Here is a 262,759-nt window from a genome sequence, read left to right as displayed (position 1 = left end):
CCATGAAGGGGTACATATGGTCCGCAACAATACTCAGATAGACTGTGGCATTCAATTGATAATCAACTAGTATTAGCAGACCCACAGCATGCCCATATCACACCACCACCATCTGGACTGTTGACACAAGGCAGGTTGGGTCCATGGATTCATGCTGTTGACACCAAATTCTGACCCAACCATCTGTGTGTCTCAGCAGAAATTGAGATTCATCAGACCGGACTACATTTTTCCAGTCTGCAACTGTCCAGTATTCTGTTTTTTTTTTTATTGCTGACGGGAGTGGAACCCGACATGGTTTTCTGCTACCATCTGCTTCAAAGTTCAACAGACTATGCATTCTGAGATGCTTTTCTGCTCACCACGGCTGTACAGAATGGTTTTCTAAGTTACCGTGCTCTTTCTGTCAGCATGAACCAGTCTGGTCATTCTCCTCTGACCTCTGTCGTCAACAATGTGCTTCTGTCTCCAGTAACTGCCACACGCGGAATGTTTTCTTGCAGCATTCTAACTTAACTCTAGAGACTGAAGTTTGTGAAAATCCCAGTAGATCAACAGTTAAAGAAATATTCAAACCAACTTGTCTGGTACTAACAATCGTGTCACGGTCAAAATGACTAAGATGACATTTCCCCATTCTGCTGTTCAGTGTTAACATAAACTAGGCACAAAAGTTTGGGAAATTTCCCGGTGGGCCAGTCAGCAAAATGTACTAAGGGGGGCCCCCAGGGTTATAGGAGGCAAAGTGTACCAAGCGGACACCCCCCAGTCAGCGGCAAATTCCCAGGCTACTTTTTTGCCGATAGTCCAATCCTGACATTAGCCTAAGCTCCCTGGCCTATACCTGCATAATGTCATTCACTGCACGGCTGCCACATGATTGCTTGATCATGATGGTTAAATGAAAACGCATGTGTGTTGATGTTCTTAATAACGTGTTCAGTGAGTGTAATGACATATGAAAGGTGTGCATATTAAAATCTATTCTTATATTAACATTATATTATATAAAAGTATAATAAAGGAGCAGGCTAGTGAAGTGGGTAGCAGAGCAGCCTCATACCTCTCAACTTTGTGTGTGCACTTTATCTGGTCTTTCTATCTTTGTGTGGGTTTCCTGCACTGAAAAAGATCATTGTTTGGTATGCCGGTGTCTCTCTTATGCTGTGTGTGAATGAGTCTTACGTTTATATAGAGCTTTTCAAGAGATCTAGAGCACTTTTCAGAACCGATGGGGAGCCACTTCAACCGCCATCACTGAGTAGCCCCCACCTGGATGATGCGACAGCAGCCATTCTGCACCAGTACGCTCACCACACAGTAGCTAAGGTGATAAAGGGGCAGGAGAGAATTTACCGATTTGATGTAGGGGATGATTACGGCTACAGCGGTGAATTTAGTCAGAACATCAGGGTATCACCCCTACTCTTTCAAAAGATACCCAGGGATCTTTCATGACCCCAGCGAGTCAGTTGGTTTTGCATCTCATCCAAAGGAGGACACCGTTTTCCCCGCAGCATGTCCCTGTCACTGCACTGGGGCATAGGGATCCGCACAGACCACAGCACAGACTAACCTTAACTGCCGGCTACACTAACACCTCTTCCAACAGCAGCCCAGATTTCCTAGTTGGTCTCTTGTATCTGTTCCCTCAGTAAAAAGGCAGCATATATAAATGTGTCACGCCCGGCCCATCCGCTCCTCCTGTGTGCCACGCCCCCTGATTCTCCACGTGTGCTTCCCTGATCGTACCCAGCTGTGTCCGTTTACTTTCAATCAGTCCTGTGTATTTAAGTCCTGGTCTGACTCGTTTCCCCCGTCCATCATTGTGGTTAGTTGTGGATCCATGTTTCCTGCTCCCAGTACCCCAAATAAACCCCGAGTTTTACCCCGATATTTGCCTGTTCGCCTGCTCCTTACCAGCCGACCCGCACGATCGCCGCTTTGTCCGCCTGATCGTGACAAAATGTCACTATACGACATGACAATAAAACTCTGAAACTTGAACATTAACTTCAAAGGAAATTACGAAAATGGGTGTAGATATTTTACAGACAGGCTGCATGCACGTATTGTATGCAGATAGAACTGTTAACCATAGACATCTCCACAAGTGCGGCATCATTTATGAATTCAATCTCTTCTTTTAGAATGAAGAAAACATGTCGGGCCCATGATGACACTGCTGAAAATAATTATACATTACATTCCCTGAAATTCAATTCAATACAATGAAATAAATCATAGAAAGGGATGCATCACTGCACAGAGCACCCAGATGAAATATCTTACACCTGCAATTTGATAATGTCACACCTAGTTTAAGGAAACTTGACCCAGATACAGGCTGTTTTGTAGGCAACCCCTCACACAGGACTTTAATGGCAGTACTGCGGGCAAAAACAGGCGACAAGAACAAGCAACAATGGACTAGGAGCATTTAAATACATAGGTAACAAGTGGAGCAAACACAAGGCAGCTGTGCGTGATTATCACGAGGGCAGAAATGATTGTGACGACTGACAAACTCTAGGCGTGACACGTTTAAGGCCACGCCCAGGCCACACCCAGGCCATGCCCAGGCCACACCCAGGCCACGCCCTGGCCACGCCCAGGAGGAAACTAGAGGATCAAACAAGCACAGCAGGCAGGCTGTGCCAGATAAGACTATATACATACAGTATAATCTCTATGATTAATTTCTGAATGTTTTTCCTTGAAAACCTTAATCTGTTATTAAACAGATTTTGAGTTCTACTACAATCTATAATTAAAAGAAAATATATTCATTTATTAGGAGTGATATGCTTAAAACAAACAGCAGTTTGAAGCTGAAAACTTTCTTGCAAACAATTTGACCCAAAAATGCCTAAGATACGAATAATGAATATTTTTAGTAGCATACAAAACAGCACTAATTTTAGAGGCTGTAGCTTTGCATGCAAATATCAAGATGATAAACTGTCATTCCATGGCCTTTTGCTTCAAACTTTACATTTGAAGGAATTTAATAGCAATATATTTTACAATATGCTCATTGAAGGTGACGATTATTGCAGGGATCAGAAATGTTTAATGTTTACCAGGATTATATTGTATGAATTGATTATTCGATTATTTTTATGACCTTAATTAAAACCTTTTTTTAACTTGATTAATTATTTTTTTTACAAATATTACTTTGTGAACTTAATTACACGTTCTTAATGTATCACAGAAGGCATTAATTTTAATTGATATTATTAAACAGGAGGAACGTACCAGTGTAAAATCATCAGAAAGCCACTGCTGAACTGTACAGATAAATTATGAAATTGAACCAACTTTATGGGGGGAGGTTTGGGGAATGAAATCACATCGTTTTTTTATTTTGCAGAAAAAGAAAGATCAATATAATGACCAAATTTAATTATGAATTATATACATTTTGCAAGCTGGTACTTTGGTACCTGTACTAAGTGGTGAATCAGTTAATACTGCAATACTAGTCAAGATTAACACATTGTGAACCAACATGGCATGCATCTTTAAGCCAACATTGCTTTTTAATTATCTAGCTAGGTAACTTTCTTCAGGGTCTTTACTACTACTGTGGCTTGTAAAAAGAATGACTTTTTTCAAGTATCGCTTCCTTCATGAATATTAATGAATGTTACCCTGTGATCCTACATTCTGGAAATTTGCATGCCGGCACAGCTACCTGGTGTGTCTAACCGCAGCACATGGACATGAACGCCGGTACTGTGAGTGCTGTGCAGAGTAGAGGCAGAACCTCCGCATTCTTCCAAGTAGATTCTGGGCTTCGTCAGGGGTGTGTTCTTACTCCTACTCTGCTCTGTGCTTTGCACGGACTGGTTGTCGGTAAGCGTTTTGTGGTCCAGTGGCAGTGGAGCATTTGTTGATGAGGAAAGACTTACCGATATTGACTTTGCTGACGATACTGTGATCTTCACAGAGTCAATGGAGGCTCTGACTGGGATTCTCGAGAGACTGAGCGAGGAGTCTGAATGTCTGGGATTCTGAGTATCCTGGATAAAAACTAAGATCCAGGCCATTAATGACCTCTTGGGTACAGCCATCGGCAGTGTGTCTGTGGAGTGAGTGTCAACATTCATGTCTCTGGTGACTCTTCCTATGAAGCCAGTAGATTGGGAGAGCAAGGGGGGGTCATGAGGTCGCCGGAAAGGGGTGTGTGGTGCCCCTGATATCTTTGTAAGAGGAAGAAAATCCACGTCTTTAGAGTCCTGGTTCTCCCTGTCTTGCTGTATGGCTGTGAGACATGGACGCTATCCAGTGAGCTGAGATGAAGACTGGACTCCTTCGGTACCGTGTCTCTACAGAGAATTCTTGGATACTCATTCGGACTTGGTACCGAATGAGCGGTTGCTCAGAGAGTCCTGAATGAGGCACATTACCTGCATTGTGGGGGAGCTGTGTGGCGCATTGCTGAGAACCCAAGCGGCTGGACCAGGCCAAAGGGACGCCTATGTAGCACCTGGCTGTGGCAGATAGATGGACACTTCCAGGTGGGACTGGACTGCGAGTCAACCTGGGGGGGGTCGCCAACCAGGATCCAAAGGTGTTTCATTGTGTGGTGGGCGTGGCAGCACGCTGTATCAGTGCATGCCGCCCAACCTGACCTGACCTGCTCTGGCCTTATAAAACAAAGAGAACAATCAGCACGAAAATGTATGTTTGTGATAATAATGTTCATGTATTGTATTTCCATGAGAAAATTACATATTCAGCCCCAAATTAAATTTCAACAAATTATTTTAATGAAAAATTTAGTTGAAAATTTCAAAACATGCCATAACATTTGAGGGGAAACAATTTCCTTTAAAGGCTTTTTTTTCTGTATCACAACTGAATGAATCAATGTAAAGTTATGCATGTGCCTTGTGAGGTTTACAGTCGTGTATCTGCTTGGGTATGGGGAGCGCAATGCTTATTATAAGGCAGACTCTAAAATGTCTCCCATTTCTATTTTGGGTATATCATGTACTGTAATACAGACAATGCCAAGATCCAAACATCTGTATCTACTAAAGTATAAAAATCAAACCTTTTTTAAAAAAAATGCAAAAGCCCAGAGTACTTCAAGACTTTTCCTTGTCTGTTTTGACAGTAAATTGTTGCAGCATATGAAATCTGGAACTTATTTAATGAACACTCAACATTTTGTTCACTGGACTTTAAGCACTTTAAGTCATCATTTTCATGGTTAATGTATGGGACTCTTTCACAAAAGATTTTGTTGCTCATGCAGTTAAATGTAGATTAACTGTCAAACAACTTCTGACTGAATACAATCAGACTTTACAGACTTTATATTTCACTTGAAATTGCTTTATGCACAAATTTTTATTTCGTCTGAAGATTTTTTTGTATGACCAATATTATAAATGAAAGGACACAGTTCTTGCCCTGTACCTGCTTTATTTTTGACCTCTCGTGGTTCCTTTTGTTTCTTGTTTTTTGAGTTAAAGTCCCATGTTTGTTTGAGCCGCAGTGTGGATCATCCCTTCGTCTTTTCACCATGCCTCTCTCGAACAGCAGCCGATGTTTACAAAGTTAATTCCGAGACTTTAAATCTTAACGTGGACTTTCACTTTTTTCAGTAGTCTTTTCGATTTGTGATTGTCTATTGGTTCATATGAACTGTCTGTCATTGCTTCTGTCAGCCCACTAACTGCACTTAAGGTGCTTTACCACCTGGTTCCTGGTTCCATGTAACTGGGTTATCTTGACCAGGAACTTTTGCAGTTCCTGGACACTTTTCTGTACCACTTTCCACCACACAAGAGGAATTGTGACCTATATGTTAATGTGATGGATCTGGGAGGAACTCGTTAATTGCTGTTCGAATTGTCAATTGAGTATGCATAGGTGGTGTAGTTAGGCTTGGACTCGAACTTACTACAGCATCTCACCTGGCTGGAAAGTTTCCAGGGACGTTTGAGGGTCCTCAGAAGCAAAGGGTCACTTTGTGTTCTGTCTGTTAGTTGTCTTAGTCCTGTAACTATGTGGCTACATTATCAGGGAGGATGGATGGGGTGGTGTGCTTTATTAATGCTGGGGGGTGCTGTATTTACAGATTATAATGCTGTGATTATTTTTTTCTCAACTGAAGTGCACTTATCTGTACCTTTAACAAATGGCTGTGAAATGCGAAAGCCAATTAGTGTGTTTTTACCCAAAATACACTGCGTTCTAGATATGACATGTAGCTCCAAGACTGTCATATCTGCGGAGCCAGACACAGAGCACTATGCCTGAATGCTATGGGTTTAATGGTAGTAAATTTATTCGTTCAAATCTTCATAATATTGGATAATGTGTGTACCGTTCTAACTTGATCCTGCTTGAAATTAAAAACACTGTCCATGCCCCCTCCAGAACTCCGTAGATACAACTAACTACTGTGTAACGTTATACAGACACATGCAGACCCCACTTGATTTTCTTCTGGGGTTTGTTACTGCTAGATGGTACAGACACGAGCTCCAGCTTGCGGGCAAGAAAGCTGCTCCACAGGCACAGTATAACGTACCAGATCCCAACCTTGTGAAAACGCAAAGAAGGACAAAGATGTCATATCAGCAAAAGTCCTTATTGAATCGTGTGTGTCCGAAAATATGAGACAAGTCACATTCCCTTTCATTCAGTATTGGCTGATCATATAATATGTGGGATGGTTACAGACTCTAATGCAAACCTTTCCCAAAACATGCTGTTGCATGACTGCACACAGGACATAAATAGAAGCTTACACCTATCAGCCATAATATAAGCCTAATATTGCGTGGGTCCCCCTTGTGTTGCCATATCACCGCTGTCCCATCGAGGCAAGGACTCCCTGAAGGTGTCCTGAAGTATCTGGCACCAAGACATTAGCAGCAGATGATTTAAGTCCTATAAGCAAGGTGGGGCCTCCGTGGATCGGACTTGTTTGCCCAGCAGATCCCACAGATGCTCGATGGGATTGAGATCTGAGTCAACACCTCGAACTCATTTTCATGTTCCTCAGACCATTCCTGAACAATGTTGGCAGTATGGCGGAGCGCATTATCCTGCTGAAAGAGGTGCCTGCCTTCAGTGAATACCATTGCCATGAAGGGGTGAACGTGGTCTGCTGACATGTGTGGGTAGGTGGTACGTGTCAAAGTAACAGGCGTGAACCTTTCCAGCAGAACGTTGCACAGATCCTCACACTTCAGCGGCTTGCCTTTTTCCCATAGTGCACTCAGGTACCATCTCATCTCCAGGTAACTGACATACACGCATCCCGGCGTCCACATGATGTCACAGAGAACGTGACTCATCAGGCCAGGCCACCTTCTTCCATTGCTCCATGGTCCAGTTCTGACGCTCACATGCCCGTTGTAGGCGCTACCACTAGTGGAGAGGGGTCAGCATGGGCACTCTGACCAGTGTGTGTGTGTGTGTGTGTGATATTACTGTGTGTATCACACGCAGACACTCATACACACATGGGAAGGGAATCAACAGTGTGTTAAAAAAAAAATGGGACAAATTGCGTCCTGTCTTGGTTCATAATAGGCCACAGCATTTTTACTATACAAGACAATCACATAAAATGTGAGAGTGATGCCGACTGTGCAATATAACTTTATATGGCTCTCAACCTTATCATTATTAAATCTGGCCAGCGGATTGAGCAGATCTTTCGTTTCCCAAAAAATGATGCAACATTATACCATTAATCAGCGTTGACAAGTGTCACCACTGGCAGCCCCCACACCCCTCTCCCCACATGATATCAGCAATATTAGGCAAAAATATATCGATATCAATCAAAATGTTTGTGTTGGTGCACCACTATAAAAACTACAGGGAAGTCTACAGGGCGATTTTATGTTGAAATGCAGATTGAATTTTTTAAGCCAGAAATATGGGGACAGAAGCAAAACAATCTAATTGTTAATGCATTTAATGTAACTGAAATACAAAAATGAATGCATCTGTTCCATTTTTCCCCACTACTTCTACGTAATTTGCAAGTTACTGCTGTTGCTTGTGGTCAACCAATCAGCAAGCTTATTGTGGTAAGCCCCGCCCCAGTTTTTATTCTGCTGCACTTCAGTGGTTGAGCAGAAGCTGCTGTTGTACAATGTATTTATTTGGTGTTATTCTAGCTGAAATGACACATAAAATTAAGATACTGCTTCATTTTGTAATGTATTTCTTAATTTATAGAAATCTACTGTATATTATACGATGACACATGACTTAAATGCCACCTCTGGCTCTATATGAGTGATACAAGTTCTGTCTGTGTTCCTTTGGATTTTATCTGGCTTACTTTGTCCCACAGTCTAAAAAAATACAGTTAGGCCAATACATGAGTGATGGACTGGCATTGAATCCAATGTGCCCTGCCTTGTGTTCTGTACTTCCTAGGATGGGGTCCAGACTCACTGTGACCTTCTACAGGACACGCAGTCATGCAAGATGGATGGATGGATGGATGGATGGATGGTGGCAAATAGTGATTTAAATATTCAGTATGTTTTGGGTTTGTAATCCCACAGAGCTTTTCAACAACTGCCGTCCATTTCCGCTCAGGAATGTTCCCTTTCCTGATATTCAGAAGTGCCCATGAATGTCAAAGCTGTCCACATTTCCCACGGTATTAGTGTAAGTCAGTAGAGCACTGAGCCCAGTGTGTTCTGACAGATATCGGGGGCTTAAACCATCACAGTAGCTGGCAGGGCTTCTGGCCGAGTCAGCATGGGGTTTGGCTCTGTCTCACCTAGCCTGTGCTGTGTATTTATTGCTGTATTTGAGTTGCCTGGACAAGTAAGAGAGCAGTCCAAATTTTTATGAATGCTCTTTGTTTCAGTTTGTTTACTTATGGCTTTATTTGATGGTAAGATTGAAAAGAATCATTCTTTTTAAACTTTCTTTTAAAATGTCGTTGTTCACGTATAGCTAACTGTTTATGCACATTCACTTTTTCATTTTCGGGATAATGAAAAGAGCAAATTCTGATCAACAAACAAGAAATAATCAGTCATGAAAGTTGTGTATAAACTTGTAATCCGGGTATAACTTTTTAAATAAAAGGACACAATCAGTTTCATGTACATTAATCCATACATATACAGTCTCTGGTTCCATGAGAAAGTCTGAAGTGTCGGTTTCTGCCAGGAGAATGCAGAATGTTTTTATCATAAACTAAATGTGGGAGATGCGACAGTCCGTTTCTGTGAATGGATTCTCTGTCTTTTTCGTTTAGACTTTTCCTTCCCACCATCCTGGGATGAAACGCTTTCTAAACTGTATAATAAACATCCTGCTAATCACAGCTGGCAGGATCAGCTCACTTTGGCCTGAATTCAATCATCATTTTAGAGGGAATTTAAAAACAGTCTGTGAATAACTGGGAATTATGTACAAATCCCTCTTAAACTAGGCTGTCGAGTAGAACTCGTAAAAAAAATGCATCAAAATATGAAAAGCAATGCATAAATGCAGGTCACAATTGCAGTGAAGTTGTCTACGATTTCATCATCAAAGAATAACACATTCTTTCTGGACCATCGTTATTTTCAAAGATGGCCAAAATGAAGATTGTTTCTTACACTGTGACTAAATCATTGGCATTGCTGTTTCTAGGTCTGAATGATGCAGGTATTCCTGTGGCTTCCCTGTTTTTAGGACTGAATCATGCAGGTATTCCAATGTGTTCGCTGTTTTTAGGACTGAATGATACAGGTATTCCTGTGGTTTCCCTGTTTTTAGGACTGAATCATGCAGGTATTCCAATGTGTTCGCTGTTTTTAGGACTGAATCATGCAAGTATTCCAATGTGTTCGCTGTTTTTAGGACTGAATCATGCAGGTATTCCAATGTGTTCGCTGTTTTTAGGACTGAATGATGCAGGTATTCCTGTGGCTTCCCTGTGGTTTTAGGTACTCTAGGGGGCCGTATGATGAAAAGGACCCCACCGTAGCTGGAAAGCCTCAATACAGCTTTGTTTCCATCCCTACAGAGATTTCAGTTTCACACAAGTTTAAAGATGGCAGCCTGACAATTATTGGATAATGTTCTTGGTCACCGAGCAGTAAAACTGCTGGTGTCGGCTTTTGTTCCCAGTTTCGCCTGAAAGCAAAAGATTATGCGGGGAGGGGGAGGAATTGAAAAAACAATATAGGAACATCTATTGTAATATATGGGGGGTGGATTGCAAAAAACAATATAGGAACATCTATTGTAATATATGGAAATACAGCCTGTATTGCTTAAAGAGTCTGGGAATATAGCAGGAAACCTAAGCCAATAAAGCAGACTTTAAATATGTGCATCATATATGTTAATGGTCCTCTTTAGTAAATATGGAAAATAAAGGGCCCTCTGTTGATGATAACAGAGCGTGATAATTAATATGAATGAATGGGTTGGAAAATCCCCTCTACTTTTCTTTGTCCACTTCAAGCAAAAAATTGATTTCACGCACAAAATTATTCTTTTGCAGTTTCAAATGTTTCCTGCTAAATCAGACGCAGACAGCGTAATGCTCCCCTTTGCAATACCTAACGCAATACGGCTGCATGTTTATGAGAGAGATGCCAGTCAGGGGGGTCGATTCCACCGATTATAGATCTTGACCCTGGACAACAGGAGACAGGCTAAGTTATTAAGCGAGAAGACTGGTGGCTGTGAAGAAGTGGAAAACTGTAATAATAATAATAATAACATAAAGGAAAGTTTGTGTCTGTGAACACTTCTGGGGGGGGGGGGGACTTTCAGGACAAACAACAATATGTGGCATTAGTCTTGGGGACAGAGGTCAAAGGTCAAACAATCCTGGCACACCTGTGAACACTGGTTCGCTGGGATGGGCCATTTAGACAAGCGTCTCTCTCCCTGAAAAGAGCGTTACTCTGTTAGATAGACCCTCACAAGGGCTGAAGATTGTGGTAAAAGAATTTTGAAAAAAACAGGAAGACCTCAGGCAACTTCTGCAGCTCTCCTTGAGACAGCTTTCCCACTAATCGTTCCCACATTGGGCTGCAGTTTCGCAGGTCATTATTACGTACAGAATAAGAGGTGCGATTAGCTAGCAGGAAATCACGAGGAAGAGACCTTTTAACACTTTCCAAGCCAATTGGGCTCAATAAAGGAGGGAACGGGGGCTGTGCATCCTTCACCTGGGACTCTTTCAAGACTTTCAGTTCGGTATGTAAGTGTCAGGTGGTAATTCCTCAAAACACATGCCAGTTTGTCCAGATACTTATTTTTTATAAATAAAAAACATCATGTCACAAAAAACTCTTACTATATATGGTTTCATGTGATCAAAGGAGGCTGTGACGACATTATCGGCTGCTGCTATTGAGAGATTTACGCGCAGACTCCAGTTCCAGAGAAAATTATAGAAAATCAGATACTGTTGTCTTGGAACGAAGTACGTATTACACAGCCAGTTAATGGTACCAAAACATTTCATATTTTCAATTATTTGAGAATTTTATTTGTGGTATTGTGAGAAAGGTAGAGTGGTGGTTCTGAGGTTAGGGATCTGTGACAACAAATGGAAGGTTGCTGGTTCAAATCCTATGAATGCCCAAGGTAATTCTACTGCATTAGGCCCTTGAGCAAGGCCCTTAATCTGCAATTGCTTCATCCTGGGTACGACGTTAATCTACATCCAGCCCGATAAGGAGGTCTTCCAGCTTACAGGGACATCTGGGGGTGGGTGGCAGGATTGGCACTTTGGCCACTGGAATAAACCTCAGACTGGTGTGGTGCTGAAGAATCACCCGCCACACGGCTGCACTCAGGTTCTCATCCCTGAGGTGGTTTGTCGTGTGGCTCTTTACCTCTCTCTATTGTGAGAAAATTAATTAATTTATCACTGACCGTACATATTCAGCAGTAATGGTTAACATCTGCATTACTTGAGACATTGCATTCATTGTGACATGAATGATTTACTGAGATAAAATTTTTCATAAAATGTTTCCTTCAAAATCTGGCTACATTTCTCTAGAGCAATCTCTCTCCAGTAATTTAATCAAAAACCCTTGTAATAACTTCCAAGAAGACAAGTTTACTGAAGAAGGCAAGTTTCCTGAATTATGCAACGACATCACTAAGTGCTGAATATGGCTGTTATCAAAATAAACAACTGATATGCATTACACATGTACTACACATCTACCGTTTATGACGACAATCGATAAAAGCAGTGGTGAAAAATTAGCCTCATTCTCTGTTGCGTGATAATTAAATATCAGCATCTATGCTGGCAGTGTAGTGTTTATGAGCTGTTATACAGCAGGTCATTGATTTGGCTATCTCATGCTCACTAACTCACCAGTGACTCCCACTGCTTTCAAACCAACAGAGATTCGTTGTGTTATTTTAATTATTTTTATGTGCACCGCATTGGCTCGCTGACTGGTACAGCGCTAAAACAAAGCTGCAGTGTTTTCAGTGACGTTCAGACATGACTCAGATCGTGGAAGGGAGCCTTCCAATTTTGGGGTGTAACAGACTACTGACATCTAAATGACGTCTCAGTGCAACAGCCTCACCCCCCTCCCCATTTGGAGGGTCGTGTTTCTGGAGTGGGTAATTATACGGAAAATGATCCCTGCTTATGCAACCTTTCTGTACAACACATGGGGGGGGGGGGGATATATGGAACTGCTGGGTCTGTTTTGTGCATGTGTCAGTTAATGTCCAATGCAGATTTAACTTAGCCACTTAACACTAACTGCTAATGTTAATCAAACGGCAATGTGGCTAGAGATTCTGGCACTGAGAGTTGCTACATCCAGGACTCCATTTAACTTGTAGTGTTGCCATTAAATGAAAGTGATTTCAGATAAAACTCCTGACTAGGTAACACTGAAAATGAAGAAAGAAATTAAGAGGCAATGTGGCAGTCAATGAGGAGTCATTCTTTGTCCTCACTGGCTTAGACATAATGGCAACGTGACAAATGTCTGTATGAGTTGCCACAGTTGGGACAGTGAACAAATCGACATGCTCCGGGCCTAAAGGACACGACAGGGGGGGTCATATGCAGCCTTGGTATAGAGCAGAAGCGGACAGCAGGGCACGGATGCAAGGCAGTCGCTTTGGCTATAAGTGAGGACCGGCTTGCAGGCTAATCACGAGCATCTGAGCAAAGGTTCCTGACTGTCTTGAAAAAAGTACTATTTTATATTCTTACCCATGAATAATGGATTACATGTGTGTGGTACTGCTTGTCCCAGAGACGTATGCACTCTCCCCAGCCTAACACACCCTATTTAAACAACAGATCCAGCACCGCATTTAAAATTTAAATGTGACTTTTGGTATTAAAAGGTTGCGGGTGAAATACTCTGTACTCTTTACTGCCCACATCTGTTATCGAACTATTGCAGTTTTTCTTTAAAAAAAAAAAACACAAATTCTCAATTTAAATTCTTGTCTTAAGCTTAAGTAGAGATAAAAAAAATTAAGGTTTAAATAGCACATAACTAGATGATCCTGGTGAAAGTTTTATAGTGTCCATATGTCACTGGAGTTCACGGTGATAACTTGGCGATAACAAAAATAAGGCAGAAATGATTTATAGTTATCCGAGGGTTTATTTCTTGCTTTAGGTCATTGAAACCAGATATTTCGACTTCCAGCCATTTTACAATCACTTTTAGTTTCCAGTGAGGGAGAGATCTGTTTCAACTACTTGCAAAAATCACTGAAGCTTTTAAATGGTGAATTACATCATGAGATGGTCGGAGTATGAATATGGCAGCCAGTGGAGTTGTTGTAGTCAATATTTAATGAATCTCAGTGTTTGTGCGTGTGTGCGTGCAATTTAAATAACGTAACACCCAAAACACCAAACGAATAGCCTTTAAACTCCGTCATAAATATAAAATACTGTAGCTTTCTGTGTATAGACCATTAATTGTGAGTAATATAAGGGTTTACGTTTGTTCAATAATGATTTGTTAAGTAAGACTTCCTCAATGAATTCTGAATTCATTCTCTGCTAATTGTTGTCAAATATCACAAAAAAAATCGTTATGCAGATGGAAGGCACAAGGTTCATAAGCCATTCTTGTGGATTGTGTCATTCCTTAATAGTCTTGGTGATTTTTTATTTTTTTTTTTGCCGTTTGGTATGTATTTTGTTTATATTCTCTAGCTCACTGCCACATTCCCCATAATTAAGGGTATGCTTTGAGTTCACTGGGCTATTCCCTGCAATAAATACAAAAAAATTGTTTAAATGTGAAGCCATGAGGCTCTTGTCTCATTCTTCGGTCTCCTCCTGTGGTCACAGAAGGGCTTTCATGGAGCACCAGAAGATAAATAACAATCATTTTATTTTGACCGTCCTTCCTTTTTAATCTCGTCTCACCACACCAATGGAGAAACAGTCCCGGTGACACATCTGCCCCCTCAGTTCGCCAGGGCGGACTTTGCAGGACAAACCGTGAAGTTGAATGCCATGTCTCTGTAACGTCTGACGGAAATGCGTAGCATCTTGATAGCAGCAGGGAGTGGCCAGGAGTCATTGTACACAAGCCAAAGTAGGCAACTGAACAAGCACAGCTTTTAAGCGATGCTGGCACACATCAATAAACATGATCACTCTAGTTTCTGTGCTAGTAGATGGTTACTCAATAGGGAAGGTCTCACTTTAAGGTATCGTGTATAAAAACGTTTGCAAAGGACTGCTTTTATTAATGACATAGAAGTTGTACAACAGCGTTGTACAACCCAGTAGGATAAGCAGTTTAGAAAATGGATGGATGGATGGATATTCAGTATGCGAAGCTGCTACTATGTGATTCAAGATGATTATTATTGATTTTTGTCGACAAATGCTTCCCACAAGCTGGAAAATTGCGAAATGTTCCTGCAGAGTCAGAGCCACACGTCCCGTTGGCTTGGTTTTGGCAGAGGAGCCACACTGGCACGAACATGCGGCAGCGCCAGTGGGCTGCATGGTCCAGTGACAAAGCATGAGGGTTTATCTTACCCCTGTTTTCCCTCAAAGCCCGTCTGGGTGTGATTTCTCGGAAAAAGCCTGCTCTATTTCGTCATTTGTGTTTATTTATTGATTTTGGCACTTTGTTCCTTCTGTGGTGCATTTGTATTTAGCATCTATTTCATGAAATACATGACATGCGAAAAAGTGGATATTATTATTAGTATTAGCATTAGTATTATTGGTAGTACTATTAGTATTGTTTATTTTTATTTAATAATATTATTATTGGTGGTAGTAGTAGTGCTATTATCATTATAATTATATAATTATTATTTTTCACACAGAACCACCTAACCTCATGGCCTATGTTTACATTTTCTGTCATTCATTACTTTGCATAATAGACTCCCAGGCCTTGTAACTCGGCTGCCATTTGGTTGTTTGTTTACAGTACACTGTGTGTGTGTGTGTGTGTGTGTGTGTGTGTGTGTGTGTGTGTGTGTGTGTGTGTGTGTGTGTGTGTGTGTGTGTGTGTGTGTGTGTGTAAAACACACGTCTTGTCATATTGTATATATTTATCTTATCCTGTCTGATGAATCAAATATACATTGTTTTTTATTTTCTAGTTCTTAGTCTCTTAGTTTTTATCTGCAAATTTCTCTGTAGCAGCTCATCGTAACTCAGCTTTTTGTATCCTGCCTTGTTTTATTACCGTTACACTACAAGTCGCCTTCCCTTATCATTTGAAATTAAATAACTTTATTGACAAACGACAAAACGTGAAAGGCTTTATTGATCTGAAGTCTCACTGCAAGGTGGAAATAAATGCAGTTAATTTAAATTGTTTAATTAATTTAGCTAACATGGGTCCTCTTTTTCATTGCTCTCCCCCAACAACATCCCATCCTGGAGGAATTAAAACAGAAAACATGTTGGCCAGAGACAAGAGAAGAGTGAAATGAAGTGGTTGTTCTGTGTTCCTACTGCGTGCAGTAAATGCTGCAATTTCACCCCAGCCAAGACCCCCATGTACCCCTGGCCCACCCCTAAGCACCTCATGCCCCCACTGCCCGGGTCCCTGCGTCACCTTCGCTGTGCGATAATGCAACCCACATGCGACTGCTGCCCTGTGCCTTGATCCAAGCTGCAGGGATGCAGAAGGGGGGGGGTCACTTTAAACGGGATCCCAGAGGCCATTGGATAACGGTTTTGTAACATTGCCTAGTTGAGCAGGAAAGTGGAAGAGAACCAGCGGTTTCCCATGTATCATAAACAATGTCAGATAAATGATAAATTATGAAATGATATCGTCTTACCATGCATTTGGACACTGAGCACTGTGGCAGTGACCTCTAATCATAACTGTACATCCAGTGCAAGACCATGAAACAAGAATATGTGACGAATCAAAGGCAGAGTCAGACCCAGTACGCACAATATTCCAGGTGATATTCATCAGGTAGTTTTGACGCCATCAAATGACACCCCTTCAAAAACTGGCAAAGATTTTCTACCAGATGCGTGAAGTGACAAAGTTCAGAATTGTTGCTGCTGAAAGTATCTGCCCTCGGCTCATTTTGACCAGCATGCCTTTCCAGTTCACGCCAGTTACGTTTGGCGCCTTCCCCATGGAAAACCTCACACCCTCTGTCATCGTGGGCCCAGGCTGAATCGCCACTCCCCTACATCATTTCGCGCTCACCGGTAAACAATTATCCTGTTACTCTGAAGCCTGGCGTTACCTGCTTTAGGCTCTTTGGAAGCAGAACTTGGTTATGCATCTATAACCTTTCCATAAAATAGTCAGAGATTCATTTAAACCATGCCTTTTGAGGTTCAAAATTAAATCTTCTTCCTCTGGCTACAGGCCTTTGACTTACACACACAACGAAACAACATCCTACCCCCATATTGGTATTATCTTTACCCTGTTTGGACGAATTGCCAAGTTTCTCTAAACATATTTGACAAAGAGTTTCAGCAGATGCAACACATCACTCTAGGCTAAGAAAATAAGCCACGAGGCAGCCACCGGTGAAGCAGGAGAGTCGAGGAAGAGGATGTTTTTGCACGGCCTCCCAGCAGAGACCCTTGCTGGCCACCTCTGGAGGAATAAGTACACAAGCAGCCCATTGTGTGGAGCACAGTTTCAGGTTTGCAGTCTGGATGTGTTTCTTGACAGAGCTAGACAGAGGTGACCTCCTCCTATTCCCCTCAGTGTTTGGAAAATAACGACATTCGTATTCATACTGCATGTTGCTAATGTTAGGTATGAGACACTAATTTTCACAATAAAAAAATTCAAGCATCGTTGCATCTAATTAAATCCGATTAGCATGGGGTTTTAGCATTTCGAGACTTGAAGAGTTCCTGTGGTGGCCTCATTCATGTGAACTTGAACATCAGTCTACTGTCGACTTTGCCTAGTCAATGGTGAGAGTCGACATTTATTCCTCACTTCTGCTACAGCCAAGAACAATGTTATTTCTAAATATAAAGCTTGTTACAGATGTTTATCATCTGGGTCATGATAGGAAAATGGCATGACAATGTGATAAGAGAAACAGTACAGTTCCCATTACTAGAGATAACAATGCAGCACCAACTGTCACGTTAAATTGTCCATGAACCATCCATCCTATAATTTTCCAATTTCTCCATAAATAAGCTAACGCTCGTTTGAGCCCATTCAGCCAGTCCTGATCGCGGTGGCTGAGAATCTGAAGTGTGGTCAAACCACAGCCTTCGCGAGTGCCGCCTAAGCGCAGAGAACAGCCATGGACACGGAAGGCATAGGACACGTTCCCAGACCACCCATATGCCCGGGAACATTGCATTTCACGGCAGCTGGAATGAAACCTTGTTTAAAGAAAAGATGAGCAGGGGATTCCAGTCCTCTTACTTTCCCAGGCTGTATACAGAAAAACGCTATCAGTAACCTGCCGGATGATGCCACTGCCTTAAAGGTTTAACGACTCTTATTAAATAAACAGGAAAAGCCTATTTTGGGCTATAAGGTAACCTTTCTTGTAGGGGACCAGCAGGGCATGAAAAGCTGAGGTACATTTGTAAGTCGAAGACATTACAGCATCAGAAAAATGCAGGAACAGGGCAGTAAAAAGAGCAGCACTGTACAGCAGAGGCCATACGACTGGCAAATCCTTCTAACACTTTAATTTTGTGTTTTTTTGTTTTGCGTTTGGCAGCGTGGCTGCAGTGTGGTGGTGCTGTGATCAGCACAGTCGCCTCACGCTTTGAGAAAACAGGGTTTGATTCCCTGGTCCGGCTCTACGTCTGTTGAGTTTGCATGTTCTCCCTCTGCCTTCATGTCACCCGGTCCAGAAACATACTGAGGTGCACTGGAGTTGCCAAAATCTTGAATGGTGCGTGGTCCCTTGTCCTGTCCATAAGCTCAAAGACCCCCCTCATGACCGGGTATAGGATAAGTGAGTAATGCATTATAGGTACCTTCATAATGCATTATAAGGGTCAGTATAAGAAGGAATAAAGCATTACAGCTTCTTATTTTGACAGTCAATAGGCATTATAGTGTTAATACTTCATAAGCTCCAATGAAGCTCTCATCTGTAATGCACTACTTCATAAAACATTATAATGGTCGATACAAGAATTAAGGATGCTTTATAATGTATTATAAAGTATCTTATATAGTGCATTACTGATGAGAGCTTCATAGAGCATTCATAATGCATAATAAACATGGTTATAATGTTGCACCATTTTATAAATATGTATAGCCATGTTTATAATGCTTTATGAGTGCATTATAATATGTTATGATTGCATTCATAGATTGTTATAGACATGCCATTAATAGAAAGTGTTCCCACTGATTTAAAAAAAAACTGTAATAGACTAGGGTAAAAATCGGTACTTTTGCTTATCACTGGGCTGTTCCCTTGTCATTGTACCTTTTAAGGTCTCAGAGTAACATTCCTGTACCATCTGAACCTTTGGGGTGTTCCTCAAAATCCATTTCTGCACAGAGGTACAGCCTCAGTGACAAGCAAATGTACAAATTGGATTTTTTTTTTTAAGAGTGTAAAAAACGAGCAGTTTCAATCTGGTGTCCTGTGTGTGGTCAAGTTCAAAGCTAGCTTCTGCGAAAGCCTCCTTTGGCAGATGTTTCAGTTTGATTCTTAGGAGCTACAAACAGTTAGGTCAGGTCAGGCTGGGGAGCATGCACTGGTACACACAACAAAGCACCTCGAGATCCCAGTTGGTGACCCCCCCCCCTCCCCCAGCCCGTCACGCGGTCCAGTCCCACCCTCCGGAAATGGCTGTCACTCTGCCGCAGCCAGCTGGTATGTGGGTGTCCCATTGGACTAGTCCGGTTGCTCAGGCCCTCAGCAATGAGGATCCTGCGAGCCGGATCACCTACATGGAAACGCGCCACATGGCTGTAGTGCCGTAACTGACGCTCCCTCGCAATGCAGGTAATGTGCCTCATTCTGGACTCCCTGAGCAACCGTTCATTCCACAGAAATTCAATCCAGCGATACCCAAAGATTCACCGAAGAGACATTGCTCCAAAGGAGCTACAGTTATTTAAACCTCAAACTTAATTCAGGTTCCACCATCAAAAACTACTATACCCAGAAGCTTAACCATCAGCTAAATAAAACAGACCACACTCAGCTTACTTAAAATATAATTCAAATAATGACAGGAATTCTTCCCATGAATAAAGTTATTTAAGACATTTTTTTATCAGAGCTGGAGGTTTTAGGTCCAGAGAATACAAATCCAGACCAAGATTTTGTTTCAACCAACCAGTTGAGTATAAAGAGTCACAGTCACAGAGACTCAACTGGTTGGTTGAAACAAAATCCTGGTCTGGATTTGTACTCTCTGGACCTGAAATCTCCACCCCTAGTGTTCATTACAAATAGAAAACAGGTCAATATGCCCTAAATTACACTCTACCTGAAATCGTTGTAATGTTATTATTTAAATACATGCAATTTTTAAACTACGAATCAACTCAACTTTGTTGAGTGGGCCATTAATGTCTCGTGGTCTGAGGAAAGTATTCATTTACAGTCCATACATGTCAAACATCAGCACCTGTCATGGAAAACTGTGCAATAATGGCCCCATTCTTCACGAGAGACAGTGATTTTCTCAGACAGTGCCTGAAAATTAAAATTATTTACTGTTATGTGTTGCCTTCAACATGTGTTACAAAAACATTAAATAAGACTTCCTGTGTATGTCAAAATAATCCTTTTTCCCAGGGTAAAGTACCATTTCATGTGCCATACGACCTCACCGCATTAGGGTGTGTATGAAGAGTACATTCCTCGCAGGCGCAAAACCTTAGTCAGCAAAATGTTGGGAAGAGAAGATAAATGGCTGTGACTGCTGGAAAAGGGAATTCAGGTGTCCATTTACCACATTATATACATTTAATATGAAATAAAAGCTTATATTTAAAGAGTTGATTTTTGTGTTTCTTTAAAAAATAAAGATATAATATCTATAAAACTGCACCCAAATTTTCAGTTTTTCAAATAATAATAAGGGTTTTTTTTTCACTTAGAGGTCACTTTTAGTTGTAATATTACTGTTTATTAAATTCTTGTTCAAACTGTTGACAGCTGTAGCTCCAATATTTGGCACCGTGCAGCTGAACAGATCCTCTTTGTTTTTCACAAAAATGGAACCATATTTGCTGTTTCGTGATGCTTCCACTGTTGCGTTTTAAATCTAATGAGCAGAGTGGATCTTCTGCAATACTGGCTGATGAATGATCCACATACAAATGAAATATTTCCCATTTCTTGCCCTGGTTACTCATGAAAAGCACACCTGGACTCGATAGCATGGCCACTACATCCGTCTCACTTTTCAGGTTAAAAGAGCAGCATGTCCTCTGTTTTTATATATATATATATATTATATATATATATACACCCAGAACATATATGGTACATACACCACACATATATGGTTTTCAAATAGGGTATAAATAGTGTCGACTGGATTACACCGCGTTTCTTAATTCTGCGTTTTGCCAGGATATACCAGCCAGCAGTGGTGACGCTTCTCGGGGCCCCCGTCATCTCGGGGCCCCCGTCATCTCGGGGCCCCCGTCATCTCGGGGCCCCCGTCATCTCGGGGCCCCCGTCACCGCGAAGCATTGCGAGGAGCCGAGATGAGGAGATGAACAGCCTTTGGGAAACAGCAGTCGGCGAGACAGTGGGATAAAAGCCTCTAAAAGGAGTGACTTCCCACTTAAGTCTCTGTGTGTCACGCGTTGCATTTCTGTACATGACAGTTACGCCATAACTGATCGTTCAAAGTTCAGTTGCATTAATGCAAAAAAGATTTAGAAGTTAAAAAACTGTAATATATGATGATCAGTGCCTCTAGTTACATATGCAGGTAATATATGGCTTTTATGCACTTAGAGTGTAATGAGTGTATCAGGCCTTAGTGCTAAAGTAGCCCTATTTATTCAATAAAACCCTAAGTTCCCCAAAATTTGCAGCAGCATAGCAATACAAATCTCCCAGTCTGTTCACTGTGCTACACCCTGGCCAAGGGCACCACCTACTGGAACCTTCTAGGGCTGTGTTAAGCCCATCAGGCTCCTGCGCCAAGATCCCCTGTTTCGTTTGGCAGCATGACGCAACCGGTACACTAAACAGACGTCCACAGCGTTAGCAGCGAACGTGTGTCTTCGCCTCTGGAGCCACATCTGGATGGCATTTTCTCGCATGTGTTGCAAATGTTGCCCCATACATACAGGGATACACATACATGAGACTGACTTGCTCCCAAGTCCTTTGTGTAGGTAGGTATGTCGGGTAAGCGTGTGACACCGGGCAGCTGTTCCTGACAGTGATTGATGGGAGTATCAAATAGCCGCGGGGCCGTTTCGAGACCAACTGCTTTCTGCTGTACGGTGGCCACAGTGCGATTAATCTCTGTGGGAACGTTTAGAAGGGAAAAAAAATGTAAAAAAAAAAAAAAAACTTGGTTTCATGCGTTTCATGACTTTCTTCCTTCCTTGCCTCTCTTTTAGCAATTAGTGGGTAATTAGCTTCCCCTTCATGACTCTTCTGGCTTTTCTGTTGCCCGGGGTTAGGCATTGGGACGTCTGGCCTTTGAGGGGGGGTGGATGGTTTCCTTGAGACTGAAGGTTTTGTTCTTTTATCTGCGAGGCTGTGCAAGGAACCGGTGACAGCCTGAGGTGAGGGCGAGGGCTTGTCCGAAAGCCACGCCGTAGGGGACTGTGTCGGCTTTTCCAAAATGCTAATGCGGACCTTCATTCTCACCCTTGTGAAGACCTCCCAGGGGAACGTGAATTTATGGTAGTCCTTTCATCACTCCCATAGGACACTGTAAGCATATACGGCAACAATAGGGGAAGCGAGGGGGACAAAGCTGTCTCCCATTAAAGCTAATACAAGTTGAGCCACTTGGCCTGACTGCCGCCGAGTTCACTGAAAGCAGATGAATGGCGTTCTGCGATGGGCCCCAGCCCCGCCGCGAGTCGGCCAACCTGCTCCCAGCTCCCCAAGGACATGGCGTAATCCCCCCCCCCCCCGGATGAGCGCCTGGACATGGGCCCATGGGAACAAACGGAGACAGAAGCCCACTGTGGCCCGTTGATGGGAACCACTAGCAAACATACACACACAAACACATGTAACAGAAATACACCCAGGCACATGACTACACCCAGTCACAACAAATACACATGGCACCGGTACAAAGAGGCGGAAAACAACAATATGCAAGGTACAGAGGTTCAAGCAAAACATGAAAGGGCGAAAAATTAACAGAGGCGATATACTAAATCAGTAGTGATTTTAAATAAAACCCATTCATCTTCATTGTTACTATATTCACTGACCGAAAACTATGAATATTGATGCTCATTGAAATTCACCAGCTTACTTTTCGTTCCCGATTATTCTTTTTTATTTCCCAACATAATTTAGGGCAGGCACGAATGGAAGCTGGTATTAAGTTTGTTTTTGGATCTTTCCGGACAGAGAGAGCAGTTCAGGCATTATGTTTTGGTGGCACCAGGTCGGGTTTATCCTCCGTAAGAAAAAACGACCGCAGAGGATGCGGAATATGTGCTCTGCAGTGCGAGTGTGGGGGCAGACACCATCCCACCACCACTGTGAGAGCGCCATCGAGTGTAAACTTCCCTATAACATCTGGACACAAGAAACGAGATGGAAAATGTTCCACACAAAGCATGTGAAACTCTCTTTTAAAGGTTGCTTTCCCAGACAGAAGAGAAGGCTGATGCAACAACTTTGGCCACCAAAGGAGATGTACACTTCACTACTACGCAAGAACGAGGGCCAGAATGCAACAGTGTACTGCCTTCTGCGTCTGTACGGCATTTCGCATTCATTTCTATTTAAGGAATTAAAGGAATAGACTGAATAGATAGCTAATACAATAATCAGTAACATACCCGTCAGATTAAAGCTCACAGAGGGGATGTTGGAGAGATGAAAAACATGGATTCCTCTTCCCCGAGACAAGACCGCTGGAGAGGCCTGGAGCTTCTCCCAGACAGCTTATGCCCTCCAACACAATGAATTATCAAGAAACGCTGAATCACATACAGTAGCAGCGTGTCTTTGGGATGTAGACCGAAACCTGTATGGCACAGTGAGGATGTGCAAACTCCGCACACAGGGTGGGAAGCGATCCCAACCCTAGAGGTGTGAGCTGATGGTCCATGAACTGTGCCGCCCATGCAGAGTAAATTCTGAGAGAAGTGGATGTGCACTGATAACAATAAGGCAGTCTTTTTAGTGTGAAGCCTCTTTTAACTTTGCGTAACTTCATAACCTCCCACTCACTGCTTGCCTTGCTCTGATGCTTTCATGCTGTTATCCTGGACATGGATGAAAGAAATCTAGCTGTTTGTTATTAATTTATTCAGTAATGTATTTATTTATCCATCCATCTATTTTCCAAACCGCTTATCCTACTGGGTCGCGGGGGGTCCGGAGCCTATCCCGGAATCAATGGACACGAGGCAGGGAACAACCCAGGATGGGGGGCCAGCCCATCGCAGGGCACACTCACACACCATTCACTCACGCATGCACACCTATGGGCAATTTAGTAACTCCAATTAGCACTCAGCATGTTTTTGGACTGTGGGGGGAAACCGGAGTACCTGGAGGAAACCCCACGACTACATGGGGAGAACATGCAAACTCCACACACATGTGACCCAGGCGGAGACTCGAACCCGGGTCCCAGAGGTGTGAGGCAACAGTGCTAACCACTGCACCACCATGCCGCCCCATGTATTTATTCATTTAATCAAAATATTGTTGTATATAAAACAATTACTTAAACAATTACAGCTAAAATAATAGCTCATAATTTAATTTCAGTGTGATGGGATGTTTTTTTTGGGGGGGGGGGCATGAGCAGTAACGAATTCTTTGGGTAAGTTGCTTCACTTCTTCCAATCGCTCTCACGCTGTTTTCGCTCCATAATTAAAGCCATGTAATCGCTCTTTGACAGGCTTCAATATTCAGCAGAGTGGGGACGACCTTTGACTTACAGCCCAGGGCCCCCGTATATCTGCCAAAAACAAGAGTTCCTCAATTCGTGTTTGTTTGGGTTCCTGGCCATCAGTGGCCTTGGCTCTTGATGCAACAAAGGACTGCAGGAACATATTTTACTGGCTTTATGATTTGTTGACATGCGAATCTTAGTTTACAAACAATTGCTCAATAAATGGAAAGTCATCGAGTCTCGATCTATTAATAACATTCAGTGCGAGAATCGAGAGTTCCCATGCTGCCTTAAACAAACGAAAATTTATGCGGTTAGTTTATTTGTATAGGAGATTATTCAGTCAGGAGAAGACAAAAATCTTAATATTATATTGTGACGAGTGAAATTCAAAATTTAAAAGTGTTTATTTGACAGGATTTATCTGAGATTCTGGCACAGATTAAACTCTCGGAATGTGGAAGGGGGAGATTTTGCTGCCTATGATTTTCATTTCGCGGTCGCATTAAGAGGTGCTAAGATACTAACCATTCATATGTGTGTGTGTGTGTGTGTGTGTGTGTGTGTGTGTGTATATCCACACACACTACAAGCCAGTAGTCTGCGCCCACTCTCGTTTTCCTGGGAAAGGCTGTAGACACACTGTAATCCTGCATTGAATAAACTGTTACAGAGGATGGATTAGTGGATGTAGGCATACATACTGCATATGCGCAGATATTGAGAAAATTGAAAGATGACATTTGGAGAGCGACCACAACTTTGCTGGACATGTTTTGGTTTTGGAAAAAGGGGCACGTTGCAATTTATTAACAAATGGTGTTAGGTGGGACATGTGGCCGCCAAAAGGTCGCTGAAGGACCTTCAATATTATCCTGACAACCATTGTGACACAGATGAATCAATGCACTGATCAATAAACCTTTTCCAGCAGTGGCTGCTGTCTCATGCAGTATCCTACTGCTTACTTCATAAGGAGCTTCATAGTTCTATGGCTTTCACACAGAGGAAATGCAGAGATTAGCACATCAGAAAGCTTCAGTATAGCTGGAGCGATATTTACTTTCCAACTCACAGCAGTTACTTTGAAATGCAAAACGATACTCGATATTGTGTCAATAAATGTGGTTCTCCTTGTAAATTTGCTTATTTTTTTAACTGCTTGATCCTGAGCAGGGGAGGAAAGGTTACTTTAAATCATTTGCATTAGTGATCTGATTTTCACCAATCGCACAGAACCAGTGGATCACAGGCATTTCTTTTGCCAGACGGAAGACTTTATGAAATTCAAACTCAAGGGTTTCCTTTTCTTTGTTTGTATTAGTGTGATCTGCCAGAGGCCTTGGCTATAGAAGAGAAAATACATACTGCATAATGAGTACAGCTCTAGGTAAGAATGTGTGTTACATTATTTATGAAATTCTGTAATATGCGCCAAACAAAACTGAATCCTTTGAACAGAAATGTTTATACATTGTCACTTCCATAACATCACACAATGCCACAGCTGAAAACTGGGCATTTTAAAGTGCTCGGTCATGATCACAAGTTAGCAAATCAATACATTAATAAATAAGTATTGCATGTCTCGATAATAATTCAGTCTTGTTTTACAATGGCAAGACAAAATAAACAGCAACTGGACATTTAGATGCCGGCCAGAACACTGAATGCTTGGCATGTCAGCATCAAAGAGAACTTGCATGAACGTTACGAATCTGGTCCTGCAACATATCAGTATGCAGTATTTTTGTAACCACGACACAACTTTTTAAGATATTTTCAAAACAACGTCTTGGCCGAAATGGCCACTACTGCCAGAAGACTTAAATAAGCTATGAAAAATTCGTTAATCAAAGCCTTGCTTGGTTTCCAACAACTCAAGGGGACATATCCCTTAAAATGTGCCGTCCCGTTAGTACAGACCTGGTGCAGAGATCAAGGCTGGGTAACGTGGGTGCAGATATCACACCATCAAATAAGTGCCAGGTTTTGTCCTGGGCCCTGCGTCATTTCATGGGGCCAGTTCAGATGCATCGCAAACATTGGGTTCCTGGCTCTCCAAACTGGCCATTCACCAAGCTTCCAGTCCCAAGTGGAAACAGTATCCTTTGCCTGCTTCCAGATATAACTGAAACAAATAACCAAGCTCATTTTCTCAAAGCTTTGGTTCCTAGGTTTAAGCCAGAAGGGTGTCATTACAAGACCTTGGCACTGGAGCGCAGTGGACATTCTGGAAAGGCTGCGGCACCACTTGCGATGGATAAAGAGCCCAGCGGCACATCTGTGGAGTCCTGCCCAAGAGACCAACTGTCCAGGAACAAAGTGTACCATAAAGCAATGGACGAGTCATCACAGATGTTACTGGGGATAACTCAAGGGCCCCTGTTTCTACCATTGAACGGAGATGCAAAAAACTGATGTCATACTCTCTACATGTGAAAACGCTTTAATCTCAAAGGACGGACAATGACCACTAACATCGTCTATACAAAAAGTGCAACTCCAATGGCTTCTGTTCTATATAACATTGAAACTCTGCATTGTAATAACATTTACAAGGAATGGTGAAAGAGTAGTATACAGTACTGATAGTGAGAGCAGATGGTCACTCATGTTATTACCCAAATGCAGTGTATCTGCATTAAAATGAAATGCAAGGGAATCGTTATATGCCTCACCTCGATGCTTGAGGAGAATTGCATGCATCCTGTTCATCTTATGAGCAGCCTGGGATAATGCTTAGTGCGTGTGCTGCTAATGGACTTGGTTGCACGACGTTGTACATGGACGTGGCTCTCTTCTGCTTCCTTCCGTTTGTTGGGCTGAGCTTCCTCCCTTGGCCTCACTGCCAGGGATGATTGCTTTTCAAACAAAACCCAATGGGGAAAAAAACTGACTTCCCAGGGCAGATGCAGCTGGGCATCAAATACTGTACCTCTGTCTCCAGATTTAGATGTTGGAGAAATGTTTACTGGTCTTATTTTTTACAGATTTCTTAATAAAATATTAATCCATTTTCCACATCTCACTTATCTCCACACTAATCACGTGCTATGAGATTTCTAATCTAGATTTGCTGCACAATAAATGCATTAGTTTGACGAGAAAATTATTGCATTTTTATCTAAACTAACGAACACGTTAGTTAAACATGGCTCAATACATTTTGATCTAATTTTTAAAAAATCAGACTGACACGTACCATGTGTTTGTTTGTTTGATACTGTAAATAAGTCTCGTACGTGACTTTCTTAATGACTTGCAAGTTCTGCGATCTCTGACAGAGCAGGGTGGGTTAGGGTTAGGGATATTGACTGAAGACTGTCAGTTTATATGTCAAGAGAGATACCACCAAAGCATTCCTTACAACATAATAACTTTATTTTCACTGTACGCAGCAGGTACAACAAATGCAATATTCCTGTAGTGATATGAATGTTACCTTGAAAATTATAATCACATCATTAAATGTAGGTCTTAAATTAATCCTGAAAGCAATTTTTTGATATTGGATACTGCAACTCCCTACTGTGCAGTAGTTCTGCTGCAAAATCTTACTAATTAATTTGTTATGTAATTAGCTGCTTTTTATGCATGCGAAACATGGGTGCCTTTCATGTAGTGACACCATCTGGCACCAGTCATGATGCACTGTATGAATTAATAGGTCCGTTTGTTTGTTTGTTTTTTTTTTTTAATCCAGAAACACTTCATTTTTTTTAACAGCCTTATACTACCAATTAAGGTCAGGGAAGCAATGAACTTCTCCTGGGACTTTGTCAACTGGCAATATTAATTTGTACTGGGCTACTTGACAGTACCATAAGAATGAGAAACGGATGATAGAAGAAAATAAGGTAATATTGATCTTCCATGTATCAGGGATTGCAGGCTTTGTAAGAGGCAAAGACTCAGCTAGTGCTACTTTTATTTAATTGAAAGGCATTCAGAACACAGAGAGCAAAACTATCTTTCAGCCCTGTCTACAGGAACCTTTTGCCTGGGCATAGTTATTACTGTTAATGCAAGTAGAGCAACATGCAATACAAGTATTAGATAGACAAGAAACATGGGAACCACTTATAACTTAAAAACCATCCAAAGGGAGGCGTGCTGTCTGTCATCTAGCCATGCCTAACCTTTCACCCTGTCCCTTTCGTGACAAATAAGCACTCGGAGTGGTTTCTAGCGTTATTACAGTGTGCATTTTAATGCAGAAGTATCAAGGCATACACAAGTAATTGAAACACTAGTATTTTTTAATATGATTAACTATAAATATTACAGGACAAGTATAAAGAATGAACAAAAGCTCAAAAGATAAGGATTTGATTTTGCGTAGTATCTATTAAAGCGATATTGCAGCAAATCTGGAAGTTATTGTTTTATCTGTAGGTGTGCTAACTGCAGTAGACTGGTGTTTGGGATCAGAATGCCATTTCAGTATCAGTTATCTGGCCATTGCTGTTATGTCTAGATTGGGGACTGTGATCCTCATATCTTTCAAAAAATAATAATAAAAAAAAAACATGAGTTCAACTGTAACTTCAGTAACCTCACCCACATACACCCACTATAGTCTATTCACCATGAACACAGGACAAAAGGTTCCCTTCAGTTTTTGAAATTGTTTTTTAATTTGTTAAACATAACGTCTGCTTAAGGGCCAAATTGTAGTCATGGAAATTCAGTGTACAGTTTACTTTGAATGGGAGTCTTTGGTTTCTTTCTGCTCAAAATTATTACAAATAGAAGATGCTACTGTTTCAAGAAAATGGCACTACATTACAAATCAGCTGCTTTGAATCAAAGTCTGAAGTTTAATAAAAAAAAAAGGTTGCATGTTTCCATAAGATGAGTAGGAGAACTAACTGAGATTAATTCAAATGATGGAAGTTCCAACATCAGAGTAGAGATGCCCATTTAAAACTTCCATACGAAAGAAATAGTGATATAGGTTATATCACTAGAAACAGTCCTGCTAGTGTATGACAGACGAAGATGAAGATGAAGGACTTTCCCCTGATACCATTAGCTGTAATTGGGGAATTATCAATAAGGTTTACTGTCAACATTATCAGCAGCAGTACCAAGAACAGGAAGTAAAAGTGACCTATGAAAAGGAGGTGAGATCATCTGTAAAATTATTTCTGACTCTCAGGGGAATACTGATCCTCCGGTGGAAACCAATGCCATGTAAGAGTTCCCAAGCCGTTCCGAACCCAAGCTTCGTGTTATTATCAGAGGACAATGCCTGAAATATATAGCTACAGTTTTTTTACATACAGTCTGCATGTTCTGTCTATGTAACCCCCTTTAAGGTGCTGAGATTTTTGCACACAAAGACAAGCATCTTACATGAACTGGTGACAAAATTTTCCTTAGCGTGTGAATGTCGTTTCTGCCAGTTTCTTTTTTCTTTAATAGATTGCTGTCCCTTCCAGGATTTATCCAGCCTTATGCCCTGTGCTTCCCAGAACAGGCATTGGACCACCGCGACCATGACTGGATAAGCATTTATTGAAAATGGATGGATGGACTTTATGTGACTTGGAGCGTAGCCTGTATGGACCCCGTTCAGGAATCGCTTTACCAGCAGAATACCGGAGCGATGCGTACTCATGCATTATTACGTGGGCATAGAAATGTCAGAAATTTCTAAGTGAAGCCAACGAGACCGTTTAGCCAGAGTCCGAGCTAAAGGATAAAGTTTGACGTTCAGCAGCGACCAAAGACACCTCTGCACCAACAGTGGTCATATTTTCAAGCCTGATATTCCTTGTCCAGGCCTAGTCTCATTCTCCCAACTGCATCCCCAACCCACCCCCCCCCCCCAAAACTGTAGTGTTATTTTTTCCAGTGATTCATCTCCTGTAAGAGACTCAGTGGGGGCATGAAGCACTTTATAGCTTACAGATGTGAGAAAGCCGGCTTTGCTGACAAATAAATAACTAGACTTTTGTTCCTGGCATCTATCTCTCAGCTCCACAGGTAAAGGGTTAGGATGTGGCGTTCGGGCCACACAGTCTAATGAATCGCTCACTGATGATCCCAGGAAGAGCATGTCACACAAGACTCCATTGTTCTCTGTCATCAATACTCACCTCCCAATTGGTACTTTTGCCGATATACACAGCACTGAGTCTATGCAGACCTTTGATGTTGGATAATTCCATTTAAAGCTACTTAATTTCATTTTAGATATTGAACAACTTTGTATGTGTTATTACATTATATTCTTAAATTATCATTGCAACCCTAATGAAATGTCAAATGACCACTATGACTGCAAATAAAATACAAAAGTCGAATAAAAAATGTAAATCATTAGAGCAGAGCTTTGTATAAATTGTAATGTATTATATAACAATTATACATGCAAATTTCTATCAGCATAAGACAATGTTGCATCTGATAATCATGTCTGTTTTAAGATAAGTTAGGCTGTCAATCAACCGCAAACTACAAAGTATAAAATTAAGCTCGAAAGATAATAGCACGATTTCTTTTTCTGTGTGCAAGCTGATATTTTTTCCTGCTCTTTTATCAGACGCGAGTCTCTGCATGGTGCTGCCAATGACATTTCTCCAAAAACCGGCATATTTATGGCATAGATAGTAAAGCCATTTGTCATTTTATTGGGCAGGAGAAAACTCACCATTTAGATACAGGGGGTGATTGGAGGCCAGACCTGATAGGGCCGCAATGAGCAATTTTAGCCAGGACACTGGGCTACCATCCCTGCTCGTTCAAAAGCTGCCCTGGGATCTTTTATGACCTCATGTCATCTGAAGGATGGCACCATTTCTCCAGAACTGGGACCCACACAGAATGCAAGATGGACTAATCCCTTACAGCAACAACTCAGCTTTCCTAGTTGGTCTCCCACCCAAACACCAGCAAGGCCCAAACCTGCTAAGCTTCAGATGGATCACCTGCTCCAACTGCGGCTGGCATGTCTGACGACTGTAAGCGAGCATTTCTCCGAAACACGATTGCGAGGGGCAAACCTGGACGAGCTGTATTTTAGCATTATAATGAACACATAGGTCACCCTCAGTGCAGCTTTTTAAAAATTTCTCATAACACAGGTAATTTATTGAGCATGTTAGAATGAACGTTATGAGGTGCTCATTCATTTTCAACAGCTGCACACCTCAAAGTCAAATTCTGAGTGATAAAAGAGAGAAATATATATCCCTAAATAAGACAGCTGTTATTTCCTCACTACTGGGTTTTGGATTGAGATGATCTTGGAACTAGTTTATTTCCTCCACGTTGCACATTTTGGCAGTCATTGTGACAATTCATTGTTCTATGTAGAAAAAAGTCCACAAATGTCTGGAGAACCGTATTGCAAACCAGTCAATCGCTTTTCACGTTGTAGTTTTAAAATCTGTGGCGTTAGCAGCCTCTGCTGGACTAATAAGTAACGGCTCCCGTGAATTTAAAATAATCTCACCCTCTTTAAATCCACACACTCGGCAGAAGGTTGTGAATAGCTTAAGAAAGCATGCATTAATAGCATAATCTTTCAATGTGTGTGCATTTCATTCAATGCAGAATTTGCTAATTAATCTGGCCTTGTACTGCAGTAAGATTATGGCTAAACAGCTGAGTGGTTTGAATTGGGGAAGTGAGTTTTCTGAGAATTTTAAATATTTTACTTATTTTAACATGGGTTTCCTTCTGTACCCAAAGAAATGCAAAATCACCAGATGCAGATCAAAATGTTGGCTAAAATGTTTTTTTGTGATTTCAGGTCAATACCATACAATACCATACAATACCATATTTTACTAAACTATTCCTGTTTTTTTAAAGGCAAAACTTAGTAAAAAAAAAAAAGTAAAAAATAAAATAATGCATTTTTTTTTATTAAAAATAAAACAATGCTAGAATACACAGGTCTTACTGGGTTAACTACATGTATAATGATGATATGCTTATCATGCTGTGACACATCCCTTTTAGGATGTACACTGACTAGTACAGTTAAATTTTCATGGGGTCTCTACTGAGGGCAGGAGAGCGGTCATCTTTGCCAAGTTCTGAAGCCTTGCGAAACCACTGTGGATTGTTGCATCGTCTGCAAAAGACCAGTGGTGCTTCTGCATGGTCTTTAGGAAGCCCTCCTTCTGCCTGGTGCCTAGCACTCCAGATCTACAGTCCTCCTTTACATAACGTCTTTTAGTTGGATTCTGTGCAATTTTGCATTATATTTTTAAAACACACACAGAGTGGTACATTTCAGTTAAGTCCTACTGAAAGATTTAGAAAAAACACCCCTTATACCATGGAAACAGTGGTATTGCAGCAGAATTAATAGAAATTTTAGTAGCGTACATGCATATGTTAAGGCATAAGCAGCAAAATGTTTAATTGCTATCCAGTTATATCATATAAATTAAGTATTCTACTTGTGTAGGGCACCTGAACACAAATAGGCTGCCTGCAGCGAATAAGTTTAGTATTGGAAGTAATGTGTTTTATACACCATTTTCTTAAAACTATTCATACAAAAGCGGATAATCTGTGCAAACACATGATTTAGCCATTCAGGCCTTGATTAACTGTTACAGCTTCAATAGGCCGCTGTCAAGTGGCTTGGAGTGCTTACCTTCTGGGGAGACGGCGATCATTAATGCAGAAGACGCTGCAGTACTGCATTTCTACCGACAGATGTCACCAGTGCTCCTTGTATTTTCAAGTCAACTGATACTTCATCAGCAATGACAAAATGTGCATCACATTTCTGTTTATTTAATATGTTTATTTATTGCTCAGATTAAAACTATTCAGACACATCCATAAAATGTGAGTATAATACATTGATTCTCTAAGCCAGGGGTGTCCAACTCCATTCCCGGAGGGCTGGAGCCCTGTGTGGCTTAGTTCTTTCCCGGTTCCACCACAAATGATTCAGCTCAAGAGCTGTGTGATAATTAGCACAAGGAATTAAATCAGGTGTGTTAAATGAGTGTAAACCCAAAAATGTGCAGGGCTCTGGCCCTACAGCACTGGAGTTTGACACCTCTGCTCTAAAGCATGCGGCTGTGAATGAAAAGGTCTTTTTTTTATAGCAATAGACAAAGGATGACTACCGCCCTTTAGCGATTTAAGCTTGCATCAACGTTGCTGATGTACATTTATTTAAACAATGTCAAGGCGTCTACTTTAATTTCCTGAGCTACATAATTACGCCTAGGGTTGGGTGATATGGCAAAATACACACACTCCTCACTTGCCGACCGAGTTCCATTCCAAAGACTAGGTCCTTAAGTCGCCTCTAACCGATATTTTAAGCATACCATCTTGAGATATTGCTTTGATGTCACCTTTGCACCTTTTATAACATTTTTGTATGTTTTGTTAGCTTTGTAGTTTTCTTTTTTTTTTCCTTCATAAATTTCGCGATAGCATCGTAAAAGTTCCTCCATTTGCCATTCCACTTTGAATATTCAACATTCGGGTCCGTACCCTCTACTTCTAATATAGCTGCATTCACTTTCTTGTACTGTGGGGTGCACAATAAAGTACTAATTTATAGACGAAGTGCGTAGCCTTGGAGATTGCTGAGAAAGGGCGATACCAGATGAGATACTTGACACAAATTCCGCACTGTAGTTCGCACGACCAAAGTTCTCCTACAGCGTAAAATGCCGACTACGATACCAATACCAACTGGTGAGAGAGCTGGTCCCGAGTCTGGGCGGTCGGTAAACAGGTAGGTCGTTAAATGAAGAGTACCGATATTTTATCGCGGTATTTTTTTCATATCAGTCAATATCATAATAATGCCGATATAATTCAAATCACTATTTATTTACTTAAAGACTCCATTCTTGCTTAAAATTCCCTTTGAATCTAAATCAAGGGGAATCCTATGTATGAAAAAGACCACAAATTTATTGGACAGCAAAATGAAATCAAATTTTTATACACAACCCACGCAGCAAACTCCTTTTTCTGACTGCCTCGCTGCTCCTTGCCGGGAACGGATTTGACATTGCTGATGGAGTTGCCACCTGGGATCGTACAAGGACAAATGTACGTAGGGTACATTTATAAATACTATAATGTTTGGCTGACTGGGGGATCCCGGCAGCGACAAGAAACGAATCAGGCTTTGGTTGAACAGAATCGCTCTTTATTTACGGCGCTTAGGAGGATTGAATACAGACACACGACACCCTCCGCTCACGACACACACTGCCCACCGTGCCGACTGCCCGGACCGCTCCAACACACGGTGGCCAGCACTACCTACAAGAATCAACATTACACATGACATTATATACAGTACAATAACACGACTGATAAAGGAAACTATATCATTTACAGGGCTAGCGAACATGGCTGACGGGTACCTCCAGTGCGGAAATACTAGGGATATACGTCCCTCAGAGTTTGCCGTAGTCTTGACCTCTGGTTGCCTCATGTCCCGGACTGAAATGTAAAATTATCGAACCAATACGGGATGTGATTTGTACCGTATTTCTTCATACTGAAACCCTAATTGCTGGAGTCTGTGAGTCTATTGGATGGTGGTGCTTAGAGTTTGGATATAAGTTTGCAGCATTTCCAGTTCCCGTCGGCACACGGCAGAATTTACAGCGCACATCACCAGTCTGTTGCGTGTCAGACTTCAAATTGCCAAAGTACTGGCCCACTAATGACGTCGTTTTACCTTGTTCCTTTTTAAGGAGATGATGTGACTGCTGAACTGTCACCTTCTCCCACGTCCCAGACACCAGCCAAGTTAACACCAAGAAAGTGTTCAGTTCTTTCATGATATTACCAAAGCAGTAGCATGTGGCGCGCTCTGCTAACTCCGTCAACCTCTCTGTATGTTTATTGGCTCTCCGTTCTTAAAGGACTACCACATGATTGGTTGGAATGGCATATTGGCCAACATTACATTGCATCGTGACACATTACACAATGTCTAAAGTTTACCTCTTTTGCATGCAGTGTACCTTGACTAAACGACCCTGTAAAACTAAAATTAAAGCAATAGTGAAATTAATAAATAGCATTTCTTCCCTCCAGTAGCCAGTGTCTCTCTGGATTTTAACACAGATATACATAAAAATTAAAATTTTTCATGGGTAGAAATGCCTTCTTGCTCATGGAGTTTGAGACGCTCCCTGCAGAAAGGGACTCTCACCTCATTGCCTTTGTTCCCTCTCCTGATTTAGTGGCACTGGTGCATCGCTGGGAGGATCTCCTCCCTGATTTCACTGCTGCATTACGCACGCGCCCAAAATAGACCCCCCACCCCCTCACTGCTGTATCCCGGAGCTCCTCACACCCAGCTGAATCTGCCCCTTCTCTCCCACACACATGCACACACAGAGACAGGCATACACGGCACACACGCATACACGGCACACACGCATACACGGCACACACGCATACACGGCACACACGCATACACACAGAGGCAGGCATACACGGCACACACGCATACACACAGAGGCAGGCATACACGGCACACACGCATACACACAGAGGCAGGCATACACGGCACACACGCATACACACAGAGGCAGGCATACACGGAACACACGCATACACACACAGACAGGCATACACGGAACACACGCATACACACAGAGGCAGGCATACACGGCACACACGCATACACACAGAGGCAGGCATAACACGGCACACACGCATACACACAGAGGCAGGCATAACACGGCACACACGCATACACACAGAGACAGGCATACACGGCACACACGCATACACACAGAGGCAGGCATAACACGGCACACACGCATACACACAGAGACAGGTATACACGGCACACACGCAAACACACAGAGGCAGGCAAACACGGCACACACGCATACACACAGAGACAGGCATACACGGCACACACGCATACACACAGAAGCAGGCATACACGGCACACACGCATACACACAGAGACAGGCACACACGCATACACACAGAGGCAGGCATACACGGCACACACGCATACACACAGAGGCAGGCATACACGGCACACACGCATACACACAGAGGCAGGCATACACGGCACACACGCATACTCACAGAGACAGGCATACACGGCACACACGCATACACACAGAGGCAGGCATACACGGCACACACGCATACACACAGAGGCAGGCATACACGGCACACACGCATACACACAGAGGCAGGCATACACGGCACACACGCATACTCACAGAGACAGGCATACACGGCACACACGCATACACACAGAGGCAGGCATAACACGGCACACACGCATACACACAGAGGCAGGCATACACGGCACACACGCATACACACAGAGGCAGGCACACACGGCACACACGCATACACACAGAGGCAGGCACACACGGCACACACGCATACACACAGAGGCAGGCACACACGGCACACACGCATACACACAGAGGCAGGCACACACGGCACAAACGCATACACACAGAGGCAGGCACACACGGAACACACGCATACACACAGAGGCAGGCACACACGGCACACACGCATACACACAGAGGCAGGCATACACGGAACACACGCATACACACAGAGGCAGGCATACACGGCACACACGCATACACACAGAGGCAGGCATACACGGCACACACGCATACACACAGAGGCAGGCATACACGGCACACACGCATACACACAGAGGCAGGCATACACGCCACACACGCATACACACAGAGGCAGGCATACACGCCACACACGCATACACACAGAGGCAGGCATACACGGCACACACGCATACACACAGAGACAGGCATACACGGCACACACGCATACACACAGAGGCAGGCATACACGGCACACACGCATACACACAGAGGCAGGCATACACGGCACACACGCATACACACAGAGGCAGGCATACACGGCACACACGCATACACACAGAGGCAGGCATACACGCATGCACACAGAGACAGGCATACACGGCACACACGCATACACACAGAGACAGGCATACACGGAACACACGCATACACACACAGACAGGCATACACAGCACACACGCATACACACAGAGACAGGCATACACGGCACACACGCATACACACAGAGACAGGCATACACGGCACACACGCATACACACAGAGACAGGCATACACGGAACACACGCATGCTCACAAAGGCAGGTATATGCATGCCAAAGAAACATCCATTTTCAATTTTTCAAAAACACAAAATAATGAAAAGATTAGAGGAATTTTAAATCAGAAATAAAGCAAACTGATAAACAGATAAACTGAATTACTATAATATTGTTTTTTACCAGTTCAGCAGCACGCCCTGTTCACTAGTTTAGTTGCAAACCTGCAAAGCCAGATTCTCTTATTCTCCAGGGTGTGATACAGGGTAGAAAGAATGGATTTGTTTTGAACTTTTATTTCGGATTATATCACTGTTCACACAATCGACAGTTAGAAAGTATAACAACATAGCACCTTTTACCTGATGATTCACAATAACGGATGACACTGGGAAATCACCTACAGTCTTCTGTTTAGGCTGACAGCATACAGCAGGAATCAGCAGTGAGTACTTACAACCCCTGCTTGGTCATGAGATGTAATTTACACAAGAAAAGGGGTTCAGTGCGTGCAGAACAGGCCCCACATAAGCCTCAGCTGGTGGATGGGATTTCTTGAGGCTAGTCTGAAGCAGCTCGCAGCCCAATTCTCTGGTTACAGCCCAGTTCTGAGTTCTGTTACAGGTTCTTACACGGCTGAGACAGGCCCAGATACCCTTACTGTGCTGAGGCGCTTCAATCTGGATCCGGCCCGCTGGGTTCAGAGGACACAGTGGCGTAACTGAGGGGGATGTGCAGCCCCACCACAGGCCCAACGGTGCTCAGCCAAGAGACAATGTAGTTCAGGCTTCTGCAAAAAGGTAGGCCAATAAGATGGGCACAACTAAATAATCTGCCCAAAAGAAGCAGGATGGATCTATGGATGGATGCACGCATGGATCTGTGGATGCATGGATGGATGGATGCATGCATGGATCTGTGGATAAATGGATGGATGGATGCATGCATGCATGGATCTGTGGATAAATGGATGGATGGATGCATGCATGCATGGATCTGTGGATATATGGATGGATGCATGCATGCATGGATCTGTGGATGCATGGATGGATGGATGCATGCATGGATCTGTGGATATATGGATGGATGCATGCATGCATGGATCTGTGGATGCATGGATGGATGGATGGATGCACGCATGGCCATGCAAGAAACTCACCTGTTTTGGTTGCGAGCTGCTTCAAGCACGGGGCTCATAAATTCCTGTGTTCGGCAAGGGTGGAGAGCAAAGAAGGGCTGCCCAAGAAGGGGGTGTTCCTTTACATAGAGGAATAAAGGGGAAAAAGGCAGAGGGAGAATGATGTAAGCAGGCATCACTTTGTTCTATCCATAGTCATCTGCCCATGTGCGGGAGTCTAGGTTACTTTGGAAACACTTTACCCAGCAAATTTAGAAAGTAACCTGAAAAATTCTGGTGATTGTTTACTTTTTCAAATCTGCTTCCTTAACAGTTATGGCACCCATTTCGCATCACGTTTTAGCTTTATCACAACTTTGCATTCTTGGATCTGAGTCCAGCTTCAGGTACAATTCAGATCGCAACTTAAACACTTTAGGTGATTTCATCAGTCTCTACTCAGACAAAATATCACCTCACTTCTTCATGGTCAATGTTCAACAATCCTTGTTCATATCATCAGTATAAACAGAAACTAAAGATTCGGTAATGGCTGTCAGCATTAAACATTACATACAGTTGAAATAAAGCCAAATATAACTGTAATCAATAATATGTCAGGGTATACCCACTTCCAAATGGATTCTACACTAACTGTTAGCTATTTTTTGAGCTTGACCTTTATAAAAACTATATTAAGTTCACAGCATATTAAAAACTCCTGACACAGCAGCAGCTCAGTACAACTGAGTACCAAGGCCTAAGCAAATTGGTTGTCACATCCAGCACACTGCTTAAGACAGATCACTGTGACTTTCAGCAGTCTCTGCCATGAAGATCATCCTGACAGCTAGTGTATGAGAACATAACTTGAGTTGTGGAGGCTTTGCTCTTGGAAAGATATCTGGCGCTATCATGCTCATGCTCAGGGGTTCGGCTCGACCCATTAGTTCCAGTAAAGAGATCTGCATACAGCACACTAAGACATTTTGGACAATTCTATGCTTCCAACTTTGTAGGAGCAGTTTGGGGAAGGAAGGCCCTTTTCTGTTCAAGCATGACTGTGTCCTAGTGCACAAAACATGGTCCATAATGACACGGTTGGGTAAGTTTGGCGTGGAAGAACTTGACTGGCCCACACAGAGCTTTGACCTCAACCCATCAAACACCTTTGGGATGAACTAGAACGGAGATTGTGAGCAAGGCCTTCACGTCCATCGTCAGTGCCTGACCTCACAAATGCTCTTCTGGAAAATTCCCACAGATACACTCCAAAATGTTGCGGAAAGCCTCCCCAGAATAGTGGCAGTAGTTGCGAAGGAAGGACCAAGTCCATACTGATGCCTAATTATTTAGTACGTGATGTCATGAAAGTTCTTGTAGGTGTCTTGTAGAGCCAGGGGTCCCAATACTTTTGTCCATATAGTGTTTAATATACATAACTGCAAAATTGAGATATTTTGAGGTAAAATACGTGAAAAAGAATTTTTGGCCATAATAATTATCGCAGATTACTTTTGGCGATTAGCTACGTCGTAGAACTTTTCAGGGAAAAAACTGAGCATCAAAATCCAGACCCACAAAAATAGCAGGCTGTCAGTTGTGCCCATAAAGATCATGATGATCTTGGCTAAAATGTAGCTTTGTGAATTTGTAATGCACAGTTATTATATCAAGACAAGACACTTAATCAGACGTAAGGAAAGTGGGAAGGATGGTGTCAGAGCAACAGCAACTTATATCTTGGACAGCCCTGTCGCCTCCTCCCACATCTAATCCTTACTCCACCCCCACTTTACCCTGCCCGTTTGTGGATGAAACGGTCCCCTCCAGAATTACTGCCACCTGTGGGATGAGCTGAAGAGGAGCTTCCCCAAGCGTGGGCCTCAAAATGAGATGAACGGCCTCAGATGCCTGGGCGTTGTTGTCCAAGCTCATTACACATAATACCAAAAATAATACAAGAATACTCCGAGCGGTTACCTCTGGGGGGGGGGGGGGGGGGGGTGGGGGGGCTGCGCGAAGTATTACATCAATGGTTGTCAATAATAGTGGTGCACATATTTGAAAAAAAATATTTGTTTTATGATCATTTTTTTTCCTTTCAATTATTTTACTTGTTAACAGTTGGATGTTTGTTATATGTTTTGAATGAGCGATCAAGGGTATAAACAAAGACTTTTGTTCACAGCTCATTTCACATTTATTTACCAGGGATGCCAATAATTTCGGAATGGACTGTACGTCACTGCAAGCAGCATTATTAGCTCATGGCCACAGATACTAGGGCGATCGGCTTCGCAGAGCTCATTTGCATAAATATATGCTATTGGGTAGCCGTTTCCCATAAGCGGGCACAGGAAAGGATGCCAGTCACTCACATGGGGCACGAGCACCTGCGTACTCACTTAGTCACACACTACCAGGAACTGAAACGCATTAAGTCACCTGACTTCTGCCCAGAATGGGGGAGGGATTTAAACACCTAGCCCTGGAATACCAGGCCATAGTGTCACCCCCCACTACATCATAACTATTCGAAATCTTTATGTCTTCAAAAAGGAAAAAAAAATAATTGTGCGTTCCCTACAGAGAGGCGCAAATAGACCACAGTAAATGAAATATTTCAATACGGTTCAAACCCTTTGAAATATTCAATGGTGATGATTCTTTAACAGTCCTGTAAGAAAAATCCTATACATCTGTCACGACTTTTGTTAACTTTTTTAATTTTGGAAGCCTTCGGAATTGCTTTCACCCTGCTATTAAAAAGCCCTGCTTTTCCTCCGCAGTGTGCATGTGTGTTGCAATCGCTGTTTTTGCTCTGAGTCACCCTCGGCGGCTCTCCATTAATAATCGCAAAAGATGTACCGTCGCGGTGAGAGCGTCCATTGAAATGCTAATACGGCAGCAGCGTACTGGCAGTGAACGCCCACAGCTCCGCAGAAATCGGCACGTGGGAGCCGTCTGGCCCCCAACCCACTGTCCCTAGCGGCACCGCAACTGCAGGTATGAACGGGCGGCTCTTATACTTTCCACTTGCAACAAAAACGCTTCCAAGGCCAGCAGACGATTTAACCTGCCATTTTGTTTCGCTGAGCCTGTTTCCTGAATACCTACACAGCTGCTCTGGTCTGTTCAGTACAGTCGTTTTATTCTTATTTCAGAATAAACACAAACTGGCAATTCTTTTATTTTTTTTGCAGAAATTGATATAATTTAAATTCTTTTAAAATGTCCTTTAGAATAGATTTAAAGGTCATTAGCAGATGCGCTACAGTTCCGACTGCCTGTATTGCTGCTGTTATAATTCAGGAACACAGCGATATGAAACCCCCAAATACATTACAACTGATCCCACCCAAGTCAGTTACTTTGCTCACAGAAACAAAATGCTAAAACGTCTGAACAACCTGAGTATGTGTAATGGTGATCTAAAAAAAAACTTTCTAAAAAAAAAATCATTTAATCAATTACCTTGTTCTGGGTTGCAGGGAGGCATTGACCCAGTCCCTGCACACGAGGCTGGGGTGGTGGGCTGAACAATACTGGTAAAAATTCAAATTGCGACATGAAATGTTTGCAATAATCCAAGCATATATTCCCTACCACTCATCCAGGTCAGTCATTGGGGCAGCAGTCTTACTGCCCACAAGGAAAACCAAGCTTTTGCTTAACACAGGGACCTAATGGCCCACAGCAGCGGGCCCTGCACCCCAAACTTCCAAAGCACCCCCCACAGCACCCTGAGGGACACAATTGTATGCTTTCTAAGTCCATAAAACACATATAGATTGAATGGGCAAACTCCCATGAACCCTCCAGTACCCTTGTGAAGGTGAAAAGCTGGTTTAGGGTTCCACGACCAGAACAAATTCTATATTGCTCCTCTTGGGTCTACTAGACCTGCCTGGCATTTCCCCCCGCTATATGATCCAACTCAGGACCAGGTGGTGACCAGTGAAAGCTCAGCTCTCCTCTTCACCCAAGCGTCCAAGACACTCAAATTGTGTCTATCACAGAAACCCAGTAACATAGCACCACTCGGAGTCCAGACTGTGCAGGTCATTCCTCTCAGTCACACTCTTCCAGGTCTCTCTGTCGTTATCCATATGAGTGATAAAATTCCCCAGTAGAACATCTTCCAGCAGCCCATCTGAAGTCTGCAAGAAGGCTGGATAATCTCAACTGATGTTCAGTGCATAAGCACAGACAACAGTCAGAGCCTGTCCCCTGACTCAAAGTCAAAGGGGCTGCAACACTCTCGTTGTCCAGGGTGAGCGCCAACATGAGCCCAAGCCATGTGCTGAGTTGAGCCCAACTATATCTAGACGGCACCTTCCGCAGCAGCTCAGGCTCCTTTCCCGCCTGGGAAACATTCCATGTTCCTGAAGCCCATTTCGGTAGCTGGGTATCAGTCTCCCAAGACCCCTCCCTAAGAATGCTGCCAGACCCACAATGCATTGGACCTTCATGACTCCCCCTGCATGTCGTGGCCCAAAGGAGAACGATACCACGAGTACTTCTGGCTTGTGGCTAGAGGCCCAAGCACCGCTTGCCATCAAATTCCATGTCAGGTCATGAGGCTTCTGGTTCCTTGTTATTTTTGCAATAAACAGTGTTATTGTTTTGTAATAGATATTGAGATATTTATTAATTGAAAAAGGAATTGATAACTTACCAAAACAAACTATAGACATCTATAAACAAATATATATATATATACATCAAACAAATATAACATCTGCCAAGAGAGTCTGTAAAATAAGTCGGTGGTTTTGCCACAGTAGTGTCAATGAATCACTTCTGCTCATTATCGCCTCTATCGACTCCAAAGACAATGTCCTGCTTTTCTCCTCCTCACTCAATTTTGCAAACTTTGCAAATTTTGCAAACAAACCGAAACACAAAAACAGCAAGGACAAAAATGATTATGTGTGCGTGCCAAGCTCACGCAAACACAGTGGAGGTACACTGTGTCACCCCATAAAAAGAACAGCAAATTAGCACAAGATAGAGACGACTTCCAATCAAGAAAAACCATAGTAGGACTTGGGAAAGAGAGCAGGAACGGCCTTGTTAACGATTTGGCTTCAATTAAACCAGTGTTTTTTTCCTTTATGGATATTTCCGCATATCATGCTACTGTTACTTACATTTTACCAAAAATTCCACCTTGATTTCCTTGATGTTGTTTTAGCTTCTTTTGTTGTTCATCTCGAGTGACGTTACGCAAAAAGGAACAAAAAAAACTAAGTAGCTAAATTCTGCTGACGCTAGGAAGAGCCGTGCTGGGATTCGCTGCCCTTTTAATTGTCACTTAGGTTTATTAGCACATTCTAAATCCCTAACCAGCTGAATAACCCTCCACAACCCCAGTACCCCCCCCCCCCCCCATCAGGTGCTCTAAGCAGATGTCATAATCAGGCACCACGGAGCACCCAGCGAAAGTCAATGCTGGGTTTAGGCAGAGCAAAAAAAAATATAGAGGTAACTAAATATTGTCGCCAGGTGGGAAGATAATGAAAGGCAGAGGGAAAGAAAGCAAAAAGGAGAAACAGAGGGAAGCTGGAAAAGGAGAGCAGGACGCACCTGCTGAGTGATGGAGTCCCAGGGTGCATGTAGGAGGCGTTGTCTGTAATTTGAGTGAACGCCATCCCAAATCTCTTCTAGGGACAGCGATCGGCCATCTACAATTGAGAATGAACCTGGGGTTATTATTTTTTATTTACTAGCAATGTAGATCACTTAACATCGGGAGGAGACCAACATGAACACAAAACTTGACACATATACAGAGTTAAAGCAACGGTACCACCTGCTACGGGATTACAGAATAACCATCTCCAGTTAAGGCAGGAGGCAAGGGGTTAATGAAAGGGATGCCACTGAACAATGGCCGGCCGCTGCCCATTTACCTAGCGTCGAGGCTCTGAAGTACAACATCGGGGTCTGGAAGCTACTGGAATACAGCACATGGTACTCATAGCGAATCACAGCTGCCGCACCGGGGGGCGCTGGTGTCCCTTCTGCATCATCGGGGCCCCCGTCCTGTCAATAGCGGGGGAGGCAACCATTAGTGCTCACTCATTCTTACCCTTATGTCCACCTCAATGGTCAGCGGGCATTTTACTGCACTCCAGAAGTTGTCAGACATTGACCAATAACACAAGATGTAGAATAGAGGATTGTAGTCGTGGATTAAATATGCACAACTAAAGATAGCTTTAAACCCTTAAAATATGAAAATAAGCAGCAAACATTTTGGAGCTGTTTTATGTATAATATAATTCAAATGAAATTTCTGTATATATAAGCCCATAACCTACAGCCGTGGCCAAAAGTTTTGAGAATGACACAAATATTAATTTTCACAAAGTCTGCTGCCTCAGTTTTGTTATGAAGAGTGATCAGATGAATTGCAATTAATTGCAAAAGTCCTCTTGGCCATGAAATGAACTTAATCCCAAAAAAAAACCCATTTCCACTGCATTTCAGCCCTGCCACCAAAGGACCAGCTGACATAATTTCAGTGATTCTCTCGTTAACACAGGTGAGAGTGTTGATGAGGACAAGGCTGGAGATCACTCTGTCATGCTGACTGAGTTAGAACAGCAGACTGGATGCTTTAAAAGGAGAGTGGTGCTTGAAATTCTTCCTCTGTTAACCATGCTTACCTGCAAGGAAACACGTGCAGTCATCATTGCTTTGCACAAAAAGGGCTTCACAGGCAATTATATTACTGCTAGTAAGATTGCAACGAAATCAACCATTTATTGGATCATCAAAAACTTCAAGGAGAGAGGTTCAATTGTTGTGAAGGCAACCAGGGCGCCGAAGAAAATCCAGCAAGCACCAGGACCGTTAGCAGTGCCAGGAAGTCGATTCGGCTATGGGATCAGGACACCACCAGTGCAGAGCTTGCTCAGGAATGGCAGCAGGCAGGTGTGAGCGCATCTGCACGCACAGTGAGGCGAAGGCTTTTGGGGGATGGGCTGGTGTCAAGAAGGGCAGCAAAGAAGCCAAGAAAAACAGTAACTTCTTATAACCATCCAAGAAGAGATTGGTGAGGAACAATGCAACCTTTTCTAGCATGATGGAGCACCGTGCTTTAAGGGAAAAGTGACAACCAAGTGGCTCAGACAACAAGACATCAACATTTTGGGTCCATGGCCAGGAAACTCCCCATAAGTCAGGATTTGGCCCAGAAGTTGATTGACAGCAGCCAGGGCGAAATGCAGAGGTCTTGAAAAAGGACCAACACTGCAAATACTGACTCTTTGCATAAACTTAATGCAATTGTCAATAAAAGCCTTTGACACTTATAAAATGGTTGTGATTATACTTCAGGAAACCATAGAAACATCTGACCAAAAGCTCTACAAACACTGAAGCAGCAAGCTGTATGAAAACCAATATTTTTGTTATTCTCAAAACTTCTGGCCACAACTGTACATATAATGTAAAAGTCACAAGCACCAGTAGGTGACCCATCTTAAAAACAGTTGTTAAATATCAATCTCCGATACAAAACAGACAACCAAACAAACATTCTCTCCGATAGTCTTCTCCTCCACAAAATTTTTCTGGAAATATTACAAGTTCGTGAAGTGAAAGAGTGGATTTTGGTGGTCTCTGCTAGAAAAACATCTCTGATTACCACCCTATATAAGCTTGTCATGTCTGCCAGTCTTAGACAGGACTCGAGTAAGGCCATGTGTTCGGTGACAGTATAGTCAAAACCCAACTGTCAGGTCAGATATCCGTCACACGCTGACAAATTGTTTTCCTCTCCCAGGCGCTACACCACCCAACGTACAAGCTCTGTGCGTGAACATTCGCTGAGGAGCTCTGGTGTGCCCATTACACATGCACGAGAAACGCACTTCCAGTAAAAAGCACAGATGAAATTGCAGAAATGGAAGCGATCTGACATCCAGCAGTAATGATTGAGATGTGGTATGGTTTTCCTGCGTTCTGCAATATCAGAACAAGCCCTAAATTAAGTCATGCAGATCATGTGCATCCCTGTACAGAGGTGGAGGAGAGAGAGAGTTCTCTTCTCGTCCTTCGATCGCTTACGGACACCTTATCTGCCGACTCACGGCGGCGCTGAGAACAAACAAGGAGGCTCAGCTCTTTAGGAAACTACTCGCTTTAAATTCATCCCTCTGCCTCATTTTGATTAATTGGCTGTCGGAGGTCTTAATAAAATATTCGTAAACTAGAAGCAGCAAACCAATAAGGAAGATAAAGGGGGGGGAAAGACATTACGAACAGGGCGAGCTACCTGCTTCGCCCTCTGAGAAATTCATTTGCTGGCTTTTTCATAACGTCCGTTTGCTTTTGTTTGGCGAGTCAGCCCCGGTGTGTTTGCACGAGGCAGTGGAGCGCAGCGAGGGTGACATCACCGCAGCTGGGTGACCTCATACCTGCGCTCAGGTTAATTAAAGATCTTGTCCTCGCCACACTCCTCATTACCTGCGCATTCCCTGCCCTCTCGCAGGGGTGCCTGCCGGCAGATGGCTCAGCCAGGACGGCGCAGGTGAAGGCAAGGGCTTCATCTGCTCTTGCAAGGCCCACCTTGGGGGGGAGAGGGGGGGGTGTCACCATCTCACTGTGTCTGGAGTGACAGCTGCTTGGGTTTCACATCCGACTACGCTCAATATGGCCAAAAGCAAACTGGCAAGTTGTAGAAACAATGACGTACTCGGCACTGGCATCCGCTTATCTCACTCCACCCCCCACCCCCCACCCCCCCACAACCTTGTTCCTCTTCCCCAGATATGATTTATTTCAATATTTCATTCACCTGTTCACTGTGACCAAACCACACAGTCACACCTAAATAAATGACACGCAACAACCTGATCAGATGGTAAACATACCTGAGAAGAGAGCAGATACACAGGTAGTAGCAGTCATATACAGACCGAACATAAATACCCTAATAAATGACAAAGCAAAAAAAAAAAAAAAAAACATGGGGAAATCAAGGACCAGTATGAACAATGCAGCCTTTGAGAAAACTTTGCCTTCATCATAACATTCTGCAAAGATTCCTTCCATTGGTCCAACAGAGAGGTGAAGTGGCTAGTGTGTAATTTAAGCCAAAGAGTATCCTGGTTTCTATAAGGGATAAAAGCATGTTTTGCATCGGTACTTTTTGTCTGAACTTGTACCTGCAGTACCTGTGAGCATGTTGAGACAAATACCCCTACAATACAGTCTTAAAACTAGAAAGGGGGGCTGCTGGAAACGACATCATTGTATTGCCAAGCCGGCCCCCTCCATCCATCTAATCCATACTCGTCCCACACTCACCAACCTGTACAACTTCAAAAAGTACTAGATGGATCAAAAATGTCACCACCAATAAATGTGCTTTTACTGAATATTCTGAGTCCTACCTGTGATATGTAAGGATGAAAGTACACCTGTTCACTTATTACACATTCAACTTACATGCTAAATGTGCCGAATCATTCCACACCAATTAGGTATTTCTTTGTCTCAATGTCAATGTCTTAAAATATAATTTATATTATTCATATTTTTAAATACCTACGTATTTATATTCTATTTATTTCTTCCACTATGACCCACATTTTCCAGGAAATATCAGTAGTAAGTTTAACATGCACTAAAGGTATAGACAGGGTCCATAGATAGTCCCCCCCCATGCACAAGTAACAGACACATTTATTGTAGAAGAACTATAATTTGTGTGTACTTTCCACGATTTGAACACAGAAGCTCTGTATCATTAGAGCAATGTTGTAACTGTTAAGCTACAGGAAACATAATACTATGCTTTAGTTTAACGTGTCCATAAATTACTAAACTCAAGTGCACAATTGAACAAAAGTGAACTGAATAAAAAATGTCCACTGTATAATGAAAATATTAAAACCCACTTTACCCACTCTCCCCACATTTCCAAAACAATGAAAAAAAAACTGCAGGTTGGGGAATCTAGCAACGAAATAATATCAGGGATGGGAGCGCTCATGCATCTGGAACGCGACACTCAGCCTTTCGGACACACGCAAGAAATCTTATGGCAGATCTATATTATTTCATTATACACCTAAGATTCCGAGTGGCATGGTGGTGTGGTGGTTAGTACTGTCGCCTCACACCTTTGGGACCTGGGTTCGAGTCTCCCCCGGGGTACTGTGTGTGGAGATTACATGTTTTGTGTCATGGGGGGGGGTTTTTTCTGGGTATTCTGGTTTTGTCCCCCACCATCCCAAAACATGCTGAGGCCAACCGGAGCTGTCAAACTGCCCACAGGTGTGCGAGTGCCATGCGATGGGTTGGCGCCCCATCCTGGGTTGTTCCCTGCCTTGTGCCCAAAGCCTGTGAGATGGGCTCTGGACCCCCTGCCACCCTGAAAAGGACAAGTGGTTTCAGAAAATGGATAGAAAGCTAAAATTAGCTAGATGAAAAGCATCGGGGTAGTCTGCAAACCCAAAAGACTATTTACAAGGTAATAAAATCGTTATGTGCATGCAGACTTGTCTCATATTGAAAATCTTACTTCTGACAGCTGCCTAAAGCTGGCAACCCCGATAATTTTAATTTTATTGTGGAATATTCAGAAAATCATTTTGCATCCCACAGTTTTAGAATCACTGATCTGTACAATTTTCCTGGGAGGTTTGCAAGAGATCCGCAGAATATGTTTAGGTGACAGATGGCTGTGTCACAAGATGGTGGCTGTAGCCACTGTCTGTGCCTGGGGCTGCCCCCTGTCATGAAGTTCCAATTTCGGCTTGATTTGGGGTCTAACATGGGGGAGTTTTTCAGGTGTAGATATCCATCCATATAAATGTTGCTGTGAAGTGGTAACAAGATATGCCAAAGATCAAATAGAGTAAATACAGTAATAACAGAGTTATGCTGTTCTTGAGGATGACCCTAGGGATAATCCTTGTTGATAATCATCTCGTCCTTCTCTTTGCTTTCACTAAGTGTTATTGCTTCTTTTTGGTGAAATTTGTCTTTGCTTATACAATGAGCCTGCGAAGTTTGGAAAAGATTGAACATATAATTTGTGTCATCATGCTGACAAGAACAAGGACCTGAGCTGCCCTTCTCTTTGCCATCCCTCTGCAACAGAGCTTCAGTTATAGTGAGATGTGTCTCAAAATTTGACCATGTCCAGCACCCCTGTAACATGCCGGCAAATTATGAAAAAGATCTACAAGATGCTTTCAGAGTTACTGTGTTCAGAAGACCAAGTGTCTTCTACAGTTGCTGTTTCCAGCCTCCACACATTGCTACTCATTGATTTTTTTTTTTTTTTTTTTTTTTTTGGGGGGGGGGGGGCATGGTGGTGCAGTGGTTAGCACTGTTGCCTCACACCTCTGGGACCTGGGTTTGAGTCTCCGCCTGGGTCACATGCGTGTGGAGTTTGCATGTTCTCCCCATGTCGTCGTGGGGTTCCCTCCGGGTACTCCGGTTTCCCCCCACAGTCCAAAGACATGCTGAGGCTAATTGGACATGCTAAATTACGCATATGCAAGTGAATGCTGCGAGTTCCCCCTGCAATGGGTGGCCCCCCATCCTGGGTTGTTCCCCACCTCATGTCTATAGCTTCCAGGATAGGCTCCAGCCCCCCCCCCCCCCCCACAACCCAGAGGATAAGCAGTTTGGAAAATGGATGGATGACTTTTGGGGTAATTTGTCTGAAAATAAAGATCAGCTGTATATCCATACAATGTTTTGTGAAGCAGTAATAATATCAAATATTTTTGACTCATCACATTACAATATGTCTGCTTCACTACTCCGTTTGCAGTCACTATGCAGGGCTGCTTTATTTCTGGGCCAAATGGTCTCAGTTCCATTTTATCACTCATACATGCTCTGCAAAGTATGAAAAAGATCTGTAAATGTGTTTGACTTATTTTAATTACCGTCACACTGGCCTTTGTTTTGCATCACTGCTTCAATTTTGTATTATTGTCTTAATAAGCAAAATGTCTGTGGTGATGGAAAAAGTCCCAAATCCATATATATTCCCCAGTGTCCGGGGAATAGAAGCAGCCAGCCTGGTTTGTTTCAGTACAGCAATTTCATAACAGGCAATTACAGTTAGCTCCATATATATTTGGACACCGACACAAGTTTTACTATTTTACCTGTTGACTGAAATATATTCCAATTGAAGTTGTATAATGGGCATGGACATGAAGTGCAGACTCTCAGATGTCATCTTAGGGTTTCCACACTCAAAATGGATGAAGGGTTTAGGGGTTTCAGCTGGTTAACATGCGCCACCCTCTTTTTAAAGGGGCCGAAAGTAATTGGACAATTCACTTCAAAGCTATTTCATGGACGGGTGTCGGCAATTCCTTCATTCTTTCATTATCAATTAAGCAGATAAAAGGCCTGGAGTTGATTTGAGGTGTTTTGCTTGCGTTTGGAAGATTGAGGTGTGAACATGCAACATGCACTCAAAAGAACTCAGTATGCAGGTGAAACAGGCCATCCTTAGGCTGCGAATATTAAGAGTGGCAAAATCCAGAGTTTAGTAGAAAAGAGAAGGAAGGAAAGAAGGAAGGAAGGAAAGAAGGAAGGAAGAAAGAAGGAAAGAAGGAAAGAAAGCTTTGGTGAACTCAGCAACGCAAAAAGGCCTGGACACACATGGTGAAGAGAAACCCCTTCGTAATAGTCAACCAAGTTAAAAACACTCTCCAGGAGGTAGGCGTGTCAATATCCAAGTCTACCATAAAGAGGAGACTGCATGAAAGCAAATACAGAGGGTTCACTGCAAGATGGAAGCCACTCATAAGCCTTAAGAATACAAAGGCTACACTGGACTAGATGCAAAAAAAAAAAAAACATCTAAAAAAGCCAGCACAGTTCTGGAACAGCATTCTTTGGACAGATGAAACCAAGATCAACCTGTATCACAAGGCTGGAAATAAAGTATGGAGAAGGGCTGGAACAGCTTATAATCCAAAGAACACCGGATCATCTGTAAAAGATGGTGGAGGCAGTGTGATGGCCTGGGTGTGCATGGCTGCCAGTAGCACTGGGTCTTTAGTGTTTCTTGATGATGTGACACAGGATGGAAGCAGCTGAATGAATGCTGAGGTGTTCAGAGACACCATGTCTGCTCAAATCCAGCCAAATTGATTGGGCAGCGTTTCATGATACAGACGGACAATGACCCAAAACACACAGCAAAAGCAACCCAGGACTTTATTAAAAGCAAAGGAGTGGAATATTCTTTCAGTCACCTGATCTCAGCCCCATTGAACATGCTTTTCACTTGCTAAAGACTAAACTACAGACAGAAAGACGCTCAAACAGCAACTGAAAGCTGCTGCAGTAACGGCCTGGCAGAGCATTAAAAAGGAGGAAACCCAGCGTCTGCTTATGTCCAGGAGTTCCAGACTTCAGGCAGTCATTGCCTGCAAAGGCAACTAAGTATTAGAACTGAACATTTTATTTGCAGTTACATTAATTTGTCCAGTTACTTATGAGCCCCTGAAAGGTGGGGATTGAGTAGAAAAATGACTTTAGTTCCTCACATTTTTATGCAACGTTTTTGTTCTACCCACTGAATTAAAGCTGAAAGTCTGAACTTCAACTGCGTCTGACTTTTTAAAAAAAAAATAATAATAATTGTGGTGATGTACAGAACCTAAAAATTAAAAAAAAAAAAAAAAAAAATTAAAAACTTTGTCTCTGTCCAAATATTTATGGTCCTGACTATGTCCCGCGATGAAACTTTCATCTGTCATACCAGGTAAGGAAAAATCTTAATAATTTTCAGGTATCATTGCTAAAAAATTCTAATGGAGGAGATAGATCAATGTAAAACCAAAGGCAGTTCATATTTAAGGAAGATATCTCATCCATGGTTCATACCAGCCTTGGGCCCAATACTGCCTGGGACAGACTCCAGGCCCCTCTGCAATCCTGTCTGAGATACGCAGCTAGTAGATGGATGGCTGGATAGATTTATGGATGGATTTGGACACTTGATGTGCATGTTTGAAGATGACCTGGGAAAAACCATCATCATAACCCCTGACGACGACATTTTAGGTTCATTCACCAGTTTCTCACGCCCTTCTATCTCTATCAACTTCAATGGATACCTTCATCATAAAGTAATTTATTTGGAATTAATTCCGATCCCACTTCTGAGTGATTCCTATTAAGGTCCCCCAAGCTGAACTGGGGACACTGCCAGACTACATCTCGAGGCACATGTACCCTACCCCCGAGAGCAGAAATCCATCTCACCATGCAAGCCAGTTTCTGTAAGAACAGCAAAAAAGTGCTAGAACTTACAAATGACTTGCAGTAAGAAGTCATACATTCCTGTGAAATTACAAAAAAAGTTTAGATTTTTCTTCCACAAAGTTTGAATTATTCCATTGTACACTATTCAAAGCATGGTAACTTTACATTGCTAATACTTTTTCAATTATTGCATATAGCAATACCTTCTTTACAATTTTAGAATAAGACATTTACTATATACATAACCTTCTACCTTAAATGTACCTAAATCATTTCAGCAACACTCACTTTAAACCAAAATCAGCCATGTCATTCCACTCGTGTGGCCAAGGTAGCCCACACTATTACGCATGTAACAAGCAAAATGCAGTTCGTTCTTTGCAGTTGTTTGGAAATCACATTCATCCCAACGGTTTTCCTTCAGACATAAGCATGTAAAAAGCTCTTTGCCGAAGGGTTAGAGTTGCCCAGGAAGGAGAGGGTTAACCCTGATGGATTTTTCTACAGTGAGGCATTTTGCACACCCTGAAAGAATTCCACTTCCAAAACAGGAAGCCACAAAATGGAATGGCAGGGTACACTAATCTTCCACACATCTCCAGGAACGGTTTTTTTTTCCACCAAACAATGGCTGAAAGAGCTTTTCTCCTGGCCTGCGTGCTGCTGCTTGCAGCTGACAGCCCGCAAGCAATCGCAGCAGCCTGTCAATCGCTCGGGTAACCTCCACCCATCAGCCAACCCCTGCAAGGTATATAAAACAGCAAGGAAGAGAGTCCTCCTCCTCCGAACGACATCATACCTCAGGCTTCGGCCTAATGCTGGAAAGCCGCAGATGCTTCCCAATTTGTAAGTCAGGCCAATGGCCACAGCTATTAAGTACGACAAGCGAAATCGAACTTGTCTAAAACTATAGGTTTAAGCGGGGTGATGCTTTCAGTCATTGCCAAAGAAGGCAGGATAGTGTTTCTGTAGTAAAGAAAGGTGTGGCGGGGGGGAGGGGGGGTGGATAATTGTAAAAAAGAAACAGTGGATGATATCATAACCACAACAGCAAAATTATAGCTAATGAGCACAGCAGAACCAGAGGCACAACGAATCTACCTCCTTCTGTAGCTCCAATGATCGAATGAAGGTGTCTCAGGGTCAAACTAAGCAATGGCCTCCTGCCTTAGACCATCCGTAATGCAGGAGAAAACTAAAGAAATATACAGTCAAAAGGAGAAGTGTGGTGACCCTATACAACTCAAATTTTGAGCCCTTATTTTTGACATTCCCATTGCACACCATATATCTCTTTTTGTGAACATGCTTCTTACCTCTCCTAGAGGCAAAAAGTTACGTAAAACATACCATTTTCAAAAACAATTCAGTGTCACTATAGACTAGCAATCATCTTCTCACATACACTTTAAAAAAAAAAAAAGCCATTTAAGAAAGGGTTATACTTTGAAACGATGTCTACATTAAGAAATGTCTGAATTTTTTTTTAAAGCTTTGCAGAAATTACAGATTACAAATAAATCGTCAAAATGACAGTTTCTCGTCATTTACACACAAGGATGACACAGAAAGTCACAAATATTAAGGAGCTGGGGGTACAGGAACGGAGCAGGAATAGGTGTAACGTGGAAAGGTTGACCTCATGCAGATCACCAGCAGGAGCATTACATTAACAATGCAAAAGTTGTGGGTTTAAAATTCCAGGGATCACGCATAAATTGCAATAAGTTGCTCTAGAAAAATTAATAAAAAGGGAGACGCAAAAAGGGGTAGTTTTTGAGGAGAAAGTTATAAATAAGGAAATAGCGACTGGAGAATAGATGAGCATGCAGCAGGTGTACTGCAGTTACAGAAAATAAAAAGCAAATTTTTATATTGCCAATGAAATAGACAGGTACACAGAAAAAAGTTATAATATTTAACATTCACGATCACATAACTGATTTACTCTCCTAATACAGCCAGCCATCCACTCAAACCAACAGTACTTTTACTAAACAAAACACTACTTCCGTAACTTTAGTACAGCCCTTGCAAAAACGGTTTTCCCAAGCAGAATTGTTTTAGATATTTGGTATCTTATGAGTGACCAATCATACCATCTTTCACCTTCACCTCACAGGTGTAAACTGTAAACAAAACACACCAGAAAAATACACCAGTACCTACAGGAGCACTCTGGTACTCCTTGTAGGTACAGGGTAACCAGAACACCGATTCGGCTCGAACACGGAACAGGGATCACAGAACATGGAGCGGGAAGACTGCGGCTATATGTGAGCAGGGAAGCTTTAGAGGCTACGGCAGCGGAGACCGAACATTTCAAACACATTTACACCACTGTAAACGAACCCTTTCATAAACAGTGGTCTAACAACGGCGGACTGGGCAGCCAAATCTCAGTCACTCTTCATTTACATTGCATCATATTTGGTAAAGACGTGCTTGTAATTAAAATCTCACCTTGTTTAAAAAAATAATAATAATCTGTGAAACTGGTTCAGGAATGTTGCCTTTTGTTTTCTGCATAAGATGGGGATAAAATTCCGTTGTGGAGTGTGGAGGGAAATGCTGGTCCTGACTGTTGAGCAAGAAGAAGTAGCATCATGGTCGTGTTTGAAAATGACAAAGTAACTGGAGATTGGACGAGCTGTCAGATGACATAGACAGGGAGGCCTAATACTACTGCTAGACAGGAGTGTTTCAGTGAAATCAGGTTTCGAAGATTGCATGGTTCTCCTGGTGTGACAGTGGAAGGATTTTGCCAGTGATGGAGACCCTTAATCACAGCAGGCAGCTTCAGATGGTTGTTTTCCCAAGTACTGGAGACATTTACAAGTTCTACTTATGAAAACTAATGTTTGTTTATGCTTGTTCACAACGTGGTGTGAAATCTAACTGCTTTAGTCTACATTTTGACATTTTACATCTTGCGTATTCGGATAATTCAGCTGCTGTTCACCACTGTGAAGTTCTTACAGACATTATTGGTCTGTGTTGATGCAGGTGCAACAACATCATGAAATGACCTTACTGACCTTATTTTTGCCCTGTAACGCATATAACATCTTCCCAAACTCCCTCATCTGCTCTTCGGCATAACTTTAATGTCTAAAATGAAGTTACTTCCAGCCAACTTTCTTTTCATAAACCCTATCCTGAACTCCTCTCCTGCCTGAAAAAGGAACACTTAGGACTCCTGTCCTTTCAATCATGTACCTTTGCTGAAGGCAGTGCCTGCAGCATGTGAGAACATCCCTATAAGACTCTGTAGGGAGTAGATACAGAGCAAAGCAGCCCCCCCCCTCCCCATATAGCACCCTCTGCGTTCCCTTCTCATGCATTGTTGACAAACACAGGTGGGTTAATATGGTTTGGGTGAAATCTGTGTAATATTCATAGTTCTGGTTTTCACTCAGATCAGACCTTCTGCTTTAGATTACAGTAGTGGGACTTTACAGGATCCACTAATGTCATACTGCATAGTAAGGGCTTTGTGAGCCCCCAACCCCCCGCACCCCACCCAGCTGCTTCTTGCAGAGAATGAGGAAAAGAGGAGGAGGTCAAGACTATTTACAGTGACTCTGGGCGGCACCATCTGTACTCACTGTAACAGGATGATCCAACGTTTCTGTAATGTCAGTGACCAACCTGGCTAAACCATGTGATATTAAATCTGATATTTATATATCTTTTACTGTTGCTCAGAAGGATGGTGTAACAAAATTTGAGCCAAAATAAATTTTTGCCAAGTTACACCATTTTAAGACTCAGGTTGCTTCATCATAGAGCAGAACTTGATTTAAAAAAGCGACACGCACAGCAAACTCTGACTGCCGCTCCAAACTCACCTATTTGCGTTTGAGCAAAGAGCTGGGCGCCACACTTTTCGAAAGCTGCAAACTATGCACTTTGTCTGAATGACCTCAGCTCTTAAATCACTTAATTGAAGCCATAATTTAGGTGGATACCAACATCAACCAACGCCCTCGATGAACCGGGACTCCAGGCCACCACCTGCTCCCCCACCCTCACTGACCGTCTGATTTACTGATTAAAATCAGACTCCTCATTCTTATTAATGTCCATTACACAAGATGAACTAAAGATTTGCAAGTCTGGTTCAGTCCAAGCCCCCACTGGCTGTTTGGACATTTGGGTTTTCCAGGACCAGGTTTGGAGACCCCCAATAAATATACTGTCAAATAAAAAATAAAAAAAATCACTGGGGGAAAAAAAAGGGCTTTTCTATAGGCTACATCGAGGGGGGGGGGGGGGGTGGCATCAACATGCCCAGGCAAAGGACATTAGCTTGTGTTCAGCTTCCTGAATTAGTCATGCAGTTGGGCAAACAAAGGCAGATTTCCAGCTGAAATGGTCCTTGGAAACGACCAGCTTTGGCCTAGAAACAGGACACCAAGGGAAAAAAAAACAGACACGTGAATTTAGAAATTATGGAAATCAGATGCTCATCGTAAAACTCAGGGGGTGTCAAATCTAGTATGTACCGAAGGGGCCCAGAATCCCTTGCTATGCCCCCGCATGGGGGTGCCCGTTTTCATTCCAGCTGAACTCCTAAATGAGTCGCATTTGACTTAGATGATCTGACTTGCGCTGATGCTACGCTGAAATGATTTTCTGGAGACATTCTCAAAGTGCACGACACAGATAAGGAAGCGTTAGTATAATAAGCCGCTCCAGCTGCTCGATATTAAATTCACTTTACTGTAAAATGGAGGAAAAAAAAGAACACAAATTAACTAAACAACTCAGGAAACTTTTTAGGTTTCACCAACGAACAGCCTGTGTTTACACCGACGCTGCAGAGCATTCGCATACTTGCGCTCCTCTACAAAACAGCCGTCACTAGTAATGCTATTGACTATAAATTTGTAGCAGCCCTAGTTAAAGCTCATTAAGAGTTAAGTGGACATGAAATACTGCATATAGGAGTCTCCTGACCTAGGACCTTGCTTATGATTATTTATATAGCTATTAAAGATTAATATTAAATCCCCACCCCCCAAAATAGCATTTAGACCTCCTCCCCCGGTGGCATCCTGAGAGCTTACATAAACAAATCGACCCTAACAATTACGGGTCGCAGGTACAATAGTACTTACGAACATGCACCTTTAATTAAAATGTTACTGGTACAAGTAGTTGTCATTCTGGTGTTTCATGAAATGACCAGCTGTGTGTGATTTTTGAAACAAGGAGATGCAAGAGCGTGTGAGAATGACACAGCGGCATGAAGAAACAACCCCCTCTCCCCCCCCCCGCTTGTAGAAACACTGCCCTGTTTAATCAGGTATCAACATCTTTATCAGTCCCGCATTACAAAGCATGGATAGACCCATGGCCGTACAATAGCCATAAATAACTGTGCCCGGGTCGCTCTTCATGCACATGTCAAGTTACATTGTAATGAGCTCTTCATCAGCGTCAAAGGCAGTCCAAGAGGAGGGAGATGGGGGGGGGAAATAAGCCAGACAGGATCTCTCAGCAGATATGAAATCTGATTACACACTTTTAAAAATAAGGTTTGATAATTAAAGCGATACTGCAAGTTTTATTGGATAAAACTGATTATTTCACTTGGTCACTGCCCAAGACAAAAAGAGCTCGGCTGAGCATCTCGCTGGATAAAAGCACAGAGATATGAATTTTTAATGCGGTTTAGCTAATTTAACATTTAACCGCTTGTGCAGTTAAATGCTGGCTCTCCCCTGGATAAAGAAAGGAAATATACATTTTTAGTGCTGGAAGTCCTTTAGCCGCATCGTATTACCTTTGATCACATAAGAGGCACACTGCTAACAGTGTAAATTCCACTTGAAGGCTGAATGCCATTCTGATTCATATCCCCCTTTGAGGCCTGCCACTTATGTTCGCCAGTCTCTTAAGCCGTGTCCTAACGTTGACTTTGATGTGACAGGTAACCCACATTTCTCCCTTTGCCTTTATAGAAATGAGCCCGTCATTGAAGCCAGTTGTCATTAAGGTGCAGAGCTGCAACACAAGCCTCAATGTCCACCCCCCAAACCCCCCAAAAAAATAAATAAACAAACAATTGCATATATATCACTGCCTAGTGAAGGATGGAGTCAAGAAAAATATCTATGATACCAGCCCAAAAAAGAGCGGGAAATAGTCAGGCGTGAGCTATGTGACTGTTAAAGGTATCTGCAGCAGGTGATGCATTGGACACGGGCAAGAATGTCTACTAGTCCCTTGGAGAAGGTATTTAACCTGAAGTCCACCAGCAAAATATACCGCTGCATAAAGGGTAAAACTATAAGTCACCCTTTAACCGAAAATTCAGCCCATGAAAATAAACAAAAAGAAAAAAAAATGCGTGACAAGATTTCAGAGGGAGGACAGCAACATTAGCCCAGTATTCGCCATCTTATAAAATGCATATCTCGGGAATCTGCCGGCACACCTGTAGAATGGACTTGACATTATCAGATAAGTACATTATCAAGCATAAACAGACCAAAAGTACAATTCAGAAAGCTTGTTAAGGAGGACAGGATAATAAATCCATCCGTTTTCTGCATGGTTACCTTAATTAACATCCTTACTGCATTGTATCCTTTTATAGCAATGCCTAATACGTGACGGTTCCTGCTTTATTGTGGCCTAAATGTTTATATTGTTAATCTTTCTCACTTTAAAGCATGCAAAAAAAAGAGCCTGACTTTCATCTCAATTCAAACACGCTACATCAAAGCGTGACATTTTACAGGGCCAATGTTATGCCTGGCTGTTTGCGGCTCGGCGCATTTTCAGGATGTTACCAAAACTCCCAGCACGCATTTCAAATTTTCACACCAACCACAAGCACTAAAAGAGAAAATGAAAGAACTAAAAACATCATTTCAGACTCCAATGAAGGCTCCAAGCCTTACAAGACATTATTCTTTGCAATCACAGGCAAAGCTAACTTCAGTCTCCTAGGTGTCAGAGTCTTGCTGGAAAAACAAAAAAACTATTAATTAGCACCTAGTTAATACCTCAAACCGCAAACAAAGAAAGTTCCCACTGAATCAATCACTTCAACAAGAGCTACTGGTATTGAACATAAGAACACCCAAATTCTGCAACACGTCCCAGGCAACCATAACTAGTTTAGGTTAGTTTAGGCTAGTTTAGGCTTATTAGCATAAGGTCACTGGACCCGCATGGATTTCATTGCATAGCCTCATTAAATATTTGATATTTTATGAAAGTGAATGCACAAACGTGGCTTTTCTTCTTTTGAATTTATTTTTTGCTTAGCGACAGCTATTATTTTAAGGTAATTATTAATGTCAAGTATTTTTCTTTTCTTTCTAATAATTCTGGAGAAGGTCTGCAATATTTAATATCTTGAGTTTTCCATGGGTTCCCTATCCTCCCTTAGGGTGCGAGTTCAGCTAAAGGGGGCTCCTTGGGTTCCCTATCCTCCCTTAGGGTGCGAGTTCAGCTAAAGGGGGCTCCTTGGGTTCCCTATCCTCCCTTAGGGTGCGAGTTCAGCTAAAGGGGGCTCTTTGGGTTCCCTATCCTCCCTTAGGGTGCGAGTTCAGCTAAAGGGGGCTCTTTGGGTTCCCTATCCTCCCTTAGGGTGCGAGTTCAGCTAAAGGGGGCTCCTTGGGTTCCCTATCCTCCCTTAGGGTGCGAGTTCAGCTAAAGGGGGCTCCTTGGGTTCCCTATCCTCCCTTAGGGTGCGAGTTAAGCTAAAGGGGGCTCCTTGGGTTCCCTATCCTCCCTTAGGGTGCGAGTTAAGCTAAAGGGGGCTCCTTGGGTTCCCTATCCTCCCTTAGGGTGCGAGTTAAGCTAAAGGGGGCTCCTTGGGTTCCCTATCCTCCCTTAGGGTGCGAGTTCAGCTAAAGGGGGCTCCTTGGGTTCCCTATCCTCCCTTAGGGTGCGAGTTAAGCTAAAGGGGGCTCCTTGGGTTCCCTATCCTCCCTTAGGGTGCGAGTTAAGCTAAAGGGGGCTCCTTGGGTTCCCTATCCTCCCTTAGGGTGCGAGTTAAGCTAGATCGGTCACAGTCATACCATCAATAAGATGGGAAGGAACATTTTTCTCCAACATTTAACATGCCACATTTTAACGCAAAAAATATGTGCTTTTTGTTATAGGCCTATTTAAACCTCTGAAAAATCTGGCTTTTAACTGCATGTGTGTGTCAGATGGAACGCAGCCCTTTCCTTCAAAGAGGGCGAAAAAGACGACAGCATGTCATCATATTTTTGAGTCTTCATTGCATTTTCTATAGCTAACAATGTGTGTGTGTGTGTGTGGGGGGGTTGTTGTGAATTATCCCCAGACACATCCATCCAAAAAAAAAAAAAATCAAAAGTAATCATTTTTAGACCAGGAAGATTCACTATGTCTGCAGCTCATTCCTCATTTAAAAAACGTCAACATAGTAACAGAAGCTGAGACAGTAATGTGCAGTATGCCAACAGATAAGGGCACCCAACACAGATCTGCATAGACAACAGACAGGCTGAAAAACTTTAAAATAGTCCAAAATATGTCAGTTGTTACATTATACAATTGACCCCACTATTAAAGAAAATAGCTGTACAGCACTATCAAAACCAATACAGAGTAAATAAGTGCAGACCAGAATAGAAAAAAAAAACATGTAGAATGTATGGATGTGTTAAGTATGTGATATATAAGGAGTAAATAAAAATTAAGTAAGCAAAAAACAGCCATATAAAAACAGTGTCAGGACATTTAATAACGGAAAATCTTGCTAACACTGGTATAAATTGCTGGGTTCCCTTTTAGGTCCTCTGTGAGCGTCCTTCAGCTAATTGGTCCCATGTGTGAGCACACCGGTGTCTCCCTGCCTCTAAAACATTCTTCTTATACTAATTTCAACAGGCAAGGAATTCACATTTTTAGGATGACTGGAAAGAGCGAGCCAGTCATGCTATGGACATGTTCTTCATTATCAATAAGAGTCTGCGCTATAAACAAGACGTAGAACCCCTTCAGTAAACAGAGAGAAAGGCTTTTTTCAAACGTCTGAAAACCTGCCCCCCGTACAGGGCTGTTAGCAATTACCAGGATGGGGGAGCAGGCCCCCCCAAAGGAAGCTTCTTGCCGCCACTGGCTCCTGGAACGAACTTAGTCCTGTCTGGGGGGGGGGGGGGGGGGGGGGGGGGTAACTAGGAGAGAGGCTGGATCTCCACACCTGACTGAGCTAAAGGAGAATCTACGACTTTATGCAGAATATTCCCAGGGCAGATGCGCTGCTCTGCAGATACCGTCTCCTGCGGGGCCTTCTGACGGCAAGTCGAGGCAGGCCTTGCAGATTCGCTTACGGCCTGCTCGAGCGGCCAATCCCTCACGCTGACAGCTACGCCACACGCGCAAGACGCAACGGCTGCGGACTTGCTGCTTCTTGCGGAATTAGCGGGAAGAAGAAAAAAAAAAAAAAAGAAAGAGCGAAAACACGAGTCTAGACAGCTACATGTCCTTTATCTTCCCTGGGCTGCCTGGTACATAAACAGGGAAACCCCTATCTTTCCAAGATACCTCAATTAACATGAATTTAAGTATAAAGGGCTCGTATTTCAACAAACACACGCGTGGTCTTGTCTCCCGTTGCAACCGCGGAGAGAGATTACAGCCCTACCTGCACGTCCTCTCCAAGCATATCCAGGTTCTCGCCTGGCCTGCAGGGTCCATCCGGGGCTTCTGTGTTGATCTTCCCAGTAACCAGAACAGTTTTCTTCAGGAATCCTTCATCAGACCCCTAGAACAAAGTCAAAGCCCATGACATAACAGGAGGCCCCTCAATGTCAACTATACTTAGAAGTCTAGAAACTAAAATCGACAAGGGACCTGCAAAGGAAGCTTTTAAATATAAACCTTAATTAGCATTTTGTTTTGATACTGAAATTTTTCTTGAAGGTAAAAAAGAAAAAAACAGGAATCTTTGCTCATTTAGCTGTATCAGTCACATTTTTAACAAAAACTCTAATAACTTTGTGGTCTCACATGCTATACTGCCCATTCTTTCTTCTAAAGCAGATATCATGATTTACTTTTATAGAACTTAATGAATTTTTATCGTATCGCTTTTATTGACAGCCACATCAACGTTTTGTTCATTGATAAATAAAATGGAACAATGCAGTTAACGTGTCTGATTGCTCTGGGAGTGTTAGTGGTTTGTTTGTGGGCATCCCAGTCACTGACAGCAAAGCGACTTTCAAAGCATCCGTCCGTTTAGCAGATTTTCCCGGATCAAAGCTGGTCACAGTCAACGACTGGCGACAATATGGGATACAAATGTGTCTGGACATCGGCTGCTCCAGGAGCAGGTGGCAGCTTCAGAGGCGACTGCGGAGGCTTACGTTCAGGCTGCCCCAGGACCACCCGTCATCTAGCGAGCGTGCGTGCTGGAGGAAGAGCTCGCAGCACCGCAGGAAGGTGCCCTCGTCCAGGCTGCCCAGCCCCACATCCCAGGCTCGAGACATCTAACAAGAAGGAGATAACATGTGTTAGGCAGTGGCTTCAAAACGTGACACCCCGTCCGTACGGTCTACTCCTGTCCTCCCTCCTTCCAACATACCACACTGCAGCATTTACTTAACATGCTAGTCAAACGCCTGGTTTCTCAGCCGCTTCTTCTCAGTGTCCTAATGCAGGAAACCTTGGCGTGACATTCCTGTTCAGTCCCCGTGCTGCCGATTACCATTCACATCACATACAGCTGCTCCAATCAGATGCCTCATTTGGTAAAACAGAATGAATCTAGAGGACTTTTAAACATCCAGTGGTTGGTGTGCTTTTATGCAGTTTAAAAGAAAAATAAACCTAATGGATATCGATGGCTGGGCAGGTACCACTCACATGCAAAAGGCGTGCATTTAGGCCAACTGCTGTGTCCATAAAACCCCACAGCATGTGTGTGTGTGTGTGTGTGTACACATGTGCCGTGACACACCCTGGGTGGGATGCTAGTGTATCTTAGTCCTGTTAAATTTAAACTCTAATTTTAATTTAGTTTCACTACTTTTTACTGCACATTTACCATTGACATTTTCATAAAATTTCTAAAATGTATACCATTCCGTCAGTCTGCTTTTGCTACAATTGCTTTAAAAAGAATGTCACTGGATGTATCATTTGATGACAAAACTGCGACATTATCTTTTAGCACAGTGAAGGTTGCTTAAGAAACAGGAAGGCTTCGCATATAATTCTTCATCTCGAAACACTCAGACTTTGCAGTCTGATTACTGCAGCATGATTCAAAAGAACATGTGGCCCTTTAAACATCTATTCAAAAGATTTCAGCATAGATAGTCATTCGCCAAATAAATGGTAAAAATTTACAAAATTTATAAATTCAATTAAACTCAAAGCAACATTTGAAAAATCTGTTACATATCAGTTGCAGATGTTGTCACGCACATATTGCACCCTAAAAACAGCCCACATTTGGGGGGGGGGGGGGTGCTAAAAGGTAAAAGGAGGACAATTAGGATGATTCCAAACACTTGAGCGGCGAGGGAGAAAGAAATGGAACATGACTGTCTTAGTTTGGGTTGGGCTTCCTGCTTTTATGAGGCATCACCCCTGTTGCCAGCAATGCATATCAGAAATTTAACCCTAAATACACATTAAACTCAGTATTATAACGAACGCGACGCAATTGTGGAGATACGAGAAACACCAGAGGCATTATCTCCTAACACCGTAAAGTGTGTTAAACTGTGTTCACTTCCATTTCACAGGATCTAAGGAGGAACGCTCCGGCCAATGATATTCATCGCTCTCACCAGGAAACCATTAGCACGCAGAATGTAACGTTTAAGTGAGATCATTCAAAACAGACATGCTTGTCTTGAATGCCTGACAATTTCCAGGTAAATTCTTTAACAAAAAAGCCTCAGGACTGAAAGTCAAGTTCAAGACCCAGCAGCACTTCAAGTCTCAAGTAATTATGAGGGGCATCAAAGTATTCTTGAGAGGAATATAGTGAGAGGAATATAGTATAAATACTTAATAACTACTGATATAAAGTGCTAGCAATGGAAAGTCAAATATAGACGCCGCTCATTTAACAACCTACCCGTTTAACGACTGCCTGGACTTACGATCAGCTCTCTGACCTGTCAGTGTTGTAAGCTGTACGAGAACTTTGGTCGTGGGAAGGGCAGCGTGGCGTCTCGGTGGGTGGCATCTCACCTCGCATGCCCCTTCGCCAGTCTCAGACCCGATCCTGCAGTCACTCAGTATTCACTACTGTAACATTCGCAATCTCCAAGGCTACATATTCCATCTACATATTTGTACTGTATTGTTCATCACTTCATATTATTTTTTTTCCATTTTAACTGTATTACTGATGAATGCTTTAGTAATAAACATACAATTTACAGAATTTTTTTTTTTAATAAAAAGTCACAAAGTGAAGTAGTGGTTTAAGAAAAAAAAATCATTAAGTTAAATGCAAAGCTAACAACCGCACTCTGAATCTTACATGTCAGTTTGCCACTGACATTAATAATACTTTACATTTCTGCCTAAACTGGCAAGTACACAAGTCTGGTTTTAATAATCAGTAAACAAGTCAGTTTTTTTCCCCATAAACACAGCACAATACCAGCAGGAGGTAGATAAAGTAAAATTAATGAAACAATGGCTGAATGAATACGCTTTCCCTACGCAGCCGTGCATTCGAGGAACATGTAATACCCACTTAACCCACGGTTATTACACATTTGGCTTACACGATTGTACATAAAGACAGCAGGCAATTACAGAGCTAACGACTGGCTTATGGCCACAGCAATGGAGAATTAAAGACAGTAGCTTGGCTCATATATAACTGGAACATTTTATTGTAGTAGGCGATTCTTGATACCGTCCAGACGTTACACTTAGGTATACGGTATTTCAACTGTATTTTAGAATGCAATACTATTCCAGTATTTTGAAATACAGTTTCACCAAAGGGAAATACCGCAGTTGACTGTGCTGCCATTATACCACCCTCACCTAAATAGTAGTTCCAGTAATTTTGGTTCGTAATCATGAAAATAAGTACAAATGTATAAATGAAGTTGTTGTACATTAACCTTTACACAACTGGTTAAAATGCGCATGTAGGAATCCATAAGTAGAACCATAATTCAAATTATCGGCATTCGCCTTATCGAATTCCCAGCTCTTAAAAATTTAGAACCCTTTCTAATTTGGAAACGGTTCTCAGTACCCAACCCTACACACAAATCCCTCCTGGTGTTTCCCAAAAAAAAAAACTTATAAATAAATAAAAGTTGTGAAATTTAAGTTGTACCATCTCCAAAAATTGTGACAAAATGCAACTTTTTAACTAAAAAGGTTACAATCCCGAGCCCTGTTCTGATTAAAATGTTAAGTTACATTTTACCATTTTTAAAAGGAATGTTGTTTAGATACGCCTTTTTTTCACTTAACTTGGGAAATAAGCAACTTTTATAAATCTAAATCTATCAGAATCTCTTAGCTTAATAAACAATGACCGACCCAAGATGTTCTCCATAAGTACAGAGAGCTGGTGATGCTAGACGGGGGGTGTTTTTCTATCCTTTCATGAAGTAGAGAGTAATGAAGCATATGGATCATGTTAGGGGACTGTGGCCGGCTAAATCAGAGACCTTTCAACTTTCAGCTTGACTACACTCTGGGTTATATTATCCTGAAGGAAGCGGGTAGCAGCCAAAGGTTCTGCTCCTCCCTGCAACGTTCTTATCGATAAAGAGGCAGATTTTGAATGGACAAAAAGGACAAAGACTGGGCACCAGCTGAGAAGGCCATTCCCATAAACTCTCTGAGGTTCTGTAACCATTCACCAAGTATTCCAAAATGATACATCTCTGAGCAGAAGAACCTCAGAGAAATCCTGAAGCATGCTCTTTGTGTTGGCAGGTGGTGAGTTCGGACCTGCTCTGGTGGCTTCGAGGTCCTAAGGCATGTTTCCAATACCCATCAGATTCCACACCATGACACAGTAGTACTGCAGAAGAAAATGGAATACATCTGATCTCAAAGTGGTTTAAATCACGGAACCCAAAACACAAAATCTGTCACATAAACACTGAAACAAGATTGCGGTAGTGGAATAGAGATGCACAAAAAGGCAAGACGTAAAGAGCATGTAGGCTGGAAAGAATGTGAGAGGGTGGGATCAGGTCTTAAAATCAAATTGTTTTTATTGCCATTAAAGGGCATCAAGGGATTCAATTACTGTCACACAATGGTGCTGAATGATATTCGATTTCTGCTGACAACATGCAATTTGAGTGTATCATTCATAAGCTGTGATTTGTTATACACTCATCAGGACTTTGAAAAAGACTAAGTAAAGATCCAAATATCTATAAATAAAAACCATAAAAATCACACAATGTGGTGTAGATCTCACCACACCGTATCATATAATAAACACCGACAGAAACAATGCAAGACTGTAAATGCTGAGATGCTGACAGTAGCTGGGTTATGACAGCATTTGACGGTCATTAGTGTGCATGATTCCCAAATGTCACTTCACAAGTGTGCAGAATGTTTATTTTACAGCTGTCACGATTACTCAATTAAACTCAGTTTCTCTATTATTAAAAAGCATTGATTAAAATTTCCTTCTTGATTGCTTGCAATATGGTGGTAGGGAGTAGTGCATAGTGGATGAAGGTGAAAAAGAGTGAAAATCATCAGTTGTGTCGAAGAATTTAACATTGAAAGCGAATAACAGTGCAGTCATCCGTCAGTATTGCAGAACATAAGTTTAATAATCACCACAGCACAACTGCATTGCAAATACATCTTAAAGAACAGATTTGGTTTTTGATTTTGTACATGATCATTTTGCTTAATTTGTCAATATTTGCTGCTAAAGTAGGGTAGGGCTGAATGATATTTGAAGTTTTTGCAATATTTAAAAAGTTGAAAGCGTACTATACAGCTAAATAGAAATTATCTACCAGCAAATAAGCTGGTGTATTGCGGCTAGTTGTGTCACAGATACAAAGCAATGCTAACAAATCACTAGCCTCTCTTCAATATTGTCTCTATGAAATACAAAATATTTCCATACAGCAGAAGATCAATGTCGTTTTGTCACCAGTTCTAGTTTAAATTTTCTCCTCTTCACTCGTTTTGTTTAATTTCTCACAAACTTTCTGAGTGAATCCAACAGTAAGGAACAAAATAATTACGATTGTGCTGAAAAGTGCATGCAACAGCAGTAACCTTTAAAATGATTTAGTTAAAACATACTGGATAATGTAAACAAAAAAAAGTTAAAACTGCAAAGCTTGCTAAATTTTGTTTCCTATGACTGAAGAAAAATGTTTTAGCGCAACTTATTGTTTGAAGCCAGCAGACTATTATGGCGATGAGGGAATTGCATGCGCATGAAATGCAAAGCCGACATTAACACCGCGCATTGTGCAAGCCTAGTACTGAGAGCTGTGCATGGAGTTTGCAAGTTCACCCAGGGACGGATTATGGGTTGTGTGGGCCCCTGGGCAAAACGTTCGTGAGGGCCCCCCCACCACCACCACCACAACCACCACAACCACCACAATTCAAGGGCCCTTGGCAGCCAAACACCCTCCCTATAGGGTCAGGGGCCCTTGTAGGCAGAGGATCAAAGAATGTAGGCCCTCTAAAATAGACAAACGAAAACACATTGTTGATAAGCGTTGCAAATTGTTTTGGGCTAGGGGCCCCATGGGCCCCCTGCACCCCAAGGGCCCCTGGGCAGCGGCCCCGCTGGCCCGGTCCGTAATACGTCCCTGAGTTCACCCTATACGGGCGTGGGGTCAGGAAACATGCAGCTTAAATGAATCGGAGTGCCTGAACTGACCACAGGTGCGAGCCCTGCCATGGCTGGCTGGTTGATGCTTCGTGCCAAATGCAATGCACACATCACATGTTGCGGAAATGATTACTCAGGGAATTGGCAGAGTTGCATTTACTGCAATACTGATAATAAAGGAATGTACGTGATACGATAACCATCAATTGTCATATCGTGAAACCTGAATACCGCTGCAACCCTAGTCTTAGACTGGTTAAAAATAGGAGACAGGACTTCATTATGGGATGGGTGACGATTCTACCATGTCAAACTCATCGCCTGGAACAAGCTACAAGTCAGAGAGGAGAAAAAGAAAAAGAAAAAAAATGAAATAAATAAACTGTACAAATACCACTGGCGTTTCCTGCTGACCCACCCTAAAGGAAAATAAATCATACAAAATAAACTTATTTCCTAAGATTAGATTTCAGCATGCAGTCCATTCCACTTGTCACCTTTTTTCATGTTCGGAATCTGTTTAAGGGCAATTCTAACAAAATTTTAAGTTGTAAGGCTCCAGTTTGATAAATAAATAATGACATAATTGAATCATCAATTAACTTCCAGATCTGTTTAAGTTGGTCCTTCACATCACTTAACTAAGAAGAAATACTATAGTTTAAAAAAAAAAAAAAAGACACAGTGATAAAATCTGTTGCTGTAGTTTTTTCCTCTTTGTAGTTGTTCCCAGTTGAACCAAAAGCAAATTGTCATCATCAACTAGAACAATTACAACACATAAGCCTACTACTGTACATTGACTCACTTGTTCAACTGTTTCTTTAATTTTGCAGGACTGACATAGCATTCTAAGTATGACACACATTAAAACAACAAGAACAATACATAAATTAATATTGCAAATAAACTCAACCAATGTGAGGTTAGCCATATTTAACTCTAAGCTATCTGCCCTTTAGCCTCTTGGGAGTAGCTTAGCCTGCCTTTGCCATCACTTTGACTTAAATTATTTTGCTTAACATTACTTTCTACTTTCGACCACCCCATCACTTAGCTGGATCACCTTACATCAATAATAATACGGTACATAATAATCATATAATTAGTTTTGTGAAAATACCGCACGTATCAATTCGTTATAGGGCTGAATGAAAATGGAAAAAAGGTCACATTACGATATTTAAATTTTCTGACAAATATTGAAATATTTAAAACAAAACATCTGAAAATTTACCAACAATAAAGTATAGCCAAATAGGGCTGGAAATAAAACGATAGCGACAATGAACATGATATAATTTCCCTCAATATGTCATCGATATGAAAGTTTGGTACAAAATAAGAGCGGTGCTGAGAACAGTCAGTCCCAGTACAATGGGGTCTCAGGGCAGACAGACCCATACGAACACAAAGGGGGAATTTTGTGATTTACTGAACAAATAGGAGAATGTAATAGGCCTGGCAGTCATATGAAAGACCATACAGTCAACAGGACAACTCACCAAGACAGCAGGCAAGTCCAAAGCAACCCATCTAATAAGGGTAAACCCGCAAAATCCAAAACGAAAAGTACACGGTAGAATTCAGTCCACTAGAAATCCACACTGTAATAATCCACAGAGAATTCAAAAATGCTAAGAACGTGAGCAGTGGCATTTTGTCGGTGTTGACTAAAATAGCGTGACCTACCAGCAATCACAGTGTTTTGAGAATGGACAACCTATGCAACCTCTCTTATTTCGAGATGCTAAGTCATTATTTTGAGAAAGTTTTTCCATTATTTTCGAAAGTTTCGCTAAGATACCAAGTTATTTTGAGATGCTAAGTCATTATTTCAAGAAAATATTGAGAAACCAAGTCGAGACAGCAAGTCATAATTTTAAGGTTGCAAGTCATTATTTCTAGATAGCAAGTCATTATTTCAAGAAAATTTCTTATTATAATGACTTACAGAATTTTGTTTTCATCACATTAATATGGAAAGCCATTTCTGCCAATCTCTGGCACAAACTTGTGCCAACTAAAACCGGTAATACTACAAAAATATTTCACCATTGGAATCATTGCCATCTGCTAGAATACTCAGAGCACAAGCTCATGCAGGTCACAGATACAAGCAAGTAGTGCTGAAACTTTTAGTCGCTTCCCATTTTGGTTCAAAACGGCACACAACGCTTTTAATTTTTAACGAGATAGGTGGCAACTCAAGTAATCAGCAATGTCAAATCCACTCCCTGGAACGAGCAGCAAGGCAGTCAGATTAAAAAAAAAGCCAGCAATAAACCACTGTCAGTGTATTACTAATGCGATAACAAAAAATAACATTGTATGATTTATTTATTAACATTATATTCAGTTTACAGTCTATTTAATGTGTCATCTTTTTCTTCTGATCAAGAGAAATCTGCCTAAAGGGGAATCCTAAGGAAATTTAAAAAGTAAAACGATTGTGAAATTATTATTCAAAATAATATCGTGATAATTATCAACATCAACTGATATGGGAAAAAATTATTGCGATAAAATATTCTGCCATATCTCCCAACCCTATAGCCAAATAAATTTTATCAGCCAATAGCTTGTGAAATATTTTGGTGGTGTAGCCATGAGCTGTGCCAACAGACATATAGCATTGTGGGGACATCACATACTTTTTCTGAATATCGTCTCCAAATTAATCTAAATTAATTTCTTCAGTGGAAGTCGAATGTCTTTTAGTGACCAATTAATGCTTTTCTCTTCCTCACTCATTTTGTTAAAATTTCTCACAAATGCACCACACTGTGTCCAACAGCATGGACTAAAATATGACTTGAGCGAGAACATACGCAGATCTCACGCAAAAACAATGATGATAAACTTCAGACTCATTTTTTAACTAGATTGATTGAAAGGACTTTCAATAAAATTGCAAAGTTTGCTAGATTTTGCTTCCTATGACAGAGTAAAATGATCTTATGATAACTTCTTGATAGTCTTAACCCAACTGACTATGCGGAACTCGGCATGTGCCGACTGCATGTGGATAATAATTGATGTCAATATTAACACTGCATATGATGAAGGCAATGGCTGGATTGTGGACTGGGCCAATGCCCTTTGGCCCTCAGGCTGCAGGGGGCCTCAGAGCGCTTGTACCCTTGAGTTCCAACATTTATAGTGCAAGCCAAACGGCGCTGCTTATATACGACACGAGTGGACCATCGGGGCCCTATGCGTACAGAACAAGAGCTGACCACCAGGAGCACCCAGGGCCTTCTCCAAGTACAACACAAGATGACTGCACCACCAGCCCACCCCTTTGCTCTGAACAGTTAGTGCAGACCACCCGGTTTGCACAGCGGTACAAGCTTAACGTCACAGAAATAACATTGTCATGCTGTGCTGCCATAGTTTCATCATTAATTTTACTAAAAGCGTGTTTTGGATTAATGATCCACCTTTGAAATATTTCGGAAAGCAGATCATGCAAACTTTGACCTCATGTACAGGATCAGTCACATACAATGAAGTTCAGCTTGCAGGCTGACTAAGGCTGGGTGACCGACAAATTGTCGATTTATCAGGATACGCAATCTGAACGGTTAGAAGATGAGAAGCTTCAATAAACTGTCGATATGGAACATTGTGGATAAATAAGGCAAAGACAGATCAGTGGTGTGTGGTTTAAATTCCGACATGCAACACACTGGTGCTGTTTACTACAAACCCTGCTGAAAACTTGTGCCAACTAAAACTGGAAATGCTGCCGTAGTTTCATTGTTAATCCGAAACATGCTTTTAGCAAAATTACCTCACTGTGTCAGTTAAAAATAATGGCCAATAGAACTACAGCGCCTCTGTAACCCGTCAGATAATGTTAACTCATTCTATACCTGACAAACCGCAAAATAGTAAGGAGGCTATAACATAAGGCCTTGGTAAGGGAGCAGGATCCAGACCTTGTACTAGACCTTCGTGATGCCTCCCCCCGTAAAGGCGGGTGGTCAGGGGGCTTACGGGACCACGATCCGGCCCTGCTGCAAGCCAGCGTTGTGGTACATATAGCTGTCGCCACTCAGTGTGCAGAGACTGCATGTTCCCAAGGTGCGTCGGGATTTCCAACAGATCCTCCTGCCGCCCCCCACTATATATCATGTATAAATATTATGTTTTATATATTTTATGTAAACGATTACTCTATTATTCATCAAAAATATTCGAATACTGATAGTCAATAGTGACAGCCGTAATTGTGATATGAAAATTTATACCGTTTGAAATTTCCAACACCAACTGTACAATATAATTAGTAACAACATAACGAAGATATTGTGGACATGTTCAGAAGCAGTATTAACAAGCATCATTTCATGCTTTCATAACGGTAATGGTGAACTGGTTAATCACCACTCATAAATGGCTTATTTCTGACCTTTGCTATATTTTTTCACCTCCTAGCTTGCTTAATTGCCCAGCCAGTCAGCAGTAATTAACAGGTCAAGGATTTCTAAATGAACGATAAACTTACAGAAGGATGCTGTAAACCTTACTGTGGGTTTCAATCATTTGGAGACAGTTTTGTTCCAAGACATCAGACACTGACCAGATGGCTGTAAAAAAAATAATAAAAAAAACACACCATACAGAGACTGTTGCAGCAAAGGATAGTAACACATCTAATCTCTTCCATCTCCTGAGGCAGTACCACAGAGTAGGGAGTGGAACGCAATATTCTGTTAAAGGACTGAGAGGAAAACAAAAATCAAGTGTAGATGAAAGACCATAACATACAGCTAAACAATAACAGGAAAATACATCATTTCCAGTTCCACACCTCAGAATACAAAGAGCAGAAGATGTTGACATCACAAACTAAAACCACAGGGAGAAAAAAAATGCAGAAAATGTATGATGTTGTTTGTTCTAATGGATTTTCAAGAGAAAAATTTCTCAGGACGCAGCACTTCAGGGTATACAATGATCCAGAATAAACTTAAATGTTGGATGGATGGATATGTGCATCTCTAGCAGAAATGCTGTAGGACTGGAACCAAACATTATCGCACACAAGTCAGTATCAGTGAAGAGTCTACTTATCACTTGCAGCATCTCAGCATTTGGATATAGTGTTAAACACTAGCTGGTATTTATCTATAGCAGGTACCATATGCTATATAAAATATGTGGATAACCAACAAACAATTCTAACACATAGCAGAGTTTGTGCATTTAGGTATCTGACACAATCACACTCGTGCTATAATCATACAAAAAAAAAACTCAGACAGGGAATGGAAATATTGTATTATATCTCACAGAAATTTAAGTGAGTTTTTGAGCGAGTTCATTTACTAAGGTGCTTTTGTCAAAAATCGACACTGCACATTAAATTTGCTCATTTGAGAGTTCAAAATAGTTCATTTTTTTCCTTATAAGGTGACTGGTTTGATATTAAGACTGTGTTTCTGCAGTTCAAGTTCGACAATGAATATATTAATCAGGAACTAAAGGCCTTTTAAAAAGAACGGATCTAAAAGTTATACTGACCCATGCTGAGAATTTTTAACTCCGTATTACACTGGCATACGGAAAAAAAATAATTCATTGATCAATTTGGTGATTTATTATTTTCTTTTTCGGTCAGATAATCTACTAATTTTTTTAATAACCCAATAACCTAATAACACAAAGCTGATTACTCCATTAAAAAAAAAAACTAATACCAAACAGCAAACATTAAACACCATCAGAATGTCAGCATTTTATGATCTAACAAAGTGAGGCAAAGTATGCAAACTAAAAATCATTCCAAACAAAAATGATCAATTCCAGTTCAGATTAAAGGGCTCAAAGCAAAAGCAAATGCAGTTCAGGCAGCACTGAAACACACAATGAAAAAACTGGAAAAAACCAGTACTGATATCCAGTCGTATCAGATTTCAAGTTCAAGTAACAATGGAGATTTGAATCTGATTTTAATAACATACTTAATAATATCTGTTTAGCAATCCAGCATGAGTGCAAAGTATATGCAACACCTGAACAAAGCTTACAATATATCTGTATCAGCGGATATTAGTTAAAAAAAAGTAATCAGGATATAGGCATCGATTCAACGTGTCAATCTTAGCCAATATTGCCAGCAGAAATTTAAATTTGATCAGTTTTCAAATTCAGCAGTACCAGAACTAAAGCCACAATTACTAAAATAACGGAAATGATTGCACTGGACCATCTGCGATTTTCCGTTTTGGAGGATGAGGGATTTTGTTGGCTCATTCAATACTTACACGAGGTCTCAAACTCAAGTCAAGTCAAGTGGACCTTCGTCACACTGATCATATTCAGTACACTGCACACGGTGATACAAAATAATATTCCCCGTACTGCATACATACATACATACAGTACAGGGATAGACTGTTTGAGAGGGTGTGGGAGACATGCTAACAACATTCACACACAACGTACAAGTAAACACTGATGGAATGTTTCAAAAATGGATAAAGATGGAGCAGCAGAGTGGTATGCAGGAGGTAAAAGATAAATACAGGGAACAGTGGAATGACTGTGCAAATAGTAATAAAACACTGGCCAACGACATGTTTATAATTCATTATTAAATCATGCCCGCAGATCGATCTTTCGTTTTCCACATAATACAAAATGATGTAACATTATTCCACTAATCTGCGCTGCCGAGAACCCACCCCAAGCCCGGCAAATAGCTCAGAGGTTAGCTGGTTATCGGCAAGGGTATCAGCAAAATTAGACAAAAATATTATTGCAAGCATCAGTCAAAATTTCCACTACCGTGTTTTTCCCCCCTTAAAATATTCCCAGACATTTGACGTCTGTGGTCTTGGAAATAAAGAATCTCTTTTACCAGGCATTGTCATCTTTCCTTCTTCAAAGTCCGCAGTAACACAAACATATATAATGCTAAATAAAAATATTTACCTAATGAATTACGTCGATGCATCATCCCAGCATTAATATATTCTATTAAAACCTTACAAAATTCCATAACACCAAACATTACATTGTTATTATATTTTTTAATCCTAGTGTTTCATAATAGGATCTAAATAATGCTCGATATCATGTTACCAGTCCTAAACATTTGTACTTTTATTTTTGAATGGAAAGATCTGCAATGTTTTTTTATTTATTTTTCAGATGCTTTTGTCCAAAGCAAGGAGGGTCAGAGAGCAGGGTCAGTGTCCATGGAGCAGTTGGGGGTTTTCCTCAAGATTCCGTTTCAAAAACTTAAAAAAAATTGATCTTTTATCACAATAAATTATATCCATTAAAGGACATAATTCCATTCCAAGTGCAATTAAATTAACACAATTCACTATAAACAAATGCATGACATAGTACCCCAGTTGTACATTTGCTCCACATTTCGTGGGTGTTTGCCTGCTCCCCCAGTTTGCTCCCACAAGCTAAAGACATCCTTAAGGCTAATAGTCATCTCCGAGTCTCACAGTGCAATGGACTGCTATACCATCCAGGGTGAACTGCAGTCTTCTGCCCTATATTGCCTGGGACCAGCTGCAGGCCCCATGACAACGTCCAAGATTTGCTGTCACAGCGAGTCATTTACAAATCTTTTTGCCAATATAGTTATTTGTATAGAGATGGACACTGAATTGCTGAAAATAATCAAATACACATTTTTAATTAACATATTACAGATAAAATTAGTCAAAAAGCACAAAGTATGCATATAAAAACCAATGCTATGCAACGAAATTGAAAAAAATGACCATCTTTGAATGCATCCTTGTATTTCTGAAATAATCATTTAGACATGCTAACGTGCACTAAACACTATTCAAGACAGCCTTGAGAAAACATCCTTGATGTATCAATTAATTCATTATGTCAGTGACCTTCACGTCCTACTATTCATGCTGTGGCTACACAAGGAGGCGATTTACTGGATAATTTCATTTAAAGTGTCAAAAATGTAATTGGACACAAAAATGTCTGAGATCTGTTTCGGTATGTTGAGAAATCATCCATTTATATGGTCTTTAAATACAATACACGTAATATTTAAGATTATATAACTTGCTATTGTAATGTACGGAATAAGACATCGGGTATATAGAATTAGCCTGACATTGGAGACAAACCGACGAAGTCTTATGTCTTGGGTCTCCAGTGTAAAAGATTATGTACTGAAATACAAAAGTCTCACCCTGAGAGTTGATGCTTCAACTGCCCTCCTTTCCATCCACCACCACCCTCCATTTTTAATAACTACTTATTCACTTCGCATTTTTTCCCACATACAGCCCTGATTGTTATACAGCACCCTAACATCACAATTGCAAGAGGCATATAGTAAAATTTCCTATGAAAGCAAAATTCACGCGTCACACCGGGAATTAATTTAATATCAGAAAATACTTCTCCCCCGCGTCCATGTCCAAATATAAAACGTGTCACTTGTGGCATCTCCGCATTTGGATATGGTGTTAAACACATGTAATGTCCGATCTGTTTATGAAATGCAAGAAACGTCTATCTACAGTTTACTCGGGATGATTTAAGTGGAATCCAACGTATGTACTCTTTTTTGGATGAGATTTGACCTTGTGGGCTGCGCTTGCCTTCACCAAAAGGCCACCTAATACATTTCCTCACTCTCCATCCACAGATCCCTTGTCAGACGCGGCACCGGCTCCAGATACAGTATTTACTAGCGGCGATCACACGTGTATTTAACGCCATCAGTACCAGAGAATACTGCTCTGTGCTTTAACCTACTAACCCAAATGCTCAAAACAAAACCACGCGGGATCTGTCATTTAATAAAGGAGCCACGAATACGACACGTGTTCTGACGTTTATCACCTAATCTTATGATGCATTTTTGCAATGTTTACATTTTGTATAGAGTGGACTGCATCCCACATCGCAGGCTAAGTTCCCGAATTGATTATTTTACAGGCAATACACGGAAATGCATGCCGTAACAACGCTGTTAAACGCCCAACATTCAAGTTGATAAAACGCGCCGAACAAAACTCTGGTTTCTTACCGGAGTACTTCCGGGATACCAACAGCGGAGGGGAGACGCCGGAACAGCAAATGTTATTCAGTACAGGCGGTTTCAAGTCGCCCTTAAAGGAGAATTACTGTAGAGCCGGCGAGGCCTTTCCATCATACGTGAAATCGGTAGGGGGGAGCAGTTTGTCACGGTGCACTTTACGCCTTTTATTTATGTTTTTCTCGAATGATACTTCTCTGCAATTAAAAGACAGCTGTAAACGATCGTTATTCGCTACCTGGTCGAGTAATACAAACGTGTCATTGCGTTTAATCTCCGGGGAAACCGGTTTATTTACCGCGGCGGCACCCGCTCCCCGTGCAATGGGACTCTCCAAAATTTATTCCCGGGAAGACTGACGTGCAGGGTCAAGAAACAGCTGTTGAAGTTAATGTTCCTCACTCCCGCTCTGCCTGAAATCGGTGCCCAGACAGTGCGAAATGGTTAGTTATATAATGCGATGTTTTCCGTGTTATTGGGCAATTGTTGATGGCGTTGACATGGGTGCCGTCACCAAAACTGTTGTTTTGAACCGGCTACAATATAGTAACACCTAAAACGTCCAACCAGCTTTGATTGCTTTAGAACTAAAAGACTGAAAATGTTTCAGCCTTTTTATTACTTTTTTGTGGTGTTTATACGTATGCTCTTATCTTTTAGTCTTTGGAAATACCAGGCGCAGGCTACCTATCTTTTTTTTTCTTTTCTCATGACCATTACAGAAAATGTATTAATAACTAATTTCTCTGACATTGGCTCTTGTATTTCAGGGCTTATTGTCTTCGCAGGTTGAACGACAAATTAAAACGAGTTTTGTTATTTTTAATAGCTTCTATCCAGTGTGTTTACCGAAGTTCATACTGTAGGCAACACTTACCGGAGATGGTTAACCTACAGGAATCAGTGCTATGAGTATCTGAATTTTAGGATCTGTTCCAAGTACATTTATATACCTGAAAATTAAAAACAGACAATTGCCTTTGAAAACAGAAAGTCTTTTAAAATTTGCATGTGTGGTAGTCCATAGTTTTAGTAGTCAGATAGTAACTGTAAAATGCATATTTCCAAGCATTTATCTTTTAATAGCTTATTCTGGTCAAGGACGAGGAGGATGGAGATTGTCCAGGACGGCAAAGGGCAAAAAACATATTTTTTGATGTATAATATTCTAGGAGTACATCCCTTTTCCGATATTATTTCGGCATATGACATTTAAGTTGAAAATTTCCTGTTGTTTTTGTAGTTTTCTTTAGACGGTGTTTTACCTAAAATCACACTAAATTAGAGAATTAAGCCCTCTTTGAAAAAGGTTGGATGCTTCAGAATATGGAAGACCATACACTGGAAAATGTCATTCATTCTGACTAAATCAAGAAAGAGTTACATGAAAAGTCTTTGGATTTTGTGAACTATGTATTAAGTATGCAATGTATGTCAAATGAAGAGTGAGTGCTTTAAAAGAAGATTGAAGGGAGAGCTTAAAGCGTATTAGCTTCAGTTGACCAAATGTAGTAATATACATGAATAATAGCTTTCTTACATATGTAAGATACATTTATACAGACGCTCCTCTACTTACGAATGACTTGCGTTCCGAACGGCCGTTCGTAAATTGAAATGTTCGTAAGTCGTTATTCAACATCATTTTAAGGGTTTACGCAAGTACAAAGATCTAGTATGCTGGGAGTTGCACGCTACACTGCTGCATGGTGGGAGTAGTGGCCAGAAGTCGTACTAGGCGGAATTGGCGCACATAAAAAACAATTGATGTTGCGGACAGGAAACGGGAGCCCAAGGAACACATTTTGGATTTACAGTCCTCTTCGTTCGTATGTCTGAAAGTTCATGAGTAGAGGAACGTTCTGTATAGCTTTCTGACTTTTTTACAGGTCTTATGCTAAGGGAGGAAGGTCCACAATGAATCCTCATGAGTTAATATTTAGATTTTTTTTTCTGTTTACTTCATACTGAACAGAATGATAACAATAGACCGCAACTCGTGGGTCATAGATTTTTACTGTCAATGAGAACCTTTCCACAAAAACAAGATAGTAGACCCTGGCTGTTCAGTTATTTAAAGGTCATTTTGGATGAATAGTTTTCCTACAAATGTTTCTATGAAACTGCACCTGATTCAGTATTCATTTCTGAAAGAGTGAGCAATGGAGCTTAAACTGTGTGCCAACATTCTGAAATACGCAATGTGATAAAGAAAGGATCTGCCGTGTATTGTTACAGTACTATCCTTAATTTAGTAAACTTTGTGTAAGGGGCTTGTGAATGAAGAGTATGTTCATTGAAAAGTCCAAAGCTAATTCCAGAGTCAAATAAAAAGTATTTAACAGACAGTCTGTGTTAAATCACCACATGATTGTTGGTAATTGATGCAGTGTGGGTATTACATTGTCACATTTTTTTTTCTAATAAAAAATAAACAACTTATGCATTTCAGTTGAGCACTGAGCATTGTTGGCCAGTTGCAATATAGCCTAAGAATACTCTCAAGTCATAACTGTCAGGGTGCGCGGTTAAGCGGGTAAGCGCACGGGCAGGCAACAAGCAGGAAGCAAGCAAGGAGGCGAAATACGGGGATTTAATAGGGTACGGGGACCAGGAAACATAAACTCACAATACCTAAAATCAATGACCGACAAAAACTAAGCCAAGACATGGACTGAAATAGAGAAGACTGGGCGAAAATAATCGGACACAGCTGGGCAAGATCAGGGAAGCACACGTGGAAAATCAGGGGGCGTGGCACACACGAGGATCGGACGAGCCGGGCATGACAATAACGAGTAACAAAAGGACTTTAAAACACTGTTTATTTAGTTTGTGATGCAAACCTCAGGAGCTTCAAATGCTGAAGAATAATTTCTATTCTATTTTAAATAGGAATTTAAAATAATTGTGACTCTTCTGAGCATCTAGGCGTCCTTAATTAGGTGTCCTGAGGATTTAAATTGCACTCGGACAAGTGCGTGATGGAATCAGACGGAACACCATTGGTGAAAATAAAAGAGACTTTTTATTAGCAGTTAAGCTACCCATATACTCAAGCAAAAACTGTACGTACAGTGTTATAATTTGCACATGTTACAAACACGCCTCCATTTTGGATTGATAAAATTAGGTAAAATTATATCATGAATTGACTTCTGAGTAATCCATCTATTCTTCTAAATTCTTGCCCTGATCAGGGTAGCAAGGAACTTAATTATGATTTCATTTATTTTTTAGCATGATTTTTTAAAATGCCAACTGTCATTATTGTAAAGAACACTTCACGATGGTTTAAACTCTGCCATATTTATATCCATTCATCCATTTTCCAAACCGCTTATCCTACTGGATCGCGGGGGGTCCGGAGCCTATCCCGGAAGCAATGGGCACGAGGCAGGGAACAACCCAGGAAGGGGGGCCAGCCCATCGCAGGCCATATTTATATTTATTATATTTATATTCATGCACCACAGTTGAAGGGCAAAGTGCAATTATTACAGGTAGCATAAATTACATGGTTGACTTAATAGTGCAGAATGCTTCACACAGGTGTACAGCAGGCCTGTAGCCAGAAATATATATATATATATATATATATATATATATATATATATATAAATGGTTCTGGCAACCATACCAATAGGTCTGTTTTGGTGCAATCTTACCAGTCAGAGGCGGGAAATTCAAACTCGTAATTTTACTGCCTGACTACACGTCTGATGTGCAGATATCTCATGTCAGGCATATCGATTTCCAAGAGGCAGATAACTGGTGGTTGGGAGGAGTCCTGGCTAGGCTTACATGGATTTGTGGTAATAACATATATACTGTGGTATTTGCTAGATGGTATGAATAATTAGATAGCTCCAACCTAAGGCTTTGCTGGGGAGGGCGGTGTTGGGGTGTAGGCAGTTGAATTTTCCGTCCAGCAAGGTTTGTCAACTGTGCAACTGTGAGGGGGGGGGGGGGGGTTTGGACGGTTAGATTTATCAGCTGAGTTTGGTGGGGTTGCGATGGTAAACGTCTTGCCAGCTAATTTTACTGTTATTGAATAGCAGAACGACAGATTTCCAGGACATTGCACATTTTTTTGCGGATGACATTCAGGAAAGTTGGGACTGTCAAAGAAATAACACCATTTGAAAATCTGTTTGAAGATTTCAGTGTCAGTAATGAACGAAGTTGCTTTGTAATGAGTAAACTGCAGGGGAATAACCATTTACTTTAGGATTAATCGTTACAGTATATAGGGGAGAGTTCTCTACAAGTTGCCTTATTCCAAGTTTAAAATGAACTCCTATATTTGCAGTAGCATTTACATACTTATCTGATGTTTTTACAAATGAGATTTACTTTATATTTGCTCATTTACGCAGCCAGCTATTTTACTAGAACTATTTGGATAAAGTATTTTGCTCAATAGTACTACAAAAGGGCTTCTCCAGGGACTTGAACCAGCAACCTCTTTTGTAACAGTACTATAAGTGAGACATCTGTATGAGCTGTAGTCAGTTATGTTTAGAATCAACTCTTATTACCCCGCATGAGATCTCAATACCCTCCGCTGACACTCTCATGCTGGCTAGACATTGATTGAACTAACTATGGTATCTGAGCTTTGAGCCGATTCCAAGTCCCCTGCCAGGCTCAGACACTATAGTCTATTCATTGTCTCCTAAACCAGTCACTACATGTGCTACTGTATTAATTTCAGATTTTGTGTTCAAATTAAAAAAATAATTCATGATGTCAACAGTAACCTTGCTGCTTGAACAACAGTTGTCGTTCTTTGAAAGCATATGAAAAGCAATCGAACTGCTGTATATGAGATTTATTTAAGACACTCTTCACTAGCATAGAGAAATGAAGTCGAATCACAGTTTCAGACATAAACTGGACCGCGGTTTTCTTTTCGGCGTATTCATGACAGGGACGTACAGTCAGTGAAACAGGAAACATGTCAGTGCTTGAAAAACAAACAAAACACATCGAAAGATAAAAACAAATGCAGTATTGTCTCACAACAATTAAGTTCTGTAGCCAAGCCTTACATCAGTTGCATGCAAAAATATATTGCAGCAACGAATGTCTACTTAAAGCAACAGTACTGAAATATGATACTTAAAGAACTGTGGAATTTAAATGTTTGTTTCAATGGTCGAAATATGTTAATGATCTGAATTGCATAGTAAACCTACATTTGACAGAGATCTATGATAATATTATTTACATGACAGAAAGTGGCCTGTACAGTGATAGTGACCAACAATACAGTAATGATGAGAATATCAACACCTGAGTGTATTTAGCAACTCAACTAGATCCATTAGCGTTTTATTTATTCAGTTATAAAAATGACAATTGTTCATAGTTTTGCAGGTAGCAGTATCATGAAGTAAAGTTTTGCTAGGCCGGCATATAAGGCAGTGTTTTCGTCCTGATGTACTGCCGCTTTGTGACCTAGCTCCCACTTTGAAATCGCTACTCATTTTGTTGTGGCAGGTCACCTCCGTTGCACTGAGCTGGAGCACTAGATAGTGAGAGAGGCACTATAAGAAACTGCTTGCTTGCTGACACTTTCTCTCTCTCTTTCACTCTCTGTAGGCTACAGCCACTGCTTCTCTAATAGTTGTCTTTGTCACCCTGGTGTAATTTAGGGAGAGATGTTGTGAAATATTGAGTTGTTAAAATCTTTGTAGATGTGCAATATGTAAATATGTATTTCATTTGATTTTTCATTGGTTTATTTCTGACTTGGCATCGTGGCCAGTTGCCTTCATCAGTGTCTCAGATCCACTTGCTTGCTATATATACTTGCTTGCCGAACTTCCTCATAGCAAATAGAAGGGGAGGGGATATTGTAAGATATATCAAACCTTCTTAGGCCTTTGTCAGTTCAAAATGAAGACCAAGAACCCTCAGTGTATTGTGAAGATATTTCTTCAACGTGCATGTTGTGCACTTATAATTGTTACAGAACTCAGGTAGTAAGTCATTTATCACCGGATGCAGAAGAATGAAACACTGCATAATTAATATATATCGTTATATCACTACAAAACTGGCCCTGCCTTGTGCCCATAGCCCCCGAGATGTGTCTGCACCCCCGCGACCCTGAATAGGACAAGCAGGTGCAGAAGATGAATGGGCAGATAGACAGATGGACGGACGGACAGACGCAGTACAAAACTGGATTATATGCTAACCCCAAGAGCAACACCAGTACACTAAGTGTATAATAATGAGAAAATCTAATACAAAGAGTAAAGGCACTGTCCCTGTTAAATATTATTCATTATTATTAATTTATAAATGAAACAGATTTCGTAAATGTTTAGCTTTGAGGACTTAAGAGCTCATATAGAGCAGTGGCAGTGATTAAGCCTTATCTGACAGACATTCCAGACCTGAATGTTCTTGGATATCAACTCTTGTCGACCCATCCATTCTAGCCTATGAATGTACTGCCGTACTTGTTGCCGTACTTGCTAGGTGTGTCACTCTGAATTAGACCTTCTGCTAGGGGAATAAGATGATAATGTAAATGTACATACCTCCTGGCTCTAGGCCCTGCGTGAACTATGGAGATGTGTCACACAGAAGTGTGTGTGTCATCTCGCAAATGAGATGGATGTAACTCTGCATGTTTGCCCCAGTTTGATCAATGAAGACATGCCACGGTTTGGCAGAGAGAGCGACAGGTACACTGGGGATTACATTAACCCCACACTATGAGAGGACGTCAGCCCTGACTGATTGCAGCTGCCTCGTTCAAGATGGAGGAAAATAACCAGATCTGTCTAACAGTCCCTAGTGGGCTGAAGATAACAAGTGATCCTCTGCCATGCTTTACCAGAAAGTATGTTCTGAAGCTGTGGGAATGTATATTCCAATAGAGAATAGCTGAGTGATACATTAAGTTAATCCCACTTTAGTGTACATTATAAATTACAAAGTATTGTGTTTGTTAACCCATTGTTGATGGGATATTCAGGTAAGATGTTTATGTTTACAATAATCGTGATTATAGTTGGACAGTTGGAATCGCTCCCTGATACGCTTAATTCCTAGATGATACCCCCATTTCTGCAACAGTGTGAAGGACATTAAATAAGTGAAGAAAACAATAAATGTTTTTGGGGGTATTTCCAGAGCTCTTGTCTGATTGACAAACACAATGGCAGGAAGTGCTGCTTCACACACCAAGCTATTGACTTTGGAATGGCTCAAGCACTGGGGGGGGAAGCTATACTCATACCCCTATATATATTATTACAATGACATATTACTCTATAATTAAGATTATTGCTATACAGTAAAGATTGCAAGGTAGAACACGGCTTGGGAAGGAGCCCATTATCTCTGGGTACTCACACACTAGTGCAAACTAGAGTCACAAACTTTCTGTGATGGTGTCTTTGTTCTGCCAGGGAAGACATTCACACTGAGTGGAGTTTGAGCTGAGGGTGAATTTGAACCCACAACACTGGAGCTGTGCAGTTACAGGTCTAAGGCACCAACTGGCAGAGTGACAGAACCACAATCCTTCTCTATGTTTGGTTGCTTCCCTCCAGCCTAACTGTCAACCATCATCCTGTGGGTGGTTTTAACTGGGAAGCCTGGGAAATCTGCCCTATACGGAATTCATAAGGTACCATGGGCTACTGTGACATATTTACTTCATATGTGCACTGTACCAAATTCCATTAACATTTTACCTGATTTTCAGGTGTTTAAAAAAAGGTTGAAACCAACCACAGTATTCAGCCCTGCTATAACGTTAAGGGAGTTTCTAATAAGGATTGCATGGACTCTGCCCCCACAATGACCAGCACATGCAACACCACATTGAAAAAGAGTAATTGTGATGGTTACTGGGTCCTTGGGGTCTCATTCCAAAACTGAAACTCCAGCATTAAAATAGAACAATGTCTAGTCCCACAAGATAACTTTCCTTAAACCAGGGGAGAGTCGATCACTCTGTTCTGTGCTTCTTCTGCAAGTAGGTCAGTTTTTGACTGTTATATAAGCATAACATCACTGCTACACTTTGCGCCCCAGGAACACATAACGGAAATCACCTCGATTGACAGTTTTGCCATTATTTATCACTAAATTTCGCAGGCTGTACAATCAAAAACCTTACAGAGAATTATTTGCAAGGTAATATAAGCCACAATCACGCCAACAAATAATTTCATAAACAGCATTCAAAATGTTTCTCATGATCATCAACAACAAATCACTTCCTTAGAAATGTACCTTTTTGATGTAATCTTTCGATTCAAAAGGTCCTTACGTAAATTATTAGAATATCGTACATTCATTTTAGCTGCTGATTATAGCACTCGACCTCAGCTACATTCATATACCTGTTAGGCATTTAACTGCATGTCATACTGAAATGTTCATTTACCCACTGTTTTTGAATCTCAGTTTTCAACAGTCTGTCACATTGATATAAAAGACGTGCATTTTCGATCACTAAAAAGAGTTGCCCGTTTCACCTATGTATGTTGCCAGCTATATAAATATTTACAGGATAGCTCAGTAGTCAGAGCCAGTCAGCCCTTCTTCTGAGGGGGGTGGTAACCTAGAATAACCAACTGCACCCCCCCTCCCCCGGCAAGCTTACCTAGGGCACCACATTGGCTTTGACCGGCACTGTCTATAGTCATGATTAAAACGTTCATCCATCCATTCTTATGAGTGCCTATCTAGTGCAGGGTTATAGTGAGTCTGACATCTATCCCAAGAAGCAAGGGGACATGAGACACTCAGGATAGAGCGACAGTCCATCACAGGGCACAAACTATGTGAACCTTAGAAACACCAATTCTTCAAGTTCAATTCTTTGGACGGCAAGATGAAAACAGGGCACGCTCAGAAACGTCACATGGACACAGTGACAGTATGAAAACTCTTGAAACATAAAAGGGATTGGAACTGAATCCACAATCCTACAAGTGGGAGACCATAGTCCTACTTAGTTCATGACGTTTATACATAGCGACATTTCTGTGCTTGGTTGTTTAATTTCTTATGAAAGTGAGTTGTATGAAACCTTACTGAAAAGAAAATCACTTACACTATATGAATTCAAAATAGCATGTAATAAGACACATCCCATGCAGTGCATACTGCCTGGAATAGGATCCATGCCCCCCTGCAATTCTGACCTGGATAAGTGGTTATAAGATGGTTTTATAGATACATATAACAATATAGAGTTAGACAGCTAATATAACCTGGCAAATAAATATAAAATGGCATTATGGTGCTGACAAGCACCAAAGCTAAACAGCTGGATGTAATTGTGGGCTTGATTTTGCGGTGGAAGACAATTTCAAAAAGACAGACTAGAAGATTCAAAATGTCTCATGATGTTGACTACACATCAAAGAATGGATAACCAAGGATAACAAAAAACAACACTCAGGCAGCATCCCCTCATGATACAAGGATTATGGTCTGCAGTCTGCTCTTGGGAGTTTGTGTGGTCTCCCCGTGTTTACGTCTCTCTCTTCTCTGTCCCACAGTTTCCTCCAAAGTCATGTCATTCTGGTAAATTGGCAGCTCTGTGTTGAAGTTAATATTTAATATTGTAGGGATAAAGGGGGCGGCAAGGTGGTGCAGTGGTTAGCACTGTTGCCTCACACCTCTGGGACCCGGGTTCGAGTCTCCGCCTGGGTTACATGTGTGTGGAGTTTGTATGTTCTCCCCATGTTGTCGTGGGGTTTCCTCCGGGTACTCTGGTTTCCCCCCACAGTCCAAAAACATGCTGAGGCTAATCGGAGTTGCTAAATTGCCCGTAGGTGTGCATGTGTGAGTGAATGGTGTGTGAGTGTGCCCTGCGATGGGCTGGCCCCCCATCCTGGGTTGTTCCCTGCCTCATGCCCATTGCTTCCGGGATAGGCTCCGGACCCCCCGCTACCCAGTAGGATAAGCGGTTTGGAAAATGGATGGATGGATAAACAATATTGCTGGCCAGGGTGTTCCCTGACTTCCTCACTATACTAATTATAGACAGTCTAAATGGTTTTGACTCATAAATTTAAATACTGTACAATGATTCCACTCCACACCCAGAAAACTCACATTAATAGCATCCTCCAAAAATATCTAAATAAAAACAGCAGGATTGTTTACCATTAAAACAGATATAAAGCTAAATGCCACAAGATATTTTAAATTATCAGGGTAAATATTTTTTTTCCTTTGTTTCGGGAAATTAATCCCGACTAAATGACACATGCATGGTTTGCTGTTTGAGAGTTTGTCATTTCAGAGCTTTGCAGGGTAATATACTGAGAGCATCTTTCTCCTGGTGTGATTTGAGCCATGGAATTTTGTAGTGATGCTAGAAATGGTGCAATCCTGATTCCATTGCCTTCTGAAGTCCTGTAGCCTCCCAGACGGTCAGCAAAACCTACATCTGGAGAGAACCACAACTGCCTTGCTTTGTTGCTATCACTTGGCCTGCAAATGTATGAAAAGACTGCTTCAACCACTGAATCTTTCTAAAACAAGGCTTGCGGATCCTTTACCAACATTCTGCCGACAGTAATTATTGCCAGTTATCATTAAGCAGTCCACTTACAAAAATTATCACTAAAATATATATTTAAGCTTGTACTGTTTCCCTGAGTCTTTTGAAGTTCAACATCATTATGCACACATAAATCCACTCCAACTTTGCTAGCTCGCAGCGCTGTCTGTGTGTCAGTGGAGGGTGTGATTGTCTATGAGAGGAACAGCCAGTTGTTTAAAATCCTTCTGACGGTTTCAAATTCCCCTTCGCGCTGGGGGAGGAGGCGAGCGACAGGAGAAAAGGAGGGTGTGTGTGTGTGTGTGTGTTTAGGAGAGAGATCGCAGGCGGCGCGCTTTCCTAGCTGGCTCAGCACAGGCAGCCAGAATGAAAAAGATAGAAGGAAAGGAGAAGGAGGGGTTAGTGCTGCGGGAAGGGGAGGCTGGGGTTTGTTGCTTGAATGGGCGGGGCGAAGCAGCCGTCAATCATGGTGGTTAGCACAGAGGATGGGCGTATCCTAACGGCGGGACGTCCAATGGGAGGCGACGCTCCTTCTGTCGCCATGGTGACGGGGTTGTGCCCGGGGAGGCTGTGATGGGTTGACAGGTGCGTGACAGTCGGAGCTCTCTGCAAGCATGTACGCCAAAGGCAAGAGTAACAACGTACCGTCCGACAGCCAAGCCAGAGAAAAGTAAGTTTTATTTATGGCGCTAATTCGCTATTAAGAAGGTGCATGAGTGCTGAGGCGGGCAGAGGCGTATCTGCGGTGGATGGACGAGGTGCTGATAGCATAACGGCAGCGGTGTGCCGCTGGGCTGCCTTACAAACTTGTTATTGTCAGTTGTCAGTAGTGGGGAAGGACAGGCACATAGAGACAGCTAACTTGACCAGATATGTGCTGAAGCCGAGTGGATTTCGTGATAATGATCAAAAAGAGACGAGGCGCCCTGTGCTGTTGTAGGTTTGCAATGAACTGAGGCTGAATTGTTTTGTAGCTGAACTGTAACTGATATTATTTAGAGGTAGCTATAGTTAGCCAGATAGCTGTCGGATGGGTCAGTATCGACTGGCTAACGAGCCGTCAGATCGTCAAATGCCCGGAGCTACATTTAATAACTGGAGATTTAACAGAACAATGTCGTAGTTAAGGTATTTGGAAGTTATTGTTCATTTGTGTTTTAAAGGAAGGAGCGTCTCGATGAGAGCTTGAACTTTTCCCTGTTATCATGCAAAGGTGAATCATCTTCTAAAGATAATGTTTTGCTCATCCACGGCCAGTTCAGTTATCTGACCTTAATTGAACGTTCTGTGGTTAAGAATGAAAGGTTCACGGAATCGGTAGATAATACACATTCGCGTACATGCACGTTGTATATACAGATAGATGTGTACGCTTTTCGTATTAAACATTTTAGTATAGTTGCCATCAGACTAGCAGTGCAGCAAAGGTTGCACATGTTTTTGTTTTTGTTGATATTGGGATTGGAAACTTTGATATTATTTAGTCACTTTAAGAAACAGAACAAATGTATTTGGAGGTGTGGATGTCCGGCTGAGTGACTACCAGCGGTTATTTTCTGGTCCATCTAAATAATATGGAAGCAAAATGTTAAACCAAAAGCAAGTGCCATCGGACTCGGTGCTTGGAGGGAAAGTTACGTCGGCTTACCGGTGTCCCTTCAGTGGGCCAGCTCGATCAGCAGCACAAGTTTTCTTTTCCTTTCTTTTGTGCATAATTGTGCAAATATCGAGGATTTCTTATTCTCTGGTTCTGGGTAATATATTACACAGTAGTATATATCTACTTATATACTTACTTATATATATATACTACTTCCTGGCTGTCTGTAACCGATTTTAAATGAATGTTGTTGGCATTGCAGTTGCCACAGTTTGCAATTTACAAATTAGCGTTATGAGGAAAGACGCACAGCAGTTCTGTAATATTGCACTGTTTCATTGATTAATTAATTACTACATGGAAATCGTGCGTTTTTATCATCGTCATTTTTAATTAAATTATAGCGTAAAGCTCATCCTCCTTATCATAGTTCTGAATGATGATTTGCATTTTGATTAGTTACAGAAGCAATGTGATAATAGTAATATTTCAATGTATAATTGAACTGTGCATTGAACACCAATACATATGTATGTCATACTGAGCAGTTTTTGCAGCTGTAGTAGTAATAGTTTGATGCTATTAGTATTTACGACACTAATCATTGACAGATTTTAGATGTATCGATGGATTTGATTGGCTAGTGGCTGAGAGCTCAGCTTCCGGAAGTGCGGCCGCGTTGGCGGAAGCCGCTCGGACAGTCCACAGGTATATCGCATAATAAAAGGCAAGCGGCGGCGGACACCCTGCCGGCGAGGCTGGGGGGGGCGGCTACAGTATGGCGGGCTGTGTGGTGGGTGTAGTGGGTGCGCATTTTCTATATGCACTTGTTGCTGTGTATGCTCGTGTTTCGCTCTAGTCCATTCCTTGCTTCTTCTAAGGCAGGTTAGTCTTCACCACTGAGGTGTGCTTGGGGTGTTGATCGTTGGGGGGGTCTACATTATCAGTTTTTTGTGATGCTCTGTTAGTCTTCCAGATAGGTGCGGCACCTCCTTCCCTATGGAATATCTCAATACATTTTAACTTCTTCCAAAAAGCTTCCTTGAATGTTTCTTGTTGGAATGGTATTGATGACCTTGCATCCGCTCATCCTCCGTTTTCCCACTAATCCACCTGAGGGTACTGATGAAGTTATGTTTTATTAATATAATACATTTAAGTAGATATTGCAGAGCTGCATAATAAACAAATTTGTTATGTTGCTATTACTTTAAATGTTAAGGGGGTGATTAAAATTGTTACACTGTGTAGGCAATATGTGTGAGTATACAGAAGTTTTTTTTCTTCTATTTCTCCCTCAGTATTTTTTAAGCTTGCATTTAGACCGTTATAAGGCGTTTTAGGAGGGTCATTGTGGCTTTGTTGATCAAATGAGACGAATGTTTAACTGCAGGAAGATCGAAAGTGAGAATGCACTGAGGCGCGAATGGGTATTTCTTGGTCGGCTACGCTCATTAGTACTGTAGAGACGTGTGAAACTCCTTTATGTATGCAACACAGCGAGGCTCCAACAGTAAAGTTTAAAAAAAAAATGCTGCTTCATTAATTTACATGGTAGAGCATTTGACCTCCAGGAAGAGCCCCACGGAGGGCGTCTTGTCTGGTCTGTCTAGCGAGCGTGGCCTCCCACATCGTTCACAGAGGGGGAACCCTCTTTCCAGCACAAAGCCCTTTTGGTTTTATTTGCTTGTTATGTGTAAAGTCATTAAGTATTTTATAGCTGTTTGCTGTCTGAGTTTGTTTGCTTCACATGTAATTACGGTTAGTATTGTTTGCATTGTTCAGATTTATATATTAGACGTATTTTTTGGCTGCAGCTAATTTCAGTGCGTTCTTCGAGTCGTTGACATTTCGCTAGAGGTTGATACAGAGACGGTATAGCTGTCCATGTTTCCAACATTAGTTGTCAGTGAGAGGAGGTGCATAGTGCTTTGTACTGATTTTGGCTATATTGCTAGTTGGAAAAAATGCTTAGAATACTCTTGACTCAGTAGCAAGGAATTATGGGTACACCATATTGGATTTGTAAGATCAGCAGAGTTAAAGAAGATGGTAACCCAAAGGTAGCAGGCGTATATCCTAGGAAGTACTTAACCTGAATTGCTATTATGAAGATCTCAGCTTTCTGACCACTGTGTTGCATGCATTAAAATGAGCTCAGCAACTATGTGTAAACTGATTTAAATGTACTTGCATGGTGAACATACTTAAGAGCAGCTGCCTTTTACTTTTGTAATCCAAAGTGGAGGAATGGGGGGGGGGTTCATTGTCATCATTGTGTCCTCCACAAGTGATGGAAAAACAAAAACAAAAGCACTGTTGCAGGAGAGCTGAATCATCGTTTAACGTTAACCTCTGTGTGTGGGATTGACCTTGGGAGTACAGCTCTCAGCAGGCGGACCAACTGGGTAAATCATCCGAGTCATCACTCCCCACTGGGCAGTATGGGGTCATGGGTTTCCGAACACAGCCGCTCCCTGTGACTAACGCAAAAGCAAAACATCCTTTCCCGAGCAGCGTTATGCTGGCCTTGGACTTCAATGACAGAGAGGCACAGGACACTCTGTGACCACATGAGTTCTGAACCTGGTCACCTTTAGGAGGTGGGCATTGGACTGCTCGTGCTGCTGAAGCAGAATGTCCCCAAGGTTACTACAGCCTGTTCTTGGGTGAAAGGTCCTAGGCAGGTAACCTGATGGACAAAGTACGTGTTGCTACTTAAGGCAGCAATTCAGCTTTTTTCTAATGTGACTATAATTTGTATAACTCCTAGATCAGGGTTTTTTAGCCTGTGTGTCTTGAGTTAAATGCTCTATAGCTCTGACTGGCTTACCTGACCTGGTGTACAACTGGCTTCGCAGACAGGCAGCTCTTTGTTTTTGTCAAACATGAGTCGTCTTTGAAAACCAGATGTACCAACTGTACTCTGTTGAGTGTAACATTGGAAATCCCACTGGATTGACCCTCTGTATTGTACTCAGCCAGGATAAAAAAATATTGTGTGATGTTTTATGTTGTTATATTTCACCACATTCATGTCCATGATCTGGTTAGACAGATTTTATTTATTTATTTCTAATACAAGTTGCTGTGGTTTTCGCATCTGGTCACCCTGCCCATTTTATATTGACTTATGTTGGATATAAAACTTTGACCACATGGGCAGGATTCAGCCCAGAGTTTCCTGCAACCCATTCTGCCTCTGTGTTCACGGTCTCGCTTGTTCCCGGAGGACCCGTAACAATAGCTGTAGACGAAGCTGCTTGTCATGCCCTGTCAGTGCTCCTTCCCAGACCGGTGCCATCGTCACCATGTCATCGCCTAGTTCACGCCTCATTGGTGTCCGTTTGCCTGTGGCCTTATGAAAGCACAGGAGAATGTCCTTGTGGCCAAAGTTTAAAGTGCGGAAGTCCCTGCTGCCAGGAAAGGGGAGCAGAACAAGTCACCTCAGGTTGGAAGTTTGGAAGGGTAGTACTTTTTAACTTTCGAGTTGAACAAAAAGACACACTGGTTCTTTTCCTTTGTTTTCATAGTGTTGCCTTACATGGCTGGTCGCGAGAGAGAAGTTGACCTCCATGCAGCCTGCTTGTACCCAACCACCCAGGTGCTTGGGGAGTGGAGCCTGAAAGGAGATGTTAGTCAGGCCTGGCAGGAACCAGGAGAACTTGCATCCACTGACACCACACAGGGCAAAGGTGGCACGGCTTGCTGGGAACATTTAGTTGCCAGCGGCCGCCGCTTTTACAGTTACAGACAATTATTGGAAGCTGCGTGAAGTAACAGCCGCTTGTTCATTTGGCAGAATCATCCAAACTTATCCAAGTATGTTTTTGGTGCAGGAGTCTCACATTTATGCATAAGCAATTCGTCGTCACCCTACACCCTAACGCAAGCTTCAGTCAGGCACCCTAAGCCGAAACACAATTCTAAGACCAGAAAGAGTTGGAATTTGCTGAATCCAGACTAAGGGCTGGGCAATTAACTGAAATAGTATCGAAGCTGACATTTGGAACCTCTCACTGACTTAATCTTGCTTATGTCAGTTAATTCGGTTATTACTTTCTCCAATGCGTACGTTCATGAACTGTCCCCCTATAAAAATACTCTGTTATCTTGAGTCATGTGCCTCTGCCCTGCCCAACGAACGTTAGTTCACGTTCACTCAAAGTGAAGCTGACAGCGTGGGTGACCTGAATGCAAACACCACACCAGTGAAGCAGCTCATACCTAAAATGAATGTCCTGTCCTTCGTTTGGGAAGATTATGGCTTCGGTGAAGAAGACACCAAACAAAGAAAACGAAAACGATACAGAAAAACAATTTCGGCCACTTTAGCACCAATAATTTCCTTAATCACCAGGGAGCTTGCTTTTTCCTTAGTTAAAACTAAAATTTGACCTTTTTCACAATATGTTTTCAATTTATGCTTTGATTTCAACTCTTCGAAGTTTTCAATAAATTGCCATAAATTGTTCGTCTGTGTGTTTAAAGAAATTGTTTTTAAATTACAAAGGTAAGATACACACTCCTTCATTTGAAAAAATATTGCAGCTTTTAATTGTTTAGCGTATTTACTGTGCAATGTCAGAAAACCGAAGGCAGTGTAACAAAAAAAATAACACATCTGTTCATTAATTGTAATCGAGCTAGAAGTATGAAATAATTGTGATATTGATTTGCGCAGCCCTATCTGGATACAGCTTTGTAATGTTTTTCGTTCGGTTTAGTACTGTTTATGCACTTTGTTGTCGTCGTGCAAGGTAGCTCCATAAATGATACTTTACGGTATGATGGATTTGAAAAAAGGGCAGTATTAGACACTTCTATCTGAAGAATAGATTTCTTATGTTCTTGTAGCATAGGCATCAGCCAAGTTTGTCTTGAAGAGAGAGCTTCTCTCGGGGAGGTGGAGAACAGGCCTAGCAGGAGGCCAGTGCAGCCTCTACCCAGGGTGCCAGGGCTATCCGATGACACAGGAGCCATAAAACAATCGACTGCCCCAGAGGCTCCCAAGGCCTTTATCACACACTTAAAGGACAGGTACTGGGCGAGTGTTTATCATTCAGGGAGGTGGATGGGAGTTACCAACAAGGGTGATGCGTAGGAGGCTACCGGAACTTTATTAGATTTGCCTCTTCTCCTCTTGGGCGGCTTTGGGGCCTTTGGCTTGTGCCTCAGCCTGACACCCCATGTCCCTCTAACCCAGAAACTCCTCAGTACTGCTCTCTGAACATGAGTTCCACCTTGCATTGGGCTCCCTATGGATTTCTTTCTTTATGTTGATATCGAAACACAGCTATAAGTTAATTTTAATTTTCAGGTATTATAGAACTCACAAGTTATGTATTACTATATTACTCAGGTAAAATACTTTGTAGTCAATTCTGTCTATTTTCGCAAATTAACCTTGGCAGACACACGCACAAAAAGTTTTTGCACACAGTGAGATTGTCCACATTTGTGTGTCACTTAACATTTACTAACAATACACGCAGTATTCTTTTAACCTCTAGCAGTAACTATAACTAAACTATAACAGCAGAGAAGATCTGAGACATTCTTTCTACAAGGACATTAAATACTCATCTGTTTCATGGGATGAAGCAGTTAACTAGTACATTTAAAGTTAAAGGGCAGCCTAGAATGTGACTCTGCCATCACCACACAACCAGTTAATAGGAGGACAGACATGCACTGTTACATACTCTTTCCATGTTATAAAGGAAACTTGTTTATAAAAGAAACTTGTTTTATTTGACTTATATTTTCATTTATAGTTGTTCACTCAACTTTCCAATGCTTAACAAGAATAAAAATCTGCAATTTATGAGATAAATGTGCTAAAATCCCTTTGGTGTGCGAAAACTTTTGACTGGTTTGTGTGTGTGTGTGTGTGTGTGTGTGTGTATATATGTATATGTATATATATGTATATATATATATATATATATATATATATATATATATATATATATATATATATATATATATATATATATAAATAAAATGTGTGTATGAACATTCTGTCTTAAGGCATGTATATTGGCCAGTGTTACACAAAGCTATTTTGTAGATTGGCCTTTGAATGTTTTAGGTGACATCAAAGAACATACTGGCACTTCTACAAGATATTTGAAACACATACTTGCAGCACAGAAATGTGATAGCTGACGTGAAAAATGCTTAATGGACAGTGGTTTCTCAGTATCGACGTTCAGACTGCGGTGCGTTGAGCTGATACGTGCTTTTGACTGGGGCAGTGATACGTTTATGGAGAAGAATGTAATGAAAATAAACATTTACATCCACAGAAGTCAAAGTCATCATGGATGTATGGAGGCTCCTTTGACAGCAAAACGGGGCCCGTTGTGTATTTCAGGCCAGATAGCACAGCATTCTGCATCTGCTGCTGGCAGCAGGTTGAGACCATCGCGGTTTTGGGAGGAAACAACGTTTTAACCGACAATTGCAGCAAATGCTCAATATCTCATGCCTGTAACGAGGGGGTGTTCTAAGAGACATGTTTCTTATGAATTCTGGTGGCAAATTGGTCACATTGGTGGAAAAGCTGGGTTTTGTTGGAGTCTACAAGAAAGAAAGATATCATCAGAATGTAGTGTGATTATTCATTGTATTTAAGTGCACAAACACTGTATCGTTACAGTTTTATACGTAACAGTACTTTTGTCATCGAAATACTTTCTAACTACTCTGTCAATCAAATCACCTTTTATGATAATTTTCTCCTGGGATCAATAAAGTTAATCTTGCGTAGTATTCAGTGCAATTGTGAAAAGAAGGTAGCGAAAACATCTAACTTCAGTTTGTATTATCCAGTCAGCTAATGTGGACGGCTGGTCAGCCCTGCAAAATTTATAAAATAGCCTCTGTTGTAACTCCGCATTTATTTTCTAAATGAGATTGTGTCTGTCGCTTGAATGTATGCGCGTCATTTCGCGTGCCTTCTCCAGAGGGCCCTTGGTGGTAGTGTGGAGACTGGTGTGGGGAAGCTCTCTAATATTTCACCACATTAATATGCAAGTGTCATGGCATACACACCAGCGCAAGATTAAGCGTGCGTGACTGACGAGCTAAGGCACTGTCATGGTGCCGTGTGCTATCTTTCATCCCCGTTTATGAATGTCACGTGTAAAGGTCTCCTTCCTAGCCCTTCCGAAATCTTTCCCACATTCATTATGCGATAAGTGTAGTTCTGTTTTATTTCTTGGGTCCTGTCCTGTGTTTGCATTTCATTCCTACTTTAGAGCGGTTATGACAGTTTTCGTACAGGGTATCATATATTGTTAATTTTAACGTTCTCGCCCATGTCAGTGTTCGCTTTTTCCATTAAGACTCTCAGCACTCACTGTACGATACCATGCTGAATCAGTGGTGTCTGTTATTTTTCTGCTAGCTAAGAAAGGAACCTCAAGTACAGCCGCCCCGCATTATTTATCCAGGTTGTCTGACGACTGTCAGGCGATGGCTTCCTAATTGACAGGAATCAGTTGGCCACACCAGTAATGCAGCCTTGATTTGACTTGGCATATGAAATGGAAAATGCTTGTATCTCGATATGTTAGCTGCAGACAGAATAATTTGCAGCATTAAAAAGCCAAGAATAGAATACACAGCTGTATCCAAATAAATGATACATCTTTCGAGTACTTTTTCATTTTTTTATTTTTTTTGTAGCCATTTCTCAGTATAAAATAAGTACAAGAGCCCAGTTTTGTGCCGTTTTGTGGCACATGAGGGAAATGTGCCCTGTACTGGCCCAAATGGTCAATGTATAAATGACGAATACAGGGGACGCTTTTCAGATGTAGCATTTTGAAAACATTGCAGGGTTAATTGGGGTGAAATACAATAAATCTGCAAGTTACACCTTGTAAATGTAAGCATTAGAGTGCAGCCGAGATGGTCGGGTCGCATTTCTTTTGCAAGCGACGCTCTGGTGATGCATTTTGCTGACTCAGCCATGTCTTACAGCAGCATAATGGTTTTTCATTCATTGTTTATTTTCCTGGTGGGCTCTTGCAGCTCTTATCATTGTCTGCAGCTGTGATTTTGCTTACTAACGAAAAAGATTTTAGTCATTTACTAAAGGTTGATTATATCTGACTAGTATTGGTTCCTACTAGTGACACTTCATAAAGTAGATCATACTGCTGAAGAGCCCATCTTTTTGATAGCTACTTTCAGACTGTTTGACTAATTGCAACTTTTTAAAGGTCTATTTCTGTACTTTGTAGTGTTCAGTCCACGACACAGTGAACATACTGTTTTGTTGCATTCTATCCATTCGTTATCGTACCTTTGGGCTCTGTTAAACATTTAACAGAGGTTCAAATTGGTTCTCTTATAACCACAAAGACAATTACGACATATTAAACATCCAAAGCATAATTTACAGCTTTTTACTTTTACATTTTAATAACACCTTGGTAAATCTGACTTTGCTAATTTCTTCTGGTGATATGTACATTTGGAAGCGTACAGCTGTGGCTGGGAGCCACCCAGTGTAACTGCCTCGGATCTCCCCTCTGGGTGAATAGATGAAATTGTGTAGCTATTCAGAAGCGGCCAAGAGTAACGAAAAGTCCGGAATTAAGCAGCTTTGTAGACTGGCCACTCTTCAGTCACGTGTGATTTGTCGTTTACTTAATCCATCACGTTTTGCTTGTGTGTCTAACACTTGCTAACTCCTTGGGCAGACGTAGCAGTGTACATAGTAAAGGCCATCAGTATTTTTCCAGTGAAGGTTTACAGATTGATTCAGTACAAACAAATTATAACGTGACCATCATGTTAGCATGTGAATCTGATCTACTGTTACACATCACTTCCTCTGGAGCCAAAGACGTCCATTAGCTATCAGTCGTTTATTGAGATTTGTTTGTCATACTTCAGGCATGGGTACTCGTGTCTTTAGTACAAATACCAACATTTGTGTATAAACATTAGTTCTCATGAATAAACACATTGTAAAATGGTTACATTTTAGTAAATATTTCAGTGAAATATCCTGCTCTAAGTATCTGGACACGGAGAATAATAACGCACATGTCAAGCAGCCCTTCAGTGTTTATTATCTGTTAATCCATATGCACACCTTTCAGATTGGCATAATGCGTTTTATTTGATTGTTTTTAAGCGCATGTCTACCCTGACTCTTAACCTGTATGACTTGGCTTCAGCTAATTCTGCGACTTGACTGTCGAAACGCCAGTCAGCTCCAGCTTCTTTTCGCTCCTGTTTTGTCTGATAAGCCGGTGGCATTTCCTGCCGTCCTGGGAGAAACACTTACATTCCTGGCACCAGAGTGAGCAGCCGCTCTTTTTCGGACGGCTTCTGGAAGGTTCCATCACTGCGCCTCTGTTAGGAGACTGTTTTCAAAGTTTTTTTTTTTTATATGTTTAAACAAGGAGCATTTTTTTTCCTTTGTGGACTTGATAAAGTGGTTTTCTGGTTGTGGGAAAACATTTTAAAGTGACTGCTTTTCTCTTTTAAAAAAGTATTACGTTGTCATAACTGGAATAACCTTTAACAAGTTAGCCTGGGTTTCTTGTCTAGAATTAGGGACTGACCTAGTGAAGTGACTGTAATTTTGATTTTATTAAATTTTATTTCAGTGGCAGTTTTATTTTTACTGTTACATCATACCACTACATAAAAGATTAATGTGCGCTATAAAATCTGTGGTAAATGTAATTATTTGTGAGATCTTTTCTGTCCTGAGAGAAGCGTAATTCTTCTTGTAACATGCTAAGTTTACACATCCTATATATAGATAGATAGATAGATAGATAGATAGATAGATAGATAGATAGATCCAGGTGTCTGTTTCAGTCCATTTCTAATCAAAATGATTTTCTGCCTCAGCAGTACGTTACATTGCCTAGGCTGGGAAACTATATTTAAATATTGCATTATGCTTTTTTTATGTTTATTATCTGCAGTGCTAATTAATAAATTTAAAAAGTATGTGAAGGCAGATCAGAGTATGGCATAGTTTAATTCATAATAATTAATTGTTTCTGTGACATTGGTGAAGTGATTATGAGGGATATGTTGATGAATTGATTCATTGCTTTATAATTCAAATTTGTTTCAATTTTGTTTTGGTCATGGCACATGGGTAAAGAAAATGGTTGTGGATGAAAAATGGTCTTTCTAAATATATTTTAATATTATTATCTCACAGTATTTCACCTGAGGGAAGATGGACTTTTTAGGTCAGTTATAAACAGCCTCCCTGTCCAAGGATCCCACGAAGAGGTTTCGTAGCATGAAATTGCCCATTGTGTGTGTTTGTTTTTGGAAAAGAGAAGAGGGACTCTATATCTTACACTGTAGCTTAATATTTGTTTTTTTTTTTTGTGGAAGTTCTGAGTGGAAGATTCTTTAAACCTGCAGTGTCAACAAGAGAAAACTTCATTGAGACCTTTGTGTTACACAAGGCTGCATGCCTATGATTGCTAATGTCTGCCAGCTATCGTCTTCGCAGCAGCTCATCACGTAAAGTGAGTACTTAGACAGTGGAACTGCACTGGAAAAGGCTGTTGAGCTCTCTTTGTTTTGCATGGTGGTTTTTCCTAGTGGCATGAGTGTATGAACTCTGGCATGTTGCAGTGACCCAGCTGGGGAGCCAGTGAGTTCAAGTTAATTAAAGCAAACACAGGGTATTCTAGGCACACCAAAGACCTATTGACTTGCATGAAAAAAACACTTAATGCAGGCATCTGGAAAGAGCATATAACCTTCATGTTTGTATCTGTTATACCTTCTGTGTCCGGTAAGTAAGCAGTGGATCAGAAGTATTTGTCATGGGCTGTTTCAGTTGATCAAGCAATATTTCCTTCACACAAATCTGTGCTTCACAGGTTGGATAAAAGACCTGCACACTTGAGAGAATTCACATCTCTGGGAAAAGAGGTGGACGTGCTGTCGTTTTGACGTTGACAAGGGCAGGTGCAGAGCTAGCGCAACGTGCTGTGTAGTGTCCAGTGAGACCCACTTAACATCCTCATTTTCCCCTTTGTTTGGCTTTGAAGCTGCCATGACTCATGAAAATCAAAGGTGGTGTATTTTAGTTCACTTCCCTTGCCATTTTTTGCAGTATGTTAATTACGCCGGACAAATATTGTTACCGTAGGCACCAATTAATGAGGGCAAAAAAAACCTCTGGATAGCCAGACACTGGATTTACTAGATTGCCAAAACTGTTGCCTCTTTTCTTAACCAACCAATGGTGAATACTGAGTATGACTTAATCAGCTGAAGACAACACTGCAATAGACTAGTTTCGATTTAGTGCATAGAAATGTAAACTCTGATGAGAAATTTGCAGGGTGATTGAGGGAAAGTGCTTGTCGCGCGATGGGAAGAGTTGTTCTATATTTTATTTTCCTTTTTTAATATTTATGGAAGATCATTATAAAACAAAATGCTACAACTAAAATGGTCTAGTGTATCTCAATTGGCAGCTGCATTTAATTTGATAGTATTGCGTTTAATTATATGTTTCTTGTTATATTTCAGATATTTCGGTATATGTTTTTTTTTGGAAGCTAATGAAAGATGCGATTTTGTTAGTCTCTTGGAAGCCACCTTGTTGAGGGTTAAAAGGATCTTGGAACTGACATGATAGTTGAATTTTTTTCTTCCTTTTCTAGAGAAAATCGGTTTCATCTCTCTCATGTTTTATTTCTGCCCCTACCTGTATGGCTGAAGGTGCTGGAGACATACCACCATCATCCCAGCCCAGTATTGCCTACCTAGCATGTAATCACATACTCAAGCCCCATTCTGATAGTTAATCTCTGAATCACATTGTGTTCAGACTTCCTGATGACTGGCTGCTGCTATTGACTTTGCATCCATCCACCGATCTTCCACCCACTTATCCCGGTTAGAGTTGCTGCTATTGGTATCCATTGTTTTCATTTCTTACTGTTTTCTGGAGAAATCGTGCTGGGATGGGTGTCTGCAAGGGTGTTTTAATGGATTTATGACAAAGGGAATTAACTGGAGGGGGGTCCCCCCCTTGACCATCTAGCTCGCTGGCCCTGCAAACATACGGGCAGTGTGTCCAGCAGTACCATCTGGCTGGGGGTCGTACCGCTGACTCACACAAGTGGCAGTAGCACTAATGTCAGAGCCCAGTTAACGTTCGACTGTGAAAGCATGAAACTTATCGGGAAACGTCAGAGCGAGTCCATTATTCTGCTGCTAGCATGCTGGCTCTGAGCATGACAAAGCACGGCAGCACTACCCGTATGTTTGTTAGGCCAAGTCTGAACAGCCCCTCTGCGCCTTGTAATTCCCTCAGGGGAGGAAAGTTTGATAAAAAGATTAATAGGCAGTTATGCTTGATACTGCAGCTAAAACACCCTGCATAATTTTGAATATACTTGAAATGATTTGAGTGTTTTTGTCTGAGGAAAAATGGCGCAGATATAAACATCTATTCTCTTTAGGGGAAAACCTTGGGTCCATTAAAATTGGGCCTCTTAGATCTGCTCATCAGATTAGCTACAGTCAGGGCTGAACTCAGATGGTTTGCATTCTTTTTTAGTTGTAATCCACCGTGAGTGTAGCACAGGTCTTCACCAGCCTGACTATGCGCAGAAAATGTGACATGGAAAGAGATTTTTTTGCTTCTTTCATTCCATTTGTAAATATTTATTTTTGTTATTAATATGTTAATTATTATGGGGGCGGCATGGTGGTATAGTGGTTAGCACTGTCGTCTCACACCTCTGGGACCCGGGTTCGAGTCTCCGCCTGGGTCACATGTGTGTGGAGTTTGCATGTTCTCCCCATGTCGTCGTGGGGTTTCCTCCGGGTACTCCGGTTTCCCCCACAGTCCAAAAACATGCTGAGGCTATTCGGAGTTGCTAAATTGCCCGTAGGTGTGCATGTGTGAGTGAATGGTGTGTGAGTGTGCCCTGCGATGGGCTGGCCCCCCATCCAAGGTTGTTCCCTGCCTCGTGCCCATTGCTTCCGGGATAGGCTCCGGATCCCCCACGACCCAATAGGATAAGCGTTTTGGAAAATGGATGGATGTTAATTATTATTAATAAGTTGAGGGGTTTTTTTGGCGAGATTTATTGGTTGTTACTTGTAGCTGTGTGGCTGTTGAGCACTATACTCACCTCAAAAAAATTGAGGTGGTAAGAAGATAATACTCTTAACAATATCACAATATTGAATTTTTCCCAAAGAAGAGAGAAGATGTGATTTTAAATACCAATAACATTTTAGTGCAGAGTTATTTGACAGTTACTTGTTTCATAATTTAATCTCGAAACAGAAGAGGTATAACCTTGACTACCTCAATTGACCAGCTACCTCTGCAGGTTTGTACGTCTAGGTCATGGGGGACCTAGCAGCTATTCCAGGCAGTATAGGTCACAAGGTAGAGGTACATCCTGGATAGGATGCTGGTCCATCGCAGGCCACATATCGACATACCGCTGGCAATTTACAAACACCGATTAGCCTAATGCATGCCTCTGGACTGTGGGTGGGAACAGGAATACCCAGGGGATAGTCCCTCGTAACAGGCGGAATATCGGAATATGTAAACTCCGTATACGAACAGAGCAGACGGGGGGTAGAAACCCCCCAGTGCTGCGAGTGAGACGTCACAGTGCTACCCGCTGAGCTGCCCTGCTGCCCGCATCACCACATGAAACTGTTAGATGTCTCACTATCAATGTGGACCATTTCTGCCCAATGCCCCCAAGCAGTTCAGGCCCATGTAAGGAACAAATATATATGGACTGACATTTTGTAGTGGGCTCCTAATCAGTTTTCGTCTTCCCAGATGGAGTATCAAAGTATGTAGTTAAGTCTGTATATCCGGCTCCATGTCATCTCGCAATCATTTTATAAATATAATTTGATTTATAGATTCTAAAGTCACTTGTGGAAGCTTTTCTGACATGAATTGAACATTAGACAATAAACCTTAGATCACCACATGTAATATAAGAAGTCGTGAATGTATGGTGTTCTTAATTATTATTTTTTTAATTCTACTGAAAAAAAATCTGTCTTGCCATGGATTAGTAGAGTTGTATTTAGGTTTGAGCATTTAGTCTGACCTTCAGTGTTGTTGAGTCTCCTGGAGGTGTGGTTTGGAGCTGCCCGCTGAATGGTCTGAGCTTCAGAGTCTCCTCTCCTGTCTTACTGCCTGCCTAATTATTCCTTTCATTGTGAGAGTTCCTGGCACAGTCTATCAATCATGAAACATTTATCATCTATTCCTGTATCTCTGATGGGTTGTTTATGGTAAGCAGGAGAGCAGAGAGGAACCACAGACCTTTCTCAGATCACACGGCTATGGAATGTAGTTGACTTTACGGAGCTTGTGGTCTCCTTCCTGCACTGTAACATTGTATTCCACTCGGTTAAATCAACATTTTTTTTGCAAATCATAGTGCTTAGAAACCTTAGTATACATGGGTTTGTGTTTTTTTTTACTTCAAAGTTGAGATTGAATTTGTTTGAAATGATGATATGTTGGGGATCTTGGGGAAATCTTGGGTGATCTTTTTTGGGGGGAGGGGTGCTGTAATTTGGTGGATTTTCATCAAGTTTAATCGTAAAGATTTCACAATACTGGAATAGCATTGGTTTTGAAAATACTGTCAAAATACCATACACCACAGTAAAATGTTCAGTTAGTATTGTAGTGTAAAAATTAGATACAGCCAAAGCCTAGTTTGTAATGGGTACAGCTAAGCTGATCAAACTCATCTTAAGGCTCAACATTGAGCTGTGCAATATGGAAAAATATTTTATCACGCTATTTTTTTTTCATATCAGTCAATATCGATAAGTATCACGATATAATTGAGGTCATCATCTCTTAACTTCAAGGATCCATTTTTTTTACTTGAAATTCCCTTAGAATTCCTCTTGAAAAGATTCCGAACATGAAAAAATAGAAATGGACCGCAAACTGAAATCTGTTTTTAATAAATAAATCATACAAAATAAACTTTTTTGTCATAGGCAAAAAATGTGAGTTAGACAATGTGAGTAGTATGGTCTGTTGCTGGTTTTTTTTCCTCTTACTGCCTCGCTGCTCATTCCAGGGGACGGAACTGGGAGGTGGTGCGTGGGGGGCGAGGGGGTGTGTGTGGAGTCTTGTATTTCTTCAGGTTTGAAGTGGAAACCCTAACTGCTGCTGTCTGTGACTCTAAGTGCTTGCATTTTGTATGTTCTGTTGAGTGGCCACCGTTTGATTGGCTGGAATTTGTTTCCGTCATGCTGCGTGCTGTCAGACAGTGCTCCTCATTGGCAAAGTTCATGGAAGATTCAGATTTTCTTTGTTTAGAATTTGCACGATGACAAATTGATATATCGTTTATATTGCCTAGCTTCACTGGAGCGTGAAAACTCCTGAGTGAAGAATTTTAGCTGTTTGTTCAAATTAACTCACAGTTTAGAGAAGCCAGTCAAAGTGTTCCGTGAAACCGTCAGTCACAGTGGAGTGAAGGTTAGTGAGTATCGCGGCCGAGTAACAGCGCCGTCTGAGCTACTGGCCTTGCCTCATCATGGAGAATCCCAAGCATTAGCAGCAAATTGCAGGATGCATCTCTGTGGTTCTGCATGCAAGACACATTTCTGTCCAGAAGGGTTAGCAGCAAACCGAATTGTTGAAAGTGAAATTGTGACACTCTAGTGTCATTTATGTCTTTATGCAGTCTAGCCTCCTTTATATGGCTGTCTGCTCCTTAAATCGATGCTGAGGATGTAATCGTTACAGATGGTTGTTTTGGTGCCTGAGATATGACAGCTTCGGGTTATGCAGTCATCCCACACTTTGGAACAGATACCGAAGAGCTTGTATTTATTTATTTCTTATTGAGAACATCTAGCTCATGTAAAGCACTTTGTTTTTTTTTTTATTTGTTTTGTTTGATAGAAGAATTGATTATTCAGTAAAGCATATGTGTGTGTAACAGATGACACTACTGCCACATTGTATTCTGAATAATATTCTGCAATGGAAGATTTAAACTTCTGTTTCTAACTTCAGTCTGCAGGTATCTTCTGCCTGATGAAGTACTTTGGTGTTACTCATATTTGTTATGTTTAAACCTGTTATGCTGTTGCTGTAAAGTCATGAGGAGATTTTGGTTATATATTTTGCTGATTGGCCGAAAATGTGTATTTTCATTTAAAACAATGTTGATTAGTTATTTATCTACTGGCTTTAACAAATGAAGTTTTGGGCTTTGGATTAAAAAAAAAGAAAAAAACAAGATTTCAGGGATATTAGTTGATTGGATAATAAAGTGGATACAAAGATTTAGCATTAAATAAAGGTAATGTGTGTACGGTTGGCTACAGTATTGCGCAAAAGTCTTAGGCAGTCCAAGAAAATGCTGTTTTATAAAAGTTTTATACCACCATGAAAATCAATGATAATATGTTCGTCAAAGTACCATTTAAAAGCCTCTGCTAATGTCACCCTAGTATTTGCAGTAACGCTCCAATACACACAGTCATTTTTCATTCGACCACTAGCACACCACTTTCGGCTAATCAATGGTTCCTTGAGGCATTTAACTAATAAATTTAATTAATTAATTGAGTTGGTGTTGAAATGTAATGAATAAATGGAATGACTGGCTTGTTCCTGAGGAACCTTTTGAACTGAAGCTGTGTTCTTGGGAACCGTAGCAATGTTCTTGGGAACCAATGTTTCTAGCAGTCAACAAGATATTAGTGACCTTTTGGGGTGTCTAAGAAAGGGCTGCTAATTTTCATTCTCTTTCTGTTAATTTGCATTTATTCTAATTATAATTCAAGCAAATATGCACTTATTACCCAAATAAATAGCTTTAAACATTTTCTTTGTCTGCCTAGACTATTGCATAATATTGTATTTCTAATTTGGTGTGATTACGAAGAATGTTCTCCAGGTGGTTCCGTCTTTCAGTACCGGTATTGGAGGTTGCAGCAATCAGATTTTAGGTGAATAAAATTTCAGTGTTGAAGTGTAATTGCACAACAGTTAGTTTCAGCCAAGAAATCTGATTGGACAAGAGGTATTCCTTGAGTACTGTTATCTAGTTCACTCCATGAGTTTTTGTCACAGTAACATTAAAAAAACCACGAGAAACGTTTTCAGATATACATAACGAGAAATTAACTATATTTTAGAGCTTTGTAAGGAGAATAAAAAAAAACAACAGTCACTGACTCAAGTCTCAACGATGATCTGATCACCCACCCATTTTCAAATAACACAATTCATATGATACCGACACGATAATCCTGCAGTTGTTATTGGGTCAAGAAAACACATGAAAACTCCCTTAAACGAGAGCACATGTCTGGGTTTTGTTTATAGCGATTGAGATGCTGCAACCTTTTATTTTGTGATGTGAGTTTTCACAGAGGAAATACAATAAAAGTGTTCAATCCATGAATAACCGTGAATTCGGATAAGCAATGACTTTGTAAATTACAATTTTTTTTTTCATTTTGATCGCTACTGTAAAAATTTATCTTTATAAATATATGCAAACTGTTGGTAGCTAGGTTGTTCTTTTAGCGTTTTATACTACCCTTATGAGACTTTTTTGCAAGTAGAAGACTTCAGAGACTTCAATCATTTTATTTAACTTATGTTTTTCAAAATACACATAGTAAAATAGCTTAAAATAATATTGATTGTATCATATAAGGTATTTTATATTAAATATCTTTTGCACGAAAAACACCTGTATAATTCACATAAATGATGCAACTTGCGTGTTCTCCGTTTGTTTAGAAACAGAAGGAACAAAGCTGTGACACAAAATTAAAAAATAACAATAGAGCAGGGATGTGTTTCCCAAAAGCATAGTAGCTCATTATGTTAGCAACTTACACATTTGGAACCATGCAACTGAATGGTTTCAGCTATCTAAATTGCTAACGGGACCTTTTGGGAAATGTGCCCCAGTTCAGCAGAATATATTTTGCAAATTATTCTACGAGCGAGTGAGCTGTGTTGCGTTGGAATGTTTTTGTTGGCGGGTGGGAACTATTTCTTTTTTCCGAGGCCCGTAAATGTTTAAATAAATAATCAAGCAGCAGTTAGTATTGTCCCTCGTGACTTATCACTGTTAACTTATAAGTGCTACTTGATGAACCATTGTCTAAAGGCAACATAAGAGAGGCCTGCAGCCTCGCGCCTATGACCAAATCACAGTTGTGATATATTCGATTATATGTGGTATATATGATTTGTTATTGCTTAATTGTAAAACAAGGTTGAGCAGCTTGGAAATGTTTTTTTATATTTATGAAAACAAGTTAGATTCTTGCATCAGAATTATTTTTAGTTTCATGGTGTGATGGGTGATATGACATAAATTTATTGTAACCAGTTGCATCTGTATCCACGAAAAGCATTGCTGGGTTATCGCGAGAATGGTGATACAGCACTACGTTAACATTTACTCTAATTTAGCCAATGCTTTTGTCCAAAGCAACATATGACTGAAACAAATAGCACATAACGCAAGTGCATACTGTTGAGTGGTTGACTAGCATAAGTTGGGCTATGCAGTGCTTCCGATGAATACTGAGTTACAAGTGCGGTGCTTAATGCTATTATTATGATGAGAGAATGAACCGGAAAGCACCTATCATGTGATGCCTGCGTGTTTGGAGGCTGCCGCAGCACTGCAGCAAGAAGACAGTTTCAGTGTGTATAACATGTCAGTGTTGTCTGTAGGACATACTACTTTGTCAGTTATCTGTCTCAGTGGATCTCAACTTGGTGGCTAGATCTTCGACTAAAAATTTAATGGATCTTTTCTGACCACTTAGATAACTTGATTAAAAAGCCAGCTATATATTACTGCTAAACATGTTGCTTTCGTGTCATGCAGTAAACACATGGTCTGTAGATGAGTAGCCACACTGTGAAGTGTGCAGCAGAAAATTGGTTTCCAAAACAGTTCATACAACACAACCAATTTTATTAATCTATTATCATTTATTTGTATTTGTTGTAAACTGACTTCAGGGGCATGTATCACGAAGCAAACTTTCTTGGTTAGCTAGATAACTTGTCGGATTTATTGTGCTTCAGTTAAAATGGGCTTTACATCTTTGTTCACTCAAATGTAGGCCAGACAACCTTGAATCCTAGTTATCTAAGTTATCTAACCAACCAGCAAATTTCGCTTAGTGATGTAGACCCCAGAAGTTATGGAACAAAATGATTAATATTCGTTTGCATATGAAACATTGGTATAAAAAAAATGAAAGAACAGTTTATTTTATATCTACAATAATTTACCTGCCTTTATTTATTATTACAGTGCTACAAGCAGCAATTCTTGTAAGTATAGAATTGCTGTTGAAATGGCTAACAAGCATTACTACATACATTCCCATTTAATCGGTTTGTAAACAAACAAAAAAATCAGGATCTATATTGTGGATCGTGATTCCAATAAAAAAATGTGATATTTTGGCTATATTGCATCTACTATTTGATAATGGGCACTAATAATTAGGCATTGATTTGGCGAGGCAGTGAGAATTTATTGGTTTGCACATTTGCCTTGACACAAAGGGATATATGACTCGTTATTTACATTGTAGGATATTTAACCAGTGACAGAGAAACGGAGTGTTGTTTTAACTGCCACAGAGACGTTGTGATCTCACAAGCATCCATATCGAGACTTTTAATGGGTTTCGTGTTTCATCGGCGCAGCGTTTTAGCAGAGATAGGTAGCCTACATTCCAGGGGTTTCCATGCGGGATTTATGGTGATTATGTGGAATGAGAGCACTGCCGGGCGCCTGCCACTGGCTTCACTTGCTCCGCCAGCTGTATCACCATTAGCACATGCAAGTTTCCAGACCCTGACTATTAATTAATACCCCTCATCCCCTGACACACAAACACTCGCACAGGCACACCTAGCCACACAGTCGGGCACACGCACTTAGTCACTTCCACTCCCTCAGCCCCACCCCCCACACACCGGCACATTGAACCGCCCGCCCCCACGTACACACCCACACACCCGGCCACCCACGCACACCAGCGCACACGCCCAGCCTCCCACAAGCCCTTTCATCTCAGGCACAGTTCCAGTTATTTTCTTCACATTTCATGGCTGTTCTTTTTTTCCTCCAGACCTTTTCTCCTCCATTTCACTGTCTTTTGCTCCTCTGTTCTCTGTTTCACCCCATAACCTGACATGGGCTGCATCTTACCTGCGACATTTACCAACCAGAGGAGAGACAAAATGTCGTTTTAAATACCAACGCATAGTGTGTTCTCTGCGTATAATGATTTTCTTTTCGAAAACTAAAACCTTTCAAACGCTAATGCTGCCGTTTGGTCCAGGTCATGATCAGACCACAGATTGAAATTTCGAGAAATTACTCATGAAATGTAGTCGTACCTGGTGTGTTATTGATAATGTATTTGATCTATAATACAACTCTATATGTACTTGATCCGATCTGAGCAATTTCAGAGCATCATATATGAGTATCTGCTGATGCAATATTTTATATTTTTGCAAGACAACCAGCAGTACAGATGTCACATACATCAAAATCAGTATAGTGTGGCTCTGCCGCGTGTCTGTTACCCAGGTTTTACATGCCAGGGGACCTGAGTAAAATGCTGCACTGCGCGTTTGAAAGTAAAGCCGAAGCCGCCCCAGTGGGCGGAAGGGCTGAGCGGCGACATCGGACTGACGGCCCAATTCCAAATATTGGCGTGAAACCGGTTATTGTCACAGCCACGAGGCAATTCAGTAAGTGGTCACGTGTCAGAAATATAGCGACAAAAGGGTGGAACACACCTTTGTCACAGATGTTCCCAGTGTCACCAGAACCCTACATTCTCTAACGGTGAGATGGGCTGCTCATCTTATGCAGCCAATTAAATGATCCTCTTCTGTCTCATTTTTTTTTTTTTTTTTGCCGTGTTGCTGTACTGAGGAAGTTTTTCTCATCTTTTGAAAGTATCCTCCAGCGTTTCCTGTTTCAGTGCCTCAGCTTGCCCGATCTGCGCTAACTAGCTGTATTCCGCTGAATGCCTTCCCTTCCGGTGTCTTATCGAATTAGACGTACTGAAAGCAGCCCTGCTGCCACTGCCTCACAGAACACCGGCGTTGCAGATCTTCTTGCCGGCTGTTGGACTGTTTCCATTTAACATTTTAAATATTTCCACGCTGCAGTCACTTAACTAAATTTTAATGCTGACTTTTTTTTGAAGCATCACAAATGGTGATATCCATGTACGTGACATATATACAACGGCACGAACAGATAAATAGGGGGAAATTAGCCTAAAACAAATGTATATTAAAATGGGTTGGAATTTATTTCTGTTTAGTGTAGCCAGTGCCAATCAATTATAATGTCCCTCTATTTGCATTAAAGCAAAACAAATAACAACTTCAAGGCATATTCACCTAGAAATGTTTTGCAAGCCTCTGAAATACATTCAGGCTTCAAAACTGATGTAGTGTGTTAATTTATGTAGATGTAAAAGACCAAGTATAGATTTTTTTTTAAATGCACTAAAGTGTAATGAATAGTCAGGTTTAAGTGTAGATTGAAAAATGCTTAATGATGTATATTAATTTCTTATCTTTTGAAAATTGATGCAGATTTTTTAATGTGTATTTATTTGTCAGCATGTACATTAAACAGGCAAGACTGGTTGTGTTTAGTGATGCATACACATCTTTTCTTTCAAGATCACTGAGCTGAAAATATTTGTATTTCTGTTTTTCATGTATACCAAGTTCATCTCTCTACTTTACAGTTTTATCCCTGAATGAGCATTGAAGCTAAGAAGCTGGTCTCTTTGCATTTGTATATTATGTAAGACAGACATGACTTTTAGCTGTGTTACATAATACTGAAACTGCAGTGTGTGTCAGTACACCTGCTTGAAGCCATAAGTAGTCCTGTCTGTACCTTAAAATACAAATACTTGTCTATTAATGGGAGTGATACCAGGCCTGTGCACTCATGAGTGCAAATTTGGGCAAGCGTGTGATTTATGCATGTGTGGTTTCCACTGTCAAGCAATATGAGGGTGTTGGCAATTTTTCACCAAATGCAAGGTAACTGTGAAGGAGCGTAGCTGAAGCAGCAGTCCCACGGAAACTCTAAGCACAAATTAAAGCTGTTCAAGACCTGTCTGGCGGAGAAGAAAGTGAAGGAAAACTAAAAGTAATGAGCTGGGCCTAATCTTCAGACCTCAGTACCGTGAAACATCTGGGAAGAATGGAACAACCACTGCCATGGAACCCACAAACACTCATCCTTGGGAATGACTGCATCGGAGCAGAGAACACATGTTGTGTGGTTTCCTGCTATAACTCGTTAAGTAGATGCCTCGTGTTGGCGAAGCTGTTCGGAGTAAACGGTGGCTATTTTGAGGAGTCCAAGACGTACAGACGATTTTCAATGTTCTTGAAACGTTGCTTTGGTACTCCTAATGTTTTGTGTATTAACAGAGGCAATTACTGGTTGGAATTAACAGCTTTTCTCACTTTCAAGTTTTTACTGAAAAATATACAATTTAGGACATGGTACAGTATATTGGTTTTTAATTCAGTCTTTGTATAAGACCAGTACTTTCAGCCATATAAAAAGCTCACGGACTCACACGCGAACAAAGGAAAGGCGACAGACTCGTTCAGACTGGAACCTGGTCTCTGCATTGCAAGTACTTTCATTTTATATGTCTAAGAAGACAGTAATATCATCTGTAGACATTTCACACCCATTAATAACTTGAAAACAGCACCAGATTTCCTGTTTATTGGATTTATCCATGAACTCTGATATTCCCCATACCTGTGCATGTCTCTGAGGGGTTTTAAAAGTGGCCGTCTTGATCAAACAGGTCTTTCTTGCAGGCCTATTTATAAGGTCACAAGATCAATGGGAAAGCAAAACATGCCATAATAATTCAAGCACCTAATCGCAATGTGCAGAATCTTGATTTGTTTGTGCTGAGGGTGAGATCAAACAAGAAAATGTAACCACAGCTGACTGAAGAATGAACCACCTACACTATCAGGTAATTACTGGTTGGGATTAAGCTCGCATTGCAGTGTTTTGAATATTGAGAGCATACTTAGTGTCTCACTGTCTTTAAACACAGATCTATACTGGAGTGCTTCCAGCAGAGTTTTTCAGTGGTAGAAGTATTTCGCAATGAATGGTACCGCTGAGTTAATTGCTACCTGTGTGGGTGTGGGCAGAATATAGAATACTGAGCGAGGCAGCTCAGACAATGGAAGAACTGTAGATGGATCCTTTTGAGGTTGTTACTGTTAACTATTGACTTAGATGTACGGAGGTGTGTAGAAGATGCTTGTCCTGAAGGACCGGTTTGTGGAAGGATGTCGTCTTCGGCTGTGGCTTACATTTCGATCAGGATCAAAGCAGAGCTGTGGCAGATCAGTGTGTTTGGCCTGTGATTCTCAGAACTAATCATCACACCAAGTCTTTACTCTGTGGCACTGATTTATTGCACATGGGCATGGAATTTAGATGCAGAGCTACCTGTGTCGGAAAATTAACAGGGGCAAAAGGCAAACATGCCCTCAAAAACCGTTATCGAGGGGCAAAAATAGCCCCCAAGATTTGAGAAAAAAGTACATATATTTACCAGTTACGACCAGTATCCTGTGAGAGCAGTCAGTTTTATTTGTATTTATTTAATTTCCATTTCTGTCTGTAACACACACTTATACAACCAGCGCGGTTGTTCACACTATGCATGTACATTGTATGTATGTACTTTATGTAACTACGTACTACTACAGTATGTTGTGATACCTGGCAGAGACTAATATTACTTTTTAATAAGGGTGTTTATTCAAAAACAATAATCTGACCTCTGCTAAGGGCGGGGGTCTCACTACCCCATCTGTTCCTGCCGGATTCAGTTCATCTGCAGTGTAGGTGCCTGCATGTGTTGCGGCCCGATTTGGACAAGAAGCCTAATTTACGACAGTCCCCAGTATATGGCGACGAGTGTACGAGACTGCGTCCATGCTAAAAGTGCAATATCCTAATAAAACTAATTAATAACTAATCAATCATCATTGTAATTACTGTATATGATATTTAATAAAAAAATGTAAAAACTCAGGAAATTCAGGTGTTAGAGCAGCAAAAATAATCTGCGCACATTAACAACAAATAATACAAATAATAAACAATATCATGCAGTAAATGAAAATTGTGCAGGGGTGTAGCTGGGTGCAGGGGGCGTTCAACCTACCAACAACTAAAGGTCTGAAAAATACAACACAGTAAGAATGTACGGTGTATTCTACGAAGCGGGATTTCTCACTTAGCTGGGTTGACTTAAGCTTGAAGTCATGATTGTCCAGCAGGAGTTACCTAAGCTCTTATTGGACAAGCATTCCTTCCCGTTTAAGTTAAGCCTGCTAACTGAGAAATCCTGCTTCGTAGAACACCGCTGGGTGATTGGTCTCTGTTTAAAGACTGCAAACAGTTTAGCTTGACAGTTAGGACCTCAGCAATGGGTTGAGTGATTTGCTGCTTCTTAGCTTTAACCCACGCATTCGATGTTTTTTCATGGTAGTACCAGCATGGGGAGATCGCCTTCTTCCTCTTCTACATCTGCAAGAGAGGACCGTTTAGCTAACGGAAGACTTTCTTAGTTTGATGGAGGCAGAGATATGGCAAAGTGTTGGCTGCTGGAATCGATGGACTGACCATAATTTATGGAATAGCGGTCAACAGCAGTAACACTTCAATCAGGTGGACAGATCATGGTAGAAAACAGTGTAAAACAGAGTATCCTTAAAAAGGCAGATATCAACAAAATGTGGCATTGGTTACATCTTGGCACGGGGGTCCAAATAGAGGCCACCTCTCTGTAATGAACCTAAATCAAGCAAATCACATGTCTGACACAGAGCATTCAAGCTGTTTCCCATTAACTACAAACATTACTGAATTTAGTGTGCAGTCATTTGTGAGCACATATCCTGTTCTTCATTATAGGGGTCTGGGTCTCATTCTTGCTCTGTGGGTCTGATCAAAGAGCCGGACGCATTGTGTCCCCCTAGTAAATTCTTCCTGCACTCTACCCTTCGCGTTTCTAACAAGAATTACATGCCACAGGATTGACACATTCGTCTCTTAACATGAAGTATAAAATATTAAATACCTCTTTCAGACTTCCTTTAATGACAAATGTAGTAATGTTGTATACGTTTGTCTTTGTTAGGGCGATGGTCTCATACTTGCGTACTATGTTGCACTGTAATGCAGACGGCTGCAGTTTATCGTTTCAGTCCCAAAGCAGAAGTCGGAAAAGAGCAATGCGGGTTTTTGACTATTATGTTTCATTACATGATAAATACCAGAGTGCAAATTTGGACCGATGGATCACTCTCCTTTTATGCAATGATGGTTCTCCTTTTCTTTCATCCTATTCATTCATAATGCGCATTAAAAAATAAAGTTGTGCTCTAAGTAGGCATTCACCTTCTCAGAATCAGTGTGTTGCTGTTTTAAAGGTCAGGGTGAAGGATTTTGTAGATTAAATGATGACCCCGCCGTAAAAGCATAAAATTACAAAAAAACAGTGTTTTTCTTTGCACTGTGAATGTGGTAATATGAAGGTCCCGGAGGCGGAGTTTATGCTCTACAGCTCTTAGGCCTTGCTGGGGGGGGGGAGGGGGGAGGTCAAGGTTTGACATGCAAGTGTCTACGTGTCCTACAGGTGGAGATGTATAAGCGGGGAAGTGAGCAAAGTATTTGGGACGGAATGCAGCCATTACAGCCGGCATAACGTGTCACCTGTTTGGAAATGCAGAAGTCGGCACTAGCTGTAGCACTGTTCTGGAAGTCTCCTTTCTCTGAGGAAAAAGATCCTTTAGCCTAGATGCCAGACTGTGTTTCATTTACACATGAAGCACCAGGTGAGCACTTACCATTCAATGAAGTCCTTCAGTTGAGGCTGCACTGAAACTCGTGGTACTCATTTAAGACACAGTAAAGTGAGAATATTTTGTAGCCGTGTGGTGGGCTTATATGGCTGGAAACGGTCGCTGTGTGTCTGAGTGCTCTTGTCAGGATGGGATGCTCTGTTGGTGCTTTGCATCAGAACTGATGCATATCGCCTTTTTACTAAGGGAGCACCAATCAATTGACTAGTGACTGAAAATAGGCGATTTTCACTCTGATGGATGTTGACCAGCAATCAATCCATCAATCTAAATATGGCCAATATAATGAGCCAGTCAAGAACTTTACCTACTAAAATAACTTTTTTTCCTCTGTTTTCGTTCATAATCGTGTCCCCCGGCCCTTGTCTTTCCTCCCCCCACTAATGTTGCATACTGGGTAAGGTAACACACTTACTGGGAACGTGTCTCTTCTGTGCAGGCTCTTTACAGTGTTGGATGAAGATGTTCAATTCATAATGTGTTAGAAGTGAATGAAAAGTTGGCTGCAGAGGAGCTGCGGCAAAAAAATTTGGAACAACAAATTTAATTTTTATTTGAAAAAGGTTAAATTCAAATATTTTGTTTGCAGAAAGCTAAGTTCATTAAATGTTTAGTCTGCTAATTATTACTAAACTATGAAAATCTGAATCGGCCAGGATCTGTGCCGGCAGGTCATGCTTAAAAAAATTGGGAATCTGTATCGGCCAGAGAAAATGCAATTAGTGCATCGCTGCTTTGTACAAAAATTGACCTCTAGACGTACAGGCATTTTTTTAAGAGAGTATCATGCAAATTTTGTCAATCTATCTTGCGGCTTTCATTTAACCGAAGACATTCATTTAGCTAATGCTATCTTACCCTTACCTTGGAAAAATGTAATTAAAAGAAAAAAATGTTTCTTTAAATGTGGACCACAGTCCACAGTAATGTCCTTCTAGTGTATGATATCAACACAGAACTATAATCACCTTTGTTGAATATATTAGCGCTCAAACTCCCAAGCAGAATTTCCAACCAAGAGCTGATGTTGACCCCAGTACAAGAACCTGAGTAGAAAGTGCTGTTCATTCCTCGCGTGGCCTGCATTATACTGCTCCCGAGTTAAGGCTTCAGATCCAGCCCTTAGATATTCTTCTGATTAATCTTTTATTGTGCCTGCTCACTTCTAGCCTGTACTGTTTCTTAGGGGAAAACAGGGAGCAAGTGAGAGAGAGAGAGAGAGAGAGAGTGAGAAAGTGAGGGTGAGAAAGAAAGGAAAATTCAGCTGAATATTTTTTTCTCATCGACGTTTGCAGATGTCCTAGTTCTCCGCTGAAGAAGCTGCCAGCAGTTCGCCTGGCTCGGCAGCCTGAGATGCTGCAGCTTATCCAACTAAAAAGGAACCTGTCTGATTTTTTTTTTTTACTGACCTGTCACTTCTGCTCTCGTCGTCCTCGCCATTAGGGAAGGCTTCCTTTAGGCCAGATTCCGGAAGATTAGGCATTTAGATTTCAGCAGCTGCATTTTGAAGCTTCTCATTAGGGTCTGAATATATGGAGTGTATTCTGTTTGCTTCTTTGTAGTTATTAAAGACATTCCTTTTTAGTGCATTTTTGAAAAGTCAATACACAAGCACAGCCCTTAGGCATGTTCCACAGACCCAAGCAAGCAGTGGGAAGTAGGGCCTTGGTTTGCACTGGGAGGTAGATGGCAGACCCTCACTGCAGGGATGTGCACACCGTTGCTGATCTGGTTTCATTTGCTTCTCTAGATTGTCACATTACCATCGGCCCGCACATTAGCAGGGTACTGGCTGTCTTAGGGCATGCTCAGCAGTGAGCACTACATTATGCTATTTATATGTTATTTATAAACTGCAAATGCATATTTAAGAAACTTCTTTTTTTGACCGAGATTTAGTGTTAATCTGGTTATCTCTTTGACGTGCATCAGTCAGATAAGAGGCACGTTAGATTGTTTAGTAAATAAAATGTGTGTTTTTAGGGTTCAGATGCCTTTGTTGCATTCATCTGTAAAAAACGCCTGCAGGTTGAGTAGTTTTGAAAGGCTTTCCTAAACTTCAGCTTTTCCTAATAGTCTTCATGAATATACCTTACATCTAACTGTTATATAATGGATGGATAAATACATTTTTTCCCCTCTTGTTAGAACAAAGAACAAATGCTTGAGCTGTGAGCTAAATGATTCAGTAATAAAAATATAATAGCTAATATTGTTGTTGTTATTGTTGATATTATTGTATGTATAGCAGTAATATTAATAACAATAACAGTAATAATAATAATTATTATTATACGTTGAACTGCTGGTTATGCACGTGACACTCCACGTTTGCATGGATTTTCTCTGTGTACTTTAATAAATACAAGCAGCGAGGTGAATTGGTGTAAGTTAATTGCCCATAATGTGTGATGGTGTGTGACTGTCTGTGCCCAGTGATGGACTGGCATCCGGCCCACGGCGTCTCCGACCTTGTGCCCTGTGCTTCCCGGGTTAGGCTCCCGGATCACCGGAACCTTGTACCACATAAGTAGTCCTGGAAGATGGATAGGTAGTAATAATATATATAAAAAAACAACTCTGACACTGGTGTAGGCAAGCATGTGAACTGAGAGCATAGAGCCTTGTTATTAGTCTGGTTGTGTGGTTTTTTTGTGTATTTTTCTCCATTGTAGTGTGTTGGGCCCCATGTTGAAAGTTCAGTTATACCTCAGCTATAAGCATCTTCACTTCCAAATTGTACATACGGTTTAATTAAATTCTATCATTTTTGGTAATAATGTTTGACATCGGAGGGCGGCATGGTGGCACAATGGTTAGCACTGTTGCCTCACACCTCTGGGACCCGGGTTCGAGTCTCCGCCTGGGTCACATGTGTGTGGAGTTTGCATGTTCTCCCCATGTCGTCGTGGGGTTTCCTCCGGGTACTCCGGTTTCCCCCCACAGTCCAAAAACATGCTGAGGCTAATTGGAGTTGCTAAATTGCCCGTAGGTGTGCATGTGCGAGTGAATGGTGTGTGAGTGTGCCCTGCGATGGGCTGGCCCCCCCATCTTGGGATGTTCCCTGCCTCGTGCCCATTGCTTCCGGGATAGGCTCCGGACCCCCCGCGACCCAGTAGGATAAGCGGTTTGGAAAATGGATGGATGTTTAACATTGTTGAGCAGCGATTACTCGCTTAGCTTTATGATGAGCGACATTTTTTCTGTGACCTATATATATTTTTTTTTATTAATTTGTATCGGATATATCACCATCTCCAGCTTGCAGTGTGTATAATACTTGTTTCAGAATGTATCGTTTAATGTAAAATGTAATGTCCAAATTTGAGTTCTGCATGTAGCTGATATGCATTGCCATCTGTGTATGTGCTTTGTGCCGTATGTACATTATTGCTGATAGTAACACCTGCTCCTTTCCCCCCTCCCTGCCCTGCCCCGCCCCACAGATTAGCCCTCTATGTGTACGAATACCTGCTGCATGTAGGAGCTCAGAAGTCTGCACAGACCTTCCTGTCGGAGGTAAGCCAGCGGGCTTTATTTAAGGCCGTTATCGATGAGCCCTGGGGAGGGAACACTCAGCCAGCCCCCGCTATAAGGGAGCTTGCTAATTTAATCACACCTGATAATGCTGAGCAAGCGGCACACATTAGCTGTTTAGTGTCCTTTTAATGGGATTGGATGAGAGTTAGTGCAGCGGATCCAAATAGCTAAAGTGTTTCAGCGAAATTTCGTTCCAGATAGTTCAGCCCTGACGGATATCTGCTTTCCACACTTGTCCTAATTTCTGCTTCATTATTTTATTAATCTTAATGATGTTAAAATATGGCAAATGAACTGATGAACATCAGTCATACTGTTATAAAAAAATCCCTGTGTTTACACATTCTTACATACCTGGAATCTCTTTCTGTAAAACTTAGTACTATCTGGAACAGCAAAGTGTGTGACAGTTAAGTCGTCATCATTGAACTTATTCAATGGCAGTTAAATAGCAATTATTAATACGCGATTGCCAAATGTCTTTTCCTAATGTATTAATTATGTTTTTCCTGCAGTACAGACATAGTGGTTAACTTTTATGCTTAATGGGCAAAGATGTTGACTGCACACCACTGGCCACCCCCACCCCCACCTATCTCCGTTGAAACGGAAGGAACTGACGTCAGTCCTATCAGGCCACAGGGCCTGGCGGTTTGCAGCGCAGGGTTGAATTACAAAGGTTTCTCGTTCCTGGGAACTTGAACATTAGCAGTATGTGAATGGATTTATGAGTGAGACTGCAACAAGTTGACACAACCGGTTCAGAGGGACACAGAAACACATTTAGAAATAATCTATGTCAAGACCCATTCTTCATCATGCTTGTTATTGGTGTCATTCTGAACGTACAAGATCAGAGAGAGGGAGAGAGTTTGTAGCTCTACTACCCCATCTATATTACAGAATGTGTCCCAGAATGCAATGCGAAACAGCAGTTGTTTGTCCACTTTTATACAAAGTGTTACATTAAGTGTTACTTGAATTCAACAATAGATGATATATGAAAGTCAAGTAGTCCTATGTGTACAATGACTGAATTTTCCCTTCAGCCTTTCTGGGGTTGGATAATAAGAAACCTGAATCTTCCAGCCTTCATATTCATCATGCATCATATTCATGTGGCATGGCGTGTTTTTCACAACAGTCGCAGTAACGTCAACCTAAGATGCTATGACATTGTCTTCTAATTCGTTTGATGAATGAAAGACGGCGAATGCTTAGAAACACGCAGTCCCATTGCCCACTTCCCTCTTGTTAGTTTTGACTGTGCTTATGGCCATACAGGCCAAACAGGAAGGTGACAGGGATGCTGCATGCGTTCCTCAGCGGCTCCGGCACCGCCATTCCCGAAACAATGCTTGTTTTGATCCCGGCAGAGAACGACACACCCATGTTATTTACAGCAGTGCACTTAGTTATTGAGAAGAGCCAGGATCGAATGTACACAGAGCATTTTTCTGTGCTTTTTTTTTTTTTGCCGTTTTCTTTTTCCTTGTGGGGGACTGATTTCACCGTTTGGTTATGACTCATGTTTCTAAAACAGTCACCAAAGGACAGAGACATGAGATTCCCAAAATGAACAAAAAACGCAAACAACAGCGATGGCGGCCGGTGTGGTCAGTTCGTAGGCCGTGTTTGCACAGCGCCTGTGTTTGCACAGCGCTATCACCTTACAGGAAGGGGCTCATTCTGCACCAAGGTCACAGTGCAAAACAATAGACTAGGCTGTAAACGCCAAGCACACAATGGATAGCCAATGCTCTCACAATGCATCTGACATCTGGCTTAGGCTGAAAGGAAAATTTATTCCGGTATAATGAAGCCCACTTGACATTATTTCAAGAACTCAGTGCCAGAAGGTATAAGTTAATCAATTAACTGAATAATATTGAAATTAGTTCAATTTTTTTTCCAGTCTTTTAATAATAGTGGTAGGTCATACAGTAAGTGAGCTGTGGTGGTACCCTTCTTAAATATAATCATTGCTGTCACTGCATGATGTGAAAGTGAACAGGTGACTAATTTGTGGTTAATGTCGCGCAATATACACGGAGAAGATGGGCAGGTCACTGAATAAATCAATGCAGTTAAAGGAACAAGAGGGTTTGATAGGCTTCTGGAGAACTTCCAGCCTGTTACAGTCGAGCTTCGTCCAGAGCCGTTTTGATTACTTGTTTAATTAAGTCTTATTAAAGACTATTGATCTGACCTTATTTACTTTTTATTCCCCTTGAATGAATATAGAAGTGATAATTGCAGAATAAATGAGGACAGTGTATAAACAGGGTTGGTACAGTGGCATAAGGCCAAGTTACGGCGCTCGATGTTGACACAGCAGCCTTTGGCCAAAGCAGCTCTTACTCATGCCTACTTGCTCAGTCTTTTCATCTTCGTCTTTTCTTTGATTCGGGTCTCTCATACTCCATGTCCAATCGGCGTGTGTGACACCCCAGGAGCTGTCCTCTTAACAACCTGATTGTTTTTTCACCCAAGATACGATGGGAGAAGAACATCACACTGGGAGAACCTCCGGGGTTCCTGCACTCCTGGTGGTGGTGAGTGTCTCCTTCTCAGCTTCTTTCTACGCTTATAACATGCTTTGGTATCTCTGAACGATTCTGTGTCCCTCTCTAGGAAATTGAGGGAACGCAAGGAATGGATGAGAATGCCAAGATCTGTAAAAATGACTATATCTTGAGGATGTTTAACTTGATCAACCTTAGGATCTTTGGGCGTTAATTCAGTGTTGATGTTGGTGAGCTGGCGTGTTTCTAGCAGCGTGGGGCTGCCTGCGGTTCGTCATGTGTGGCCTGTGTGTTGCAGCGTGTTCTGGGATCTGTACTGTGCGGCACCTGAGAGGAGAGAGACGTGCGAGCACTCCAGCGAGGCCAAGGCCTTTCACGACTATGTAAGTACTGTCTACCCTAGACGAGCCAGTCTGACCTCACCGTGGGCTGCAATTCCTAGAATCACCACTCTATCAGCTGTACCAGTTTGTGTTCTGTGTTCTCCACACTAAAGTTTGATGTTTTCGTTTCCTTATCACAAATGCTATTGATTTGAACTCCCTGTTGCCTGCCTGTGCCGCGGATGTCATTGCGGATGGCAGTGATTGGGAATATGTTTTGAATTATTTGTAAAGTAGACGCGGAGTAGATATGAAAGTAGTAGTTTGTTTCTGTTGCGGTGAACATCTTGTAGGCCAGAGTGGTGTGGTTTTTGACTGGTTGTCCGTATCTGTGTTGGACCAGAAAAAGCTATCAGTCCAGGTTAATGCTGCTTTGCGGTTGTAAGTGTAGGTGTCTGACAAGGTAGTACTTCACTCAGCTTCCTTGAGCCGGAGTGTCCAGTCCAGAGGGGAATCAGTCAAGCAGGGACTGGAGTCAGCTGCTAGGGCAAGAGGTTAATTTTTCGTATGGTTTTTGAATTACTCATCAGACTATGGGGGTCTGTATGGGTATTTCCTCTTCGCCTTTCTTTAAAAAAGAACGTGAGGAAACAAGTATTCCGTGAACCATTGTGTTTTGATGCAGAGAGAGGCAATTCTGCCGGAGAAGCAGTCATTTCCAGACCAGTGAAAGCAAACAAAGACATGTAATAGCCTCCTCAAACCACTGATTATGAGGATTGGTGATTTCGCGTATCGATAAGAACGGCGCATTATTCAAAGAAGTTTCCCATGCTGCCTAGAACCACTTACTGAACCATAAATTGGGTTTTCTTGATGCTCTTTTACCACTGGGGAAGATGCAGTCGGCAGCTGAAATTCCCTTTGGAGGAAATGCGAATAAGTGGATGCTAACGTCAAAGACCGTCATGAGGGAAAAGTCGATAGGGTAGGATACTTCCTAAACCGGGCCTTGATTTATTCCGCTACTCAGAACTCCGATAAATAGATGCTGAGATTGCTCAATTTTCTGCTTTTAAATCCTGCACCCGTTCATAAAAATTAATGCACAATGCTGATTGAATCGGAGAATTCTTACCATTAACCGAAGCGCTGCTTTCTATAGCTTTGTCCGTTCTAATGTCAGGCCCGTGATCGGATTCTCCAGCCATTTCAAATGGTGATGTCACGGCTACATCACGAGGATGTAGTCAGCCAGCCTTTCAGCCATTTCCTCTTTAATGAACAATTTATATAACAAATATTAGGGCCAGCAGTGTTTGTTTAACTGAAACTGAAGAGCGGAGATATTTGTCAACCTGCTTCGTAGGGGTCGTTTACTCAGTATGTACTTGTTATACTTAGCAAACCATCTCAACCCTGTAATTAATTTAAATATTTTTATTATTCCTTTTTTCTTGTGAGTGAATTTAACGTTTGTGTGTGTGCGCACGTGCATTCATGAGTAACGCTGTATTGCTGTTATCTATTAACCAGTGAATGATGATAGCCATTCTCTCCTAATAATTAAAGCTGGAATAATTACCTAATAATGCACACTAATTAGCTGCGTTTTTTATATATATATATATATATATATATATATAGCTTACTCTTGATGTGCTTGCATGGCCTGGAATCAGAAACAGGTGGAATTTGTTTGCTGTTCATTATTGCTTTTTTGGAGCGATTGATGGCAGTCGATCAATGTTCAACAGTGACTGAACAGAACAGCCGAAGACCGCTGATATCGTGATGTGATTGAAGGGAACAGCGGCTAATGGTGACAGCAGTGAACGCAATTCATTGTTTTAGAGCCAAGAGAGTACATCCACTTACTGAGGTCATGTGGTTTGGCCTTGAGCTCGTCTTTTTCTATTGCCAATTAGCTGCATTTCCTTGGAGTACAGTTGAAGTGGAGGGGGATAGGCCTAATTATAGACTAAAGGCACAAATTAGAACTTTTCAGTCCCAGAGATCATCTGTAGTGCATAGTTAAAATTCTCCAAGCTTACAGTCCATGCCATGCGATGAATAATATGGAGCTTTGAGGAAATAAATACAGGGCGTTTATACAGGGACCTGTGGGAATTGTGGCGTTATTGTTTTTGAACAGGAATGAGAACTAAAAATGCTGTTTCGGCCTCCTAGCGCAGTGATTAGGGATTCCCACCAGGTAGGCCGTGTCAAATTTAAAGGATGCCAGTGACAAATGCAACAAAACGCCCATTGTTGGTACTCAGGTATCCGCTTCTTTATGAAACTCTTGCTTTACGTCACTTTTACGAAAGACCTACGTTAGCACCTGCTTTTGCTAAGCAAAAGAAATGCGAAGAGGATTTTCGCTTTTACGGAAAAGGCAGAAAAGCAAAAACTGCATTTAGCACTCTTCTTATACATGAGCCAATTGTAGATATACAGTCACACGGCACATAACGACACTTCAGTCAGCGATGAACCATATATATGACGGTGGTCCCCTAAGATAATGGAGCTAAAAAATTCCTATCGCCTAGCAACATTGTAGCTGTCGTGATGTCATAGTGCAACGTATAACTCATGTTTGTGGTGATTCTGGTGTAAACAACTCCACGGTGCTACCAGTCCTACAAAAGTACAGCACATACAATCATATAAAGTGCATAGTATTGATGATAAACAACTGTTACTGATTCATGTATTTACTATACTGTACTTTTTATTGTTATATAGGCTATAAGTAAAACTATACCGTACATTATGTCTACTTTATGTAGGCAGTGTATTTATCGTATCAGTCCTGCTTTTACTATATGTTAGTGTTATTTTTGCTTTTAAGTGTCATTTGGTATGATTTGCTAAGTTGTTTTTTGGTCCGGGAAAATGTTTCCCAAATAAATATATAGTGATGACTTCTTCACTTTACTCCATTTCGGCTTTTGAAAGGTTGCATAGGATTGCTCTACTTCTAGATAGTGGGGGAAATGTGTGTATGAAAGGAATCAATACCTGTTAATAAATCATTTTCTAGAAATTCAACAAATTAGTCATTGTTTTTATATTGCTCATAAGCACAGGGATTATATTGATACACTAAATAAGTTGTCATAATGTAATACAATGGAAAGAAAGATACCTAATGTTTTACTTTTTATAGAAGGGGGGTGGGGGGAACAAGGCTGGGGGGACGCTTGTCTATCACAAGGAAAGATTAACCCCTGAAAAGCAAAATATATTCTTTCAAGATGCAATTAAAACTCCCCTACTTTGGACAATCGATGTCTATTTGCCTGTGTTGTATTTGTATCTAAACCACATCATTATTCTGCTCATACGTATGATATATGTGCCTCGTTCAAGTACAAATTCTTTTTTAAGATCTAATTGTTTCGAGACCTGCAGGTTCATTGCAAGCCTAGCAGCTGCTGTCTTTCTGTAACGCTGCATGCAGCAGGGAGAGTAGCACAAAGCACACAGAGTGGGCCCTGGGTCAGCGTCACTGCAGCCGTTGTCCTTGCTGTTGCGTGAACGTCGCACACTTGGGGAGACCTCTGAATGACTCACTGACCCCTTCCAGCCTCCACCAACAGGAAGCGGTCACATCTGCTCAGGCATTTCCAGGAAGCACGTTCTGTCCTCAGACAAGGTCATCGCTCCTCCCAGGCCCTCCATGCCATACACAGCCCCAAGGAAGAAGTGTGCCTAGACTCCCACTTCTGGTGACCAAATACCCTGGATGTCCTCAACAAACCTCTGACATAAGGCATCTGCTTACAGCTCAGGACGGTTATGTCACTTTGCTCCGTGCAAGTTCACGCTGAAATAATTAGTACCAGAACGTAATCTTTGAATGGGCAATTTTTAATGAGATTTAATACTACTTCAACATGAAGGAACGCGAGTCCTGCTGGACAGAAGTAGCAGCCAAAGGTTTTCACAAAGCTTAATAGGTATTTAACCTATAGCACCCGTACAATTTCTGTAAATCCCTTGCCAACTGACACTGAATTATAGACTTAAAGCAAGGGCAACCATAAGGTTGGAGGGGGAGGGGGGGCATGGACATTATTCAGAAGTGCATCTCTGCAAAGTGCCTTTGGCTCCAGTCTGTACAACTTGTTTATTAGTAGTAATGATATTATTATTAATTTTTTTATAATTTGCTTCTCAAGCAGTCCTGTGAACAGTGACTTATGGGCTGTGCCATTCACTTACAGACCTTCATGCACTTTTAGCGTTTCCCAGATCTCTTCAGCTTCGGTAGATGTCTAGAAGGTGTAAGATCAAGTCGTTCCCAGTCTTGCGTTTAGTCCCCGAACCCTTTCAGCCGTATGTCTTTGCATTGCGGCATGAAATTGCTTTAAATACTAACAAAGGCATGTCTGTGCCATTTGAACCCCCTGGGTTGTTTGCTGTTGGTTGTCCATGTTCTGGCGGCCAGTAGAGGCTTCCCTGGCTCTGCCCATGTAACCAGATCCAGTAGCTCCTTTGCGAGCCCTTTGCCAGTCCAGGCCCTGCCTCCCGCTGATAGGGCCACAGTCAGCGTTGTGTCCCCCCAGGTACCAGGCACCAAATGCTGGCGAACAGCAACTCTGACCAACACACACATTGACCCCCTTAAGGGCTGTATCAGCACACCTGCATATTGGGAGTTGGCCTGTTCGTATTTTTTAACTTTTATTTTCTTCCTCAAATGATTTTCTATCGTTGTATTGTGAAATTAAGATGAATTTAAAATACTCACTCAGCATTTTTTTTTCCTAGTCTTTTGTCATGCATAGTATATGTATAATTTTGAGGATATTGTGTTTTACATAATTTCTCACTGAAGGAAGACTGAAATAGCTCTGAATGGATTCAGGAGATGACAGACCAGAATTGCAGCACTTAGACATTATTGGCAACATTAAAGTATCCGAAAGTAAACTCTTCAGTATGAATTGTATTTCCTTGGTTATTCTAGAAAGTTAATTTATGTGTATTTTTAGTTAGGGCACTGGCTGTATTTTTCCTTCCACGTTGTCTCCTGTTGGGGTTTCTTGCCGTTGCGTTTGATCGTCACATTGCTTTGTGAGGGCAGAGCTTTTCTCTGGGCAGGAAAGAGAGAAGACATTAGAAGGAAAATAATGAAGATAAACGCTGTTTCTCGGGCTGCTGCTGATGTTGTCTGTGCTGCATCTGAAGGAGTAATGCGACAGTTGTGTTAGGGGCTGGGGGGGGGGGGGGGGGGGTTCAGTTTCCATGCTTTGTCATGTCAGGCTGGTCTCTGTTGATGGTCCCTAATATTGACCATTACCTGACTGTTGCAGAACATTTTATTGGCAGGTTTGTCACCTGCTTTAGGTGTCTCATGTTGAATCTCATGTTTCAGACTGATTCTAGGTTTCAGTCTGGTTATCATGGTTAAGTGCAGTTTTATTTTAAAAAAATGATGCATTGATGGCAGTAATTTTCGGCAGATGATAGTCATATATGAACGTCGCGGTATCGTTAAGTTGGTGCATCCACTGCTGCTTTCTGTGTTTTCTTCGGAGAAAGAATGCAGCGAGATGCTGCCTGTGTTTCGCGGGGAGCTCCTTAATGATGTAAAAGGTAGATTGGCCCCAGGGGTGGTGTAGCGTGTCGTCGAATCAGTGCAGCATCGCGTGAACCGTGGTGCAGATAATGGTACACGATTGCCTGCCGCAGGGTCGCCCGCTCCCGGCCGTCGTCCCTCCGCACTCCCGTTAAACTGATCACAACTGCAGGCGTTTTACAGAGAGGGGGATGGACAAATAGCTTCACACAAACATGAGCACATTAACACGAGAGAAAGAAGGCATTGCGGCATGAAATTGCTTTAAATACTAATGAAGGCATTTTGAGGTTGATAACAAAGTTCTTCCCTCTGGGATCAAAAGAGACACTTGTAATTTTGTGTTTTCTTGTCGAAAAGTGTTTTCATAATGCAAATTTGGGGCAGTGGCGTCTTATGGAATTCAACCTGCGAGTTTTTTTTATTTTCAATACTGTGATGAGGCCTCATCTGTGTCCTGCTATCTGGAGCTGAAGAAATTGTACTGTACGATGCGGGTTTCTCACGAATGCGTGAGATCCACCTATGGGCAGCTCCTGACTGCAAGTCTCTGGGCTACAAGAGGAGACTGAGGAGAACATGCAAATTCCACACACATAGAATGGGGCAAGATTCAAAGCCCCTGGAGGTGTGAGGTAGCTGTGCTACCTACTAAGCTACCATGCTGCTGAACATAAGCGGATTGTAAACGTTGTCCTTAAATTAATGGCTACAATGAGCACTGATATTGTCATATCCAGAAAGCCTAAATTTTACATGATGGTGCCTGTCTGACATTAAATTTTATCCATTTTGATGTAAAAGCCTTTTTAGCTCTCAGGCTAAAGAATTTTAGCTCTCAGGCTGTGCAGTATTTATACTGACTAAGTCTGAACCCAAGTAACCAACTTTGGATGGGGGCTTATTGTCTTTTGGCATGACTCGTAGTAGACATTTCTACATTGACATTGTTTGATTGCAAATGGTGGGCAAAATTGCTTCCTTGTTTTATTTGAAATAAATACATATTACAGTTATTAACACACAAGTTTATTGCTTAAGTAAAAGTTTCAGTATAACAGTTTTGTGTTTGTTTGCTAGTGTATAGTTTTAACAGGTTTTGGATCTGACACATCTGCGCCTGTGGCGCAGGTTCTTGTGCCATGTAGCTGGGGTTGTGTGTTTACAGTAAAAACAGTCTAGGGAGCAGTGACATTTGATCTTAGCAGGAAAAACACATTGGGGTCTGTATGTGTCTATATGTGCGCCTGTTTGATATTGCATAGTAGTTACTTACTTATACCACTGATGAGAGAGTTGCAGTTCTCAGTGTTATGTAATGGGACACATTGGTCATAGTGCAAGTGAGAAAGTAATAAAATCTGCATGTTTATAAATGATATAAACAGCATTTTAAGACGTGGACATAAAGACATACACAGTAGTTAACTGCCTAATCGGTGGGGAAATGTTGTGTAAATTGGCATACAAGTGGAATATATGCAATAAATGAATAGGTGTAGTTTCAGAGTTACATGTCATGACTTGGACTCAGAGCATTCAGGTAAAAACACATTTATTGGCTTTCGCATTTCCAGTTCATCCATCCAGTAATTCTAGAAATTGTAGAGGATTGGGGGGGGGGGGGGGGGGGGTGAGAGGTGCAGGGATTAGATGGGGCGGAGGTGGTGACAGGGCTGTCCGGGGAATGCAGTGCTGTCATCTCAGCAGCATCTTTTCTAGTTTTATCTAGATTTTATACAGTTGAAACAGTTGAGTTTTGTAGTTGTACACCATAGATATTTTGCACACCATAGATATTTTGCATACCATAGATATTTCGATTGTATGTAGTGTAAAATGTCTAATATGTGATTTCCGTCCTCCGTTTTGTCACTCAAACTTATGTCCCCTTTTCTCCATAGTCTTGGGTTAGGCAACAGTGCATTTCTCTACACCCCATACTCACTATAATTGTGTATGTGATAAATGAAACTTGAAAATATAATACAGATGTTTTGCTTATATATCAACACTACTCTTGCAGAGATTAATTTAACAAAATGCAAAATAGCCAATGAAACGCTTTAGCATTTGTTTGCTTGTTAATTGTGCCACCAACTTAACCAGTGACTGATGCATACAGTTGTCGTGTGAAGAATTGCTGGGCCTCAGTCATTTTTATCCGGCGAGTTTAAACATAATTATTATCTTTTATGTATTAATCTATTAGATAGAAGTTTAAACCTCTCAGATTATCTGAGATTGATTTAACAGTATGGGGGCGGCAAGGTGGTGCAGTGGTCAGCACTGTTGCCTCACACCTCTGGGACCCGGGTTCGAGTCTCCGCCTGAGTCATGTGTGTGGAGTCTGCATGTTCTCCCCATGTCGTCGTGGGGTTTCCTCCGGGTACTCCGGTTTCCCCCCACAGTCCAAAGACATGCTGAGGCTAATTGGACTTGCTAAATTGCCCATAGGTGTGCATGTGTATGTGAATGCTGTGTGAGTGTGCCCTGCGATGGGCTGGCCCCCCATCCTGGGTTGTTCCCTGCCTCGTGCCCATTGCTTCCGGGATAGGCTCCGGACCCCCCGCGACCCAATAGGATAAGCGGTTTGGAAAATGGATGGATGGATGGATTTAACAGTACATGAATTGATCTAGCTGTTACATGCTGTCATGAAATGTGAATGCTTTAAACTTTTGTTTAAAAGTCCAAATGATAGCATTTAGCCTATAGGCTGTACTGTCGTGACACAACATTAATGGATTGTTTTGTTTAGTTGGAAATTGCTTCTAGATCTGTATTCCCATTCAGGGGGGTGTGGGTGTGCAATTTGTTATATGGCTTTTATTGTATGTGCCTGACAAGATGTTTTTTTTTGTTCTAGTGTAAGTAGGATGCATTGATTTGTCCCCACAGACAAAACCACCCACCACAATCTATTCTGAACCTCTGTGTCCCCTGTGCTCAGGGTCTCTGCTACCTTAACACCAGTGTCAGCGCTGCAGGAAAATGCAGTGTAGCTCACTTCACTTTTGTTTTGAAGTACAGAGTGCAGTTCAGAAGCGTTGGGACAGCAACACATTTTTGTTGTGTGGGCTCTGTACTCCATGAGAACGTTCTAAATGAAACACTGACTTCTGACTACTGCACTCAATCCAATTATGCATGCGCTTCACATGTCGGAGAGCAGAAAGTCAAAAAGGATGCGAAGCAAGCAAAAGCTGAATATGGAATCGTGGAAGATACCAAGCATCTGGTGATGCCTGTGGGTTGCAGGCTCCTGGCCATCACTGACAGCAACGGATTTGCAACTGAATATCAAACATGACAACTTCATTTCAGTTTATGTTAATTTGTCCAGTTACTTTTGCTCCGCCAAGATCGGGAGAACTTGGCAGACAAATGCATAAAAAACTGTTTCTCCAGTATGAAGGCAAACACCTTCAGTTAAAGTTGCCACTTCAGTGGGGTAGAAACTCCGGGAGCTCCATGGACTAGACTGTGGTGCTCTGCACTCGGCTTTGCTGGTAATGAGTGAAGTTTCATGGGGGAGGTGGTTCATCCCATCATTTGTTCTTGTTTTATTTATACCTCAGTTTGGGCTCCTGCAGTGCGAGAAGAAAGTGGCAGAGCTCCTTTGTCACTGAACCTTCCTCTGTAGTCTACTGGATCCTCACTAGTCCGAGTCTGGAGGACTTAGAAGCAGCGTGAGATCTGTACCAGCCCTCTGAAGCAAAATGTTTCTTTGTGCACGAAATTTTTAAGGAACCTCATCTAACGGTCAAAACACTGGATTGGTGTTTTTAGATGGAAATGAGGGAGATTCGTAGAAGTACATTTCAGTATCTCTTATTGCCATCAAAGAGGAGGTGGTCGATCTGTTTATCTGCTGATCAGTTGATTAGGTCGTCATAAGAGAATAGATACTAAAGAGATGTTAATATTTTTAGTCTGTCTCATATATTAAGATGAATAGCTGGACATGTGTCGTCAAAGCCAGAGGATGAATGAATGTCTGCAGGGGAGGAAGTTCCTGGATAAATTGTGTTTAACAAAGGGTTAAGTCCACTATATCCTTTAATAACTTGATGCCTTTGACATTTCCTTGTAATTAAAAAGCTAATTTATTGTTGTGCTGTATTGTTAGGCTTGGGGAGGGGGGCAGTATAAACCCAGTGTAAGATGGGGGAGGGGTGAAGTGTGAGCCCCCATGCTATATTGCCAGCTCGTACGAATGAGCTTATTTTTTCTCGGCCCCAAATGCAGGCCCCTGACATAGACGCCTAAGTCCACCCAATGCTGAAGCTCTTCCCAGGACCTGATGCTCATTTGTTTCTATAAGCTGACACATACGTTTTTCAGTTTCCTTCATTTTGACTGATGTATTAAACCATATTTGTGCCCTGTTCTGCCTGGAATAGGCTAGAGGCTCCCCCAGGCGTGACCAAGATAAGCAGTTGGAGGATGGATGGATGGATGGATGGATGGATGGATGAATTAATGGTTAGTTAACTTCTGTTTCAGTTACATAAAAATGCATTAAAAATGAGTTTTGAGATAAAAATATCTGTGGAATATCTGTGACATAACAATTTATTCATAATCCATATTTGGAGTAATCATATTAATTTTCATTTCCATGGCTGTTAGATTGAATTTCACCTTGAGAAGTTCCTACAGATAAAAGTAACCTGATATAAAGCCTGAAAAACACCATTGAAAGTAGAACTGAAATTTGTTTGCTTACCACTAAAAAGAGAAAGAATTGTTTTATATCAGCAATTCTCAACCTGTGGGTCGCGGCCTAAATTTTGGTCGAGCAAAGTTCCGAAAGGGTTGGAAGTGTAAGCATTTAAAAAATAGCAAGCTCCTATGCTGATCCACGATCAGATTTCCCAGCCCCAATCCTAGAATTAAACTGTATGAATGGGTCTTGGGTCTGCCAGTGCTTAGCACAAAACTAGTGAACACAAGCAATACACGAAGCCAAACCACAGAGGCTTAATTTAAAATTCACTGGCACATCTAATCAGATTTTTGCGATAGGCATTGATTGGCGTAAACTGCAGGGTGCACTGCTTGCTTGATCATAGCATTAATGAATTAAATGTTGTACTCGATCGGGTCGCAGCTGAGCTGGCATGGCAAAAAATTGGGTCGCAGTGCCAAAAAGGTTGAGAACCACTGTTCTAAATGACTAAAAAGGCAGAGTTGAGAAGGTTTTTGGGATCTTTACCATGAAATCAGTTTCTCTATGCTGCAAATATTAATGCTTTAATATACCTCTCATCGATGTGCAAAAATCCTCCCACAGACAAGAGCTCTACAAGGTAGCACACTGCCGATAGTGGCGTCCCATTGACTGGAAGCCTTCCATGCCTTCATGGGCAAGGTCTTCATAGCTGTAATCTTTTGATGTGTTGGAGGTAGCTGGTGGAGTCAAGCTCAGGAATCCTAAATGATTAATGAGGGGGGTCTATGGGAGGCTCCTGACTCAGTCCTTTATAATGCGGTTACATGAGCTGCCTTGGGACTCACGGCAAGCAGGTGGTCCTTTTCATTTCCATCCCACCAGTCCCCCTTCGGACCCCCTTCCTCAGTGAGAATTCATTTTTAATAGGATGAGAAAAGTCCGAGGCCCTCTGTCTTAGAGAAAGCCGAAATAAGCCCCCCCCTCACTCCATTGACATGAACCGTGGAGTGAAATCAGCTTTTGAGTCCCACTTCTGTTGTGTATCTCCAAGCTGGTTTCTCTCTGCTTAGGTTTATCGATGCTTTGTTTTATTTTTGCCATATATCTTCAAAGACATTTTGCTTTACTTTAATTTGTGATATAAATTGACCTGTGTGTACTCACATGTTATGCAGTACGATCCCATATAATCAGAGGTGTTTTTTTTTTTTAAAAACTTGTCCAGCCCTCTTCCATAATTGTTCTTTTTTTCTCTGGAGTGTGTTTTGAAAAGTAACACGTTCAGCATCTACTGTGAGGATCAATAAATTAACACGATTATTATTGGCCTCTGAACACGTCCTGGTGTGAATTGCTTTAGAGCCCTCGCGGGAATGCGGAGCCCCATATCTGTGTGTAAATAAGACGCAGAGGTTAGAAATCACTTGACTACCCCAGATGGTGCACGTTAGCACCGACGCATCGGCAACGCTGGAGTCAAGACTGCGTGCCACTCGAGAGCTTCGACACTTCAAACCGTACCGCTCCCGCAAAGCCGGGCTGAATTAATCAGACATCAAATTAGCTCTAATCTGCATATTAATCAGTGGAGGATATGACACCTTAACAGATTTATTTTTTTTTTAAATAATCACCATGATGATTATAGAATCAATAATGACCATGTCATTTGCAATATACTGACGTGGCTGCTGCAGTTATCTGTTTAAACGTAGCGAGTGATCACACTCGCCCTGAGTGAATGGGCTGACCTGACCCGCACAAGGCCAAGCTCGCCTGCTAGATTTAAACAAATGGAAATGTAAATCTGATATTATATGAGCGGTGGGGTTGGGCTGGGAATAATAATATTGAGAGACTGGCCTGGACCTTCATAGACCTTCAGAATTGACTCTAAAGACGGAACAGTAAGAATAATGAGGTTTTGATGAGAGCTTGGGTGTTGGTGGTTTGGGGGTTTCCTTTCGGGTATATGTCATGTCCCTTTCTTGGCTGCGTTCCTATGCCCCCTGCCTGCACCCCCCCTAACCCCCCCCCGCCTGTGTGACACCTCCCAAATGCCATTAACAAGCCCGATGCAGTGATTCAGCCATGCCTCTTAGCCTCAGCCCTCTGCTAATGTCACCGCCGTATGGACTGCAAGGTTATTAATGAAGTTGTTACTCAATGAGAGGGAGCAGTGCAGCATCTTTGGGGGTAGGGGGAAAGTGGCAGAGGGGGTGTTGTTAAGGCGAATTTCCCAAACCGGGTTTCAGTTGATGAATCGCGCCCCAGTTCTGTAAAATCCAATCAGCAAAGAGGCAGGGCTGGACCTGGACCATGGCCCGGCCTCTCATGATATATAGCTGCATTATTTTTCAGTACTTAGCTATTATTGTTCACGTACTTTTCACTATAATTGGCTAGAGTGCTTTCAAAGTGGTTATTTCGGGCTGCAGGTATGCACAATATTTGGTAAATAAAAAAAAAAATTGATTAAATGGTTTTGCCGGAGGTTCTATGTCACCACATAATTTCCATCTACATACATACGTGTTAATAAATAGGATTTAATGATTCGCATGCAGGTTGTTCAGTGTTGTTTTCTTGCTGTTCTTAGAAATTTGCATATCTTCATAGCAGAAAAATTGGCATCAGTGAGACAAATTTTCGTGGCTGACCAGCTTGTTTTTGTCCAAAATTACTTTTGAAATGTGCTCGTTACTCATTGTTACCATCAGGGCAGCGTTGTATATTTTACATGTAAATTATTTTGACATCCTTCTTTCCCTGAAATGACTTCCCAGTCCATTGCATATAATCACATTTAAACAAAAGCCAGAAGTCATCCATACAAACATTTCAATGGTAAATTCGGTATAGTTTCTGCAACATTACTTCATACGTGAGATAAAAAAATACATTCCTTTAGAATCAATCCATCCATCCATTTTCCAAACCGCTTATCCTACTGGGTCGCGGGGGGTCCGGAGCCTATCCCGGAGTCAATGGGCACGAGGCAGGGAACAAGCCAGGATGGGGGGCCAGCCCATCGCAGGGCACACTCACTCCTTTAGAATATTGTATACAAAAACATGTTGTACTAGTTCAGTGCTAACTGTAGAATATGAAGAAGCCGGCAGAGGTTAAGAACGTGGTCTTGTAAGGTTTGTGTTCCAAAGCGTTTGAGCACCGTTGAGCAACAACATGCTTTAAAACATGATGAACCGGAAGCTGAAAAACATGCAGAGAAATTCGGAGAACACAAAGGCATTTAAAGTAAAATGAAACTGGTAAAATAGATCGAAATAGCTGGTCTTGAAATGCCTCGGGAATAGGCAGTAACAGAGTAGCAGAGTGGAGACGCTGTCGTGGGGGCAGAGGGGAAACGTCCTCTGGGCTATTAATAGACACTCTGGTTAGCAAACATATGAGACGAGCGACTACAAGGGCTTATCAGTTGTTATGGTAAAGCCGCACACTGCTGAAGGCTTGTCTGTAACACAATGTAAATCATCAGCTCTGGCGTTCTCTCGCATCCACTATCTGCATGACAGCTTCATTCAGTTGTCCAAGCTGCCTTGACTTTGCCTTGACGATGTCTGCAGGAGAAAACACCGACTGACACTCGAAATGGCATCATGTTCCTCCCAGAGGGTCAGAAAAGAGCCGAGATGTTTCAGTAGAGGTGTTGTCTATGACTTGGGCTCAGGCAGGGGATTGTTTTAAGGGCCATATTGCTCTTGCATACTTCCAGTTGTGTCATTTTTGACGCTTTTGTGTGACCAAGGTCAAAGGTACATGAGGTCCACAGTCAGGCTGGAATTCACGGGGTTCAACTCGGCCTACGGGGAAAGAGAGATATCTTTTATTTATTTATAAAATCACATGCATACTAAACACATTATTGTATTAATATAAGTATACTTAGTTTGCAAAGTACATGTGTATATGAAATTCATTGGTAGCTGCCATGTTAGTGTTCTGATGTTAGATCTGAGAATCTCAGAATGTTCCATATTCCCCTTGGGTGATAGATATCTGCTATGTCACAATGATACTACTGGACTCTCAGCACCATGCTGGTCAAAGCATCAAGCAAACTGAATAATCATGCCAAACTGTGAGGATCCATGGAGTAGTGCTATTTGGAGGTTATTTGTATTTGTAAAATGCATCTTTTGACAACCATGTAACAACTTCATGTCAGATTTAACCACGCGAAACCAGTCAAACTCGAATTAACGTAAAACCAATTCAGCTGGTTGGATGGTTCTCTGGGAATAAGCTGGTGTGCATTTTCAACAGAACGTGAGATTATTGTTCATCACTGATGCAGTCTGGTAGCACCGTGCAGCTACTAATCAGTTGGTTTTGTTGTGTGACCTTTTTGTCATAATTTTCCCCAATATTATTAGCCAACAAAACTTTTCTTCCATCTGTGCTGTTTGTTAGCTCTCCCCTCTGCTATTTTCACTTCCTGAATGCGACATCGGAGTCTCTGTTCATGTCCGCTCGTTTCATGTGGGCTGAATTCAGCAGTACTTCTTCATTCGGCCGAACGCAGACCACTCTGGCTGGTGCGGCGAATCCAAATTAATAGTTGCTGGTTTATACTGTGATTAATGAACTGAACGTTAGACTAATGATTTTTTCTTAAAATATTTAGCTATCAAGTGCACAAAACCAAAAAGCACCACATTTTTTAAATACTCGTCATAATAGCAGTTAATAACTGCTATTATAGTAATGTTAATAAAATATTAAAGTTGTTCATTTTTAGAAACAAGGTTTTTAAATATATCGCTAATGAAAGGTACCTTTTATGAATCTTTAACTATCCCTTAGTCCGCAATGTCTTAACAAAGTGGAATTATCCAGATTAATTGGCCACAGTGGTGTGTGCAGTGGCACTGCGCTCTGACTCGACAGCAAAGGCAGCTTCCAGAGATTTTATTTATTTTTTTATGGTCGTGTGGGTGTGATCCATCATTGTCTGTCTGTCTGTGTCTTTTTTCCGTGTCTTTCTCTGTAGGTAGATTTATCTTTCCGTTTAAAACATAAGTAGCAAATTCAGAGAGAGGCCGTCCTCCTACAAAGAGATTTGAATAGACATGCTGGTCGAATAGCTACTAACAGAGCTACTCTTCACCGTTGTGCTGCGTTTGGTTACAAGATGTCCTACTGCTTTATATTGCATCTTTTATTTATTTTTTTTGATTTCGTGAAGTTTATTCCACACAGCAATTGCCATACCACTTAAGAACTGGACATGCGAAAAAATGATTGCAGGAGTGGCTGCAATATTTAACAAGGCACTTAGCCTGATTTGCTGCTGCTGTGTAAATGGATGTGGCTGCAGCTGTGTAAAATTGCTGCACCGATAGATAATTATAATCATTCTCATGACACCACGGTGAGACTGTATGTTCCCATATGCTACGGTTAACATATGTGAGCTTTATAAAGCTTTTTTTTTTTTAATATTTTGATTGCTCCCCCAGCTCTTTAGGGGAAATTTTGTGTTTTCGCTCCTGGGGGTTTATTCCTAGCAGAGAGAACCGTTTGTGGCAGAAACGTCGGCTCCACGAGGTGTGCGGTTAGCAGGGGTATCGGTGCTTTATGTAAGCATGGCCCCGAAAGTCATACTGCACGTCTGACGGAGAAGGTAAAGCTCAGGTGCCGAACTGTGCGCGTATCTGCCGGTCTTCACGCTGACCGTGCGGCAGCCAGCCAAAGGGGGGCGGGAGAGGGAGGGGGCAGCTGGGCGGGGCCCGCTTTGTGGTTAAACTGACAGCCTCACCGTCTACCCTGCCCCACCCACTGTCTCGCTTTGGCAGCCTGTCATCCTCCCTGCCTGTGGCCACGCCCACGAGGGTGTTGGCTCCAGCTCCCCTCCATGTTACTTATCTCCTTGCACTTAAATGAACTCGCCAGAACGAAAAGAGCAAAAGAAGCTCGTCACAGACAGCTAATCGGGGTCCTTGGGTCTGTATTAATTAAACGCCTTTTACATTCATTTAGTTTTTCTCCCTCGCATTGCTCACTTGAACCATGCAGAGTGACTAACAAGGCCAACATCGCAGAAATGTGAGAATCAGGCCGACATTGACTAAGGAAAGTCAACAGTGATTAAGTGGAATGACAGCGTTGCTGTTCATTGCTATTCCTGTGCCGACCTCCATGCCATTTCGCATATTTACTCCATTTCACCAACAGCAAATCTGATTTGACCGCCTAACTACTTATTGAGCTTGCGATTAGCTAAATCAGGTGCTGGAATAGCACACATAATCCAATATAGCATTACCATTATTCCCAGCCCGATCCCACCGCTTGTGTGACATCACTTTTACACTTCCATTTGGTTTAAGACTAGCAAGCTAGCTTGGCCACCAGCATGCAAGGGCGCGGAGGTGCTGATGCGCTGGGCCGTCACCTTAGCCAGGGCCTCTGTGTCGCAGGAGCTTCCGAAAGCAGCCGCGCTGCCCGCTGTGCTGTTATCGCCCCCCTGGTGCTCAGCGTTCATGTTCATAGGTGACAAACAGCATCCCGTTCACGGCTGTGTTTTTGGCTCCGTGGAGAACGTCCCTTGACCTCTGTGTTAGCATTAAACACATTATCATGCCCCGGGTCTCTCTCTGACTCTCGCAGTGCTGCACTCTCGTATCCCTAGCAGCTTATACCTCAGTAAACTTTCCAGGCGTACTGGACGACCCATGTCAGCGACTGAGAAACACAGGAGATGTGCAAATGATATGTTGTGGCAGTGCCTTCAATACCCTCCATGTTGCAGCCGCGGGAGTCCGTAAGAGTTTTATACCAGCGCCATGAGTCACACGGATCATTTTCCTGCACAGGCGCGTGCACACACAGCACGCACACACAGCACGCACACACAGCACGCAAACACACACCGCCACTGGTATTTTCGTCTGTTATTTGTTATTCAGCAGATATATGAAAGATAGGTGCTGGGTAAACCTTAGGGTTCAGAGGTGTTTTTGAAGCCCCCCCCCCCCGCCATGTAGTGAACGTATTGATTTTGGAAGAGGGGGAGGGCAGGACGTGTGGAGTAAAGTATCTTTATCGCTGAGGAAAATATGGGCAAGAGCCTAATTTGATTCTGGTGTAACGATGTAGACCTCCAGGGAAGCCGCGCGGCACTGGAGCCGTTTCCATGGCAACGGGTATCTTTTTAATTTTTTTTTTCTTTCCCAAGGAGGACTGCGAAACAAGGTCCTTGTGTGACTGGCAAGCAGCAGCCTCTGAGCTGATGAATATGCAGGTCTTTTGCAAGCCCCACTTTAGTAATGAGGCAACAAATAATCTTTAATGGCAATATAGTAAGGATAAAAAAAGAAAAAACTACAAGCACGAAAAGATGCAATATGTAATTCGGTGTAGTGAAATGCGATTGGCACATTTTTTTTCCCCCCAGAAAGTGTAAATATTACATATTACTATCTAAATATCATTATAGCCTGCAAAGCAAAGTGAATTTGTCCACAAAAGTAGGCTATTAATGTGAATCTTGTGCTCAGTGACCTTTAACAGGGGTGTCTAGTATTATGATATGATTCCTAGGTTTTCCAGCAGAGTCATGTCAGAGTCATTGAAAATAATACAAGAAAAATATCCCATCTTTCCGTCTATTTTTGGTCTGGTGCATATGACGCTTCCGTCCTTTGTTCTGTGTATACGTGTGCAGATTACAGTCTCCATTCAGGGAGCCGTGGGTCTCCATGTCTTTATATAGCGCGATGCTCGACGCTAGGGTGGCTGCTCACTTCCGCTCAGCGCGCAGATGCAGTGTTACAGTAACAGGAAGCAGTGTGCTGTCCGTTTATCCCGATGCGGCACTGCAGCGCAGTCAGGGCAGCACATGCCCACATGCCTGTTCCTCATTACATATCATCGTTACACAGTCTCGGGCAATTATGTAGCACACCGAAGCGGAAGATGATTTGTAGGCTTAATGAAACCTCTGGCATTAACTTCACTGCTACTCATGTAGCTGCAGAAATTTCCAGTTGCTTCCTGGTTTGGGGCACAAGGTCTGGAATTAAACGCTTTCAGTTCCAGCGGCTACTGGAAGGTCTGGTGCTTCTGGGGTTAGGAGGCAAAGAACAGATTAAACGGAGAGGTTGTTGCTGTTCCACCATCTGGTGAACATCAGAGATCAGATGGACATCACTAAGGAGACAAAATGCTTGCTCACTGACTTAGAGGCAGATGATCCTGAAAACATTAACTGAACATCTCTTTTTTTATCGGAAGAGACCCCTTAAAAACATAAAAACGTGGTCATGTCATCTGTCATTGCACACCAGTCTATGTTGTAAATATTTACTTGGTGCTCTTGACAGGATGCCAGGTAGATATCAGCCACACCTCCTGCCAGCCAGCTTGGCTGAACAGTTTGAAGAGCGAGATTCATCTTCCTGGCGGATCGCGCCTGTTCGCCTTTGCGATGTGTGCGCAGACCTTTTTGAGAACCATCCTAGGAAACCCGTTCATCACCTCCATCATGCATCTCTCTGTCATTCGAGCTGCATTTGGGAATCACAGCCATCTTTTTCACCTACATTTCTCCAGTAGTGTGGCATTAGACTGCGAAACAGTGTAAATTTAACCGGGGTATGTTCTCTGCAGCTTCATATACCAAGGATGAGTCTCAGAAGGGGACCTTGTACCCGGGTGTGTAGTAGGTGCTCAGACGTTACCCTGGGGGTGGGTGGTACACTGGTGTCATTTCCGGCGTGATTCTGCAGCATGATATGAATTTGCACTATGCCGTTAACACCATGATAAGTCGACAGCCTAATTATTAAAAATAAATCATTTTATTTTCTTCAAAGCTTCAGTTGTCATCTGAATCCTTATATAGTCTACGTAGCCGGTTTATCTGCATTCTGTGAATTTTCTATGAAACACACTGTGGCCATACAGATTTTGTGTAATTATACACATATTAAATGCATATATACCTGGTTACACACACACACACACATACATGTATAAATATATATGCAGTAGCGCATTAAAAATGGAAACATATTCGCTAAATCAGCATACACTGTGTACACCTGCCTTTACATACACATGGACTTTAATGGCATCCCGTCCCACCCTTCGCAGCTATAACAGCTTCGCCTCTTCTGGCTCGGGTGTCCACTGGGCTCAGGAGTGTCTTTATGTGCCTGTATATACTGCATTTGGCTGAAGTGGCTTGTCCTTCCGTTTGCTTCGTTACTCCCGACAATTATAAAGCAGATATGAGAAAACATTTCCTATATCACTTTTTATATCTTTGCGAAATAAAGACCTCCTACACCCAGATGTAGTACCAATTAAAGTATACTTAATATACTCTACAATATGTTTTTAATTAAAAAAGGCACAGGACATGCTACTCCGCCCGAAACTTGGAACAAAGCAATGCAATGATATAATACCATCACCGTTCATAAGGTGAAAAATGCCATGATAATAATTTTAGGTCTTGTCACCCACCCTTACTGTTGGCAAAATGTTGTGATTTCTAACCTCTGCTACATGAATAGGCAACTAGTGTATAATTGTGAGTAAATTTCCATGAGTCCATTTAGATGAAAGCATCTGATGAGAATATAAATAAGTAATGTGGCTGCTGCCGTGTGCCGGCTGAGGTGTCTACCTCAGTGTTTCTCGTAGAGTCTCGTGTAGACTGTGGTTTGTGATTGTTGACCGTATATGTAGCTGGTTTATAAGGGGGAATGAGGACACCATGCAAATATGCCTTAAAATTCTGTTATGGTTTTACCGGTGAATTAGCTCCTGCATCATGTTCTCACCTTGATTATTTGAATGGTTGTACAGCTCATTTATTGGTTGTGGCGGGGTAGAGCACTTTCTGTGACGATGAGTAGCTCCGCAGGTTAGGGATGTGTGGCCGTCTGGAAGATCGTACTGTTGAATTCTGTAGCCAATGTTGTAATCCTATTACCCCTTAACCCCAGCTGCTTCAGGGACTGGCTGACCCTGCACTCTGGTCCTCACTTATACCTCACTTTGGGCAAAAGAGTAAGAGTAAATAAATGTAAACGTCAGTCTAAATACTGGAATATTTTCATATATGCCTATTCCACTTTCAAATGTATTCCATTCGGGTGAGGTAATCCCTGAAAAGGCAGCGGTACTGTATGAAGACTTCGCAATTCATTTTCATCGTGCTTCTCTATTTTTGATTATATTATATTATGTACTGTCATAAATTTGCATGTGGAAATAGAAATGTGGTTTGATGTCAGCTGTCACCCCATTCCCATGACTGTGCTTTGTGAATGGAATGCAGGCTTATGAAATGTGTATGCATAGTGCATAGTGCATAATAACCTGACTGCTCTGACTGCCCCACATGTGAACAGAGCATCAGCAGGACATCCCAACATGCATAAAATCGTTTAGAACCGGGGTGGGGATCCTGATCCATGGAGGTCCGGTGTGGGTGCGGGTTTTTGGGATAGCCTCTCGATCAGCCAATAACAGTGGGTCCCCCGCACTAGAGTTGAGAACTACTGTTTTATTATTGGCTGATTGAGAGATCATCCCAAAAACCCGGACCCACACGGGACCTCCATGGATCAGGATCCCCGCCCCTGTTCTAAATGATTTTACACATGTTGGGATGTCCTGCTCATGTTATGTTCAGAATGTGTAATGTAAAGAAATTCTTGCATGAGTTAAACCGCTTTGTGTCCATTGTAATATTCTGCTGTCTCCTTTATTCCTTCATTATTTCCATTACTTTGAAGAAGGAACAGAATAAAATTGAAATGATCTGTTTGTTTTGAATTGCTATCCACTGCTGCTGCCCGCCTGGGATAATGATCGGAGGCACAGGACGCGAAAAGGCTTCCTACTAGAATGAGTTGCCTGTCGTACTTGTGGTTTTAACACCTGTTTTTCTCATTGGTTGTATTCATGATGGTCATAACCATACATAGACCTACAAAGAGAATGCGAAAGTGTTTAAAAAATTAATTTTGCTTCAGTTATATGAGGGAAGAGTACGCGACATATCAGTAAAGGAGATGCCGCCGCGGAAGAGAGTTTGCAAGTTAGACCCTATTTAGCGAGGCGTCAGCCCTACTCTCTGTTCTCAGATTTTACGTCACTTATTCCGAAATCCGTTGAAATCACTCAGATTTTGTGGTCTCTTTTGCGTGAGAACTGACTTTCATGCAAGCAGCACAGCGGTAAACAATCAGCAAACTCCCTCCCAAACTCCCCTCTTCATTTTGCAATTGCTTGGTTTGAACCAAACCGAAGATTCGAGTGCGAAGCATTCTGGAATCTTTGTTCTTACAGTAAGTACACAGAAAGAATGGGGCGCAGTACCTTTGGTGAGACCGTAGCTATGTGGATTTATGACATATCTCAAGTTATAAGTAATGTAATACATCCATGTCATATTTGTTTGTATTACACACCTTTAATAAAACCTCGAAAGTTTTCTGTTGGTTGAGCTTAATAACTCATCATAGTTAACTCATCCACTTAACTTTGAAATTGATAGAAGTATTAGCATATCAATATTACAATTTTAAGATGTTTGCTGAGCGTTCCTCAAAGTGAACACAGACAGAATACAGTCCCTTCATAATGGATTTTTCATAGCTTTTAAAATTGCGATGAGCCAAAACTCCCTAAAATGTTCCGTAAGCTTTGCATCAGTTAATAAATACATTCCATTAAGCCGCCGACTAGCTGAAATTTAAGGGGGTCCAGTTGGTCATTACCATAAACCATCGATGAACCATTCTGCTTTGTCCATTTGTGCTGTCTAGTATGAAGTGCTGTCCTGTACTCGGTCTTGCTGAACTCTGTGAATGCTGTGTCACGTTTGAGCCAGCAGTTTCCTTATATATAACGGGTGCCTATGCATCGCATGTTCCATTTGCCAGCCTTGGTCGGTATGAAAAGCAGTGTTAATGGCACGGAGAAGTAGATATGTCAGGGTTAGGAAAAGCAAAGAAGCGCAGGCCAGCTGTTAATTACAGTCCGCCTGCATCTTACGTGGTTTTTGTACAATCGCGGTTTGAAAATATTTTGTTTAAAAAAAGAAGTTTTAACCAAAATGCTTATTTTCGAATTAGTGCACAAAGTGCGTAAAAAAAGTGTAGATTGAGTGCGGTGTGTGTCAGTACGCTGTCTGTTCAAAGTTTACGGTATGCGACAGTTTTGGAATAGGTTTATATGTGAAGTAAATATGCACTTTTCCATAACGTAATGAATTTAGAATTTACGTAGTTTTGCAGTATTGTTGTGGGTTGTGTGGGGCGGCATGGTGGTGCAGTGGTTAGCACTGTCCCCTCACACCTATAGGACCTGGCCTCAGGTCTCTGCCAGGGTTCCATGTGTGCGGAGTTTGCATGTTCTCCCCATGTCGTCATGGGGTTTCCTGCGGGTACTCCGGTTTGTCCCCCTAAAGTTCAAAAACATGCTGAGGCTGTTTGGAGTTATTGTTCATAGGTGTGCATGTGTGTGTGAGTGGTGTGAGCGTGCCCTGCGATGGGTTGGTGCCCCGTCCTGGGTTATTCCCCTGCCTTGCGCCCGTAGCCTCTGAGATGGGCGTGAGACCCTCTGCCACCCAGAACGGGATAAGCGGTTTCAGAAAATGGATGGATGGTGGGTTGTGGCATCAACTGAGCACTTTAGGGGTGGGAACACTGTATATAGTCTCTTAGGGATTCAGTTTTTCTAGCCACAGGAATCAACGCAAGAACCAGCATTTGCCATAATGGAGTCTGGTCACTTGTCTTGATTTGCTAACAACAGTTATCTGCAGTTCTGTGCGGTAGTTAGTAGCTTGATCTGTGTATGACACGTATAGAGAAAACAAAACACAAAAAAACAGGATCTATACAGGTATTGACCACATATAATTTTATAAAACGTCTTGCATAGTAAGTAAAATAATGGAATGTCAGGGTAAATTAATGGGGGTAGATTTAACAATATTTGCTAAACTGTGCTTCATCAGTTGGCCCTGAACATCACGGAAATATAGTGTTCTCTCATATTACCTTTAATAAAATGAGAATAAGATGTTGGTATATGTCATATTAAGTCATTAACACCAATAAAGCTCATATTTCTTTCATTTATGTGGCTGCTTAATCTTGAGTTCTGAAAATGTTTTGATTTGCCTCCGCGATGCTGAAGGAGGCTGCTGTTTTTGAGCACGGAAGGAGCCGAAAATCGATGCATTATGAGAGGTACCGTTTCCAAAAGTGAGAATTTTTTTGCCTGTGCGTGAAAGGAAACTCGTAGCTTAATTGGTTTTTGATGAGCACCGGCAGCTCGTGCGTGAGTGTGTCGTCGGGGCCATGGAGACGGCGTCTCCGCGTCTTTGGAGGAGAAGTGCTATCTATCGTTCGAGATGGCTGGTTATAAAGGAGCCCGCCTGCACGACGGGCTTTTTCTCGCTCCCTTCAGCTCTTTCAGAGGGATTTGTTGGAGAGCCTCGCCACAGCACCCGACAGCCTGCTGTTGTTTCTCATGCTCCTTGTGGTTCTCCATCTGTGAAACCCAAACCGTCTATGCGGCCATCTGTGAGACACTCCATAAGGCTATCGGTGAGACCTTCCATACGACTGTCTGTGAGACCCGCCCTCAGTAAGACTGACCTTAAGACCATATATGGGATGTATATATGGCCATCACTGAGACTGTATATAAGCGTACCCATGGGATTATGTGTATATGTGTGTAAGTTGTGGGAAACCCTTGGTTGGGTGTTTGCTCCTGTGTTGCTAGTGGTGTCCTTTTTTGATAAAGGAAATGTGTTGATGACATTCCTTGCATTCCTGCATAGGGAAAGTTCCACTGCTCGTTCCATTGTCTTGTTTCTTCATTGTTCCATCTTTGTTCCGTTTCTCTGTAGTACGGCAGAGTGTAATGAAAGAGTAAATATTTGTGGTTTTCGGTTTTGGCAGGATTAACAATATGGCCTTCAGTTTAAATGCGCTCATGTTCTTACGTGTTTCTTTGGCAGGGGAATTTTATGATCTGTGTTTGTATCTCCAAAGCAGTGGGTAAACTCCTTTTTTCCCCCATTTTTTCCTACTTTTTTTACACGTATGCATATTACAGCCGTCTATCAGAGTGTCTAATCAAAGTGGTTCAAAAGAACAACATTTTATAACCTTTTTCGAAACAGATACCATAAGGCTTTTAAGGATCTGTTAGAAAGACCTTATTGGCCAACAATGAGGCCCTCAGAATGAACCGCACGCTCCTCATTGCTCTCCTATCATGTGAATCCCCTCTGGTTGGCTGCTTGCTCTTAAACTGTGCTCCACCCGAACTCCGCATCTCATACTGTCTGAACACAAGCCAGTCACCCCTTCCCCCCCCCACCTCGTATTTCACACTGGGGCTGCCCAAAGCCAGAATGGGCTCAGCCTTAGGGGGTCTGGTCGTAAGTAGTTTCAGAGGACATTGTATTCTCAAAGCCTCACGGCGGCTACATCGACTTGGTGGTCTCTAATCTCATGTTAGCCGCTATTGTGCTGAGATGGTGGCGCGTAGTCCCCTCCGTGAGAACCTTTAAACGTCACCGTCCCTTAGCAACAGCACACACGCATCATCTGTTGGTATCATACATGTGCACCCAAGATGCCGCCTGAGGAGTGGCGCTCCGCCTAGGCCAAGCAGTATTAGCCATGTCTCTCACAACAAAAATGTAATTGCTGAGCACGATACTGAAACTAGCATGATAATCGAAGCATCTTCCTTGGTGTTTTTTTTTAGTTTAAAAATGACTGTTTCTCCTATTTTATTCCCAGGCTGGCATTTTCAGTGGCAGATTCCTGTTCAGATGGGATCAGGAGAAGAAGCGTAAAGTCAAACAGACCCACACAGGAGGGGAAACTGGAAAACTGATTATATTTTATTTAGAATTTTAAGAATCATGTTGAACAAGAGGGATGCCTTATTATTATGTTTTAAAATAGTTAATAAGGTCATATTGTACTTAAAAATAAGACCATCTCGGTTGGACTGTCCCTCATTGGGTTTTACCTTCCATATTCTGTAACTCATCCAGACCCACTTCAGAGAAATCTCCTGGGAAGTTACATTTAAGAGAAGCTGAAATAGTTAGTCTAGTGAGCCATGGAATCTTGTAGGCAGCAGTAGGTTTGCACCTAAGGTGTACAGCAGCCCACCACACAGAGCATGCATGCACGTGCACCGAAACGTTCCCATGCTACGCATAACTATAAGCACTAGTTTGCCAAAACAGCACATCTTTGTGTTTTCCGAAAAAAAAAAAAAAAACTGCATGGGGCAAGAAGCAGACAGGTCTGCTTCCCAGAGCACAGCCGCAGTTTTCTGTAAAGCTCCTCGGATTCCTACCTGATTGAGATGCAAAGAGAACCTTTGCATTCAGCTTTTCGCTCCTGTCGACACGATATGAAAACTCAGTCGATTGATTTTTAGAGGCAAATGGCGGTGGTCTCAGACAATAAGCTCACTCACCGTAATGCCAGTAAAGCATCACACAGAGTAGAGCATCAGGACGGCTTCATTAGTGTGCATGGATGTCCGAAGGACATACGCTCATTGTCATCTGGGACATGTATATCACCCAAAGAGCTTTTCCGCTTAGACTTTGAGATTTTAATGTGCATTTTAACTTTGACTGACAGTTATTGTTATTCATATTGCAGAATTAAATTCGATCTGTCACAAAACTTGACATTTCATAAAACATAATATTAAAACATTTTTTATATTTAAATGCATTAGGTGCTTTTATAGGAAATGACAAAGCTTATTCAGAATACTTTGTTTTTCTGTTCTAAAGCCAGCAAAGTTTATTATGCTGTTAAAAGGTGCACCAGCCGGCTTCAATGCTAGCATCACCACTCAAATGCTTTGCCAACTGCCGTCCCGTCACATCCCAGGGTTATAAGAGGTTATACCTTGGTCTCTTGGCGTGTTACGTTATTTGTGTTGACGTGTTCTGGTGCTCCTTGGCAGTAGTGATGGGGGTCCCCTGGTTTAGATGCCTTCAGAGACCCTTGGTTCACATCACTCTCTGATGCAAGTGGTTGGTTTCATTAATCATCCCTGATCAGAAAGCAGTCCCGAAGTGCTGCTGCTTCAGGCACCGTAAGTGATCTAATACTCGTGCACAGGTCAGCAAAGAAGGGCAGCGGCGTAATCAGCAAGCAGTTCAAATGGGATCAGGAACAATTGCATGTCCAACAGTAAAATCAATTTGTCAGCCTAAAAGGGCGACACTGAAGTATTTGCCACCTCGTCCATTCACTTCGTCTTAAGCATCAGACATTTTTCTCAGTCAAATAGTATGTGTATTGGCTTTGAATAAAATTGTTATATGATTAATATTTTGATTAAGAGTAATAAAATGCTATTGGTTACTCATTTAGAAATTTGACTGGAACACTGGGCCCTTTGTAAAACATTTGAAAGGAAGTTTGCATCAACCTTTTGATTTAGGTTGTTGAACTGAATATTAAGACAGAATAAAAATGTAAATAATTGAACTCATTTGTTTATACTTTTATACAGAATATTTGTGCGGTGGTGTCTTGAGGAAAGGTAGAGCTATACTGTTTCCATGAAAAATATGAAGATATACAGGTCTTTGGGAACACACAGACAGTCCATGTTTTTGCTTCCTCTGAGCTCACTACCAGACAGTCCACATTTTTGCTCCCTCACAACTCCAGCAAAAACTTGAACTCTCTGTGGGTCCCTGAGGACCGAATTGGGATGTACTGCTATAGGTACCTCATGGCTAAGCCCCAAAGCAAACAAGCATGACATCATGACCTTCTCCCGTTTATTTACTTTGGAGGTATTTCTAGAAGGAAAGTTATGTGATTTTGAGGTTCCTCGTGTCTGTCGCTGTCGCCCCTATTTTGCCCAGGGTGCACCTAGGTAGGCGGAGCTCTGCCCTGTGCAGCCAGGCGGGAGGGCGGGGGATGCAGTGGGAGTGGGCTGGGGTTCGTGGTTCCGATCTGGTAGCAGCCCTGCAACCCGAGTCTCTGGAAGGCAGCAGGCTGAATAATTAAAGGAACAAATGTTTTTGCCAAAAGGTGCAGGGTTCTCGTTCAGGTGCGGTGTCGTGTAGGTGGCACCCAATGTGACCTTCTTGGATGTTTCTGCTTCAGCATCGGTGCTCCCGTTTATTTTCCATTCGACTTGGAATTACTTTTGGGGAAGTTTCTGGCAGTCCTATCCATCTGGGGGGTTTTCAGAAAATCTGTGTCGTGGATATGTTTTGCAGGGGACTCAGTTCTTCTTAGCTTGGGGAAGGATGAAATGGAGATAGCAGCAGGTCTCCCCATCTCCCCTGATCCTCTCCACAGATCTGAAAGTTGTTACAGGTCCTGCAGCCTTCCAGAGAGGCGTGGAAAGCCTTCAGGAGCAGAAAGACAAGGGACCCTTTCTCCAGCACGGTGCTCAGTCTAATTTGAAATGAGCCGTCTACTGACATGAACACATGACCCCGAAAAACTGATAACAAATGTGAAAACATCTGGTTCCATTGCTGCAGATGCTTAAACATTTGTTTCAGCATTTTGCTTCTGTGGTCATATTGCTAAGTCCTAATTATTGAACAGCAGGATTTATCTTCTGGGCCATTAACCACTGTTGAAAGAGAGACTTGCTTAAATTATATCAGTTTGATAGACTGCAATTTATCTTTCCTTTTTTCAGCTAATGAACCAAGCGGCTTTTATATATTGCGAACATGCATGAGACAATAGTGGCGCTAATCGCTGCTACCTTGGTAATTGTTGTGCAATTCACGGTGCTCTATTCATGAGCGCTGCACCCCTCCTGTGGGGAGAAGCTGGGGAATTGGCCGCTGCTTGTGTGTTTTAAATTCTGGATGTTTGGAGGGGTGCTGGGTTAGTGACTCAGGAAGAGGTTGTGCTCTGACGCATAGACGCGCGCACGTACGCACGTACGCACACGCACATGGGCGCCAGTAGTAGATTGCCAGGGGGCTCTGGCTGAGGACTGCATCAGCAGGGCCCCTGGCTGCCAGGGAGACCAAGATTCCTGGGAAAACATGGCATACAGCAGAGAACCTGACCCAGTGAGGACAGATATCTGAAGGGACAGGACAGCCATGGTGACCATATTTTTCCCCTCTGGAGTACAAATATTTGTGGCCATTGATTGTGGGTTTGTGTATGAATCCAATTTGCATTTCAAGCTTAATGTGTGAAGGAAAAAAACTGTATAAACACATAAACACTGGGTTGTTGCAGAAGACATTGAACCGGTGGCCAACAACAGAGAAAGCAGGAAAAAGTGAAGCAATGGAGATGAGAGAGTGCTGTGGTCAGAGGGGCTGCAATATACATTTTATATTCTCAGCCTACAAATTAAATGAAAGCTCCAGACAGCAGTGGCTCTGACTCTGTCCTGGCAGCAGTGAGGCAGACCTGAGCGGCTCTGACTCTGTCCTGGTAGCAGTGATGCAGACATGAGCGGCTTTTACTCCTGTCCTGGCAACAGTGAGGCAGACCTGAGCGGCTCTGATTCTGTCCTGGCAGCAGTGAGGCAGACATGAGCGGCTCAGACTCTATCCTGGCAGCAGTGAGGCAGACCTGAGCGGCTCTGACTCTGTCCTGGTAGCAGTGAGGCAGACCTGAGCGGCTCTGACTCTGTCCTGGTAGCAGTGAGGCAGACCTGAGCGGCTCTGACTCTGTCCTGGCAGCAGTGAGGCAGACATGAGTGGCTCTGACTCTGTCCTGGCAGCAGTGAGGCAGACCTGAGCGGCTCTGACTCTGTCCTAGCAGCAGTGAGGCAGACATGAGCGGCTCTGACTCTGTCCTGGTAGCAGTGATGCAGACATGAGCGGCTTTGACTCCTGTCCTGGCAGCAGTGAGGCAGACATGAGTGGCTCTGACTCTGTCCTGGCAGCAGTGAGGCAGACCTGAGCGGCTTTGACTCCTGTCCTGGCAGCAGTGATGCAGACATGAGCGGCTCTGACTCTGTCCTGGCAGCAGTGAGGCAGACATGAGTGGCTCTGACTCTGTCCTGGCAGCAGTGAGGCAGACCTGAGCGGCTTTGACTCCTGTCCTGGCAGCAGTGAGGCAGACATGAGCGGCTCTGACTCTGTCCTGGCAGCAGTGAGGCCGACATGAGCGGCTCTGACTCTGTCCTGGCAGCAGTGAGGCACACCTGAGCGGCTCTGACTCTGGCAGCAATGGGGTTAACATGGGGCATGTCTGTTCCGACTCCGGGAGCATCACTGAGTGCACAATCTGGGCGAATGCAGTCCGGAGTCGTCCACTGCAGTCAACAAAACCTTCAGGCAAGGGCTGTGAGTGGAATCTTGCAAAAGCTCACGTGGGCCTGTCTTTGCATTTTAATAAGCAGTTGCTTCTCTGTGCAGAAACATGCTACAGTCCGCACCGAAAATGTACATTTTGTCCCAAATGCTCTAAGTCATATTCATTTGGTTACGTAGGTATTGAGCCATTCATTTATAGCTTTGAAATGAGCAGTTACCAAATCTGACAGGGCTTTAGCCATTGTTCCAGGATAAAGTGAAAATTCCTACTGTCTGCGGTGACTTGTTTATGCTGAAAAGAACGGGGAATATTCTGTAGTGTTTCTGTCTGTAATTATCAGGTTTCGTAGAGCAGTACTCGCTGATGCCTCTGACTAGGCCAACCCCTGCTCCCAGCCCTCGTGCTGCCAGGCCCCTTTCGTTGATTTCCTGCCCTCCAGTCGTCCTGCCGTTCGACTCCCCTCTCCACCCCATGAGCGGCAGTCTCACCTCGAACACATTGCCTTGGCACTTTCAGCCGTGCAAGCCAGAAAAGATGGTCCCTGTCACTGAGTGGGGGGGAGGTTCCTGGCACAGAGACCCTGACAGAAGAAAGATCCTTGCTTCAGCAAAACACCAGTATAACTGTTTCCGACGGGTGTTGCTGGGAGACATGCTGTGATGCGGATGTGTGCTGGGGGGATGTGGGCCTGGACCTGGCCAGCTGATCCCTCTCCCCCCCCCCCCCACCTTTGCTCGGCTGGCTGCTGCTCTGTTTGGAATGCAGCTTGACCGCTATGCGCGTGACTTGTGTGCAGGGGGCTCTAGGTTACATTTTCAGGCTACGTTTTCTGTTCATTCTCTCGGATCGGGTGCACCTCCTGGCAGACACACTTACTGTTTTATTTGTGTCATTTCTATGTGTCAATTATGGCACATTTTGCATAAACATCTGAGTGATTTATAGAGTGACATTAAACGACTGTAGTATTTAACTCAGCGCCGGTTACTTTTCGTGCCTTATTCTGCCAATTACAGCTCAAATGTTTTAAGCAATTTATAGATTATTTAAAAAAATAAACTGTCACCAGAAGCTAAGCTCTCTCATGAAGGATCAGGCAACTGACAAGTGTTGGTTTCTGGTGAGACAAACCGCAGTTAAAGGGCAGGATGGCAGCGGATTGAAGTTGAGACAAAAAGAGATGAAAACCCACGAACGGCTTTGCCTTCATCATTTTCTGCCTTGATCTGGCTGCCGTGTAGCAGGAGTCTCTCATGTCATCGGATCTGAAAATGTAAAGCATCGTGTCTCGCATCCCATTGGCTCCTGAACCTCCTCTCCCCTGTGAACCTGTGCAGATCATTGGCCGCATGTTTGTTAATTAATTATTCTGAATCTCTTGACTTTTTTTTTTTAGGTGTATGAGGCTTGGAATTAGTTTCGCTGTCAGTCAGCCTGTCATCACATATTTATCCCGAATGAGCCTCAAAGTCTAGAACAACTGGCTAACTTCTCAAATATAGCCTGTCGAAGTTGTTTTTGTTGTAGTTTTTTTTTCCAGTTTTCACTGTTCTTATAGCTAGCCTGATGTTTTATAGTTGGCCATGGAAGTCCATCGTTAACTAATGACGTGAGCTTAAGGCATTTCAGTATCACTTAGCCGAATGACCATAAACCATTTCTCCGCACAATCCCAGATAAATAAGCCCTTTTTTTTTCATTGGCAGCTGCATTTCCTGGATTTTCCGTGCACGTTCCTTGAGTGAGGCCATCACAGCAGGGGAGCAGAGCTTGAACATCAGGGCCAAGTCCTCTGCTTTTTCTGAAGTATGTTTACCAGACAGGAACCATGTCTCTGTAGGATTGCATCAGGTCCTCTGTCTCTGTCTCTCTCAGGCATAATGTATGGGCCACATGAAAACAAAGGAAGCCAGTGGGGGGTGTCATGGCACTATACACGGCAGAGGCAGCTTTGATCTTCTCATGGACCAGAACTATGGATCAGTTTGAAACCTGAAATCAGTAGATGTGTGTCTACTCGCTCCGGTAGAGTAATCAGCATCTACGGTAGACCCAGCCAGGTTTTTGGGAGTCTCTTCTTCAAGGTGTGCAGTGGGAGGAAAGAGAGTGTTGTTTGGAATGTGTTTGTTAATGCTGTCAGCGGAACTTGGATTCGGCGCGGCAGCAGCGCTTCCGTACGCCTTGGCTGAAGCTGCCATGAAATGGATCACTGTCCATCTGCCAGCTAAGGATTATTCCTTACCTTCCTTTGCCTCGTCGAGTGGGTGGCCAGAATCGCTCACATAAAGAAGTGCATACATAAGTATGCCTACACCCTCTTGTTAATTTAAATGGACAAGGAAATGAGTTTACGTCACAGGACCAGAATGAAGGTGCTTGGCCCCGTAGGATGAGAAGGTGTGCTGTTGGCGAAATGAATCACATGATGTGGGTGTGTGAGCGTTCATGCTGAGTAGGCCAGAGTTTGGGGACACCCTTTGTGTCGTGTTGCGGTATGCAGAGGGAAGAGTAAGTCCGGGTCTCTTCGACATAAGTGAGCATTGATCATGCCGTTGAGAAGGCTGAAGACCCAAAGAAAACATAAAGCCGTTGATACAGTGACATGGGTCTTCATTTCACCTGAGAATTGTACTGTAATAATAATGATTATAATGATCATGAACTGCGATGGGCTGGCCCCCCATCCTGGGTTGTTCCCTGCCTCATGCCCATTGCTTCCGGGATGGGCTCCTGACCCCCCGCAACCCAGTAGGATAAACGGTTTGGAAAATGGATGGATGGGTCAAGAATTGACAGCATCTCCTCACCACCTTCTTCATTGCAGTTCATCCTGATCGGTCTCTTCTTTTCTCCTTGGCCCTCCTTTCTACAGCCTGCTGTGTTTTTGCCACTATATGCTGCTTCACTGTCTTCCCTTCATGCTGATGTCCTGCTGCCTTCGGGATTATGGCTGACAGCAGGTGTTTTTCTGCCCCCCCCCACCCCCAAAATAGAGCGCAGCCGCCGCCCCCAGCCCGGTGCTCGGGAACATCCCCCCGGGAGACGGCATGCCGGTGGGACCTGTTCCTCCAGGATTCTTCCAGGTACGGAGAGCTTCTGCCGAGACACCGCGGCCCCGAAGGTCCGCACGCACACGCCGACTCGCATATCCATGGGGCAGTGAGCAGTTCAGCTTCACTGAAAGGTTGTTGGTTCAAGTCCCTGGGTGATCTTTGAGCAAGGTGCTTAACCTGACTTCCTTCTGTGAAATGTCTAGCATTAGAATTGGATCCGGCATGATATTGGCTGTGTGTTCTGATTGGCACAAATAATTCATAGTAATAAAGAAATAATAATGCAGGGAGCCGCACATAAAAAGCAATCCTTGTGTACATACTGTGGTTTGACAAACAATGCATGCTGACGTGGACGTATTGCTGCTATCAGCATTACTGATATCATGCTCGAGACGCATTGTTATCATTACAGCACTCGCTGTTGCCTCTGCCTCATGGCGAAACCGTTTTGCTACAGGTGCTGTGAGTTAAAGTGGGAGGCGGCTGGTAAATTTCCTGTTTTGAGGGGCACTAATCCAGTCTGGGGATGGGTAATTGATTGTTCAGGGCTGGGAGGAGTGTCGACACCTTTCTTAGGTCATGTAATTGTATCTTGGCCTAATATGGGTGGTTCTTCCTGTCGATTGACCTGCCAGTAGGTTCAGTCAGGATTTGGTTACATCTTTACCCCTGCGAGGATTAGGAAAATGTTTTTTCTTCTCTTTTTTTGCAGTCCTTTGAACTTTCTAAGTGGGATTTTAGGCCTTCGTATTTATGCAAGCAATGATTTATTTTAATCCCGGGGGTGTTATGAAAGTGGAACATATTTTATGGAGCCATTACACTGACGTTTAAGTTTCGGTGTTCAGGTGAATCTCCTTTTCCCTGGCTGTAGATTCCTGCCTTTCGTGCAGAGTGACGTAGCCAGCGTGGATGAAGTGAAGGGAATATTACGGATCCACAGAGCAGCATTTTGTAGGGATGAAATATTAACAGGAAGCACTCTGTTTCTGCAGTGCCGTTACAGCTGCACTGCATTTCCGGCGATCGCTGCTTAATGGCCATGAAATATGAATGATGTCTGAGATCTGCAGCAGTCACACTTTCCTCTGTGAGGTCAAAGCTCTTTCCTGGCCCATGGTGGAGGCAGGATCATATATCATCTTCTTCTACAATAGACACCAAAGAACTGAGGATTGTTGTCATCCATCCATCCATCCATCCCTCCCTCCCTCCATCCGTTTAGACTTATTCGGTGCTCTGCCGTGGTGAAGCTGAGCATACGTGTGTGTTCTTCTGGTCCAAAATCATACATTTAAGGCAGCACTGCAGCCAGCCCTTCGTCTATGACTGTGTGTGTGAGTGTCCTCCAGTGGACTGACTTTCTAAGACGTTCTTTACACCTTCGAATTCCTAGGTGGCAGATCACCGAGTGCCTAGCGAAATTGGATAGACGCAGTAGAAAATTCCTTTAAAAAGGCTCCTAAGTGTATCATTTTAGATGCCCTGTTTGCTGACTTGATCCAGATTTAACATGAAGCGCCCATTATACTGAAGAGACTGTCAATGTTGCTTCCAGACTTGCCCGCACTGTGCTACAGCACAGCACACAGCGTGTGATCAATGGCTCAAGCCAGTAGGAGAAGCTAGTGAGTAGATCGGCGGTTAGCGGTCATTCCCAGGCCATGCCAGGGGAACAAAGCCCAGCCTGTACTGAAGCAGGAACTACGAGCACCGTGCGTCCGTCTCATTTGAATAAAACAACAGGAGGTTCCAGCTTTTGGAATGGATCAGGAGGAAATAAAAGGAAGGAGCAGCAGCCCGCCTGCCAGACAGCAGCGTGCAGCACTGCATGGGCTCCCAGCATGCACTCTGCTCTCACAGCCCTGTCACTGAGATGTCACTGATCACATCGCTGTGTGCTGGAATCCACTGGCTTAAAGGCAAAATGATGTGACCGCAGGCCAGCCACATGTCACCGGCTTTGTTCCGCAGCACAGAAAGCTACTGGAGATGTCTTAAAGTGCCCTTCTGGACAGCAAAACACTGAAGTAGGAAGATCGCAGGATTCCTGTGTTTCTGTATGTGAATGTGAATATTACACATTAAAGATGCAGGATATTACACATGTGGGTGGTCCATGTTGAGTCTCATACAAGGTGCAGCCTGGGTTTCCCCTGTCCAGAGATCCCTCTGCACACCCCTGAGCTGAAGGCTTGTATCTGTCCTTGGCTCCGCACAAGGTGACAGGCAAGGCGATGCGGCACAGGACCCAGGTGAAATAAACCAAAGCATGCAGTCTAGAAGTGATTGGCCAGCTGAAACATTCAGGTGTCTGATCCGCCGGCCAGAGTCCAGCCTGTGGAGGTTTCTGCTGATTTACTCTCTCATGTGAGGTGTGTGTGTGTGTGGTCCAGGTATGCCTTACCATGTGGGGACCAAATATCCCCACAACGTGGTGAATACCCATTTTTTATACCTTATGGGGACCAGCTTCCTACCAAAATCACCTGGGGCAGACTTGCTACCCCCCCCCCCCCCCCCCCCGCCATACAACCATAATTCCCTGCAGCAGCTGGGAGCCTCTTGCCTCCTCATTCCTTGCTCCTTCGTTGGCCCGGTGTAACACCCGCAGACATGTAATGGAGTCTCGTGTCTCTAGAGTGGACACAAGACCTTGAATTTCAAGAGGTTATGTGTGGAATAGTTTGCTATTTTGTTCTGTCTCGTGCTTTGCTAACAAGCTGCTCACTTTTTAATGTGTGTCTCGTGTGAGTCCTAGGCTGGGTCATGCATGCGCTGTCGTTCGGAGAATCGGGGAATTAGCAGCTGCTGCTAACCAGGTCACTTGTCCGTCCCTGAGTGTCATGTCAGGTGCTCTCTTTGAAACGAGGTTTGTGTTGAGTTTCTAAGCTTCGGGATGACGGTAAGTGATGTTTCTCCCACATGTCTTCAATTATATGAATGCAGTGACCTTGGAGAAGAGAACAAAGTGTGCGCAGCATGTAAACCTCCCAGGGCAATATGGACCCCTGACCATTAGCATCTCAATTTCCCTTGTGACAGAGGAATAAGAAGAGGGGCCTGACTGGCGATAAGGGCCTGTAACTGTCCTTGGGGTTTCTCCCCTTTTGAGCGGTCGCAGTGTACCCTGTCCAGTGGCTTAAGTCGGCAGCCAGTGCACAACGTTCTTCATCTGTCGACCAGCACACTGCTGGCTGTACTCACGCGGGGCTCCCTCAGACTTCGCTGCTCATGTACCGCTGCCTTAGAGGAGACCTTCATCTGCAGGACTTCGGGTGCCTTCTTTAGTCGTTAGCGTCCAGGTCCAACGTTCGGCTCACTGAAGGCCGAGTTTATCGGGGATAACCATGATGTCCACTGCTCCTATAAGACTCTGACGAAAAACTGATTTTCTTTGGGCAACGGCAGAGTTTATTAACGTTTCGTAAACCAAATCTTAACTGATAACAACTGGGAGCCCCTTTTCACTAATACATGGTCACATAACTAAGGACTGGCCAGGATGGGGTGAGTGGGGGTTACCCATGCATATTTTTGCATTGCGTCGATTTATACTGACATTTTATCGACGTACAGCTTCTGCAGACCCCCTGGGGGGGTCACAGACCACAGGCTTGGCTAAGGGATCGTCTCTGAACAAAGTTAGCAAAATAAGTGTAACAGTGCCCTCTATTGGCGTGTCTCGTACTGAGGTCCCTCACTGTTTACATCCAGGTTTAACAGCCTTAGGAGATGATGTTGATTAAAATAAGACTCCAGTTACCTTTCTGTGTATTAACTGCTTCGTGTGCTTTAGCCAAACTCCGTCCGTTTGTCTGTCTTGACCTGGTTTTGAGATAGAATCCCCACTGGAAGCTAGGAAGCACAGTGTAGTCGGCATTCCTTTATAATACAGTTATGTCTTCTTACGCTGTACTGCTGCAGGTTTTATCGTGAAAAACAGCAGGGGGATCAACAAAATAACAAACGTCTCATTCAAGATTTCAGGATATACTGAACTGGCTAAGATCTTGATGCATACGGACAGGTTTTTGTGCGTAACCTGTAAATGCCAAATCTCCAGGCTCGCTGAAGCGCTCCCTCTTCATCATAAAGTGAGCGGATTTGCACGTACTGCTGTGATTGTGTTCCGCTGATTGTACCTGTATGATATCAGGCAAATCAATTTCCTGTATCCATCTCACATGGCGCCACTATCTTAAAGCTCCTGTGTGTATTTTATGTTGTCCTTTTCTGGGTTTAGGGTTTCCATGGCCTTGTTGTGACATTAAATGCAAGATTTTGAAATTCATTGATTGAGTTTGTAATTGAAGCACTTCCTAATTGTTTCGCTCTCTCTTCCTGTCTCATCTCGTCAATTATTTTTTTCCTTGTTTCACTGGCTTATAACACTAACACCATGCATGTACTTAGGCTAAGCAATTTGCATATTTTTTGGTCAAAATCAAATTTTAATTCATATCCAAATTATCATATTAATAGACTATCATTGTTGATCAGTTGTACTTTGGGCTTTCTGTTTAATTGGTCGTTGTCAGTCATCAGTCTTAAGCGCGAGGAGAAGGATCTGGTCGGCGCCTTAAAAACATGAAACGATCTTCTCAAAGTAAACAAATGGTCTTGGTGTGGCAAGTGGCTTCACGTGACCCGCAAAAGTGTCTTAAATTACACGGGAAAATTATTAATGGTGGTTAATAATGCAAGGAAATCATGTTAATCAGAATATTCTAGAATATAGAAAATGGGTAAACATACAGGATGGAGGGATGGATGGATATACTATTACTAGTATTTCCTTAACTTCATTAAATGGCCAATAAAAATCTGTCTACATCCAGAGACCAATTATTAAAACAAGATTTTTTTTTCCTTCTTCGAAGGTTAAAGTATTATGTTCAGCTAGTTTGTAATGGTCTGGATTTGATATTGTGCTTGCCTGATTCTGAAAATTCAAAACTCTTTCAGATTCAGGCATAGCAGATTTAATAAACTGAAGAAGCCATAAAGCATTTTTACTGATATAAGACAGTGTGGGTGCAGAGGATGATAAGCGAAAGCCTTTTTTTTGCATGCGCTTCGTGACTGTAATCAACACCAGTGTTTCCCAGTCCGTTCCTCGGGGACCTACAGTCGGTCCATGTTTTTGCTCCCTCCAAACTCCCTACCAGACAGTCCACATTTTTGCTCCCTGTCTGTGGGTCCCCGAGGACCAGATTGGGAAACACTGATTTACGGAATTATTGACAGTTGAAAATGAAGCGCATTCGGTTATGTTTAAGAGCAGCATATGTGGTGGAGAGTGACTGAGTACCACCTAAGAAGGGATGCGAAAAGGTCTGCTAGTGCTGTGAGGTCTAGCGGACTGAGCCGTTTTGTTGTTTGTTTATTCGTTTATTCTCGATTTCCTAACGATTTTCTCTTTAGTATTTATGCTGTGTCAGTCATCACTGGTCACTTTTGTTATTGTTTTGTTTCCAAACAGCGGCACATGCATGCATTCCTATGTCTCTGGTGCAGTAAATGTGGCACAGATATGAAATGTCTCTGCACTGCTGTGTCGGTCTGATCTGAGATTTGTGAGCCTCTGCTCAGTGCCATTTCTGTCCTTCTCTTGTTCCACGCAGCATTTCCATCTACTGAAGACTCAGCCCCACCCCCTTTGTGTGTGCGTGTGCGTGTGTGTGCCAGTGTGTCTGCATGCTGCCAGTGGTCTATTTTAGGCCGGTCGACTGTTTGGAAGCTCAGAGACAGGAAGTTTCCAGAGGGAGAGAGAGGCAGCATGAGGTCTGGGGGTAGGGAGGGAAGGCAATGTGCTGATGTCGGTAGCGATAGGTGTACACACACACACACACACACATACACACACATACACACACAAACACACACACACAGGCGTAGCAGGCCTCCAGGTACATGACATAAACGTGACACACTCTTCAACAGTCAGGCGCTCTTTGTGCGTACAGTTTTTTTCTAACATGGCAGCATGTACATTCAAGAACCATGGAACATGACATTCACACAATAATGAGTCAGCAGAATCAGACGAGTAAAATCCACATATGACCTGTTTTCAGCACTGAGATTTCTGCTATAGATTGACCATTATCATTTTGCGAATGGTGGATGCATGAAATATGCACCAAACAAGCGATATACTAGCAGTAATATTAAAAAAAAAAAAACTCCAGTGGATTTCTTCCTCAAATATGCAAATGCCTTGTGCAAAGGCTACATAAGGCCTGTTAGATGTTGAAGTTGACAATTCAGTGATTGTAATTATTTTTTTTTGTTTGATCTGTATGCGTATTTTAGTATAGTCCAGTCATTTAAAACCTAATTTGATTAAATCTGAAAGCAAACCCTACTTTGCATAACGGATGTTCAGTGTCAGAGATGGGAAACTGTATGATTTCACTGACTTAGTAAAATTACAGTAATGTAATGGGTTTTACGCTTTAATGAGGTCTGTTTGGGTGCAGTTTGCACTTTTGATTAATGTTTGATTGTTTAATTAATCTGTTTGATTTAATTAAACAATTTGAATTATTAATAGTCTAGGGCAGCTTCATTCCCTTGAATTTTGTGCGACTCTTTTTTAACGAGACGGATATGCTTGTTTTTCTTCATCTTGAATACAGACTTTGTTTAACGTTTTTCACTCAACAGAACTGCAAACTGCGCTTTGTGATTAATGACTTGCTGCTGGAATGTGGTTTTATATGGCTCTCCGTTAAAAAGAAATAAAAATGCAAACACAAGTGCTAGTGATGGAATGGCTGTCAAGTTTGAGTCTTTAGTGTGGAAACAAAGATTCGGGTGGCGGACATTTGCTGCAGCGTCTGCTTCTTTATCTTGAAGCTAGAAAAACACAGTCGGTCCCTTAGAAGACTCACTTCTGTTATATTCCTGCGCAGCTTCTTGGGCTCTTCGTTCTCTTAAAGACTTTTATTTTGGAGACTTCCAAGGACTCACTCCTACGTGTCGTGGTTCCTTCTGAATGGTCACCCGGTGTCCTGAAGGATTCTCCAACCTGGATGGGATTATACACCAGTGCCCACTGCAGCCTGGAAAGTACCGGCTCTGCAACGAAGACAACGGTCTCTTCCGCTACCCAGTTAATCAATCGCTCAGTTGCGAGAGGAAGTGAAAGCATGGCATTAAAGTGCGTCAGTGGGACAGCTGCGGACTGACAGAGGTTGTTAAACTGAAATGCCTGAAAAACAAATGATACTCAAGCAAGAAATCCCAGGATAGGAGGGGATCATTTCACGCTGAGATACTGTTTAATGCCTCTTCTTACATCTCAGCTATATTCTTGAGGAAGCCAGGGGAGAACTTGAGAGAGGTCATGATGCCTTTCTCCTTGGCATGGCACCATTTTTTTTGTTCCCCTCCAATCAGATGTGTGAAATGGGAAAGTGGGCGGGCTCACATGTCTATCGGCCACGCCCCCCTGGCCTTGCCCTGATGTCACAGCCGGCACATGTTCCCCCAGCCAGTCCCCGTTCATTCTGGGCTTTAGCGAGACGTCTGGCCACGTGTGTGAGAGCACAGATGCGCTGCACACGGGCTCACTCCTGAACACACGTGTACACAGTACGCACAAAGATACGATTAAACATCTGCCGTGCCGGACTTCGCTCTCTTGTTTATTCCTGAAAGGCTGTGGGAAGACGGGGGGGCTCGTTTGTTATCTGGATGGCTTCTCGTGGCTTTTTCACCCAATCTGCACTTGGAAGTGCAGCTCTCTGCTTTAAGTGATGGAGTCTCCATGACTGAAAGGGAAGAAGGACCTGCGTTCAGCATTGTGTGTCACTGGTTTCTCTGATAAAGGAAGTCCTCCCTTCTAAATCAAAGCCACGGCAAGCAAGGCAGCGTCTCTTGTCTGAGAACCTGTGATCCCCGTCTGAATCATTAAAGTCTGCCCTGGAAAGGGTTCCTCAGGGGTGGCACAAAGAAAAAGTCCACTGTCAGGTTCTCTCTTTTGCTTGAAAGTCTGTGGTTCCCCGTTTGACGTGAGGGGAAGAGGCGGAAGTGTCCGTGCACCTGAAAGACAATCCTTTGGATGAATTCGAGCAGCCAGGGATAAACTGCAGGTCGACCTCTGTGTTTGTGTTGCACGGCTTGTCCTTTAATTAGGAGCTTTATGTTTCTTCTATGTTCTGAAGGCAGCAGAGTAGTAGAATAATTGGCCGTTGGCACTCAGTCATTTAGCTCTCTAGTTCCCACTCAGCATCCGTTCACCTTTTGATCCCACAGAGAGGAAATTCGTCTATAATGGCTGAAGATTTCGTAATAACTCCCGAATAAAGTGCTCCATTCACCAGATCTGATCCTAATCATCCTTTCAAAGCCTGCACTTTCGTACAAGAAATCAATATGAGAGATATTTGCAGGGAAATAAGTGGCTGCTGAGGGTGACAACACAGACAGCGAGAGGAGAGATCAGCCATTTTAACCGGGGGGATAATTGGCCTCCTGTCTCCTCGGGGAGCAGATCTGGATCCCAGAGGCTTAGCGGCTTCCACACGAGGCCAGCCCAGCCCATCGGGGTCTCCCAGCACCTGCCGGCATGTGTAACGTCTGGGTCTCCTTTTCTCTCCATAGGGCCCCCCCGGTCCACAGCCATCACCCCACGCACCGCCTCCACCTCACAACCCCAGCAACCCCATGATGGGCCCCCACGCGCAGGTAAAACGGGACCCAGAGAGCCCAGCATCTAGGGACCACCTGCCCTGGAGACAACGCCCCCCTCCCCCCCCCCCCCCCAACTACGGGTCAATGGAGCCAATTGTCCACAGATCTTCGTCAAGTGGCTTATCGCTGCTGCCGCATTTCTCACCCTCCCATCAACAGCTACCAGCTTCCATTATTTTATAGTTCCATGACTTAGCTTTTTCATTTCAGTGAAAGCGACTTGGTTTCCACACCTTGATGAAATTACTACAATAAGGTATAACCATAGTTTTCCTAGGACTTAAACTGGCAATCCTTAGATTTTCCCTGCGAAAAATAAGTCAATAAAATAGCCAGCAGGCTCTCTGCTTCCTTTTTTGTTTATAATGCACAGCGGCATATTCTTGGTACGTCGTAGTCGGCACGGTCCCCTGACCACATGGCCCAGGCTGCCTGCTCTTGGTTGCACTTGCATAGCATAGAATCAGTTATACAGTCAAAGTGCTGCAGCTCGTAGATTTCCCACTGTAGATTTCCCACTGTAGATTTCCCACTGTATGTAGCGGCGCAGTTGGGCTGCACTTACATAACATGTCATGATAACGCAGTGTGAAAATAACTGACGTGTTGTGTTTTTGCTGGAGAGTGAAGAAGGTGCTGTCTCTGGGATAGGCAGCAGAAGTCGGGCTGGGTGTGAAGATGGAAATGTGCTGTTTTTGAAAAGAAAAAAAAATTAGGCCGGTTAGGTGAAGCAGAGCGTGTGCTGGTGAGTTTCGAGACAGTACTCTGATGGCGGACGGTTCTTGCTCACGGGTGACTTTAGTACCTGGCCGTCACTCATATTGATCTCTGATATCCAGCTGAGAAATGCTAAGCTGCTGCTTTGCAGCAGTTTTCTGAGCTTTATTTGCTTCTTTAAAAGCAAGGACACTCTTTTCTGCACTCGTCCTGGATTTGTGTTCTTCCACACGCACTACCAGCTGGTTTCCTGGAACTATACCCCATAATAAACCAGGTGGAGAACATGTGTACCTTCATTCTTGTCTTTATAACTGTTTCTTCATGTGGACAATGACCTGCGAGCCTAGAAGTAAGAGGGTTTCTGTCTGGGTGGGACCTTGTTTCAAGGTCAATCCATGCATTTACTTTCATGTTGTGTATATTTAGGGGTTAGTTGTAGCGAAATGCTACTGATACAGGCACAGTGGTTGTACTGCCGTTCCAAGACCTCACCTGTTTCTCCCCCTTCAGTCATACCGTCATCTTCAGCAACCTCCAAATACTCACACGTTTCAGGTTTACAGCACAGAGACCTGTGGCTACACTGCAGTGTTCTCTGTTTTGCTCTAATTGTAAGAGAGTGCAATTCCTAGGTGTCGTGTTCTGTGGCACTGAGGGATTCTTTATGCACTCAGTGGCTGCGCTGCTCTAAAAGGGAAATTGCAAAAAGGCAGCCTCTGTGGTTTGGGGTTTTGCATTGTGGTCATACTTGTGGTGAATGACTGCCTCTTCTCTGCATCTGCGTCGGCGTGCCAGCGAGCTTCCTACCCAACGCTGACTTTCTCTCCCTGTTCTTTTGCTGTGTTTAAGAAGAAAAAAAAAATCCCCATTCAGCAGAGGATGCGAGAATCTCTCAGGTTACGCTGGACTTTTGTGTTCACTAGGTATTGATTCCAAGGCCTTGAATCACCCAGCATCCAGCGACAGCGGCGGATGCTGGTTCTGTAAAATGACTGAGCAAAATTAATGTGAAATTTGGCGAACAAACTGATCCAGTGTTAAAAATGTGTCTGCACTGAAAGTTTAATCGATGTGCAAAACGTTTCCAGATTGCATCAATTCTTCAAATGTGGAAAAACCGTGTGGTTAATAAACACCGTGCAGTGAATGATGTTTGTTTCAAAACATTCTGAGTGGGTTTTCATTTCTTAACTGCCTGAAAGTTTGTTTCTTTTCCTGGTTGCGATACAGTGATCGTCGGTTTTCATTTCCTTTTCCCTTTCTTAGAGGATAATGACCATGGGAGGGGAGTCTACTTCCATTGTCCTCGTTGACTTATCCATATTTTAATGTAGTTATTTATGTGTTGTTTTGTCTCAACAGCCATTTATGTCACCTCGTTACCCTGGCGGGCCAAGACCTCCCCTCAGAATACCCAATCAGGTATGGGCTCTTCTCTGTGCCCCGGGTGCTGCTGGGAAATGAAGTTTCCTATGGCCAGGAAGCATTGGGCTGACAATTTTATGTATATAATTTCATCTCTTGACAGGTAACTGTTTAGAATTCCATTAAAATCCGGAATACCAACACACCACAGTAATAGATTGCTGTTTATTGAATGGAATCTATTTAAAATATAAAACTTAGTTGTTTTAATATAAAGTTAATATAAATGCAAATTGCACCCAAATCTCATTTTTTTTTTTACGACTTTGGGTTGTGCATTCATGAAAATCAAGTCTTGTTCTTTGGTTTATTTCTGTATCACATGTTTTTTATTTTATTTTTTTACGAATGTGAAAGTTGAATGAAATGTCAGCTGTACCAGTGATGGTTGCCGTATAATTAATCCTGTTGGGATTTGTTAAGGGGCAGCCCTGCGATTGGCTGGGCTGGCCTCACACCTTCCGACTCGGGTTTGCGTGCGCTGCCTGTGTGTGGCTATCCTCCGGGAACTCTGCTTTCCTGCCACGGTGCAGAGACGTTCACTTAGCTTAATGGAGGTCTCCTGCCAGTGTGTGTCTGTGTCCACTGCTGCTCCTTCCAGTCATTCCCACACATAATGTCCTGAGCCTCGGGCTCAGTGTGACTCTGTGCTGAATAAGTAGCTTGCCGGATGGATGGATTGATGAATAGATGGAGGCATGGATGGATGAATTTGCTTCAGAAAATGTTTAATCTCTATTATTATCTGTGCTATGATCTGTAAACATGAATCGACCAGTGCGATTGCGGGTTCTTCCTCCTTAGTGTAAAGCAGGTCACCTTCCCAGCGTGCCTCAGTTCTCAGGGACTATGACATAATGCATAGATTTAAGTAAACAGCGTTTCCTCTGTGCAGGGTATGGGGGGAGTTCCAGGAAACCAGCCCTTACTGCCCAGTGGAATGGACCCTACAAGACAGCAAGGTCAGTAGCAGGCAGCTCAAAGCCTTCTCTGCTTTCCCTACATGTCCATTTACCGGGCTGCAGACCCAGGTCATACTACTGTGTCATGTTTTACCTTCCCTCTTATTGTGATAAGGGTTACAGTTAAAGAATTTGTAAGTGGGAAAAATGTGTTTTTAGGCAATATTTTAAATTCTACACTGGTGTGGATCAAAAACAGGGGTTTTTGAATGGCTTTTCATAGTTTTTTGTTATCTTTCAGATTTTTTGGGTGTCCTGTCATCAATTTTGTTATCTTTCAGGTCATCCAAATATGGGCGGAGCTATGCAGCGAATGACCCCTCCCAGGGGCATGGTACCTCTCGGTCCGCAGGTACTGCACCAACCAGTTCTTAATTCTGTCAGAAATACTCCCAGTTCTCTCTTTATGGAATTTATCTGCCAGCTGGGATCCTTTTTTGATCTTGCACCAGTCTTTGACTCTTTGCCTCAATCACGCTTGCTGTTGCAGAGCTACGGAGGAGGAATGAGACCACCCCTCAATGCTTTGGGGGGCCCGGGAATGCCTGGAATGAACATGTAAGTACACCCCCAACCTCCAGTTATGAAAATATGAAAAATGACCTTGCAGAGCTAAAGCCATTTGGCAATAGTGACTTTTATTGACGTATGTCTTGTCATGGACGCATGTGTTCTATTTGACAAAACACCAAGCTGAACATGCAGCCTGAAGAGATGCTGCCGTTGTAATAAATGTCTTCATTTTTCATAGATGATGGAAGGGTAGTGAGCAGGGACGCTATGCACCCCAGTGGTACTTACGGGGAAGCTACCGGACTGTCTAGATTTGATGCCTTAAAGAACCAGGCATAAGGTGGCTGTTAATGATGTCCATATTTTTGACTTTCCAAAGTTAAGGTTTTGTTCATCTTGTACCTATTACAAAATGTTCCTTACTACATTTTGGCAATTATTACTGTACAAACTTAGGTGAAGTACAATGTGGCATCTTCTGTCCCAGTAAAACACCATTGTTCCAAGATCTGCATCACGTCGTGTAAATTAAATATCCAATTTGACTGTCAGTTGCTTGACGAGGAGCTGCCTTTGAGTTCTTAATTGTTCTTGTGAGCATTTAGTTGAGTGCACACTCATATGAGCCATCCGGATAGCATAATTTATTTATTTGTTTATTTGTGTTATTTTTGTGAAAGAGCATTTTGATGGAGTGAATTTCAGTGGTGAAAGTAAATTACGTGTTAATGTGTTTCCATGGAGCCAGATCCTCAGAAACAAGTCTGTCTCACACACTCATCCTTTTGCACGCAGGCAGGAAAATGTCATTTCCTCGTTCTGTTATTCTCCCCTGCAAGTCAGTACTGTGACTCTGTTAATTGTGGAGGAGACGAGCATTTGGGACACATACAAACTGACACAAACGTCACTGAGATGGCAGATCTGAGCACGTCTGTGTCACCTGAGCGCTGACGGCCAAGCGACACGAAGTGGCGAGTCAGCGTGACATCACTGACTGTGTCTCTTCTCTCAGCCTATCAGAGTCTTTGTCTTCCTGAGGCCAAATGTCAGCAAAGGGGGAGGCAAAAAGCCTGAGACTGAAACAAAACACCCTTTGCAGATGTTGAACTAACAACCTTCTGTGTTCCTTAGGGGTCCCGGGGGCAGACCCTGGCCAAACCCCCCCAACAACAACTCTGTGAGTAACTCCTACAATTATACTTGGTTATGTCCTAAGATCATAAAGTGTTTGTCTCTCTCCCTTTTTTATTTCAAAAAGGAATTAATGCTCTTTTTCGCTTTTAATCTTTGTGTTTAACAAGTTATGCAAGTTATTTCTCTTGTATGAAAAGTTGTATTTGTTGCATCAATTCTGTTTATTTTATAATTACTCTTCATTGCTTTTCTGCCCCTGTAGTAAATGACTCCACACAGGGGTTTTCTGAAATGCAATAAATCTTCTCTGACTCATTCACTGTGTCTCTGTCATGCACTGTGACCCTATATGACCTTCAAAGGGGCAGCTTCTTTTCCTGCCACATACTGTAATTTTTATGTAAAACCACACCACGGGGGGGCGCCACACTTTTGTTTATACACTGCTTGATTGCCTGAGCTTTTACAATAGCAAATTATTCAGTAAAAATAAAGGCGGGAGAGAGACAGATCCACACTAACTGGTATTACTTTCTTATACATTTTTTTTTTAAATGCTTGCAAGATCTTAGCTCTTCTCCCCTCATGGCAGCTGTCTAAACGATTTTGATTATATCTGAACCCGTCAGCCGGTCCCTCTCTGTTCCTGCATGTTAGGGTGTGTGTGTGTGTGTGTGTGTGTGTGTGTGTGTGTGATAATTTGGTGTTTTCTCCTCTTCAGATCCCCCCCTACACCTCCGCATCTCCAGGAAGTTATGCGGTACGTGATATTCATTTTGCGGTGGCTTGTACCAGTTATGGGCTATATGTCCAGTTTATCCGGTAACTTCCAGGCCACCAGAGCTCCAGTTGCGCGCAGGCTAGCATAGTGTTCAAGATGGCTGCATTTAATGTTCACGCAGCCTAGCGGGCCCCAGGCATATCATAAAATGTAATATAAGAAAGAGCAAATGAAATTGTGCATCATAAACAGAAAATAAAGAGGTCGTGAAGGGAAGCAGACTGAAGCCATATTGTAGATTTGGTTCATTAATGTGGTGATTGCAGCTTAGAACGATATGAGGGTCATGATTTCAGCAGACTGACTCGGTTATCGGGGAGCCGTATCATTAAGAGAACGCATCCGTGCGCGCCATGTGCTTCCTTATTGCGTTGCCATGGTGACACGGGGGCTATTTAACACATATGAGTAAAGCAGCTGTGCAGTTACTGCAGGCACGAGGCTGTGCCATCAGCTGTCCATTGGCCCGGCTCCTCCTGCACATCAATTAGAGGTGCAAGCATAGTGGTGCAGCGTTATTTACTGAAACTGCTCTGCTGTGAGGCCTGCCCGGGAAGTCACAGTCCAGTCAGCAGGATGGTTTCTAATTCGATTTGGGATTCTGGGAGAGGTAACATGCTCTCTCGGCTTTGTGGGAAGATAGTGGACTACAGCGTTAAGCCAGAGACCTATGGACCCGTGTGCATGCAAATTCACTTCAGTCACAAGTGAATATTCGAATCCTCAGAATGGTTACAGTCAGAACACATAAGCAGTGGCACAATCATCACAATCCGAGCATTGGAAGCCATACTGTCATTTGAACCAAGCCAGTAAGATGGTTACTCAAAAAAAATAATATTGGCTGAAAAGCTCTCTACGTACAGTATGTTAAGATTGTGTTGGCCTGGTGTACTCAGAGCCCTAAGTGTAAATGCCGCTTGCGGTTCCTCCCACCAGGGTCCACCCGGAGGAGGCGGCCCACCCGGAACTCCCATAATGCCCAGCCCGGCAGGTACACTTCAGAATATAGCCCAGCAGTGTACGTGTGTGTGTTTGTGAGTGGAGAATGGGGCGTGTCTGTGAGGTGCCTTCCATTCCGCTAGCAGGTGTGTCATTCAGCTGCTGTGCCTCCGGAGTCTCTCTTTGATAATAATGGTGGTAATAATGTCTGCATTACAGTGCATCTGTCTGCTCATGCTGTTACATCGACGGCAGAATATCATGCTTTTGCAAATAGAACCGTCACTTCTTCGCAAACATTAATGCTGATAAGTACCATTCATGCATTTAGCTCTTTATTCATGTCTGCTTCTCTTTCAGACTCCACAAACTCTGGTGAAAACATGTACACTATGATCAATGCAGTGCCACCGGGATCAAACCGGTCAAACGTAAGAAGAGTCATCTTCTCACAATACATACCATATGCTGTAATACTCATCAGACGGGTCTGGAAAGAATTATAAAATTAACATGTAAAATTTACGTCGGTATATACATTTTTGTGTTACTCGATATTTTGTTTCCAAATTTTGTTGGAAATCTGATTGTATTTCACTGTTACATTTCTGATTCTGTGTGGAAAGGTGGTAAATCCCAATGAGATGTGTTGGGACTGTAGTTTCCGAACTATGCAGTGGCCTTTTGGTCACTTTGCGAATGTAAAATCACTTTCCCAGAATGTGACAGTGGTATAACTCTCTGGAGATCAATTAAAGTTCTCTGTTACTAGGGGGCAGTGGGATAATCCATTAGAGATGATATACTGCAGCCTTTTCTTGAGGAACAGTGGGCACTGAGGTGCAGTGCAGTGGTCATCTCTGGGGAAACGTACCAAATGTTCATGGCAAGTGAAATAATTATGTAATAGTTAGTGGGATGGACTGAGTTAAGTTGTTAGTTGATATCTTCGATAGTGAGGGTGGATTGTTTCTTAATTGATGATGATCTCTTTTAAAGAAGCAGATTGGCTACCTGCTGGGAAGAAGGATTTGAATTCCATGTTTGGATGTCTTTCCCAGCATGCTCAGCTTCTTGTATTGTCTGTGTTCCCCAGTTCCCAATGGGCCCCGGAGCAGACGGACCCATGGGGGGCATGGCCGGGATGGAGCCACACCACATGAATGGGTCACTAGGTATTATATAGGCATTATTTTTCATCCTTAGTGTCTTAGGATAATGCCCGCTTAAGTCCATAAATATTTAAAATTGTGTGATTCTTTATTGGGGACTGGTTTTATATTCTGGGTTGGTTGGTCATGATTCTACACATTCGTAAGTGTGACACAGAGTATGGATGTGCTGTTAACAGCTACTAAAAATTGCTTTGGTCTTCTGGAGGTGTCTTGCATACTTCATTTGTGGCACATGTCCATGTTTTCAAGAAAAGGCTTCTTTCTTACACTGGCAGCTTGGATTGGCCAGTGATGGGTTAAGAGCATGATTACAAGACCAAGAAGTGTAAAATGTGTTGCTAAATGTATATCAAAGAGGCAGCAGGTATGTACTGTAGTATGGTAGTATGCCAGTGATGGATCAGCGCTGTTGTACCCATTAAGCAAGACACTTAAACTCAATTGCTCCTGTAAATGGCCAGCAGTGTAATTGGGTTAAATTCTAATTCTCTCTGCTGTCAGCTAAGCAACATAATAATTAAATTACTATTATGCATTCATCCATTCATCCATCTTCCATACGCACTCATGCAGTACAGAGTCATAGTCAGTATGGAGCCTGTAGCAAGCAGACAAAGCTGACAAGTGGGGGAGACACGCTGCACAGGATGATTTACACGGAGAACATGTGGACTGCACAGAGAGCAGGACCGCGTTTCAGTCCCTGTCTTGAGGGGTGTGAGCTTCACAGTGCTACCTATTGAGTCGGCTGTGAGTGATCGGCTTTCCTGAATTCAGCGTCATTCCTGGAAAATATATTTTTACATTAGAAGATGTATCGTATGGGAGACTGTGGGATGATTGATACAAGAAGTGTATCAATATGCACATGCAAAGGCAGCCCTAGAGGCTTGGAAGTCATGAAGGTTTTATGTAACGTCTCTGAACGATTAATAATCAAAAGTATCCAGTGGTGGGGCAGCGCAGTGGCCAGCATTGCTGCCCCACAACAAGAAGGTCCTGGGTTCAGTCCCGGGCCCTTTCTTCGTGCAGTTCACACTCTCACACCGTGTTCACGTGGGATCCTGCCGAGGGCTCCGGTTTCCTCTGCAGGTCAAAAAGCACACAGGGGAGGTTAATTGGCGATTCTAAATTGGCCCTGTAACTGTGTGCGTGTGCGTGTGTGTGTGTGTGTGTGTGTGTGTGTGTGTGTGTGTGTGTGTGTGTGTGTGTGGGCGACTGTTCAGGGCTGGTTCCCACCTGCCCTGACCCCAGGATAGGCTCCGGTCCCCCCCAACCCCAGTTGGGATTCAGCAGATGCAATAATGGATGGATGGAAGTACCTGGTAGTAGAGTGATATTTTGCAATTTAAGTAAGCAGTAGTACTTCAATATTATTAAATGTATGAGAACGCATATAGTAGGTTCTAGTGAGAAGAGTTCCAGTTCATTATACTGCCGCCTAGTCCAACAGTCCAAGGACAGTGTCAGGTGTGGCTGGAGAGCAAGACCTGATGTTGCAGGGAAAACACCCCAGAGCAGTTCAAAGCTGCCCTCTTATGGACATTTATTGTCTTGCATAAACGTTTAGTCCTGTATTATTTACCGGGTATTTGACATTTGATCTGAAGCTGTTTTTGGTGTTGAATCCTAAATCCAGTATTAAAGTGGATCTATTTCTTTGTTATAGACACCGTATTAAGTTTAATATTGTGTTGTACTGTATTATATATTCAGTGCTATTTTTGGGTTATAAATATTGTAAAAATTGCAGTTCAGAATCTATTTTAAAATCAAATCCTGACTCTCTTTGCAAAATAAATGATTTGGAATGTTGAAAACGATCAGCCAGCCAAAGGAATAATCCCAATACTAGGATCAGTCTGATTAAGTTAGCGGGGCTCCCGGGAAAGCTCTGGTTATTCCTTAAAAAAGCTGTTGATTCTTGGTAAGTAGCTGCCGACTCGCACATCAGTTAAGGAGCGTGGATGTCCAGCCGGCCCAGCTTGGGAAAGATGCTTATTAAAAACATGTGCTGAATGAGTGTTACATTTACCGTCTCACTCTTTTCAGGTTCGGGTGACATGGACAGCATCTCCAAGGTAAGGACTACATCAGCTCACTGGGAGATCCTTCCCATTCTCTGCAGAAATATCCAGTTCCCGTCCAACTCCATTGTATGAGCGATATATACCATGCTCTTTGTGAAGCATGTGTGTTGGAATGCCACGACATCACCATCCATATCTAATACATGAAGGTTATGGCTGATCTTTGTAGAAGCAGCATGTAAGAACAGTCCAGCTGGTATTACAGTTTGTGTTCATCTCATGAAGTTACGCTTTCCAAACAGTCTGTTCACAGACGGTCCATGTTTCTCACCTGCGAGCTCCCTCCTAGTGCAGACTGCTGTCTCTCAGCTAACGGCCCATGTTTCTGTGAAAGGAGACTAGCTCTCAGTGGACATACATGCGTTTGGTGCATGTTGCATGTTGGCGATGAGGTCACCCACTAGACAGACGTGCGGTTGGTGATGAGATCACCCGCTCCCTGCCTGCTTTCAACAGACCCACGTTTAATTTGGGGGGAGTCATTCACACTCTGCATTCAGCTGCCATCCAGCAGTTTGTATTCTTTAGTAATAAAAAAGAGAAATTAGTAATAATATAAAATATTAGACCATATAATTACTGAAGTCCATAGATATGCAGTTGAGCTAACAGGGGTCTCTGATTTTGCTGCGACTGTGTGTGCGAGTATGCGTGCCCTGTGATAGACTGCCAACCCGTTCGGGTCTACCCCAGCCTTGTGCCCCATGCTGCCTGAGATAGGCTCCAGATCCTTCATGACGCTGTCCAGGATAAGTGGTTAAAGGATGGATGGATGGATGGATGGATGGAAAGATGGATGGATGGATGGAAGGATAGAAGGAAGGATGGAAGGAAGGATGGATGTTAGTGAGGGGTCATTTTAACAAATATGAAAGGAAGTATATGACCTCTGCTTTGCTACCGCTGAGTGCTACAGCATAGCCACAGTATACAGTCCAGTGCCCCGGTTCCACGTCCCTCTCAGCCTGTCCAGGCTCAGCAGTCACAGGCAGGTCTTCTCTGGGCTCTCGCTCTGGCATCCAGAGTGCCACGTCCGTTTTTAGGCCCAGTGACAGCCTCCAGGTGAAAGCTTTCATCATCTTTTACACACCTGGGAAGACAGCAGCAAAGCTTTCTGTCTTCTGGGCTTTTTGTTAGAAGATTCGAATCATCTTGTTGGCCTAGCCACAGCTCATCGGGGAGTGCAGGGTAACTTCAAAGGTTTCTCTGCTATCATTACTGACGCTTCTGTGAGAAGAATCTCAGTGTGAAAGAAAGATATTTGCCGTGGCATCTCACCGAACTAATGTTAAGCCCTAAATCAAGGCTGTAGTGTCTTGTAGGATCTAAGCACTGTTACGTGTCATTTGTGTGAATGGTTACACTTTGCTCCTGTATCAGTGTTCCTGGTAGAGTTGCATGATATCCACGAGTAACTTTGCGATATCTATAAAACAAAAAAGGAGATGAAATTATGTAGAATGAACTATAACCGAATAGAAATAATCTCCCAACAGAGTGTGTTAAATAAGTTGTGTTAACAGACACAAAACAGTGTTGACAAACGCAATATGATCATTGCTCATGCATGCGATATATCGTGCAGCCCTAGTCCCTGGGCTTTTCAAGATTGTGAATGTCGCCACAATGAGGATAATCTCCCATATTGTATATAACTGGATTAGATGGTTATGTCCTCTGGAATAGCGGTTTTTCTGTAGTAGCAAAGCTTCCTTGAGCCGTAATTCAAAAGTTCTGTCTATGCTCCAGCATATAGCTCTGTAATTGCTTAGTTGCTAATACTCTTAACTGTACTACATTTCCCATGATTCTGCTTTGTTCTACAGAACTCTCCTGGCAACATGAGCATGAGCAACCAGCCAGGCACCCCACGGGATGATGGGGAGCTGGGCGGGAGTTTCCTCAACCCTTTTCAGAACGAAAGCGTATGTTGCCCACTGTTCCCCAGTGTGCATGTTTGCACTGGTTTTTATTTATTTTATTTTATTTTATTTTATTTTACGTTGCCATTATTGATTTGTCAATGAAACTTAGCTATGCCATTTTTGTGAATTTTTAAACTTTATTTTAGATAAATAAATATATATAAATGCATTACAGCAGAGCAAATCCTCATGGTGTGTAGTCGATGACGTCTTCCTCCTTCGCCTTTGCAGTATTCTCCAAACATGACCATGAGTGTGTGATGACCTCTGACAGCATCTCCTGGAGTGAACTTTGGAACAAGGAACTTGCTTCAGTCCGCTGTAACTGGCCTTCATCGATTAGTGGAGAAAGTGGGTCCAAGCCTCTCTTTCCTTGGTTGCTGTTTTGTCACTGTTTGATTTAACCACCCCTTTAATACTCAAAGACTGAAACAAACATATGAAACAAACCCCCAGGAAGCAAAAGACAGCAGACTGAACAGTCAACCACTTAATGTTTTACTTGTATTTTCTACTTTCTATTTGTGTATATATGTGGCTGTATAGTCACTGCTACATGTGCATGTATATACACACAGAAGTGTAACCCTCGGACTGAGAAAAATCTGAAAAGCTCTCACAAGTAACGATGGGTTTTTTTTTTTTCGTTTTATTTTAGGCTTGGTCGTCTTGTCTTTGTTTTACTTTTTTTATTTCCGTTTTTGAATCCTCCAAAGTTTGTTCTCATGTGTATAATGGCGGGAAATGAGAACATTTGCGGAATGAGGTTTTCAGCTGACCTTACGAAATAATGAACGGAACCGTTAAGTGGGTGAAAGCAGACGAACGGCGTGTTATAAGTTTGTATAAACACTCCAAATTTCTCCAATACATAATCAGAAAACGGGGTTGTACCATTTGTTGATTTGAAATTCAATGTATATTATTATGTATTATGTTTATAAAGCAGAGGTAAAAAGAGAGAAAGCAATTGCTTAGATTTAGTAAAATAAAAAAAATGTAAAGGCAATGTTTTGTTTAATTTTTATGTACTGTACCGTATCCAGATAATGTTTGTTTGTTTGTTTTGAGTGTGCAATCTAGAAGCATGTTTCAATGATTTCAGAAGCATCAGTTTTCCAAGTGTCCCCTGGATTCTTACGGCCCTCAGCTAGATCTCGCCATGCCCAGCGACCCCGAGATGTCCCAGGAGTGACATTGCTCCTCTCTCAACTGCATCCAGTCAGACTTCTCGCTACCCCTTTCCAAATTTTAAGCACCACACCATCAAACTGAACCTAGGGACGAGTTCAAATGTGCGTACTCCGTCTGTTTAAAACGTAATCGACGTTCCTGGGATTTCACAAAGGATTTCCTTTTACTCCAAAGGCTGTATGAATGCATAGGTAAGACATTTAAGATGAACACATTTTACTGTGTAATTTAATTTTGAGAGATCAGTTGAGTACAATACACTTTTATCTGGGGGAACAGGACAGGAAGAGTTAAGACAGCAGGTTTAAAACATCGTCACTCATGTACTAAAGGGGTCGTTTTAAAGGAGAAACGCTCTGAATTAGATCCTTAAATTTGCATCCTATAGCTAGCCATGCTTTAACGGTAACACATTCCTGTATTTTACTTATTTATTTTTTTCCCCAAACATTGCTTAATTGATTTTAGTAAAAGCCTTTTTTTTTTACTACAGTAAGAGCCCTGTAAATTGTGTATATTTTAATTAAACTAACGCAGGCAGTCCTCAGACTTACATGACATGATACAGTCTAAATGATGTGCGCTATCTAATTTTTCCAGAAAAACTACGAATAGAAAATGCGAAACATGCTTAATTGACTGTTTGTGATATAGAATTTAAGAAGGTTTATACTCTGTGGTGGTGTTTTTGCACAGAGAAATACAAGGTACGATTATATTTAAATAGTGCAGTGTGTTTGACCAGAAGCATCAAAACCAAGAGCTGAGAAAAGTCCTTTTTAAAAACATATATTTTATGTTTGGATTGCATTTATGCATTGTGTTTTATAATATAAGTTTTATGAAATAAATGCTGGTTATTTTAAATAGTTTTCTTCAGCAATGATACATTGTTCTTTTATATAGCTGGCCAGCCCCAAAATCGTTAGGTCTTGAATTGCCTTCACTTGGGTATAGTAAAGTAAATGTAAGTAAATTAACTTACTATTTATTGGTTATTCACTGTTATATATTTTCATTAAAATCTTAACAGGAAGCATTTTTAACAATGAGTATTTGTTTGAAGCTAAACAATGCAACATTTGCCGTTGTATGTCACTGTGCTATTTTAGTTTTCCCACGGAAACAGACTAATAACATTTCATCTGCTCATTTAATGCATTGCGTTTGTTAATTCAAATGTCCTAAAAGGTGGAAATGGATGATCTGGGAGGCACTCTCAATTATGAGAATTTGGTTGATTAGTAAGGACATGATGTACATTATGGGATTCCATAAGTACAGTCGCTGTAATACAAGCTACTGTAAGTTGAGGACTGCCTTTGACTTATACCTGTTCATAAGGACTTTAATGGAATTGTTTTCCTATGTATGTTAAACAATGCTGTGCTTCTTCGAATTCTGTACTACTGTAGCTGTATTTGTTTCAGTCAAAGGAATATGTGCTGACAGTTATGGTCACGGGAAATCAAGTAACATAAGTAGTGTTGTATTGTAAAAAAGAAAAAAAACACCTGCCTTTTTCAAGGTCGCATCTCGTCATAGGAAACATGACAATCATTTAAATAGCTTTGTTTTCACGATAGACCTGTGGGAGACTCACCTGAAAGGGTAACAACACTGACGTCATAGTGAACAAACATTCGGAAAAATTTCATTTCTAAGCACTTGCGGTAAAACTGTTTTGATTTAATTTGGTCACTGATTCAATATATTAGATTAACAAAGAAAATTTAAGTCAAAACGGGGCATCTCATTGGTGGAAAAACACTGAGTTGTCCAGAGGAGGCCGTTGTGGTTATTCAGGTCACACATGGAAAGGGGGAAGGTGGTAGCCGGAACTGAAAACTGCAATACATTATCATTCAGTCCTAATAGTTGCATCACCCGGACAAACTGTGATATATTTTTTTTTTCTTTTGCTTATATAATTGGAGGAGATGGGGGTTGGGTAGGATGGAATTAAGGCTTTGTTCTGTTTTCTTACCTTAATTCACTGCCCATTGTTCTTACAATGATAATTGTAATTATGAATCATCATTATGAAAATGCTTGAGTTTTGTGAATTGTATTGTCCTCTCTGATCTTTTTATGCAGCAGTTGTCATTTTTTAGCTTTGAAATTCATCTGTGTTTTTGTGAATTATTTAATAAGTATCTTAAAAAACGGAGATGTTTGCTTTTTTAGCATTACTACCATTGTAATAGTATCTACTTTTTTACGTCAAATTTTGTGCGGTGGAGTTACGAGAGAGACTTTTGTAAATTTACTCGCCATCGTTTTCTTTTTAGTTTTTTAGTTTTTTTTGTTTTTGTTTTTTAGCCATTTGTGATGTGTTTAATTTTAACCTTGTGTTGAGTTTTTGTAAATACATCGAGAAGTACGATATGGGTTTTGAATATACTGATATAAAGCTTCTCTTCCCTCCTAAAGCTACTGGGCGCTGCTGTTTGTCTGTTTGTGTGGCTCAGTCTCTTCCTTTACATACATTTTTATCATCTTTTGTATTTACGAAATGCTCACGACCCGTAAACAGGCAGAGGTACATTAACTGAGCGAAATCCGAGCCAGTTACTGCCTTTAAAAACATGGTTCGATAAATGGGCATTAATTAACAGTTGTTGACCAACAAAGATTATAAATTTACAATGTATTCCTGCATGGATTTCATTGGAGAAATTCCATACCTCTGTAAGAACTTTTACTTACTTGCTTACTTTGGTTTGGTTTTGTTTTATTCTTTAATATTACTTGGCTCAAAGCTCAACTGAAATTACTGTTCCTCTTGACTGAAGTGTCTTGTGCAAAGGGATTTTTCCTGCAATACATGCATTTGTGTGTTAATTCTGTGACGGTCTGTTCTTTGTCCACATGTGGCTACATGCAGTGCAGCCCTAACAGGTCATTAGCAGGGGCTTTGAACACAACTGGGCTTCCCTTCCTCATTTGCTCTTTAAAAAGGCCTGTTGTGTTCCAGGAAGATTTGGTAATCAGTCAGCAGGTTGTTTCACTGACTGAAAATGGGGACACCTGCCATAGCAACATCTCTGCTGTTTGATATAGCTTCAGAGAAAAATATGTAAATTCATAGATCAGTGAGTTTATGTAACAACATCCAGGCTTATACATAATATGAGATGGTTAGCATTCTAGCTAGGTGACCAATATGTAATTATCTGGTTTGAGGTTTCACAAAAAAATAAACTAGAATTTCAGCATCTGACCACCAGTGTGATTCTGCAGCACAAAATCAGGCGAAGTAATTAAAATTAGTCAAGTTGTATAAGAAAATTATAAATGCACTGTACATAATTATGTAATACTTGTTGCGTGAAAGGCCGATCGGTTCCCTGTCGGTGGGCTTGTCCCATACCCCTGCTCCCCGTTGGTTGGGTCTGAAGAGGACTCGTATTTCCTGGCATGTTTATTGGCACAGTTAGCAGAATGGTGTAGATAAGAAGCAGGCGCATCTAGGGGGCAATACACTATACAGGCGCTTAGCGAACAAGCATAGGGGAACCATGATGAACAGTATCCACAAGCCCGACGGGCAAGATCAGCTAATTAAGGGGGCAGCCAGGCGCCAGACAGAGGTCCAGATGTGCCAGGCCGTCCTGCCTTGTCATGCCAACCACCGCGGTGATCTGGGTGCCGGGCAGCTATTGAAGTGGATGGACACCACTGCATGCCTAGCAGGTGGGTTTCTCGTCCAGGAGGTGGTGTGGGAGATGGAAGCCATTCCCAGAACCAGCTTATCCTTCAATTTGTTCGTTGTAAGTTGGAAAAATGTGAAGGCGCGACTGCAACTTTAAACTGAAGCTGTTTTTTTTTTTTTTTTAAACTGGAAAATAGCTGCATATTGACTGAAAGTTATATAAAAGTTATGCTAATCGTATGATTGCTGAAGCAGATTCAGGAGAGTTATTGTGCTCTTTGTGGCACCCTTTCCTCTTTTTTGAGCTGCTCCAATAACTCGTACATGATTAAATGTCAAATCGCGAGCATTTGTCTTCACTGAAGTAGAACAATAATCATAATTCGAAAAGTCAACCATTATTCAAAGCCAGAAGTAAACACTGCATCCCTACACACTCTGGGGCTGCACACGGTCTGTCTGGGAGGCTTTCATAAGCAATATTATTTTACTTGTTTGTTTTTATGGAATAAAGTTACATATAAGGACTGGTTGTATACTGAATAATGAAATATTTTGATATACTTTGCCCTTTCCAGTTGTGCAATACTTTTAGACAGTGCGCTAAAATAGCTCAGGCTGCAGGTTGAAATCCCAACAGATACGGACTATTTGAACAATGTGGCCAGAACTCTGGGCAGGCCGAAAGCAGGCGGGCAGCGCATCATAAGCCAAACATAACCCACATGCGGTGCATTCACAGAATAGCGTCACAAGTAGCATAGCTTAATAAGCATCTTGGCCCGCAAAGTATAGATCTCTGAAGCTCTTATCAAGAACGGTAACCTTTGGATGACTTTTTTTTCCAGCAAAAAGAAGCAGCACAGCTACCTTTCACCCAGGCCCAGACCCGGGCTTTCATCACCTAGCAAAGATATATTCACTTTCCAATGGACCTTTCAGGCTGCAGGAGTCATAAATGATTTACGTTTGTTCTCTCCTCTCACAGCAGTTCATGCTATCAGAGGTTTTCTCTACTGCAGCTGGAGAGATAAAATATTGATAAGGCGCTAAGCGCTAGCTGTTGGTAAACAGGCTCTTCACATGAGGAGAGGGGGGGCATCTTCTCAAAGGGAGTGGAGTTCAGTACAAGAAAATTCACATGACCCAAATGGTGAAGACATCCCATTTTCCCATTACCACAATATATTTCTTTTTTTTTTTTTTTTGAAAAAAAAGGAACCGTAAGTTCACACTGTTAAAGTATTATAGCAAGCTTGATTCTGTCTTCATCTTTAGCATATATTTTGCCTTCGCTGTTCATTGGACATCTTGGGAAATGGAGAGGTTCTTGATTGCTGTATTAATCTCGATACTAATTTTGATTGGCTACAGCTGAACAAAGCCTTGTTCTCGTGTCTGTCAGTGAGTGTAGGTCATGTTGCGTACATGGAGTTTTGACTAGCGGGCAAACCACACCTAATGTTGCCACCGGCTGTACCACTGATGTGCTGCCAATGTGACAGCTCTGTAATGGATAGAGCTGAGCCCTGTGATGTCGATGACAAAAGTCGACAACCCCTGTGCTGCAGATCTGCCTGTCACAAGATCAAATGGTAGCAGAAATGATATCTATGTTTTCGCACATGTAGGGGATGAGGGATTTTGTCAGGCAGCTGTAGCAATGAAGACAAGAGCTGTTTTATTCAGGATCTGCTTTTTCCAGCATCAGGAAAAAAATGTAATTAGCATTAGCCCCTGATTGCATTCTGTATTGTACATATTAATGACACAAAGAGTTAAGTTAGTTGGTCGGACTAAGATAGTGTCCATGCATTTTTGAAAACATAATATTACTGTTAAAACCATTAATAACTAAAGTTGCATTTTACAGTTATTAAAGTTCCAGTTATTTGAGTTGTGGGTAAAATAACCATATATACACTTCACAAGAATGCATGCAGCCGTGAAGTGTGGCATTGCTTTAGAATCCATGGTAAGTTTATAATTCATCTTCCGTACTAAACACATCGCCACTTGGCTAGAACTACAGTGTCCTGCTTGTCTAAAATCCCCTTACTTTCATTTTCTATTCAAAGAGTTGTCCGGTTTTATTTCACCATTAACACTAATCTCTACAATACGCTGTGAGTGAACACTGATCTTATGTGTAGCATGTCGGCACCAGCTATTCCAACTTCTCATTCATAAACAAGGCTATGCCTTAGTCGGCCACTTCATACCTGCTCCCAGACATTTCTATGTCACCCTGACTTCTCTTGCAGTTGACCTGAGCAGCTCTAGCAGGGCAGAAACTTGGCGAGCTGACTTGTCGGTAAGATGGTGTCCTATGCACCAAGTTGAAAGTCACGAACCTCTTCTGTATGGCCGCCCGTTCTACTACTATTGTTTGTTCCTGGATATTGCGTTGTCTGCGTGTTTAATTATACTCCTGTGACAGCCATGGGTCTACATAGCGACTACATTTACCAATTCCTCTAATTAATAGGGAATTATATGCTATAAGGTGTAAAAGCACCTAAATGTCCATCTTCCATCAAGTTATTTCATAAGGGGCCTGTAGCCTATTCAGCATAACACTGGGGATCACCTTGTAAAGGATGTCAGTCCATCACAGGACACACATATACTGAAACATTACAGGCAATTTTGAAACACCAACTTGTCCAACTGCATGTCATAACTACATGAAAGGCGGAATACCTGGAATCCACAGGGAAAACACAAGAGGTGGTTCTGTGGTGCAGACGTCCTTATGAGAGGCATATAACACATAACAGCATTATAACGTACAACAGCATTATAACGTACAACAGCATTATAACGTATAACAGCATTATAACGTACAACAGCATTATAACGTATTGTCAGCATTTCAGTACACAGTCACAAGTTGTTCTGACATATTGGATGTACAATTAGGCCCAAAAGTATTTGCACCCATGCCAAATTTTGATTCCTAGTGAATTATTATTTAATCGATATGTTTTGGATGTGACAAAAGAAAGTAAGACATTATGCTAGAGATATAAATGATATCTTTTTGTTAACATTTACAAAAAATGCCGTGTCCAACATTCATACTCCTTGAAATTGCCGCAGATTTTTGAGAAAATGCGAGTTACTATACCAATCCAAATGGTCCTGGTAATTTCTACCATGTTCCACTCTAAAGCTCGCCTAGCTTTGTCAAATTATTACAAGTTCAGTTTGTTGAAAGACATTTCCACGTCTTGATTGCCGGTTTGCGGAATCCACGTTTACCGTTTTATGTTTCTTTAGCTGAGAAGCATGCTGGGATAGCGTGCGTGACAGCCTCCATGGATGATATCCAGTTTGAAGAGACAGTGAGGTATTTCACTATCTTTTACTCTTTACCAAGCTGCAATAAAAGACATGTAGACTGAGCTATAATTCATTAAGCCGCTGAAGACATAATTGTCTTTCTTTTCGCAGGGTTGGTCAAGTAATAACCATCAGAGCCAAAGTAAACCGATCTTTCAATACCAGCATGGAGGTAGGTCAGGCGGCCGTGAATTGTCGAAGATAATGGGGCTCATATATTTAAAGGACTTTCATGAAACGTTAAAATGGCGCGCAGCCACAAAATGCAAGCTTGTTAAAAAGATGGTGAGATGTTATAGATGTATGCGTGTAATTAATGTTAAAAACCTGTAGAGACATTTCGCACAGCCCTGTGAAAACTTATTAAAGACCTGCGTAAATATTTACAAACGTGAAGGATTAGAAACGGTATTACATTACTGATTTACATTTAGTTTACATTCAATATGTTTTTCATATAATTTCAAACTGAAGCCTTTACGAGATATTAATAGACTTGTAATAATAACTACAGACATTGATGACAGAAATGTCACTGTTACAAATTACACATAATATTTCACTGCGTAAGATGAGTATTTTTTTTATTTGTACAAGTACTGGCACATGGGATATTTTCATACCATACCTTGCTCTCCTGCTAGAGTTATCAAATATAAATACATAGTATAGTATAAATAGTATAAATACACATAGTCCTACTCCTTAGCTACCTTAAATGCCATTATAACAAGATGTACAGGGTCTTGTAATTCATTATTATTGCATAGTGTAATATTTTAGTATTAACATTTTATTTTTGTAATATTTTACTTTGCTCTACGGTCATATTTTTCAGCTAAATCGTGTTAACCTGTGTACTTGTATAATCGTTAGGTGTTAGAGGTTTTACTGTGTTGGTTGACAAATAACTAGTATTTATGTGTTTGCCTGTCTTTTTGTAATTTCAGGTTAAATTCATGTATGTCTGACCTGCATAGTTTGTTTAGTCATATTAATAAAACAGCATTCATGATGTCTGTTTTTACAGTATCATTCACATTTCTTGCTTTCCTCAATGTTCCCCATTGAAGACTTGAAGCAATTACATTGTGCAATTTGTGGGCATTGATTAGCAAAAATAATACAAAGAGAATCATTTACTGAAGCACTTCCATCAGTAGCTGAAATAGACTAGAAGATGTGCATATGCATGTCATGCCTGAAATGGACTGGAGGATGTGCATATGCATGTCATACTTGAAATGGACTGGAGGATGTGCATATGCATCTCGTACCTGAAATGGACTGGAAAATGTGCATATGAATGTCATACTTGAAATGGACTGGAAGATGTGCATATGCATCTCGTACGTGAAATGGACTGGAGGATGTGCATATGCATCTCATACCTGAAATGGACCGGAAGATGTGCATATGCATCTCGTACCTGAAATGGACCGGAAGATGTGCATATGCATCTCGTACCTGAAATGGACCGGAAGATGTGCATATGCATCTCGTACCTGAAATGGACCGGAAGATGTGCATATGCATCTCGTACCTGAAATGGACCGGAAGATGTGCATATGCATCTCATACCTGAAATGGACCGGAAGATGTGCATATGCATCTCGTACCTGAAATGGACCGGAAGATGTGCATATGCATCTCGTACCTGAAATGGACTGGAAAATATGCATATGAATGTCATACTTGAAATGGACTGGAAGATGTGCATATGCATCTCGTACCTGAAATGGACCGGAAGATGTGCATATGCATCTCGTACCTGAAATGGACCGGAAGATGTGCATATGCATCTCGTACCTGAAATGGACCGGAAGATGTGCATATGCATCTCGTACCTGAAATGGACCGGAAGATGTGCATATGCATGTCGTACTTGAAATGGACTGGAGGATGTGCATATGCATCTCGTACCTGAAATGGACTGGAAAATGTGCATATGAATGTCATACTTGAAATGGACTGGAAGATGTGCATATGCATCTCGTACGTGAAATGGACTGGAGGATGTGCATATGCATCTCATACCTGAAATGGACCGGAAGATGTGCATATGCATCTCGTACCTGAAATGGACCGGAAGATGTGCATATGCATCTCGTACCTGAAATGGACCGGAAGATGTGCATATGCATCTCGTACCTGAAATGGACCGGAAGATGTGCATATGCATCTCGTACCTGAAATGGACCGGAAGATGTGCATATGCATCTCGTACCTGAAATGGACCGGAAGATGTGCATATGCATCTCGTACCTGAAATGGACTGGAAAATATGCATATGAATGTCATACTTGAAATGGACTGGAAGATGTGCATATGCATCTCGTACGTGAAATGGACTGGAGGATGTGCATATGCATCTCGTACCTGAAATGGACCGGAAGATGTGCATATGCATCTCGTACCTGAAATGGACCGGAAGATGTGCATATGCATCTCGTACCTGAAATGGACCGGAAGATGTGCATATGCATCTCGTACCTGAAATGGACCGGAAGATGTGCATATGCATCTCGTACCTGAAATGGACTGGAAGATGTGCATATGCATCTCGTACCTGAAATGGACTGGAAGATGTGCATATGCATGTCATACCTGAAATGGACTATCCCACCTCTGGTATAAGCTAAATACAGCCCTTTGACACAGAGTGTCTTTGTTGTAACTACATAATGTAACAATAGAATCTGATATGTGCAGGTCGGCATCCATGTGTCGGTACAAGACGTGCTGAGCGGCATGCAGAAGAAGGTCTGTTTGGCTTTCTCCACATTCGTGGGCAAACCCACAGGATCTAAGAAGGTGAGATAGACCACATTCATTTGGGGAGACCTTAGAAGCCCTATGCAGCTATACTGCTCACCACACTGCACGGTCATGTTTGCAGGTGTGCCTGACACCGGTCAGTCCCCCCTTTTCTGCAGAGGAGCAGCTAGAGCATTCGTTGGCATCCGAAAGACGCAGACTCCGGCTGTACAACCAGGGGACCTTCGCCAAACTCATGCAGGAATACCACATCCTAAATAGCAATGGTCAGCTGTTCCCCAGTTCCTCTTGTAGGGAGAGAACTGAAATAGATACATATTAGAGGGAGTTTGAAGTCACCCTCAACCCTCAAATAATCACCATGTTGATAAAAATCTAATCTATACGCTAAGCCTAGTTAGTCACAGATTCATTGGTCATGAGATCCTAGCCATGTTGTGCGCAGTAGCGCAGTATCGTTGCTTCTACTAGGAATCTAAGAGCAGAGTTAAAAGAGGAGATGCATGATTGCTTGACTTATTGCCAGGCCTCTTGGACCCATAGTCGCGTGAAAACAGGTGACCAGTGGAACGAGGGCCAGGAAAGATACGAATCTGCACATAGTCCATGTCTAACACTGGAAAGAATGCAGCCAGGCTCAGTCAGGGTCAGCATGACCGCTCATGAGGGTACAAACAAAATTCATTCCGTCACTCGCCTCATCCCTCTCCCATCCCCACCCATACAAAACAAGAGCTTTGCAAAGGCACTGACTGAACCAGCTCCCACGTGTGGTCACTAGCCCATGTGCATGTGCCCTTGGTCTGTGCTGGAGCTGCTCGAGTACACAGGATGATTGTCCACCTGGGCAGAAATGACAAGCTACACATTCCTCCATACGCCATTACATACGCACCATTTTATCATATCGTATTTTAGCCCTGTCCTCCATGCTGTAACTAATATATTCTTCCAAAAAGAAAAATTCTGTTACACTTTACTTGAAGCTGTCATCTATAATGCATTAAAGATACATTCATAATTCATTATAATGGTTAGAATAAGAATTAATAAAGCATTACAGCATCTTCTATTGACAACCAGTAGGCATTGTGGTACTGATTATAATACGTCATAAGCTCCTGTGAAGCTCTCATCTGTAATGCACTATAGATACTTTAGTAATGTGTTATAATGCTCAGTATAAGCATTAAGAATGCTTTGCACTGCACTATGAAGGTATCTATAGTGCATTATAGATGAGTGCTTCATAAAGTATTTATAATGTGTCATAATGCAACATAGCAATAATGGCTATATGCCTTTTTATAAATATGTATAGCCATGTTTATAATGCTTTATGAATGCATTATACTGTGTTATGAATGTGTTTGTAGATTCCTATAGACATTCATAGAAAGTGTTACCAAAAATTCTTTCTTCAGTATATTTCCTTTATTTTGTTTTGAATTTTATTTTGTTGTCATGGTTGCCATTTTAGGGAAGACATCTGAGATGTTGTAGCTGGTAAAAAAAAGAGGAAACTGCATGTTTCCTATAATTCAGTTGAGGTCCTGCACAGTGTGTATTATGAGGCTAAAGGTGCATGGCCTGTATGTGTTGTGGCAGGACTCCACAGCAGAAAAGACAGCCTCCCCCCGAAGCCTACAGAGATGACTCAGGTGGAGAGCATCGAGCTGGTGCTGCCACCCAATGCGAATCACCACGGCAACACCTTTGGCGGGCAGATTATGTCATGGATGGAGAATGTTGCCTCTGTTTCAGCCAGGTGACCCAAATTACACCTTGAAGGTTATGATGTTAGTCTTCAGTCATAAGCATTTGTTAATCCTTATACAGTATCTGTGTCATACTGAGATTTAACCGGTTAGAACATTTTGAAGGGTGATTACCTAACGTATGCTTAACATGTAACATATACAGATACAACGTACTTGCATAATAAAAAAAATCTTATGCATCAGTTCCAGTGATCATATAATCACTTAATGATGATTAAAACCTCTCATGAGTTATAAACTGAAGAACACCTAAGGCTTTTTTAAGGAAATGATCTTTCTGACAGTCAGTTTGGTAACACTTTCCTTAAAGTCATTATTTGTAATGCATTATAGATACCTTCATAATGCATTATAATGGTACATTGTCGGCTAAGAAAACCTATTATCTGCAGTTTTGGTGATTTTCAGGTTTTTGCTGCACTACACATTAGAAAATCATCAATTTTCTTCTGTGAAAAGCCGCAAATGACTAGCCAATAGAAATCTAAGAGGAAGTGATGTAAGTGAAACTTGTATCCGATTTCCTGTTTTTTTGCCATCGTGACAGCCTCGTATCTGCAAGGCACATATATTTGGGTCCATTGTCTCCAAATTTGCGGCATTTTAGATCGGTATGCACTGTTAATGAAGACAAGCGATACACTTATATTGTTTCTGTAATGTTGTAGGTCGTAGATAAACCATTGGGGCAAACATGAACTTTCAAATTTAAATTCTTTACAAATTCCGTTAAGTCAGTGAGTAGCCTGGGGCACTGCATGCATGCATGTATACTGAATTATTATCTCCTTTGTGCAATAAATGAGCACGTAGTACTGTGAACCATCCCATAATAAATGGCTTAAACTCGAGTATCTTATTTAGTTTTTAGCTCATTTATTTATTCCAATGACATTTGTTAAATTCAAATGCATAACATATCAGTTTAACTTATTTATGTTCATTTATTTTTCTTAAGTCATGAACTACAGCAGTGAATTGGACAGGAAAATCAATTTTTTGTATCTCCTGAAAAACCATGATTTTACAAATACAAGGTTTTCTTAGTGATCAGACTATTTACAGATTCGGCATTCATAGAAGGTGTTATAATCTTTTTTTTTTTTTTTTTTTAGTTTAAATGCATGTCTTTAAGGGCACCGATTTTATATAGGATGTTCATCTGCTCACACGATGCTTTGTTTGCTTACACACGCCTTCCGTTTAACAAATCACCGGCCCGATGAAAACAGGCCACAGCGTTGCTTCCTGCTTCCCCATATATCACACACTGCTAACCTGAATACCAGATTTAATGATACCTTACACACTTCAGTCACCCAGCTAAATATAGAAAGCATGTCTACTCAGAGTAAAGGGTCATTTACCAAGCACAAACATGCACAAAGCTGCAGATGTAAGGACAGACAGGCACGGTTTTACAGATAAAAATATAGTAAAAACAATAAATGACAATAAATATACAGCTAAACAGAGGTGTTATATGCATAAAGGACCAAGATGAAAGGGGTGGATGATGATGATTTTTTGAGCTCAACTAATTAGTCAAGTACCAACTCAAAGGTACAAAAGCAATGTCCCTAATAGGATTAAAATCTTTTAATCTTATATTTAATCCTATATTGTACCACATATGTATTGCTTATTTACTGTCTCATATTGCACTCTCTGGTCTTGCATTGTCTTCTCTTACTGTATATTGCACTAGTTTGTCCTATTGTCTTTCCATGCACCTATCCTCTGTCCTGCAACTATGGCATCATAATTTCACCGTGTTCCTCCAAACACAACAACAAAAACTTGAGACTTGAATAAAACTTGAGAACTTTACATTTACGGTAAGATGTTTACCTAGGCGATGTTGAATAACAACTATAATTCTCAAGGGTGCTTCCACTTGGCTGCCTCATGCCTGCCTGTCCCCACCCTGTCCCTAACCCTAACCCTGTCCCTAAGCCTAACCCTGTCCCTAAGCCTAACCCTGTCCCTAACCCTAACCCTGTCCCTAACCCTAACCCTACTCCTTTCCTTTTCAGTCGCCTGTGTGGGACTTTCCCTACCCTGCGGGCCGTGGACATGTTTAAATTCCGGGGTCCGTCCACCGTGGGAGACAGGCTGGTGTTCAAGGCCATGGTTAACAACGTCTTTGGAACGAGGTACTGAGCAAAGGTGCTGAGCAAAGGTGCTGAGCAAAGGTGCTGAGCAAAGGTGCTGTCATACATCTCTACCCAGTCCCATCAAACCACAGTGACTTTTACATTTGCCATCACTCTACCGACATATGCATCACTATCTGGCAGTGTCTTGTCTGTTCTGTTATAAATAATGTGTTTCTTTTGATTGAGTTTCACTGAGTTTCTTTGACTGAATTAAACTAGTTATAAAGCAACCTTTAACTTTACGGATAATGTTGGCTTGTGGGAGTTTTACTTGCACAAAAGTGTTCTAAGGACCGAACGAAAAATGATTGGTTCAGAAAGATAACCAGATTTTAGAGGAGGAGGGTCCAAGGGACTAGAGGAGGCGGGACCAAGATATCTCTTGGTCCCGCCTCCACTAGCTGCTTGCATCCACCTCCTCTGCAATTGAATTAGTTATCACTCTGAACCAATCATTTTTCATTCTGCCCTCAGAACATTTTCGTGGAAGTAAAACATCCCACGAGTATAATGTGGGGTGCATTTGTTTAGAGGTGTGAATCTGCTATTGTTTGCAGAGGTTGTGTGTTGTCGCTGTATCTGGGTTCACGATGCCCATCATTAATGTGATGACTTTGGCTTAACAGTGCAGAGGTGGGAGTGAAGGTGGAAGCTTATAACTGCCAGGAGTGGAACCAGGGGAGACCGAGACACATCAACAGTGCCTTCCTCATCTACCACATGGATGAGGAACAGCAGCACTACTTCCCCAGAGTCACCTACACCACAAACGTAGGCCTCAGTTCCCATATTCCATGCTGCAATGCTACATATAATCATTAAAAATATACATTACCAACCAATCATGTACTGCATCAGTTATACTCACCAGGAATGCAATGACATCACTTAAATTGTTGAACAATGATTGAACAATGATTGAAAAAACGTGAGAATATTTTTTATTCAGCAGCAGAACAGCTACATTCCTTTGTGCCTTTTTTTCTCACTGCATTTTACACAACACCTGTATTTGCAATGACCCCCCCCCATGTATCTGCCAGAACTACACTAACAGTATTAAGCACTCCCTGTTTACTTTTTCATGTTTATCATGTTCACTGACATATGTGTGAGTATGTGAGAGTATGTGAGAGTATGTGTGAGTATGTGTGAGCACAGCATGACCAAACTGGTCCTGTTTATTCTCCAAGGATGGAGAGAGAAGACACCTTGCAGCCACAGTGAGGAGGAGAATCCGCCTGGCCAGGTGCAGTGCCCCCCCCCCCCCCCCCATACACACACACACACTCCGTGTACTTTTATCTTTCACTTCCATTGGCATAACCATAATCCCAACAATGACACCCTTAACCCCCACCCAGCCCTAACCTTAACCATAAGTAACCAAACAAAATATGAGATTTTTACTTTTTTAATTGCATTCACAAATCTTTTACAATGTCAAATTAACAGGTTTTATTACGTTGTGAGGGACATTTGGTCCCCACAATGTAAAATGAACTTAATCCACACAAAGAAACAGACACACAAACACAAAATGACTGACTACTGTTCACATCACTCCATGAAGTGTGAAGGCTTTTTCAACTAATAAGAGAATGAAACCTTTGCACTACTCAAACATCCAAGCAGCTGGTTAAATCGAATAAAATGCTTCCAAAGGCACAATACAATTGAGTTTGATAAATCCACTATCCTGCAAAATACCTTTGAGCTTTTTTTTAATTGTTAATGTACAGGAATAATAATGAAATATGCTTGACTTTGAGTTTGAACACATTTAATAATGATTTCTTTCTGGGAAGATGCACAGCTCAGCTTTATTTATTGCTTTATGAGTTGTGCATGATTCAAGTAGTACAATGCAGTGTCTGATCATTACAAGTATTTATTCTCTCCTGCAGGCTATATTCTTTGTCCTTGAAGAAATTAATGTGGCCATATTTTCCTATTTAGAGAAGGCTGATGCCCTCTTTAATTGTGGACCAATAAAACGCGGTCTGTCATTGCAGGAAGCATCTCTTATCTTGCAAAGACGAAGGGCCCCTGTCGGTTCCGTGGGATAAAGGCAATCAGGTAAATGACATCTATGGCGATGCCCTTTACATCTATAAGACGGTTCGAAACCCAGGGAAGGTTAATTAGCAAAGCTGTGACTTTCTGGATATGCGTGTTTTCCTGCTGACCTTTTCCTGTCGTGTCACTCCCCATTTCTAAATGTCACAATGCTCCTACCTTGTAGCGCAGTTTCGACTGAAAGTTCCCTCCTGTGACATACATCCCCGAAACTGGGAGATGTAGAGCGAACGATATGTTGTTTGGAAAATTTGCTGGAGGCAGCTCAAATTTGCACGATTACATGCTTGTAAGACAACATAAGTTGCTATACCTACAAGTTCAGAAGAGGGTATGTGTAAGTTTGGGTTTGGAACCAAACTTAGGTCACTGGAACACCTGGACTCATGGAAGAACTCCACTGCGTCCTCTGCAGGTCTACCTAGGCTATAACAACGTAGCTACTCTCACCGTCTTGGCTGCAAAGAAAGACTGGCAAGCCAGCAGCATCAGGAACAGGGTAACGGAACTAAACACTTATGCTACAGTATGTGCATTTGTATAAGGAAAGGACAGCATATTGCCTTATATACCTTATATACCTTATATACCTTTATATAACTGTTCATGCAGTATATGCACTATACTTCATTGCCCACCAAGTCCAAAATAAACTGCCCTTTTATTCAGTTTAGTTACTGTAATAATATAACTTATGTAACTTATTCAAAATCCCAGTAACAAAGCTTCCTGCAGGCGATGGACAGAAGTGTTTGCAGATGTTCCTCTTCCTTCCTTTGCGGCTTCAGATCACCGTGTCCGTGAACGACGACCAGGACTCTCTGTGTATGAGGGTGGAGATGGACGTCCACGCTCCAGCCCTCCATGCCTTCTCCCTCCTGTCAGACCTCTGTCTGCGCCCGCAGTGGGACCAACACTATCTGTAAGCTGCCCATTGGCCAGATCTGACGCTCCTCATCTTAGAGAAATATCTTCATCGATTGAGATTCTGGGGCTACAGTCATGAATATTTTCTCAAAAGCCCTGAATCTTTTAGGTTTTTAAAATAGTTTTGACGGCATCTAGCATGTTTTTCTCAAATGAAGTCCAGATTTATAAGCATTGAATGATCACGAATGACTGGAAAAATAGTGCAGTATAACTGCTACACATGCCCCGCCCCCCCGCCCCCCGCTAATCCCCTGCTATCACTCTGGGACGCCTAGGATGGTCTGGACTCTCACCCCCGGCCTCAGGAACAGAGCTGCTATACCCACAATCAGAAATAATCTAGATATTACCTTTAAAACAGTCTCAAGCAAAGTACACCTGTTTAACATATACAGTGAAACTGATCACAAATACAACACTGATATAAAAAGGACGTTGGAGACTTTCAGTATTTATGCAGGTGCAAATGAACATACCTCGTTGGATGGACACTGCAACGCGTGTAGATTCAATTTTATGTTGACTGTTCTGAAATGTACCTTGGTGTCAGAGTTAGACAAAGTTGTATTACGCCACTGCAGGAGCTGCGAGGAGGTAGAGAAAGCAGATGAGGAGGAGAGGGTGTACCATGTGAAATGTCCGCCCATCAACGGCGAGTCCGGACGGGACTTTGTGTTTCTACTGTCCAAGAGACAGCCCTGCAAGGACGGGTACAGAGACCATAGCTACCTACAACACAACAGGAACTTAATGTGCACACGACAAGCTCAGAATCTCTCTGAGTGTGACCCACTTTTAAAATCACTGCTTTAAATCTTAGTAGGACCCATGAGTTCATGTTAAAGAAGAGCCTGTCCAAAACATGCTCGTTTGGCAAAATTACAGAATCTGTTCAAAGTAAACAGTCGCAGTAAATGTGTTCCTCCATGTGGCTATTTTGTCAACAGCACTAGTCTATCAGGAGTTCCTGCTACATCCTGTGACACTTGCTGGAAGCACATTGTGCTAATGTACATGGAACAATGTGTCATGGAACAATGTGTCTTAGTGTCAACATAGCTGAGGCTAATATAAAGCATTGCCCTGTAAGAAGAGGAGATGTCACACTGAAGCGTCCTTATCATTACATTGCATTCTGTTTGGGTTTATATGAGGTGACTTTTATCTCTCATGAAGGACATTTAATCCGAAATTGAAGGTTAATGTTTATGAATCGGAGAACACATACTGTTTACACCCTGCTGTATTCTGCAGCCAATGTCAAACAATGTCATTTAATAGAGGAACAGTGACACCTAGTGGCCATTCCTAAGTTATTTCATCATGTCGTTCTTTTTCAGCAGAATTTCTAAAGTGAATTTTTTTCCAGATAACATAATGTTAGCAAATGACAAATCTGTCAGATACTTTACAGCATATAATTGACACTGAGCTGCATTTTCCTGTGATTTAGCCATGTTTAAATTAATTTTAAAAAATTACCAAGAAATGAAGTGCACATTGAAATAAGGTAAACACTACATTGCTGATGAAAAAGTTTGAAAATTAATGAAAGTGAGATTCTTATTTTGCTTTCATTTCAGTGACCCTTACATCATCGCCCTGAGGTCAGTCACAGTAACTGCTGTCCCTCCCCAGGATGGATATATAAGGAGCGAAACGCAGTGCGTCGGTTTCCTGATCTGGAACAAAAACTGCACTGGCTGTAAGGTGGGAACCTTACCTTTCTAACGTTACCTGTTTTGTTAGTGCACATGTAAAACCCTCTTGGGGACTGACAGTAGTATCTGAAATTAAGTTTCAACTCCATCCGCAAAGGAACTCTACTTTATTCCTGGTGGTTAATGGTCACACTTAATCCCAGCTCTGGATAAGACCAAAAGATCTTATAGTGTTGAGAACAGTCATAGTCATGCATACATGCAGCATTTCACAACGCGGGTAAACTTCAGTCTCTGTGGAGTCTAATCTTGTGTGCTTAGTTCTTTGGAAATGGTTTATGCTGAGACATTGTATGCTTTTGGTCACGATATTTTAATGACCGAGAAAACTAACAGCAGTTTGAACATACTGATTCACATCTGGATGCTACATTTGAGAAATGTTAAATGATTGATTCATCAATTTTATTGAATGATTATATAATTTGGGGTGGCATGGTGGTGCAGTGGTTAGCACTGTTGCGGAGTTTGCATGTTCTCCCCATGTCATCGTGGGGTTTCCTCTGGGTACTCCGGTTTCCCCCCCCACAGTCCAAAAACATGCTGTGGCTAATTGGAGTTGCTAAATTGCCCATAGGTGTGCATGTGTGAGTGAATGGTGTGTGAGTATGCCCTGCGATGGGCTGGCCCCCCATCCTGGGTTATTCCCTGCCTCGTGCCCATTGCTTCCGGGATAGGCTCCGGACCCCCCACAACCCAGTAGGATAAGCGGTTTGGAAAATGGATGGATGGATGGAATTACCTAATTCACGATTTATTAAAATTAGCGTCCTTATCATATAGTTCATTCTTAAACATAAGTTGCATTCTCAGGGTACCAGACTTTACCTTCTAATTCTATAGGTTTTATTCATATAAATCTCTGGGTGCAGATTTACATTTGCCAGTATAAGACTCAGCTTATTAAAGCTTATCTGCGATCCGTTCTGAGTGATGTCCTCCCTTCGGCTGCAGGGTGGGAAGGTGGTGAAATTTTTACTGCACTGATGATTTGTCGATGTTTTTCTGCTGTTGCTGCAAATAGGTGTCTTACTACAACCAGGTGACCTTGGGCGTTCTGCCGTATGTCGCGGGGAACCTCGCAGGCTGGTCCAGGTCCATGGAGGACACGGCCTCGTCCTGCATCGCTTTCCTGGAGAGGGATGTGCTCCGAGTACCAACCCGCATATCATGAAATGTCCAGCGAATATAAGCTTCCCACATGCGAGGGCATTTGGGCTTTAACTGTAACTGCGTACTGATGTATATTTGAATGTCTATGAAGTATAATGGTTAAAAAATGTATTTAAACAACGTGATACGGCATTTTATATGAGGGCTTTGTCTACAAAAAGTACAATATACTTGGCAAAATGTGTACGATCAGATATTCCGATTCTCTGAAATCATGCCTTCAACATTTATCATTAATTGATTTCGAAACGCTATAAATGCATTCCTTGGCTGTAAGCTTATTTGCTGATGTATAAATGTAAATTGTACATACAAATACTTCATGTACTGTAAATGTTGTCACCCTGGCTATTGAAATGTTTCCCTATAATAGAAAACGCAATTTACAAAATGTACATTTATGTATGTATTTTAATAAATGTCACCACATCTGTTTTAGATCCTATAAACATTATTAAACCTTACAAATAATGGTGCAAACAGCTTGTGCACCTTATTGTTTGTGCACATGTAGTCCCACAACAACCACGACGTAATAGGCTTCAAAGCAAGACCCCCCTCTCTAAAGGACCACCTCTTTAGTCACTGAAGGCACCAGCCTCAACTGCTGGAGCAACGTCAGGAACAGAGGAAGAGTAGCAGTGTTAGAGAACTTCCAGATGGGTGGGAGAAAATGCAGAAGCAGCACTTTTAACATGCAACAAGTTCTGATGAAAAAGAAGTTCTTCAGAACTGAAAATGTGATGAGAAGAGACCTTCTGAAAAAGTCACAACAAAAACGCTGCATTTATTTGGTTGTGCTCTTTGAATCCAAAAAGAAGTGATGATTCTTCCTGTTGGGGGGGGGGGGGGGGATTTTTGCGTCACAAAAATCGAACAGTGACAGTTTGATGTCTCCAGGTAACACCTTCATTTCAAAGGTCTTAACTGTCCTGAAACCTTAAAGCAGCGTTCCATTTCCACCCACGCGTGGGTCTGCGTGTCTCAGAAAACGACCACCTTCTCAGACTTGGGCTTGGCTTTCTTCACTGGGATGTAAACGTCCTCGTGGTCGGCACTCATGGCATTGGACAGGCGGCCCACAGTCACCGCATTTGCTGCAGGAGGAAAAGCCAAAAACGTGATCTCATCCTTAGAAGCACGATACATTCGTTTCTCTTTAGACTAAAACACAGTCCTGCTTTACTCATTCATACAGCTCAGGTACTCATACTTCCAGAAACCATTCAGCCTTTTCAGTCCAGCTTCTTATAATGCTACTCGAAACTTGCTAGGCCAGGCTTCCTACACAGTCCTAAGGGCTAAGCGGAGATCACAGGGCAGTGTGGACATACCATCACCTCCTCAGACCGCAGCACAAAACCAGATAGCCCAAAGAAATCCAAAGAGTAACTGCTAGGCTCACTAACTTTCCCAGCACTGCTATCATGCTTCCATCGGTCTAATATGCTTCCCGATCTTGAAGGCTGAGCCAAATATTAATGCTAAAGCCTCTTAATATGCTTAAGATGAGGTACCTGAATTCTGGTTCTCAGGACAGTCTTTCTGGAAGTGTTCCACAGAGCCGCAGACCCGGCAGCACCCGCCTGGCAAAAGAAAAGACCCGTTCATGTAGATTTACGTCTCCAAAGAGGAAAGCAGTACATTAACTGAAGAAACATGGCCGACACTTACAGCACATCTACCATACGGACGGATATATACAGGGAACGCAGCTCTTTTTAGAAATAAAATGTCAAATTCAGCACACATCTACTCTGCTGGCGTGGAAGGGAAATGCATGAAGAAAAATATATAAGAATAACATAACAGTAGCAGCATTTTTCGTGATGGTACAATCCCCTCTTTTAAAAAAGTAAAGAAATCATTTAGGACACTTGGAAAAGCATGTATTTCTCTTTGGATTCTGAGTTTTTTATGCGTGACAAGAGACACAATTTATTGATAGCTGCTGGTGAGCTGTGCATAAACAATTTAGAATCTCTATGTTTGCGACATAAATGGAAAGAGAAAAGGGTGGTTTGTTCCTGCTCGTTTTCAGTGTGCCAGCACCTTTACATTTATTAAAAAAAAAAGTGCTTAATATTGACTAAATAAATTTATAAGAATTATTGTGAAAAGCAGAAATTTCAGACAAAATGAAGTGGTACATACCGGCAGCGTACAGTCCTTTGGGATTATCCGGACAGGATCTCGACAAGTGTCCGGTTTCACCGCATATGAAGCACTTGGCGTAGGGATACTCGCCTGTAACCACCACAAAGGCCGGCTATGTTAGCTATGCAGTTCAAATCACACACAGACATTCTCACGCTCCAAGAAGTGTTTCAGTCTGTCTAAATTGGTGACAGATGGCACAGCATTTCGTCTATCCTTTGAAATATTACTAGCTCCCCAGATTAAGGGGGGCATCTTGGTCCATCCATCATTTTGCATTTCAACCAGTTAGCTTAAGCTGAGGCTCTATGCCACTCATTGAACAGGGGAAACAAATGCACGTCTCTGTGGCCACGCCCATCTATCTTCTGATAGGCAGGCATCATCTCACCCAGGGCGGGGTCCACCTTGGCCCGACACCTCTGGATCTCGTGCTCCGTGGAGCCGCAGCGGTAGCATATGCCCCGGCCCATCTCCACGTCGCCGTCGGCCTCGGGACAGTCCACCAGCCCGTGGCCCGGCTTCCTGCAGTGGAAGCAGAGCTGCGAACCCCAAAGGGGGCATAGACAGGCGGGGGGAGCAGAACGTCATCGGACCGCAAGTAAGCGACAGAAAGGATTCCCTCAGGATCCCCATATCTGAGACTAATATACGACACCTCACTGTAGTTTTACACTGCTAGTAATGCAGTAATCAGTATCTTTTGAGGCACAGACACATGTGCTCTCATCTAAGGCCACTGCCTTTTATAATGGTGACGGCCAAATGGGCCCTTGCCCCTTATTCTCAGGGTAATAGTGTACGACATGCCGTTTCCTAACTGCTTATCTATAAAACCTCTCTCACTCTTCATCTACTGCTCTGCTCCACCTCCTTCTCCTCTCAAACCCCACTCACCATTTTGTTCTTCTTATCATGCTGCCTTTTTACCCTCCTGTTCTCCCGCCTCTGGTCCTTCTTCAGCGCCATCGCCACCTCCTCCCTAAAGCCCCGGTCGTCGGTGCCCCCAGATGGAAGCGCTTCACCCGCCTGCTGCAGGTATTCCAGGAATCCATTGACGTCTTGGTTGTCATAGTCCTTCTTCTTCTTATTGGGCCTCCTGGCTCTCTGATCGGGCTGGGTGCGCCACAGAGGCCCGGACCTCCTACTCGTAGATGCCCCCTCTTCACTCCTGTTGGCTTTCAGCATGCTCCATGGCGTTGCCTCTGCCGGCTTGCTCTTGTGTACATTGTTGCCTCGAGCCCACCGGGTCATCACTGAATCACCTAAGGGGGAAACAACATGAGGTTTTACTGATGTCCGGCAGTCCTCGTCTTCAGCCGGTGATGTGATTAATACAGGGCTGCCAACCCTCACACATCTGGTGTGACACTTACACTTTCAGACTCATGCTCACACAGGAAATCTTATCTATATTATTCCATAATAAACCTAAAATTAGCTACATTCAAAGCGCTGGGGTAGTTTGTGAACCCTACAGACTAATGCAAAGGAGCTTATGAATGGAAGCAGGTATTACTATCCGTGCACAGTCACTTTGATCTGTACAGCTTCTTTCATCCTCCACATCAGCAATCCTTGTGTTTCATTTTATTACCGTGTATTATTGACTGTACCATTGTATTTTCCGAGCTACTGGATGGCAAAATTTCTTTCGACAATAAGAAAGAAAGAATCTATCTATCTATCTATATATATATATATATATATATATATATATATATATATATATATATATATATATAACTGTTACATACATGTGCGTGTTTGTGCAGACTTATCCAGAATTGAAAATCTCACTCCAGCCAGCTGGCCGAAGTTGGCAACCCTGTTAATTCGTCTTCCTTCATAACACCAAATACGATTATCTATCTACATGGAGGACCTTAGAATATGGTTTCACGACTTATAGGACTCATCCAGGCCCTGTGCAGCTAGTTTCTACACAATAATCAGCACCGTACACATATTTAAAATAACACAATTGAGATATCTAAATTAAACCGAGGAATTTAATTCCTTTAATTAAGATTAGAAAATAATTTCAACCAGATAAGCCCATCTAACCTCTGTAAAACATGAAAACAGTCGTACATACATTTACTATATTTAAAGAATGACTATACATGGATTGGACAACAGTGCTAATTAAACCCGTTTTTTAAAAACTAATTTCAGTTCGTATACCTCGCTTGGCATATTAATCATTTAAAATTTACTACGAATATGTGAAATAGAGACTTACTCTAGAGGAGCAAATCAAGCTCGCATGTTCTCCCGGATGTACGACCAACGTAAGATCCGTGCGGAAACAACTGTACCGTAAATTTGTTCCCACTAAAACCGTCCTAAGAAACGCAGTACAAAACAGGATCTCTCATGTAGGAAACAGTGTAAAAGAAATACAAGTTCGGATCTACAAACTGGAGAAAATATAAATGTGTAAAATAATAACACATCTTAAATGAAACACTTTTACATAAGTCAGTTTAAGGCAAAACGTTGCATAGACTTAGAATGCAATATGAACAAGCTTAAATTTAGAAACAAGGGAACACTTTGTTAACACACTTTTGGGTTTCATTTGAAAATTATTAAGCTTTGCAACATATTGCCAGTGGTGGCCTAATGATTAGGAAAGTGTGTTTGTGATCAAAAGGTTGCTGGTTTGAATCCCTGACCAGTGAGGTACCCCGAGCAAGGTGCCTGCTTACTGCTATGTTAAATACAGAGGACGCATTTTGTTGTTCTGTATCAACAATGACAATCACTGTCATTTCACATATAAGACTGAGATTGAGGGCTACGGTTACTATTGTCCATTAGGAATTTCCTTGAGCCCACATTATAAATGGATTTCACTAATACTGTAAGACAAGTGCAGTCTTTGTTCTCAGCTCTTGTTCTTGTTCAACACGGCATTTGCCATCATAAACAGTGATGAGAGGAACTATTACGCTGAAGCCACAAGGCCTTAGGGCAATTTTTGCATGGGGTCTCCTGAGACAACAGAAGGATACTGAAAGCTTACGTACGGGAGGGGTTTGGGTAAGGAAAGAACAGAGAGTACTGAGCAATCGAAACAATGTTTTAGAAAACTCTGGCACCTTCGGCAAAGGAGGTCAGATCAGACTGTAGTTGGCAGGAAGTGATGACCAAAGGTGGGGATGTTGCCCGACAATGAAAAGGACACTGTGATGAATTCCTCAACATGGAGGACATGCCCACTGAACAAGATGCGTTGTTGGAAACTTCAAGTGGATCAGAGCCTACCACTGCTGCTGTCACTATGGTGGTCAGAAGTCTCCATAGTGAAAAGGCTGCAGGTGTGGATGAAATTCATCCGGACATGTTGAAGGCATTGGATGTTGCTGGGGTAGCACAGCCTTCAATGTTAAATGGAAGGTGTTTAAAGGACTTTGAACTGGCAAATAAATAGGGTGGGGGTCCCTATTTCTGAAAAGGGGGACAAAACTATGTGTCCCCTCTACTTGGAAAATATACTTCTCAGTCTCCCTGTGAAAGTATTTACCTTCGCTCTGGCCCAATTATTGAACATAGGATTCCAGAACAATGTGGATTCCAAGCTGGTCATGACAGTGAGCTAACTCATCTCCGTTACATGTGAGGGTGTGTAGGGATACGCTAACACAGTCTACATGAGCTTTCTGGACTCGGAGAAGGCAAATATGACCATGTGCCTCAGCACTTACTGCGGGAGGTTCTGCAGGAATATGAGTATCAGGGGGCACTGCTGCGTGGTATTTGATTCCTGTATGAACACAGCAAGCACTGTGCCTGCATCCTTAGCACAAAACCAAAGACACTGAGAGTATATGTTGGCCTGTGGCAAGGGAGCGTCGTGTGGCCAGTCCTAATTGTGATTTTCACTGACAGGGCATCAAGCTGCAGCTGTGTCTGGAAGAGCATTCAGTCCGGTGGGCTGGACAGCACATCCCTGCTATGTGTAGCTAATGCTGTGCTCCCGGCAATGAGCGATCAGGAAATCCTGCACGCACTGGAACAGAGGGGATGAGAATCAGCACAGGCAGCTGGGCGGTGGATTGTGGAAAGAGTGAATCACTCCTTTTTGGCGATGAGGCGGCGAGTTTGGCCTTAGTGACTTTGAGCACTATGGAATCCCTTTGCGAGTGAGTGATGGTAAGAGGGAATGTGAGATTTATAGGTGGGTTGGTTCGGTGGCTGCAGTTTAGAGGGCAGTAAAACGCTCCGTAGCTGTGAAATGTGAGGTGAGCCAAGTCATCTGTCACTGGTTCACTGGTCTTTGTTGCTGGTCCTTATGGTCATGAGGTTGGGGACGGACCAAGTGCTTTCAATGTTAACATGAAAGCAAAGGCACAACTGAGAAGGGGAACCAGACAAGGCAGGAGTATTTAAAATATTACAGTTTATTACAGAGTAAGACCTTCGGTTTTGCAAAAAAAAACAGAAGGTGATCTAGCAGCACGTTTGCCTAAAGCTCACATTGTGAGCCTCACTTTCTGAACTGAAGAATGGGGGCAGGAACCTTTATATCCTGCCCTTTCTCGAGCTTCTTCTCACATTCAACCAGGTAGTTAACACCATCAATCAACAGCTGGACCAGCTCCACCTAATGCACAATAAAACATAAGGGGAAGAAAGTTAGACAGAGTTGACAAAATGACATCATTTACTTTATCTAATTGTGTGAAATCAGTTGAATAACAACAGCAACAACAATGACAATGACGCCAGTAATAATAATAATAATAATAATAATTCTGCATCGCTTAACATCCAACCACATATATATCCAAAGTCCCATAAGGTTAACACAGAGTTGAAAAATCCTGATTGGCTAATGGCCCACAGCAAACACAATGTTGCACATGTATGTATTTACTTGAATACAATTTTAATTGTTATTTTAACGTGTAGTCTTTTCTATAAAGTATCTTGGCTTTTTAGCTAGCACAGATACAGTACTGATGCAGTATATCCGTACAGCTTTGTAATCAGTGATAGCGTCCTATTGGACAGAATGTGACCTGGATGTTAAGCAACACGTACCTTTAATAATGATAAGACAACACTAGCCCTAATATACTATGTTTACCCTGGCTTCTGCCTTTTTGTGTATAACCTTCCAGTTTATGACTTTGGTTATTTATTCAGCACTGTACTTGACTCATGCTGTCTCTCACACCCTTTATTCTGAATAAGCCAGGTTTACCTCAGATTTGCCCAAGCGGTCGTTGTTGGAGATATCGAACACATCCCCCACGGCAGCGGTGTCCACACCCCCGGTGCCTCGTTTCTGGAGCCGCAGGTTATCCAGGATCTTACTGAAGCGGGTATCCTACCAGACCGAACACAGATTCATGCCAATTCTCTACTGTCATCGTGAATATTCATAATGGTGGACACTAAGTTCCCTGACGTCATCGGCTGCAGTGGAGGGAGCTTCGTCGAGGGCTGCCTAGGGGTTTCTGCTTTTGGGGTTTTCCGAGATACCTGTGACTGTGGCGTAATGGGCGTGGCCTGCTCACCTTGCTGAGCAGAGGAAGACGCACGTGTACCCCCGCCCGAAGGCCTGTGCCCAGGTTCGAGGGACAGGTCAGGATGTAGCCCAGGCGTTCATTCCACATGAACTCCCAGCCACGCTCCTGGATCAGATGCTCCACCTGTTGGAAGATGGGGTAGATGGCTCCATCAGGTGCGGGTAGAGGAGCCAGACCCATGTTTGAATAATAACTTTTGTCTCTTTAAGTTTTTAATCTCATTAGTTTATTTATGGAATTAAAACATAAGTGACACTGAATCCCCAATGAAAAGGATCAGATGTTTGGGGGGAGGTCAACGGATCAGTCGATCGGGGGGGCCATACCTCTTTGAGTCCCCTGCAGAACCTCTCGAACACCCTCTTCATGTTGCCGCCTTTTTCCATGGAGATGACGCGGGTGTGGTCTTCCTCATTCACCCATATCAGGAAAGTTTTCTCATTGTTGTGCCTGCAGAACAAAGGCTCAGGATTAAGCTCAGGCAAACAACAAGAAAACAGACAAACAAACGGGGCTGAAAATTAAGGGTGCCCACGACTGATTTAGACAAAGGGCAACAAAGGGCAATGTACAAAAAACTGAACATTAGCTTGCTGGCTAAAAAAAATAATGAACTAGTCCAGCTGGCCAGCAGCAAAAAATCTTTACTTTCACCCCCGCAAACAAACAAAACAAACAACTTTGGCAGTCCAGGAGACATTGTGTGACATATAGCACTATAATGGTGTAGTTTCAAAAGCCATTAAAAATAATTAATAAAGGGCTACTTATAGACAATAATTATTAAAAGAAATTAATAATATTATGAGCAATTCATAAATAATTATACAGAATAACACTTTGCTGTCAGAGTTAGCAGCAAGCTAGTTAAATGTGTGCTTTTAGAGTTTGGGTTACTGCTACTATAAAACCTTTACATTCTAAATAACTCCGCATTCTAGATGACATCTGAACCAAAAAGACAAATGCGTTGAAACTGGTTAAGATTTTGGACAAATTCAGGTTGTATGCTAAGTAGATTTCTACGCACAAGACCTTGCAATGATTTGAAATTTATTGCCCATAAACTGTCCTGGCTGTTCCTGGGGTGCTTTGTTGTTTTGTTAACCGGCACACCAGCATGCCATTACAGCAATCCCATTCAACATACCAGATCCCCCTGGCATCTGGCCAATCACGGGCCATACCCGCACATGTCAACAGGGGAGAAACGGGCTTATCAAACAGGAAGTGGTCCTTTGGCAGAGGAGAGAGAGTGAGCATTTCAGGTGAATGGCTTTATTGCAAAGTTGTCTTCTTGCAGGATTTGTATAATTAGTATGATTGTAAAGTCAAGTAAGTAATACATATTCTTATTGTTGCACTGTGCTTTCATCCAGAACAATTTCATTTTACTGATTTAAATGAATCATGGCACAGTTAAGGTTTTATTATTCATATTTATTAAATGCTGGCAATAAGGTCACCTGATCATTTCTGAAAATCATAAAACAGTGAGTAAAAAATACCAGTTATTAATTTATGAATGTTCCTGTGACATGGAAAGAATATAGGTCTATCGCTAGAGTCGTGTTGGAGGGGGTCACAGGGTTTAGGGTTACACAGGGTTTAGGGTTACACAGGGAGCCAAACAGCTGTCTGCAGCTGGCTAGTTTTCCCAAACATGCTAATTGTCCCATTCTATCCCCATGTCTGTTTGCCGTCCAATATAAGGTTTTCCCACAATTATGAATACCTACATTAATCACTAATATCTTAGTTTGTGCTTCTGTTCTTAAGTTGTTTCCAATTAAGTCAAATGTTAATCTTTGGGACATAATGCAGAGACGCCCTGGCTGCAATGCCAGGCCATTATAGAGTACATTCTCGCACATATTATGGGCAATTTAGTGATGCCAAGTAGCCTAACTGTGAGAGGACATCGGGCAGAGCCCCACACAGACAGATGAGAGGCAGGAATCAAGCTCACTGTCCCAGTGATATGAGGGAACTGCACTGTGCCATCTGCAGTTTCGAGGCAATTTTATTGGGTCCAGTCTCTAGCTATTTCTGCTGCTGATTGCAGAGGACAGACTGGCTTATCTAGTTGATGTTGCTAAGGGCTACCAGCACAGTGAGGGGGGGGAAAGGTCAAGCCTAGTATGCAACAAGACAAAGGTCACATGCACAAACTAGCTTATAGCTCTCATGTGGTTGAGAAAACGGTCTAAACACTGTTTTCTGTCATCTATTCTATCTTTGTTAATTCCGTTTTGCTGTCAGTTTGTGTTTTTCTCTTTATTGAATTTAAATCTGTTAGTCGTTAGTTTTGTGTTTTGTTTTAAGGTAATTATAGTTTGTGCTTTTTACTCTCTGATTGTTTAAATATTTGTTTTAATAGTTAACTTCATTGTGCAGCAGTTGATTGACACCCGCTGTGCTATAAAAAAGATTATTTGACTTTTTGTGCAAGGGTTTTTATCCAGAAGACATTTTCAAGAGAAATGGCCTTTGTTTTATCAAGGTCTGCAGATTAATCAACTAAATTTATATATTTAGTTTATGTGTCATGTATGTGTCTGCTCTTACAGTATCTGAACTGAAGTCTACATTAGGGTCCGTTTAGGCTGATTACTCTAGGCGTGGCCTAGGCAGATGGATGGACAGCTTGCTTACATCGATTAGCTGCTGTTGCTCCTTGTCGGTCATGTCACCCAGGCTGTAGTATTTCCCAGACAGGTCGCCCTTGAGGCCCGACAGCGCCTGGACGACCACACGCTCCACCTCGCGACGCTCCGCGCGGGAGCAGGCGGGCGGCAGGCTCAGGCCTCGGATGCTGCGGCCGGTCCGCACGCGTGATGACAGCACGTAGCGCTCGTCGAACATGCCGGAGGTGATCTACAGGGGGAGGGGCGCTCGGGTCAGACATAATGGGCCATCGGTTGCCATGGTAAGCAGGGGCGGATTACCTTATCTGGGGTCCTAGGCTGACATTAGCAAGATCACTCAGGAGTTGCCAATTTAACTAACAGTTCCATCTTTCCCAAGGCGGGATGGGGCCCTGACCTTTGCCAGACTACTGGCTAGGATAGCTGCTGCAATAATCTGTAACGGTAAGAGTAGATTGTTAAGTTAATCACCTTAGAGCTGTCCAGGTCAGTAGGGTGTTTCATGCGTCTGGGGTCATAGCCATTGTGTCTGTCCTTTATGACAGGGTCGAAGATGTCAGCAAAGACCTACAGATGGCAAAAATTCTCATGAATACAGTAGCTACCCTCAGAGGCACTGGAGAACTCAAAGGAACTCAAGAACAAACAAAACAACTCGTCATATTTCTCAGTAATTCATTAAATGCCGAACTTACAGATCTAGCTCATTTCTGATAACCATATTGATTTATATATGAGCAGGATCACAAAACAGGCAGAATAATGAGTCCAAAAGACGACACATTATAAATAGGAAATGAGGCAGTTGGATATTTTACGGAATCAAGTTTGTTCATGCTCCTCAGTCAAGGATATTACAGGGCTGGGATTTGAACTGATAATGTTCAGATTTTAAATTCATGCCATTAATCACTTGGTGACTGACTCATTAGCCAGTATATTCTCAGGAGTGGTACTTTTACAGATTATCAAACTGTAATGGATACAACTGTGACACTGGGACCACCTCAGACTCCAAATCCAACCTCATAGGTCTCCTCATCGCCAGCCACCATGCCCACGGTCTTAATGAAGGGGTGCCCAGGGTTGTCCACGCCGGTCTGGATGCACTGGTCCAGGGTCCAGCCACTGGGGGTGCACTTGTCGCGCAGTTTGCTGTAGATGGCCGGCGTCAGTGCAGATGCCATGCAGTTGTTATGCTGGCGTAGGTCGGGGAAATCGGCACTGTTGGAGAACCGGACACACAATGGCATTAATAAGAGATTCATGGTGAAGCAGCTACCCATCGTACTTACACCTTTAACAGTTCTACCAGCCATACTCAAACCATCTTTTCACCAGAAATTATGACTACAATAAAATGTTTATAGAGAGCAGATACTTCTACAATAACCGGATTGAGTTAATTACTTTGACTAAATACATAAATTGTCCTTTCCTGAATAATTGTATGTACTATACGCTACTGGCCAAAATCCCAATTATTAGAGATTACAGATAAATTCATTGCAGAAATTTATTCAACTGTAGCTGCGGCTACTTATTCAATCATCCAATGTATACTGGACTGCACATGTATATTGGACGATTGCCACTAGTGTATACTTATATAGTATAGTATATAAGCATACTATATTTTATAGTGTATACTATCTTAAAACAGTATTCATGTAAACCTTTGTGAAGTCTGTAGGAATAATTAAGTGCTGGAGCAGAATAATGCTGTTTTTTTTTCCAGTTGTCAGTGTTTGAGCACCACATTGAGGCTATATTTAGCCTCGTTCATGGCACAGTCCAGATGTGCCATTTCCTTTCTCATACTTAATTGGTTCTTTAGATGGGTTATACTGGTCACTGCTGGCTGACTTGCTCTGTCTCATTATGTCTGGCTCTGAGTATACAGTACCAATTAAAGTTATCTGCCCGTGGCAGCTTTATCGGCAGATGTAAGGCTTACTTGTGCATCAGCGCAGGTCCTGCAGCTTTCATGGCACTGCGGTACCTCTGGCTATGGAGACGCTCGCCTGGCTGCACAGATGGAAGCTCCCTCATGCTATGATGTTATCTGGCCCTGGGCCATCAGCAGGCACACTTGTTCTCCCCGCTAAAAATTTTTCATTCCAGCCACGGTTACCTAATGTTACGATTGAGGTATGGAAACGTTCAAAGTGGCCAGTTTCCCTGATGCTCCCAGAACGTTGTCCCACTAGTACAACAGCTACTACTGCATCGAAGGCTAATAATATAAACGCTAATGAAGGGGATGGTAGCGCAGAGGGTAACACTGTGGATTTACACCTCAAAGATCGTGGGTTAAGGGCTGGTCAGCATGTTCGCAGTATACTACAGCAACACTTTTATAAAATAATATTTTATTATAAAACAATAGCCTCGTGCCCATTGCTTCCGGGATAGGCTCCGGACCCAGTAGGATAAGCGGTTTGGAAAATGGATGGATGGATGGATATAAAACAATATTTTTCAACAATGACTGCATTAAAGGAATGTTTAGCAATAATTAATAAAAGTAACAAGTAATAATTTTATCAAGTTGACACTGACAGAACCTTGGAAATAGCGTTCCGTTAACGTTACAGTAAGAACGTTCCCTGTCAACTCTGAGCAGACTTACAGAACCGTGGCTATAGTTCTGGACATGACATACATCTCAGTACTAGAGGTTTGACAGTCTATTTCCTCAAATTCCTTATTAGAACCTGAGCATACAAACTATTCATACGGAAATTTAACAAGACTATGTCAACAAATGGGCTTCTTGACGTTATTGTTTCTTATACAACAGTTAGATCCGGCCAAGAAATCTGAACAGTCTGCTAATAACTGAACTTTGCTGTCCGCCTCATGATCTCTTCGCCACTCGAGTGCCGCAATATTTTATTTATTAGACCTGCGGCGTGGTTTTAATTTACAATGCAAAGCTGGTTAGTTGTTTCACTGCTGGCTTCGGCAATATTAGATAAAATTATACCGGTTATGGACTGAATTGGACGCGATAGCCCGTCTCTTTCGCTGACGTTACGGGAACTATTTTTCTTTGCGGAGGCCCGTAAATGTTTCAATAAATAAACAAAATATGCTGTTATTATTGTTACCTTATGAATGCTACTCGATAAACTGTTGTATACTTTATGCACTGCACCCTTGTGCCTATGACCGAATCACAGGCATGATATATAGGAGTTGAACCACACTACTTCTCGCATGTTATTGCTCAAAGACCTTTCTGGATAATGTGTAAGTGACAGAATCCATAGCGACTAAGAATGTACGACTTAAAGGCTGGTTTAAAATGAATGTTCCATGTGAGTGAATAAGAACACTGTCCTGAGTGTGAGGATACCTTGGGGGGTACAGCTTCGTTTTCTCCTGGGCGGTGACACTAGCAGAGTCACCCCTCAGGTAGCTGGTGGCAAAGGAGCCAGCGCCAAGGCTGCCCAACATGAGGGCGACACCGCGGCCAGACATCATGCGGGTGAAGACGCTCGCCATCTTCGCTGCTCGGGGTTACGACGTCACCTAAGAAGACTGAGGGAGTAAGTGGGGCAGAGGGAAAGGGCAATCAAGGGGCAATCAAGGGGCAATCAAGGGGAAAATCAAGGGTCAGTTAAAGGGCATTTAGAACGGCATACAAGAAAAATTGTACCAACCAAGAAAGCTGTGAAAGGAAAAGAATATATAAAGCATTATCTGCTAAAAGTATGGGTGTTGTTATGACATAAATAACTATATAATATTCCTAAGTAATAAATCCCAGACCAAACTGAAATGTACATAATAGACTGAAATATGTCCTTCATGTCACATACAGTGAGGAATTTATCTTAATTCAGCTTCAATATTTGAAAATATTTGTAAATACATATATATTTGGAGAAAAAGAGCATATTACACCAAGTGACTTTTGCCGTTATACTGGAATTCTTGATCAGCAATTGTGTTGCACTTATGTAACAGTGAACAACCTTGATGGAATTCTCCAGAAAGTTCAAAATTATTTTCTCTCAAAACCCATGGTCAGGATAAGGACTAGTAAACCTGAATGAAGCAGAATTAGCATGTTCAGTGTATTATGGGTTATCTGGAAGTAAGAATAGTCAAAGTTATTATGTTAGTTCTTACATGGGAGTGTGACAGACACCCTTCAGTGTGCCCTGGGCAGTGCTGAGGTGGCATTTTAGTGGTGGTTCTGAGAGTGACAGTCAGTATCGTGGTGAAAGCTGAGAACAGCAACCTAATCCCAAGGTTAAAGGGAGTTTAGATCCACTTCAGTGCAGTAAGAAAATGCTTGGCTGGTTGTGAGATCTGCTGTAGGCAACGTTTTTGCCGTCATACCCAAAGTTTGGAATTTTGCCCTGAAATCAGCTTGGCTGGGGGACATTAAAAGGTTATTACCAGGAGCAAGAGTATTAATAGATGAGTCCAGTTGGCGCGGTTTGCAGGACTCGTGATCCGGCGTGACATTCTGAACCGGTCAGAGCTGCTGACTGACCACCGAAGGGTGAGACCAAAGGAAGAGGCCGCGGGAATGCAAGAGACCAAGCAGGCAAATCGGAAAATGCTACATATAGCTAGTTTGTGGACAGTGAGCCATGGAAGGTGGGGTCACTGGCTCTAACCTTTTCATTTGAATAAAGGTACATTATTGGAACTTTAAGATTCAACAATAGTATGAATAGTTCTCCCAGCACCTGCCGAAGGCTGGATAACACTCTTTTATGATGGCTTATTGCATTTATGCAGTGTGACACCCACATCTAAGGTAAGGAAGTTAATTTAACATTAAAAGATATAGTTGTGAAAAAATTAATATTTTAAAATTATATCTAAACTTAGATATTCAGCATATACAGTAATTAAACAGGGCCAGGTCACACAGACTGCATTGTGAAATGCATCTTTCGCTATACTGGAAATACCAACAAAAAGAAAAGAATTAGCTTATGTCACTGTTAAATAAATACATTCAATTACTGAATATATTAGAAATTTGTGAAACATCTCACAATTAAACCACCACAAAATCTTTGTTTGTTAACTATAAATCTCATATATCTTATATAAATTGTTTTGCTTTTTTCTAGGGTATATGCATAGCTAAAATAATATCAACACGTATATCATAGCAAGTGTCTGCAACAGTAATCACAGAAATAGGTCAAACTCAATCAGGTAGTTTTCAGTCATTTCTAATCCTCACAGACATGCAGGTGGTTTTAAAATGTACCTCTTGTAGGTATAGTTGATGAGGAAACATGGAAGATCTAAATGGACTTAAGATATAAAATACTTTATTTACCCCAGGGGTGGAATTCCTTAGCATACAGCAGTGACAGTCATACTTCTGTACATAAAGATATAATTCTGCCAAATATCAGAATATGGCTTTAAAAACACTCATACACACAGTACTACAGAATGTAAAGTTAGGGTGATGGTGAAGGATTTGCCTTAAAATGAAGCACGGAAATGCCACAGTACCTTGTTGGGTAGCAGTGTTCTGTCCCTGCTGTTCAGAGAATGAGACCCTCCGTGCAAAGTGAGCGAATACTGCCACAGGATTAGCTGCCCGCTCCAGTGCCAACCAATCTGCTTTCGTCTGTTAACATGTCAGGATCCACGTGGACGGGTCAGGGTGCCCTTCAGCTTGACCCTCTTCGGCCCACTCGCAGGGCGTCCCCAGGCCCAAACCATCAGCGGTACATCCCACTTTAATGTGTCTTGGGCAGTAATATCAAACACTTCTGATAATTTTTAGGAAGCTATCAGTTTGTATAAACTGATGTCACAGCATTAGTGGAACAGTGTCATATGCATTAGAAGATCAGATGTGACTGATGTGTGCCCTGAACATGCAGCTGTTCTTTGAAATTGGAGGCGAGTTTTCGAAATGCCGTAACGTGAAAAGTATCTGCTGGCTCATGAACGTCTGCCTCCTATATCTGGCCTCCAAAAAGACCAGATAACGGAATAAAAAAATGATAATGATGGACTAATCCTAAGAGCTGTGAAACTCACACAGATAATGTAGAATGACAGGATTTTCAGTTCTATTTGGCTAAATAATTCAGTTCTTCTTGTGCTGTGATCGGTTTGTTTCCTTGATTGAAAGACTCATCCGGCTGTTTCACATTAACATTAGTGACACGTGCATGATTATAGGAGACTGACCAATCAGCACACAGCGAGAACTCAGTGCTGAAGAGAAATGCAGTGCCTTTTAATTGAAATGGAAGTTTACAAATACTGTTCTAGCTCAAAGCGTCCTCCCTGACATGGATTATGTGGGGTGGGGGGGGGGGGGGGGGGTATCCCACAAAGCCGGATAATGTAAGACAAATGTAAGTGTTGTCCAATAGTAAGGACACTTCCCTCTCTTCCTTGAAATTATCCAGCAATAATCCTGCTTTCAGGAATACGCCTATGTCCACGCAATGAGCAGAAGTGCCCACAAAAATCAAGCAAACAGATTAAGACACTTTCAAAAGACTTTTATTTTACATGTAAGCACTGAATGGGATTAGCCACACACACTCCAATGGGCAAGAAGAGACAAGAGAAACAAGAATCATTTCTATACAATAATATACAGTATAAATTAAAACAAAGCAGACACCCCAGTGGGGTCTATTCAGGCACATGCACATGCAATGCTGTGCATTTCTACATCGGTAGAACCTGCCATTACAGTAAATTATTAAAAAATGAACAAATTTTGTGCTACATAATTTTATTTTTTATGTTTTTATGGTGTCTTGGGAGACACAAAATACCTACTATACAACTGAAAAAAACAACAGAATGTTTCCCAGCAGACTTTAAAATAAATAGCATATGCAGTTCAGCTTCTTTTGCGAGACTATGTACATAAACACATCAAAACTTTATTGAAATAAATAGCAAAAAAAATTCAAATCTAGCCATGCAAGCATAGCTACATTGCTGTCCGCACCACTCCAAAGCCCTGTGTTAATGACTAATTTATTATAACTTTTCCCTTTTTTCATTATTATATTTTATCTGAGTAAAGAGGTCTTTGATTAAATCTCAGCCATAAAAAACAAAATCAGTATTTGATCAATTACAATAATTGTATTGTTTTTTTTTATTAATTAGTTTTTTATTTAGCAAATTAGCAAATGTTTATTAGCCTTCTCAACTAAGGAAAAAATATAACAATCAATACATATGTTTGCTTTTGTGAAGAAATTTAACGTTTCTCGGTATAAGAAACGGTTTTAACGTTTCTCGGTATAAGAAAAATCCTTTATTTGTGGCTGGTCGTGTGTTAAGGCATTTCAGTCCACACTGCTACTGTGGAAGTCACATTAGGTGCATGTCAGTCTTGAGAATAACGAAAACTGTTACATGGAGATTAAAAATGACATTTTAAAAACAAAGCCTGACTTTATGGGTCAAGCAAGTACAAGACAAGGAAATGATGCACATCGTATTCGATCTATCCATCCATCCATCCATTTTCCAAACCGCTTATCCTACTGGGTCGCGGGGGGTCCGGAGCCCATCCCGGAAGCAATGGGCACGAGGCGTATTCGATCTACCACTTATTAAATATATATAAATACAAGTAGTTGTTTCTATAGGGATGTAGTAAAGTTTTTATTCACAGTAAACTCTCTGATTTAGTCTTTGTGCAAATATATAAACAATAATTAGCTATTATACATATTTATCTTCTCAGCCATATAGCTAGGCAACAGTGACTTTAATGAGTCGTTAGCTCATAATATTTGATGCAGTTATGAAATATTTGACATACAAATAATATACTGTTAAGCCAGGCAAATATATTACATTTTAATCTCTACAGAAACTGCTGTCATGGTGAAAAGGAGATGAATTGCAGGAAAACATTTACATTTGTGATGGGCCCAGCGTTCATAAAATGTGATGAACTGACTTTAACCACCAGGGGGGGATAATACATCACTTATATGATATGTTCGCGTTTTTTGAATACTCCGCATGTTTACTCAAATCAGGAGTACTGTCAGTAGTATCAATTAAACACGTAATCACTGATTCATCACCCCGTTTGAATTTTCAAAATAGAAACACATTTTGATGCTTCTCACAGTATGATAAAGCATTTGTAGTCGTGTTTAAGATGGGCCGTTTCTGTAACAATGATTTCTATTAAAGGGCCTGAGCTGTGGTGAAGGACAGCACTCACGGAAGCGTGGAGCAGGTCAGGAACACACTGCATGCTAGAAAGTAACCGAAGCATGCAGTCATGGAACCGTTCAATTACACAGAAGTTGGAAGTGACTGGCTGCAGAACGAGTGTGAGATCATTTTAATTAGACGAAACACCATAAAGCACGAACCGTAACTATTTCGTCAATAAGGTTTATTGGCTATAAAGTCATATTTTGTTGCTGAAGCAGATGATTATTATTAACAACTATAAGTCAATGCCGTCTCACTTCATACTGAGCAATATGTAAATCACAGGCTAATTAACTAATAATTAAGGATCTCTTTTAAAAATACTGACTTCAAATGTCGCTATTTTATTCCCCTTAACATTTTAAATACAAATCAATTATAAACTGCAACAGAAAAATGTACTCGGTTAGATCTAGTGTTAGGTCTACCGGATTTATGAGTAAAGGGTTTCATTTGTGATTCCAGGAGGGAAAAGGTACTTTAATTGGGAAAACTTCATTAAATAACCAGAAGGATAAACGTGTGTAAAATCAAAGAGCTAATAAATTATTAATCTTGCATAAATGACTATCCAGAGCAATGTTGCGACAATCCTCGGGCCTAGCTAATGGGACAGTTGCCGGCCTGGATGGGCACCCTTCCATCACTGGGCACACAGTCACATACGATTAGCAATTTAGAGACAAAAATTTACCCAACTGCATGTTCTGGACCACAGAGGAGGCCGGATGATGCAAAGGGACCATGCAAGCTCGACATACACAGAGCTGGAGGTGCGGACTGAACCCACGACCCTGTGATGTTGCGGACCTAGCCACTGTGCTGCCTAGCTAACAAGTCACTGTTAATTAAATGAAACACAGTACACAAATAATCCCAGACACTGCAACAATGAATGGATTAAAAAGAAGCAATCCGATGTTTTACTTTGGATCAGTCAAAGTGTAGACCTCAAGAACGAGAACCTGAAGTATCTACTCATTCACGAGTATCTACAGATTAGCAAATGCAACAATATGGCTGGAATGGGAATGAAATCCTCAAAACTATGGGAGACAAACATCATCCATAGCAATTAAATAAACTGCATTTATAGCTGCTTAAGGTTGTGCAGGATAACAGATTCACTTGTTGACACTGTCGAACAAAATGAAAAAAAAAACATATTTTGAGAAAAACACATTTTGCGCAAGCCATTCACTTAGGCGATCCTCTTCAAATACTGGAGTTCTGTGCACTATTCTGAGTACTGCAGACAGAGATATTTTGTCTAAGATATGAAAGATGAAGGGTTCACATAGGGTAACAGTCTACCCACCCCAAACTGTAATCGTGACTGAAATGAAAACAAAATAGGCTGACAAACGCATTACAGACATATAAAGTCATTCTTGCCAACAAAGTACACCTAGAACACACCTTATTTTTCTGTAAGATGGCAATGTGAGGCATTCATTCTGCCACAAAGAGCCGAGAGAAAAGCCAGATGATGCAATGACATTTATGTACATGCTACATTTCCCAGTACTTCCCCTTTTCTCTTCAAAACAGAGAAGCGTCTCTATCTCCTGCTCTTGTTTTGTGCCTCTAGCTTCTCATACTCCGCCTGCTGAGAATGTAGCGACCACACTGCCTCTGACGCCGACACCCACCTCGGACCACTTTTTCTTGTTTCCTGTCTCTCTCTGCTAATCTGCTCTCTCTGCCATGCAACAGTTCTGTTCTCCTTCGCTTCTCAGTGTGCCCGGCGTGTGTCTTCTGGCTGCAATGGCCGTCCTGTGCACCGTGCCAAAGGACAAGCTTCAAGCTGGGAGTCGTGGCTCAATCTTCAGGGACAGGTCGTACAGGGTGTCCTCGTCCATTACTAGGGTTTTGTCCAGCAAGTATTGTGTAACCTAGAAAATCACAAAGGACAAGACAATATGCTAGCCTCATTCTAGACAGTATACATATGACCCTATCAGAATCCTGCATAGTGAGCCAATCAAATAATTCACATGTCCTCTAATGGCACGCAAAGATATCAGAGAACTCAAGATAAAGCACAATATGTCCTGTAAGTTGTAAGGTGGAACCACTGCAGATGGGAGTTCCTGCTCCAGCGCATCCCAGTGATGCTTATTAGGATTCAGATCTGGGGAATATGGTGACTAGGGTAACCTCCCCCAGGGCAACAGCTCATATGTACCTGCCCATCCACAGGATGTAAAAGGAAAGTGAACTCATTGGACCAGGCTACATTCTCTCGCTTTGTCCCTTGTCAAAGTCACTCACATATCTCACGTGCTGATTTCACCTGAATCCCACTCGTCACATATGAAAACTAGCTGCCCGCTTGTCATTTAATACAACTCAGATCTTGATTAGTGCAGATGTTCTGAGATAATCAACACTGTACACGTCATCTGTGGGTGATCATGGCTCTTTATTTTAACATAATGAGTAAGACATCAGACATATTACCTACCTTCACGGCTCAGCATTCAATAACAACAGGTGTTCAGACATTTTCTGAAATATATTTCATGATTCAAAAAACAAGTTACAGGCAAGGCCACCCAAGCACCCTCTGAGACCATGCTGTTGCTTCTCCTTGAGGACATACCTTGGGTTGGTGTTCAATCCTGTAGGGAGTCTGTTGGAACTGCCGGATCTCGCGGATGATGTGTGAGATCTAAAGGAAACATGTCAGAGAAGCGTTTAATCACGGTAATAGTCTAAAAGCTACTTTTTCATACATATATTCAATTACAGGCAATTGCAAATTCTTAATGCCACGCAATTATAATTATCAAATGAAAACAGATAATACATTTTTGACAACATGCAAAAGTGGCCAAAATTGTGGAAACACCTTCAATTTTTAAAGATTGCAGAACTTTATTCAGCTGCTGCTCCAGTTACTTATGAAATAATCCAATGTATGATATTTGTAACATTCTTTGATTCTTTGTAAACATTACCGCCAATATTCGTGTAGTGATTTTTAAAGCGCTTCCACAATTTTGGCCACTAGTGTAGATTGTCAAAAAAATTTCATGTATGTGTTCGTTTGATAATTATATTTGTGTGCTATCGCTCACATTTTTGTCAGCTTTAGTCTTACCATTCTCATCTTAGAGAAGTTGACCAGACCCTCTTCTGTAAAGTTGGGTGTTCCCTCTTCAATGAAAGCCAGGTCGGTCAGGTACATGCCCAAGTAGGGGACGCAGGGTGGGTTACAACTACAGCAGGTGCACATATAACCATGTGAGCTGGGATAAGCTAGGAAGCAGGATTCTCAGCAAGGAAGAGAAACTAAGCACCACACTCAATAAACACTTATGTCATGAATAAATGAAATCTCACTTTTTCAGGGTTTCCCGTAGGTTTTTAAATCTTCCTTCGGATGAGACTATCTTTTGCAACTTGTCCATCAAGGCTTTTGTCTGCGAGAAGAACAAGGTTTTTATCGATGGCCTCAGCGATAAGCTAATTTGGGATCTATGACATATGCACCTCACAGTACAGTTTATTACTTATATACTTCGAGAAATCCACAGGAGATGATTATATGAGATGAATACGAAATTACCTATCATCAGATTAAATAAATGCCAGTTTAGACAGTTTGACCATGAATCTACCTGCTTGCAGACCTTGGCCCATGTCTTTTTCAGCCTGTAGATGGCGCTGCGGTTGAGGGCAGAGGTGATCTCCAGCACGCCATTGTAATTGTGTAGGCAGCGGCAAATGTCAGCTACTGCTATCCACTTCTCAATGGAGTTAGCCCTGGAGCCCACATCTGTATGGGTCATGATCTGAGATGCTACCAGGTTACTCATCTGGTGAAGAATCAATGGGCAGGACAGGAAATAACATTTCCTTAATACGTTTCTGCATTTGCATCTCTACTATTTCCCAGGGGTAAAAGGGTAAAATAATATATAGCATTAATTTTGACTGATACAATTATAGTAGTTTTTATTGCTTGTAATACTACTGGGGAAATAATTTTCCTTTATAGCCTGTAAGAGTGTATACTAATTAAAATTTCACTGAATGATTGATCTGAATGAAATTACATATTATTCCAAGACATAATAAAAAATGTGAGTATCAGATCACTTTTGAGTGGTTTCTCTAGGTGAGGTTTCTCTAGGTGAGGTTTCTCTAGGTGTGGTTTCTCTAGGTGTGGTTTCTCTAGGTGAGGTTTCTCTAGGTGTGGTTTCTCTAGGTGAGTACCTCATTAAAGTGTTGGCTGGTCTTCATGATGTAGGGTGTCCTTTCAGTCTTATCTACCTTCATCCAGCCTTGGCCAAAAAACTCCCTAATGCAAAAAAGGCGGTATGTAATCTTTCATACATCATTGGGCTATGATAAGCTGAATTGTATCCCACAGCTGTGATATATCCAACAGAAATTTTACTGCTAAAAATGACATTCACAAGGCCCGTCGTGTGACTCATTCAATATTCTAGTCAATTACATAATGACTGATTCTCACTCACAGGGGATGACATCATTTAAAAGGAAACTCACTAGTAAAGAAACACCATGACTGACACTCACTTGAAAGGAGTAATCGAGGTGACAGTGATATCATAAGGAATGACCTTCAAGTGATGGACCTTCATACAAAGGGAATGTTATTATCATGATGGGCACTTACTCATACGGAATGCTCCGGAAGACAATGTGGTCGAGCAGGGTGATCTGTTCTGCTAGCTCCATGGCTGACAGTGATTCAAAGCACTCAGTCTTGGGACTTTCAGCCTTTGGAGAAAGACCATAAAGTCACAGGTCAGTGGAATACGTAGCAAGCAGCCTTATGCTGAGTGAGATACACACAACTAGCAATTCCAACCACTGGCCTTCTCTATCCTTGACCACCCCTTGGTTATGGTATCTAGGCAACACTGGGTGCACTCCTCTAGTAGGAACCTCATGGTGTGCAGATATAAATAGCTCTTCTGTTGGAGTGTTACTGTACACCCTGCAATGCTTTCAAGCATATTATAAGGTCCTTGCGCAAATGCTAACTTGCATCTGGTTCCTGGTCTCTCATTGTAAGTTCCATCCTCCTTCAATTGGCTCGATAACTGTGGTATGCAAGTGATCTGTTATCTGCCATTCTGTTTGTCACTTACGGACTTCAGGCAAATATAATTAACCCAAGTAACCGGCTGTATAAAGTGGAGAAGTGTCTCTACAACATGATCAGTTAACTTCCAGAATGTTCGGAGGCTCACGTCTTTGTGGCAAAAGAAACACGTCATACGTCTAATACGCTCGACCCTGACAAAAGGGCAGCATAATTAAGGACATAATCACTCATGATTAATCAAAAGGTACTGATTCAGGTCCCAGAGACGCCCTGCTGTTTTGCTTTGGTACCTGTACCAGTGCTCCAGTAAAGGATCCAGGTATATATAAGGTTAAGCAACTAAATCTAAAAAAGTGCTGCTGTTAATCTGAAGCCTTATATTCTATCTGAAAATACAATCAGTGCATTTCAGCACCTATGATGACACCTTCGCATCCGTCTGCTTCTAAAGGGCTAAGGCTCCAATTCAGTTATGACAGCACTTTCAATAACAGTGACCTTGCAGACTAAACTGAAAATTTGTTTTTATTTAGTGCCAGGAAAGCAGCAGGTCACTGGGCGAGTCTTGTGTGTGTGGGGGGGGGGGGGGGGGGGACACTGAAGATGATTCACAGATGCTAGAGAAACGAATAAAAAAGCCAGACTTCAATATCCAGGCAGGTTCTAGAGTCTAAATTCATTATCAGACAATTAAGGAGCAGTAAACTGAAGGCGTTGCGGTAGCTCAGGCTCTCTTTTACCTTTCAACAATAAGTTCTGGACTTTAATTGGGCCTGTTAATATTCAGCAAGTAAATTCAGATTCTAAGCCTCTTTGCATGAAGGTATCTGTTAAGCAGATAATTCTGCTTTTCCAGTAACTACAGCATCAGAACCATCTACTTTTATACTGAAATGTTTTCATAATGAACCCAGGGGCTTAAACTATATTCTTGTGCATGTACCCTAAACAAAAAGTCACGTCGGTCTTCTGCAATGACAGGTAGCAGAAATCTATTAGTCCGTAATCCTAAATAGAAGACAAATGGTACGTGCGAATGATGATTCCACAGCTGAACATTGTAGCATTGCAATTATGAGACTGTTTACTCGTTACTTGCCATAAATACCAGAGAAGCAGGGGAGGGAATCGTTTTTTCAAATCCCAATGGCGGTGCTGAGATGCTGTATTGCAGAGATCCTGCGTTGTTTTCATGAAGGGGGGTTATGGCAGAAATGTCACTGTGTTTGAAATCCTAATGAAGATATTGAAGCTGTCTGATAAGCCCAACATCAAGAGCTAAAAGGCAGGCCTGCTGTTTACAGAGCTTCAATAGCTCTGCAGTTCTAAAGCACTTTAAATGGTAATTCACTTACCATTCCTAATTCACCTGGGGAACGTTTTTAATAATATCCGTTATATAACCCCTTTTATTTAGCCGGAAATGGATCTTCAATTATCTTTTTGCAATGTCAGGGTCTCTAAGGAAGTTCATTTTAGTGCAGTTTGAACATTTTTATATAGAAATTGAGGGATTTTGCCCTTATATCTAAAATATTTTTGCTTGAAAACTACATGTAAAGCTTTGCTCAGTGCACAGTTTAAATCCTTCACATACAGAAACGAAATGCGTGTACTGCATATTAAAAACAAAAACCCATAACAGCATGATGAATAAATTGCCCTGAAATTGCCTATTTCAATATTTGTGATTTTAAAAGGATCAACATCGCTTTTATGTTATGTACATAACCTTAATTTCTGAAGTAAAATTGTACAACTGCATAAATCAAATTAGTATTCTGTTTAGTGATGAGATAAGCAAATATGAAACAAACAGTCCCTATCCTTCATATTGATTGGTTCAAAGATACACTATATGGACAAAAGTATTGGGACATACCTCTTCAGGTGTCTCATTCAGACCAATTGCCACTGGTGTATAAAATGAAGCACCTCGCCATGCAATCAGGTTTACAAACATTTGTGAAAGAATGGGTGGTTCTGAACAGCCCAGTGAATTCAAGTGTGTTACTGTACTGTCATAGGATGCTACCTTTGCAATAAGACAGTCCATGAAATTTCTTTCTGCTACAGTAGATATTCCACAGTCTACTGTAAATGGTATCACTGCAACGTAGAAGTGTTAAGAACAACAGAAACTCCACGTAAAGTAACACGGGGGCCAATGAGAGCTCAGGTAAATAGTTCCTAAGTCGGCAACAGTCTTAGTAACTACAGAGTTCCAACTTCCTCTGGCATTAACTCGAGCACAAAACCTGTGCACTGGGAGCTTCCTGGAATGGGCTTCCATGGCCAAGCAACTGCATGCAAGCCTCACATCACCAAGCGTCAGATGCAGTGGTGTAAAGCATGCTGCCACTGGATGATGGAGCAGTGGAAACGTGTTCTGTGGAGTGACGAATCGCGCTTCTCTGTCTGGATGTGACTGCGTTTATTGGATGCCAGGTGAACATTACCTGCCTGACTGCATTGTGCTAGATGAAAAGTTTGATGGAGGAGGGATAATGGTATGGGGTTGTTTTTCAGGGGTTGGGCTAGACCCGTTAGTTCCAGTGAAGGGAACTCTTAATGCCTCAGCATACCAAGACATTTGCTTCCGATTTTGTGGGAACAATTTGGGGAAGGTCCTTTTCTGTTCCAGCATGACTGTGCCCCAGGGCATAAAGTAATGTCCATAAAGACATGGTTGGGTGAGTTTGGTGTGGAAGAACTTGATTGGTCCATACAGAGCCATGATTTCAGTCCCACTGAATGCCTTTGGCGATGAACTAGGATGAAGATTGCAAGCCAGGTCTACCAATCTAACATCAATGCCTGACCTCACAAATGCTCTTCTGGATCAATGGACAATAATTTCCAGAGTGGCAGCTGTTACAGCTTCAAAGGGTGGGGGGGGGGGGGGGGGACCAACTCCATATTGATGCCTACAGGTTTAGAATGGAATGTCATAAAGGTTCCTGTAGGCCAGGTGTCCTAATAGCTTGGTCCATAAAGTCTATCTGTGCTTTATTACCTGAAAAGTAATAACTGTGATATGTCTATCTGATCTCACTCTGTGAAATATCTCTACACTAAATGCACAAATCCCATTCTGCTAAACTAGCCTATTTATGTGACTCAGTCATTCTAATTGGCAGAGAACAAAAGATGCAATATGACTATTTAAAAGGCAAATAATGTAAGGAAACATCTGTTCAGAACGATTTAACATTTTTCATTGTTTGTGCCATTCGCGTGTGCTAGTAAATGTAGTATTTACATAAAACAGAAAAATGTCCTGCCTCGCTGCTTTATTAATCTGTATTAAATATATTCTCTGGAAGAGGCATGCATTCAGTTTTTTTATATAATATTGTCGTTTATACGTAACATCTGATTTATAATTTATGCTTTATCATGAATACTGCTTCTTGTCATATAACCCTTGAATTTAGTTACGTCTTTATCAATGAATACTATATATTTATTCAGTCTCTGGGAATATATTCTGAACATACCATTGTACAACCCAGGTGGTTTCACCAATTATTAAATATAAAGCTGGACTGACCCCCTGGTATATCAGGTAATTTCCCAGTGGGTCAATGGGAAATGTAGGCTGACAAAAATTTATTGTGGGGTCCCCCATCCCCTCTCAAAGAAAAAGTACTGGGGGGCAATGGGAGGCCAGCCCTCCGCACTCCCCCCTCCCCAGCTTGGTAGAATTTACCGTGGGGCTGTGGGGGACCTTAAAGCCCAGGCCTGGCATTTAATCCCAGTCCAACCTTGCTTTCGGCTGTAATTTAACAAATCAACTTGTTCCTTTTCAGATCAAATCAGTGAGGATCATAATCGATCGGTTAGAAGTTAGAAAACTCACAATCTGCAGAATATCCTCTATCCTCAGTTGTGTGTCTTCCTGGTCATCTTGTGAAAGGACACTGTTAAAAATAGAATTGTGAGTATTACACAGTATTCGCAGTTTCATCATCATCCAGCACAACATTCACAACATTCTTCAGATGATAACCCTGTATGTAACTTATTTACTATCCTATCTTATGATAATTAATAAAGCACCTTAAAATGTTCGCCGTGGCCTTCCGCTCCTGAGGCAGCAGGTCAGGGTCACGCAGTACCTCCTCCAACAGGCAGATGACAGACATCTTTAAATCACAATTCATCTCAAAGTCCTGAGGGACAAGAACCAAAGCAGTTAGGTGTTTAAAAAATAAGTTACTGCTTTAATGTTAAGACTATACTGCTGCAATTGATACTTGGGGCAGGAAGACACAACATCATGCAGTCATCCAGAGCTACATCCCAAGTATTTTATATTTATGAGTGACAGCTTAAACAGGAAAAGAGGCACAAATACAAATGAATCATTAGAAGAGCAGTAAAATTAGTTCTTCCATCAGGTCATAAAGGCACAATACTTAAAAAAATAAATAAGAATCAGCAGAAAGGATGAAATTTTAAAAGTAGACTGTATTCCCCGAACAGCCCCATCACCTGCTCCACCCATCTAAGATGTACCTGACCCACAATCACCAATCTGTACAATTTCTAGCAGCACTGGATGGATCAACGGGAAATATGAAAGCCGAAAAATTAGTTTTTGAGGTGTGATACGTAACTCTGAAATTACACCTATTAATTTACTACATGTTCCATTTACATTCCAGTTTGCAGAATTTGTCCACACCAATTACATGGTTACACGCATTTCTTTTTGTGCGTCTTAATTTGCACGTCTTTACGTGTTGTTTATATTATATTTTACACATATAAATATTTTTATTCTATTTTTTTCTCATTTACACTAAGACCAACATTTTCCATGACATAGCAATAAGAAACGTAATAGATACAACTATGGGATACACCGATCCCTCGGGGGGGCACCTGGGGGGCTTTTTATTTTTGTGGGTAAGGTGTATTAAATCTTGTGCACAATTTTAGCTTAACGTTCCCAAGAAATAATGAATAAAGCTCACATAATCCCTTAAATGTGAACACAAGTTTTTCATGGTCTCAATTTCAAGCTCTCAAATAATCTTCATCTTCATCCCTTTTTTGTGTCAAATTTGGGGTGATCAGTCTCAGAATTTAAGAAGTTACATTTCAGCACCCATACAGTGCTGGCGTGAAGTTCTGTATCTGTCAAACAGTTTTTGGGTTATTGCTTTGCATGCCAAGGCATCTGCAGCTCCAGGTATGACGGCAGCAGCAGCAAACCAGAGCTAAAATCTTATGTACTCCCAAAAGTCTGCAGAATACCAATATATAAAAAGAGCAATCACGATTATTGCTAAAATAAGAGGAATACAAACAGATTAAAAATATGGATTCATTCATAAACAAAGACAAAAAGTCAGGGGATTAATTCTGGAAATCATGTAGAAAGTTAAACATTAAGATTGCATTGTATGGTTTTCCCATCACATTGAACTTATACCCTAATGTATGTACTAATGTATGTAGTTCAAATCTTAATAGTACGTCAGAAACCTAGTTCAAGGTCTTATTCAACTATTGCATTGAAATCTTTACTCACTGGAGTCCCAACAGTTTGGCCTCTGGCTCTGCTTTAGGGCTTCGCAGATTCTGACAGGTTCCGACTTTGATCACTAGCAAACGTTACGGAGACTTCATTTGGAATCTTTGCAGTTTTGCCTTCTCTAACTCCCCAGTCCATGAATTAGTATTGAATTAGTAATAACCACCCCTGTCAGCACCCACAAGATGAACAAGATGCTCCTAATCACAGTGCTCCCAGCAGATGGAGGAAAAACAGCTTTTCCATAATATTCGGCGGCAAATAACCTTCCTGTAAAAATGCCAAGTCATTAAGCTTCCAAACAACAGGACACAAGTAATATGCCGCTAAATTATGTTAATAAACACCCGGTGGCGGGAGGAAGACGGTGACATTTCGCAGAGCTTTCTGTCCTGCAGGATTACAGAGGCTCGTGCATGTAGCCTAAAACAAATATCATCAATGACGGAACATTACATTTACAAGAAAAGGTTCTTGTATCCATCATTCAAGTGACCGTCACGCTCAATCAACTGGCACGATTCCAAAATATAGTAAAAAAAAAAAATTAATAATTCACTGTTCTATTAAAATCTATAGGAGCACCGCGTAATAGAAAACCCTGGTCTTTCGCTGTTACGTACAGCGCATGCTGTCAGTTTCTGTGTGCATTCTTAGGAAAGCTCACTCTAATAAATATGTGATTATTTCCATGGGAGTGACGTAAGCATGGCATTCATATGTTATGCCCATCTAAATGTAATCTGACATTATGCATACTTAGGGCAGCACAGGGCACAAGGCAGGGGTACAGGCTGGACGGGATGGCCAGGGCACAGACATGCATGCACACGCATTTCACGAAAACGCTTGAGGCACCCTAAGTACTTCTAAGACCTGATTCATACTCCCTGCAGTGAGTGCGAGTACCGCGGTGCCAACCCCCCCCCCCCCCCCCCCCCCGCGATCCTGATTATTCACACATCTGAGCCATCGCACCTCGTACTACCCTATCAGGCCTGGGTTTAGTGCTGTACAGGAAATATACCCTTCAGTCACATTTATGAAGAGCAGTATGGATGTTATATTAAAAATGCGATTTTTTGTTAGACATTATACACTTACAATATGCAGGGTTACATAAGTATACATAAGTAGGTGTTATTATCATTAATGAACCTTTTAGCAAACTAAAGTAAGCAATGGAAATGAAGGAAAAACTATAACTATATGAAAAGTATATTGTTTATCAAAACTAAATTGAAATAAAGTAATAAAAAATAAACACTTTTCATTACTGTATTTAAATGCTATTTAGCTAAGCGGTGAATTGGTTATGTTTTGGCCTCTCGTGCAATGTACTCAGACCACAGAAATAGCCAACGACATCACATCACGACATTTTGCAAGTAGCTAGCAAAGTACTACAAGTTTCCGTCTATCCCCAGAATTAAAATTACTAAAACTTTAACTGAAATTAAAATATAAATCGATAATACATCTTTAAAATAAAAGCGCAGAAAACCACATTGAAATGTAACCAAATCTAAATTAAATTTTAAATGAAAACTGCAAAACTGAAAATATAATAAAGACTAAATTAAAAAAATGAAAGCTAATATAACAGTGAGGCAGGGACATACTGCAGACAGGTATTTTTGTTAGTCTACAGCCATTTAGGAGCTTTTATAATTCCTTAACTAGGAATCAGATGAACTGTATTTCCAAACTTCTTCAGCCAACCTCTCTCCAAATCTACTAGCCATACTCATTTTCAGTTTGATCAGAGAGGGTAGAAATATAGAGATGGTAATATATACCATCTTTTGGTCCGATCTCCTTTCTGACTTTCTGCTATTTTCCCCCTGTTCCCCTGACCAATGAATGATTGAGGCGCGTTAGCATCACCGAATGGAAATCTGAGTGGTACACGCCTTCTCACGAGGCCCACGTGTGTGGTCTCCGAGGCCAACCCCGCAGCGAAAAGCACTGCACCATGATGGTGCATCCGCATGTGCGTGAAGTACGAACCAGCCGTAAAAAGGACTGACCATAAATCGTACTGACCATTAGATACCACAATGCGGCATATTTTAATAGCTCTTTGATGTTGCTGTTTCAATGTTACAAATGACGAATATTACCATACCCTTTATGTACGGTTCAGACACCAAGACAACCTGCAAGCTCAATCTTTTGATCCCACTGAATCATACTAATCCACCCATATACCCCTTTCTGTATAACCGGAAGCGGAGCGAAGAGGGCGGCACACACCTGCGAGTGTTTTGAGACCCAGTGACGAAGGACGTTCAGGACCCGGTTTGTCGCGGCTCTGCGGATGATGAACTCTTTATCACATATTCTCTCAGAGTTTGTGAAACCTGAAGGAGGAGACCGGCATATGTGTATACAGAGGAGGCCCTTCAATGCCAAGACTGCACAGGAAAAGCTTACGTTAAAGACTAGCTTAATGTAAGCATCCATCCATGGAATTAAATGCTACATGCGTAAACACGTTCAGATATTTATTTAGAAAAGTGATGGAGCAAACATTCTTCCACTGCTGTGGGGGAAATTTTTCAGATTAATTCAAGTCATTAAATAAAGTACTAAACAAAACAAAAATGTTGGGTCTGTCCCATTAAAGTATAGATTAATCCACAGCTGCATAAACATACAATTGTATAATTATGGTTGTGTAATCGTATATACAACCGCAATTAAATTTCCTTTGAAGGATCTGACAGAGAAGTTTGCTACATAGAAATAATTCCCCCCACCCTCCATAGGGGCTCACCAGGGGGGCTGCTGTGGCCAGCTGCGGCTGTGGCAATGGCAAAAGCTGAGGTGGGAGACACAGAGCAGCGGGAGCTCTCAGCTGATTGGACTAGAGAACAACGGACATCAATACACAAATAAAAAGGGGACCTTAAACACAAATACCACTTCATACCACTTAAAATCACTTCATATTTGGGTTTATGTCAATGTACACCATTGTCATACCACTCATATATCGGTATCCAGTGGCATGAGATAATGCCAAGTGATCAAGGGAGGATGTCACAATAGTTAAATGGTGTATATACATAATAGTGAATAAATATATGTAAACAATGCAAAAAGAGACGGATACAGACAGAGAGACAGACAGACATATAAGGTCTGGACAGAAAACATCTCAGCCAGATATGTAAACAACGTGTCCCCCAAATTCAACTCTGCGACTCGATCTAACAAATGCGAAACTGACTCAAGGCCAGCAAAGATGCTCATTGTTACATCTTGGTGGACAGACCGCCTGCAAGGTCAATACTTATACAAGGAGGAAGAAAGGCTGGAGGATTCATTCAGCTCATTAAATTCAATTCCTGTCTCCAGAGGGATTTTATGACAAATTAAACCTGACAGCAGAAAGTGGAGGCTGTTTACCTAGATCTGTCATTCAGTTAATCCAGAAGTCTTATTTAAATGAATTATTTTCCTTTTGGTTTATGAATTACAATCTTAATACAGTACCGTTGACTTTGCTAATCCTTTGGTAAGTCTTTTGACTAACAGCAATTTTCTAATTGCTTAAAGTCTTTAACATTTAAATTAAAGAAAAAAAAAGTTGTCAAGTGTCCTTCTGTTCTGAAGGTCAGCAAAAAACTGATGGGCAGCAGATCAGTTAATCTGCTTGTATTGCTTTTCCCAGAGCTTCCCTCCGTAACACCTGGATGAGGAAAGGCTTTTCTCCATAGGTCATCGGTTTGGATGGCAGAGATGGACGTACCTCCAGACTGCCTGTAGCGAGCTAGGTGCCGGGGAGTGGAAGGCGACCGGCATGGGGACAGGTCTCCTGGCTCACTCACTGGGGGGGTCTCCACTGACACAGACTCTAGCACCGCTGTCAAAGGGCAGAACATTGAGACTCATCAACCTTCGGTCACATCTTGATTGAGACTTTGACTCCTGGATTCGCAGATGTTATTCCACATGCCCGCTGATGGTGCAGGACACATGTGAGTAACAGACAACATGTGTAACCTAAATGATCAAGAGTAGAGCAGGACAGTTTTCCATCGGGAAGTTCAGGAATTGGCCCAGTTTTGTGAGGGTTGATCTCTCTTCCCCAACATTAGCATAATATTGTCTACATATAATATAGTATATAGAGCCTTATGTTATATGGGCAACCGGTCTTCACCCCCCCCTTCCAGGTCAACGGCCAAATAGTATACTTACAAAAACAGGCAAAAATATTACCCAAATTATTGTATAGGGTTATTATCAGGGTTAACAGTGTTGCTAGTTGCGTTTAATCAGCGTGTCAGTGAGAGAAATAGTCACAGTTTATTTACTAACTTAGCCTCAGCCTTTGTGTTTCCTCAGGACCACAGGAGACCACAAAGATGAAAGATGAAAAATAGCACAATCGATGTCCACTACAAGTGTAAGTATAGTGCAAAAGTCTTTGGCTGTCAAGACAGTTATGTTTAAATGAGGTTTATGTTGCTGTAAAACCATGATTTTATGTCGGTCAAAGTGTGTTAGCTTAGCTATTTCAAAACCTCTGCTAAAGGCAATCCAGTACTTCCATTAACCATCCAACATACCCATGTTTTTGTTGAATTGTTGACCTATCTATTCTGGGAGAAACGAACAAACATTATGCTACTGATCATTAACAGTGTTAAATTGTGCTTTTTTTGAGCAAATATACATGTACTAGACACCTTCCTTTGAATGACTTTGACTTTTGCACAGTGCTGTATATGTGACCCGTATCATATTGTAAGACAGCTCTTGGGAAAGATTTCCATCATGAGGTGCTTCAGCAGCTGAAAATGAGCAGATGAATAAATTTTATAGAGAAAACAGATAAATTAACCTGTCATGGGCAGACGCTGAAACGTTCATTCTTTGTGACTTAAAGCCACAGCCCATCGCGCATAAAAAAGAGATGTGGGGAGGGAACACTCTCCGGTTCTCCAAACCTACTCCTGCGAATGCTCCAGCGCAGTTTAGCCCCAGGCGTATCCACGCGGGGAACCTCTCCACCCTCCTCCAGGGTGGCAGGGCCGTGCTCGGGTGAGGGGGGGGCCCGGCTCAGATCCATGGGGACCTTGGTGCCACCTGGGGGTGACGAGGTGCCTGATGGCAGGGACGATGTGGGACTGCTGGCGCTGGAGGCGGGGCTTGAGGTGGACAGGTCCAGCGCCCCCGTCTTGGCACCCACCGGTGAGCTGAGGGACAGTTTGCGAGCGTGGACTGGGGACACAGCTCGGGGGGGGATGGGGAGGGGTGGGGGCGACGAGAACTTCCGACACAGGTGGGGGGACTTGTCGTTCGGCAGCTCCCCAGTCCTCCCACTCTGACTGGTGGCGAAGAAGAGTTCCAGCGACCTATGATGGGGGGGAAGATATTCTACAATAAGTCACAATATGAAAGAGAGCATTAGAAGAAGCTTGGTTACTTCAGAACGTGCAGGAGATTTCATGGATCGAAGCAGAACCTTTTCTGGAACTAGTTCTTCCTCAACAGTTTTTAGTTCTAGTCCAATGAGACAGATAATTGACGAAGAAGTGAGATATACAGACAGAGCTATGCAGGCCGAAATCGCTTCGTTTCACATTGGTCTGTTTCTGTTGTAGCACTGCTGCAGTCTCCATACACGCAAGCTCCCCATGATAGACATTTGCCGTTTGTTCTGTCATTATAATAATAGTCTTAAATAGTGTGTTTGTAACTAGACATTCATTTTGAAGCCAAGCTCAGTCGATTCCTCAACAGCACATATGTTTGCAATGTGCTATTTATCTTACTCGTATGTCACTTTGGACAAAAGCATATGCCAAATTAAAGTAAACGTAAATGCAGCATTGTGATTGTAAAGGTACCTCTGAAATGCATATCGTGGATAGAATTGTAACTGGTTACAATAAAATACTGCCATATGGCCCAACATTAGACCATGGAACAAAGCAGTAGCTTCAGCTACCGGATGCATGGTAAAACGTTATACAAATCAGTGTTTTGGATGAGGTTAAGGGATCCACCTGCTTTGGTTACTCGCTGTACCCTGGGGATAAGGAATATACAGTCACGGAAAAAATTAAGAGACCACAGCACATTTTTGTTTCATTTTATGGGTGCGTGTCTGTGAATAATTTTGTTTGCAAACTGCAGCCTGGTTCTTTGCTGTTTTTCATTCATTTCTCTTTGTTTTATGGGACTTCAGTGCTACTTCTCGAAGCCTGATACAAACGCTCCTAGCAGTGCACTTCACACCTGCATTTAATGTTTCCCTTCTGAAGGTCACTTGATGTCATCCTCCGATTCATGAGAAACTGTCAGATAAGTTAGCGGTCGTCTCTGGCATTAGAAAGTCGCTTCTGCCCTTTATCTGACTGGTTTCGGGTCATTCCCAGTGTCTCCTGCTTCACCTTATTTTTGTCTACTGCTGCGTTAGACACTTTGAACTTGGAAGCATCCCGCTGTTCAGCACAGCCTTCTGTCAGCAGAACCACAATTAAGCCAGTATTTCAAAATGCAGATTTGTTGAAAAATATAGAATGGTTTCTTGCTTTTTTCCACAGCTGCAGATGACCTACCTTTGATGTAAAAGAAATTGCGAGCTGTAAAAGGTAGCGTCCTGCTTCCTGACTGGAAGGTGGTTTGACCCTTCTTGGCCAAGAGGAATGAGAAGTGCTGGATTTGACCTAGCTGTGTCTTTTCTTGAAGGCAGTTTGGGAATACCCCTCTCACCTGACTGGGATGGAAGTGAAGGGCTTCTTGTAGATGTCGGCCAGCTTGTCCATGACCACAGTGGCAGCAGTGAAGATGCGGTACGTGTGCAGGAAAGTGTTGAGGAAGTCGATGGAGAGGAAGCGGAGGTCGGTCAGCCTCTCGAGAAGACGCTCCACACTGGCGTAGCGGATCTGGGGAACCTTGCAGGAGTTGAGCGTCTTGCTGAAGCAAATGTCAACATCATCTTTATGGAGACGCGCATCGGATCTAATGAAGAGCACAACCAAGTGGCCTGTGACTGGGCTGTGGGAAGACTCTCTTAAAGGGTTTAGGTGAGTCGGACAGGCAACACAGAAAAGTCTGGTACAAGAGACACAGTGATATCAAGTTAGCAGACAAAACTAGACAAACATGGTCGCTTTACATTATTCATAATGCATTCATACCACTCAATCTGACAAACAAGGATAAGAGTTGTTATTATAAGATTTATAAAACAATACAGATCCATACACAAGCTACACAGGACAATACAAGACATGGAAAAACAAAGCTTCTCTTAAGATATTCATCCATGCTTCATGTACTGCACAATTATAGGTAACGCTTTACATTATTCATAATGCATTCATACCACATTCATAGAACATTCAGTGCACCTTCATAATGCATTCATAATGCATTCATAGAACATTCTTAGGCAGCATGCAAGTACACCTTAACATCCTAACATACCTTAACAGCTTTAATCTACATTAATTACAAACATTATACAATTAGAATGTTTGTTATAAATGTATATTAAAGCTATTAGGATGCTAATGTATGCTGCTTACATTCTGCTATTCAATAAATTAAGGGTTTAAAAACATATTTCACTGAAATTAAAAGCAAGGATTTAAATAACGTGATCTACCACTTTATAGCCATACAAGTCAGTCCAAAATCCATACATCCAGTACCTACTGCATAAGGCATATACTGGTGAGGGGTTACGAGATACCAGTGTAGTGAACCTATCTCAGTTTTCAACGGAATATGGAAATTAAGAACTCCAACGTGAAGGAAGAAGAAGACAGCAGACAGCCCCCATCATTTACCTGATCATGTGAGGTACCGGGACCTTGGAATTCTCCTCAAACACACTAGTCATCAGGCCATTGCACCGGATGTTGTCGATGCACTGCAAGGGAATGAGGAATGTGAGCATCAGTGTGTTAAACAGGATGCAGGCATGTCTTAAGAAGAGTTTTAGAAAGAGTCCTCCCACCATGACCTATTAATCCTCAACTGCTAGTACAATAAAATGCTTATTTTTAACAATAATGTAGCTTTGGTTAAAAATGTCTGTCAATTAACAGCAACACTGAAAACCTACTCAAAATGACAGTGAAGATTATATAATATGGCATAGAGATGCATATAAATATTGGTGCCAATCCAGACCTATTTGACAAATCGGGTATCGGCCATATATGACCGATCCACGTCCGATACTAATTAATTCAGGTTTTTGCAGTCTCTAAAATGATAGATCCAACTTCGTGTTAAATCTGTTTGTACAGTCTGTCAGATGACAGTTATTTCCCAGTTTAGAGGTTCCGCATTCAAGCTGAACCCTAATGCTGCCACTCAGTGGATGTGAGACGTCACACGCATACCCCATTTCATCAAGAGAAGCATAAAAACAGCAGATAAGGGGGTGACAGCCTGGTATTTTATAAGTATAAGTATAAGGTATAAGTATTTTATAAGAATAAGTATAAGGTATAAGTATTTTATAAGTATAAGTGTTTTACGCTTATAACAACAACTAGTAGCACAGCAGATTGTAAAAACAAACTATAAGCTATGGTTTGTAATCCTCGAACTATAAGCTATGGACATGTTGCACTGTATATAATGACATTATAAACAAGAAAAAGATTTAATGGTAATGTAGCAATGGTGCTATAGTACTGTGAATGCGTTTCAGTCTCAAGGCTAGCTTAAAATAATTTCCTTTAAACCAGCTGCTGACAATATTAGCTTAGTAAATACTCAAACATCATTTATGATAACAGATATTCTATATTTCTTTGTGTGCAATACTTCCATATATACACAACCCTTCTGTATCTCACTAATTCCCAAACGAAACCTGAACGATGTAGCTAGATCTGTTAGTCTGTATGGACCGTTCTCTGTAAGTTAGTCAGCCAAAATTAGGATATCGATGAAACAAGACTAGAAATAATGATAAATATCCCTGTTTACCATCCTATCAAACAGCAATTCCCCTGATATCTCATTTGTCTACTCAGGCAGACGCTCTAGTTGGCCTGACATTTCCCGAAATCTCTCACAGTTCACTCTCAAGTCTTGTTAAGTCATGTTCATAAATACAGATAAAACAAATATCAAACTTCAAGAAGAATAATGCAAAGTTCAGTTTTTTTGAATCCAGGAGAAATGTTAAGCAGAACTGTCTACATATAAAACCGGATGCATTTCCATACCTGCTTTAACAAATAGACCGAAATAATAGACTAAACTGGACTAAATAATCAATGGACTCATCTTCTCCAAAAGGGCTACAGTCTAGCAGGTAGTAGAAACTACATTTGAATTGAATCACCCGGCCAGGCGGATGGACGACACACCCTTCGGAGGTGAGCTCTCCTGCAAACAGGACATCCCACCTGGCTGATGTCACTGGTCCAAGCCGCCTTCTCCTGGCGCGACGGGGCCAGCAGGACCACGGTGAACGCAAGGCCGTCCGGCGTCTCCACCACGATCTTGAACTCTAGGTGGCAGAACACCTGCCCTGAGGAGTTGGCTGAAGGGGCATGGGATGGGGTTAGGGTGCTTTTTTAATTGTTAAAAGAATACGATGTATACTAGCCTGGAACTAAACAAAGAAGACTCATCCGCCACTGTAATTTTCACTTAAGCATTTTCATTTTCGTGGAAAAACATATTTTATAGTGGAAAAAAAACATCCCACATAAATCCAGTGTTGGATGGTTTGATGATTTGCTAGTTAACTGGCAGTTTTACACTCACGTTCCTCGTCACTGGCATCAGGCTCCTCGATGAGCGTGCAGTCGATGAGAGACAGAGCCCCGCCTTGCTGTGGGAGCACAAGGGATTGGACAGAATGGGTCTCAAATGCTTCATTTTGCATATATATATATATATATATATATATATATATTCATATTGTGAAGTACAATATGGTTTTTATATATATATATATATATATATATATATATATAAACCATATTGTACATCACATTAGCCCAATAATATATGCTAATATGTGTTTTATTGACATTCTCCTCATAATGCACATGCAGTATCGCTTTACTGAGTAGTACAGTAATGTGATCTTTTTTATTTTCTTCTTAGGAGCCAGAAACTACATATTTGGGCCTTTTTTCATCTTCAACAAATATGTAAATTAGAAATATGTACAGAACATTACATAAAAGTTTTCCAGATGCACAAAGGATGGTCCCGACCAATGCTTGGAGCAGCAATATGTAACAAAGACTGTGAGGTCGTTATATTTGTTTTAATTCAGAAAAAAATGTATGCCAGTAATCAGACCCAGATTGTAAGATTCAGCTGCACAGATAATACAGGAAGTGTAGAGGATGAAGAAGGGGCAGATGGAGAGAAGGAGGGGGGGCTCGTTTCAGACTCCGGGAGATACATGGAGGGAAAAAGGCCGATTCTGAAGCCTGAATGGGAACAGTGCTGCACCTCCACCCACAGCCAAAACAGCCTCCATCCTGCTTGGAGTTTGATTCACCATTGGATTAAATCCATTTTTTTTTCGCTGAGGTACTGTGTGCTTCAAAAAAAAAATTATTTTTTTTTCTTCCTTTTCGCAACAAACCAAATAGAAGCAGAAAAAGCAACATTCGTGTGATAAAGCAGGGATCAGAATGTGGCTCTGGAGCAATCTGGGGTTAAAGGTCTTGCTCAGGGGCCCAATCGCAACACCACTCAGCCGGATATGGGATTCGACGCGGTGACCTTCCAATTACAGGTACGGAGTTATACACACACCAGAGCCACACGCCATTCAGCCTCGCGGAGAATGTGCTGGCATACAACTCACCTTTAGCAGGTGCAGCTTGCCCCCTGAGCTGCGAGTGCAGATGAGGAAATGCTTGGTGAACAGGAAGCACTGCCTCTCTGCCTCTTTTTTCAGGGTGAGCGAGCCGAGGCGCACTTTGCTAAGCTTCCCCCGTTCTACCGTGGGGAGCTGGATCAGGGAACCTGACAAGAGGCAGGGAAAGAGTCAATGGTACATAGTGAGAAAGAGGAAGATAAGGAGAGGGGAATATGAGGAGTGTGAGGAAGATGGAACATAACGAGAGGGGAACAAGTGAGAGGAAGATGGAAGATAAGGAGAGGGGAATATGAGGAGTGAGAGGAAGATGGAAGATAAGGAGAGGGGAATATGAGGAGTGTGAGGAAGATGGAACATAAGGAGAGGGGAGTATGAGGAGTGTGAGGAAGATGGAACATAACGAGAGGGGAACAAGTGAGAGGAAGATGGAAGATAAGGAGAGGGGAATATAGGGAGTGAGAGGAAGATGGAAGATAAGGAGAGGGGAATATGAGGAGTGAGAGGAAGATGGAAGATAAGGAGAGGGGAATATGAGGAGTGTGAGGAAGATGGAACATAAGGAGAGGGGAACAAGTGAGAGGAAGATGGAAGATAAGGAGAGGGGAATATAGGGAGTGAGAGGAAGATGGAAGATAAGGAGAGGGGAATATGAGGAGTGTGAAGAAGATGGAACATAAGGAGAGGGGAACAAGTGAGAGGAAGATGGAAGATAAGGAGAGGGGAATATAGGGAGTGAGAGGAAGATGGAAGATAAGGAGAGGGGAATGAGAGGAACATGATGAGAAAGAGGAACATCAAGAGAGGGAAATATGGAGATACAACATGGAACATAAGGAGAAGTATATATGGGGAGTGAGGGGAACATGGTGAGAAGAAAAGAGTAGAGGAGAACAGTGGAAGTATGAAGAGTGCAAGACGGAAAGGAACTGTACTAAAAAATCCCAAGAGGGAGACTGGCTCCCACAGTGGTCACAGTGAAAAAAACAGAAGCTATGTGATTGGCTGCATGAATAGAATGTGTTTGATTTTACAAACATTTCAAAGCATGAAATACAATTAATAACTGAACACAAAATCAAGTAATCCTAGCACCTCCTTTAATTTGAATTTCATTTTCAAGGCATTACAAACTGTTTTTAAAGTGTCTGCATGTTGCTAAAAAGTGTTTGTGTCATTTTCTTACATAATACACCATTTCCAGCAGCAACATGGATGTGCATCTTATGAAAGTGGACCATCAAACCACAATGAAATACTATTTCAAGACGCTTCGTCTCTGAACTGCACCTTGGCGGACAAACGTCTGGCTGGTGTCCAGCAGGATGTCACAACCCTCTACGATCATGCGTTCGATAGCCAGATTCTTGCGGATATTCTCAGTGTCACTAACTTCGTCATGCATCACCCTGCAGCAACACAAACAGTTACATCACACCTTTGGCTAGAATGAAACGTATAGCTTTTAAAATACGTGTCCATCGTACGAATGCATTACATCCATCCATCCATCCATTTTCCAAACCGCTTATCCTATTGGGTCGCGGGGGGTCCGGAGCCTATCCCAGAAGCAATGGGCACGAGGCAGGGAACAACCCAGGATGGGGGGCCAGCCCATCGCAGGGCACACTCATACACCATTCACTCACACATGTGCTGTATGGGACAGGCTCTGGCCCCTGTGCTGTATGGGACAGGCTCTGGCCCCTGTGCTGTATGGGACAGGCTCTGGCCCCTGTGCTGTATGGGACAGGCTCTGGCCCCTGTGCTGTATGGGACAGGCTCTGGCCCCTGTGCTGTATGGGATAGGCTCTGGCCCCTGTGCTGTATGGGATAGGCTCTGGCCCCTATGCTGTATGGGATAGGCTCTGGCCCCTGTGCTGTATGGGATAGGCTCTGGCCCCTATGCTGTATGGGACAGGTTCTGGCCCCTGTGCTGTATGGGACAGGCTCAGGCCCCTGTGCTGTATGGGATAGGCTCTGGCCCCTGTGCTGTATGGGATAGGCTCTGGCCCCTGTGCTGTATGGGATAGGCTCTGGCCCCTATGCTGTATGGGATAGGCTCTGGCCCCTGTGCTGTATGGGATAGGCTCTGGCCCCTGTGCTGTATGGGACAGGCTCAGGCCCCTGTGCTGTATGGGATAGGCTCTGGCCTCTATGCTGTATGTGATAGGTTCCATGCCCTCCTCTGTTACTCTGTCTAGCATACGACGATGGACAATGGACAAGATTGAATGTGATTTGTATTCCACAGATACTGCACTGTACTCATTCATATTCTCCTTATTTTGAACTCTTTAACCTTTGTTCAATCAATGGTTCTCACATAACCATGACATGTTTTTCCGCTGGTGTTTAACTCCCTCTGTTAAATCTGTGCAAGCAAACTTCCACTGTCGCTGTTTTTATGAGCTACATGTGAAAATATCAGCTTATAAGCACATTACTGCTGCTTTATTATTTAATACAGATCAGTAATTATTTCCATTCAATAACCCCCTACATACACTCAACCGCAGTCCCTGCTGACAGTCACAGGAGGTTAACATTGGGAATACTTTACACCTGATCGGAGAACCTTCCCCTCCACACAGACAGACACGCCCTTCCCAGTGCATGCTGGGCTCACCGGGAAAGCTCCTCCAACTTGGATTTGGCGAACTCCAGACTCTTGCGCTCCACGTGATCATGTGGTGTGTGGGCCAGCAGCTCGTGGAGGGTGATGATGTAGCGAGGGATCTGTTCGGGTCAGAGGGGGATCACGCGTCATGCTGGCGTAACCACGGTGACCAGTGCCAATGGAACATTACTATGCCTCATTAATGAGACAATATTATGTATCACTTTATAAATTTACTTAATACTTAAGTCTCTCTATGTACCTGTACAGTATATAGCAGAGATGACAATAAAGTTTACTTTGACTTTAAAAACGGGAATTTTTGCTTTCGGATTTTACGAAAGAATAACATCCATTATCTTAATAAGAAAATGTCTATTCAAACTTTAGACGATCGCACGGGTGCAAAGCTGAGAACCCAGTAGGCGGGCTATGCGCGTCCTGATTTACATCCTCATATACAAAGCAAATTTTATCTCACATGAAGCAAATTTTTTAGAACAGGCTTTATATTTAGCATCATAAGATGTCAGCAGACAGCATCAGAAGTTTCCCATTATTGAAATAGTATCTCAATCTAGACCTGTAATGTTGATATAATGTATATCATTACCAATGTTTACCGAACTTTACTGAAATCATAATTCATTCACGAAATAATGTACAGTAAATGTAAAACTTTGTTGCTTAGAACCAGATTCTTTAAATGCCAGAGGAGCAGCCAGAAATTCTGCACCCCCTTACCAAGTGCGGGGGGGGGACCCCACTGTAAAATAAAGTTCTGTGTATTAATTATCATTTTTCCTATACAAGAGTCCTGCAACCTTGCATAGGACAAGTGGTTTCAGAAAATGGATGGATGGATGGATGGATGGATGGATTCAGGAGCCCCAATAAAGACCTGGGTTCCCTGAATCTGCCAGGGTACCCATGCCTCTTGGATGCCCCTGGAAAGAAAAGATAGCTGGGTTCTGAAGTACTGTATGGGTCTTTAACTAAGGGGTCTACCTGGAACATGGGGTAGGTGAGGAAGGTCTCCAGCATCCTGCCCTCGCAGGCAGCATTGGCTTCATACTGCTTCAGCAGCTTGTCAAAGTCGCGGTTCTGCTTGCAATTAGCTAGAACTTGCAGGCTATATTGGTGGTTGCGCACAAACTCCTGGTAGATATTCAGCATTGGCAGCAAGATGTCGAAGAGGTCAGCTATAGGCCACAGCAGAGGGAACAGAACAATTAAGGCTGATTCCTTACTAACTGTGCACAAGGCCGGACTTAAGCACAAGCTTACCTAGGCTGTAGTGCAGGGGCCCAAGTTGTAGGGAGCTCCAAATTTAATTTTATGGTTGTTAAAGCAACATTTTATGCTGTCGATAGGGCTCCAAAAATGACTTTATCCCATGGGCCCCCACCCAAATAAATTGTGCTCTCCTTATGCTAAACATTCAAGCTCATTTTCCAAACAAATAAAGCATGATCTGTACTTATTCCAAAAAAAGGAATAATTTTGCCATTGGCAGCCATGAGCATCTTGTTTAATAGTCTGAATTCCTTGGGGTGGTGCTACCACATTAGGAGAAAGTCCATGACATCACCATATTATCTTGATTTAAACTCCCCTTTTCTCAGCTTTGAATGAAAAATCAATTGGCAAAAATCACCACAGTCAACTCACCTAAAACTAGTGTTGGCCAGTTAGTTATCCTTGCCTTCAAGCCTTGGTGGAATATCTCATGCAAAAACATGATTGTCTCACTGGAAAAAAAGGAAAGAATTAATTAGAAAAAATCTCTACAACAAGCACACATATTAGGATGCAGACTCAGACAAATAATACTCTGGTTTTGCCTGACCTGTTGAGGAAGATGCTGCTCACGTCATCGTGACTAATGGGAGGCTTCTTGGAACTGGCAGCCATGCGTAACGGTCGCAGGAAACAATTGACCAGTATGGAGAGCTGCAGGACATATTCTGTCTCAGCCTCCACCATGTTGAAGACGATCTGGTTCCTCTTCCTCATGCTCTCTGCATGGGGAGAGCAGATATAATCCTGAACAATGATCTTCCACTTCCGCCTGCACAGCCAGCCACGCATGAAGCTCTGCACCTGCATGGAGACAGCACAGGGACGAGACACAACTGTCATTAGAATGCAGAATGCTGCGGGGGCATGCGGGCCTAGTATTCTCAGCAGGTTTTAATGAAGAATCAACACCAACAAAATCGAGTCACCGTAGGCATAAGCATCAACAGTGCACCTTTTTAATCTTCTTAATATCTGGATCATCCTCTTCCTGATTGACCTGGTATGGCTTCATCCTCTCCTTCGTCTTATTTAGGGCGACAATCTAGAAGAATAAAAAATGCTACTCAAAACATCTGTTTACATACAAAACATCAGAAAATGTAGCTAGCCTATCACCTGATTTATTATCATAGAATCTCAACTGGGTTTTCAGTCCAAACGTGCCACTGAAAAATGAAATGTGAATTTTTCAATTTTTATTCTAGTCCTTAATTTTGTCATAGACTTTCCCACAAATAATAAAATAAAATGGTGTCATATGGGTCAGGTTTTGAAATGACGCAGCATAACATGTAAACAGAACACCATACTAGCCTTGGGAAGAAGAGCGGAACAGGTTAGATGTACTGGTTACAAGCCCAAATTTCCCCGTGATGAGCATTAATTAATCTTTAAGAGGATGTACTTTCTACAGTGGAGAAGTTCAACCTTCCTCAGACTATAGCAGCTATAACAGCACAATTCTCCAGGGCCATCATCCATCTCTGAGTCCATCCTTACATCATCATAGACTATCTGGTTTTGGTCCATGACCGTGAGGGGTCAAAACAAGAAAATGAATGATAAAAATAAAGTAACCACAAAGTAGACAACTAAAGAACAGAGCAAAACTGGGACACTTAAATACACATAGAAAAAAGGGTTACCAAAAAGGGCAGGTGTTGACCACAACAAAATCAACCAATCAGAAAAAGGCAACAAGTAACACGTGGAATACATTACAATTAACAAACACAGGAAACTAAGGAACATTAACCAGCACAGGGACTAACTAGACGAGGAAAGACTAAAAACAAGTATAAACAAAACATAAACCAACAAGGCACAAGTAGGGTAGACTATAAACAGGGAGACAAAACAAAGACCTAGAAAAGCAATACTAAAAGCTAAGGATAAACTAAAGGTCAGCCTCAAACTCAAGACTGGTGGTGTTCAGCCTAAGAGCCACACACTCAACCAATTGCACTATGTGGTGACCCAGGGAGCAAGGAAACACACTAGGGACTGAGGTGCTACATGACAGAGAAGGGAAAGCAGGATGGCCAGTGACACCTGCTGGCCAAAAAGAAAAACAAGACTCATAGGACAGGTTCAGACTGGCACCAACCCTGACAATTTCATGCATGCATCTGTTTCAACTGGGGAAAATAAAAGGTGAAAAGAATGCTTTAACTGCGTCTTGTTAAGTTTTTGTTTTTGTCCTGAGTTGGAAACACACGATAAAAGGGGCTCTGATGTGCTAGACCTGCGTTAGATTGTAAAGCTTTCTGCCTGGTATCTCTGCCCTGCAACACAGAAACTGATGTTTTACAAAAACATGTGAACCAAATATTGGAAATTATAGGCTGTTCGGCACCATTTTAATGGCATTTTTTACAAAAGAACATTACCTATGTAGTGCTTGTAAACATAAATGCAAAATAGGTTGCATAAACATAGTCTCATTCATGATCAAGAGTTTAGATGTTATCGATAATCTATATATATATTTTGCGGAAATAATCGATAAAGCATATTCGAATATCGGTCCAACCCTATATTCTAATGTTTTGAAAGGGACCCATTGGCAGTAACATAAGTTTCACTTTCCACATTTGCTATCCAAGAAACAAACCATTAATATCTTTCTGTTTCCACCAGCAGGTAGAGCAGTACTTTCCAGCACCTACCTCTGCCTTAAGTCTCTCAATCTCAGTGTCCTGGTCCTCCAACTGGTGGCGAAGCTGATTGGCTGCCACCTTTTCTGTCTCCACGATCTGCACCAGGTGGATGTACTTCTGCATCAGCACCTCGCGCTCAATGATGATGTCAGAGTAGCTGCAGGCCACGAAGAGAGATATGGGCTGTGTTTCAGGTTCCAAATACTCAAACTATAAAGACTACTCCCAAAAAAATGATGGGTTGCCAACACTAACTGACAATGCTGCCCAGAGGCGCTGTAAAGCAGGGGAAAGTTAGGCCAATTCCAAGGGGCCCTGAGTGACAGGTGCTCTAAAAAAGGAACATAATTAGATTGGTCTGGATTGAGGACTCATTTTGATATGCTTTCATGGGGTCCAAAATCTCTGGGACCATCCCTGGTGTTGCCAAGACTGCTACTTCTCTTACTAGAATAAATACATTTAGACAAAATTTTATCTGTGCACTGTACTGTCAACAGAACTACACTGGTCTTGTGTGGCCAGATATCTGCAAAAATTTGTCTTTTCTAGGACTGCGACTGCTAACAGGTAGCATTGATAATAATCAGTAATAAAAATAGTTCACAATGAATCTTGTTATTTGTCATTAACTGCGTTAGCGTTTATATCTTAAGTATAGTACATACTTGACTTTTCCACGTGCGGACTCTTGCTTATGTATTACATTACTCCACAGATACATCACGGTCATCGTGGTCAATGCATGCCCACAGCAATGGTTTTCCGCCAGACCAACAAAGGGCAGATGTATTACGGCAAACACAAATACAAGCAGTGTAGAGAAATGGGTAAACTTTTCCAAAGAGTTTTAAAATTGTTAGTAGTTTAGAGCCTTATTACGACAATATGGTACAGAGCATGTCATTTTTTAAATCTTGGCAACAGAATTAACTGGGACTCAACCCTCTTTGTCGAATTTTATCAGCAAGATTTCATGAATGCCAAAAAGGCATTGTTTTAAAAATATCATCACAATACTGTGTACAGTGGAATAAGTTACAGTTGTTTGCAAGCTAAATATTGGGACTTTTATACATGCTTGTTTTAACTTACGCGCATGGAACAATAGACCCCAAAATGATTTCTATAAAAAAATTTAAATGACTTGAAAATATCAATTAAGGGGAGAATGATACTGAATGCTTGAAAAAATAAGTTTGAGCATGTTTTTAGATGAGTAGGTTCATTATTTGCATTAGATTTGAATACCGTGCAATGCCCATTACACAGAACAATGACGAATGAACAGTGGACCTTAAAGCTTCATAATGATGTGGTTTATGCCTCAGTCGGGACTTAGACCTTACAATAGACACTCATCTTCATGGTCTATGCGGTTTAGTGCGCACGTCATTTGGGAGTCAGCCAACTGCAACTTTTAGGTACAGAGAACGTGCGTCACTCTTCCGATAGGAGTCTCCTGTCAGATCACAATGCTAACAGTATACTACATAGCAAAAAAAAAAAAACAAACACACACACACACAATAGACATAACAGACTGTCACTGTCAGGGAAGGGACTGTTTGTTTCCGTCTGCGTGGGCTTCACCAGTCTGGCTGAATCAGTCTGGCTCATTCACACGCAAAGGCAACTGCCTTAATAAAGGGTTTTATCTGTCCAGCATTTTTTGTCGCCCTTTGTGGGCCTGACAAAGCATGGAACAAGCTAACATGATTGCTGCGACCAAATTCAGACAGAATGTAGGTTAGATCAAGTAGCCTAATGGTTTAACCATGATATAGGTACTCTGGTCTTGCATGTCCTAACAGTAATGAAGTCGTAACATGCTGATAATTGACAAACCGGTATGTATAGTGGCAGAGTGGGGACTCGATGGGTAGGACTGTTGACTCACAGGGTTGGGGGGTTTCTCCGAGTGAAGTCTGCATGTTCTCCCTCTGTCATGCAGGTTTCCGCTCACAGTCCATAGACGTGCAGTTAGACCAGTGTTTTCCAAACTGGTCCTCGGGGACCCACAGACAGTCCATGTTTTTGCTGCCTCCAAGCTCCCTGCCGGACAGTTGGTGGGAGGGAGCAAAATCGTGGACTTTCTGTGGGTCCCTGAAGACCAGACTGGTAAACACTGAGTGAGACTAATTACTGTCTTTAAGCTTTAATTTACAGCAATTTCAGTTGTGGGACAGCATGACAGCGTGATTCAGTAGGTAGCACACATATACCTGTTCTTCCTTAAATTTTCTCCCCATGTCCAAAAATATGTAATTTAAACCCACTGTAACCCTCTACCGGATTTGGAAGATGGATGGATGGATGGATGGATGGATGGATGGATGGATGGATGGATGGATGGATGGATGGATGGATGGATGGAATTATAAAATTGCATATGACTAGTACAAAAAACAGCATGACAGGCAATAAGGAAAAATGTGCAGAATTGAATCTTACTAGCACAATATTCATCTGATTTCAAGGATTCAGTGTTATCATGGTGAATTGACTATGATTGATTACTGGTCTAATATCAGAATGACAAATCCATCTACTGACTGCCTTTCAATAAAACTTTCCCTTTCAAGTGCCACAGGTAGGTTAGAAATAAAAATGCGAAAAGCACAAGGCTTTCAAAGTTTATTAGCAGTTAACGAAAGAATGGATTTTTTCCCCCATTCTCATCATTTTCCTTTTTTTTTACATTTGAGTACCGTAAACTGGGCTGTTCTTGGGAATTAGAACAGACCTGCATTATATGAACTTGAAATAAAAACACTTTTGTCTAACCACAGTGTTATGTGGTTATAACCACAGTTATATATTGTTTGCTGGCTGAGGTAGGGAATGTAAAGTAAAATACATGCAAACCTTATATAGCCCTAATATTAAATATTTCACGACAATCCTTCAAGAAAACAAGTAGTGTGTTGAAACACTGACAAATATAACGTCAGCGGTGGACAGACGTCCATCTGGAGTGGGACAGCAGCCCTTTCATTTTCCGTATGAATTAAAGATGCAGGGAACTCAGCAGCGAAAGCCACACAGAGAACCAACCCCACTCACACGCTTCATTCAATAATCACTTCACCCTGCTGGTTAACTGCTATGCAAAACATCTGTTATTTAACAGCTAATATACTGCAGAACAGCAGCTAATAAAAGCAGCATTTTAGCAGTTAGCCTATTTTAGACATTGAACACTAGGTAAAGGCTAACGACTGACTGTAAATAATACTTTATATCGGGGGCTTTCCCTGCAGAAGGTGATGGGGTGGGACAGAACTGCGGCAGACGGCTGACCTGGGATGCATAGGCTTTGCGGTATGATGCGAACGTATCTGATTGGCAGCATTAAGCTCTGGAGAACCTGGCAGTGCCAGCCGCTCGTACCTGGCTTGCTGGATGGCATCCACCCAGTCGTCGCAGTCCAGCTCCTCCTCCGTTCGCAGCTCCAGAGGCTTCTGGCCATCGTGGCCAAACATAACCAGGAAGTAGTACTACGGGATTAAAGGAGAGAAAACAGAACTGAGTATACCAGCGTAGAAATACTTGGGCCATGTCAGTAATATCAAAGCATTATGGATAATACAAAACAGCATAAAATCATGCTGCATAAACACCTTTCACTGCACTTTGATCCTATTAGACAGCCTAATTATTTAGCATTAGCATTTTTCCATTTGGCGAATGCATTACTAGAGCAACCATTTTCCATAACTGCTTATGCAGTACTGGGCCACATTGTGCCTGTGCTGAATGCCAGTCCCCCTTAACACAAAGACAAACAATATGGACAATTTAGAATTAGCGTGATTATAAACAGAAAGGTTGCAGGTTCGAATCCCCGACCAGCAAGGTACCACTGAGGTACCCTGAGCAAGGTACAGCCCCCAAGCACTGCTCCCCGGCCGCTAACTAATAGCTGTCCACCGCTATGTCACATATGGGTTAAATGCAGAGGACACATCAAGTGGTTTCGCACTGTAGTGTGTCAACAATGACAATTAAATACTTTCACAAGTTTCACTACATACACCAAGGCAGACAAACCATTCAAACCCGAGCCCTGGAGACGTGACACACTGTCTCCTCAGTGACGTAAAGACCATTGGTTATAAGCTCAAAAATCGTTGGTTATAAGCTCAAAGACCGTTGGTTATAAGCTCAAAGACCATTGGTTATAAGCTCAAAGACCATTGGTTATAAGCTCGTGCCCCTTTCCACTTCGCTTCTTGTGGATGTTTTATTGGTCCATCTCAGCAGCTAATTTCCAAAGGTGGAACGGACCGCAGGGGCAGGGAGCAGCCCCTGATGTGACATCCAGGTAGCAGCGGAGCACGAGGAAGGACACTGAAAACCCCCCAGGGCAGGCAACCGCTGACAATGTGCTTCTGTGCCACAAAAAAGCCACAGGAGACAAAGGCAGGTGTCACACTTTGAATCCCAACTGAAAGAGGCTGTGTGGTGCATATACCAAGGCCTCAGGGCCAATCAGAAACTGAGACATGCAAAGCTCACATCTCAAATGACTGAAAACACTTTTGACCGAGCCCAAGGCTACTGTGGATATTTCTACAAAATGGCCAATGCACAAATTCCCTTTAAATTCCTTTTAAATTAAATGAAACATCGCTTTTTTTTTAGGGGGCGGCATGGTGGTACAGTGGCTAGTACTGTTGCCTCACACCTCTGGGACCTGGGTTCGAGTCTACGCCTGGGTCACGTGTGTTGAGTTTGCACACAGTCCAAAAACATGCTGAGGCTAATTGGAGTTGCTAAATTGCCCGTAGGTGTGCATGTGTGAGTGCATGGTGTGTGAGTGTCCCCTGTGATGGGCTGGCCCCCCATCCTGGGTTGTTGCCTGCCTCGTGCCCATTGCTTCCGGGATAGGCTCCGAACCCCCCGCAACCCAATAGGATAAGCGGTTTGGAAAATGGATGGATGGATGAAACGTTGCTATTTAATGAAACATAGCTAGGTAGCAACATCACGCTGGACAATCAGTATAGCAAAAAAAAATATAAAAAACAATGATTAGCACAAGAGACAATGTTCACAGATAATGCAGGATTGACAAAGGAGATTTTAGTGCAAATGTAACCTCTGCTAGGGTTAGAGATGGGTGTCCTTATTGCAGAATGTTTTGGCAGATAGGACTGCAAATGCCTACAGCGCCTCCCAGAGGGCATCAGCTGGAAGAGATTCCAAGCAGGGTGGGAGCGGTCAGAGATTTATATTCTTTTTGCCCTTTTAATAATGACAGTGACAATGAAGAGCACAAAACAAGCTCAGCCAGACTGTGACAACAGTGAGTTTTTGCACTGCAGTGTGAGCAGAAGTCACAGACATCATGCAGATTATTTGCTAACTTTTACCCCATATGACTGTGACATCATAGCCTTGTTGGGAGGCACTCCTGCTCCAGTAAAAGGCTATCAGCGCCACACAGGCTGGCGGTAACCATGGTTTCCTCACCGCCAACCTCAAAAGGTGCTAACGGGACATGACTGGTGAGTGACTAGGATGCGAAACGGGGTGCAACGGGGTCTCCAAGGTCAGGCCTGAGAGCTCAAGCTGGGAAGAAGCTGAGATATGAGAAAAAGGGAGACCTCAATGTGCGTACTTGACCGTACTTGAATTCTCAGGACAGAACAAAAATCCCCCCAAATATCAAGGATATATCGGTTGCATCCTCGATGAATGAGTCCCATCCCATGATTCATTGTGCCCCAAGTTCATTATTGGAAGGCAAGTTAGCAAGACAAGGTTTTGTCAAGACTACAAGCACGATCCTTGCATTCTGGGTATTGAGAACCACCCTAGGTTTGCACATGTGGTCTTTGCAGGTCAGGGCTGTGACTTTCTGGGCCCACTGGAGAATGACCACCGTGAATGGACTGTCACCTCAATGTAAGCCCCTTAAAGGTATAGTGTTCCCTCACATATGAGAATAAACCTCACATTAATGTAACCCGCTAAGCGTTAAAATAATCTCCCCTAAATGAAAACTGAATGATCTTTTCCAACAAACTATAAAACAAGGAAATCTGCAAGCCTATAGACGGGAAAACCTATTGATTTCTCGAAAAGCTGCATGACCATCACTAAGAGGAATGGCATGAAAAAAGATGAATGGATGGATTTATATAAGCAGCCCCTGTTAGCATCATCCCTCAAGCCTGTACTGAGCCCTGTAGAGTCAGATTTGAAGTCAAAGAAGACGCTTAAAGCTGAGCTTCTCTTTAAGGACTGGCCGGCCATAGCAGCCAAACTGCCTGCACATTGTCCCTGTTGGTGTCCCATTGACCACAGTCATGCAGTCAACGCTGCTGTTGACACCCCCCCTCCCCCCCATCACCAATCTGGAAGCCTTGCATTTTTAAGTACTTGAGTCATCCGGGGAGATCCGGGAACATATGGGACACTGATCACGGAGGTGGTTCTCCTGCGGTGAGCCCCAGCCACTCTCCTCTGGCTATGCTCACCCCTGGCAATTTCACGAATGTGGGAATCTCTACTGCACAGTTTTTGGTACTGGGGGGCTGTGTTCATGCTCCCCTCTGATTTTTAAGAGCTTCCCCCTCGGATCAATAAAGTCTAAGTTATACCTGGACTTATCTGCACTCGACCCCCCCTCATTTGCAGTCCGCAGAAAAACAATGCAGGGAAAAGCAGGACTGTGATACCGCTCACAAGCAGTGGAGGCAGCTGATGGGCGTTTTCCTGCACGACGGCCCTAGCAGGGTTAGGGTTACATAACCCTCCCCATCTCCGCTCTCAAGCCTGCAAAAGCTACTCCACCAATCCACGTCTCCCTCTAAGTAGGGTGACCTCTTCTGAGCACAGGTGCCTGGAGGGCATTTACATTTCGATTTGATGCTCTACTGACAGGTATCTGCTCAAACATTACTGCATGTAGGAAAATACCAACAAAAAAAAATACAAAGAAGCACCTTCTCTGGATATACTTGAAAACGAGAAAAAAGACATTTTCCTTTGTTTTCTTTGCGTTTTTTTCCACTTTCTCTTACTCATCAGCATTGCGACGCGATGTTGAGAAGCCCACCCAGCCACAGGGTGTGTTTGACATTGATGCAGGCAGAACACCTCCCAGAATCAGGGCATTCAGACTCATTAGACTCCGTACTGTTAAATAAAATGTGTCATGCGCTACAACAGAACAAATGTGTTATGCTCTGCACTCTGGCTAGGATGCACATCAAACAGAGCAGCCAGTGGAAACCCACAAGACCCCACACAAGTGTGGCGAGATTCAAACCCCCCAGTGCAGACAACATGAGGCCATGACGCTACCCACTGCCTTGCAGGGAAACACAAAGGTAAGACTTTTTTTTCAGGCAAAAGTGAAGAGATGCAGCCTCTTATTCAGAGTAGCGGGTTCAAGGGCACTGCGTTATTCTCAGAGAAACGGCACACTGCGAACAAATGGGCTTTCCAGTGCAGTAAGAATGTTGTACTTCCTAAAAGACGACAATATGCCTAAATGCAAAGAAAATGTATCTTATTCATAAGATGTATTGTTAGTCAGCTTATTAAAAAAGTTAGAATTTTGTCTAAATATAAGAAACTTATACTTGCTTTCATTTTTTGCAGTGCAGTGGCAGGAAATCTACTGGAGCAAGAGTTTCTGCCCATCCGGAATCCCGGGGAGGGGAAACCCAGTGCCCAGTGACCTGTGCCGTTACCACCCTGCTCAAGGAGCCAGCCATTACTGGGAATCTCAGCAAACAAATGAGCTCAGGTTAATTTCAAACCCATACCTCTTTTTGTACAAAGAGCATCTACCCATGCAAGTTCACCACTGGATCGGGGGGTGGTGGTGGGGGGGGGTTCTTGCATAACGTTTCTTAGCGAGCACTCCACACATCACGAAAATGTGTCACTTCAACTAACAAATCTCATTTCCATGGCAACGTATTCTCCACTGTGCTGGCTGTGACGTACTGTATATTTAATTTGCATTTACCTCTAATGTGCCCATGACATTAAAAGTGGTTTGGTGGATTTGTTACATAGAAAAGGGCCCCAGGTTTTCAGACAGTTCAAAGGTTAATGTGGGCTGAAAAGATGGTAGCTTCCAGCCGCAGGTCATTGCAAAGACTGGCACACAGTGAACTAAAGAAAAAAAAGGAAAACCGAAGGACAAACACACCTCTTCTGGTCAGTCAATATGTCTCTACCAGCATGTAAGATCTAAGAGATGGCTTGACATGCAAGTTGGGGTCCCTAAACATACCTTATGTGAAACATTCATAGACCAGTAAAACTTGTTGACAGTTTCTTTAACTTTAATGAGTTTAGAAGCTGATTTATACTTCTGCATACTTTATACTGGCAGGTTACCCTATTACCCCAGGGTGGTTAGCTTCCACTGCCACATCATGATCCCCAATAAAGTCCAAAATCAGTCAGAAATCACCCAACCCCCTTTCCACCTTAAAGTAGCCCAGACTTCAGATGACCTAGAGTCTACTTAAGACATAATTTAGAGCAAAAATACTAATGTTGTTCAACATCACAAATACATTTATAGGTTCTGAAACTGAAATCATGGGGCGGCATGGTGGTGCAGTGGTTAACACTGTTACCTCACACCTCTGGGACCCGGGTTCGAGTCTCCGCCTGGGTCACAAGTGTGTGGAGTTTGTATGTTCTCCCCATGTCGTCGTGGGGTTTCCTCCAAGTACTCCGGTTTCCCCCCACAGTCCAAAAACCTGACACCAGCCTTTTCTGGTCTGTTGCATATTCATGTGTAAAACATGTACAGATACAAATGTAGGCACTCAGAAGTGGACATTTGTGAGGATTTATTCAGTGCTGCACACAGCTGAGAGACTGTATAACTGTGTGTTTTATCAGTTTATCAAGTGCTCTCCATTCTCTTACATCAGCAGCCAGACACCTAATGCCATCCTTGATTTACTGTCGGTAAAAATGAATAATACACTCAGTGTTTGCATAGCTGCAATGTGCTATTAAACAGATGATTAATTTACTCACATTAGTAGACAGGGGGTGATTGATGTATGATCACCCTTGACAGTATTTGGAAGCATGCATTGAGCAAAATGTACAAGTAAAAGCCATAAGCCACATACTATTATAATAACAGAATGCAAAAGACTGCATTGCACCACAGAATCCTAAATGACAACTGATAAGTATTTTTGATGATATTATAACTGCTAAATTTCATGACCCCCCACTGAATTTAGTAATCCAGTTTAAGTAGATATACAAGGGGGCAGACATATTCAACACGTTAAAACCATAACCAAAGACCTCAAATACCAGGGCACAAGATACTCTTCAGATATTTGTATTATGAATCAAGCGGCCAGTTATGTGACAATCACTGTGCTGCATATGTGGTTTGAGAATGAAGGTTAGAACAGCCACCTACACAAAGCTATCAGCAAGAGCAAAAACTGCATTCTAAATAACACTAAATGAACATTAAATCAGTCTAACAGCTGCAGACCTGAAGGTGTCATACACACACAACGTCCTTACAGCTTTAAAGCAAACACATGCTTTATACTCTAGCATACATGCTGCATACTATATATCCATCTAAATGTTCTGTATCAACCTGGTGAGAAGTACCTGAAATCCACATACTCATGGCTAGGAAGCACTGAAGACGAGGATTAACCATATAATGCATGCATGTCCTGCATCGCTTTTATAATTATACATCATTGCTGAATAATTAGTCTGTGGATAAAAAAAACTGCAGACTACCCACAACTGCAGACTACCCACAGACTACCCACGACACTGCTGAAATATTAAATGAATTTAATTTACGAATATCCCTGATAAGGTATTAATTGCTTACCTGAATAACACTGTAAATAAACAAAGCATTTATACTGCAGCCATAACATTAAATTCAAAAACATTTTTTCAACATTTTAATTTTAGTGGTGCCGTTGCAATCTTCCTGTACGGTAGACAGATGTAAAACGCAAGCGTCACAGATATATTACACTGTAAGCTGTGGTACTCATAGCTGAGAAGTCCCACAAATCGCAGATAATTTTAACAGTGGTCACAGGAGTGATGTGACATGACACACTGAGCATTGAACCCAGCTGTGTATGGGGTTGTGTACCTGTACCCCTGCCCACCTGCAATAGTCACACAAGTGTTGGAACTGGGCCTTGGCTAAATGGAAGAAGGCTGACTGGTCCAGTTAATCCCATTTTCTGTTACATCGTGTAGATGGCCAAGTAGGTGTCAAACTTATGCCCCATGTCTTCTGTTGGTTTCTCCCATACAGGATAACCATCATTCACAGCTCATGTCAGCCAACACTAGGGTTGCCACTCATACTCTATAATACGGGATCATGCATCAGGGTTTATCTTTGTGGCGACAGAGGATGAGGACTCTGACCAGGTGTAGATTATCACTCAGTAAATGAAGTTACAGTCTCCTTTAGTCATGCACTATCCATTATTCCCTCGGCATTGGAGCAGGTGCCATCAGCATATTTTCCCACCAAATTAGACCTATGAAGTGCTTATACCCTGATCCGGATTAGAAGAGACAGACACTGACAGACACTGAACGTAATTCTGAGGTGGATAACTGGGAGATGGGGTGTCATGGTGGCGCAGTGATTAGCGCTGCTACCTCACAGCAAAAAGGTCCTGGGTTTGGTCCCTGGGTCGGGTGTAGAACCTTTCAGTGTCTCCCCGTGTTCGTGTGGGTTTCCTCCGGGGGCTCTGGGTTCCTTCCAGTCCAAAAGTGTACGGGATAGGTTGATTGGTGACTTTAAGTTGGCCCCATGATCATGTGCAGTGTGTTGGTTCCTGCCCAGGGTTGGTTCCTGCCTGTGCCCATTAATCCCAGGATAGGCTCTGTGAGCCCAGTTAGGATTAAGTGGTTACAGTGATGGATGGTAACTGGATGTTTTTGGCCATTGACCCTTGAGGAACTCCGACACTAACTAGTGCATTTCAGGTTCTCACCGGTTACTAAAACCTGGAGTTTGTATGTACCACTAAGTGTCTTAGAACACCAAGGGTTATTTTCTCCAAATGTTTAAAACTGACAGTGATTTACTGACTCAGACGGAATATGGATGGAGGTTCAAGCCAGACCGACCGGCAGCAATCCCCAACATCCACCTTCCCCCAATGTGCTTTGTCAGTCCAGTCATTGGGAATTAGAGAATGAGATTGTCCGCATCCTGCATCATGATCAGCTGCTGCTTGCCACACCCACTAGAATAAAGTATGTGTTTGATACCACGTGACCACAGCTTCTGCAATGGGTCCATACCTCTTTCAGCTCAGGTCATCTGGGGATTCTCCTGACCACAGAGCTGGTAAGCCACTGGTACCAATGACCTTCCCTGGAAGTAAATATCCTACTTTTGGAGGATTAAGGATATCCTCATGTCCTCCAAACGAATGGACAGATAGAGCTCCTCAATCAGGATACTTGACGATTTCTTCATTCATATTGCACGTAAATCACACTGACTGGAGCCGGTTTCTTCCCTGGGTTAAATATACCCAGAACTCATTATTCATCCTGTTCAACTCCTCTAACACGGACAGCGAGTCTGACTCCCGGCTCGGAATATCGGGCTCCACATCCCTGCCCGAAAGCTGCCCCTTTGATACACTGGGTCATGTCAGATTCTGCACCAGGTGAACCCTGTTACCTATCACCACCAGTCACTGCCTGTACAATCTTTTCAGTGTTTCATGTGTCCTTGCTTAAATCCGTGCGATACAGCCCACTGCGTCCCAAGACTGCACTGCCCCCGCTGTAGGAGAGAGAGATATAACCTACACCTACACTCCTGTTGCCCTATTGAACTCAAGATATAGTGAGGGTCAGATGCTACAGTAGCTGGTAGGTCGGGAGAACTGAAGTCCAGAGGAGCAGAGCCGGGTGTCTGCAGCTGATGTCCTCGATCCTGATGGCTGTAACATCTCCCCACATCTGCAGGAGTGGTTGCCTTTCCCTTCACTCCCCAGGACAGAATCCTACTCTATTGACCCTAGTGTCCACTTCTGAGGATTGTGTTCACTTCACATCGGAGATCTCTGTTAATTGGGGACAATTACCCACACCACTTAACATGTAGAGTATGTAATACTGCCGTTTGCAGTGTGTTTGTGCAAAAGTATTTTCAGTGGCAAATGACTAGTAAGGTTATAATGGGACTACATGGTACTATAGTCCTGATACTGATACAGTCCTGATACAGGTCTGCTAATGAGGAACAGATACATAACGCCTACTTAGAGATTACAAACATCCCATGGTCTTGCTAAGACCAATAAAGACCTATATTATTACTTAGCTTCAGGAAGCGTGAGGGAATTTGAGACACTCCTCAAGAAAGTGAAACGGAAAGATGACCTCCTAGTATCAAAATACCTCGAGTTGCACAGTCGACTAACAGAGTGCTGTGCAACACTGAAATTCTTGTATACTTAGAACTGTATAAGAGGTCAGTGGAAAATCCATATTTCTCTCTAGCTCAGAACCATGGAAAGACGTCAAAGAGAAGGAAGAAGGACCTGTCTGGCATGTCTTCTTTCAATTCAGTTCAGTTCAGTTTGAAAGCACACTCAAGGCCATGAAATGACAACTGGATCTATCAGAAGACAAGTTAAACTCCTCGGCATCCACCCTACAACTGTGCTGAGAACAAATACTTGTTACCATAGCTCCAAATGCCAAGGTTAGTGTTTCCCAACTTTGTCCTCGGGGACCCCCAGGCAGTACACATTTATGCTCCCTCCCAGCTCCCTGCCAATCAAGAACCACAAATATCTTGTAGAGGTGTGTAGAGGGAGCAAAAATGTGGGCTCTCTGGGGGTCCCCGAGGACTGTCCAGCTGCTTTCGATAGTCGCTTTCACACTTGAAGAATGTTGTACAGATAGCGCTTGCCACTCGTCAGCCCTCATAATGCTGCACCTTGAGAATCTGCTGCCATGATAGTTGCAATACCCTGGTTTCCAGAGGAAACTGTGAGAGTTACAGGAAACTTACACTTACAGTCAAAGAGGAAGTGAGGTCATTTCATTGTTACGTAAAACATGTCGCCAGGCCTCGAATGACATTTATGGAATATTCGCTACATTGATACCGAAGGGAAATAATATCGCAATGATTACCATTAACGTTTTATCACCCTGCTCTACCAGTACAGCTCCTTTCTCACAACTAAACCATCCCAACATCTTTAACATCAAATAATCATGCCCCATGTGGCTATATGATATTTGTGACCCAATGAACACTCAGTTGAAGGGAAGCCATTTCAAATGGCAACTTTGCTGATATGTTGCATTACTGAACTGCTCACCTTCAAAAAAAGACATTTAAAAAGGCTGCGATTCTAGCTAGATTAGCAAAGGGTGGAACCTGTTGCTAGTAAAAACAGGAAACCCATTCATAGAAAAAAAGGTAGTGTCGACCAACAATCACCAACAATTACTCCGTCCACATCCTAATTAAATAGATGGAATCCACCCTCCCCCCATGAATGCACTAACAGACAAGGAGAGTTATCCTAAGCTGGGTGTCGCTGTGGTTTCTCATCCGAACACTGAATGCAATTTGCCCCTTAAGGGCTAATTGGTCCATTGCCCATTCATCCACCAGCACACTCCCTGCTTCATTCTATTATACCGCTTCAGCCCTGGGCCTGCATGCTTCCCCCTCTTCAGCTCCACACATCTTATGTCGTTTTCTCATTAAACTCTGCTGCACTTGAAAACTTTGTCACTGAAAAAATGTTCGTCCATTCAGACATTCATTCGTCAGAACACACTGAAATCAGACTCTTTTTTCTGCTTTGAAAGATGAACAGAACTATGCTATAATACAGAAACTTGGGCATTTTCGCCTGTTGTGCAGTTAGGTATGTAACAGTAACACAGAGGTGGGCAGGATATCGGACTCTAACACAAAGCACTGCTATAATTAACATTGGTATAAAGCTCTTATTAGTAGTTTAGTAATTTTGTCTCAGAGTTCTTATTTTGTCATTCTGGAAGACATTTAGTTATTAAATCAAAAAGCAAGTATAAAGGACGACAAAAGGAGCAGGTCTAGATATTGGGCCTCATTGCAGTAATATTGCCACGCCCAGTTCGTCCGATCCTCGTGTGAGCCACGCCCAGCTCGTCCGATCCTCGTGTGAGCCACGCCCAGCTCGTCCGATCCTCGTGTGTGCCACGCCCAGCTCGTCCGATCCTCGTGTGTTCCACGCCCAGCTCGTCCGATCCTCGTGTGCCACGCCCAGCTCGTCCTATCCTCGTGTGTGCCACGCCCAGCTCGTCTGATCCTCGTGTGTGCCACGCCCCCTCATCATCCACGTGTGCTTCCCCGATTGTGCTCAGCTGTTGCCTGTTATTTTCAGCTTGTCTTCTGTACATCAGTCCATGTCTTGCCCTGACTGATGTCGGTCACTGTCACTGTTGTTGTGTATTGGAATGTGCGTCGTTCTACCCCCCGCTAGTCCCTATAAATCCTCGTCTGCCCCTTATTCCGCCTATCTGCTTCGTCCTTCGCCACTAACCTTTCCTCCTGGAAACCTGACAAATACGATCATGACTTTGGAATAAGATGGTAAAAAAAAGTGTATCCTCTCAAGTTCTGCCTGCACTAAATTCATTGGATATTTCTGTAAAACGCTGTAATAATGCTAGACAGTGAAAGGCGTCACGATTGGCACCTCCCTGTCTGTGTACAGCCACTGACTGCTGTAAGACGGCGGACTTTACTGGCCCCTTGTCTCGTAACCCCCTCATGTCGGAAAGAGCACAGCATGCCCAGCGGCCAAGCATTCATCTCTCTACAGAGAAAAGGAGCATTTATCAGCCCTACAGAACTAATGTGGGGAAGCCAGTGGTTTCAGCTCCCAGTCCTCGTAGACTTTGTAAGATGGTGCATTTGTTGCTCATGGCTTGTATCTGCTGCACAGTGCAGAACTCAATGTCGGACCAAGGTAATTACAGCAGATCCCATACAGGGTAATAGTCTGCTTTATGTGGTATAATAAGCAAAAGCCCATTTCAAAGACTGCAATCAAAGACATTATTTCTCCATTTTACACTATTATCAAGGCAGACATGTGCAAGTTCAACCGCGAATTTCTGCCATGCTGGAAAAATCCCTGAGAGGCCCCTAAATGTTATTGAGTCCGTGTGGGTGGGGGGAATGGAGAGGTCCTGCCTCATAAAGCTGTAGTGTTATCCTGGAAGCTAAAAGTGCAGGGCAGGGAATAGACCAGGATGGGGAGCCAACCCATGGCAGGACGCACATGATTCACACTTTACACTTACGGACAATTTGGCATCTCCATTTCACCTTAGTATGCTTCCGGACTGTCGGGGTTAACCAAGCCAAGGCAGCGACTCAAATACTGGTAGCAGTGCTAGCCACTGCGCAACTGCATCTCCCCATCACAAGATACGTAATCACATTATATATGAATTTTTAGTTTTTTGATTGCATTCACAGATTTTTTTTTATTTTTTATTTTATACTATTTTTTTTTTTTTAGAATTTTTTTAAATAAATTATATTTGCAGGGACCTCAAAAAATGTCCCCATAGGAGGTTTTGGCACATTGAGTGGACAATGTGATAAATACAAATCCACACGCACAGGCGCGCACACACACACCTAGTGGGAATACCAGAAAAATCCAGATGGTTTTGAATGGGTCTCTTGACAGCTTGTCTAGTCTTACCATAGCCTAGCCTTGAGTACCCCTGTGATCCTGATAAGTAGTTAGAAGATGCATGGATGGCTGGATGGATGAGTTAGTTATAAAGCTTTGATTTTGAAAAGAATGTGCAATGCCGATTAAAATAGGTTAGTAACAGCTGGCGCTAAGGAATAAGAAACTCATAATATGGACACGTGTCAAATGTATTTTGGTATTTCTAACATTTAGACGGAAACACTGGCTTTGTCAGTAGCTGCACCAGCATATGTGCTGGCCACCTGTCCGGAGAAATTCTAATTGCATATAATTTCTGTAGCATGAAAAGACGGTTTTCAATCAACTGTGCAACAGGCTTAACATCGCTAATATATGCGGGGAATCGAAGAAGCAACATGTGCACTTGACGCGAGGCACTGCCGTGTTACAGCTGCCACTACGGTCCATATGAACCCGCCCTAGCTCATTTATAAAATGTGGCACAGTAGTGTGCATTAACTGCGCCTTCTTGTATGACACATGTAGTGTAAAATACAATCAAAACTTTACAGATTTTAAGAAGCTCACCTGCTTGTCCAGAGTCTCTTTGCCTATAGCGGAGACTTTCGGCGCTGGCACGCGTTCGCAAGTACATCCCTCTAACAGATAAATCCCAGAAGGTCGAGTGCTTTGGTCGTTTTCGAAATAAAATAAAAGATTTTGATGCAATGCGAAATATTTATCGTGCCATCGACTGTTATCCGTGGTCTTCTTGCAGAGATAACCTCGTTTGGTGCCCCCTTTGCGCGCAAGCACGGAGAGATAAAGAGCATGCCCTTCATTGTACCGCACACTTTTCTGCATTTTCCGACTCAGTCAGTGTTTAAAGGGTGTTATTTGCACCACATCCTTCAGTTCGACAGCCTTTGCAGAAAACGGATGAATGTTAAAAACAAAAAAAGTGCATCCAAGCCCTACCACCGGAGCGAAAACTTCTTGAGTAAGCTGAGCTACAACCCATGTCCCAAAGGCGCTTTATCCATAGTAAATCACTGAATTCATGCTTGCATAAATTGAAGTTTTTTTGTTCCTAAAAAGAAATTTTAACTAAACCGGATACATGCAGAATTTCAAAAATCATTCGCAAGCTTGACGTGCTGACACCGCTGCTAAATAAAAGTCGATTCAACGAAGAGACGCTCATAGCAGAGTCTGAGCTGCGATGAGCCGTGATCGGCTTTGACAGCGAGGGGCAGGTCTGCCTTCGAAAATGGCTGATTTATCAGCTGCGCCTTCTGGAGTCAACCCTGCGCTTCAACCCAATAGATTCTCATTTCTAGAAACAAAGGAGAGTTTGCATGATGGGTTATTTATACATCGCGCCATACCGGTTCTGCTAGAGTTCTTCAATTCGTTTTCGATGCGGAAATCACTTTAAAGTGTTTGTGAAAGTATCAGAAGACAAGACAGAAGGAAGGAAGTTTATTTTACAGCGTGGACGTGCTGGAATTAACACTGAAATGTTGTGTATAAACTGTTTAATATAAATGTTGTAATAAAGGAATGATACGATGGGTCAGTGGGTAGCACGCCTCCAGGTTTGTAGGCTCGAATCCCACCTTTGCTCAGTGATTGTGGAGATTGTATGTTCTCCCCATGTTATCCAGGTTTACATCAGGAACTCAAGTCCAAAGACATGCAGTTAGGCTAACTGGTGTCAGTAATTTACACATAGAATAAGAATCCGTCAGAAAACGGATGTGTGGTTTAATTATAAAGCTTTAGTTTTTAAACTGAACAATGATGATTAAAATTAGTTACTCATAATAGTGCCACGAGTAAAATTTATATATTTTGCTTGTTAAATTAGTTGCAGTATTATTGTATTTTATATTGATTAAAAGAATTATTATTGCTGTTATTATTATCCATCCATCACTATAACCGCTTGAGCCCACCTGGGGCTGGGGGGGGGGGGGGTGGAGGGGCTGGAGCCTATCCTGGAAACAACAAGCAAAGGCAGGAACCAACCCTGGGCAGGCGCCAACACCCTGCAGGGCACACACACTCACATTCACACACACACACACACAGTCACTGGGCAAACTTAGGGTCACCAATTAACCTACAGCCCACACTTGTGGGCCGTGGGAGGGAACAGCACCAACCACCGCATCATCCCGTTATTATTATTATTATTATTATTATTATTATTATTATACACATTTGTTAAGTACATTTGTAAAGAGAAATTGATTGCTAGTTTGATAATATAGACAGGAACACGACCAAGGCTGGAACTTAAGAATTCTTGTTACTATCCAGTGGGGTTGGTTTAGTGAAAAAGGGAGCCGACATGTAATTTTTATGCTACCCAGTGGGCTAGTGTTCAGTTTTTTGTACTCGCCCTTCCTCTAAATTACTTACCTTACCATTATCGTTCTTGGGGGCCCAGAACATTCTCTTTACCCTCCTGTCCGCCCTACGTCTTCTTGTCTCTCCCCTCCTCGAGTCACCTTCCGCCTTAGCCTTCACTCCATCTCCCCTATTTGCTCCTCCTCCCCTCCTTCCCTTGAGGGGTCCTGTCCCCTCTCCTCCAAACCAGTGTGCCCACAAACCTTTCACCTCTGGCCCTCAGGCAACAGATAAGGTTCAGGATGGCAGAGAGGAAGAGGTGGAAAACAAGATGTCCTACAGTATGTGTCTGTATCGATAACTTTCATCATCTTTCTCTGCTACCATCACTGCTGTTAATACCACCTACCACCAGGACCAAGATCATCACCATCCCAGACACACACAGAGTATTCTTCACTTACATCACCCTCCTCGACCTTCCTACGCCCCCTCCACCCACCACCTTGAGTGCTGATGACGTTTTATAATCTTTCCATGAGAAGATGGCAGCCAGTTCTCTGCACCCACCACACGCATACAACCCACAGACCTTCCCTCCGGAGAACACTACAGTCTCTGCTCCAATCACTGCATAGTTTGCTGACTTCATAGACTAGATGAAAGGATCTTCACCACCAGTCACACCTCTCTAAGAAAGAGCTTCTAGTAATTTTCTTTGCCAGCCCTACCATTCATCATCGCATCACTATGGATCAACAACACTGTCCACAATGGGACTTTGGGTTAATACAGATTTATTTCCAGAAGATCAGTCTTTATTTGTCTGAGTATGCAGCTCGGATTCTAGTCTAGGCACTTCTTATCACCTAGACTGCAGTAACTCCTTACTGACAAGTCTTCCCATTTGACAACAGATTCCATTAGCCGAAATGCTTTCACGCTACACCCCTCCTTGTCTCTCTTCATTGGCTTCCTATGAGTGTTTGCGTCAAGTTGAAGTCGATAATCCTGGCTTTTAGAGCAGTTAATGGAACAACACCCATCTCCAGCAGGTTGCTCATCAAGATCTCACTCTCCTCAGTCCGCAAAACAGCACTGCCTGGAGACTGCTCCACCACACGAAAGGTTTTTTTCTAGATATTTCCATGTGTAGTTCTTCAGTTATGGAAGGAAATACCCATCTTCATTCTATCATCAGATTCCCAGTCCATCTTCAGGAAACACCTCATTTAGTTCTCCTACTACTGACTGCTTCTATCTTCACCTGTAATCACTTAGCTGGTCTCGTGTGTATCCAGAATGATCTATATTAGACTTCTCTTTTATTAGGATTTTGCAATGTTTGTGTGTATGTGTCGTATAGCTGTCATCGAATGCCAACTTGCACATCTTATTGGTTATTCATTGGGAGCTCAGCCTAGCTACACATGTATCGTTGGCTGCTTGACTTCTGTATGTAATGGACTATCTGCCTCTCTGTGCTTTGTACAAAAGCATTTGCTAAATACATTAATGTAATGTAAATCTAAGCTCCTAGTACTGGGAGATGCTAGTTAATCCTGATCACCATTGGGTCCACTGGAGGTATCTCTCATCAGCTTGTTTGGTTTCTAAACCATCCATACATCCGTGCTCTAAAAAGTACTGAAAGATACTGATAGTCATGGGTGATTCTGGGCCCGATGTTAGGGTGCTTAAGCCCCTCCTAAGTTTTTCTGAAACCATTTAGAGATTTCTCCGAGATTTTTGTAAACATTTCGTAACCTTGGCTTGGCAACTTTATCGTGGGGGCTCCCCACCCCCTCGACACTCTAAGGGTCAAATCCTAGGATCGCCCCTGCTAATAG

General features: G+C 42.1%; 6 protein-coding genes and 2 long non-coding RNA genes across 16 annotated transcripts; 3 read left to right on the top strand and 5 right to left on the bottom strand.

Moving 5' to 3' along the window:
• Positions 1-34,631: 34,631 nt before the first annotated feature.
• LOC125745948 (uncharacterized) lies at positions 34,632-35,943 on the bottom strand. Its single transcript, XR_007398813.1, has 2 exons — positions 34,874-35,943; positions 34,632-34,769 (listed from the first exon to the last, which is right to left on the bottom strand). It is a non-coding gene; the product is annotated as an uncharacterized LOC125745948 (long non-coding RNA).
• A 285-nt stretch (positions 35,944-36,228) lies between these two features.
• LOC125745950 (uncharacterized) lies at positions 36,229-36,859 on the top strand. Its single transcript, XR_007398815.1, has 2 exons — positions 36,229-36,306; positions 36,824-36,859. It is a non-coding gene; the product is annotated as an uncharacterized LOC125745950 (long non-coding RNA).
• Positions 36,860-37,888: 1,029 nt separating this feature from the next.
• On the bottom strand, positions 37,889-78,005 carry atg10 (ATG10 autophagy related 10 homolog (S. cerevisiae)). Of its 3 annotated transcripts, none has more exons than XM_049019275.1 (8): positions 77,857-78,005; positions 63,358-63,480; positions 62,634-62,753; positions 47,207-47,308; positions 44,644-44,776; positions 44,318-44,415; positions 38,768-38,865; positions 37,889-38,398 (listed from the first exon to the last, which is right to left on the bottom strand). In XM_049019275.1, exons 2-8 carry the CDS (start codon positions 63,478-63,480, stop codon positions 38,284-38,286), a joined length of 789 nt encoding a protein of 262 aa, XP_048875232.1. In that variant the 5' UTR covers positions 77,857-78,005; the 3' UTR covers positions 37,889-38,283. The 3 variants fall into 3 exon arrangements, with proteins under 3 accessions (XP_048875232.1, XP_048875233.1, XP_048875234.1); XM_049019276.1 differs by lacking the exon at positions 77,857-78,005 and adding an exon at positions 66,938-67,021; XM_049019277.1 differs by lacking the exon at positions 47,207-47,308 and having other exon boundaries at positions 77,857-78,004.
• Positions 78,006-88,881: 10,876 nt separating this feature from the next.
• ssbp2b (single stranded DNA binding protein 2b) lies at positions 88,882-179,461 on the top strand. Of its 2 annotated transcripts, XM_049019266.1 has the most exons (18): positions 88,882-89,087; positions 119,469-119,541; positions 122,056-122,117; positions 122,386-122,470; positions 154,988-155,077; positions 163,664-163,747; positions 165,836-165,895; positions 166,794-166,860; positions 167,142-167,212; positions 167,351-167,418; positions 168,508-168,553; positions 169,232-169,270; positions 170,231-170,285; positions 170,594-170,664; positions 171,330-171,408; positions 173,461-173,489; positions 175,325-175,423; positions 175,655-179,461. In XM_049019266.1, the coding sequence occupies exons 1-18, from the start codon at positions 89,032-89,034 to the stop codon at positions 175,682-175,684; spliced, it is 1,164 nt and encodes a 387-aa protein (XP_048875223.1). In that variant the 5' UTR covers positions 88,882-89,031; the 3' UTR covers positions 175,685-179,461. The 2 variants fall into 2 exon arrangements, with proteins under 2 accessions (XP_048875223.1, XP_048875224.1); XM_049019267.1 differs by lacking the exon at positions 163,664-163,747 and having other exon boundaries at positions 88,885-89,087.
• A 581-nt stretch (positions 179,462-180,042) lies between these two features.
• Positions 180,043-196,676, top strand: LOC125745937 (acetyl-coenzyme A thioesterase). Of its 3 annotated transcripts, XM_049019258.1 has the most exons (16): positions 180,172-183,624; positions 183,729-183,789; positions 184,648-185,350; positions 186,187-186,248; positions 186,330-186,431; positions 186,517-186,661; positions 188,004-188,163; positions 190,213-190,332; positions 190,962-191,106; positions 191,529-191,584; positions 192,351-192,414; positions 192,830-192,913; positions 193,203-193,336; positions 193,926-194,054; positions 194,928-195,054; positions 196,090-196,676. In XM_049019258.1, the coding sequence occupies exons 3-16, from the start codon at positions 185,338-185,340 to the stop codon at positions 196,237-196,239; spliced, it is 1,491 nt and encodes a 496-aa protein (XP_048875215.1). In that variant the 5' UTR covers positions 180,172-183,624; positions 183,729-183,789; positions 184,648-185,337; the 3' UTR covers positions 196,240-196,676. The 3 variants fall into 3 exon arrangements, with proteins under 3 accessions (XP_048875213.1, XP_048875215.1, XP_048875214.1); XM_049019256.1 differs by lacking the exons at positions 184,648-185,350; positions 186,187-186,248 and having other exon boundaries at positions 180,043-180,313; positions 183,555-183,624; XM_049019257.1 differs by lacking the exons at positions 184,648-185,350; positions 186,187-186,248 and having other exon boundaries at positions 180,172-182,586; positions 183,555-183,624.
• zcchc9 (zinc finger, CCHC domain containing 9) lies at positions 196,632-200,717 on the bottom strand. Its single transcript, XM_049019278.1, has 6 exons — positions 200,641-200,717; positions 199,293-199,660; positions 198,787-198,937; positions 198,393-198,485; positions 197,756-197,824; positions 196,632-197,335 (listed from the first exon to the last, which is right to left on the bottom strand). The coding sequence occupies exons 2-6, from the start codon at positions 199,647-199,649 to the stop codon at positions 197,223-197,225; spliced, it is 783 nt and encodes a 260-aa protein (XP_048875235.1). The 5' UTR covers positions 199,650-199,660; positions 200,641-200,717; the 3' UTR covers positions 196,632-197,222.
• Positions 200,718-202,786: 2,069 nt separating this feature from the next.
• On the bottom strand, positions 202,787-212,279 carry LOC125745939 (creatine kinase S-type, mitochondrial-like). 2 transcript variants are annotated; one of them, XM_049019265.1, is made up of 10 exons: positions 212,086-212,279; positions 209,948-210,123; positions 207,612-207,810; positions 207,058-207,153; positions 206,594-206,815; positions 205,089-205,174; positions 204,265-204,388; positions 203,927-204,061; positions 203,611-203,736; positions 202,787-203,007 (listed from the first exon to the last, which is right to left on the bottom strand). In XM_049019265.1, the coding sequence occupies exons 2-10, from the start codon at positions 210,094-210,096 to the stop codon at positions 202,891-202,893; spliced, it is 1,254 nt and encodes a 417-aa protein (XP_048875222.1). In that variant the 5' UTR covers positions 210,097-210,123; positions 212,086-212,279; the 3' UTR covers positions 202,787-202,890. The 2 variants fall into 2 exon arrangements, with proteins under 2 accessions (XP_048875222.1, XP_048875221.1); XM_049019264.1 differs by having other exon boundaries at positions 209,948-210,132; positions 212,086-212,276.
• An 801-nt stretch (positions 212,280-213,080) lies between these two features.
• On the bottom strand, positions 213,081-259,964 carry LOC125745936 (ras-specific guanine nucleotide-releasing factor 2-like). 3 transcript variants are annotated; one of them, XM_049019252.1, is made up of 27 exons: positions 259,143-259,964; positions 246,235-246,341; positions 242,851-242,998; positions 241,134-241,223; positions 240,729-240,982; positions 240,551-240,630; positions 239,888-240,081; positions 238,889-238,998; positions 237,550-237,668; positions 236,248-236,408; positions 235,185-235,251; positions 234,821-234,957; positions 233,240-233,322; positions 232,158-232,406; positions 230,391-230,794; positions 229,183-229,296; positions 228,205-228,294; positions 227,682-227,788; positions 223,943-224,055; positions 223,743-223,803; positions 219,446-219,549; positions 219,019-219,103; positions 218,421-218,618; positions 218,143-218,222; positions 217,901-218,018; positions 217,400-217,468; positions 213,081-216,689 (listed from the first exon to the last, which is right to left on the bottom strand). In XM_049019252.1, exons 1-27 carry the CDS (start codon positions 259,416-259,418, stop codon positions 216,597-216,599), a joined length of 3,711 nt encoding a protein of 1,236 aa, XP_048875209.1. In that variant the 5' UTR covers positions 259,419-259,964; the 3' UTR covers positions 213,081-216,596. The 3 variants fall into 3 exon arrangements, with proteins under 3 accessions (XP_048875209.1, XP_048875211.1, XP_048875210.1); XM_049019254.1 differs by having other exon boundaries at positions 228,205-228,249; XM_049019253.1 differs by having other exon boundaries at positions 232,158-232,361.
• Positions 259,965-262,759: the final 2,795 nt, after the last annotated feature.

This window comes from Brienomyrus brachyistius, chromosome 7 (assembly GCF_023856365.1).
Source record: "Brienomyrus brachyistius isolate T26 chromosome 7, BBRACH_0.4, whole genome shotgun sequence".
Classification (NCBI taxonomy): domain Eukaryota; kingdom Metazoa; phylum Chordata; class Actinopteri; order Osteoglossiformes; family Mormyridae; genus Brienomyrus; species Brienomyrus brachyistius.
The sequence above is the reverse complement of the archived record's forward strand: the minus strand, read 5'-3'. Positions and strand labels throughout refer to the sequence as shown.

Bases quoted from the DNA above. Each gene is read 5' to 3' on its own strand.
- atg10 (XM_049019275.1), bottom strand. From the start codon at position 63,480: ATGTCTCGAGCCTGGGATGTGGGGCTGGGCAGCCTGGACGAGGGCACC. The intron at 47,309-62,633 runs GTAGGGCTGTAA...CTCCCCCCCAAG, and splicing joins TGCTTGGAGAGGACGTGCAG to GTGGGCCTTGCAAGAGCAGA. The intron at 44,777-47,206 runs GTAATGAGGAGT...CGCTATTGACAG, and splicing joins AGAGGGCAGGGAATGCGCAG to GACGGGGGCCCCGATGATGC.
- ssbp2b (XM_049019266.1), top strand. From the start codon at position 89,032: ATGTACGCCAAAGGCAAGAGTAACAACGTACCGTCCGACAGCCAAGCC. The intron at 166,861-167,141 runs GTCAGTAGCAGG...GTTATCTTTCAG, and splicing joins GGACCCTACAAGACAGCAAG to GTCATCCAAATATGGGCGGA. The intron at 167,213-167,350 runs GTACTGCACCAA...TTGCTGTTGCAG, and splicing joins TGGTACCTCTCGGTCCGCAG to AGCTACGGAGGAGGAATGAG.
- LOC125745937 (XM_049019256.1), top strand. From the start codon at position 180,139: ATGATGAACAGTATCCACAAGCCCGACGGGCAAGATCAGCTAATTAAG. The intron at 191,107-191,528 runs GTAGGCCTCAGT...TTATTCTCCAAG, and splicing joins GAGTCACCTACACCACAAAC to GATGGAGAGAGAAGACACCT. The intron at 191,585-192,350 runs GTGCAGTGCCCC...CTGTCATTGCAG, and splicing joins AGGAGAATCCGCCTGGCCAG to GAAGCATCTCTTATCTTGCA.
- zcchc9 (XM_049019278.1), bottom strand. From the start codon at position 199,649: ATGACCCGGTGGGCTCGAGGCAACAATGTACACAAGAGCAAGCCGGCA. The intron at 197,825-198,392 runs GTATGTACCACT...TTCTTTTGCCAG, and splicing joins CAAAGGACTGTACGCTGCCG to GCGGGTGCTGCCGGGTCTGC. The intron at 197,336-197,755 runs GTACCTCATCTT...TTCCTCCTGCAG, and splicing joins TCCTGAGAACCAGAATTCAG to CAAATGCGGTGACTGTGGGC.
- LOC125745939 (XM_049019265.1), bottom strand. From the start codon at position 210,096: ATGGCGAGCGTCTTCACCCGCATGATGTCTGGCCGCGGTGTCGCCCTC. The intron at 204,062-204,264 runs GTATGGCCCCCC...ATCTTCCAACAG, and splicing joins TCTGCAGGGGACTCAAAGAG to GTGGAGCATCTGATCCAGGA. The intron at 203,737-203,926 runs GTGAGCAGGCCA...TCGGTCTGGTAG, and splicing joins GTCTTCCTCTGCTCAGCAAG to GATACCCGCTTCAGTAAGAT.
- LOC125745936 (XM_049019252.1), bottom strand. From the start codon at position 259,418: ATGCAGAAAAGTGTGCGGTACAATGAAGGGCATGCTCTTTATCTCTCC. The intron at 241,224-242,850 runs GTAGGTGCTGGA...TTATTCTTCTAG, and splicing joins TTGAGAGACTTAAGGCAGAG to ATTGTCGCCCTAAATAAGAC. The intron at 217,469-217,900 runs GTAAGACTAAAG...TGTTTCCTTTAG, and splicing joins ACTTCTCTAAGATGAGAATG to ATCTCACACATCATCCGCGA.